Raw genomic sequence first — 221,186 nt, 5'->3', positions numbered from 1 at the left:
TTTGTGACCCAGAAAGGGTAGTCTGGGGAAAAGGAGGATTGCATTTGTAGGGATGGGTATCATTTAGGTTTTATCCGATACCAGTACCAAGTACCAAGGGCCGGTCAATATGGAGAACACAAAATTGGTCCAAAAACCTCTCATGTTCAGCTGTTTTTTGTAAAAAGATAACAATGTTAGCCTTTTCTGCAGCTATAGGGGATTTATGGTATCACTCTTGGCTGGAAGCAGTGCTTAATCAATGGAAAAAACACAAACTTTGTCCAAAAACCTCTCACGTTTAGCTGTTTTCCACTTTTTCTTTGGTCATTTTAACCTTTTGGCCAGGGTGAAGGGAGTATCTGCCATCAAACAAGAAGACAGCCGCATGTAACTACGACAGTGTTTACTAGTTCACCTTACATGCATTAATTTAATAACGTGGTTAGCTTACACACGAACAACATTAAGCTACTCACGCAGAGAAGAATGGCTGCTGCTGCCATCATCATCCGTCATCATTTCTGCTACACTGGCAGGACTCTACTCTCTGGGTTTTTGGGGGGATGCTGCTAACTCCGGGTCTGATAACAGGCAACCCACCCGCAGTAGATGTGCTCGGTGTGAGGTCTCGCAGCAAGCTATAAAATACGGCGCATTTCTCGGCTTTTAACAAAATGCTATATGTCGCCAGGTGTTTCCTCAGATTTGAGAAGTTACCTCCTTTGCACAGTATCACCTTAAAGCACTTGTTGCAGGCTGCTGAGTTTGCATCTTTTGCTGTGAAGTACAGCCAGACTTTGACCGCTTCGCCTTGGGCATTTTTAATCTGTAGCTCTGCTCTAAAAGAACGTACGTACCTGGGCCCGCCTACTATCCTCGGAAAGGTAAAATGATTGGCTAGAATCCAAAGTGTATGAAATCTCAGGAAAAAAAAGCACCGAAATAAAGCACCGAAATGTGCGCTGATTTTCGGTCTGGTTACTACCGTTTATGTCAGAACCGGTGCCATCATGGCATGTCACATATTTGCAAAAATGCTCCGACATTTCCGGAGACGTCCATTTTTTCATGCTTTGTGGCAGCTTTTGAACATCTGTGGCATCTATATCTAATGTCAAATCTAGACTTTATTTAACAACATAAGCAAACTATATGTTACAATGATTGCACAGCCATTAAGGATCAAATCAGTTTCATTTTTTTCTGTTTTTTCTCCCTCTGCTTGCTTCTTACTGTCTTTGAGGCTCAGGACCAGCACTCCTGCTATTGGACAGAAAGACATCAACTCAGTGGTAAGTATTATGGTTTTCCAATATATTAGCAATTTTCAGTGACATTTATATTAATCAGGCTGAACTTAATCATACTTTAGATCAGCCTGTTTCACTTATTGTTTTATTTGTGCTTTGGTTTGGGGAAGTTGTTTCTTCACTGATCTTTTCCTGTCTTCTGTTATTAGATTTGAGATATGACTGCACTATGCTGTTGCTGTTGACTCCAGTTAATTCTACAAGACATGCTGTGTAAGTACACAAACAACAACAGTTTGGTCTGCATTTCTTGAAAGATCACATCCCCCAAACTTAATTTAGAGGGTCTACACTGTATTTAGTGAAGTCTGCAAGTTTTCTAACAGCAAAATTTGTTTTGTGCCCAAATCATTTTGCACATCATTAGAATGAAAGTTATTGGCCATGTTTGCATAGCCCTTTTTAAAATGATGCTTTCATGACATTATTATATGTTAGGTGGTGGTCAGGGCTATCCAGACTAGGGATGGGTATCGAAAACCGGTTCTTGGTAAAAGGCTTGCACCCATTTGCCACAGCAGATGCCCCGATTTTCAGTAAGTGAATGTGTTTAATTGCAGGCAGGGACATTACTGGATATTCTTGTGTAATTGCTACTGAATAATTTATGTTATACTTTGTTATTGCTACAGAAGAATATTTATTTTATTATTTTACATTTACAATTTTTTTTCCTGGGGACCCTGTGACACCCCATTGAAGAGCCGTAGGCTGGATGTCTTAAGATCTCACTGCTGGGTTTGTAAGGCCATGTTACTCCTAAATTTCTATCTTGTTCAAAGAGAAGATATAAAACAAAGTTCTAAGCTAATCGACCTTAGTGTTCTCCTTTTTAAAAAAGAATCGATAAAGAATCGAATTGTTAAACAGAATCGAAAATGGAATCGGAATCGTGAAAATCTTATCAATACCCATCCCTAATCCAGACTGACAATTGGGACATTGAATGTCACCTCTCCGTTGGGGAGGGGGCCTGAGATTGTCTAAATTGGAGTCTGTTCTATACCAAATGCAGAAAAAAATGTTTTAAGAAAGCAATTAAGTTCATGTTCCAAAAAAATATGATTGTTTGCTTGCAGGACAACAGGAGAGATGAGTCCTCCGTCACAGATGGTGTGGTCAGTGAAGATGGTCGCCTGCAGGTTCAAGCTCATTCCATCTCCAACCCACATCCACTGCCACTGTGCTTAAGGGAAGTTAAAGACTTTCTTCTGCACTTACATTTGGATCACTTCGATCCATGACAGTCATTCAGGCACTAATGCCTGGACTGGAAACAAGCCATCCTTAAAATAATACAACATTCCAGCTCATGTGTTGGAATGAAAAACAAATGTGTTGTTTAAATCAGAGACTGCATTTGTGACAGAACAACAAATATATTTTATTTTGATCATATAAGTAATGTAAGTACAAAACAAACTTGAGGTAGGCCTAAACTTAATTACATCTGCGACTTTGTTTCATTGTAAGATTATAACAGTGAAGGCAATATAATTGTTTGTTGTTCAAGAGAACAGTGTCCAGTATGTTGGCTGTTATACTTTTTTGCATTTGAAAATAAAAGTTGGGCTGATTTTAACATCATTACAAAAAGTGTTGTTAATTATTTTTAATCATATTCATGGTACCACAAATTGATTTTAATTTAGTTGAACTTGAAATGTTTGTCCGTAGGTAAACAATTAGTATTGTACAGTCAGAAATATCAAGTTATTCTTAATACTGCAGACTTGCAATGTATAAGAGTTCCTAACAGTCATCTTAAGTAAGCTTTACTCAGTTTTTTGAGGCAACGAGTTTCCTTAGTTTTTTTGAGTTCTAGGAACTAATGAGGTTGTACGCTGTACTCAAAATGAATAAGTTGCCCTAACTTGGTCATCTTAAGTAAACTTGATCCAATTTTTTTGAGTTCTGGGAACAAATGAACTTGTACAGAGTACTCAAAATAAATAAGTTGTCCTAATTTAGTCATTTTTAGCTAAGCTTTACTCAATTTTTTTGAGGCAACGAGTTTCCTTAGTTTTTTTTAGTTCTGGGAACTAATCAGATTTTACAGTGACAACAAGTAAACCTGCAGTCTGAGAGCGAAGTGCTCTAGATATCTAGTAGACCAGGCCAATGGTCAGCTTTAGTAAAACAGAAATAAAAAAAATCTACTAAAACAGAAAATGAAGGAGAGATTGAAAATGCGCAGGAATTTCTAACGTGAATAGCCAGACTGCACCAAGGATAATTGCGGAGAAATAAACACACAATAGCCTTGAGCCATTTTCTCACATGAACTCACTCCCGAGATAGAAAAACTTTTGCGATGGTCACTAATATAGAATGCACATCACATGTCAAACGCAATGCATCTTATTTGCTGTTTCTGATTCAACTGATTCAAAACCTAAATATAATTAAACTGAACTAGATTTAACTGATTTACTTAGAAATAACTCAAGAAGTAAAAGTTATCAGGCTATAGGCTCTAATCCTTAAGTGACATTCAGGTCCACACTCCTTGCCAGTTGGTGGCGGTAATGAACAACTTGCTGTTGTCCATAACCGTGACCCTGACAACCGCATTAAGTTAGTACTTAATGCGGCTCCACTTGCTTTGAAAGGCTTTACTTTAAACTGTACGGCATTGAAAAGTTGACTTTAATCTTACAGAGGTTGTGATGACTTTATGGCTAAATAATGTCAGTAATACACCCACAAATGGAATAATATGAAAACGTAGACAGGTTGTGAATGGTGACTGTTTTTCAGTGCTGAATATCACTAAAAATATGTGCACAAGGAGAAGATTAGGGCAGCAGAGACAGCTGGGAAACACTGCAGGAACAATTTGGACATGACGAGGCTTCATTCGACACGTCACTGCGTCAGTACCTGATTCAGTGGTTTATAAAAGGAATTGAATAATTGGCGGGATTTGTGCCGTGTTTAGGTGATGATTTTGTGCAAGAGATAGCGAACCAGTGTGCGACATAATTAGAGTCAAGGAGCCAGGAAGACAGGACCAGTTCAAATTAGTTCATCAGCAATTCTGCTCCCAGGTCCTTAATGTACATAAGAAATGCACTATACATATTGTTGGGAGAAAACTCTGCAAAAAACCCAGGAGGAATAAAGACACAATGAGACAAAGTTACTTTCTTTGCAAACGTGTACACGGGTGAGCTGCGAAGAACAACTCACACCATGCACAGTGGCTTGGCAATTTTTATAGGCACAGAGCACAGAGACAGTGAGAACAGGATAAGAAAATAATAAACAGATAAAATAAAACAACTCCATATATGGTGCTAGTCTCGTCAGCAGAGAGCTAGGAAAGATAAAACAATCTAAAACAGTATGTCCCAGAAACAATATGTCTTTGCTGGGAAAGTCTAAAAGACACTTCTAAACTAATCTAAACACAGACAAAGGGTATCTTTGCACATTTAAAAGAAGGTAAAGAAACATAGAATCATTTTTCCTCTAACATATTCCCTCCTGTTTTAACTTATTTTAAATGTGTACAACAATTGTCTGCAATATGAAGTATCTGTAGCAATTTTTAATTCTTCAAATGTCAGCATAGTAGAAGTGTAAATCATGTGGTAAAATATAATAAAAGAAAGAATAAAAGTAATATTAAAGAGAAATAATAAAACTAAAACTACAACAAATAAAAGAATAAAAAGAAAAAGAATATAAACCTTATGTTGTACCTGCATAAACTACTAATGTGTTAATCAGTGCATGATCACTTGACAAGTCATTTTTAATCACCACGTCATTTATTAGCAGCTATTACAGGTTCTCCTCTAACAGCATGGCAACGGGATGCTGTTCTTCTTGAGGCACGGCAACATAAGCAGTCATTGTAGTTGTTATCATCTTTGAAATCATTACTCTTAAACATGACACCACACACAACACTAATATGAGCAGTGCCACCATGATGAAACCTAGAAAGACAAACGGCTTTGCTGCAGCAGCCAACCACGAGCCGCCAAATAGCCAGTCCAGCCAGCCTTGTGGTATAGCTGCTCCAGATGTGTGGTCAGTGACATATTTCTGCAGAACGGTCAAATTCTGCAGAGCTTCATAAATGTCTCCTCCAGCTTCGTATCCATCAGGGATAAAAGTGCAACATGTCTCCCCGATCAGCTTGCAAACTCCTCCTTGTGATGCTGTTAGCAGGTCTAGAGTCAGTCTGTTCTGCAGCACCATCGTTCTGATGGCCTTCTGTTCTCCTGCTAAGGCCGTTCCCAGGGTCTTAGTCAAGTTGATGTGTCGTAGCAGAGCATATCGGTTGATCTCCACATGATCCCGCACCTCGGCAACTCCAATGCCGGGGATCAAGCTCTGTAAGAATTTCACTCCTCCTCCCCAGATGCGAAACTCTGGTTCCTTTACTGCTTGGTGCCGTCCGTGCACATCCTGTCTGGTATTGAGTCTTTGTTTTTAGTGGCATTCGGTAACTGTAGTTAGAGCAACAGTTGATGCTCATTAGCGTCGTGTTTCTGGCACAGGTTGTGTTGGTTGAACAGGCCATACACTCCCTCTCGTTCCTCGGTGGGCAGAAAGTGTATATGTATTTACATAGGTGAGTAGGCAGCTCCCCCACTGCCCGCGATCCATTGTTCATCACACATACTGGCAGTTGCGCTGCGCTCAGTTTGTTTAGTAGAATGACATCAGGCAGTGGGTCTGAGACTTGGGGCCAGGTCAGTAAGTTGGTCTGTCCAGAACAGTTCACATTCGTGAGTGACGATGACCTCCAGGTTGCGTTTGCTGGGATGCTGTAGTTGGCCTTGGACCAAAGAGTACCGTAGCCTGGATGCGTTGCCAGGCCCAGCAGGCACCAACTGCGATCTTCTGGTATGCTGTATGGCCATAGGCCAGACGTCTGCGAGGATAGGGGCATATGGGCACATACATAGCAGTCAGTTTTATTATTCAAGTGAGCTGTAGTGTTCATAAACTGCCACCAGAAATTAGTGGCGTAGCCATGGGGAAACTTGGTGTGCTTTCCTTTGTCATATAGTGTCTGCCTTTCCTTCAGATGACGTGACTTGTTGTCCCTCACGGACACAAAGATGAGGAGCCCGGCCAGGGTCAAGCCCGCTGCAGTGATAAGCAGCCAACACCTCATGACAACAGAACACACCCTCCTGTTGTGAGTAGAACTCTCGGCCAGAAAGGCTGATCCCTCCACCGAGCAGGATCACAACAATTGGGCGAGTCTGTGTCGGCTGAGTTTAGATGGCTTCACTTACTCTCCTGCAGTGGCTCTGATGGATCCAAGATGGTCGTTCCGCTATTTTGCAAGCGGTGGGTGTAGTGAGAAGAACTTGGTATGGTCCCTCCCACCTTGGTGAGCTCCAGTTTTTCCTTTGGAGCACCTTGATCAGAACCCAGTCACCGGGCTGTAGTCTGCAAGACACTAGAGAGACATCATCAGGTTGTTGATTATGTACAATGATCTCTTTGTTTTCCAACAACTTAGACATCCATTCTGCTAATGTGGTTTCTCTGATTGATTTGCCTATTGGTTCACTGGTGATGGGGAGTGGGAATGGCCTACCATGAATGATTTCAAATGGAGTTAGTTTCTGGGAGCCCTGCGTTAAGCGCATCCACATTTTCACTAAACCCAAACATTCAGGCCACGGCCTTCCTGTTTCTGCCATGCATTTCCTGAGCCTTTGTTTTATAGTGCCGTTAGTTCTCTCTACAAGGCCTGCACTTTGTGGGTGATATGCACAATGGTGTTTTATGCTGAAACCGAGTGCTTCAGAGACCTTAGTGATGACATCATTTACAAAATGAGTGCCGTTGTCTGATCGTATCAAAACTGGGATGCCATATGTGGGTATTGTTAAGGTTCAAAATATTGGGGATGGACACCAGAGGAAAAACCCACAATAACAACACTGGTCCGGTCGGGTTGAGTCAAACGATGATTTAATGATCACACACGTGGGAGATGGACACTGTATGCAGACAGTCTCAGATCTCATCTCAAAAAACACATCACCATAGTTTTATGAAATCAGGGTATTAGAACGCCCCCTCATGCGTAGTGACAGGTGTAATACAATCAATGTTGACAATTTTATTTAACACAAAGAATAACATTGTCTCCTTCCCGAGGGCAGACGCTGACTGCCCCCGTCTCCTGGAACCGTCTGTACCCTGCTAAGACACAACATGGCAGCTACAAGGACTCTTTCATTTGTTAAGACCATCAGTGTGTATTGCTCTAAATCAAGTATATAATATTAAATGAATATTGCTGGATCAGCTACTTCTACTTAAAACATATTAAAACATGACTAAGCACAAAATCACCAAGAATAACATCTTATAAGTGCTGTGTAAGCGCGTGCGGCCTTCCAAGCTCAAAGCCTTTGCCCTCCATAGATCAGCCAGACTCGCGCTGGCTGTAGCTTTTAACCTTTAATTACCTTGAGCACAACTCTAGAATGAGCAACAAACTGCAATGTGTATGGAATGATCATGGTTACATCTGCAATGGAAAATCATGTTATTATTCTGGTACCTGTAAGAAAAGATCAAACTAAAGTTATCACCATCACTGTAATGCAAAGAATAATGTAAGGTCAAAAACTTCAATTTATGCTTAATGCAAAGCTGGTTATATACTTCTAATGAACTAATAATGCCATATTAAAATATTAAATGATAATGAGAAAAACATCCCCTCCTTATTCTACAATTCCCTCTGTTGACCTCTGGAGAATCCAGAGGTCACAAACAGTTGTGTCCCTCCTTGGCCTACACATTCAGTTCCACATGCATCATTGGCATCATGGACATTGGAGTAATGACTCCAGGGTCCACTGCCCTCACAGACATACTTTTGAACATTCTTCTGGCACAAGGGATGAGACAACAACAAATAACCATAATACCCACCACAACAGACAAAGAAAACATGACCGAAGCGATAACCCCCTTCCACCGTCCGAACACTGAGGTCAGCCAGCCTTCTAACGGATTACCAACACCGGAGTGATCATGCATAGTTTCAGAAAGGCTCTTTAGGCCCTCCAGAGCCTTGGTTACCGACCCATCTGGAGCAGTATTGTTTGGAATAAAGGTGCAACACTGGTCAGCAAACATAGAACACACGCCCCCTTTTTCCGCTAACAACATGTCAAGGGCCATTCTATTCTGCACTCCCATTAACGAGGTCGGACCCACCTGCTCCGCCAACCCCTCCATGCCGTCTCTGGTCAGGTTAGAGAGCCTCAGTACATTATAGTGAACATAATTAATCCTATCTACATTCTTGTTTGGGGTCACTGGAAAGAAAGCAGAAATTATTGGAATATTTTCAAACCCGGCTGCTATTTGGTCAACAAGTTTAAATTCATTTGGAACCCCCCTGGGCACTCCAATGGAGTCGATCCAGGTGGGGGAATTCATTCTAGGGTCATAAACATTTATGTCATGTATTCCTCTCTTCCTCAAAATGTGTCTTTTGCGCCTGGCTGCCAAAGTGCGCGTATTATGTGAGGGAATTGATTTGACCTTATTTCCGATTAGCATAAGTGGCGCTCCTAGTCTCACCATCGCGCATGTCCCCACGCTCCCGAGAGGAACTCTGACCAATAGAGTCCTGTGCCCGCAATAGTAATACAGCCCGCTCCTAGCCCAAGTCCCAATTAGGGTGGCTGCATCACTCACATTGTTGGTGGTCCTCCCAATCTGGGTGACCGAACACCAACTGGGGTCAATTTCCCCCAACCGATATTTAACTTTATCTGTGGTAAACTTAAAGCACGTATAATTATCTTTCCGGGGCATAAACGGCCCTACTTGCGTGAGCTTGCCAATAGGGGGAAATAGACTGGACAACACAGTGCAGTTCCCCGTATTCACAGCTCCTCTAGTTATTTGCAACATACAATTATAGCCCCACTGATCCTCTGGATGCAGAGGTGCAGGCTCTATAAATAAACGCGGCCTTGCCGAAGCGCAGGCTACACAATTAGTCACTTTTTGTTCTCTAGCATTTTGGGCTATCCAGTCCAGCCAGATGTTACTGTCACTGAACCCGGTAGCGCGTTCAATCAAATCCTGAGGTTTCAGGGTGGTATAGTCCACCGACACTACTCGCCTCTCCCTTGGTTCGTGCTCCTCTGGTGTAGCTTCCGACGACCCGCTCCCCTCCTGCCCTGTAAAAGATGCAACAGAGCTGGTGGGGCTGGCAATCACACGAGTTGTCATGTCTTCTCTACCTGACGGTACGCGATTAGTTTTTTCTAGGAAATTAACTTTAATTAACCCTTTTGGATCAACCCCCGCTGTTTCCACCCCCAGAACCAAATACATAGATTGTTTGCGATGCCAATTCCCCAATGATAAAGTTAACGCGTTTCCAGAGGGGCTAAAATCCCTCTGTAGTTTAAGCCCGTTTTCTGATCCTGATTCTAACGGTTCCCAATTTTGCCCAGTGTAACCCCTTACCTGGTCCCAATTACGGCACCAGCTGTCATAAGGACGATTTCCCCTCTCGCAGTGCGTACTCACTGAATAATCCCAACAGACCCACACATTGTATCCCCGCCAAGCACTGCCGACGTCCCTGCAATTAACAACATCACACAGATCAAACGTAAAGGAAGTTGTGGCGCCAATAACATAATCTAATTCTAAACCACCATATGTGCTGAGACACTCATCCTTTTTACCAGAGACCTCGCGCTTCACTCTTGCCCGCAACCTTAAATCACTATGGACCACGCGTGATGTACTTGGTGTATCAAACAACGCCGGACTGGCATGGCCTCCGTGCTCAGACTGGTTTCCCGGGTCGGTCTGCAACAAACAAATCAAAAAACAAATAGCCATGATTAGCAACATAGTTAACATCAAACTCATAATAATTTTGAACATTGTGATGGCTTTTGAAACTCTTCTTTCATCACCAGTGTCTAATTGTTGTGATGGCATGGTGGTATGTGAATGTTATGGTGTAGTAAAAAGTTCAAAGCCCTTTATCAGAGCCTCTCTCTTGTTTTAGGTGTTCAGTGTGGTACCGCTCCTTTTCGTTGGCGCGGCGATCTCCTCCTTGACTGCTCTTCTTTCTTTGACCTTCCGGGTAGACCACTGGTCGGCCCGTTGCACAGGTGTGAGGGTTTATTCTGCCGCTCAATTTCACCTGTGTTGGGTGGAGATTGATCCTTCCCCACCAAGCCCTCGTGCGCAGCCGCGCACTGCGTCCAGTGATACCAGGTGTCGCCTTTCCCCTTCAGTTGGACCGCTGTCGCCGTCCGAGCCGATACCTCATATGGACCAGTCCAGCGGGGCTCCTTCCACTTTCGTTTGATGACTCTCAGCCACACTGTTTTCGCGTCCGGGACCTCTCCTTCTCCTGTGGGCCCTTTACAAGCCGCCTGTTTCGTGAAACTGGACACTAGCGCCTTTAGCTCGTTCCAGTAGTCTGCATGGGACCGGTTCCCCTTTTTGTCCCGTTCAACCGAGCCCACCGTCCAAGGTGCCGGAAACTGTCTCCCGGTTTGCAGCTCGTATGGTGTAAAACCTGTGGATTGATTAACAGAACATCTTATGGTCATCAACGCAACCGGCAGGGCTGCGACCCAATTTAGCCCTGTTTGCGCGCAGATTTTTGCCAATTTGTTTTTCAAATTTAGGTTCATTCTTTCTACTTTCCCCTGAGACTGAGGATGATAGACCGTTCCAAATTTATGCTGGACGCCCAACATTTTTTCTACTTTTTCCAAATCTTGATTTTTAAAATGGGTTCCATTATCTGATCTAATTCTTTTCGGGAACCCATGACGGGGAATGTAATGATTGATTAAACACTTAATAACAGTCTTAGCATCCTCCTTTTTTGTAGCCCAGGCCTCTGGCCAGCCGGTCAGCGCGTCAACACACACTAACAAATATCTTACACCGCCAGGCCCGGAATCAATCATATCAGTGAAATCAATAACAATCTCCTCTCCCGGCCTCTCAGGGGGCCGAAACTTACCCACTTCCGGTTTTACTGCTGGCTTAGGATTGTGTGCCCCACAGATTAAGCACATCCTGGCCTTCTCTCTTATCATTCCTCGCAGCTCAGGATGCCACCAATGACACAAATTTCTTTCCATCTGGGCTCTCCCCACGTGGGCAAGTCCGTGGGCTTCATCCACCTTCTGTTCTGCCATTTTGGCTGTCAGCACGGGGCGCCCGTCCGGCCCCCTCCACAAATGTCCATCCTGCCAGGCTCCTTTGTTTTTCCACACCCCCTTTTCCTCTGGGGATGCCTCCTCCTGGGCCCGTTTAACTTCCTCAATCAGGTCAACAGGTATCTCCTCTTCTGATGTTACCTGTATCATTTGTCTCCGTCCTTTGTAGCCTGCGGCCTCCTTTGCGGCTTCGTCTGCTCTCTGGTTTCCTTTTTCCACCATGCTGGTTCCTTGGGAGTGAGCTTTGCATTTTATAATGCTCACCTCCTCTGGGTCAGCCAAGGCCTTTTCCAGTTCCTCCATTTCATGTTTGTGGGAAATAGGTGCATTGGTTGCTGTTCTGAATCCTGCTCTTTTCCACTGAGGCAGCTCCACATGCGCTGCTCCAAACGCATATGCCGAATCGGTGTAGATGTTCACTCTCCTGTTCTTGGCTAGTCTCAAAGCTCGAGCTAAGGCTATCACTTCAGCTCTCTGGGCCGACTGCTTTCCCTCAATCCTTCCTGACTCTCTGACCTGATAATCTCCTTCTACTCTGCAAACCACCGCATACCCTGCTTTCAGTCCTCCTTCGTCTCGGTGGCAACATCCATCGGTGAACCAGTCCTCAGCTCCCGGTATGGGTTCAGCCTTCAGGTCCTCTCTAATCTTTTCCTCAATCTGTGCTCTTTTGGCGCAGTCATGTGGTTCCCCTACACCCATTAAATCTGCCATGTTAATTCCTTCATGTGTAAATGTCAAATTTGGGGCCTCTAAGACTTTGCTCAGTCTCTGTTGTGCCCGTGGTGACATACAAAATGCTTGTGAATTCACGTATGCCACTATGCTATGTGTAGTGAGTATTTTTAGTGGGTGTTCTCTCACTACATGTGCTGTTTTTTGGATAATTCTAGCGACCCCTGCTGCATGTTGTGTGCATGTAGGATGCTTTGCTTCTGTTGGATGTAGTTTTACACTAACATACATGAGCACATCTCTACCCCCCCCCCCCCCCCTTTTTTCTGAAACAACACTCCATTTACAACTGAGTTTGTTTCAGAAACATCCAAATAGAATGGCTCATCATAATTGGGTGTGGCTAAATCTGAGGCCCTTGACAAATCCTGTTTCACCCTAATAAATGCGGCTTCAGCTTCAGGCGTCCAAGGCAACTCAGCCTTAAAGTTTCAAACGCCAACTTGCTTCATTAGGCCCCTTAAAGGGGCAGTTTTGCCTGCATAATCCGGAATGAACTGCCTGCTGTAACCTGTTAAACCAAGAAAAGAAAGCATTTCTCTCACAGTTCGCGGTTTTGGGTGTGTCAAAATTTGGTCTCTGTGTGTGTTCATCAAACCCACTGATTTGTGTGCGATTACCCGGCCCAAAAAGGTCACTTCAGGGCGAACTAACTGCAGCTTGTCTTTACTTACTTTAAAGCCACATTCCGCCAACCTATTCAACACAACGAACGATGCCGCTGTACAATCTGCTGCTGACGGGGCTGCAATGAGAAGATCATCAACATATTGTATTAATGTACAATCATTAGGCAAATTACATGACGACAGGGCTTCTTTAAGCACCTTGTGGCAAACGTGTGTATCTGAGTTGTTGGCCTCTGTATGTGAATGAAAAAATGTCTCTGAGTGACTCATGCAGAGGAAGACAAAAGAATGCATTTGCCAGGTCAATACACGTGAACCACTTTTGGTCACATGTGATAGCTGATAAAGCTGTGTACGGATTTGGTACCGGTGCAGTAGTAGAGAGTAATATTTCATTAATGGCTCTCAAATCATGTGCCATGCGGTATTTTCCTGTTCCATGTTTCTCCACTGGTAGAATTGGTGTGTTCCACAGTGAGTGAGAGGGCTCTAACACCCCGGCCCTTAGCAGGCCTTCTATTGTTTCTGTAATTCCTGCCTCTGCTTCAGGTTTGTGTTTATACTGTGGTCTATTGATTGGTGTGTGTGACTTGAGCTGGAACAAGACAGGAGGACACTTAGCTAGGCCAACATCCGTGGGCCCTCTTGACCATAGACTGTCGGGCAGATTTGACAGTCCAGCAACTGCGTGAGGATGATCTACACACTCCTCACCATGTGTTTTTGAAATTTCTTTATGTTCCAAAATCACTGTACCCTCACAGGCACAAGTTATGCGATAAGTTTTACAATTTGGAGCATAAGATAAGTTTGGAATTTGGGTTCTTTGCCACCCTGTGTCGTCCAGTGCTCGCCTGACCATTGGACCTAGATCACCTGCACCATGACCTTGGTGGACCGCCAATGTAATGTGAGGGGTTGAATTTTCTTCCACATTGTACCAAGGCAGTTGTTCATCAGTTAATTTCACAGCCGCGGCTACACCTTCTGGTCCAATGTAGATGTCATGTGTTTGCACATTCCACGTCTGACCCTCAAGATCAGATTGAAATAATTCACGATAAGTGTCGTCATTCTCTTTATCATAAAACAGGGTAACGTGGTAAGGGTCGCGCGGAGGGGAGTAAACTGCCAAGCTCATTATCCAGGGTCTCCACAGCTGAAATTGCCTCAGAACATCCTCTTTCACTAGTCTCCCCCAGTAGATATCGGCTTTTGCTCTTTCACAGTCTTGAAGCAGATATTGAGTCTTTGAATTTGTTCCCAGGCACGGAAAATGCTGGCCCCCTGGCAGAGTCACAGATAATCCATCTGCTGAACATGTGATTGTGGCGCCCAACTTCACGAGCAGGTCCCTGCCCATAAGATTTACTGGCGCTTGCGATGACACCACATAGTTGTGTTTCAAAGTCTGCTTGCCCAGCTTTGTCAAAGCTGGGTCAGTCACTGGCAGAGTTGTCGGGATCCCGGAAAAACCCACCACGTTCACTGTGTGGCAGGACAACGTTGCACTGTCTGGTGCTGCTCTCAAGGTTGAATATGTTGCTCCAGTGTCTACTAAGAAGGGCAATTCTGTCCCTTCTACAGTCATTGACAGCATGGGATCTGCCATCCCCATGCTGTTTGGTCCCTCCGGGTCCCTTCAGTACTGGTCCTCCCTCCAGTCAGCCACTGGATACTGCGCGGCTGGTGCTGCACTCGGGTTTGGGGCCTGATATGCTCCCCTATAGCCATCTCTTGCTCTCGGAGCTCCACGTGCCTGGGATTGGTAGCCTCTTCTTTGATTGTTCTGCCGACGTTCTGGGCAATATTTGCTCCAATGACCCTCTGCTCCACACCTCCAACAGACATTCCAAGGCACACTGCTGAGATTCCCCGTGTTACGAGCTCTTTGTACTCCCCCCGCTGAGCCACCACGCCCTCTGTACGATCCACCGGTTCCCCAATTCCCTGTGGGTTGGTTCTGCCTTGGTGCATTGGCGGGCCATCCGTCATTAGTGCAGGGACCCGGGCCACTATCTGGCCATTCAGGCCCAGGACCAGGCTGGGTCGCAACTATCATCATTTTTTCTGTTTTTTCTTTTTCCTCTTTTTTCTTTTCGCAGGCTTTGTTTCTGGCCTCCGCCAACTGTAGTTTGAGCAGAGACGCTTGTGCCTCCTCCAACTCTTTTTTCTGCTTGTTCGCCCTGTCCTGCTCCAGCTGCAAACGATGTGAGACGTGTCTTTCCCACTGCACCGAATCTGCTACGGCAAAATCTGGGTTTTTCTGTAGATCTTCTGTGACCTGGTTTGGCAGCCCTGCCAGCACCGCTGAGTGAAACCACGCCCGATGCTCACCTTCTCTACCCGGATGGGTACCTGTTTCTAACAACCACTGATCTCTGAATTATGTCACGCTTATTAGTGGCTCATATTTATTTACGGCCTATGTTTGAACTTGACAACAAAGGCAGAGCATCATTTCATCCTTTCAGGGTGAAACACTCCACTTTCTCTGTGTCATGGAAGCTCAGAAAACTTCATGAACTTTACTTATTTAAAGGTATGACTTAAAATCAGTTGTGTTATCAGTATAAAATATTTAAGATTTAATTAAATTGTTTTCAATTGACTTACAGCAGCTTACTCTGATCTAGGAACGCTCTCTTATCCTCCTCAAAAACTGAAGTTACTCAGTCTTAAATGCTTTTTACATTACATACAAGGTATGTCTGAAAATTATTAAAACCACTCTTTTTCAATTAGAAACCATTTATATTGTTATAACATCAAAACCAGCAGCATATTTACAAACTTTCAGCAATAAAAAGCCTTCTGCTTATAAGGCTCACACACACTCTGGGCAGGAAGTGAAAAGCTCCGTTCTCCTCCCTTTTAATGCAGCTCATTTGCATGTTCACATCGTCTAAAAATAGCTCGCAGCGCAGCAGCTGCGCGTCACACAGAGTCTCACACAAAGCTCAGACAAAACTCTATTTTATATTACAAAGACGTCTTATATTTACAACCACTGACAGGCCTGACAGATTCAGCACCTAACAAATTTCAACAAATTTAAAATAACGGGTCTCACCGAAGAAAGTCTCACTTTTTTGTAATCAATTAACCAGTATCTGTTTCCTCCAGAACAGCCTATGGCCTGATTTCTAAAGAACCTAAACAATTTTGACAAATTTTACCATCTCACCAAAGAAAGATAACTTTTCTGTAATCAATTAACCAGTATCTGTTTCCTCCAGAACAGCCTATGGCCTGATTTCTAAAATCCCTAACTCAATTTAACTGTGTCCAAAAAAGCACATCACACCATTTAAAACGGTGAGGAGATTCTAACTCCTAGCTTATTTCAGGATGCCCTGTACCCCACAGTTAAGCCAAACTGAACTAACCCTGTTCGCCGACAGGTCAAGACCGCGCGTCCACGGCCAGGAGGGAGCGTAACCTCCGGGCTATGTGCTTCTTAGCATCTTCCAGTGCCGTCCTATAACAATTTTCACCTAAACAATTTTGACAAATTTTAACATATCAATTAAACAGTATCTGTTACCTCCAGAACAGTTTCTGACCTAATTTGTAAAACTATTAACCAGTCTCTGTTTCCTCCAGAACAGTTTCTGTCCTAATTTCCCTACCAAACTACCTGAGCCTTCAGCTCAATATCCAGGGACTCAAACCCAACATTATTACTTTCATATTTCTTCAACTTCATTAAATACTCTTAAACAACTTTAACTGCATAACACACGGTGATTCTCATCAAAATCAAAACAGACATTCACCAGCAACGTCAGTGAGTAGGCTTTTAATTTAATGCAGCCCAATTTGGCACAGTTTGGGAAACAACTCAACAGGCAGTGCCTTACCTTTAGATGCACCCGCGGAGCCACTCACATCAGATCCCTGGTCCGTGCCTGTCCGCTCGACAACCTCAGACCGTCCACACCTCACACTTCCACCCCAATACCACAGGACGAGCCCCCAAAATGTTAAGGTTCAAAATATTGGGGATGGACACCAGAGGAAAAACCCACAATAACAACACTGGTCCGGTCGGGTTGAGTCAAACGATGATTTAATGATCACACACGTGGGAGATGGACACTGTATGCAGACAGTCTCAGATCTCATCTCAAAAAACACATCACCATAGTTTTATGAAATCAGGGTATTAGAACGCCCCCTCATGCGTAGTGACAGGTGTAATACAATCAATGTTGACAATTTTATTTAACACAAAGAATAACATTGTCTCCTTCCCGAGGGCAGACGCTGACTGCCCCCGTCTCCTGGAACCGTCTGTACCCTGCTAAGACACAACATGGCAGCTACAAGGACTCTTTCATTTGTTAAGACCATCAGTGTGTATTGCTCTAAATCAAGTATATAATATTAAATAAATATTGCTGGATCAGCTACTTCTACTTAAAACATATTAAAACATGACTAAGCACAAAATCACCAAGAATAACATCTTATAAGTGCTGTGTAAGCGCGTGCGGCCTTCCAAGCTCAAAGCCTTTGCCCTCCATAGATCAGCCAGACTCGCGCTGGCTGTAGCTTTTAACCTTTAATTACCTTGAGCACAACTCTAGAATAAGCAACAAACTGCAATGTGTATGGAATGATCATGGTTACATCTGCAATGGAAAATCATGTTATTATTCTGGTACCTGTAAGAAAAGATCAAACTAAAGTTATCACCATCACTGTAATGCAAAGAATAATGTAAGGTCAAAAACTTCAATTTATGCTTAATGCAAAGCTGGTTATATACTTCTAATGAACTAATAATGCCATATTAAAATATTAAATGATAATGAGAAAAACATCCCCTCCTTATTCTACAGTATGAAGTGATTGCACAGGCATTTTGCTACTGAAATTGCATCTGCCTTTTTCACTGGATAGATTTCCGGCCACTTTGAGAACACATCTATAACCACTAGGGCGTATTTCGACCCTTGACATTCGCTTAGCTCAATAAAATCCATATGAATTGTGTGAAAAGGATAAGGTGGAGTGGGAAAACGGCCTCTTTTTGGTCTCAGGTTTCCCTGAGCATTATATTTTTGACACGTCATGCACGTTCTGACAAATTGTTTTGCTGAGGTTTCAAAGTTTACAGTGTAGAAATGAGAGTTGACAATACAGGTCATTCCCCCCGATGACAGATGCGTACAGCCATGTGTCACTAGCAGAACGCTGCTGCAGGATTGCTCTCCCCCCGCTTCAGGACACCTACACCAGGAGATGCCGGACTAGAGCAGCGCAGATACTGAAGGACCCGTCCCATCCTGGCAACAAACTGTTCCAACTTCTGCAATCTGGTAGAAGGTTCCGCATCTTCCGGGCAAGGACAGAGAGACTCAAGAGGAGCTTCTATCCCCAAGCCATCCATGCTCTAAACACACACACCCGCCCTCTCACATCATCTATAATTGACTGAGACAGGACTCTCTTCCAGACACTAAACCCAGGCACAATGTACATTGCAATTCCTTTAATTTTAAATATGTTTATATTGTCTATCCTGTAAAATAGTCAGATGTCTATTCATATTAATGTACAGAATTCACCTGCTTGCTGCTACTACTGCACATTCACCCAGTGTATATACTATATATATATTTATAATGTTCTTCCTCTACACCCCCCCCCCCCCCCCCCCCAAATTTTTGCACATGTCGAGGAGCGTGTCAGGCCACATTTCACTGTGTGTTATACTTGTATAACTATGCATGTGACAAATAAAGAACCTTGAACCTTGAACCACTAATGCTGCTGTTTTGTGGAGAGATTTTGGCAACACTGGCTTGCCATAGCACATCATTAAGTCGTTTGTCAGAACTGCACCGTGTTTTAGCCATTTTGCCTGCTCTGCTGTGCTTGCTGCTTTTTGTTCATTTTTCAACACATCCAGTGGAATCTGATGTGTGTGCACTGCCATGACTGTAGTGTTTGGCATTTGTGCCGCCTGTTTTGCTGCTCTGTCAGCAAAGTTGTTGCCTCTAGAAATGAAAGAGCCATCAGTTTTGTGTGCTGCACATTTACATAATGCGAGTTGTTGTGGTAAATGTATTACAGTCAGTAGGCGTTGTAACAGGTTGGCATGCTGAACCGGTTTTCCGGTTGATGTAATCATTCCTCTGTTTTGCCAAATTTTTGCGAAATGATGCACAGCAGAGAAAACATACTGGCTGTCTGTATGTATGTTTATTCGTTTGTCTTTGTGTATTTCACATGCGCGTATCACAGCTATCAGCTCAGCGCTCTGTGCAGAATATGAAGAAGAAAATGGTTTTTGCTTCTATTATCTTACTGTCTGTGGTCACTGCGTAACCTACACAATTCCGGCCTGTGCTGTAAGGTCAAACGCTGTTCTCCTAGCTTCCACACTTGCTGATAATAAGGTGGATCTGGGCCTGGAGTTTGTTTAAATCTCAGAGTGTTGTGATACTCGGTCGGTTTCTGGAAAGTGGATGTGGCGGGTGTGTGTTGACGGGCCACATCGTGTAGTGCTTTTAGCTCTGGCAAAGCGAGAGTCCAGTAATAATGTGGAACACCGTAGCCTTGAGAGAGACACACGCGGCTACTGTTTTCTGTGTTAGTGCTATCTGGCTCTGGTGGGGTGTCATTTAGCATGCACTCAGCAGTCATGCCATTCTTTTCTGGTATCACACCTATCCTAAGTTTTGTCAGAGCGTCTCTACCTAGCAAATTTACTGGACACGACGGGTCATATATGCATTTAATAAAGCACCTGCGGCCACTTGCTGTATGTACTAGTTCTAAAGGGGCAGTTAATTGTTGTACAGTTGTGTGGCCTGAAGCTGACTTTACAACTAATTTGTCCTTTGAAAACTGTAAGTTCTTAAGTGGCTGCCTCAAAACTGTTTTGCATTATTTCTCTGTGGCCTACTCCTACAATCTCGTGTGAAGTGACCTTCCTCTCCACGGTTCTAGCAGGCGTTGTCTCTATTTTATCTGCTGTCTCTGCGTGGCTGTCTACAGCCTTGGTGTCTGTGACCTTGCTTGCGTGTCTCTGTGTTCCTGATAGCCACCTGCAAATGAGTCTCTTAGTCTATTGTCAACACGTCAGCCTTATTTTTAAGTTACAGAATGCTTCTTTTTTTTCTCTTCTCTATAGATGCAACACTACATTTTCACTTAAGGCATTTTTAGATAATTTCTAGTTTTTCAAACAATTCATGCATCTCACACATTTCAAACTTTGAAGTTAGGGTTGTTTCCCATTTATACATATATATATATATATATTTAAACTTTGCATTGGTCACAGCTCATAGCTCACAGCTCTAAACCTAGGCATTTTTCAATCATATGCCTAATCACTATGTGTCACTGTGATTCTCAAGTATTGTCACAAGTTCGTTTAAATTCGTTTCCAAAACCAACAAAATAATCAAACAAAAACAAAAACATAAACGTGTCAGGACACAAAAGAAAAAAGAAAAAATGCTGCCACCCGAACAAGGCAGAAGTCTGCATATGTTGGCTTTTAATAGCGTGCAGCTTCTGCTCTAAAAGAAACAAATAAATAAAAATAAAAGAAAATGTGTAACATGCTCATCAGCTTAGCAGTGTCTACATACTTAATTCAGCTTCTCAATCCTGTAGTTTTAGCTGTTGTCTACAGGGTTTTGCTTATTGGTTGTTATTATAGGTGTGCTCTATATCTCAGCAATGTGTCATTCTAGAATGATAGGTTTCAAGCTGGTCAAGTGCCTCTATGCACTTCATTAGTTTAGTTATTCTCTGTATTGTCTTCATCTCACATGTCATTACACTGAGTTTCAGCAAACCTTAAGCTTGATGCAGACTACTGTTTAACAATTATCCACCTCACATCATAACCGACTAAGGTGCCTCTTCATATTAATATTATGTCATTGTTAATATTATCATCCTTGTCTTATATAATAGCAATAGCATATTATAATATTTCATTTGTGTGTACCATTATACTACTACTGAGCCAATTTGATAGTTAGGATCATCTTATTCAGCAAACAGATAATTTAGAATTCATCCAATCTGCACAGATTTGCTTTTCCATATTTATATTTTATTTTGTATCCATCAAGGGCTTCAGGTGATCTGCAGTATCACCATTTTCCCAAGCTGGAGACAGTTACCTTTTCACACACTGTCCTTGGCTGAACAATGACACAGCCTTAATATACCTTATTTATTTTATTAAAATATTTTCGTGTGAATTATTTGCTTTATATTCATTTTATACATTCTGGGCATGGTCATCATGCCAACTGTGTTTCATTGTTAATATCACTTTACAGGTTGTTATCCTTGCTATTATTAATTTCAAATACTCTAAAGATAATTTCTACTGTAATTTTCCCTTTGTTTATCCTTAGTTCGTACTTTTTATATTTATATCTACTCAGTGGGGTCTGTTTTCAACCCTTTTAAACTACTTCAAACTACTTTGATCTCTAGTTTTCACTTAATAAGGGATTATTATGTTCTTCCTGATATGGGTGGTGCTGCAGATGCGGCTGCAGGAATGGGTGATGGCTTTACTAAAAGGATTGTGGGGACTGCACAGTGTCTCGTCTTCTGGTTTTACTAAACTGGCAGTTGAGTTCTGTTCTTCTGACTGTTTATATTTTGTTTTCTTAAATTTCTCAATTTACAGACAGTGTTTTGTCCGGCGCCTGGACTTTTCTTTTCTCACCACTGCTCGTCAGCAGGAGTGAGTTTCAATTTCACTTGTTTGATTACCCATGCATGTACTTATATTATTTATAGTAAATTGACAACACAGCTGCTATCCACCTTCGCTGGTATGGGGAATGAGAGTGGATGCTCACACGCCCTTCGACTTTCGGACTATTTCCAAAAGCGGTGTGAACTTTACGAGACGAAACTCGACCGTTCTCCCAAACCACCAGCACGTCAGTGAACAGCAGTGAAAGAAAAACACAGTAGGAGCAGCTCAGTCTCTTATTGGACCGTGAAAATTCAGCTTGCTCCCTTAATTAAAACAATACACACACACATTCACATTCACACCTATTCGCGCGACCGGAACCCTTATCATAAGGGGAGCTCCTGCAGTGGAGAGCTACTTACTCCCTAGACCCAGTCTAGACCCAGCTGGGGGAGCTACCCAGAGCTCCAAAGCTACCAGTCGACGAGCTCCAAGCTACCAGTCGACGAGCTACGCTACCAGTCGACGAGCTACGCTACCAGTCGACGAGCTACTTCCGCTATTTTAAATTCCCTGAATTTAAAATACGCTTTTACGCAAGATTGTGTCAGTGTGTCTGTATCTACCTGGTCAGTGTCGCCGGATCTGGTCCACCTCGATCGGGCCCCACCGCCGTGGGTCGCTTTCTAAGACATTGGCCAAGACCCGAATTTAACGCTCTTGGACTGTTATCACACACCTAGTATGTGAGCTGTCGACAGTCATGCAACATGGACTGGTCACGGAGATGGGACATGATGGAGGTGCTCCGGCTCAGAAGGACCAAGAAATGTTGGGAGAAAACTCTGCAAAAAACCCAGGAGGAATAAAGACACAATGAGACAAAGTTACTTTCTTTGCAAACGTGTACACGGGTGAGCTGCGAAGAAGAACTCACACCATGCACAGTGGCTTGGCAATTTTTATAGGCACAGAGCACAGAGACAGTGAGAACAGGATAAGAAAATAATAAACAGATAAAATAAAACAACTCCATATATGGTGCTAGTCTCGTCAGCAGAGAGCTAGGAAAGATAAAACAATCTAAAACAGTATGTCCCAGAAACAATATGTCTTTGCTGGGAAAGTCTAAAAGACACTTCTAAACTAATCTAAACACAGACAAAGGGTATCTTTGCACATTTAAAAGAAGGTAAAGAAACATAGAATCATTTTTCCTCTAACACATATAGTTATAATGATAGACGTTATATAAACGTACCTGTCCACTGGTGAATAGGGGTGGGGGAAAAGTTCGATACTGTGTAGTATCGTGATATTTTGTTTGCTAATAATGTATCGATACAGGGACAGCAGAAATCGATATTTTGTTGCAAAAAAAGTTTTTGTGAACTGGAACATGCTCTGACTTCAGAGCATGTTGATCAGCTCCTTTTTCAGAGCAAGAATCCTGACATTCCTTCACTGTCCAAATGTGTTTAACTTTTTTATGGCAGCAATAAACATGACAGTTTACTTATTTTCATTTAAGACATGTTTTATTTTAATTAAGTTTAAAACTTTTTTATTTAATGTAAAATTATATTTTGTTTTAATTTACTTTCAAATTCTTCAGTTGCTGAAGGGGCTGCATAGTTTTCACAAATTTCATAGTTCAGAATAGCTATAATTGTACCAGATGGTAAGTTGGACTAGACTGTAATACAAGCCGTTCAGTTTGTCAACAATAAAACTGACTGAAATGAGAGAAAGACTGAGTGTGAGACTTTGTTATTAGATTAAATGAATATTGATAAAGTTTACCTTTATGTACAGACTCTGAATATCGCAAAATATTTTTAAAAATTGCAACAATATCGTATCATGCATTAAGTATTGTGATAATATCGTATCGTGGGATGTATGGTGATTCCCACCTCTACTGGTTAATTACATAATCAAGTGGAGGCAGGGACCTCACAACACAAGCATACTCCTATTTTTTTGTGTAATTGTTTTTTATTAGTAAAAAACATTTAAGAAGTCACAAGCAAAAGGAGAACACACAAACAAAAATGGTTTATTCATCAAAACAAGTCAAAAGGAAGCAGTTCATTTTAAGTTGTAGATTTAATAATGAACCCTTCATTTAGCCATCAGTACTGATTAGCCATCGATATCCATCTCGTCATCACTGTCTTTCTCTCCTACATCTATTTCCATCTCGTCATCACTGTCTTTCTCTCCTACATCTATTTCCATTTCATCATCGCTGTCTCTGTGTCCAGGGGCATCAATGATGGTCACGTAGTACTTGCTGGCCTCGAACTTCCACAGAGCGATATCGATGGTGATACCACGCTCACACTCGGCCTTCAGTTTGTCCAGCACCCAGGCGTACTTGAAGGAGCCCTTACCCGTCGGGGGGGGGGGAGAAATTGGTGAAATTTAAGTCAAACTGGATCACAGTCCAAATATCTACATGGGAAATTTCAATATGGATCCTAAGACACCAAATTTAAGTACACCAAGTGTTCAAATTAACAGGAGCCAAAAAAGGGACATTTAATCAATCTATTAGGTTTAATAGATTTTCCAAAATTATTTAAAAAAAAATTCTAAATCATATTGTATGCAAGTCATATTCAGAGGTTTGAATATAAAACAAAGCCCGTGATCCAGCCTGTGGGCTTTGTTTTATACACAAACATCTTGCCTTATTCTCTGTTCACTGGAGGCCTCAGACCGTCAGACAAAGTGCACATTCACCACCAGCCCTCTGTGCGCGTTAAGCCCCACCCCGCATGCGCACACGGCTGTTACACCCTCGTTCCGGGAAGTTGAGGTCAGAGGAAGGCATGCCAACGCCGCCATCATGGACTTTTTAACAGAAACTGTTTTCAAGATAAAATGGATAAAATGTATCTAAATCAGCTGGCAGATGTTCTCACCGACATCTTCAACATCTCTCTGAGCAGTGCCGTCGTTCCCACGTGCCTCAAGGCCAACACCATCGTCCCCATGCCCAAGAAGTCTTCTGTGTCCTGTCTCAACGACTACCGTCCTGTTGCACTTACACCCACCATCATGAAGTGCTTCGAACGGCTCGTCATGACACACATCAAGACCCTGCTGCCCCCCTCACTGGACCCACTGCAATTTGCATACCGCCATAACCGCGCAACGGACGACGCCATCTCCACTGCACTCCATCTTGCCTTGACACACTTGGACAAGAAGGACTCACACATCCAAATGCTGTACATAGATTTCAGCTCAGCATTCAACACGATCATCCCCCAACAACTGATCGGAAAGCTGAGCCTGTTGGGCCTGAACACCTCCCTCTGCAACTGGATCCTGGACTTTCTGACCGGAAGGCCTCAGTCAGTACGGATCGGGAACTGCACCTCCAGCACCACCACACTGAGCACTGGGGCCCCACAAGGCTGTGTGCTCAGTCCTCTGCTGTTCACACTGCTGACTCATGACTGTGTAGAAACACACAGTTCAAATCACATCATTAAGTTCGCTGATGACACGACCGTGGTGGGTCTCATTAGCAAGAACGATGAGTCAGCGTACAGAGAGGAAGTGCAGAGACTAACGGACTGGTGTAAAGACAACAACCTGTCTCTGAATGTTGACAAGACAAAAGAGATGGTTGTTGACTTTAGGAGGACACGAGGCGACCACTCACCGCTGAGCATCAACGGCTCCTCTGTGGAGATCGTCGACAGCACCAAATTCCTGGGCGTGCACCTGGAGAAGGACCTCGGCTGGTCCCTCAACACCAGCTCCCTGCACAAGAAAACCCAACAGCGTCTCTTCTTTCTGAGAAGACTGAGAAAGGCTCGGCTTCCACCACCGATCCTGACCACCTTCTATAGAGGAACTATCGAGAGCATCCTGAGCGGCTGCATCACTGTCTGGTTTGGGAACTGTGCCATATCAGACAGCAAGACCCTACAGCGGATAGTGGGAACAGCAGAGAAGATCATCGGGGTCTCTCTCCCCTCTATTGAGGACATCTACACCACACGATGCATTCGCAAAGCCACCAGCATTGTGGCTGATCGGACACACCCCTCTCACACACTCTTCACACTCCTGCCATCTGGAAAAAGGTACCGAAGCATTCGGGCACACACATCCAGACTGTGCAACAGCTTTTTTCCACAAGCCATCCGTCTCCTCAGCAAAAAGGGACTGACTGATAAACACGCACACACACACATACACACACACTAACATTATCACTCAGCTTAACTCAACTACCTCAAAACATTGAGACTGGACTGACTAATCAACACAAGCGCAAACACACTGTCCTACACCACCAAACCATCGTACACACCAACCTGTAAATGCTCTTTTGCACAATATTATTACTGGACTTTTTGCACTAACTTCTGCACTTCCTAATTTTTGCTGCTACACTAAGGAATGTTTACTGTTCCTGCACTACCTCAACTCATCATCACAAAACCTTATTGTTATGTTACGTTGTATTTTTTGTTGTTGTTTTTTTTGGTCGCACTGTCACTTGCTGCTCTTGTTTGCACATTTGCACGTGCACTTTGTTGTCTGCTGTCTGATAACAAAAAAAAAAGTCATCCTTAGATAGTTAGATAGTTTTTTGTTAATTTATGAGAGAGATACTCCCATACAGCTTGTGACAAAATTTGATTCGATTTGATTGATGACCCTAGCCTTGACCTTTTGACCTCCCCCCTCCCCCTCCCCCCTTTCCCCTCCCCCACCGGAAGTGTGTAATTTGATCCCCTAAGCGTGACGAATTGCATCCGGAGAAGGGAGGGGGAAACCCCCCGGAAGTGTGTAATTTGATCCCTAAGCGCGCCACCTGTTGCGCCACCTGTTGTTGGAAAAAAAGAAAAAAAGGTTTTTAGAGGGAGGGAGGGGTCTGCGGCGGGGAGGAGAATAAAAGCAGAGAGGAGGCCGTCACAATTTCTAGGCACAGACGCAAGATGGATCCTTTCATTCTGCAGCCCAGCGTTCCTGTGTACTTGGACGGCGAAGAGATCTGCTCTCCCGAGGCCGCTAGAGAGACAGAGCGGTAGTTAGTTTTCCACAAACTCATAGTCTGAATTCTGTTTCAATATTATGACAATTTTCTCTGTATTTCTTTTTTTTTTTTTTTTTTTTTTTTACAATAGCGGATGTAATTTTACTTTCTTAAGCTGCACCGGCGCTTGTAATGGGAAAAAAGAGTGACTTCCTATTGCCTGTAGAGAACCGTTTCTTTCAATAGTATTTTATTTTCCTATAATACAGACGCAGTAAAAAACCTTTAAGATGATCAGCCTAGCAACAAATTGCATTTTTAGGCTACACCATAGCTTGTGATGAAAAGAAGAACTTTCTATCCACTTGTAACCTACAGGCTGCCTACCCCGTATGTGTAAAAATGAATAAATATCCCTTAGTGAATACTTTTCTTTGAATACTACTTTTCCTTTTGAGAGTCCCTTTTACAAGGGACTGAAAAACAAACCATAAAAGATAATTGCCGTGACAGGCGATCTTGTTTCACACACACACACACACACACCGCGGGTCAAGGAGGAGTGAGACAGCAGATATCAGTTTTTTCTCAATGCTTATAACCTATAACGCGCCCCCCAAAAAATATTATTATTATTAAAAGATCTATATGAGGTAGGTTTTGCGCAGCCTGCTCCTTGTCAGACCAAAGTAGAGAGTTTTTTTTCTTCATTACTTTTACAATGGGTTTTCTCAATAGACAGAAAATGAAAATGATGACACTGAGGAGTCAACAGCCGATATTATCATTGCTTGTAACCCGGTAAATAATTTCGTACATCTCCCCATAAAATAAGCCTTAGTGGAAAAAAGCTCATATTCGAATAAGTTTATTAAAGCACCCCCCTCTGTGGGAAAGAGTTTTTTTTCTCAGAGTCAAGTTTAAACCATGAGGCGAGTTTTGTCAACAGGAGGCGAGTTTTGTCACGAGCAAGAACAAGGGCAGACAACTGTTGCCCATAAAGTAAAACAAATATCCGCCTCTAAGTCGTATTTTACCTTTTTACCTGCCTAGATCACTGTAATAACTTACAGATTCTCTGCCAGGGAAATATAATTTTTGCAAGTGGTAATGCTGTACTTTACTAAAACCACTGAATAAAGCGCAAACTGTCCATCATATTGTTACAGGAATACCTGTGTATTGATTTGCTGATGCATAAAATGTATAAATGTTACCAGTAGATTAAAGTATCGCTTGCACTGCTGGAATTGCAGCGATTAGAACACAGAACTCTCATGAAGAGTACCTATTCAAGCAGTAAAATTGATTTCACTTTTTTATCTGCCAACAAATTAAAGTGATTCCCATTTTCCTTTATTAGATATTAGACAGGAGATGTGAATGTTTAAATGTTTCGGAGCTCTAATGTGCAGCTGTCACCTTAGAACAGCGGCACTCTGCAATAAAAATAATTAACTTGAACTAAAATGTAGTGTTAACCTCTTTATTTGTGTAAGTGTTGCATTTCACTGTTCTGTTTTGGGGTTTGTTTGTTTTTTTATGTTCTTGTGAAGATATGACCTGAGTCACACCGTGCCACTTGGTGAAGAGTGCTGTAAAAATAAAATAGGGGAGACATGATGGAATTAATGAAGGCCAGCTGATATCCAGCCTCCCCTAGCACTGCCCTCTGAACCCACTGCTCCACCCCTCCCTTGCAGCTGAGCCTGCCACTGTTCTTTATAGAGTTTTAATTACCATTTTATCACCATCCTTATCATCTGTCTGTGACTGGAGTAGGTGGCACTCATAGGGATCACTTTTGTGGGAAAGAAGTCATATGACCTGTGAAATGCCCTTTTTTAACTTTGAAGTGAACATGCATAAAGCATAAGGCAGGAAGCTGGCCTTAGTGGAGAAAGCTGACAACCACCAATGTAATAGCTGTTATTTCTAACTGGGGTTTTTAAGTCAGGCCAGCTAATGCAAAGAAAGCCTGGCTGTGTAAGTGTGCAGTCAACCCCTCAGGCCACTAGTGTTTATTGATAATATTACCTCTTTTTTTTGTGATTTTGACTTTGTGCACCACCACAGCAGAACTTAAATGAACAAAAAAAAGATGTGATTGAAGCGCAGGCTTTCATCTATTATTCAAAACTAAATTATTACATACATTGTTAAGTGCTTACAACCATTTTGATACTTATGTCTTCATTTTCAGAGACTTGGAAGTAATTCAACAAGCTAACATCATTTTAAATATTATGACTTTTTAAAATATTTTACTTATATTTTTACTTGTATGTAAAATCTTGCAGTCAATGACTGCCATAAGGATAGAACGCCTGTAGTTCATGAAATGCTGTGTTTCCTCTCTTGAGATGCTCTTCCAGGCTACTGCAGCTGTCTTCAGTTTCTGCTTGTTTATTTGTATTTCTGTATTCAATTTTGCCTTCAGTAACAGAAAGGCTGCTCTACTACACTGAGATCAGGTGACTAACTTGGCCACTGAAGACTATCCATTTTCTTTACCTTGAGAAACTCCTGGGTTGCTTTGGTAGAATGCTTAATTATCCATTTGCACTGTGAAGGGTCAAAGAGTTTTGCAGCATATGGCTGAATTCAAGCAGAGTACAGCCCCATGCATGATGTGACTACTTCCATCAGAGGTAATATTATCAATAAACACTAGTGGCCTGAGGGGTTGACTGCACACTTACACAGCCAGGCTTTCTTTGCATTAGCTGGCCTGACTTAAAAACCCCAGTTAGAAATAACAGCTATTACATTGGTGGTTGTCAGCTTTCTCCACTAAGGCCAGCTTCCTGCCTTATGCTTTATGCATGTTCACTTCAAAGTTAAAAAAGGGCATTTCACAGGTCATATGACTTCTTTCCCACAAAAGTGATCCCTATGAGTGCCACCTACTCCAGTCACAGACAGATGATAAGGATGGTGATAAAATGGTAATTAAAACTCTATAAAGAACAGTGGCAGGCTCAGCTGCAAGGGAGGGGTGGAGCAGTGGGTTCAGAGGGCAGTGCTAGGGGAGGCTGGATATCAGCTGGCCTTCATTAATTCCATCATGTCTCCCCTATTTTATTTTTACAGCACTCTTCACCAAGTGGCACGGTGTGACTCAGGTCATATCTTCACAAGAACATAAAAAAACAAACAAACCCCAAAACAGAACAGTGAAATGCAACACTTACACAAATAAAGAGGTTAACACTACATTTTAGTTCAAGTTAATTATTTTTATTGCAGAGTGCCGCTGTTCTAAGGTGACAGCTGCACATTAGAGCTCCGAAACATTTAAACATTCACATCTCCTGTCTAATATCTAATAAAGGAAAATGGGAATCACTTTAATTTGTTGGCAGATAAAAAAGTGAAATCAATTTTACTGCTTGAATAGGTACTCTTCATGAGAGTTCTGTGTTCTAATCGCTGCAATTCCAGCAGTGCAAGCGATACTTTAATCTACTGGTAACATTTATACATTTTATGCATCAGCAAATCAATACACAGGTATTCCTGTAACAATATGATGGACAGTTTGCGCTTTATTCAGTGGTTTTAGTAAAGTACAGCATTACCACTTGCAAAAATTATATTTCCCTGGCAGAGAATCTGTAAGTTATTACAGTGATCTAGGCAGGTAAAAAGGTAAAATACGACTTAGAGGCGGATATTTGTTTTACTTTATGGGCAACAGTTGTCTGCCCTTGTTCTTGCTCGTGACAAAACTCGCCTCCTGTTGACAAAACTCGCCTCATGGTTTAAACTTGACTCTGAGAAAAAAAAACTCTTTCCCACAGAGGGGGGTGCTTTAATAAACTTATTCGAATATGAGCTTTTTTCCACTAAGGCTTATTTTATGGGGAGATGTACGAAATTATTTACCGGGTTACAAGCAATGATAATATCGGCTGTTGACTCCTCAGTGTCATCATTTTCATTTTCTGTCTATTGAGAAAACCCATTGTAAAAGTAATGAAGAAAAAAAACTCTCTACTTTGGTCTGACAAGGAGCAGGCTGCGCAAAACCTACCTCATATAGATCTTTTAATAATAATAATATTTTTTGGGGGGCGCGTTATAGGTTATAAGCATTGAGAAAAAACTGATATCTGCTGTCTCACTCCTCCTTGACCCGCGGTGTGTGTGTGTGTGTGTGTGAAACAAGATCGCCTGTCACGGCAATTATCTTTTATGGTTTGTTTTTCAGTCCCTTGTAAAAGGGACTCTCAAAAGGAAAAGTAGTATTCAAAGAAAAGTATTCACTAAGGGATATTTATTCATTTTTACACATACGGGGTAGGCAGCCTGTAGGTTACAAGTGGATAGAAAGTTCTTCTTTTCATCACAAGCTATGGTGTAGCCTAAAAATGCAATTTGTTGCTAGGCTGATCATCTTAAAGGTTTTTTACTGCGTCTGTATTATAGGAAAATAAAATACTATTGAAAGAAACGGTTCTCTACAGGCAATAGGAAGTCACTCTTTTTTCCCATTACAAGCGCCGGTGCAGCTTAAGAAAGTAAAATTACATCCGCTATTGTAAAAAAAAAAAAAAAAAGAAATACAGAGAAAATTGTCATAATATTGAAACAGAATTCAGACTATGAGTTTGTGGAAAACTAACTACCGCTCTGTCTCTCTAGCGGCCTCGGGAGAGCAGATCTCTTCGCCGTCCAAGTACACAGGAACGCTGGGCTGCAGAATGAAAGGATCCATCTTGCGTCTGTGCCTAGAAATTGTGACGGCCTCCTCTCTGCTTTTATTCTCCTCCCCGCCGCAGACCCCTCCCTCCCTCTAAAAACCTTTTTTTCTTTTTTTCCAACAACAGGTGGCGCAACAGGTGGCGCGCTTAGGGATCAAATTACACACTTCCGGGGGGTTTCCCCCTCCCTTCTCCGGATGCAATTCGTCACGCTTAGGGGATCAAATTACACACTTCCGGTGGGGGAGGGGAAAGGGGGGAGGGGGAGGAGGGAGGTCAAAAGGTCAAGGCTAGGGTCATCAATCAAATCGAATCAAATTTTGTCACAAGCTGTATGGGAGTATCTCTCTCATAAATTAACAAAAAACTATCTAACTATCTAAGGATGACTTTTTTTTTGTTATCAGACAGCAGACAACAAAGTGCACGTGCAAATGTGCAAACAAGAGCAGCAAGTGACAGTGCGACCAAAAAAAACAACAACAAAAAATACAACGTAACATAACAATAAGGTTTTGTGATGATGAGTTGAGGTAGTGCAGGAACAGTAAACATTCCTTAGTGTAGCAGCAAAAATTAGGAAGTGCAGAAGTTAGTGCAAAAAGTCCAGTAATAATATTGTGCAAAAGAGCATTTACAGGTTGGTGTGTACGATGGTTTGGTGGTGTAGGACAGTGTGTTTGCGCTTGTGTTGATTAGTCAGTCCAGTCTCAATGTTTTGAGGTAGTTGAGTTAAGCTGAGTGATAATGTTAGTGTGTGTGTATGTGTGTGTGTGCGTGTTTATCAGTCAGTCCCTTTTTGCTGAGGAGACGGATGGCTTGTGGAAAAAAGCTGTTGCACAGTCTGGATGTGTGTGCCCGAATGCTTCGGTACCTTTTTCCAGATGGCAGGAGTGTGAAGAGTGTGTGAGAGGGGTGTGTCCGATCAGCCACAATGCTGGTGGCTTTGCGAATGCATCGTGTGGTGTAGATGTCCTCAATAGAGTATCTCTCTCATAAATTAACAAAAAACTATCTAACTATCTAAGGATGACTTTTTTTTTTGTTATCAGACAGCAGACAACAAAGTGCACGTGCAAATGTGCAAACAAGAGCAGCAAGTGACAGTGCGACCAAAAAAAACAACAACAAAAAATACAACGTAACATAACAATAAGGTTTTGTGATGATGAGTTGAGGTAGTGCAGGAACAGTAAACATTCCTTAGTGTAGCAGCAAAAATTAGGAAGTGCGCAGTGGTGTAGATGTCCTCAATAGAGGACATCTACACCACTATCCGCTGTAGGGTCTTGCTGTCTGATATGGCACAGTTCCCAAACCAGACAGTGATGCAGCCGCTCAGGATGCTCTCGATAGTTCCTCTATAGAAGGTGGTCAGGATCGGTGGTGGAAGCCGAGCCTTTCTCAGTCTTCTCAGAAAGAAGAGACGCTGTTGGGTTTTCTTGTGCAGGGAGCTGGTGTTGAGGGACCAGCCGAGGTCCTTCTCCAGGTGCACGCCCAGGAATTTGGTGCTGTCGACGATCTCCACAGAGGTTGCCTCCCATTCAGTATAAAACCTCTACAACCGGCCCCAGTCTTCCTCTTTCTGTTACCTGGGTTAGGGGCAGCAGCTTTGGCCGTGAAAACCCAGAAACACCGGTGAGTTTAGCTCCCATTCTTCACATAGAGGGACCCGTCTGGCCTTATCTTCTTCTTTATTTGATTTTTAGGTTTACTGGATGCTGTTTTTAAACTTTTAATGAAAGATTTTTTACGAGGGAGGAGAAAATGTAGAGTGGTTAACGCGAACGAAGGAGGGCTGCCAGACCGGAGATCCGAAGATGCTTGAATGGCATTTCTTCTCTCTCCTTATTGAAACAATTTAACCGTATTTATCCGAAGCAAAAAGTACTTGAAGTCCGGACATGAAAGCTTCTGAATATTTGGCGATCTTTGTAACTTTATCCGACGTGGCCCAGTGGAGTAACACGTGTCTCGGCTGGCTTGTGGCCGAGTGAGGCCTAGCAGTAGCAGCCGCCTACTAGCGGCTAAGGCCTAGCGCCTGAGTAGCCATGAAGTTGAATTTCAGTTTTTAACTCCGTATAAATTAAAAAGACAATATGTTTTAATATGTTTTCATTTTTTATGTACTTTCATTATGCCTACATGCCGGGATGGTTTCCTAATGTAGCCGGGCTCAAGATGCGATAGCTTAGTTGTACATGCATGTCTGTTAACGAAGCCTAACGGGTACTTAATAGTAAGCCTAACGCAATTTTTATTTTTATTTAATCTTGCCCACAGAAACGAAAACAATGGGAGAGGAAAAGACCCACATTAACATCGTGGTCATTGGCCATGTCGACTCCGGCAAGTCCACCTCCACCGGTCACTTGATCTACAAGTGCGGAGGAATCGACAAGAGAACCATCGAGAAGTTTGAGAAGGAAGCCGCTGAGGTAAGAGCTTGTGTATTAAGTCAAGTCAAGTCAAGTCAAGTCAAGTTGGCTTTATTGTCACTTCAACCATATACAGTTTAACAGTACACAGGGAGGCGAAACAACGTTCCTCCAGGAACCAAGGTGCTACATGCAACATAAATTTACAACATAATTTAACAGAAAAACTCTAAACTAGCTAACTAAGAGGCCTAGTTAGCTGGCTAGCAGAGACAAGACAGACTGACCTAACATAAATTACAACATAAAAGAGAGATACTCCCATACAGCTTGTGACAAAATTTGATTCGATTTGATTGATGACCCTAGCCTTGACCTTTTGACCTCCCTCCTCCCCCTCCCCCCTTTCCCCTCCCCCACCGGAAGTGTGTAATTTGATCCCCTAAGCGTGACGAATTGCATCCGGAGAAGGGAGGGGGAAACCCCCCGGAAGTGTGTAATTTGATCCCTAAGCGCGCCACCTGTTGCGCCACCTGTTGTTGGAAAAAAAGAAAAAAAGGTTTTTAGAGGGAGGGAGGGGTCTGCGGCGGGGAGGAGAATAAAAGCAGAGAGGAGGCCGTCACAATTTCTAGGCACAGACGCAAGATGGATCCTTTCATTCTGCAGCCCAGCGTTCCTGTGTACTTGGACGGCGAAGAGATCTGCTCTCCCGAGGCCGCTAGAGAGACAGAGCGGTAGTTAGTTTTCCACAAACTCATAGTCTGAATTCTGTTTCAATATTATGACAATTTTCTCTGTATTTCTTTTTTTTTTTTTTTTTACAATAGCGGATGTAATTTTACTTTCTTAAGCTGCACCGGCGCTTGTAATGGGAAAAAAGAGTGACTTCCTATTGCCTGTAGAGAACCGTTTCTTTCAATAGTATTTTATTTTCCTATAATACAGACGCAGTAAAAAACCTTTAAGATGATCAGCCTAGCAACAAATTGCATTTTTAAGCTACAGCATAGCTTGTGATGAAAAGAAGAACTTTCTATTGACTTGTAACCTACAGGCTGCCTACCCCGTATGTGTAAAAATGAATAAATATCCCTTAGTGAATACTTTTCTTTGAATACTACTTTTCCTTTGAGAGTCCCTTTTACAAGGGACTGAAAAACAAACCATAAAAGATAATTGCCGTGACAGGCGATCTTGTTTCACACACACACACACACACACCGCGGGTCAAGGAGGAGTGAGACAGCAGATATCAGTTTTTTCTCAATGCTTATAACCTATAACGCGCCCCCCAAAAAATATTATTATTATTAAAAGATCTATATGAGGTAGGTTTTGCGCAGCCTGCTCCTTGTCAGACCAAAGTAGAGAGTTTTTTTTCTTCATTACTTTTACAATGGGTTTTCTCAATAGACAGAAAATGAAAATGATGACACTGAGGAGTCAACAGCCGATATTATCATTGCTTGTAACCCGGTAAATAATTTCGTACATCTCCCCATAAAATAAGCCTTAGTGGAAAAAAGCTCATATTCGAATAAGTTTATTAAAGCACCCCCCTCTGTGGGAAAGAGTTTTTTTTTCTCAGAGTCAAGTTTAAACCATGAGGCGAGTTTTGTCAACAGGAGGCGAGTTTTGTCACGAGCAAGAACAAGGGCAGACAACTGTTGCCCATAAAGTAAAACAAATATCCGCCTCTAAGTCGTATTTTACCTTTTTACCTGCCTAGATCACTGTAATAACTTACAGATTCTCTGCCAGGGAAATATAATTTTTGCAAGTGGTAATGCTGTACTTTACTAAAACCACTGAATAAAGCGCAAACTGTCCATCATATTGTTACAGGAATACCTGTGTATTGATTTGCTGATGCATAAAATGTATAAATGTTACCAGTAGATTAAAGTATCGCTTGCACTGCTGGAATTGCAGCGATTAGAACACAGAACTCTCATGAAGAGTACCTATTCAAGCAGTAAAATTGATTTCACTTTTTTATCTGCCAACAAATTAAAGTGATTCCCATTTTCCTTTATTAGATATTAGACAGGAGATGTGAATGTTTAAATGTTTCGGAGCTCTAATGTGCAGCTGTCACCTTAGAACAGCGGCACTCTGCAATAAAAATAATTAACTTGAACTAAAATGTAGTGTTAACCTCTTTATTTGTGTAAGTGTTGCATTTCACTGTTCTGTTTTGGGGTTTGTTTGTTTTTTTATGTTCTTGTGAAGATATGACCTGAGTCACACCGTGCCACTTGGTGAAGAGTGCTGTAAAAATAAAATAGGGGAGACATGATGGAATTAATGAAGGCCAGCTGATATCCAGCCTCCCCTAGCACTGCCCTCTGAACCCACTGCTCCACCCCTCCCTTGCAGCTGAGCCTGCCACTGTTCTTTATAGAGTTTTAATTACCATTTTATCACCATCCTTATCATCTGTCTGTGACTGGAGTAGGTGGCACTCATAGGGATCACTTTTGTGGGAAAGAAGTCATATGACCTGTGAAATGCCCTTTTTTAACTTTGAAGTGAACATGCATAAAGCATAAGGCAGGAAGCTGGCCTTAGTGGAGAAAGCTGACAACCACCAATGTAATAGCTGTTATTTCTAACTGGGGTTTTTAAGTCAGGCCAGCTAATGCAAAGAAAGCCTGGCTGTGTAAGTGTGCAGTCAACCCCTCAGGCCACTAGTGTTTATTGATAATATTACCTCTTTTTTTTGTGATTTTGACTTTGTGCACCACCACAGCAGAACTTAAATGAACAAAAAAAAGATGTTGTAATTTATGTTAGGTCAGTCTGTCTTGTCTCTGCTAGCCAGCTAACTAGGCCTCTTAGTTAGCTAGTTTAGAGTTTTTCTGTTAAATTATGTTGTAAATTTATGTTGCATGTAGCACCTTGGTTCCTGGAGGAACGTTGTTTCGCCTCCCTGTGTACTGTTAAACTGTATATGGTTGAAGTGACAATAAAGCCAACTTGACTTGACTTGACTTGACTTGACTTAATACACAAGCTCTTACCTCAGCGGCTTCCTTCTCAAACTTCTCGATGGTTCTCTTGTCGATTCCTCCGCACTTGTAGATCAAGTGACCGGTGGAGGTGGACTTGCCGGAGTCGACATGGCCAATGACCACGATGTTAATGTGGGTCTTTTCCTCTCCCATTGTTTTCGTTTCTGTGGGCAAGATTAAATAAAAATAAAAATTGCGTTAGGCTTACTATTAAGTACCCGTTAGGCTTCGTTAACAGACATGCATGTACAACTAAGCTATCGCATCTTGAGCCCGGCTACATTAGGAAACCATCCCGGCATGTAGGCATAATGAAAGTACATAAAAAATGAAAACATATTAAAACATATTGTCTTTTTAATTTATACGGAGTTAAAAACTGAAATTCAACTTCATGGCTACTCAGGCGCTAGGCCTTAGCCGCTAGTAGGCGGCTGCTACTGCTAGGCCTCACTCGGCCACAAGCCAGCCGAGACACGTGTTACTCCACTGGGCCACGTCGGATAAAGTTACAAAGATCGCCAAATATTCAGAAGCTTTCATGTCCGGACTTCAAGTACTTTTTGCTTCGGATAAATACGGTTAAATTGTTTCAATAAGGAGAGAGAAGAAATGCCATTCAAGCATCTTCGGATCTCCGGTCTGGCAGCCCTCCTTCGTTCGCGTTAACCACTCTACATTTTCTCCTCCCTCGTAAAAAATCTTTCATTAAAAGTTTAAAAACAGCATCCAGTAAACCTAAAAATCAAATAAAGAAGAAGATAAGGCCAGACGGGTCCCTCTATGTGAAGAATGGGAGCTAAACTCACCGGTGTTTCTGGGTTTTCACGGCCAAAGCTGCTGCCCCTAACCCAGGTAACAGAAAGAGGAAGACTGGGGCCGGTTGTAGAGGTTTTATACTGAATGGGAGGCAACCTGATTGACGTCAGGAATCATATCAGGAAACCATCCCGATATGATTCCTTGTGACGTCACAAGGAATCATATCAAGAATCCATGACGTGCGGTGGTCATCCTTGGGCCTTCATTCTCTGGGGGTCTCTGGATGTCTGGGGCCCTCCATGCCTTTGTTGGCTGCTGCCTCTGAACATATCATGTGTTGTGTTGTTGGTACTGTATGCTGCACAGTAGGGATGGGTTTAAATAATCAATGTTTTGATTAAAAGAGATTTTAGCTTGAATAACGTGGTATCAATTCATTAAATCCTGAATAGATTTTTAAATATAAACGCCAGTATCTCAGGTTAAAGCTTTCATTTCAACAACCACGAAACAGCTAAAACAGCAAATGGCAGGTAAACAGATTTCACACAAAGACATAAACACAAAGCGTGGACCAGTCCATCAGGACATGGATGGACTGGGATCATTACAGCAAAAGCTGTAATGGTCTACTTGGGAAAATAAGTTTGTTGGGCATTTTTCTTTGCCTTCAGAAAATAATTGTGATTGCTACAGTGTCAGACAGGACATTTGGAGAAAAAAAAAATTGAACAATTATTTCAGTGGCACATGCCGGCACATGCCGAGATATGCTGGCATGTGTTTCCATGTGCCACTGAAATAATCTTTTGCCACCCTAGTTCTGCATATGTGAGTGTTTTTTATTGAAATAAGCTAATGTTATTTTCGACCATATAGTGCTTAAGCCTTGTAATTTCCTCCCGATTTCCCTTCTCCTTTTGTCCTCTGGGGTCAACAATTTTATTCAACTTTTTTCCAACTTACTACCTGACATTTTTCTATGTTTTGGCATGGTAGGACTGACACCAAGGCATGGGTATTAGTGAAGGCAAACTTTCACGAGAACAAAGGCAGGAGGAAGCTCATGTTTATTCCTCTGTACTGGTACATTATAATGATAATAATGGATTGGATTTATATAGCGCTTTTCAAGGCACCCAAAGCGCTTTACAATGCCACTATTCATTCACTCTCGCATTCACACACTGGTGGAGGCAGGTACGGTTGTAGCCACAGCTGCCCTTAGGTAGACTGACAGAAGCGAGGCTACCATATCGCGCCATCGGCCCCTCTGGCCAACACCAGTAGGCGGTAGGGTAAAGTGCATTGACAGATAGTCATGCATCGTCTGTCACTGGGAAGGATAGAAGACCAGATCAGTTTTTCTTCACATTACTGCAAATATTCCTATGTGTCAGCTGACTCTTCCTTCTTGCTTGATTTTTGCCTTCATCATGATTGAAATGAAAGATGTGTATCTTCTATTTCAGTTTCACATTCTGGAAATTCAAGAAACTTCAAGAAGCCCTGTCACTTTCTTTCCAATCTCCTTAGACTACCATGTCCTGGATGCCTGAGAACCTACTTGAACATATTTCAGATTCAAAGTCAAAGTCAAATTTATTTATATAGCACATTTAAAACAGAAAATGTTGATCAAGGTGCTGTACAATTAAGATAATCAAAAGAAATAAAAACATAGGGAGACATGATAAAAGTTAAGAAAAAGAATCATAAAATTAGAAGATTTGAGTAAGAAGTAAGATAAATAAAAGTAATACAAACTCATTCTGATTTAAAAGCCATGGAGTAAATTCTTCCTAATCATCATCTTCATCACTTTCCTTCACTTCATACTCGTCTTCCACTTCTACAGGTGGGAGATGTGGGGGCTTCTTCAGAGAAAGAAGTAGCATGTGGTCTAAATATTGGCAATATTTTCTTATCTTCTAACCCTGGATCCTCCTTTGATTCTTCCTCCTCATTATATTGGAGGACAATATATGCATTGTTTTACTGGTGATATCTTTGCACAATATGGTAAAAAAATTAGCCACCATACTTTCTCTGTATGTATTATTGTAGGGTCTACCTTACAATATAAAGCGCCTTGAGGTGACTGTTGTTGTGATTTGGTGCTTTATAAACAAAATTGAATTGAATGTAGAACCCCTGCCTCCTCATTGTGCTGCCTGTTTTATTGTTGTTGTTATGACCATTGTTTGACCCCACACATCAATGATCCAAGATCAAAGATGTTTGAAAGCAGTATGGTGAATGAGGTCTTATTGGCCTTGAGCTTCAAATGGAATAAAGAAATTGTGTTAATGTGTTTGAATGAAGCTGTAATTGGAAGTGTAACAGAATTGAATGACGTATCCACTTTATATTCTTTTCGTAACAATCAAACCAGACACGATAAATTTTGACCCCAGAGGACAACAGGTGTGATTATCAAATGATTCAAAAACAGCATCCTCACTAAATTTTGATATATACTACTCTGTGATAATTTAAATAGTCAAAATAATTCAATGTTTTATTTAAATTTCACTCAAAAATATGATATATACGTTTATGGAAATTAGGCCCTAAATTCCAAAATGAAGAGAAAATTTTGTTGTAATGCACTGGACCGAAGACTAAAGTTGTAACACAGAACTGATTGACAATTTATACCATATGTTTTACATAACAGTCAAATCAGAGGACAGAAGGAGTATGGGAGGACATTACGAGGGTTACATGCCACTCACTTTAATTTTCAGGTAATCCAAGTAAAAACAAAATTATTTTCAAAATAAAAGCACACATTTTCATGACATCACACATTTTTAAAGCACAGAGGAGGTGAATAAATCATCACATCTTTACAATCACAGTGCTCTTTGAAAAACTGCATGATGGTATTTCCTAGATCATATAGAAACAATAATTACTGTAGTTTATAAAAGGAAGCTTCTTACTGTTGAAGCAAACCCATATGATTACAAACACTGCAAATGCTAGCACCCAAAGGTGCTTTAAGTCTTAAAAACAAGTGAAGAAACTCCAATCTAAAATGTAAGGTTTCACGTGTCTTTGGCACTCTTATCAGAATAAAACATCCTGAGTATTCATGTCATTGAAAAGTGCTTCTGTTGGTCCTAATAAACAGTCTGTAGAAGTGGTCAGAAAACTGCAAACAAAGCAGTCAAAGACGAAGCTGTGCGACAAACTAATAAGAGGATCACTTCATGAAAAATCAGTCAGTGTCTCCCACCTGAGCCCCTCAAAATCAGCTGATTTTTATGTCCAATAACTTTCATATCTTTAATGAAACCATGCAAAATTTTATTATTATACTGTGAGTATTTTTTGAGTTACAGGCTCCCAAAGTACACAGGGTGGGTTAAGATTTGGATAATTTTGAGATGACGAGGAAGCCGCACTGAAGGCAGCTTCACAGCAGCTCGATGTTCCTGTCTGAAGCAGTCTCATCCCAAAGGAAACTGACAGAAACTGAACAGGAAAGGTGAAATAACCAGGATGAGAGTTTGAGGCTGTGGTTCCCTGCTTGAAAACGGAGGATCTTTAACTCTGAGTGGGAGGAGAGAGGAGTCCCCAGGCGAGGGAGGAATTTATCCATGAGTGATGGGACGGTGGAGGGTTAGGTGGGCTGACAGATTGGTGAGATGGACTTTGAACATGACTGTTGTGGTGAAGAAAGAGCTTAGCTGGAGGCAAAGCTTTCAGTTTTACCTTTAAAAACATTCTTCAGGACCCAAACTTGCGCATGTCAAAACAACTACAAAGAGCAAGACGTTGTTTCTCTCTTTTAACACAGAAGAAATCTGAGCTAGAAGATGATGCTGGTATCAAAATGTGGGAAAAAATAAGAACTTTCATGAAATATAATTTGTTTAGATCAGCCTCCCGTAAAACATGGTCATATGGTGCTTGAAAGTATACCCAAAATGCAGATATCTCCATTGAATTATAAGAAAACAGGTCAAACATCCAGTGATCATTCTTGTTCCTCTACATCAAAGATATTAAATTGTTGTTTCCTATTGAGCTATGATATAACCCATGACACCGATCCTGAAAAATGTGGATATATCCTGTATGTAGGTTAAAAAGGCTAAAAAATGCTGGAAAAAAAAATTAAGTGACTTAAAAAGTAGCCCAAAATTTTAACACATCCCTGTGTACTCTGATGGCCTGTAACCCAGAAAATATTCACAGCATGAAGATTCAAAGCTTCATTAAATGTATAAAAGTTATTTTACTTTAAAGAAAAATCACCTGATGGTGGTTTTTTCCCCCCAGATATGTATATTTTATGTGGAGTGACCCTCCTGTTGTGCAAAATATGCATTTTGTTCCAAACTGTACCTTGTTCAAGGTAAAATTAAAAGAAAAACCAAAATAACTTTAAAAAAAAGTGATATGTTTTGGTCTCACCTGAAGTGTCGTAAGTATCAAACAGGTGCAAAGAAACAAAATCACCCGGAAAATTTTAAACAAAACTCACATACAAACGATTAAAACTTTATCAACAAGAGTAAACGTGTTTCCTGATTATTAAAAGGCAGCACGTGTTCGAATATGTCATCTGCACCAAAACTAATCTTTTCTTAAAAGTAGTGATAACATTCTAACCCTTGAAATTTCACCTCCCAGCGAATTTAAAGGGTTAAAAATGTGCCTAACAGGAAATTTTAAATGCTCCATAAGCTGTAATATAGTTGCTGGAATTACCGTAAAAATAAGTCTATCAGCTCACCTCGTAAACAAGAAGAGCATATTGTAGCTCTGAAGTCATTATTGGTTCATGACGTGTGAATACTGCATGAAGTCCCTTAATTTATACCTGAATTTACAGATTAAACCTCCAGACACATTCCTCTAAAATCGGAAAACTGTGTAAAACTAGCTAACCGTATATGTGTCTTTAAAGCCTGAGTAAAGGCTCTGCTGCTGATGCATATTTCTGCTTTAATGTGAGATGGACCTGTTCCTCTTCCTCTCAGCTTCAGCTCGCTCCTCCTCAGTGAGGGCCCATGGTTGGAGCTTGCTGCTGCCAAGAAACGTGTAAATGACGGCACCGCCCGCGTTGATCCCAGCGGCAACCCAGAAGACTTTTGCCCAGCCGGCCAGAGTGCGCTGCCAACCAGAGGAGAGGACGATGAATGTTAAACACTGTGAATCTGACAGTGAATTATTGCTGCTTTCAACTATTTTATGATGCCTTCTGTGTATTTTCCACCTTGAAGAAATAAAAATATGAAGATATGATTTTATTATCATTCCTATTTCTGTTGTTTTCACACGTACACTGCAGCCATTAACCTGAGAACTCAAACGTCCAGCAACATCAGCCCGACTTTAACCCTCCTAACATCCACCAGAGCACTAAAGCAGGATTATGGGCTTATCTCGATAACTTCATGATTAAACCTGGGTTTTTAGTCACACAGAGGTACATGATTTTTATGCTGTAGACCTGGAGCAGGTTATGTTTGAGACAAAAAGATCAACCAGTCCTTAGAAAACAGCTCTGTGTATTGGTTTTAAACTTCATAACAATTTTATTTTTTTATATTATATATGATAGATAAAAAGGGCAACTATTTGTAAATTTGGACTTTATATTAATTTGTAAGAAGTCTATGCTTTTGTATTTACTCACTGCTCTCAGAACGTTTACACCACCAGGTGTTAACAGTCTGAGAAAGAGCTGTGATACTGCTCGATATGTTACCTCACAGAGTCTGCATTTTTGCCAGCTTTCCCTGAACTTTATTAATACAGTATTGCACAGAGATTCATATTGTACTTTTAATACTTTGCTGATATGTCTGCATCCGTTTTAGTGATGCAAGTCTGTTTTACATGTTTAACTCCTTCATGTTCTGTAATAAAGTTTTATCCTTATTTGTAAAATTATCACTGTCCATGTTTGTGATTGGTCAGATGCCGCCAACGTCAACCCTTTAATGTGAATTTTTTCATAGCTAGGTTGATAAACCCTGGGTTTAGCGAGATGATAACCACCTTTGTTTATCCTGATTGCCATAGTTAGGATAAATGAATCCAGATAGCATAAATAAGTCCTCCGTATAGTGACCTCGCTTTGTAGTTCAGGGCACAGGTCAAAACAGGTTAGGGTTGGGTTTTATTTTTTTTACTTTGGCATATCAGCTTCTGCTATGAAAGGTTTCCTCACGTTAGGAAGACACAAAATAGCTTAACCCTACTTAAGAAGACTTTGTGCTCTGGTGAGATGATGAATTTAGCCTTTATACTCACATCTTCAGTAAAGTATCCCGTTACGATCGGCGCCACGACCCCCGGGATAGTCCCGAAGGTGTTGGTGATTCCCAGCAGGAATCCTGCATACCTGCAGGAGCAGGAAACAAAGTACCTGTTTGTCACAGTTTCATTTATCCAAGTCTTCATTAGATCTGTGGACTCCGATTATCAATGTATAGTTCACTTAAGTGATTTGCAGCTTTTATGTGTTTCACGTTTTCGGGGTTTAAACTGTTAAGCAGTAAAAACTTAATCAGCTGTTTGGACGACGACACCCACCGAGGAGCGATGTCTATCTGGTTGATGAAGACTCCGGCGGCACTGAACCCTCCCGTTGTCATTGACAGTGTGAGGAAGGTGACGATGAGGATGTGGTCGCAGCCGGCGTAAACCACAGCCACGAGGAAAACCGAGGGCAGAAACAGACCTGCGGAGAGAAGAGACAGCCGTTGGAACAGGAAAAAAATAAAACAGCACCGGGTCAGTTTCTCTCTATATGGGAGAATCTGATCTACTCATGTCCAAATTCTGAGTGAAGTGTTGGTTTTACTGGGAGGAAATTCACTTCAGTGCATGGGCCACATTCATCCCAGACCAGTAAAACCACAGCATACACACACGCATTAAAAAACAAGTACATTATAATCACAGTCACCTGGAGTCCTGCAGGCCTCATACTATCGCTTCACAACAACAAATGCAAACTAAACCACACGGGGGCAGCGTTGCTTCATTAAGTCACTCAAACTTTAATCTGCATTTGTTTGTGTTGAACAGCAACTGTTCCTGTGTCACATGTAAAAACTGCAGACGAAGCTTTGATGAACACAGTTTTTCATCTCGGGGAGGGACCCAGAGACGAATCACATAAAATGATCTCTGTAGTAAAATATTTGTCGAAGTGTTGCAAATGAGCAGAGTTTAGTTTGTGCCGTGTTTTTCATTCTTTCTGGATGTTTGTAATTCCAATGCCTTGGCTTAAAGTGGGATTTTGCTGGCAGAGGAACACTAAGATCCAGCAAACTTATTAGTCTCAAAATAACTCCCAAATCAGCTGACTGCTGCTGCTGACTCTAAGGCTTTCTGCTCTTTGTGAATTCAGCTGCATCCTACATTCTAGGAGGATTTCATGAGTCATCATAGCAGGAATCCAGCATGAAGACAGAGGACAACCTTTTGTGACAGTGTTTTCATATCAAGGTTAAACCAGCAGCGCAGGAATCCTGACTCCTTTCTAACCAGGCGGGGCCAGAAAATTCACACAATTCTTTACAAGTGGATGTAACACTCTCTTAAAAGTCAAGACTTTAACCTGAGAGACTAACTTCCTGCTTTACCTTCTGAGTATGCAAACACCTATATGTATGTAAGCCTGCACACAGATGAAATGAGCACTCAAGTTTTATTTACCTACAAACGTGAAGATTTTGCGAACGACAGTGACGCTGAACACTCGCCGCTCGATGAGGGCGTCCGCCATGACTCCAGACAGCCACGCCATCAACCAGCTGCCCAGGTACGGCAGAGAGGACAGGAAGCCGTTCTGATACAGACACACAGACAGATGTTCAGACTTTGTCCCAACACAAAAATACAGAAATATAAACACTGACATCAGGAAAGTGTAGAGCTGATGCTGTAGTTTCAGATTTTGGGACTTTCACTTGATTTCCTCTCTGACATCTCCACATTTTTGGATAAAGCTACACGTTTACTATCCAACAGTGTTTCAATTCTTCTATTTTTTACTTCTTTTTTTTTACAATTAAGAGAAAAAAGAAGCAGAGGTCAAAGATAGAACAAAGTCCTTGTAATCTATCATAACATTAAAACTGAAATTTCACATCCAAGTTTTACTTGGGTGAGTCTCATGTGTCTCTACTCTGATCTCAAACATCTGAAGCGCTTCGGTAAACATGAAACAAGTGAAGGGAAATCTCACCGACTGCAGGTCGAAATGCAGGATGACGTCCATGTAGGTGGGCAGGGATGTGAGCAGGGTGTAGTAGGCCCAGTTCGAGCACATCTGGGTGACGATGATGGCCCACAGTTGGACAGACAGCGCCATGTGCAGCAAAGGCAAGGACCAGCCATGACCTGTACCCTGAAGCATCGGTTCAGGTTAGAGAAAAATCATAACAATGTACTGAAATAATACAATTTAAGAACTTTGCAGTAGAATCTGACTGATATAGGGTTTTTCAGACCGATACTGATGCAGATATTTGACGATTTAAAAGCCAGTATGTCAGCCAATACTTTTTCATTTCAGACATATGAAACACAAACAGATTTACCCGAAGTTTGAGCAGAAGTTTATTTACTTGTTTACGCTCAGGTTGGATCAGCTGGCTGCATTTATGATGTTCCCATTGTTGCAAATGGGTGTCTTCTGGTGGACAAACCATGCAACATCAACACTCATAACATGCCTGAAGAGTGTTTCTGCTTACTTTTTCAATTTTCATTTATCATCTGCCAAAATAACTAATGCTGGATTCTACTCTGCAGCAATAAAAACATAATCATAGACAGAACATCTGTAGGGTTAAGAAGGATGTTCTGTTTTAAGTTATTATAGGTAAAAAAAAACTAGTGACATACTGGTGACAGATAGTGGTCCCCCTCAGCCTCCTAGTAGATAGACTTATGTCATCAATTTCAAAATCCTAGGTGACTTCCTTCTAGAATTATCACACTCAGACGATTTTCAGAAAACCTGACCTCTGACCTCAAACCTTGAGGTCTACATTCTTAGCAGATACACCCGTGGAGACTTGGGTGTCCACGTCACCTGTCCGTGGACAATGATGACCATACTCCATGAGCCTTTTATGGCTGAGGGGTAAAAAACCAAACCACCCCCTCAAAAACTGTACAAAACAGCATAAAAATATGCAGAAAATGTCTTTGATTTCAATCTTTATTAGTTTAATCTATATTTATTAGTTTGGTCAAACTGAGCTGAGAGGGATTTATTTTTCACCAACACCTGAATGTCTATGTGACGGTTTGTCTGCAGTTGTTTGTACTTTAAAACCAAATCTGAACTTGTTAAGCCCTTAAAACCAAGTTTACCACAATACTTGTCCATCAGTGCGATTCCCCCTCCCCCTCCTCCGAAACCTTTTCAAACAATAAAATCTAAACTGAAACGAAACCTATTGAAGAAGATCAAACTATAATATATTTGGATCGAAAATATATTTGGATGTAAAACCAACTGAGACAAAAGGTCAGCTGCGGGGAAGAGAGAGTAAGAAAAGGCAGAGCAGTAAGAGAAATGGAAACAGGAAGTCAGATAAAGGAAGTGATGAGTCACTCTTCACTGCAGGTAGAAAAGAATACACAACATAGGAGCAGGTGAGGGACAATTTTGAACAGCAACGGAAAGCAATGTCATTTGTATATACACTACCACAAAAAACATTTGCAAATGTTTTCAAATCTCTTTTTGGGGTTAAAAAAAAAAAACTGCTGTTGGTATTTACTAAAGATGCCCAGTTAATCTAACAACTAAAAGGCAGGACTGAGGTCATGTGTTGCCTGTGAATCTGCAGGAGTTTCCTTATACGGGGTCACAGAGCAGTGCTTCTCAAAGCAAGGACCCTATATAGAGCACAAAATAATAAAAAAGCAGATGAGGACCAACAAAACAAACAAAAACAACAGTCGCATGGAGTCTGAAACTTTATGTATAAAATAGATTTACACAAATAGCTCCAGATAAATATAAGGAGTATAAAAGATACGAAGGATTTGCTTGGTCAGATTATAACAGGGTTCCCTGACAGAGACACACACGAGGATCAATGTAAATAAATATCTGTTAATGTTTCACTCGTACCTGTGGTCCCACGGTTTTAATTATGTAATCTCGCTCCTCTTTGCTGATTCGGCGATGGTTGCGAGGGTCATCTGACACAAAGATAAACCAAAAGACTGCCCAGAGGCAACCAGCACCGCCTGGAAGAGGAGGTGAATGATTGAAAGAATCAGCAGATTTGGCAGTGAAAGCAAAGAGCTAAACAGTGATTGTCTTCAAGGCCAAGTCAGAGGAAAAGTAATGTTACTGTTGTCATAAACCAAAGAGGAATAAGCTAAAATGTAAAATTGTGTGTACCAAAGATAGACTGGCATCACTGTACATTAAAACAAGACTTCTGTGTAGCCTCAATAATACACAAATTGCTCTAAACAGTTTTTTGTTGTTCAGATGTAGTAAAAAAATGGCTTGTGGTGGCACCAGTGTGTGTTCCCCTCACCACAGATGTAGAAGACAGTGGGCCAGCCCAGCATCTGGCAGATGTAGCCAGTGAGCGGCAGGGCCACAAAGGCGCCAAAGCTGCCCCCAGATGCCGACATGGCTATCAGGCGAGAGCGCTCCAGAGGAGGAGCCCACCTAGCCCATATCGCCATCATAGCCGGGTACGTCACACCCTAGAGATGCACACAGAGACAATGTAAAGAAAATAATCTGACCACTGTTATAGAAGCTTTTTACGTTGGCAACTACAAGCACCTGGAGTCATTCTTGATGTAGGTGTAAAAAGGTTAAACCAAAAAGTGTACCAATGGTTTTTCTTCTCATTACATTTTTGGCAGTCATTCACAGCTGATCACGCTGGCAGAGCGAGGCCTGTATCACCGATAGGAGCAGACGCAGGACTCCTCATACCACAACTTATTAAACCCCTCATTTGGATTTTTATTCTCTGAGATCTTGAGTTTTCCTATTATTTTCTTACCTTTCAAAGATTTTTGTTCAAGTAATAATTTATTTATTTAATCAATCCATCTTAGTATAAATACGGTTACCACAGATGGGTGTTCAGAGCTTAAACGAACCTGTCAAAGAAATAAAGAAAAACATGTCTGGTCTCCCCCCTGTCGTACCTCTCCGAAGCCCTCCAGAGCTCGCAGTGCAAACAGCCAGTACGACCCCCATTTGGCAGCGAGAGGGGTGAGCAGAGTGAGGGCAGCCGTGCCCAGCACACCCAAACCCAGGAAAAACTTCCCCCCGTAGTGACCGGCCAGGTAGCCGCCCGGGATCTGCGTGCACAGGTAGCCGAAGAAGAAAGCCCCGAGCAGCCAGCCCTGAGTCTCAGAGTCCCAGTTGTAGTGAGGGACCTGGGGAAAGAGGTCACAGAGAGGAGGCGTCACAGAAAATAAAGCGCGAGGAGAGATCTTGATGGCGGCTCTTTCAATGCTCTTGCGGCGTTACCCCGGCAGGCTGCTGGAAATTATTGCTAGTGTTCTCGCGTCCTGATGGTGGTGGACAGGCGTTGGTGACGGAGTGGTTTCTGTCTGGATCTGGGTCGGTGCTGTTCACCATGGCTACCATGGCGACGCTGAGGTTGACACGGAGACCGTAGACCACAGTGAAGCCGAGGAACATCAGGAAGGCGAGGTTGAAGCGGGCCGAGCAGCACCGAGGAGGAACTGATCACACACAGAGAAATAAATAGTGTATTTTTTTAAAGAGGCTTAAATTTGGCAGATCGCCTCTTTTAGGTAATTTTCCCACGCACGTTTGAGCCACTTCAAATACAGGCACTACTTTCAGATACCGCCCTAGAAGAGCTGCTTCCATACTCACACCACAATGTGAAAGCATGATATTGCTTCCAGTCATCAGTACTAGTACCCTGGAGTTTCTGTTTTTTGATCATTCACTGGAGAAAAAAACATAACAAAAAAATCCACAAAGAGCATTTTGGGTAAACTTTGAAGGCTTTGTAAATAAGCTGAATAGATAAATAATTTTCTTGACCTTATAACAAACATTTCTCTTTAAACATTGCAGATTTTTCCCGTAACAAGCCAAAAAACCTGGCCTCTAAGCATCACCAAGATCGTTTATATCTTTACAGCGGCATGTGATTCCATGTCTGCTGCCTCATTGAGGTCTTATATGACAGGTGATCTTTAATGCTGATGTGTGCACTGAAGAACTGAAAACCATCGCTACAAAACAACAAAAGTAACAGCTTCACTTTTGTAGTCATGTTCAAAATTAGATCCAAACACTTCAGTGATACCAAAAGCTCAACCTGCTGCATGTTCAGCTTATTTTTTCAAAGCAGATTCAATATTTCTGGTAAAGATTAACATGTAAAAAAATGTTTTCCTCACTTTCATCACTCCCGATGAGAGGTTCGGTGTCCTCACTCTCATCGGAAGCGGCTGAGTTGATGGAGCAGCCATCGGGTGGCGGCATGGCAGGCGGCTGGATCCAGGAAAATATTCAGTCTGTGTCGATGTCAGTGAACCATGGTGCCCGGGACGTCTGCAAAGGCAAGATCAACTTATTAAACCACAACAAAGAGGATGTGGGACAAACACATGACAAATGCCATGGCGTGCTGACAGGCAGCAGGTTTGGACACTGTAACATGCTGACCCACACACGCTCGCACACACACACACAAACACACACAGAGTGGCTCTTCCACTTCCAAAATACTTCCACATGTCTGAACTCATTAAGTTACTGATGCCCGAATTGGCTCTGATGGAGATGATGATGCTGACGATGAAGCTCAGAGAGCGTTCACACTAATACAGCAGTTATTGTTGCTGTTATTTCAGCTGCTCTTTGTTATAAATTTAAGCTTTTTGGGAACTGAGAACACAACCCACAACCTCAGGCTGACACACATCTGTTTTCACAGGTACAAACGTGGTTTTAAACAGGTTTTGTGTGACCAAAGATCAGATTAAGAGTTAGAAAATACAGACATATTAAGAGAGACAATTAATAATTAATATCAATTATCTTTAATTGATATTAGTTGGATGTAATGGAGGGAGTTATTCTAATGTAATATAATATATCATTTTATATTTGTTCCTTAATTATTTTCAAATTGTTCATAAGTTTTTTAAAAAATTTTAAATATCTATTTAATTTTATATTTATGTTAAATTTTATTTGTTTATTTTTTTCCAAATTCATTTTTCTTATTGTATTTCATTTTTTTCCTAAATCTTCCGATTGTGCTTATACACCCTTTTAAATGTTGTTTTTATTTCTTTATAATTGTATTTAATTTCTCTGTAGCTTCCTCTTTTACAAAACAAATATTATTAAATTATCAGCTGGTCCATCATCGGTGACGCACTTTGAATTGAACCACAAATAAAGTTTGATTGATTTCATTAAATCGTGGTTACCAAAGTCAGTGTATGTCTGAAAATTAACACAACAGCTATTAGCCAAAACATTAAAAACACCAATAGGTTGAAGTGATAGATCGACAGTTTTTAAATACAATAATATTCTGCTGGGAAATACAGATGCAGAGGTTTCTTTGACATTGCAATATTGTTCCAAACACCGTGTTGGACGGGAGAGGAAAATTCGTAATTCAACGCTGCAAAAACTGCTGAAGAACTTTAACGATGCCAATCTAATCAAGAATCCTTCAAATGCGCTGGAAAAATCCGGACCCATGGATAAATATAATAATTTTCATAATAATCAATGTTCAGTCTGTCTGAAATAAACATGAAATAAATGTGGATCATCGTGGATAATACAACACAGAAAAGCTGCAAAATGAGACTATAAAGATTAGATCTAAAGCAGAATGGAAAACACTGACAGTTGACTTTGTGGTAAGGTAAATCTATTTGCTGGTGTATGTTTGTTATGAGAGAAGATGACCTGAAGTGACTTTTAGTTCCTGCTTAGTTCCTGCATTTCAATCCTGCTCCTTACAGCAAGTTTTTAAAAGGCTCTGCAGAAAAGATGACGTTTTTATAAAACCGTCATCTCTTTCGAAGTCATTTTGTTTCTGTCTGTTAAGTTTAAAGACATAATGAAGAGGTAAAATATAAAATCGGGACAAATGATGAAAACGTTTCAAAATAAGAGGAAAACTGCAGAAGATTGTGGAGCTGTGCCAATTAGCCGATCAACAGATGAAGCATTTGCTTTTCTTTCTTTTGACCAACACACAGATTTAGCTGTTTTCCTTCTCACTGTTTTTGTTACAAATAAAAGTTTATCTCTATCAGTGAAACTCCAAAACAATTCCTGTTACTTCCTCACATCCTCTTTCTGGGGAACGGCTTCCTAAATATCATGACTTTAATTATTTATGTGACACATCATAGTAAATCTTAATTTACTTGAATTTTAGACTGTTGGAGTTTTGGTGGGGGATTTCTTAAAACTTTTAATATCCAGAGTAGAAGAGTGAAAGTCTGGTAGACTGCAATAAGAGCCATTTATTATGAGTTTAGTTAATCATCTCTGCATCTCAGTAGAGTCAAGTTCATATATTTTGTGACTCTGATGCTCATCCAGCAGCCTTTAGACACATGAGACTGAACTTTAAATGTGTTTAAACACCCACACGACCCAATCGAAACCCTGTAGTTAAGCTAACTACAGAGTTTTATAAGACAAAGAGGTCAAGATGTTCTCACATAAGAAGTGAAACTTGGTGTCATGACAGTGGCCTCTCTTATCTCATCAATGAACGCTTGTAATCACTGTGAATAAGCCTTTGAACCACAGCTGCTGTCTGGCACACTTGGCTGAGATGATTAGGAGTTCACCTGGTCAGTCAGTCTGTGTGTTTTAGTCCCAAACTGTGACTCAGATGAACATGTCCTAGATTTCAAAGCTTCAAAGACGCTGGACTGGACTTTAACAGAGTATAAGTTTGTGAGAGGTTTTCCATCAGTGGTTACTTTCTCCAGGTTGTTTTTTGATTATCCACTTTTTGGGTAAAAAAAAAGGGAGACATCGCCATTAATTTGTCCTTAACTTGAGGTCATCCCCTCAGTGTTTTGAAAATAGATCTACAGTTTATGGTGCAAAAAGGTACAGTGAAAAAATAAAAAGTATTTATTGTTGCCTACAGTTTTGGTTCTGATGTCATGGTCATTTGACTTCGAGCATCCTGTTCCCATTTTTTGTGAACGTCCTGGTGAAATGTCATTACTTTTTGGGTTCTATTTCAGTTTTATTTTAGTCTCTCACATTGTTTCCACTGTCTCTACATCCAGTGTGAGTCTGCTCATCTCTCTGCTTTGTTTCTGCCTTTCAGTTGTTTCCTGTTTTACTTTGATAGTGTCAGGTTTTCTCTTCTGTTTTGCTCTGGTGTTTGCTGTCATGTGTGCTGTGATTTCCTCGTCCTCCTGTGTTTCCCCAGCACCTTGTGGGTGTTTTTGGATTAATCTTTGCCCCCCCTGTTTTCCACTTCCACTTTGCATCCAGCTACAGCCTGACATGTTTCTTTAATAACAATAATTTATGCAAATAATCAGTCATTAAATCTGCAAAGAGTTTAATATTTTTTAAATGTAAGAAGTTTTTTCCTCTTTGATTTACTTTAAATTTGCCATGTCACTCTGAGAAGTATGCGAACTTGAATAGCCAGCTGTGTGGAAAAACACCTGAGACTCTCACTGAGTAATGACACTTAAAGTCTGTACTTTTTTATATGCTCACCTTTTTGTTGTAATGCACCGTGAACTTTCCAGATTTGTATTTTCAAACTTATGGTTACCACACACACAGAAAAAGAACTAAAACAAAATAAAAAAATAACCCTGAGAGAAAGTGAGCCCAATCAGGATAAGAATATTAGAAAATATCCACAATTAATATGACCTTTAAACAGGTACTTTAATCTGATTATTATCAGTTATCCTCAGATGGCTCCCACAATGTGTATTCTGTTAATCCATTTAAGAGTTTTGTATGACAAAACTTAGATTATTGCCTTTACCATGTGATTCGTGCACTCCGAGTGAGCGTGTGTGCAAATGTGTGTGTGTGAGAGTCTATCATGATCCTCAGAGCACATGTCACCTCTTCAGGAATAGTAAACATATTATTACACTGACTTTTTCTGCTGCTTAGTTTGGAGGGAACTGGGTTTGAAAAGGTAAAGACGGATAACCAGATCTCAAATGTTCATATGCATAACTTTATGTAAATCCACACAGCTTCGAGGTTTGGCAGATTATATTCCACCAGCTTCCCATCCATAACTGGAAGTTTAAGTTTGTTTTTATGTTATTGTGTGATGGACTGTGTAGTCCAACGTGATGCTGAATAAGTCTTATTATCAGCACTGGTAGAGAAAGATAAAACCTCTTAAAGCATTTACATAAACTTTTGGGGACCGCCTACTACAGAACTTGTTGTCGTTTTAACGAGTTTTTAAATTTTATTTATATATAACTCAATATAAATCCAACTAAATAATATTTAGAAACAGCATCTGTTCATCCTTCAGTAGATGTAACATGAATATCATTAAATATTTTAGGAAACGGAGCTAAATCAACTCATCTTTCCCACACTGAGACACACCACAGCATGGTGTAATATGTCTAAATAACGTAACTGTAACTCTATATCAACATTCAGACACATTAAATAAGTGTTAATATACTTAAACGTTTCCAATTAAAGCTAGAACTAGCTGTTAAATGCCCTAGCCAGGAAATGTTTGTTAACAGCTCAGCTACAATGTGTCACTGATTAACCGGATATCGATCAAAAGCAGCTTACCTTGTTATATCAGCTTACCTTGTTATTATAAACTCTTATTCCATAGGGTTTATTGGAGGTAGAAGCACAGGAGGCTTAACACTTGACACTTGTCATCTTGAAGCCGGCGAAACAATAGAAACTCCTTTCCGTGCTGATGTTTTTACACCCAAGTCATGTGAGCCCCGGGAAGGGGCCGATCGATGGATAAACCACGCCTAGTTTTAGACTATCCAATGACTGCAGCTCATATGTTTTATAAATCGGACGTTGCGCTGGTAGCGCGCTTCCGTGAAGGCTTGCGTTCGCCTTTCTGTGTTGCCAGATAGGGGTGGCAGCAGCGAGGCCAAGCCATTTAAATATAGAAACTAAATTACACACAAAAAAGCAGAGAAGTTGCACGTATTTATTTGTTAGTTTAATTTGACTTTTTCTTCCTGAGGGTGACAATATCTCTCAAGAGCACCGTGAATATGCCAGTGTAGAAACCCGGGAAAAAAGACTTCGACAGTGAATTATGACATTTTTACGATACCTTCGGTATCAGAGCAATCCATTACTCGATTTTAGAGCACCCAGTAGTACATGGCAAACAGGAGCTCCTAACACAAAATTCGGCTTGCTTTATTTCCCAATTATAATGGGTTGTTGCTTAACTGACGAAAAATCATAATATGGTAGGTAGGTTCTGCATGCCCGTGACGCAAATCTGGCAACACAGCTTCATCGTCTCGTTTCGATGTCTGAGGCGTTTCAGTTGTTTACTCGCAAACGGAACAACTTACGTTTCTTTATTGTTTAAATGTATCTTATTTTGACAGCTACTCTGTAGTCTTTCTTCTCCTTTTACAAGCTGATTGTTTATCGGAAGAACTTCATTTCCGCATGATTTGATGTGTTGTTATGGCAACAGAGTCACCTCCTGCGTAGCATTCAAACAGCTGCAGCTAGTCCAGAGTTATTTTCCGTTTCGCACATTGTAGACGACCCGGAGTTACACGGCTATTATTGAAGTCATGGCTCAATATAGAGTAAGTATTTTTGGCCTTACTTTCTGTAGCTGTTATGTTTTACGTGGTACATTTAAAGTTTGTAAAACTAGCTAGCTAGCGTCATAACAACGTGACCCCTGCTCGCCAACACGGTGGAAGGCAGTGAAGGCACCATGGGCTGAAAACAGTTTTTATAGCGCTCTTTATGTCGATGTATGAATGGGCTCCCAACTTGTGTGTCATCCAACTATTTGTCTTTTTCAGGCCTCTGAGTCGAAGCGGGAGCAATTTAGAAGGTACCTCGAAAAATCTGGAGTCCTCGACACCTTAACAAGCGGTAAATGGACCCCCCCCCCCGTTCAGCCTGGTGACATTAACGATAATGCATTCTGTGAAACAGTCTTTTAATTTGTTTTTACTGATTCCGTGCTCCCCCTCTTTCTTGCAGTTTTAGTTGCTCTTTATGAGGAGCCCGAGAAACCTAACAATGCACTGGAGTATCCTTTTCTCATTTTTGCAGCCTTACTACAACCTCAGGTGGTAACAATTAGTTTCTGATGTGGCTCTATCTTCAAAGCAAAAAAGATATGTCACACTTGTATGTTTCAGATCTACTGGGTTTTAATATTGGAAATGCAGGTTTTAAATTATTATTTCATTTATTGAGGGGAAAAAGTTATCCAGAATTACCAGGCCTTATGTGGAAAAAGTGATTCCCCCTAAACCTAATAACTGGTTTTGCCACCAGCAAGAACTGCAACTCTTTGGTATAACTAGTAACAAGTCTTTCACATCACTATGGAGGAATTTTGGCTCGCTCTTCTTTGCAAAACTGGTTTACTTCAGCCACACTTTATTTTTTTATTGTTATGTTTATTGTTTATTAGCTCGATTAGCCAGTTTAAGTCCAAACTTTGACTAGATAAAGCCTTCCAAAACTTTCATTATTATTTGAGTCATTAGGAAGTGGACGGTCAGGTTATTTTTGTCCAATATTTGTTTGATCATGTGGAATATTTAAATGCAGCAAATATGTAAAAATAAGATCTGGAAGTTGGCAATACTTTTTCACAAAATTTCACTCAATATAAACAGGTTTAGAGCTTAAACCACTGCATTTAAAATAAAATAGTTTATTATTTTTTATTTATGGTATTATCAGTCTTAAAATGTTACGATTGCAGTCAAATCGATTATTTAAATGCACCGTTGTCCCCTGAAACCTTCAGATGGGCAATGAGGTGACTCCTGGTCCATTTAGAGATGAATGGCAGCCTTTAAGACTTTGAGTTTTAATTCACAATAAAAATCTTAACATCTCCAATTCTTCAGCTATGTAGAAAGGGGAAATCAACTGCATCAAAATTCATCAATATGTTGATGTTCTGTGCATCTCGGTATACTGCAAGGATGTAGGCTAGACCAAATAATCACTCTGCAGTTTTATTGTGGAAAAGCCAGTTTCTTGTTATGGCAGCAGATTTAAAATCTAAGGGGTTTTTTGTAATCTGTTCATGGGGTTTGATTTATTCTGTGTTCTTCACATGTTTAAATACTGCAGGATACTTGCAGTGGGTGAGTCTGTCACAGGCCAACAGTTCTTAAGCTAAGGAGTCATTCTCCTGCACCAGTCTCTCCAACCTACAAACTGGATCATCATTCTCCTGAATTAACATGCAGAACCGAGTTGGACCTTGTTCTGCTCTAATAAAATTAGATAGTATTGATGGGTAAAATGTCCATGCACTCGTTAACCTTAACCATGGCAACAGTTTCATAAAGCTTCATCTCGGGGCAGCTGGTCCAGAGCCAGCAGACACAGAGGCTCTTCGTACGGAGCTGGCTGACCTACAACAGAAGTGCAGCGAGCTCATGGAGGAGAACAAAGAGCTGAGGAGCAGGGTGAGCGTTTACAGATAATCACATGTCTATATTTGGTCTGGATTCTGTGACCTTTAACCTTCTCGTTTTCCTCCTCATCTTCCAGCTGATGCAGTATGAACCATCGCCTGATGGGGAAGCAGCAGAGTAGAGGTTTTCTTTGCTTTTGTGGAGGAATAAAAAGAAAAATGTTACTAAAGCCTTGTTTGTATGTAAATGTTTATTAAACAATGGATGTACAGTGAATGCAAAATCACTGTTATTTTTTTTTTTTTTTTTTTTGTATAACAAGAAGCTTTCTAAATTAAAAATGACATTTCAGCATCAGCCTTTCTCTGTCCTGAAGGTCCTTGATTTTGCTGATGGAAATTCTTCATTTGTTATTAAAGCTTCATCATGGATGAATTCAGATGCTGCGACTGACTGAAGTGTCTGGCTACAAAGGATCCTGCAGGAAGTAGTTACCAGAACATGTGTGCACTCTGGTTATTTCTTAGGTACATATACTTGCTAATAACAGGCCTAAAGTGTGGCAAGAAAATCACACTGTGATCTACACCACCACTCCCAGTCTGAACCATGACTTGAGGCATGTTGGATCCATCCTTTTCTGTTTTTCTACACCAAATTCTAACCCTACCATCCAAATGGCATTGCAGTAATTTTTACTTATCAGACCAGGCAGGTTTGTTCCCGTATTCAGTTGTCTGATTTTGGTGAGTAAGTGTGAACTGTACCTTCAGTTTCCTGCTCTTCGTGGACAGGAGCAGCACGCGATGTAGTCTTCTGCTGCTGTAGCACATTTGCTTCAAGCTTTGGTGCGTTCAGAGATGCTCTTTGTTGTAATGATTTGTTATTTCAATTACTGTTGTCATTTAATCTCAGGGAAGTCTGGCTGCTCCCAGTCAACAAATATTACCCAGAGAACAGCTGCTCATTGGGTATTTTCTGTTTTTCAGACCATTCTCTGTAAACCCTACAGATTTACTCACTTGTTGGCAGGAATTGGCTCACTTGTGTGGCAACAGTCATGGAAACATCATTGTGGCTTATATGCATGTTATTTTCTAACCACTCATGTTTTGCTGCAAGTGAAATTTACTGCTGGAAGTCTTGAAGATATTTCATGTCAAACGTAACAAAGAAAACAGATGACTCAAGTTGACTCCTTTGTTGCATAAAAATGATTGAAATCATAATTATGATGCAGAGGTGCAAAATCAGTCTCCACCAGCCAGTGGGCCCGCTCAGTCTCACCCCTGACAAGTTAAAACTAAAATCCCCCCTTGTCAAAAGAAAAGAAAGAAATCTATAAAAGGCATTATGTTAATGAGGTAAATGATCCTAGTCAGTACTGTTATTTAAGTCGAGGTCAAAAGAGAGAAAACAACACTTGCTATGAACTCTCAGACAGTATAAAACATAGGCGCAGGTTCGAGGTCTGAAAAGTGAAGCCAATGCAGAAACGCTTTAAACCTGCATTCTTACTCATGTCCACCAGGGGGTGATTCCTGTGATTTCAAAAACAACCTGGGTCTCAAAGAAGTCAATGGGGAAGCAGCCCTCTTCCCTGAGCTCTGCAAACACTTTCTCAAATAGTTTATGGGTTAAGTCACTCCGTTTGGGTCATATTATTAAAACATTAAGTCAAAAAACAGGAAAACAGGAAGTAAATGGATATTCTAAGGAAGAAGGATTATCCAGGAAATGCTCATTGGCTTACCACTTGATAGCTTGTTAGCCACTGAGGATGCTACAGTTCCCTGCCCATCTTTTATACTGTCTGTGAATTACCTGCAAGCCTTTATTTTAATTGTAAATATGAAAAAATGAAAGGTTAATAAAGCATTTGAGCAGATGTGTTTAGCGCACAGTGCACCACACAAACATAAAAGTCGGCATTTTCTTAAGTTGGTTTCTGAGACAAGGACCCATTCTTATCTGTGATAGCTAAGTTTAGCAATAATTCAGTGCTAGGTGCATGTTTCAGTTAAACAGTTCAGCGTGTGTGACCCTTCAGCCTTCATTTGACCATTAAAACATTTCAGAATAACTCATAAATCGACTTATCATCAAACATCATGAGGCCCCACTCAGTCATGTCAGCTGCTAACATAGCTTTATAGCTTGATTGTTTGAGGGTTGAAGCTCATTCTGATAGCCTGAAACTGACCTGGAAATCTGAGAAAACAAGGCTGTGCATCCTAGTATGAATCCCTCTAAAAGGAAGAGTAGATGTTAGACTGCTTGTTTGTCATATGCTCTTTCTAAGACTGGAGAATGTCTGGCACAAGCATAATCTCTGCAGGCTTTTTGTGATTGTCTTTTAAAGAAGTCTAAACTGTGAAAAAGGTGCAGTAATCGTGTTTTAATGGCTTCTTCTAAGCAGTCCTCATATCTGTAAATCAGTCGGGGCTCGTCTGCTGCTGGCGCTGCTGGCAGCTGACACTCGCCGGTTTGGTGGGGAGGCGGCGGGACTATTGCTCTCCCGGCTGTGTCGAGATATAGAGCTCAGCTCCCCTGCAGAGTCCGGGCTCTGGGGTCTGCTCTGTCTCTTAATGTCTGACTTGGAGAGGATCCTTGCTCTGGGGCCGCCGCCGCTTCGTAGCTTCATGCTGTTGTTCCCGTTGTAGGAGTCTCCGCTGTCTGAGCCATTTCCCTCCACGACTGTGGAGCAGTTCCACGGTGGGGTGATCCTTCGTGTCTTCCTCGTGAAGCCTGACAGCGCTGTGCTGCAGGAGGCATCTGAAACAGGCAGGGTGGGGTACTCAGATCTTGCACGCTCCAGGTCCTCGTGATGTGGTGGGGATTGATCTTCTCGTTGCTCCTGTTTGTCTGAAGGAGGGGACCGCGTCTCACTGCTGGTATTCTTGGAGTTGTTGTTGTGCTCCGTGGGACTCGGGACTCCTTCCTTGCCCTCCTTTTGACTGTCCGGCTTTCCACCAGGGTCCCCTTGAATTGGGACGAAGGCGGAGGAGGCGTTGAGGAGAGGGTAGTTGGGTCCGTTGCCCTGTTTCTCCAGCAGTAACGTGTACCCGCTTGGTGCTGTGGGAATCGTACTCTTGCGTCCCACAGTCGTTCCCATGCAAACCTGATGCATCACTGAGTCCTTTTTCGACTTGCTGACATAATAATCGTCCAGGTCATCCTTCAGGTGTGGGTAGTAGTCCAGAATGCCCTTCTTAATCCTCTTGAAGCCAAGGTGCATGATCTCCAGCAGACTGAGGAAGAGAGAGATGCAGGCGATAGCTTGCATGAACATCATGAAAACAGTTTTCTCTGTTGGTCTCGAGACGAAGCAGTCCACCACGTTAGGACACGGCTCCCTCTCGCACTTGTAAATGGTGCTCAGGCGGTTTCCATACAGGATGTATTGAACCGTCATAAAGCTGACCTCCACCACTGAGCGCGTAACAATGTGGGCCACGTAGGTGCACAGCAGAGAGCCCCTCAGTGGTGCTTTGTTGAGCTTCCCCTGCTCCAGCTGCCTCATCTCCTTTTCAATCCTCTTCTTCACCTCTGTCAGCTCTGCATCCACTGCCTCCAGCTCCCGCCGGAGAGCCACTTTCTTGCAGTGGCGTTCCTTCTCCAGAGCCCGCAGCTGGTAGATGGCATGACCCATGTACACCAGGGAGGGCGAGGACACAAATATCACCTGGAGCACCCAGTAGCGGATGAGGGAAATAGGGAAGGCCTGGTCATAGCATACATTCCGGCACCCCGGCTGCTCGGTGTTGCAGATGAAGTCGGACTGCTCGTCATTCCAAACGTCTTCTGCGGCGACGCCCAGGACCAGCATTCGGAATATGAACAGGATGGTCAGCCAGATCTTGCCAACCATGGTGGAGTGGATATGCACCTCCTCCAAGACCCCACCAAGGAAGTTCCAGTCTCCCATTTTCTACTTTAGCAGCTCTGTAACAAAAAAAGAGAGAAAAACTCATTTATATACTAGGAGTTCAGTGTTTCTTCTAACCACTTGCACTGTGCACCTGTGATCTCACCTTCTCTCTGTCAGAATGAGAACCTTTCAACCTTCCTGAAGGACATTCAAAGCTCTTCTTTGGATCTTGGCTGCTTTTTTTATGTACTCCATAAACATGATCCCACACTGCTTCAGTAATGTTCCACTGTCTAGGGATGCTTTTACTGCATTGGCAGTGAAACAAAAAAGGAAGCCAATCAGATTCATCCCAGATGGTGTTGCATGATAGATCAAAATGTGAAGGTACTTTTCAGCAGATCCTTAACAACACCAGCTGAAATTAAGCCCCATGCATTGACAGCCCCCACCGTATTTTACAGATGCCAGTAGATCTTCACTGTTGTAGCTCTCTGTTGATAAGTGACAAAGATAAACTTTGAAAGCTCTTCAGAAAGTCTGGAGAATTACTGCCCAAGACCACTTTAAAATAATTGCAATAAGTCTGGCTACTTGTCATTTAAGGTGGGTAGTAAGCCACAGTTAAAACGAGACACACACCACATATGTGTCCGCCTCCTGCAGCTTAGGAGGTAGATGGAGGTCAAATATCCTTCGGCAAGATACTGAACCCCAAGTAAATATCAGAGTCTGTATGTGTGCGAACATGCTTGGATTAATAGCTGAATGAATGAATGAGTGAAGGGCATGTTGTATAAAGCTCCGGTACTCAGGTATAGTAGGAAAGCGCTGTATAAGAACCAATGGTAAATGGATGGATTCTTATATAGTGCTTTTCTACTCTCCCGGAGTACTCAAAGCACTCTGTACAACATGCCACATTCACCCATTCTCACAAGCACTCCCTCTAAACTGAGTGCTTTATAACTACATTCACACACATTCACACTCCGACGGATGCATCGGAGAGCAATTTGGGGTTAGTATCTTGCCCAAGGATACTTGACATGCAGATTGGAGGAGCCAGGGACTACTACTAATCGAACCACTAACCTTCCGATCAGTAGGTGACCTGCTTTACCTCCTGAGCTGCAGCTAATCCGTTAACAAGTTTGAAGATTGCCCTCACATGCAACAGGATGCAGCGTTACAATCCTGAAAAGTACAAGTCCATGTAGCCCATTGGAAACAGAAGCTGATGTTTGCTTTTCACGTGTGGTGAAATCACAGATGCACATGTGCCAGTGGTCAGAACAGGATTTTCATAGAACAAAAGGAGAAAACTGTGAAGGGGAACGCGGGTGTATTTAACGGTTTTGCATGTTTTTATGGATAGAGACGAAGACTACTGACTAAGACTATCTTTAAAATGGTTTATTGATATTTTATATTATATCAAAGGAACAGAACAGCACAGTGTAATTTAGAAGGTATAAAAATTCATTCACATCAGTTAGATCTTTATTTCAGTGTGAACCTGAACATTTGTCTGCTGCTTTTCATTTTGAGCATGAAAATAAGTCACTTTCTTTAAGGTTAGAAAAATTTCACTTATCATCTTTTTAATGTGTGATGTATTTACATTTTTTTGTGTAGTTGTTAATTAGCGAACAAGTTAAAAAAAAAAGGATGCAAAGGAGCATATACCAGGTAATATCTGAGAATAACCTAATCCCAGAGAAGAGCTTCAATTGCTTATTTTTTTAAATATTCAAAATTTACACGGCAAAGCTAGTTTTCAAAATGAGCTGAAACATAAGAAAAATGGCTTTAAAATGCTTGTTACATGCTGATACAGCAGTAATTATTTTATAGTGTGATTTAAGAAAAAATACAACACTGTTAGGTTACATTTCACTGCTGATGCTTTTAAATGTAATCATCATTCCTGCAGAATAAAAGCCCCAGCTTACTGAGTTACAACTAAACCACAGCCCAGCAGACACCATTTGAGACAGGAGTCTATTCACCACTATTTTGTGTCATCATTATAAAAACTTCCAGATAAATGAGTAAAACCAGACACAACCGATCATTTTAAATACAAATCAATAACTTAGCATTAACTCACCTTTTATCTTCCATATAAAAATGTAACCATAAAAGCCTTTTTGATGTAACGCTGCCGATTTCTGACCTATGAAAGCATTTTTTCTTTATTTTTCATCTCTTATCAAAGGTAAAATCTTCCCACTGGTAGACATTTAACTCCCTGTTGTTGGTCACGAACTGGGCAAAAACAAATGAGGCGAGCTGGCACTAACTCTTCTCGACTTATAGAGTGTGAAACACCATCAATCAATTCCGTGGCAATGGTCTGCTGCCATTTACCTCGCAGCAGTATGAATGGACGACCTGCCAGTTCCTGCGAGTCATCAGGGGTGAAATGTGCTCCAAAATATTTGGTTGTCTGTCGCCTATTTCTGGTTGAACCCAGAGGATCCTGGACTGGTTTGATCCTCTAAATTTAGATGAAAGCAGCACAGAACTGGGTGAACTGGGCTGGGCCTTGGTGGGAATATGGGTTCTGAGACAGCGCTCTCATTTTCTAAACAGTAGGATATTTTTGGATCTTACCCGAGGACAAAACAAACAAACAAACAAACGAATTGAAGACCGGTACTCCCAAAACTAGAAATATTAATTTTACAGAACCTCAATTCTACTTTATTCCAACAACAGATGTCACAATAGACAATAGAGAGCTTTACTACATGCGCCTCCATGTTTGTTTTTTCAGGCTAATTGTTTTCATGAATATTTGTTTGACTATTTACCAGAATATGTTTTTAAAATTGCACAAATTAATGAGGAATTCAAAGAAAAAGCCTATTTTTTTCTTAATGCACCTTCATAGATGCATATCTATTCATTTTGTTTTCCTCCATGAAGGAACTTTGTAATTTGCAGAGTTTTTCTTGCATAATGGATTTCATCTGCTCCCTTTATGGGACCCCACAGTCCCTGCCTCCCTCTCACCCTATCCCTAGTATCGTCCTCTGTCACTCCAACCCTCCTCCACCACACTCATGAATCTTCTCCTCCTCCTCACAACAGGTCTTGCTGCCATCTGGCAAGTCTTGCTTCTACTGACTGCTCATACCTCCAACTCTCCAGGTTCTCTAACACCTCTGAAGATCACAACGTCGTCTGCGAACAGACTCCTGCCTGACCTCATCTGTCAACCTGCCAATCATAAACTGTCTATGGTGCTTATCTATCAATCAACCAGAAAAAAAGATTTATTTGATTTATGTAGAGTAAAATGTACAACCAGTGTTTGTCTGGTTTATCTTTGTTTCCTATTTCTGCTACAACAAGCAAATAATTCTTATAAAAATAAGGGTGTTCAAACATCAGGCTGTTATATTTAACCAGTGAAACAGTACACTGAATAGGCAGGTTGGTGGTGGTGTAAATCACAACAATGTGAGCATGGGGTCATGTCCTGGTAATGATCATCTACGGTTCCAACCCTGCAGGCTGGAATATTTTCCCCTACATTCACACAGAACTTTTTAAGCTCTTCCAGGAGCCCCGCCTCACAACTAATTTCTTAACACATTAATTATTAAACATAGATGGCCGTGGCTCAGGTCATCTTTGAATCGGAAGGCTGGTGGTTTGAACCCAGCTGCTCTAGTCTGCATGTCAAAGTATCCTTGGGCAAGACACTGAACCCCAAGTATGTGTTTATGCTCCCAACCTATTCACTGCAGTGTAAACAGAGAAAGTGCTTGTGTGATTGAGACATGTTTAAAGTATTCAAATAGAAATGTGTTATAGGAATCAGTCTGTTTACCAAATCTTCAGCCTTATACTGAAAATAAACCTGATCTTGAGTATTGAACCCCCCTCATAGTTCACCTTAAATGATACTGGTGATGTAGCTGTTCAGTTCTGCTCAGATAGAAAAGCAGTAGAAACAATAAATGAAGCTCGATCTTCAGCCGTTACAGCTCATCTCTGTACATTTTGTGTGTTTTTTTAGAAGGTGGCAGGTACAAAAAGTCCAAACAGGAGTTTTAGGGGTTTAAGGATAACTGACATCATAGATGTGACACTACAATCTTTACAGGGTGGAGTACAGCTGGATTAAACTGACCAGGAGTGGCAGGGACTGAGAGAAACCCAGAAACCCGTCTGATTACAGCATCATCGTGGTGCAGCCTCTTGTTTTTGTGATTATGCTCATACTGGTGACTGCATGGTTGATAAGGACTTCCACCATCTGCAGCTTTATTCATCTGACTGATGCATTTTTCCAGTACAGCGATCAATGAGACACGTCCGATTTCATCCATGGCTGCCTCTTTGCTGAGAATCTAATTTCAGTTGTTCCATTAAAAGGAAATCGATGGACGGGGCCGTGCTCACAGACTGTCCTGCTCCGTTTTCCAGGCAGACGCTGGGGATCCACAGGACACCGAGGTCTCCGAGGAGGAGAAAACTCTGAATTGTGTTCAATAATGAACTTTGGTCAAGCAAGTACAAAAACAAGCCACGCAATGTTTTCTTTAACCGAAAGTTAACCATTTATTAATCAAAATAACAGTTTTTTTCCCTACTAAAGATAGAAGATAAGAATAAAACATGCAGCGACACGAGTTGTTCTGAAAAACACCGTCAAGTAAACCTGCTTCTCCTCAAAGAAACAACAACTTGGGGGGGAAAACAGAAAAAAAAAAAAAAGGGTTTAACTCTTACAGAAAACACCACAAAGAAAACAAATGACCGTATAGGTCAGCTTGTTGTTGACGTCTTTAACACTTTAGGGACCCCAGCATCACCTCTGTGCGTTTTAGCACCCGTGCTCATGTACTTGACTAAACTGCAGACGCACACCATCAGCTTTAATGCCTTTTCTTTCAAGAAGTTCTCGGTTTCTTCCATAAAACACATCTTTAAAAAAACCTTGAACACATTTATCTCATGGTGATGGTTTATCGCTGTCGAACAAATGTAAATTTAAAAAACAGCGGTGAAACTGGCTGACAGTAAAGTACCTAGTACATGATTAGTTATAAAACACACAAAGATGCATTTGGTTCACCAACAGACTCAATACTTCCTTAGAATACTGAATGTCAGGGATTGTTTAGCAAAAGTGGGTGCATAGGGTTTAGAAAACAAAAATCATCAGTAACTGGTTGTATATATAAAAAAGACTGGATATTCTTCCCGTCAGGCTGAGCGCAGAAACCGCTGAATCTTGCTCCTAAAGAGAAATATCACCGAACAACTTTATAAAACCAAGCCGAGGAGCTGCAGCGCTGTTCTTAAAATGGAATAGCGAAAACGAGCTTTCTACAAATGGACGTTACATTCATGGCAAACAAACACCTTTACTTAACAAAACGACCAGCTCTGCTCTGTCTGACAGAACCGGGGGAACGGGGTGGGGAGTGGGTTCTGCTTTAGCGTCCTCCTGTCTTGCGCCCGGCCCAGGACCGGGACCGAGAACGTGAGCGAGAGTGTGATCTCGACGCAGACTGGGACCTGGAGCGGGACGGGGAATGCGTCTGTCGGACTTCTTCCTCAACGTAGTGGGAGGTGGACGGCGGTTTGACGTTCTCTCGTGGAGATGCGGATCTGGAGCGGGATCGCTCTCTGGAGACTCTCCGGGGTCTCTGCTTGTATCTGAAGGCACACAAAGTAAAAGAGTGATACGTCACACTTTTAGATGCAGTGCAGATCAGATTTTACTTTCAACTGGCTGTGGGGTGACGTGATTGACTGTCTGGTCCTTATTTTTTCCCGCCTCTTCTCTCATTAAAACTGAAAACTGATGAGTGTTAAATGTGGAATTTCCTCCTCGGAGCATAAGGATCATTAGGGTTACTCCCCAAGAGTCAAATCTGATGATATCCCATGAATTTCTAACTTGTGGGCACCGTTACAGATGAAATGACGCATATTAGATCTAACAATAACTGGTAGAACATGGATAACATGAACAGTAATGTATGTAAAGGAGGAAAAGACTGTGGGGTTCAATAATATCACCACATCAGTACAAAAGAGCTTAAAAACCAGTTCATGAAGCTACCAGTTTTCACCCAGCTGTGCTGCTGTGTGCGCCAAATGGTTTAAGACTGACACTGTCCAACAATTTGATGCTGACACACACAACATAGAGCCACGATGGCTGGACCACCTGGTTCCTTCTGTATTTTAAATAAATAAACGCGTCACACCTTGCTTTACACCCAACCTGCATCTTTCAGTTCATCTGGACACGACAGTCTTCATTCAGTAGCTGTCTCTAAAACAAATGGTAGTCGATGAAAAAATAAGTAAATAAAGGACTCGTGTTAACTGCGATTATGGAAATGAGCAGCTGTCAACTGCAGAGAAACACTTTCTTCATTGAACTCATTTCATTTCTTTCCTTCGAGTCCTTCTACCATCTGGAGTCGCCTTTGCCGCTGTATGACAAAGCTGACGTCAAATTAACAAGCTGCTGTTTCTGCACCTCTCGATTTTTCCAACCTGGTGTGTTGTACCGCTGCAGCTGAACTGAGGACACAAGTGTTGTATTGTATTGTGACGTGGGTATTCCAGGGCATTTAGTCTCACGTTATCCTATTTGTCATTTAATGGTTGTTGGCAAAGAAAATCTACATTACTTCCACCTTCTGGTTGCAGTAGCACATTACAAAGATGGATTTTAGGAAGCAAAACAACAGACAGGCTACATCTGTGTAAATGTGGTCTTAGTCTAGAAGAGAAGTTGTACCTGTCATCCTCGCGGCTCCTGCTTCTTCCTCTTCCATACACCCGTCCACGAGACCTAAGGAAAAATGAAAACGTTATTTTCCTTCTCACAAAGAACACTTGGGACCGACCGACTCTCTTCTGAGAGATTAACTCACTCTCGAGGACTCTCCGAACGTCTGCGGCGGCGATCGTAAGACGGGCTGCGCGACCTGTATCTTTCGTAACTGCGGCTGCGTGACCGTCGGCGCCGGCTGTCTCGATCGTAGTCGTCATACCGGGAGGATCTTCCTGGGGAACGCCGCTCCTTTGATTTCATCTGATTTGGTGCTGGTGAAAAAGAAGAGGAGGAAGAAGTGGTTAAAGCAGAAAACAATTAAAACCATGATGGTTGATGCTTAATTTTAAACACTTAACAAATCTGAAAACGTGATTTAAAAGGAACCCCGACTATGACGACGCATACTGCAGATTTCTTGGTTGTTAAAACGTTGAGGGGGAAGGGGGAATCCTTTCAGTCTCAGTTCGTGACTGTTGTTTATGTCACAGTGCAGTCTGGGTAATGATGCCTAACAGCTTGAACAAGAGTGTACTAATGTAAGGCTCATTGGGAAGCTTTTACTACACTGACTCGCCACAGTGGGTAGCTCCACATATTTAATTCAGCAGATTTTATACCGTTTGTCCTGATGCGACCACAAATGGATTTCTGTCTCCTCCTGGCATCAAACCGTGAATCTTTTGCATGTTAAATAAATGTGTGGAGCCACAGAACTGATGCAGGTTATTTGTTTTTGCCTGAGTGGCGACATGTATCATTCCAGATGAGACTGCAGCACACCTCAGCAGCTTAAGCCAGTGTGCTGATGTAACCGTTGGCTCATGCAACAACCAAAGCAGCGTAACTGAGCTGAAATGAGACCAGTGCAGATAAATTGCATGAATAACACTTATGCATTCTCACCAATTTACTCAGTAAATCTGCTTGTTTTCTATATTTTGAAAAGTTAACAGGACAATGTTAGAGTCGATTCTGATGTCTCCTTATAAATAAAAGGATAATTTCCAGTTGTTCTTCACACTGAGGAAAGCTTCCTAATACTAAACTGGTGTCAGATAAATTCAGTGTCTGCAGATGTTGAAAACAGAGTACCGGCATGTTGTTGGAAATGGGTCTAATTTTAAACGCCATGTTTCATGGGGAGGAGACCACCAGCTAAATATTAATAAATAATAAATAATCAGGGTTCCTTTTAAAGAGATAAAACCGAGCTGGTCACACATTTTTCTATCATTGGAAGTCACAGATTAATATTTAAACCAACAGCAAAAATATTTCAAAGTGTTTGAATCTAATTCAGACACAAAAACCAGACACTTACTCTTCCTGTCGCCCTGTGCAAACTGGATTTCAATCTGGCGACCACAGACCCACTTCCTGTCCAGGCTGTGAAGAGCATCTTCGGCATCACGCACGTCCTCAAATATGCTGAGTGGTTAAGGTTTCTGTTTCTTTCTCTTTTTTTAAGGCCTCACAAATTTAAAGAAATGTTTTTTTTTCTCCTAAACAAATAAAAGGCTTCTCAAGAAAAAGAACCATGCACTTCATAAACGTTTACTTTAGTTAAATTTGTGAGGCCCAGTTTACCATGTAAAAACATTTATAAAAAGACACCGTTTACATTACTGTAAGACAGGTGAGAAAACAACACAAACACGCTCAGCTGACTGCTTTTTTTTTTTTTTTTAAGGGATAAAAGATGAAGCAAGCTCTTTTCAAACATATCATCTAACTGTCTGAGGGATCACGACAGTGGCTATATATAAAAAAAATAAAAATCAAACACAATAAGACTGGATTAAATCGTTTCATCAGTGTCACAGGGAAAGCTGATTTTGGTGTCATGTCAAATTTGTGGATGGGAGGATACAAAATAATTCAGACTTGTTACCTTTGCCCATGCTTGACTTTGAACTTCATCTTGATCTTTACACTCTTTAACCGACTCCCACAGAGACTCGGGGGTTTCCTGCTTGCTTTCTCCTCTTAAACCTCTTTTTCTTTTCCCCATTCTTTGCCGCCATATCCAAATCCAAGCTTTGTCTCCGTTCCCTTTTTCCTCTTCATGCTTTACTTTCTCTTTTCAACCTTTTCCCTCCCTCTGATCCTGCAGGTCTGTGTGTCTTTACAGCTACTCTATATGGGTCTTTGTAACTCTTTGTGGCCGGTTTCCACAACTGGACGCGTTTACATTTTCTGAAGCAATAACAGAGAAATATGCGTGTTAGATATTCAATCAGATTATGTGCAAAAAGAAAATGCATCACAAAAAATAAATTAATAAAAATCTTCTCTGCCGAAAGGAAATTTAAATAATTTGTTAGCAGCAGCATACACAGTTAAAAGTCATTGGGAAAGGATATTGAATGTATGCAAATCCTCTTGGCTGACGTGTATAGAAGTCAAGTGGGATGTAGACATCTACTATCGGCCCATAGCGGCCAAACTCACGCCGCAAATCCTCAGGCCTGAACACCGTAAATACAAGTATAACTCAACTGACCATCACGGGCATCTCTACCTACATCATCAACCAGTGGCAACAGCTGGAAGAGCAGCTGCTGAATAAAGGGACAGTTCACCTCAGAGTACATTTTGTTTCCTCTTACCTGGAGGGTGATCCACCTGTTAAAAGAGCTCAAAGACAATTTGTATCCCAGCAGGACTGTTTTTAAACAGAGCAGGTGGCAAACACTGAGGAGCTCTTTTGGGCATTTTTAAAATTTATTTATTTATTAATCAACCAAGAAACGAGAGGCCTGGATGACAAAGCAGGATTTGGGTAACTTCCGTATTACGAAGGTGTCTCACGTTAACCCAGCTGATGGTAACTAACCTGCCCCACAGTACATTAAGTTCCGATATCAGAGAGCAGTGAAATCAACAGCCTGTATTTTTTGCTCATGATTCAATTGTGGTCACATAATCAGCCCATTTTCCATCCATCCCCTTTGAATATAAGACTTCCTGATCATATATCAAATACAACTTCAGGGTTTTCCCTTCATACAAATGCTTTTAATGTCACTCAGAGAGCTTCTCACCTTCAAAGAAAGAAAAATATACCAAAACTGTCATTAAAATATAAAGCATTTGAACCATGTTGTGGATGTAATTTACTCAAGTACAAAATACCCTCTGTTTTATCAAGTGACCTAAATTAACAGGAAACTGGTTTTCTCTTCTTGTGGCCTATATATGTGCACAGTCATTGCAAAAATGAAAAACACTCAACTTGTGCACATAAAGCTTAAAAATGTTAATTTGGTTAAGAAACAATCTTTTATTTTGTGTCCAGATAAGATTTTGTCCTTGTATGTAAAGCATTTTTAGTCGACTGGTCTTTTCTCCAAGGCAAAAGCCACCAAGGCTCACGGGTATTGTAATTTTTAGAAGTTTCATTGCCTAGTAGTCCATTGTTTTTTTCTTTAGTAAAATAATCTGGGAAATGTTTAGAAAATAGGGGCAAAAAAGCTCCTCACAGTTTGCCACACTCTTCAGGTGAACTATCCCTTTAAAATATCCACACTTTTTAATATTAACATGCAATTCATGTTAATGTCATTGGTGTAGCACTGACACATTATAAACAGTTACAAGGCCGTCCACAAATGCAAATGTAAAATTGAAGAAATTAAGGAAATTAAGTTCAGGTCACAGTGTCAGTGAGATTAAAATCAGCTTCAACATCCATGTCAAACAGAGTTAATCAGTTGTGAAAGAGGTCAGTGATACTTATTTTGGTTTGTGTTGTTAATAGTTTTGGAGATGTTCATGTTTAAATATTGCCTCAGATTGCAATGTGTTTAAAAAGCCTGAAAGTGGTTGGACTGACCTTTAATTTTCAATATATGCGTTAAAACATCACAGCAATCATTGCATATGCCCAAACTTTGGACCATACATTTTTTGGGCAATTCTAAGATGATTGAGAACAAAATGTTGATGATTTCTGATCGATTTACCCATTTCACTCTGCTTTTAAATACTAGTGCAAAACTTTAACTAGTTATTAACACATCTAGCAAGTTTAGTATTTTTAAAACCAAGTTAAACCAACCCTGTGTGGTCAGATTAGATTAACACTGAGACTAAACCTAGATATAACAACAACAATGAAATATGATAATAACAAATACATGAGGAAATCATTACAGGTACAGATTAATTCACAAGCTACACATACAAAATTAAAACGAGCTTTCATTTGCGATCGTGTATTCTGAGGTCAGTATTTTGCCAGTTTAAATGAGAATTTCTGTGCTAATCACATTTAAATATACAAACTTAAATCAGCAAACAGACCTCAGATTGTAACTAATCAATTAACCACGCGTGTTTAAAATTGATAACGGCCAACAAACATTAGGTTAACGTTAGCCGAGGCCATTAATTTTTGCCCCTTCATATTAAATCCACATTGTAGGGTTTCTTGCCTCCTTTAAAATCTTTCAAAGTTTCACGGAGCTGTTTACCAGCTTTCGTTAGCCAGTTAGCTTTGATAGCTTGACTGTAAACATGAAAAAGTTCGCGTCTAAAGAGCAACACAGACGTTAATAATGTTTATAAAACCACAACAAAGACATATATGGCCAAAATAACGTAACGTAGATTTGAAATGCGGCGCTGCTCCCGGTCAGCGTTACCCTTTCAGTTTGCACGTTGAGGCCTACCTTGCCTACCAGGCTAACTTAACTAGCTACAATTAACACGAGTTAACTCGTAGACGAGTAGCGGCTTCTTTACGAGGACTCACCTGGACTCATCAGAGATGTTCCTGACAAACAAAGACGTGTTTGGAGGCCTCATGTATCTGGCCATAAAGTTACACTCACGTAGCAGAAGGATGTTTTCTTTTAGAGGGAAAACGAAAGGCTGCGAAGGGGGAAAAATTAGCAACGCATGCGCACTCAAAAGGCGCCTTCCTGCTTCTTCTTCGTTTACACGAAAGCGTGCACTTAAAAATCCCCACAGCGCCCTCTACAATCAGAATACTGCCTTACAGTAAATAACGATACGAGTTTTATAGTGTTTGCACATTTTATTTTATTAACTTCAGCTTTATTTATTTAGTTATAAGTTAACTCCGTTCATCTTCAGATGAGGAATTCTGAGAGGGATCCATGAGCTGGCCGGTCAGACACGTTTGCTCCTGCTGGTGAAGGTTATAGAGCCAGCAGTGATAGTCTAGATATAAACAGTAAGCAGACACATTAGGAGAACGTGGATGATTCACATTCATAGCAGTTTTAAGAAGAATTAGAGCCACCCACCTCAATCATTTCATCCCCTTGAATCTCTCTGACTGAGGTAAACTTGTCATTTTCAGCTATCAGCTTCCCGTTCTCCTCTCTGACAATGCACTAACCAGGAACAAAATCATTGTTGTAGTCAATAACAATTAAATATTAAAAGGTAAATAAATAGCAGAGATACATCTCCTGCTTACTGTGCCTGCATAAATCACATCATTCATTTCTGCACTGCTCCTTCCAATATTAATTTAAAATTCACAAAACTCTAAAAACTCAGATGTGTTGAGCATGAGGTCCCTGAACTACCTTAAACTTCCTTCCATCCACAGTTGTTATTTCTGACTCTTTTCCCAGGCTGAACGAGTGGACTTTGGTGCAGGCTGGAGTCTTCACGGTGCAGGTGAAGTCTTTGCCGTTCTGCTCTATGATGATCACCGGTTTCACTTCCTTACGCATTTTAATAATCATTTGAGGTGCACCTGGAAAGTATAAATACAAAAAAAACATTTAATATATTCAGGAAATAAATAATCCTTTAGTTTTTAAAATATCTTACCTATGGATTTGAGAAACTCCTCAAGGTTTTCCTCAGAATAAACTTTCCAGGTGCCGTTGAAGTTCATGTTTGCTGCAGAGGATGTTGTCACAGTCTCATCACACGCTGCTGGTTGGCACGCTGGGGATTTCAAACTCCCTGTTATTTCTTTAATTGTCTTTCCACTGAGGGGCCTCAGTAGCCTGAACTCATCCATTAGTCCTTATTACAGTATGTCCTTTTTAATCCTGACATCTTTAAAGTATTCTCGCAGCCAGGCAGCGACACAGGTAGAGTCTGCTCCACCTTTTTTTGACTCCTTCTACTACCTGCACAGTTTGAATCAAACAAAATCAGCAGTAAGAAACTTTTTTTAAGACAGGAATTAAAGCTTTCCCTTATGATTTCAACAATTTTTTTATTTTTGCAAAATAAACATATAACAATATGTAATATAAAGAACATTACAACTGGTAAAAGCATAAAAAGCAAAAACACTTATAAGGCAAATGTGTGCAGGCAGCAAAAGCTCAGGCAGTCCAGTCTCTTAAACACTGACAGGTCTTGGAGCATGCTCAGTTAACAGGAACACACACACACACACACAAAAAGAGCTTTGTTTACAAAACGTGGAAACATCACCAACACCTTGTTCGGTTTGACAAGAGCTGAAAACACTTTAGCGTACAAAAACAGGCACATTATAAACTGTGGAGCACGTATTAGTCATACAAACACACCGTCTGTTGAATTCCCTGAGAAAACACTGATCAGACATGCAGCGACAGCTGTGGAGATAAACACAGTGCTAAGCTTGTCCACAAATATCTGCAGCTCGTTTTTTAATTTTAAGCTCGTCAATGGCCTCTGATCATCAGATCGGTCTTTTCGTTACCAACATGAAACTTCAAGCAGCGCGAACATATTTACAATACAACATTTATGCATCTGATGCCGGAATTTTGTAAAGGCTGATGTGAGTGTGACTCGGGAACAATACAGATTGGTTTTTTTTAAAGCAAAATAATCTGTTTTGATAGCAGTTTTTCTCAATTAGAGAAATTTGGCTAAGATATGTCAAAGCGGAACTTTTAAGGCCACACACTGTGCCACATAATAAACCTGATTATAGCGCTTAGGTTGATGCATGTAAAGCAGAACAGATCTGGCTGACTGTGCAGTTTTCAACCTCTGTAGCCTGGCAATTATGTTTTAGCAAAGTGATCACGAGGGGTATCTTTTTTTGGACTTTTGGCTTAGGCTTATTAAAACTCAAAGCTATAGCTCAGCTAAACATTTTCAGAATACTTCCTTTAGACTTAAAGAGAGGTGAATGTGGGTCTTTATAGAGACTATTATGGAGTATGTTTAATCGTCCTGTTTGATTGAAATCAAAACAGTCTATATGTCTGAGTTTGAATGTACACTGAAAATACTGAGTAAGTCATGAAAACATTAGTTTTGGATGTTTTACTTCAGTCTCATGTTTGGATATAGCTTGTTTTTATAATAAGTGCTGCTCTCACATTGACCAGCAGTCCGGAGGAGAAACTCCACGTGAACCAGGTTCAGGGAGGAGCAGCTATCTGCACGGTGAGACTGGACAAAACACAAACTGTGGAAGAGAAAATGACATGCAACAATGGCTTCTAAACACATGTGGAGTGACATGAGGTGAGTGAAAAAGAAGTGCTCAGTGCATCATGGGAAGACCCCCAGCAGCCTGACTCTATAGCAGCATATCTAAGAGATGGTTCAGCCTCACCTGATCCAGCCCAAACTATAAGCTCTATCAGGAAAGTTGAGTCTAATCCAATCTAAGCTTCTGATTCTACTTTTAGAAACCACAAGTAACCCTGCAGTTTGAGAGCAATGAGCTCTGACAAGATAATATGATACTATGAGGTCTTATTTTGGGAACTGTATGTGAAGAGAAATATTTTAAATCCAGTTCTGGATTCAACAGGGAGCCCATGAAGGGAAGTCGATATAGGAAAAATGTGAGCTCTAGTTCCCCTGTCATTACTTCATGGTAATCCATGACGGCTTTAAGTTGTGAGGATTCATCCTCTGGGCACTATAGATGAACAAAACGTCATGGCAACCCAACTAAAGGTTGTTTAGATGTTTCAGTCTGTGATAAATACCCCAGACAGACAAACACTGGCAGCCAACGGCGTTTATCAGCCGGGCTTTACCTCATTATGTTTCTTATCTGTGCTTTCAGGGCAGGAGACTCCACCCGTCTGGTGCTTCAAGCTCATTGAAACAAATGCTTTGGCTTGAGGCGCATGTTAAAATTCAAAATGCTGAAACTTCAGGCGGGTATAAAAACTTCAAATAAGAAATGTCCCCTGCAGCACGCTTTGGCAATTCTGCATGTTGCATGATAAAAAAACATGTTATGAACGTATGGAACGAAGATTGCACAATCCTACATCACAAACCTACAACAATTTAAATGATAAATATCAAGCTTTGCTAAAGCTCTCTTGTCTTCAGGCCTCTCCTGTAAAATGTGCTTCACTCATGGCAGGAAGGTGCTGTCCTCATCATCCTCCGGGTTTGGACCGGGGTCACTGAGGCAGCGTGATACTTTCAGCTGATCCCCCTGGTCGTCCTGCTCTTTTGGCTTCAGCTCGGCGTCCCTGTTGGCCCTCGGCGTGCTGCTCTGATCGGGCTTCTCAGGGGTCTCCTTCAGCTCGCTGACATCATCAGCACAGCTGGGAGAAGCCCGCCCTCGGGGACTCTCGCTGTCATCGTAGGTGTACACTTTGTGCTCTGGAGAATAAAGGCAGGGGCTCATTAACAGTTTAACACCTTTTACAAACACCTTTAGATTTGGTTAATTAGGAACACCAGCACCAGTTATATTTTAAAATAATTTAGAGCATGCATATTCACTTACACATAGAAATTATTGTTTTAGGATAGGAAAGGATTCAAAAGAAAAATTATTGCAGTGAAAATAACCAAAAAATAAATTAATTAAACAGATTTTTACTTTTAATAGTTTATATCATCCTTTGCTTCTATTTATAAGCACTTATTAATCTTTACTATTAATGAAAATGTTAAAATATTATTTATTTTTAGGCTTTTACTGATGTGGGTGGAAATATTATTTAAATTAATTTTGGAAAAATAACCTCATTATTAAACAGAATTAAACAGAAATCACAGGTAAATATCGCACATTTGTACAGTTATTAAAATGTGCAACCTCATCCACTTAATCTAATTTTCCTCTGGGTGTAAATGTTTATAATAATCTGGTTATTCCATTTTAAAATCCTAAGCCAGTCTTGTAGCTAAATATGATACCCAACACAGGATAATATGATTAGAAAAGATCCAGGGCAGACACAGTGGAAGACAAAAGGTATCCTTTTATCGATCCCCATAAGACTCATTCTGTTTAATGCAAAATATTTGCATCATTGTACAGGACATATCCCGTGTGGAAAAGAAAAGTATTGTATTGATGCACAGACTTCCAGGTCTGCATCTGACACCAGGACACAGCTGCTCAAATGCTCCAAAAGAATCCAGCAGCACAAAACTCAAAACAATGAGTGACTTTAAAGCCGGAACATAATTTTCATTCTCATAAAATCGTGCTTTAAACTGGCTCTTAGACTGACCTTGTTGAAAAAATACTTTTCTCACAGGGGGCGTCTCCTGGCGGTTTGCAGGGACCGTGAGGTAGTGGCTCATCTGTAAGAGAAGCATAACAGAGTTTAAAGAAGGACTTTGCAGGAAGTCACACCCAACAACTGAACAAAGCACTTTAGTATTGATTCTTATCCACAGCAAAACACAAGGATGGAGGGATCTAATGGGTCCTGAAATGATTCTGGTGCTGGATGGAGAGTCCTCTGACCGTCTGTTAAACCCCTTTGTTACACTTTCAAGAGGTTCAATCACTTTTAAACTCAGCACCAGGACATATTAAATAAGCTCTCTGAAGTTTCTCTCAATGCAAAGATCCCTTTCTGCAGGGTTTGGCTATGCATTTGAGCATTTGATTTAAAAAAATAAAAGTACCAGTTATGATTAAATAAAACCACAATTTACAAAATTGGCTGGAAAAGATAAAAAATTCTATTTGGATAATGTTTGGTCACTGCCGAGCTTTCCTTTGGAGCTGGTTAAAACCCCCCTTATTGTTTTAAATGTGCTGTAAAATAAAACTGACATTGACAAAAATAGTTTTTCCCCCACTGGCTGTCTCTGTGTCTCCTCTCTGCCTTCAGCTCTGCCTGCTGAGGAGTTTTTACACTTCTCCTTCATATTTAATGTTGTTTCTTTGTAACAACTTGTATCTTGTACTTGATTCTGTTCATCTGGACGCAGAGTTCTAGGAGGAAGACATATTTGTCACTCATATCAGGGACTTCAGTCTGAAACATTTCTCCTTCCTAAAACTCTGCGTCCAGATGAACAGAATCAGCTTCCTGAGATTTCATTATCTGTATTACTTAGAATGCATCAAGACACATCCTTCGAGTATCTTTAAAGGAAAGCTTGTATCTGGTACTCTATCTGATAAAAAATAAATGTATCTGAAAGTATCCTCATTTTACTTTTACTGCCAAAAATCTTTACACATTTCTGTGAATCTGCATTTTTTATTAGCCCAAATTACCCTTTTAACTCTGCGAGTTCTCTGATTTTAACTCTTTGACATTAAAAACGTGGTAGTCAGGGAACAAAAAAATAAAGCTTCAAACTAGATGCACAAAAAGTTGGACAGATCTGAAATGTTCTAATGTTTCTAATTTGTTTAAGTCGACAGCTTTAGAGTTTAGAGTTGTTTAAACTCACCCTTCTCTCCATCTCCTTCTGCTTCCTGAAGCGAGCCTCGCTTATATCGTCCTCGAGCGCGTCGTTTAGCAGCTCATATCTGCTGTACGAGCGAAGCTGCAGAGGAGGAAGAAAGTATTAAATGCACATTTATTTTAAAAAGGATGGACCTTGTTTGCAACTCATGAACATGCATGCAAACATTCAGATTAGTCCAATCCATTTTGAACAAGCCGTCGATGTCTTCCTCACCCTTTGTCGGGTATTCTGCAGGTTGGCTCGCAGGACTCTTCTGATCTCCTCCTCACGACTCTTTGAGATGGCTCGGCTCGGTTTGGGCGACCCTTTGGCCTGAACGTTTCTGTTTGGAAACAGTGAACAAATTTAAAGTCCAGAACCTGCATTAGTGTGATATTACTCACAGCTTATACTTTTTAAAGCCATTCAGTTAGATTTTAATGTGCCTAACACAGAAAACAAGCACAAAGTGTATCCGCTGAGGGGGAGAATTGATAACTTGTTATGTAGAGGATCAGCAGCATCAGTGTTTTTGGTGGCATCTGGCTTTACTTATAATAAAAAAACTTCCTGAGATGTGTTTTTAACCTTAGCTTTATGCTGGGGAACAAAAAGACCTCCATCCTCCACAAAATCAATTTGGATTAAGGGTTAGTTCACCCAAAAAATACAGGTATGTCCGGGTTACTCAGTAATTCACTTCAATACTGTTTTTGGGGAATATCTCATGCACAGAAAGCAGTTCTTGCAGGACTTGCTTCTGACATTTACCGGATGGAGACGGTCGACACAATCGTGGGCAGCTTGGCGGCGCTCCCGCTCTCCACCATCATCATCGCCTGTTTCAGCTCCATCTTATTGTAGAAGGAGATGAGCTGAGGCTCGGTGGAGCGTTCTCCTGCGATCAGCCATCTCTTCACATAGGTCTTATTGAAGCGATTCAGCCTGTATACAGAAGAAAAAGTTATTTTTTCTGTTTTATAAAAGGGGGATACAGTAATCTGACTTTGCAGTCCTGTGAAAAACTGAGTGCACCCTTACTGCTTCCAGGACTTAAGAGGATAAGTAGCAACCAGGTGCTGTTAATCAGATGTGCTTGAAGTTTAAGCACTTCTATCAAAGCAGAGGTTTTGGCAGTTAGAGTTACTTGTTGATCTACAATCTACTGAGTCATCTTCATGTTTTTTACAGGACTGCACAAAGACCAGTGAAAATTTTCTTTTTCACATGGCTGCATAACAACTTGAGGGCTTCTTCTGAACTACAAAGATGGAGGTGATAGAGAGGATACATTAAGAAAGAAAATACATACTTGTCCTTCCAGTGATGATGCCCATAATGACCACAGATGTCTTCAATTCCTGTGAGGAGATGATCCAGGAACTGATGGCAAAATTAGTTTACAGAGGGTGTTATTTATACATCTTATACACTGTTTGATCTGTAGCCCCATCCCTCTCATATATTAACAAGGACTGATGTGTTTTCTTATACACGAAGTGAATGAAATTGTCACCTGTGTGTGGATCTCCTCATTAATTGATTCTTTGCTCTCTTTCTTTTTCTTCACAGCTAGGAGCTCCACCAGGGGCCTGATCGTCATCCCCTGAAGAAAAAAAGAGAAATTAAGTTTTAACAAAACATACTGCACATTTATTTTAGACATATAAACACACTCACATAACAATACCCAATAAAAATACTGATTACTATAATTACTGATGTTGACACAGACGGGTGGAAGCCACAGCAACTTACAACTAGAGGCCAGTCAAGAGGAAAAAATGTGTGCGGGAAAAACATTAAACATAAAAGAGACAACTGATACACGTCTCTTTTCTTTATGTCCAGCCTCACATGCAAGCCTTTTTCCTTTGCCATGTTGTTTTTGTCATACACCTAAATCCCAAGTACTCGTGTTATTCCCACCTGCACGAAGACAGTGAAGAAGATGACGGTGATGATGGCAGTGAGGAACAAGTTCTTGATTTCATTATTGTTCAGCAGGAACCCCAGTGAGAAGGCTATGGCACCTCGCAGGCCACCGTAGGCAATAATGAACTGGTCCTTTTTGGTCAGCTTCACAATACGGAATTTATTGATGAAGGCTGTAAGCCCGATGACTCCTGAAACACAGAAAAAAAAGAATTGATTAATTCATTATCAATATGATCATCAGTTTCCCTTTATTGGGTCTCTACACTTAACTGGTTATTGAATTTCACCACTGGATTTTCCCCATGAGTCCCCAAGTAGAGGAGCAAGATTCTGTTTTGCTCAGGCAGCAATGCCAATGGCTAAAAAACAGTAGCGATCAAAGCCACCACCCACTGATTTGAGTGTTAAAGCCTCAAAGTTAGTGTTTTGGTCTCTTCATGTTATTTCTTTCGAGCCAGAAGGGACCCTACTTGAATGAAAGGGTGAAGTTTTACAGTCATGGCCAAAGGCTGTGGAAGCACTGCCAAAACTAAACTTTACTTGCCTATAAAAAAGTTTGGAACTTATGAAATGCTTGTGATTGTTCTCCACTATATCATAAAAAACATATAATTTAAATAAAAAATAAACATTAGGACCACTGCCAAAACCCTTTGCTCATGACTGTAGACCTGATTAAACCAGGTCAGGGTAAGCAAGGCAGGCAGTGCTTGACCTCTTTCCCTGCATCTCTAACAGCGCTCTGTCATGAAGCAGAACTGACCTTGCTTGGTTTTGATCACGCTGTAATCTGTACTGCATTTCAATTACATGGGAGCCTTTGGGTTGTGTCCAGCGTGCTAGACAAGCTGCTCCTAGCTCCGCTTTCGCTGCACTCTCAGATTAGCATATATTACTATACAATGTTTATTGTGTTGCTAATAGGCAAGAAACAGAGAACTTCCTGGTTTATTGTGTTTTATTGTACTGACCCAGCACTCTAGAGACCAGACAGAAGATCACCGTGAAGATGACAAAGATCCAGTTCCAGGTGTGAGGACCAGCCACTGTGGAAACCCCGAGGAAAATGAAGATGAGTGTGTCGCTCACACTGCTCCACATCTTCAGGAAGTATTTGACGGTGGTGTAAGACTTGTGGGAGATGTTGGCCTCAACATATGGCCGCATAATCACGCCACAAGCAATCAAACTGTTTGGCAAGGAAAAGAAGGAGGAGAAGCAGTCAACGTAATGAGGTTTGATAGAAGTTTCTCTAAAGTTAGGGTTATTGGATTATTTAATGTATGATTTCAGCTGTAACCAAGACAAAAACCTAGAGTCTGTCGTGGTTTTATCGACACAAACTGTATATAAAGAAGGATAAAGCGTCTTCTTTTCCTTTCGCATCAAAGCCACCAGACGTAGAGGAGTAAAAGGGCCACCGTCTTTAAGCTGCACATGTAGTCAAGAAAACAGATAGCTGGGTGGTTCTGTTGGCTTAGTGTCAAGAACAGTTTAGGCGACAGGATCTCAGTATCAAATATCCACCCACGGTGCCACCAGTGGGCAAATTTGATTTCTGCAGCAGCAGAACAACAGGGCTGTAACCCACAGATGAAATAATTCGACTTAAATCCAGGGGAACTGTTATATTATCCTTCTTTATACACAGTCTAAGGTTAACACCACTTCCCAGCAGCCCCTGGTTTGTGGGTAAATTCACAGTTATTAGTGCAAATATGTGACTATGCTGTTAATGGCTGGTATGTTTTGTAATGAATAAAAATGACATTTTTACCTAACTGCTAACTGATATTTGTTAAATAAATATAAAAAATTAGTTTGATAATTAATGTTTTATCAAGTTTACAATATGACAAAGGAGAGAGATTTTAATTAAGATACATTTAATTTAGTTACATTTTTAATAAATTTGCAAAAATGTTTTCACTTTCTCATTAGGAAATATTAACACTAGTGTATTATATCTGATACAGAGTGTTTGTGAGTTTGAGACTTCAAACCTTTTTATCATAAAGCTCAGAGACCGAGGGCTCGTCTACTTACGACATGATCCCTGACAGGTGAAAGATCTCCGCTGAGAGGTAAGCCATGTAGCTGTAGAGGAAGACGAACAGCGGCTCGATGACGCGCGAGTATGAGGTGAAGCGGGACGTAAAAGCTCCCACGATGCCGTAGATGACGCCCACCATGACACCTCCCAGGGAAACCACGAAGAAAGAGATGACACCGAGGACGGCGCCGGTCACGGTAATCGCCTGCTCGTGAGCAAATTCCTTAAACAGGTGATACAGGACCTGGAGCAGAAACAGCGGTGTTTGTGTTTGCTTTTGCTTTTGTTCATGATTGTTTCACGGACCTAAAAAATTGATTTTATCTTGATAATTTCATTATTTAATGGGTTGATTACCTGATCAGCAGAAAATTTATAGTTCAGAAACTTTCTCAAGTGAAAATTTATACATGAGAAAAAAATTCCTTTCCTCCTAAATTGAGAGATTTCCTGCTTAGTCTTTATTTTTCTTTCACTACTTTTCTGTATCTATTTTTAGTGTTAACTGGATATAACAACACCTCAAAGTTTATTTGTTTTTTACTATATTTTAACATTTTATAGAAAAGTAATTAATTCACATTAAAAAGAATGAGTTTAATTATAATATATTTACTATTTGAGAATGCGAACGTTGCTCACCACAGTGACGGCATCATTGAGGAGCGACTCCCCGAACACGAGGATGTGCAGCAGCTCATTAATGTGGATCTCCTCGAACACGGCCAGGACGGACACGGGGTCCACGGCCGAGATGATGGAGCCAAACAGCAGGCAGGACAGCAGGTCCACGTGAGCCAGCTTGGCCGCATCAATCTGACAGACAGCGTACATCATCCCACCGATGAAAAAGACGTTCCACAGTGTCCCCACCATTGCAAACATCAGGATGGTGCCAATGTTCTCGGTGAAGGGGCGCATGGGCAGGAAGTAGCCCGCATCCAGGATGATAGGAGGCAGCAGGTACAGGAAGAACAGATTGGAGTCAAGGATGGGGGGTTGTTCTCCAGTCGCTTTGATGATGCCACCAACCAGCAGGCCAACAAAGATTAGCAGACAACTCTCCGGCACGATGTGAGACACAGTGGGGATGATGTGAAATCCTGCAGACACACCATAATCAAATTTAATACAATCATTAAGAAAAAATGCCAAAAACTCCTCGAACTGAACGTTTGAAATGTGGAGTTGTCCACTCTTCTGTGTTTTGTTGTTAAAATATGATTTTTGACACTAATAAATTACTTTTCAATATGTCGAATGTTCTTAATACTGAAAATAATTAGCAGTCAATGCCTGCATGAAGTCTAGAGCCCATGGACATCACTTTCAGTTGATGCTTTCCCTTGGGATAAATAAAGTATTATCAATCAATCAATCAAGGCTTGTTTCTGTCTTCAGTTTTGTATTTAAGCCATCTCAAAAGCAACTTCCTGAGTTGGTCAGTGCATTCATTAATTTTAACAATGTACCACAATGTTGACATGTCCTTTTCTAAGATGTTTGCTATCTCTCTGATAGGTTTTATTTTCTTCACTTGCATTGACATCTGTCTGGACCTCACATTAAGAGATCCTCACATTAAGAGATCCAAATTTAAATTTAACACTTGGGATCAACTCCAGAACTTTGATCTACTTACACACGTGGACAAAACTGTTGGTACACAATGGTCACAGAAATAACTTTAATCTGACAAAAGTAACAATAAACAAAAAATTCTATGAATGCTAACCAGTGAAAGTCAGACATTGCTTTTCAACCATGCTTCAACTGAATTATTTTTTAAAAAAATGCATGAAACAGGCCTGGACAAAAATGATGGACCCACAACTTAATATTTTGTTGCACAACCTTTTGAGGCAATCACTGCAATCAAACGATTCCTGTTAATGAGACTTCTGCAGGATTTATGGCCCACTCCTCATGAGCAAACTGCTCCAGTTGTTTCCGGTTTGAAGGGCGCCTTTTCCAGACTGCATGCTTCCTTCCAAAGATGCTCAATAGGATTGAGGTCAGGGCTCATAGAACGCCACTTTAAAATAGTCCAATGTTTTCCTCTTAGCCATTCTTGGGTGTTGTTAGCTGTGTGTTTTGGCTCATTGTCCTGTCGTAAGACCCATGACCTGCTTTCTGACACTGGCCAGCACATTTCTCTCTATAATCGCTTGATAGTCTTGAGATTTCATTGTACCCTGCACAGAATTAAGACACCCTGTGCCAGATGCAGCAAAGCAGCCCCAGAACATGACCGAGTCTCCTCCATATTTTACAGCAGGGACAGCGTTCCTTTCTTGATAAGCTTCATTTTTCCGTCTGTGAACACAGAGCTGATGTGCCTTGTGTAAAATTATGATATTATTTTATGCCATGTTAGACCCCGAAATAAAGATTGTGAATTATTATGTAGTTTAAGTTGGCATTATTCTCCTGAATTAGAAGAAGGTGATAATTATTGCAGTATTTAAACTGATTTGCATTGCATTAGACTGCTGATTTATTGTGAATGAATGATATTGTTTATGATGCATTATACTGTTGAGTTATAAGGAATACTGTTCGCAGAAAGTCATTGCCTTATTTGTCTGATTAGAAGAGAATAGAACATGCTGGAGTTTTCTGCCCCATCTCAGCACGAGCAGATAAACAGGGAGCCAAGGTCGTAGCTTAGGCGCCGTGTGAGAGAAAGAATGTGAATGTTTAGGCTTTTATGATAAGATGGGAGAACCAGAGGCTATAAGAGTTTGAGCAATGCTCCACCACTTTGAGATTTGAGGCTGTCTGCATCAGTGTCCATCTCCCACGTGTGTGATCATTAAATCATCGTTTGACTCAACCCGACCGGACCAGTGTTGTTATTGTGGTTTTTCTCTTGTCTCCATCCCCAATATTTTGAACCTTAACATTTTGGGGGCTTGTCCTGTGGTATTGGGGTGGAATTTAAAAGTTTGGACGGTCCGAGGTTGTCGAACGGACAGGCACGAGCCAGTGGTCTGATTTGAGTGGACAAAAGCCGGCTTATCTAAAGGTAAGGCACTACCTGTTGAATTATTTCCAAAATGTGCCAAATTGGATATGACTAAATTAAAGTCTACTCACTGAAATTACTGGTAGAGTGTCTGTTTTGATTTTGATGAGAATCACCGTGTGTTATGCAGTTAAAGTTGCTTAAGAGTATTTAATGAAGTTGAAGAAACATGAAACTGTTCCAGAAGTAACAGAGAATGTTTAATTGATTACAAAAAAGTTAACTTTCTTCGGTTGGACCCGTTATGGTTAAATTTGTCGAAATTGTTTAGGTTCTTTAGAAATCAGGCCATAGGCTGTTCTGGAGGAAACAGATACTGGTTAATTGATTACTCGTTATTTTAAATTTGTCGAAATTTCTTAGGTGCTCAATCTGTTAGGCCTGTCAGTGATTGTAAATACAAGACGTCTTTTGTAATATAAAATAATAGAGTTTTGCCTGAGCTTGGTGTGAGACTGTGTGTGACGTGCAGCTGCGGCGCTGAGGGCTATTTTTAGACTGTGTGTGAACATGCAAATGAGCTGTGAACTACACAGAGGACTTTTGCTTCCTGTTTAGTGTGTTTTGTGGGATTTGCAAATAATGATACAAGCTTGTAATAAAAACGCTGATTTTGTTGATTATAATATTATAAATAAGGATTTGAATGACTACGCTGAATGTTTGATGTTCGGCTGGATTTTAATATAGAAGAGATAAATTGTGTTTGAGTAAGACCGGCACTTCAGTCGGCAGAGTGTGATTGTGATGAAAATGATATTAAATAAATCTCTTAGTGTGTTGATACAGGTGGCTACGGGCCTGGACCACCCGGCCCCATGAGCAAACAAAAAGTTAAGTTAACCCACCTACAAACGCACATACACGCAATGAAGAAACAGCTTACACCCATGAACATGTGAAGATTTTCCAGCAAGTTTAAAGCAGTGAAGCTTAACATACACCCGCCGTTACACAATAAAGTTTATCCACTACTAACGAATAAACTCTCTGGGTTGCAGGACAACATCTTAACTTCAAAAAAAAAAAAAAAAACACTGGTCTGACAAACCAGTGAAGATATGACAAATTTAGTGGTTAGAAAAGTCAAATTGTGACAAGTTTTCTGCCGATTGATAAATATAGGTGATTACTGAATGAAAGAAAATTCCATTTTGAACTTTAAATACAATCTTAAGAATTTTAAAATGTACCTGTGTCGTCCTGTCAGCTTGGTGGGTTATGAGAGGATTATATGGAGAGAAAAAAAAAAAAAAAAAAAAAAAGGGGGGAGTGAAGGCTGACACAGGGCCTGGCCCCGGTGTTTCTCCCCTCTCTGACTGATATAGCCAATACAACATCATTAGTTTTGTTTTGTTTTTGTTTTGTTTTTTTTCTCTTTATGTTTGATTACAGGTAGGGAAGCCGAGGCTGACCTGGACGCCTGCTCTCCCCTCCACCATCGTTGCTCACTCCTCCACCATCTTTGAAGTGACCCTGACCAAATGCTACAGCAGCTGGACCTATAACAACAGCTTGAAAATGTCAACAGTGCTGCAGGAAAACGATATCAGGCTGCGGAGATGGAGAGTGTTAAATCCAAGGCCCGTTTCACTACACGGGGAGATTTCCGTCAGTCTCTCTTCTTAAATGAGAAGATTGAGAAAGGTCCGGCTCCCACCAATGACTTTGACCACCTGCTATAGAGGAACTATCGAGAGCATACTGAGCAGCTGTATCACTGTCTGGTTCGGGAACAGCAACATGCCGGACAGACGAGCTCTACAGAGGGTTATGCGAGCAGCTGAGCGCACCATCTGCTCCGAACACCTTGACCTGCACTCAATCCACAGCAGGCAGTGCCTGATCGGACACACCCCTCTCACACACTCTTCACATTCTTGCCATATGGAAAAAGACAGCTTCAGCGGACAGAGCTGTGACGACATGCCCATTAAGCCCGGAGGAAAAGTGAGGCCGAGCAAAACAATGCTGACCTTAACAACTCTGCATTAAAACTGTGCAGGACAGTGACGGACCAACACTGATGATCGGGCAGCAAAACAGGGCGTGCCACAGACAAAGGAAAACTGAGGACAGGAGGCACCTCAGAATGGAGAAAAACACCAGGAGAAAATAAGCTGAAGGCACAGGGGTCGGGGCTCAGACAGGAGCTGACCTCTGGGAAGAGCCGAACAGCAGAACCACAGAAGGTCCAAGGGAAACATCAATGGACTTTAATCTGATTTCTACGGAAAAGACTCTGAGGTTTCTGCCCTCAATAAGACCTCGAGGCATCAGAGCAGAAACTGAGCATGGCCCAGGAGGAGCTAGCTGAAAATCGAACCCATCAGGCTTGGAGTCCAAGACACCGGACTTGAAATCAGGCCGGAGCATCCTGGAGCTAGATGAGCAGTGTGATTTGTCCGGTCTGCTATGGAGCAAACGTTAGGGGGATGGCTTCCTGTCGCCTCTGCCGTCCTCCGATCGCTCAGCGTCCTGGGCTGCCCAGCTCCGGACTGAACGCTCGGGCCGAGACACCCAAACAACCATGGACTCCATTCCCCTGGAATGGGACCACGACTACGACCTGAGCCGTGGGCTTGAAAGTGCAAGCAGGGATCCCAGAGAGCCTTGAGGCCTGTGTTAAACTAACAGAACAAAGATTGAGGTCTTCCACTGGGGAGGTGGAAGCTGCAGACTCTCCTATACACCTTCTGGATGTCAGCCGTTCCACCTGCAAACAAACGGACAGCAGTCGCACTTCTGCAAGCAACAAACGGACATCCAGACAATTGAGCTGCGTATCAAAACCCTGAAGGAAGACCGAAGCAAAAGGGTCAAGTTAAGGAGGAGCGAAATAAGGAGAAGATGCTGGACACTGGAGAAAAGGACTGCCTCAATTGGGGCCAGAACCAGTATGGACAGAACTCTGAGCAGCAGCACCAATGGATGCAAACAGACTGAAAAGGAGGAGGGCAGGACCCAGGGCACGCTTCAGGCCGTGGTTTACCCAGAACACTACAACAGGAAAGTGATGAACACAAACACCCACACAAACACACACATCTACATGCACCGACTCAGAGTGAAAAGAAACATACATATGAACATATGCACTCGTTGATTGAGGGAGAAATGACACACACACACACACAAATTAAAATGTTGATTCAATGAACTGAGAAGTGATCCACACACACACACGCTGATGCAATGAAGAATGCTTTACTAACAAATGCTGCACACAAACATCCAAATACGGAGTTGGTTACAACAGCAAGAACTGATTGATTATTTATTGCTTAAATGTATTTCATGCCACGCAGAGGGCATTTGTGTAGATTTAGAGGACATGGTCTGAAGCACTTTGATAATGAAAACAATGTCTGTGCGTAATGTCTGTTTATGGCTCAAAGCCTCCACTGAATTGTTTACTGTGCTTCACACAGTCTAACAAGGAGCAGTGGTACAGAGCGAAAATGATGAATGAATGGTGTGAGTTTTATTTCGAAGAGATTATGAAAAGGTTGTGTTGATTCAACTTAGTTGTTTACGTTTTTGCCAAAGTAAAGAGTTGGTGTGTAACTAGTGTCCACTATTGAGTCAAGTAAATCCAACATGTTTTGTTGGTGCAAAAAGGAGTTTTGGTTGATCTTTGGGTTTTGTTTGATACTAGGTTGATTCTATCAGTGAGGTTTGGATTGTTTTCTTTCTCTGAGAGAGAAAAGGATGGTTTTATGCTTGGGCATGTTTGTAATGGGCCCCAGTATCTGTTATTATATGAGTGTTTAATTGGTTACGTCTGTGTTTGCTTTCGTTACAGTGCACTGAGATAAGAACATCTGAGAGGTGTGATCCACCGGTGGTGATATTTTGGTATTTTGTGAGCTCCTGATTTAACAAATCGGCTCCTTAATCCAGGCCTGAGAGAGTGAATTTTAAAGTGCTATAAAATATTCTTACTGAAAACAGTCGCGAAGTATTTTTCTCCATGATTATAATGGGCTGAGGAGAAATTCACTTGTATGGGACACTGGTCGAATGAAAAGTCCTGATCCTAAAAGGATTGCAGCGAGTCAATCCAGTCCAAGAAAAAGCAATAAATAAGGAATTGTTTCCTTTAAAATGATGACGTCATCTTGCTGGTGAAGGAGCCTCGAATAGGTTGCGCGTGAGACTCCATTATCAGCAATATCTGGTATGAATGTGTGTGGATGTATGCATGTGACTGGACTGTTATGGACTGACGACTAAAAGCTTTAACTGACTTGGTACTGAGACAAAGACGGTACCGACTTTAGGATTAGTAAATGTCCACAGACAGTTCACCCAGCCTGTAAAAGAAGGGTGGATGTTTTGTCTTGCTTTGTTTTGTTTTTGCAAGAGCAGAAGGTTGACAGAGACTGAGGGGGGAGGCTGTAGCTTCACAGGAGTGTGAACTGCGGATTTAACCCTTGGGTTGCCAAGTTGGAGTTACTGATGCTTACATAAAAAATTGTGTTTTAGTAGCTGTGTTTCGATTAGGGTACCATTATAAAATGGTTGGGAATGTTAAATGCTAAAATGAAGAAAAGGTTTGAATTCACTTATGACTGAACATGTTATTAGTATTAATCATAGTGGGTCACTGTAAAGAGTCAAGTAACTTTTATAGAGGAAAGAAAGAAAAAAAAAGAAAAAACCCTCTACCGAGGCCTATAAATAACAGGGAATGATAGACTTGCCACACGCAAAATAGAGATAATGTAATGATAAATACTGGTCCCCGCCTTTTGGGTGACATCTTGAAATAGTCAGCAATTTAAAAGTAAGATAGAACCGACAGGGGTGGTGCTGCACAAGAACGAGAGTAAGATAAAGTAAAATATTGTGTTTAGCTTTGAGAAGTTTAAATTAAAATGTACCATTGCACTCAGAGGATCAATATGAAGTTTGATATATGCTAATTTTGAGTGAAGTACATGACTGGTGACTGTTCTGTCCTGAGCTTTTGTTTTTACAGCACCCGCTTGACCACACCAACAGTTTTTCGCCACCGAAAAGGAGTACTTGTAGAGAATAGAGAATGGGGAGGAAAATCACCAAAACTGGGAAAGGTAAGCCCCAAAGGGGGTGATAACACCATAACTTTCACTTATGGTCAAATTCTTAAAATTTGACCCCGAACTTGAAAAATTCTTCAAATATTTAGAGACAAAGTAGGTTGAAATAAAATATAAGGTTATAAACCACAAAAGGATGAAGCAAATGAATTGATAAGATGGTGAATCGATACGCAGTAAGCTGTCGATCACGTTGATTATGTTTATTCTAGTGAGCAGAGCAGGATTATTATTACTAAAGAATACAAATGAAATAGCAAAAACTAGAAGTGGAAAAACATTTGTGCTAACGGAAATAAAATCAAAATAAGAAAAAAGGAAAATTGACTAAAATTGTAATGAGTGTTTACAAAACTAATTAAAATCAATTGGATTTATAGCAAAATGTGTGTAGCACCATTGTTGTGTGTATGCCCTACGATAGTCAAGTCATTTAAACTTTACATAGTGCACAAGGGGAGTTCATTGATCACTACTGTGAAACTAATAAGATTTAGGAGCTATGTAAGAAACTTACAGGTTCCACTGAAATTTTTATAAGCAGGATATTAAAACTTATTTATATAACAATATCAAAAATGTAGATCAGGGACCAACTTAGAAGTCACTGACACTTGACTAGCTGTAAACCATTGGTTTAGGAATAAGTGATTGCACTGGGCTTTCTATTACACAAAAGTCAACTCATTTATGATATCTGAGGAAGTATTGTGATTTAATTTGGAGACACAAAGGAACATTTGGCACTTCCCACATCTCACATATGTTTACTGTTGCACCCAACCATTCCACAACTGAAATGCCTGTGACTCCTAATTCTTCTTCTGTCAGTCTGCCCCAGGGCAGCTGTGGCTACAACCGTAGCTTGCCTCCACCAGTGTATGAATGCGAGAGTGAATGAATAGTGGCATTGTAAAGCGCTTTGGGTGCCTTGAAAAGCGCTATATAAATCCAATCCATTATTATTATTATTATTAATTATTTCAGGCAAACGGAGCGAACCATATTCTGTTATAATCCCATCTGATTGGGGCTTTTATTCTTGACGTTTGGAGAGAGCTCTTCATTACTAGTACTAGTCAGGTTTTGTTCACATGTTTGTTCCAGGTCTCTCAGTCAAGAGGAGTTTGAACTCCAAATATGGTGAAGTCTTTTCGCACATTGAGATCACTAATAACTCTTAGCAAAAATGTGATCTTGTAGAAACAATCAGGTGACATGGAGTCAGTTATAAGTGCGACTCTCAGTTTTACTTTATTGGAAAATATTTTTGCATTTTATCCATATTTGTTTTTAACAAAAATCAAAATTCCACATTCTCCTGCATATCAGTTTTGAACCAGATAGGACGACAGATTGTGGCCCTGTGTTTTCCTCCATTACACCTGCCACTGCATCTCGATAATCTTTGTGTTGTTCCTCCTGGGGTGTCACTCTCCCCTATCTGGCTCACATGACTCTTACCTTTTGAAAAATTATGTTTGAATCTCGCTATTCGGTCAAGAATTCTCTATGCCCTTGTTAAAGAGTTGTCTACTAGGAAAAAGTGAAATGAATATAAGTATAAAGTCCCGACGTGCACTACAGTATAAATTAATAGGTTAGGCATGTTCTCCGTGAAATTAAATAAGCTTAAAATAAATAAATAAAAATAATAAAATAAAACTCTGAGTTTAACAAAATGTTTCAAATGAAAATATCAGGTCTATCTCTCTGGCTTTCATAAAATGTAAAAAGGGTGGGAAAAAACAATTGGTAAGACCACCACCCCACACATGTGATATTATTTAAAGGTACGGTTGTCCTCTTTAAGAAACATCAGGACTTAGAAGAGTGGTAAGTAGAGTATGAGAGCTACAAGTGAACACTAAATGTACACTATGGTGTGTTAAAATAAATTAGAGGGCCGTCAGGGGGTTATGAGGGACATTTATAAAGCAAAAATCCCACAAATCTTGAAATGCACTTGAAAAGCTCACACACGAAGGTTAGCTTAGCTGACCTTGAAGAGCTCATCAGGGGGAGCATACTCCCCCTCCTTGAAGAGCTCCCCCATTCAACCCACATCACCGGAAAACAGCTAACGCCAGATAAGGCAGCGTGGTGCAGCCCGAGACAACAGGATTGGAACATCTAAATAATTGTGCGAGCACCTTCAAAAGGTTTGTCGATTGACCAAAATTATGAACACGCAGTGCAGCAGGAGTTAATAGTCTTAATACCCAGGGATAAGCAGGGGAGCATGGCTGATGTGTTGAAACTGGAATTTTGTGACACTTAGTTTTGGCAAAATACAACTAAAATTATAACTGGCACTAATCAACATTAACCTGAAACTGAGGATTTTCGGACAATATAAATTAGACTAAACTAGCAAAGACTTGGTAAACATTGATTACACCTGGTACAAACATCAGGACTGATGACTATTGTAAATCTGGAGTCGAAACTAAAATAAAAAATAAGAACTAATGAAAATAGTAAAACGATTTGAACCCTGGTGTGGAGTTTTGCAACTCTGACCAGGAAGCAATATAAAATGGATTGTTGGAACAGTTGGCGTTAAAGTCTCTTTCGGCACTCCAGTCTACGATGGCATTGAACATCTTTAGCCGTTGAACATCTTTAGGGCGGAAAAGGGTTGGTGTGACCAACGGGTGGTTTGGCTTGTTGTAAGTATATTTTGAGATCAGGTGGCTCTGGATAGACCAGTTACCAGGTCTTGGAAAGAGGACAGACTCATTAAATGAGAAGAAGGAAGTTCCTGGGATTGAAGATCCTCTGGGTGAGTGGTTGATTGAAAACATTCATAAAATAAAAGCTATCTGTTGTTATTGATTGGTAATAGATTGATAATTGGCCACATTTACGGCTGTGTTGACTTGTTGTGGACGTAGTCTGCCTCATGTTTGAGCACTCTGACTAAACAGGTTGAAAATAGACACATTAGATGAGAAGAGTATGCAGCGCCACCCTGTCAGACCCCAGTGACGATGGAGCTCAGTGATGAATCAGGTGAGCTGCATTTATGGCTGTATCATGGCAGAGTTTCCCCTGCTGTGGTCAGTGAAGAAAAATCAGGAGAATGTCAAATTTAAGAGAGCCATCTATAAACGTTTATGTGTCAGGTTGAATGGGACAAAAGGGGGTGTTTTACTGTTGTTTTAATATCAGCATTTTATTGTTGTATGAGACTTATGCAACGAGCATTTATAGAAGCTTTTGACCGTATTCTAACATTTGTGTCCCTGTGATTGTTATAACCTCTGATTAGTCTTTTATTTACAGGTGTTAGGATATTGATTTAATTTTTCTTTGCAGGGGTAATCATGATAATTTATATACATATGGCAGTTTGTTGCTCATTATAGAGTTGCGCTCAAGTTAATAAGGGTCAAAAGCTACAGTCAGCGCGAGGTCTGACTGATCTATGGTGTGGAGTGACTTCGAGCATGGAGGGCTGCACGCGCTTACATAACACTAAGATCATGTTATTCTTTGTGATTTTTATTCAATTATGTCTTTTGCTAGGTATAAGTAGTGGCAGTTAATTAGACGATATTCATTAAAATATTAAAAATACTTGAGTCAGAACATTGCACGCAGATCAACTTAATATTCTGGGTAACGTGGTGTCTGCCTCACCTTTTCTTTTAATGTTCTAGTTCTGTTGATTTGACACATTGGAATGTGTCAAAAAAAGGGGGGGGGGAAGTTGGGTTTCAACATCAAACAAGGATTGTTTGAACATTTTTATAACTTGATTTGTGTCTTTAATAACTTAGGAATGGTAAAGCTTGGTAAAGTTTACGGTCTTTTGTAGAGAATCAGTGAGAAGCATAAATCATTATTTATTTATCATTATTTCCATCCACTAGAAGGTCAGTAGATAATAACATTAGATTATTAGGGCTAGGAAGGGGGTATTTTGGTTTTCTGTCTCTTACAGAGAAAGGAACAGACACCAGACGAGGCCACAGAGATACGAGGGTCCTTCGCAGCAGAGACAGATACAGTGACTGCCGAGACACCAACTGGGTCCAAGGGTCATGGCGTTTGGGCTCCAGCTAGTCACTTCAAAAGGATGAATCCCATAAATACAGCAATAACCATGAAGGGGTTGACGGAAATCCGGAAACACCAGACCAACGAGGTTCGAGAGGCTCTTGGGCAAAAGGGGGACGCCTTCCTGTTCTTTTCTGGAGGATACACGGGAGACACAGGACCCGAGGATACACAGATCGTTGTTTGAAATAGGGGCAGAATAATCCCCTGATCTGTGTCACGACTGAAGGGTTGTCTAACCCCTGAGGTTGAAGTAAGAAGAACAGAGGATCACGCAACTGGACGACACTGGTAGCTGCAGCAATAAAATAAAGGTTAAGAGCTCTTCGGACAGAGGTTCTAGTCTACGTCTGAATGGTATAAGGGAACACCAAATAAAGCTGTGGGAGAACAGGGGAGTGTCATCTAGACCTGCTATCCTTGTAGTAATAGTTTGTCTTGCACCTGACTTGCGTAAACACAGAGGTCATCTTACATATGGTTTGCCCGTCAGGGGGACAAAGGACCTCAGGAGTGAGAAGAGATGAACCCGGCCACACTGGGCTACAGGGTGTTTGTGAGCTCATTAGAATAATGAGCTCATCAGGGGGAATTGTAAAATTATGATATTATTTTATGCCATGTTATACCCCGAAATAAAGATTGTGAATTATTATGTAGTTTAAGTTGGCATTATTCTCCTGAATTAGAAGAAGGTGATAATTATTGCAGTATTTAAACTGATTTGCATTGCATTAGACTGCTGATTTATTGTGAATGAATGATATTGTTTATGATGCATTATACTGTTGAGTTATAAGGAATACTGTTCGCAGAAAGTCATCGCCTTATTTGTCTGATTAGAAGAGAATAGAACATGCTGGAGTTTTCTGCCCCATCTCAGCACGAGCAGATAAACAGGGAGCCAAGGTCGTAGCTTAGGCGCCGTGTGAGAGAAAGAATGTGAATGTTTAGGCTTTTATGATAAGATGGGAGAACCAGAGGCTATAAGAGTTTGAGCAATGCTCCACCACTTTGAGATTTGAGGCTGTCTGCATCAGTGTCCATCTCCCACGTGTGTGATCATTAAATCATCGTTTGACTCAACCCGACCGGACCAGTGTTGTTATTGTGGTTTTTCTCTTGTCTCCATCCCCAATATTTTGAACCTTAACACTTGGCAAAAAGTTCAGTTTTTGTCTCATCTGTCCACAGGACAGTTGTTTGAGCCAAAGTGGACTGCATGGGGCTATTACCATGTACAATAGCCAAATAGTGAATACACCTTGGATTAACATGTCCCTTTGGTCACATTATTTTCAGTCTTTTCTTGGGGTACCATCATTTTAGTCTAGGCCTGTGCCATGAGTTTATTTTTTTTAAAATAATTCCGTTAAAGCATGGTTGAAAAGCAATGTCTGACTTTCACCGGTTAACATTCATAGAATTTTTATTTAATTTTACTTTTGTCAGATTAAAGTTATTTGTGTGACCATTGTGAGTTTTTCCTTTCATTGACCAAAGGGTACCAACATTTTTGTACACATGTGTAATTTGGCACATGGCACAAGGCAAATTCTGAGCCTTTGAAATAGAGGACTGAGTATGTTAAACACCTTGAATTAAAGTTGAAATTTTTCATTTATTGTTTGATTTAAAATCCACTGTGGATAACTATCATCTAACTCTCACCATCAGAAAGTCTCTCAGTCTTGTTCTCTAAAACCTAAAGAATTATGGATTTGATCAACTGGTCCCTAAAAAACATGACACCCTATTCTAAATGAGAAGCCTGGGCTCTGTAGAGCCCGATTGTCCTGCAGAGACGTTTGCTGCCGGATACTCGATGGTCATTCGCAACTGTTGATGGAGGGCATTGAACGAGATTTGCCTATTCAGAACAATGATAACAGAGTTCTGGCTGACTGGACCTGGCTTGGACCTGGCTTATCGAAGAACAAAGAAAGTGGTTACAGCTGTTCAAAACCCCACAAGGCTGGCCGACATGATTGACGACGGGCAAGCCGTGAGTACTCAGACTGTTTATTGAATGCAATATTGATAAGAATGGGAACTGAGAGACCTGATGACCAGTGACGGACATTTAGACCAACTGCGAAATTGTAACGCAGTTGTTCGTTTGAACCCAAACAACCATCTCCTTCATGCGGCTACCCAAAGCCAAGACTGGCCAGAGAATTCTCCTTGATAGGAGGACTGTGCTTTGACTATCTGCTCCCATCCTTCAAGGTCACGTGCATCAGCTGGAAGACTGTTGACTTTTGATTAACCGGGCGAAAGAACACTCTCTCTCTCAAGTTGAACATAGGATACACACACACACACGCAAATCTCATGTACACTGAAACAGACACGCACTCACCCCCCTCCTTTTAATTTTTAGATTTTTTTGTGCATGAAAACATGTAAATCACATTTTAGCTAAAAACTTTAGAGCAGACATGCACTTGTCTCCAAGTGTTGCACCTTTTAAACATGTCAGGTGAACACATTTGAAAGCACAGTTTCCCGAAGAACAAATTTATAGTTTCATGCACCGGCCTCCACTTATAGGGTTTCATAATGGTTGACAAATATATGAATAAACCATTTATCAAAACATTATATATGGCTCATAAATGCTGGCTTAGAAGAAACTTGGATAGAAAGCACCTTGGAGAGCATGAGAGATCAAACTGAACCGATTACCAATCTGAATTAAAAATTTGACTTTCTCCCTGAAGGATCATGGGAGAAAGTATCATTAGGATTAAATGGGACCTGCACTCACTGGCCAGTTTATTAGATTCAGCTTCTCAATAATACAATCAGCCCACTGATTCATTCAGCCAATCACATGGTAGCAACTCAATGTATTTATGCATGTGGAGATGGCTAAATACACTGAAGCACTGGAAAGGGGAGGAAAGGAGGTTTACGTGACGCTGTGATCTCCAGGGTTTACAGAGAACGGACAGAAAAAGAGAAGATATCCAGTGAGCGGCAGATCTCTGGTTAAAAATGCCGTCATGATGTCAGAGTTCAGAGTCAGTCGAGCTTAGAAATGTCTCTGTGAGAACATGATAGTAAAGGATATTCCCACTGCACACAATTATACACAGAGTGCTTCAGTTATTTTAGGACAAAGCTGGACAGAACATCTATTTCCTGTTTCCAAAGCAAACGCTGGATTCAGACCTATGAAAGGGATCTCTGTGGAGATTTGTGGTACTCAAACTCTTCAAATAGCCTTCAGGTTTGACACAGCTGGACCCCTCCTACTTTGGACTCCCTATTTTACTAATTATATCATTCATATGTCAGTTTAGCTCTAAATTGCTGCAAATTTTAATGCGGGAGACTATGTTGAATTTTATTGGAGAATTAAGTTATTTAATATTATTATTATTATTATGGGGATATTTTAGACATTTATTAAAGGCAGATGTTGCGCTGTTGCAGCTAATGGTCCAGACGCAGATAACTAAGAAGAAAACAAGACAAAATAATAATCCCGGTGGATGATTTTCTCACAATCTGGCAACCCAGTGACTCTGTTGTTACCATTTTAGTATATTTTGTTGGCTTTTTAAAGCATAAATAAATAAATAAATCCATTTAATACCATAAAATGTGTATCAGTTTCTGTTTGTGTCTGCTTTTGATTTATAAAACCTGTAAGTTTTCTACTTTAAAATTTCAAAAAAACAAAGCTGAACACAAGCAGTGAGTGTACAAATTGTTCTTCTGCTCGGTGAAGCTGCAGGCCTCCCTACAACTACTGTAGCTCTTTCTTAGGACATTTTCAACACAGAAAAAGATACATTCTGACTCTTTTGGTGCTATATTATCCACCATGTTAAATGTCTAAAACATGTGGTGTTTTGCGGCGACTCTGATTGGCTTTCTCAGTCTCTCCTGTGGGTTTCCATTGGCTGAGCGGGGACAGCGAGGTTCTTTAGCGTCTTATCTGTTTGTCCAGCTGTTGTGACCGAGGGCCTGTCCGTCTTCCTGTCCTAATGCACTGCTTGATAACAAAGATCTCAGTGTGCAGAGTCAGGGAGGGGATGTGGGGGCGAGGGAGGCTTCAAGCAAAACCAGTGACTGCATAAACGTTCTTTACAGCAGCCTGGACCGCGGTCACATGTCGGGGAGACTGAATGTCAAAGCTTCTTTTAGCTCATTTGATTGTTTTGTTATTTCTGGCGATGAATTTCAAAAGTAACAACTGTCAGGTTCCTGGAATCTCTGCTTGCTACAAAGTGCCGGCTACAAACAACAAAAACTCCAAAGACAAATACACAGCTGCTAACAGTTTAGATAAGCAATGAGTCATTTAAGTCTTTTCTTGGTGGGAGGAAATTCTTTGTTAGTAGCTTCACATATGAGCATTTTTAAGTTTTTTTAAGCTTCTGTAACAGCAAACTCAACAGTTTTTAGATTTTCACTGTTACAAAGACAATAACAAACATTTTATTATGTTTAACTTGCAAAGAATTAGCATTTAAATATTAAAAATAATTAAAAGATTCAGTGATTAAATAAAATAATGTTAAATGCAAAGCATTTTTAAGCTTTATTTGGTGCAACTACCAGACAGTAAAGCTGACTTGTGTTTTTCTGCATTATTCCATCATATATATACACACTGACCCTGTGGTGGATGCTCATATTAAGGTTCAAGTGATGAGGTCAGCCAAACCCACCTGGTGTCCAAACCCTTCCTCAGAGAGAGAGAAATCAGAAGAAGCTGGTTTAAACTGAGCATGAAGGGAGACACGGCTTGTTTTGACCCGTGAATCATGCAAAGCTACTCTAATAGAGTCCAATAATAAAATTATATAGAAGATGATGAGTAGAATATGTCCTCTTTAACGAAAGCAGCTGTCATTTATACTGAAACAGTTTTTCGCTTTGCAGTTGTTTATGATGGATTAACACGAGCTTACTGCGTGTTTTCTGTGTTTTCCATCAATACGTGAGCTTTCCGACAAGGAATAACAACATCCTGGACCACGTCTACAGCAATGTAAGCGGCGCATACAGTGCCTCGCCCACATTTTGGACAGTCTGACCACATTTCTGTGTTTCTCTATCCAGCATACAGGCAGCTCCTCAAACGAGCCCCGTGAGTAAGTAAAATTACTAAAGTTTGGAGTGAAGAGACTAATTCGGCGCTTCAGGACTGCTTTGGTGCTACAAACTGGGGTGTGTTTAAGACTGCTCCAATGAGAGAGGACAGTTCTGTGGATTTAGAGGAATAAGCATCAGTGGTCACCAGCTACATCAGCACATGCATTGACAATATTGTCCCCACCAAGTGCTATAAAACATATCCAAATCAGAAGCCATGGTTGAACTGTGAGGTACGTTCCATGCTACATGCACGCTCCATTGCATTTACCTCTGGTGACGCAGAGGGCTACAAAAAGGCCAGATATGACCTACTATTGACCTGAGGATGAGGAGAGACCAGCACGCCCCACTATACATCAACGGGATTCAGGTGGAGAGGGTGAAGACCATCAAATTCATCAGCACCCACATTAGTGAGGCTCTCACCTGGACCCATAACACATGGCAGATGATGAAGAAGGCTCAACAACGACTCTTTTTCCTAAGGAGGCTGAGAAAATTTGGATTAACCTCCAAACTTCTCAGCAAGTTTTACATATGCACAGTGGAGAGTATCCTGACAAACTCCATCGCAGTGTGGTATGGAAACGACACCACTCAGGACAGGAAGGCTCTCCAGCACAACTCATCTGTTGAGTACCCCTCCCACCACTACAGGACATTTACAGCACTCGGGTCAGGAAAAGGACACACAACATCATCAAGGACAAACTTCTTGAATCGCTTTCAACACAAAGATAAAGAAAATAAACAGATAAAAAGAATGTAAATAGATGACTGAAACTTTAAAGAATGTGAAGACAGTGGAACCATAAAAGGTGATGCTCGTCTTCATTGGTGCAGACCTGCAGCTCTGAGGCTTCTTGCTTTGGAAATCGGTCAGCTTGTTTGTATCGGAGCATTCTGCACCTTTATAATCGCATCTTCAATAGAACTTGCATAAGTAAACAACAAAATAAACTTGGACTTTAAATAATTTCTGAAAGCTGCCTGAGAAGTCAGCTTAGAAGGACGTATTTATTCATGTTGCGTTGCTTCATTAGAGCGACACTCACCAAGTTTCATGAACAGGGCCAGGAGGATCCACAGAGAGATCTCAAAGGGCGTCCTAACATGTTCATAGTTGAAGGAGAGGACGGGGAAAGTCTTTTTATGAGCCGTGGAGTTTGCTTGGCTACGGGAATCCTCTTGTATCGTTCCGGATGATTTTTCTGAAACAACATCATGACTCGCGAAGCCACGAGAGAAGAAAACGAGAAATAAAAGGCACAATAACCCCGTCAGTCGCAGAGTGGAGCTCCTCCGGATTGGATCCATTTTCAGCTGGTCTGAAGGATGGACCGCCGCGGCTGCTGTTGCTGCTGCTCAGATCCGAGGAAGATGAGGGTGAGGATAGGATGGGAAGAGAGCTTGGGGAGGCACGGAGAAGCGCGCACGTTTACGCACAAACTCTCCAGGCATGTTAAAATCACGCATAACGCTGTCTTCTTGCCATCAGCTGGAGGTTTTACAGGTGGTTTAAACCCACCTGAGTCTTTAGTTGATCTCGATTTTCTTTCCTCCCCTTTTAGTGCAACTCTAAGAAGTTACATTCATCACATGGATTTCTATCTTGATCACACCCGCTCCTCTCTTCCTTCACGGGCTGCTCGAAGCGAAGTGCCACCTGCTGGAGTGGAAGACCAAAACCGGCCACCAGGAAGAGTACAATATTACATTGCACTTCTGACTTTTTGTTCTGTAGTTTTACTTCTTAGATTAGGTTCCAAATTAAATAAGGTATATAATTTTAATAATAGGTAAATTAGGGGTGTTACACATGGATTAATAAAGTTTCTGCTGTGTGGGTGGGCAGCTAGAAATCACTGGTGGGCAACATGAGTGAGGAGAAAACTGGAGCAGCCAAGCAGGGAGCTGCAGGTTGCTGGTTTGAGTCTCTGTTCAGATGCTGGTGTCTCCTCTCTCTGAGATGTCTGCAAACAGTCCCAGATAAAACAATAAGGATAATAAACAAACACGTGACTAAAATAACAATTGTGACTCTGATGTGTTTCATGTGTAGCAGGATGGCCTCTATACAGCAGTCGCTGCAAGCATCCACATCGGCACACTTCCTTTTCTTTAAGCAGGCGTGCTGGGCTCCTCCTAAGGAAAGTGTGAAACTTCATTTCCTTCATGCTGGTGAACTTTTTACCAAATATTTTCATCAAAGCTTTTCCATCACTGACAGGGATTGTTTGGATCTTCACACTCATCTCCACCAACCCTAAAAAATGAGTCTCACTTTGCTCATATAATGCCAGGAGTGTCTCCATATTTCACAAAAGTCTATGCAAACATGTAACAGTATCCCATATTCATATAAATATTATTGATATTATAACAAAAGCTGTCACCAACACAATTGTCCCAAGTGCTTTTTTTATTAGTTATTGCAAATGCTTGATTGCAGTTCTTGCTAGATGACAAAACCACTTATTAGGTTTAGAAGGAAATGACTTTTTCTACATGAGGTAAAGTTGGAGAGCTGTTTCCCCAAACTAAATGAAATCATCATTTAAAAAACTACAATCTGTATTTACTCTGAACATCTGTGTTAACATTTGAAATTGTAAACATGTAAGTGTAACAAACATGTTAAAACATAAGAAATCAGGAAGGGGCATGTATAGGAATTTCTTTTAGTTATGTATTAATCACATTATTTTATTGTATGATACCTTGGTGCCACTGGATTTTAACATGTCTCACACTCATACAGTAAGACAAATGGTGGGGGTCTAGTAAGGAAGTTGGGGGAAGCAGGCAACTCCACAGGAAGAGTCTTTTGTCTCTTTGAGGACTCTGGTAGGTAGCAAGGGAGTTTGAACCTTAAGGTGTGAAACAGCTGTGTACTGCCTTTTGTTCCTGGAGAAGGTATTTAAAGTCACCCCTAGTTTGTGGATTTGTGGTAAGCCATAGCTGTAGCTTCCCTGGGTATAATCTGTTGCATGAGGTCCAGTCAGTAGCAGCGTCCTGCTCCATCTGCTTCAGATCGTGCCACCCTTTTCCTGCAGCCACCACCTGGACCTTATTTTCAGGGCTTATTTCAGAATAATTTTCTCATCAGTCGGGTTTAATAAAACTGTACACCTACCTTTCACAAGAATTATTCTTCTCTGTTTTAGTTGGTTATTAGACAAACTCTTCACCCACTCATCCACATCCTCAGTGCGAGTCTGGCATACATTGCTCTGCCTGCAGCCGAGGTCCTGGTTTATAGTATGTTGAAGTACATCAAACTTCTCCCTGGAGGCTATGACTTCATGATGTGCTGGATGAGCCTTCTCAGTGAATTCAATAACCTGTTGAAAACCTTCCTCATCAGAATCTGCATTGAATCATTGAATCCGTTCTGCTTTAGATTTAAACACATCGATTGCGTTTGTTTGTCTGCATCTGAAGCTGAAACTCGGGTAGTTCCTGTAGTCTGCCATCTCCAGTGACATTTGCTCATACTCACGTATCAGTTTTAGGCAGTTCTTACACAGGTGAGGCAAAATATCATCATGCATTCCCAACAATCCAGGTGGGGTGGCTGACCTCAGGCATGCCTTTTTCCACACCACAACAGGTGTAAACAATTGGCAATTAAGCTGTGGCAACACCCAGAGACTTGCACTGGCACTGCAAGGCGAGTAGTTTCAGAGAGATGTAGCACAGGGAAATTGTTAGTATGCACATCTTACGTACACCTTTCAGGACCTGGATTATTAATTATGACTATTAATATAAGTGATTACATTTCCCACTTATTTTAGGATCAATAAAGTTAAACTAAATAAAGTTAAACTAACTCAAAATAAGAAGATGAGAGAATCAACGATGAGTAAAGGAGGACAAGAGCGAGGTAAAGTCAGTGAGGGAACAGGTAAATAAACAGGAATCTTTTAATCTGAGTGAAGGCTACACATATCATCCTAATTATTTTAGATTCTGCGGGTCTGCAGACTCAGACGTTTGCCCTGCTCACAAACAAACATAAGATTTATGACCACAGTTAATATAAAGAGATCATGGTCTCAGTTTGCTCTTCAGTTATCTTATTGAGTACAGCATGTGGTTCATTCTGTAATTTGTCGTCCCATTAGAGTCAATCAGAAGGAAACAACAGGGCACAGCTGCTCTGTGATTCACACCACAAGAGTTGTGTTTTCTCTTCCTCAGTTCACAACTCTGTCCTCACAAACAAACAGCCTCAGTGGCTAAAGATCCAACTTTTATTTACACTCTGTGCTCACAAATGAAAGTCAAACAATAAAATTATGAACACCAGAGATGTTGAAATGTCAATTCTAAGATGAACATGATCACCATGCAGTTAACAGGCACTAACTAAATTTCCTAGAAGCTCTTTCAATATAATCTCGATCTATATTAGAAGCATCAATTTTATGGTTTTGTATGTCTTTATGTTCAGGAATGAGACACAGAAAAGGACAGGGTGTTATTCGGTGTCCATCTGGAGGCAGATGTGCTGATATGATACAGAAACAAGTCCCATGCAGTGACCCACAGGAGGGCTCGGTCATCTAGATCAGCAGTGATATTGTAATTCCCCTATTTATTACTGGGTATCATCCTTTACAGCTCTGAGTCACTCCCAGGCCTGATTGGAAAAAACCGATTCAAAGCGTCACCCAAAGCGAGAACCGGAAAAGGGAGTCTGTTCATCCCAACATCCCGGACCATTTGACAAACTCATGTGAGACCGAAGAATCAGTCGATTTGAAAATAAACTCATGTCACGATTCACGCCTTGCAGTAAAATCACTTCCTCTGCTGGAGCTTCAGTCACATTAATCACCCCATACAGACTGTGCAGTCGCCTGACAGCATCCGTTTCCCCTCAGACCGTTTCCACATGGATGAAGCCTGAGAACCAGAGAGCGCTTTGAAAACATTCTGACTGATGTGTCTGTCCTGTCTGCTTTTACAGGACAGAATGGTGCGATCCTGTTAAGCTTTAAAGGCTTGTTGTCCTTGAGCCGAGAAGCACCTGAATGGACTGCAGTCTGCTGTTTGAAAACATTAGTCTGCACACAGAGCTCAGAAAATGTGAACATTTTTATTAGACGCACAAAGAAGTGTAGATATCTCTGAGTTAGCATCTTACATTTACAGACATTTTCTTCAGTAAGTCGTTCGAAGATGCTTCGAAGATGCTTAGTGTGATTAGTGAAGAAATACTCAGATGTGATGCTGCTTAATAATTTATATAAAAACTATCAGAAATGCCTGGAAGGGTGTGTTTGTGACTAATATTAATGAATAAAATAACTTTGTAAGATTTTCAACTTACATTAGTTTTGCTGGATGTTTCTTCCTGTTAAAAAGGAGTTTTTCCTTCCCACTGTCACCAAAGCACTTGCACATAGGGGGTCTAATCATTGTTGGGCTTTTCTCTGTTTTCCTTGTATTATTGTAGGATTTTTAGCTGACAATAAAAAGCACCTTGAGGCGACTTGTTGTGATTTGGTTCTATATAAATAAAATTGAATTGAATTACATCTGTATTATACACATTTTTAAATTAAAACTAAACTCTAATGCTGTTTGTTAATTGATGATTAACTGAATTAAAGTACAAATCTCTGATTTAATACGCACTCCTTTTAAAGACATCCTGCACACAACACGTAGGGTTATCAAACTACAGCTTCACACATGTGACATGCTGATGACCGACTCACATTTTCCTTCGGGGACACTTAGATTTTCCTTCTAGCACCACACAGACACACCCACACACATAAACACACTCCTCCTCCGCTGACTTTCTCTGACGTTCACAAACACATGTCGCATGAACCGCAGAAACTGAACCGGTGAACAGGTGAGATCTCTCAGGCGTTTGGCCGCTTCAGCTGGACTCTCTCTGACATCCGCCTGGCGCTGTACAGAGACACTCCCATCCCCACCGCGGCCATCGTCATGGCGATAGGATCGATGAGGCTGCTCTGCGGCTGAATCTGGACCTCACCCGACATCTGCCTCTGTGGACGAGGTGGACACACAGGTGAAGAAAGGCTGTTAAAATATTCTTACTCCTCACTGAGTGTTTTCCTTTCAGTCACCTAGGGACTGCTATAGTGAGACACTAAAGCTTTCAGTGAATGCTCCACTTGGGTAATAATTCATCTGGCTGATGACAGCTTTAAATGTTCACGCTGTCCAATAAAGTTAAATTCAATAAAACAAAGGAAAGGCCCCAGAAGGTGCTTTAATTTCCACACCTTAAATGAGACTGATAACCGGGATGATAAATGTGATGCTTACATCATATATAACTTCTTTGGTTGGGTTTAGGAAAGGTCATGGTTTGGGGTAAAATTAACCCTTTTACCACTGATGATGATGAGTTGGAAGTGACAGATTCATCTCATCAATGTGTGTCAGGGCACAAATGCTTGCTTTGACAAAACAGCACTAATAACGGTAATAAAAATGTGTGGGCATAAAGAACACAAATGAATCCTGATCCCTTTATTTTCCTGGTAACATTTCACTAATGTAAAAATAACCAACACAAATGACCAAATCGTGATCTCGAATCAGTCCTCACGCACCCTCCATAACCGACTCCATCTCCCCGTGGACCAGCACTATTTCTCGTTTATTATTAATAAATACCCTCTAACTGGATCTTAGTTTGTTTCTTTACATTGTCATTCTGTATTTCTTTAGTCTTTTCAGTCTTGAGGTCTTTCTTCGAGTTACTGTATATATCAGAGTTTATTAGTTTGCTCAGATTTTTTCCTCATATTAAGTTTACGTTTGTGTTTCACTATTTGGTTATGATTGCTTACTTCCTGTTCTACTTTATAAGTCATCTTCCGTGACTCGTAATACATTTTACGTCCTCCCCTGTGATTGTGCTGATTGTCTGCACCTACTTCTTGTTTTTCACTGCTGTGTTCACATCCCCGATTGCATTTCTGTGTATACACAGCGCCGTCTCACCCCGCAGTCCTTTGCCTCACTGTCTCTTCTGCATGTCTTCAGTTAGTTTTCCATTTTTTTATTTTCAGAGTGGATTAATAAAATCTAATCATTGTTAAAGTAACAAGTTTTAAACCCTTTCCAACTTCACTACAGTAGCAAACATCATAACCTGTCATCTGTGCATCTGTTGGACACGCCCAGGAGTCCGCATAACTCCACCCTTTAGGCGTGACAGACCTACCTCCTTACCACCAGACACAACCTGCTTCACTGCAGTTTTTTTCAACTACTTTAATATAGCTTAAATTAACAGTATATGAAGGAATTAAATTAGACACAAAAAGTGTGATTTAATCGCCCGATGGGCCAATGGAGGGAAAACTTTTCCTAAAACCACTGATGTGTCTTTGATCTGTGAGCGATTAAAGATCAAATTGATATAAAGTAAAGGCTAAAGAAGAAGTCACTCATTTTTTATGAAGGTAAACATTAAATCTACTCACCTACCTCACCACCATTTTTGGTACTTTTGAGAACTGAGCAGGACGACAGCATCAGTTATTTTTCTGTTGCTGGAGTCTGAACAGCTTATATAACATAAACCCTCCAGAGATGGAGCTTTCTGAACATCCTGTCCACTGCTGCTGTTTGTCATAGTCTAAAGTATCGCTATTAAAAATGTATAGAAACCATAAATTATTCATTCAGACTCAGATTTGCTTTATGATAACAACAGCTAGAAGACTTTTCTGTGCACACACGTTTACTGATGAAGAACCACTTAATGATGAAACATGGATGTAATCAGGAATTAAGAGTCACAAACCTGGAGGAGGCGGAAGTATCCCGGTGTCAGTCTTCCCAGTCTGATCATCATTCCTGCTGCCTCAGTTTCTCCGACGGGAGAGGAGCTTCCTGCAGGAGAGGAAAACTCCCATCCCTCTTACTGTTTTCATTAAGTGAGCATTGTTAGATGAGATTTATGCAGACAGTATGGCTCAGTTTCCCAGACATGGACTTAGATTTAAAACAATTTTCAGAGGTGATCTTCCGTGAAATTTTCTTTTAATTTAGGACTAGGCTCACTCAGTGTCTGGCAAACTGGCTGAATATATTATGGTTGCTTTGGACGCCTTCACTGTTTGACGGGAAAAGCCCAAAAAGATATAATTAGATGCATTTCACAGAAAAATAAAGGGAAAAGACACATTTTTCTTCCACATCTCATTTATCCTGCTGTGACACCCTCCAATTTATCTCAAGGAGAACTTAATCTTCTTGATGGAAATCAGTGACTTTAAAAACAGATTTCTGCCTCACTTTGAACTGCCTGGTTTATTTGAGGATGTTTTTAATAGATACATATTTAAACCATACTCAAGAGAAGTAAATCTCTGTGGAGAAATGAACACTTAAATTTTATTTTGAGCTATTCATTGTAACAAACCTAATACGTTGCAGACAACATAAAACTGTCTTTAACCCAACTAGTTTAGTCATATTGAGGTAATTCAAACTGATATCACAGCCTGACATAAGTTTTGTCACATCTCAGTTTCAAAGCCACTAAAGCAAGGAAATGTTTGAGGATATAAATTTTTTATTAATATCAATACCTTATTTTAAGTCTTCTTGTTTAGTATTTCTAAGGCTTACACTGTGTGACCCTTTAATAAACAGTTTATAACACATTTTAAAATGTTTTTGGACGTATTTGCCTTAAGCAGAAGCTAACTGATGACAGTAAAAGCTGTAATTATATAAACTTTTACTTTATCACTTTAACAGCTTCATTATAATGTGTTATAAGCCATTTATTGTTGGTGTCTCCACAGCGTCATCAGCCTTCAGGTAAAACATATCAGCCTCACAGTTTGAAGTTAGGAGGTCCTCGTGGAGTTGATGAGCATCCAGTTGGGATCCAGACGTGCCTTCATCGATGGCAGACGGACCTCCGGCCCCGTGAAGCCCCTCGGCAGTCTGAGCAAACAGGGGGCAGCCTGACGTGCTGAAGAGGGTCCTGTGTGTCCCTGCTCTTTTGTACAGTGTGCCACACAAACACTCGCAGCGCCGCATGAAAAGCTCCGGCCTGTCAGGGGTGATTTGGCCATCCAGCCAGTGAAACGGGTGAGAGCGGAGAGAGGAGGAGAAGAAGAAGAGGTCGCTCTGTGCAGCATGTTGCACGCTTGAAGGAACATGTGTGTTAATGCACTGCAGTCACTTATGTAACCCATAAAAGAGAAAATACTTTTTAACAACCCAGCAGTAAAAAGTTTAATTTTTACAGCCAAAAAAACTGCAGCATTTAATGAGAGCGTTAACCTCGAGTGGATGTAATTACACTGTGGGCTTATTATGTTTAAAGGTAAAGTGATGTTACATAATGCAGCGGAGTCTATGAGGCCACATTGATTGTTCAGGCTCTCTTTGTTCGTGGTGCAGGAGTGGTTACATAAATGCAGGATGAAAACATACCAAAACATTAGAATTTTATTTTTAACGATTTAAAGATTATTGTTAATAAATCTAATTACTTTATTAGTTTTGATACAAAAACCATAATTATTTGGAAAAAAACAACAATTTGAATTTAAAACAGATTGTACATGAATGCTCTGTGCACCGAAATAAGTCATGTTAGCTCCAAAGGAAAGCCAAGTTACTGCTTCTCACAGTCGCACTGAGAGGACTTGAAAAATATGTAAATAAATAAAAATATAATAGTCTGGTTATGGCTCAGATAAGTCTTCAGGAAATTAAAGTAAGCCAGTGTAACGTTGTCTGAAAGGACAGAGACTGTGTGTGTATAAAGGGCTGGGGTGGTGGGCTAGACTACAAGGTGTTGATTGTACACATGGAGTGACCTCACGTCTGCATCTGCTGCATCCCTCGAGAGCCACAGGAACCAGAAATGTAAACACTATAAGCAGCTTTCTTGAATTATTTTTCTTTTATCTTTCTTGTTTTCTCTTCCTGACAAGTTGGTTTTCTTGTTCTAGCCTTAGTTTTTAGATCTTGGTCTGTATTTTGCTTCGGTTCCTATTTTGAGTTTAGATTGTCCCAATCTGTTCTCGTCTCTGTGTTAATGCTGTTGGGTTCATGTTTAATGTGAGTTTTCTTGTCTCTGTGTTTAGTACGTGTCTTTTTTATGCAAGCTTGTTTCTGCAACAGAAAAAGAAAAAAACATTTTGCCAGGCAGAGCAAAGGTACAATTTTAAGCTATTTTCTTTTTAAGTTAGCAACCCCAAATTGTGTTTTTTAGATGGTGGATACAAACTTCCATACCTTTAGGTTGTTTTCTCTTCATTTTCCTTCTGTTTTGCTCTGGAGTTTTGAGTCTCCACCTGTGTCTAATCCCTAATCATCACTCTGTCTAGAATTACACCTTGCACTCAAAACAATAGTACTTGTCCTCATAAATATGAAGCAATAACTGTGAGTAAAATGCAAATTATTCAAATTATTAATCAATAAGGTAAACATGCTTGGTATAAACTGAATGCACACCAATTAAGTAAATTTCATTTAACCATTAAGTTTAATGTTTAACATTTCACTTTGTAACAAAATTACAAAAAAAACCTTGCATAATTAACTTACTTAAAGTCTGCATTTTTGAGTATTATAATATTATTTTTTTAGTGTGGGTTGTTTGCACTGAGTCACTCCTTCACTGCCCTTTTTTCCCCCCGTTTAAAAAAAAAAACCGTATGTATCTTCTTGCCGATTGGACTCAGTTATTTTGGACTGCTTTAAACTAGTAAAGTTCACTTTAAGTTGTAATGAACTTTCTGACCCCTCTGCTCTACTCATGTATCTTGATAATTCCTGTAAAACACCTTAATGCAGTCTTTACATTAATGCAGTTTAATTTTATGAGCATACAGCACAATAAATGCTGTGACATGACAATGTGAATGCCTTGTATTAAGAGTGACTTCGGTAACGTCAGTCTGCAGAAGACGCCGTGCTGAAGTAGTCTGGGTTTGGTGTTGTTGGTTCTCCTTTGTCCTGACTTGGGGCTCTGACCGGCGTTCTTACCAGCGTCACCTTCACTCCTGCCGGACCCTGAGCGTCCGTGCTCTCCACTCCAACGACGTGTCCGATGAAATGCTGAAACACACCGAAACAGAACGTCAAGACTACAGCGAGTTGCTCCTCAATTTTTAAAATTTTGATCATTGTTCACAAATAACAGGAAAAGAACTGAATTAAAGATAAAGAAACTCCTTTGTATCTAACAACTCTTTACAGAGCATATTCTGAAGGGCATCACATTTCACCAAAACTTCAGATTTATATTTGGTTATCACCTTAAAATATTAAAAGTTTGCATAATAACTACCGGTACACCAATTCCTCACCACCATTTGTTCTTACCCCCTGCGTATTTAAGCTGACTTCATGATCATTTTGTGCTTTGTGCATTATTAGTGCAGAGTTAAGATCTACTGAAGTTATTAATTAGTGATGTCAAGCTACAGCAAGTCTAGTTAAGAGTATTTTCCTTTGTGCGTCGTACTTAACCCTGTCTCCCTGTCTACAGAGCTTCCTGGATTTTCCCCCGTGTGATTCCCGTGTGGCAGTGTCGGAGTGTAAGCCTGTGATCGTGTGTGTGGATGATTTGAAGAACGCGTGCTTTCCCCCTGGACTTCCCTGGAGACCCCTTCTTCCCTCACTCAGCTGTATATAGCACCCCCCGCACCTTCTTGTATATACACCTGGTGAATTGTAAATAAATCCTTCTTGTGAGCATCAGAACTGGAGTCCTGCGCTTGAGTCCTCCTCCAAACCGTAACATAAAGTACGTCTAATCTCATCTTATATATTTTCATTCATCTTCTTCATTTATGTTATTGGGCCCCTGAATGTCAGGATTTATCTACTATTAAAACTAATTTCAGAGATGCTTTCTAAGCCACAAACTCCAAATTAAGCTGAAATTCATTACATGCATTAAAAATGCTCATTCTCAGAACCAGAAAATGAGCTATACCTGAAACAGACTTTTTTCTTTGCTCCATTTTGTGAAAATAAGATATGAGATTTAAGTATTTTAATCAATTAAGTGGGTGACCTGTAAAAGTCACGAAAGGTTAAGTGTAAAGACCTCAGCAGGGCGGATAGCAGCGTCCTCGTGCTTTGGTTTAGGTCTGGATGATTCGGCGTACTTCTCCCTCTGTGCTTTTACTTCCTGTATACAAAGCGCATAACAAAAATATACACTTACTACTTATACTGAGAATCTAGATATTATTATTGTTATTATTATTATTATTAGGATAGAATTTATAGTTAAAAATCTTTAAACCTTCAGGGCTTCATAGTTTGAAGTTCTGGAAACATAATCCTCCCATGACTTCGCCATGAACTCCTTTTGCTTCCAGCGAGACTTCATCTGCGATAAAGACAGAAAAAAGTCAGAATTCATTTTACTATCAAATCAATTTTATTTATATAGCACTTTTAAAAACAACAACTGTTGACCAGAAAATAACAATAAAATAATCAGATAAAATTTAAAAGGAAAGTAAAATAAAAGATAAGAAAAAAATAAGAATAAAATAAGAATTTTATCATTAATAATAAAATAATGACAAAATAATGACATTTTTACTCTTTGGCTTTTAATAAGCATTATTAAAAGCCAAAGAGTAAAAATGGGACTTTAAACGAGTTTTAAATGTATCCAGTGTTGGAGAGGTCCTGATATGTAAAGGCAGTTTCGGAGCAGTCACAGCAAAAGCCTGATCTCCTCCAACTAAAACAAATTGTCCCAGAGGATCTCTGCTTCTAGTCAAACATACAATGAAAACGTTTTACTAGACATACAAAAAAAGAAAGGAAAAAAAAAGAGTGAATTTGTTTGATTATGCATGTGAAAATAAATCTGATTATTTGTATAGTAGCTCAGGAAGAAAAAAAAAACAATCTGTGTAATATAATTTGTCTTTTTGGGGTTTTTTGTTAAAGAAAAACATTTTAAGCTGACTTTCATGTAAGCTATTTCCACTCCTTTACTCCGTACCTCTGTGTATGTGAGTTTCTCTTCTCTGATGTCCTCCTTCTGATGGTGCTCCAGGATGCTGTTTTGTTCCTCCACGATCCTCTTCGCCGTGTCCTCTGCGATCTTGCAGATGGTGCTCAGAGCCTCCTGGTCGGGGCTGATCGGCCTACCGCCTTCCAGACTCAGTTCCCGGCTGATCTCATCCCACACCTCACCGACCTGCAGCACCACAAGAGACAGACATGTTGATGTTTATCTCGGTTTATGTCCTCTGCATCTGAAACCTTTAAGAGAGCTCCAGACTCCTTTAAGTCTTTACTCCCTGTGACTAACGGTTATTTATAGATTGTTTTCCTGACAGACTTTCACTGCCTGAGTATCCAAAACTTAAGCTGCTGGTTCAGCCACAGTAAGACAAAATAAGTTGGTCCCTCAGAGTTCTCGCTCTCTGTATTTTGTTGAACGAGGACTTTTGTACTTTCACTTTGAATATCTCTACTCTACTCACAGCTAAAGCTTCATATTAATTTCAGGTTTGAACAAACTTTGAACAGATTGTAAGTCTGAGCAACTATTATATGAAGCATCAACAGTATTTCCTCTTCACTTTTACCTTAAAGTCTAGATATCTCCTGATGATGGTCAGAGTCACATAATCTTTTCCCAACAATCCAGGAAGATCCTGAAACCCTGAAAAAGGAAAAAGTCACAAATACTCCCGTTTGCTTTTTAATATAACAATATTAGCTGTGCCCAACAACTGAATGTTTTGAACAGAACATCATGATATCATTTTATTACTCTGATATTTCAAAACTTCAAAATATCTTCAATCAATAAGTGATAAATTTCATTTAAAAAAGCCAAATTGAGACTGAATATGATTTGAAAGACTACAAAAAGAAACATGTAAAAATAGCCTTTTGTTTTACAACCTTCTGGATTTTGTTTTAATGGTATTTTTTTATTAATAAAAATAAATACTAAATAAATAAATATGTATAACTGGTCTATAGGAGGAGCTACAAAGAAATTGGGCTAGTATTTAGTATTTATTTATTTATTGTCATTGTCAAGAACAATGAAATTGCGTTTGGGGCTTCCATACAACCCAAAAAAAAGAAGAAAATAATAAATAATCAAATAATCTAATTACAAAATCTTCTTAATAAATACTTTACATTTAGTATGAAACTGAATAATTTGTTTGGTTACCAATTTTGCAGAAGACGGAGTAAATCTTCGATCGCAGGTTCTCTGACATCTCCAATACTGCAGCACTCGGCACATTAGCAGGAAATGAAAGCTGAGCTTCATCCAGCTGGAAAAGACTGTGGATGGGCCTCTGAGGATCTTCAAGATAAAAGAAATAACAAAGAGAACTATATGAGATTACAGAGCCAAAAGGACCTAAAATCTGATTTTTACCTGCTGGCAAAATGTAAAACTTTTAAAACCTTCTGTCTGAGACGGAGAGATGAAAAAACAAAATCCATCAGCTATGCAAAAACATACAAAAAAGTATTTTCATTTACATTGTTTCCAGTTATATTTAACCATTCCCTGCATCTGGTTGGCTCAGTGGTACAGAACGTTATCGTTACATAAAAATGTCAGATAAAAATCAGATGTTTATAAAATCCAGGTTGGGAAAAGAAATAATGCTGTGTGTGTCGAAGTCCAACACAGACAGTGGAGGACAAAGCAGAGGCGCCCGTAAAAGACCCCAAAACAACATTACAGACTAACAGGATACTTTAAAAAAAAAAAAAATTTGCATCAGCAGTTTAGTAGAAACATTTACCTGTTAGTGCAGCAGAAATCTAAAAAACATAAAGTTCTTTATTTCGATTTGATATCTAATTGAAAGAAAAAGGTGAAATCTGTTCTCAGTGCGATGATCTGAATCAACATGGAAGCATCGCAGACCGACCTGCGATGCTTCCATGTTGATTTCGAGGAACTCCTAGCTCCTCCTCTTCCTCTCTCCACAGCTGCAGCAGGAGTCTCGGAGCCGTCTGTCCGTTGCCGTCCCTCCACGTCAGAATGTACGGCACCGTGTTCGGGTTGTCACATAACTCTAACAGGGTGGCGAGGACGACACCGTGCACACACCTGGGGCTTGTCTGCAGGAGAAAAGGACGTTTATATTACCTGTGAACGCTGCCTTGTATGAACTAGCTTTAACACAGAGCAGCTGAGATCCTATTTTTAATCACAAAATACAGGAAGAAAAAAGGAAACTTTTATAGCCTCGACAGTAAATTCAGGAAACTTTTACTCACACTGAGTAAGTTGAGGAGAAGAAACACCCCGTCTTTAACCAGAAAGTAATCTTCTGTGGTGTAGCAGCCTACGACACACGACCTGATGGGAGAAAAGGCGCACAGACAGAAACTTTCTCAGCTGTAGGAGACAAAAAATAGACCCCTGATAGTTGGCTTGTAATTGCAACAAAAAATGTGCTTGTTGAGCTGCTCGCAGGTCCATAACAGAACTGAAAAATCAAGATCAGACCCGTATAACAAGTGTTATGATGACCTGAACTCGAGGTCATTATAACAGATCTCGAGATTCTGTACTTTTATTTCTAATGGGGTAGACATCAAATATTTCTCCAGATTAGGTTAAAATTCACTGACCCTCTTCATGCTGATGGTCATATCTGTTACTACACCATAGCCTATGGATAAAACTATGATTAAATGTAGGTAATATTGTAGAAAGTAGTAAATAATGTTTCCCAGAAAGTTGATTCTGTTCATATGGACCACAATTCACTCACGTTCTGTGGACAAACACATCGAGTTCACCAGGGAGGATATGAAATAGGACAGTAAAACGACAAATTACTGTGAGTAATAGAGAGACTTTTGAAAGTTCATGTGTACCATAAACCAATGCTTACAGCCCAGTATTTAAGGTATAACTCTCACCAGTCTCTGGAGCACAAATTGGGTATTATTAGAACGCTACAGCACCATCTCCTCAGAGCACAGTCCCCCCCTCCAGGATCCTCCAGGATCCAGAAGGTTAATCACTGCCTGCATAAAAACTGTTGGTGATCCCTCATGTCAGGGGTGTCCAACTCCAGGCCTCGAGGGCCGGTGTCCTGCAGGTTTTAGATGTGTTTGATCCAACACAGCTGATTTAAATGACAAAATTACCTCCTCAACATGTCTTGAAGTTCTCCAGAGGCCTGGTAATGAAATAATCATTTGATTCAGGTGTGTTAACCCAGAGTGAGATCTAAAACCTGCAGGACACCGGCCCTTAAGGCCTGGAGTTGGATACCCCTGCCTTATGTGAACAGCTGAGACAGGCTTTTTGAAAAACACAGCATCTCTGTCACTTTCGCCAAAAAATGGTCCACTCCAAGGACCCCAGGTCTCTCGGAGTAAACAGAATAATATAGTGTACGTCATTAAGTGCCAGGAGGACTGCTGTTTATCATGCATCAGGGAAACCAAACAACCTCTCGCTAAACACACAGAAGACATGCTTCCTTGGGGTGGGACTCTGCAGTCTATTGAACCTGCAGGCCAGTGGCCAATCTTTCAATTATGAGGAAGTGCACATCCTGGGCAGGGAGCAACACTGGTTAGAGTGAGGAGTCAAGGAAGGCGAACAACCATAGTACATCTGTCACCTTCTTACAGTGCCATGATTGCAGCCACTCCCAAGTAGGGCTGGGCCATATTATACCGTTCACGGTAATACCGGTATAATGTTAGGCAACGATAGGAAAATGAAATATCGCGATAGAATGGGAGTAAAACGCGCGTGCGCAGTGCCTTTGTTTTCATACGCACATGGCCGATTGTTGAGTGAAACAGATGAACCAGAATTGGTTTGTAAAAATGGTGCAACTTCCGTGATGTGGAACTGGTTTGGTGTTTGTCCGTCAGATACACAACAAAGCACATTTTTTTGCAGAACATGCAAGCGGCCGTTGTTATTGTCATATTTGTCGGACTAAGATGCTCTTAAATCTGGGAGTAATCTGGGTCCTAAACTCCGTATGCTTCAGGTCAAACAACACTGCAGCATCACTTAGAGTTAAAAACTGTCTAAATTCTTTCATCTTTAATAAAACGATCAGCATTGCTGCTTTACCAGGTGTAACTATAAAGTTTAACTTCCAGGCATCCATGAAAACAAAAGTTATTACATTTAACGGAGTTAGAAGTTAGCAGGAAGCTAGCGGAAGTTAGCTCGCTAGTTTCGCTAGTTACCTAAGCATGATATTGCATGTTCTGACTGAGAGATTTCTGAAAAAAATCAAACGTACAGCTCTGCTATCACTTCCAACATAAATGAAGACAGGAAACTAAACAGCAGTGACGTTTGTAGGGTTACTGAAGTTGGGCTAGCTGGTATATAATGATGTGCTACGTGATCGCTAGCGACACAGCTATGTTAGCATAACATAAACAGTGAAGCTGGAGGACGAACACTAACACTTTTCCACTTATAAAAGTTAACGTTAAAGTTCCTGATAGTTAGAGACAAATGCAATCGCATGGCAGGATGCTGTAAACGGACCAATCTTCAGTCAGGAGAGCAACTGAGATAATCCATCCACAATACGAGGTTAGTCATTAATATACTGCAACAACATGGGAATAGAGCAGCTGCCAGAGAATTCACCATTAATGAATCAATGGTACAGAAGTGGAGGAAGCAAGAAGAATGAGTTTAATAAAGTTTGATTTATCTGACTGCTTTGTTTCGCTTAATGTGCCTTATAATCCTGTGCACTTTATGGTCCGAAAAATACGTACTGCACACTGCAGTTTAATGTTGCAAAGCACCTCTTTTTAACTTCAGTGGATATTATACATGGTTATGCTCAGGATATGTCAGCCCATTTCTACTGGAAATGCCTTTTGGTTAAACTTTCAGCAAGGAATTTGCATTTGCACTGTTACATTTTTATAAAGCTTTAATGTACATAAAAACCAGCTTCTTGTTTAAGTGAAAATAAATGGAAGATTGTTTTTTTGCGCTAGTAATGTTGTGGAGTTGTATTTTGTCTCGCATCAATTATATCGTTGGTTATATCGTTATCGCAAATTTTCAAATATATATCGTGATAAATATTTTTGGCCATATCGCCCTGCTCTACTCCCAAGCTCACTGTAAGTCGTACTGATTAATGTTCATTATGACTAGTTTACTGCATAAACCTTCAGAAAAACGAAAATAAAATTGAAAATAAAATACTTATCAGCAAAAGGCCCCAGATTTAAGAGGTTAAATGCCTCTGAGCTGAACTGCATTCATATTATGTAAACTGAGCAAGTCCCATTTGTCCGCTAAGGCAGTTATGCCATTAAATCGAAGTGAGTTTTTCATCTGCTCCAATACAGAAACTATATTATACAATTAAATTATGCCTAACAAAGACATCATCATACATCTGGCTAACAGAGTTACACTTCTGGTTTCTCATATTACTCTAGCCTGGATCTGGCAAATGTAAATGACTGTACAAGTATGAATAAATACAGCAGTTAATCTATTAAAGTGTGCTGCAGTTCACTGACCACACACAGTCCACTGTGGAGAGCACGAGCTTGTTGTGTCCGAGGCCGCTGTAAAACTTGTCGGAGCCTTTTTTCAGAAAATGAACCGCCATCTCAACTCCCTCTGAGCCAAACAGTTCCTATGAAACAGAACAGGCAGCAAACAAACACAGACTCACCAGATATCCAACTAGCCAGTTCTAAGCGCTTTTATTAAGTTAGCAATATGAGCTTTACCTTTCTGTGCATGTCGGTCTCACACAGCGTTGAAAGGATCACCTGAATATCCGACTTTATCTCCAGAGCGACGACATCATCTTCATCAGGACCCGCGTCTATCTGCATGAGAATCCCTGAGGAAACACGACAGCTTTGACTCTACTGAATTCATCAACAGTAAATGTTGATATTGAGCATGTGTCATGTGTCCAGTCCAGTCACCCAGAAGCTGGTTGATGATTCCCTGATCACAGAGGTCCTGGTTTACAGACTCTTCACCCAGAGAAGTCACCGATCTCAGCACTCTGATACAGTGCCGCGTCTGTGCCTTCTTACCGCCTCTGCCTCCGGTGGCGTGGAAGCTGTGACCCTGGCCAAAGTAAGAATCTGAAATAAAGGAGAGAATATAGTTACTGACTGATTGTTCAGTTTGTGAAAAAGTTTGCGAACCCTTTAAGATTTTGTATATTTCTGCATATATTTTCTTTGCAAGCTCCTTTGAATATTTCTGCATAGATATTATCTAAAATATAACAAGTGTTTTACCCATTTCCTAAATACAGATAAAGAAAACCTGATTAAAAATTCAAATGAAAATGTTTCATTGGACTTTATTTAATGAGGTGTGTATTACATGGATTACATACTTCATTAAAAGTCAAAAGCATGTGAGAGGAGTTGAAATGTGTATTATTTAAGAGCTATTTTTGGTTAGATTTGGGGGTGTGATTATGAGGTATTTTGTAAGCTGTGAAACTAGTTAAACTATCAGTTGCATTAAAAAATAACCTTTAAGAGACAAAAGAAGAGTATGATAAAGTGTAAGAGATAAAAGCTGTTTAAATGTCTGTTGCGTAGCAAATCATGGTCATGACAAAAAGTAAGTGTATAAGTGACTTTGTGTTTGGCTCAAATACACTCTGATAGGACACTGCAATTCCCTTGACCTTTAACCTTTCAGATACAGTACAGATTCTGCTTGGTCTTGTTTTTCTTGTGTTTCCTAACCTGGCCCAACACACCAGTCCAGCAGGAGTAGCAGACAGGTACTCCCCTCACAGGAAATGTACTCCTCCAACATGAGCGGCCCGATGGTGGCGAGGGTGGCCAGCGCCTGCAGCTGGAGCTCCTCCTTTTGCGCAGCGGACCAGTGTCGTGACCCCGACTGACACTCAGACGAGGAGGCGACAGGCGGCTTCATGAGCGCCAGCAGAGCCAGAACAACACGTTCTTCTTTATAAAGCTGAGAGAAGAAAACTGAGTCATCACACAGGTTATCCAAACTTAAACAATAACTGGGTGAGCGTGTGACTGACCTGCAGGGCAGCCAAGTCCCTCGACATAACAACCAGCAGATTCAACAGCAACTTCTTCATTTTCAAGTCTTCGTTACTATAGCTGAGCTTCAGGTTGCGGATCAAAGGGTTGTGACTTTTCACTAAAACATAAATAAAATAAGCAGTTTTATTTTCATATTCATGAATAATGAAGTCATTTGTAAAAAAGTGTGTAACATTTAAAGGATCGAGTGCCCTCACGCTCTGGAAATGTGCTGAAAACCACAAGCTGTTTGGCAAATGAACTCTCCTGAAAATTAGAAACACCTCAAATTATTAAAGAAATTCATAAAAACACCCGGTGGGTGAAAAAAAGTAACAAATTACTATTCATTAAACTGTCCTGTACTCACAATAAGCTGTGAGCCTGGACTTTCTGCAATGAGAGTTGTGATCACGAGCAGATCGTTTCTGAGTTGGAGGTCTGAATGTCCAGAGCCGGTGTTCAGCAGGTGAAAAAATGCTTCTTTCAGAGAGCTGAGGAACAAATAAAGCCAAAAGTCAGCTATCAAAGGATAAATGACAGCACAAAGGCCTGCCACATAAGGAACACACAACCAACAGAAATCAGATGAATTACAAATAATTAAACTTTTCCATTAAAAATGATGGTTTGGCTAAAATCAGAGCTGCAGGCATTTCAATTATGTAAAATCATTACACACAACAAAAGAATGATGTATTTGTTATGTTTATTTCATTGTAGTTCTGTATTTCTTCCCTAGTCTTTTAAAGGTGTGTTGATTGTTCGAGGCATTTAATAGATTAGAAAAACATTGTACTTAAAATCTTGAAATTTTTGTGAAGTAAACTCCAAGGAATTTTCCCTTATGCTGCCTCATTTAAAAGATTCTACATCCATCAGGCACATCGTGCACATTTAAAAGCATCTTAAATGAGGAGGACACGCGTACAGGACACACTCCAGGGTGCCGAGCTGAGCGGTGACCACCTCCTTGTTGCCCCTCTCCAGCAGGTTCCAGAGGATTTCGGAAGAACGGAACAGGACCTGGCCGGACGGATCGTGGTCGTTCATGTGGAGACATACCGTCTCTGCTCCTCGTGCGTGGAGTATTGACGAACAGTTCATATCTGTGGTTGTAAAGTGAAACATAGACGTGTGTAACCCAGTAAATAACCCAGTTATTTTAAGGACACTTAAAATCATCATTGTCCGAAAGTCTGATTTATGTTCTTGAGAGCTGGCTACGTTCTCCAATGAAGGAGGTCATCTGCTCCTCCCCTTCCCTCCCTCACTGGCTCTGCATTGAAATAAATGACTGACCAGAGCAGCTGGAGAGGATCTGAAGGATGTGAAGGAGTTGCAGTTTGATGGTGGGCTGGTTTTCGAGAGTGGCCATGGAGAGGAGAAGTGTCTGAGCCAGCTCACTGCGCTCCAGCAGCTGCAGCCTGTAGCCTGGAGAGGTCGGCTGGAGGCCTGAGGAAACAGAGCAGAAACATTATTAAATACAACTATAAATGTTTAAATGCCAGGTTCAACATCAGGGAAGAAACAAGCTAAGAGATCATTATAAGCCATTTAAAGTGGATTTATTAAGGTGATTTCAGCCATAGCGCAATCCCTCACATCAGCTTCTGTTTAAAACAAGTAATTTTAGCCCTTTTCCTCTTACCCCAACCTCATCCTGATTGGCTGACCCTCACAAACAGAAGCAGGTGGTGCTTCTATGCTTATATGCAGAGTTGTGCAACTTAGATGAACATATTAGAGTTATCAGCCTTTACAGAGCCAGGAGATGAAAAAAAGGCTTTTGTCAAACATGGATTAATTTTTCATACAATCTCCTCATTACCCAAAACTTTGAAATGTTAAAAATAATCATTAAATATTCTTATTGATTATATTTTCTTCTTTTTTTCCCCTTGAATTATGTATAAATGCCATATATTGTACAATTGTATATATATTTCATGTGAGCTTGTTCTTTTTTCTTTGTTCGGAAGAGAGCAGAGTGGGAGGTGAGGGTGGGGGAAAAGGGTTTCTATTACAACAGCATATTATTGGAAACTACCTTTGTATGTTGTTGCAAAAGTAATAAAAAATATTTAAAAAAAAAATCATTAAAAATTCTAAAAGTGTGCATAAAACAGAAATTAAGAAATTAAATTGTCCACTTTAAGGAACAAGACAATTACACTAATAACTAAAGAGGAATCAACATTAAAAAAGTCATGCCATGGTCAGAAAAAACCCCCCACAAATTAGATTCAGATGAAAATAAAAATTAGAGTCGCACTAAACATGAGTTTCTGGAACAAATGATGGTCAATTACTTTAATAAAGACTAAACTAACAACAAAATATATAAGTAAAAATGAGCCCTTGTACTGACCAGCCACCTACTTCACACTGGCGATATGCCTCTTGAAAGTCTACCCAAAACACTCTTTTAAATTATCAGAAAAATAACTTACCAATCCTTATTTCAGCCTCATATTTGACAGATTTTATGATCTATTCAACTTGTGCTATAATGTGTTCAAAAACTTTATCTCTTAATCCTGAACAGCCTCATAGGACACTGGGTACGGCTGTAAGCTCATGTACATATCTATATGAAATCTAACCAATTCTAATAAAGAAAACATGAAGAAAACAAATGAAAAGAAAAGAGAAGAAACACAAAGGACAAAGAAAAGCACAAGCATGCCACCACAGACGCCATGACAGAGCCTCACTTAGTGAAAGTCTAGAAAATCGGTTGTTAGAAGGGAAAGTCCGAGGCTTTCGTGTGGTACCATCCGTACCATCGAGCATCTGTTTGGGAGCCACAGAGCTGTAGAATGATTTCACGCATTCAAATATGAGCTGCCTCACTTCGGCATCAGACACTCTCATCAGACACCCTGCCAAGAGAAACACAACTCAGAAGCGCTCCATGTCGTCATTCTCATCTGAAGAACAAAAACTTCAAATGATTAAACATTTCTTAAAATTTAATAATCTATATTTCTGAGTTGTTTTTAAAAATTCACATCTTTAGAGGGAGCTAGCTTGTTTTGAATGTCATGCAGCATGTAAGGTTAACATGCCATAGCAGAAATCTTTCGATCATTAGGTTTGTAAAAATGTGATCATGTATTGCAAACAAGACCATTAAAAACCAACTAAAATAATAAAAATGTTTCAAAATTAGAAGCTGGAATTATGAAATGTTTCACAATTTTGTTCCTGTTTTGAATTTTTAACACTCTACGATCAAATAATGTTACTTTCTGTCTTTTTGTTTTAAAAAAACCCAACAACATAATTTGCACCTGTATATATATGTATTTAAAGCAGCAGTGACTGGCCAATCTGCGAGCCCTTTATTACCCATATGAGAGAGAAACTCTGTGACATCCTGAGCGTAGTGCAGCTCGTCAGATGTCTTCTCCTTCAGAAAGGGAAGCCTGAGACGAAAGACAGCAGCACTCTGATGATCAGATCATCTTGTGAGATAAAATATGAGCTGTTTGCTTGAAAGGGTTTCTTACCTACAAATTGTAAGAGCTTCACACAGAATGGACACATATTCGGGGTGATCTGTCACCTTCTCTGCGCAGATGTTGAGTATTTTTGCGATGGCTGTCAGTTCTTTTAAAAGCTTCAGACAGTTAAAGAAGTTTTTGGCAGATTGTTCACTCATGCAGAGCTAAATCCCGATAAGGGAGGGGAGGTGATGGGTCATTGTGATAACTGAGCCTATTTCTGAACAGAAAATGCTGACAGAAAGAGTGATGCTGTGATAAATTAGAGCCTTGGGACCAATGTTTGGTTTTGTGTTTACATGGTATGAGAGCAGATCTATTTCCATCACTGCAGCAGGGGACCATAATGAGGAAAATTTGACAATCTGCTGCGCTGTGTGACGCATGAGAGGGATTTCTTAGAAAGACAGTCTACAATATGAGAAAAAAACCGAAAGGATACAAAGCCAATTTGGCTTTTCTTCAGTAGTTTCTTCAGAACAAAAAGGTGCCTTTCCTTCAAGTTAGTCTTTAGTAAAAATAGGGGGATTAAATGCACTATATGTGTAATACAATAGCAGAAAAAAGAGGACTGGCATTCAGGTTTTTAACTTACTGTCAAAGGATCTTCAAGAAGACAAATCACCTTACTGAGATCGAGACTTTTAGCATTAACCTGGAGAGGAATTTAGGTTATAGTTTAGGCTGGGATATAATTTGCAATTTCTGAAATGCTCAGAAAAGTTAGAAACAATTTAACAGCAACACTATTGTGTTCAGCTGTTGATGCTTTAAATACCTGTAAATCAGGCGTTATCACACTCTAACAATGTCATTTACTTTCCCGGTGGAGACATTTCCAAACTGCTCACCTCCTGATGGCGGTGGCTCTTCTGGGATGCTTTCAAACCAATTACAGGGATCCCCGGCTTTCTTCTGTGCACAACTTTTCCCGAATCCATTTGTAAATTTAGAACCGCTTTCTAGCTTCAGTTTTTAAAGGCTAAAAATTTAAAAAAAATTAAACATTCTCCTTTTTTAATACCTGCTGTTTTTGTTTTCGAACAAACGTGCTAACGATGCTCAGCCTGAACTTATGTAGCTTTTTAACAATCACCTCTCCTCTTCTTCTCTCCGTTTATGTTGCCAGTCTGACAGCGTACTGCCGTTGCTATGGTTACCCTGGCAGTACGGAGAGCGGCAGAGTTCAAAAATCAGAGCGACACGCCCATTTCCTCTTCAAAACCGGAAGTGGTATTCTGGAAACGACAGCGCATTGATTTTCGTCCCCACAACAATAAAATAGAGACAAAACAACGATTAAAAGCAAAAAGGCGTCTCAGAATTTCACTTGGACGTCGAGGGCTTGAAAGAAACCCCGCGGGCAGCCATGCTGTCGGACGCAGGTCAGTGCTAAAGAGGCGCCGCTGCTGCTTGCTAGGTGCTAAAGTGACAGCTGACGTTGTTGGGCAGATTTAAAGAGCTGGCTAATGTGCGCGTCTTTGCTATGTTTACATACCAATTGGCCTCGTGTTTCGGTCGCTTTTTTCAGCTATTTATAACCTGAGTGAATTCTATGTTTTTGCACACGTGTTCTATGTCATAAATATTTTGTCGACGTTAATAGAGGCCCGAGCTGCACTACACAGTCACTATTATATTGTTGTCATTGGTGTTAAGACTATCCCGGTAATGCTTCTGGTGCACGGAGAGCCAAGAAGAGGAGCTCCGGGGAGTCACCAGGGGACGGACAGACACTGCGCTCCTCAGGAAGGCAGGTCAACGTCCGGGTGAAGCGCACCAACAACCCTCCACCTGGTCAGGTAAGGTACACAATGAGTTAATATAATGACTATATCTCGGTTAAGTTTCAGTTCGCATTCATGCAAAGTAGGGTCACACAAAGGTTTCAGTTTGGTTTTTAATGTTTCCAGGTGTGCAGTTTTAGGTAAATGTTGCTTTTATTATTATAGTTTCACTCTGTTCAAGGAGTGAAACTATGGAACAAACTGAATATGGAATTAAAGCAATGTCCAAACATAAAACTGTTCAAAAAGAGTTATAAAAATATGATCTTCTCGATCTATAAAGAAAAGGAAAATATTTAAATTAAGTGAATGTCTCTATTTAAAAACAAACAAACAAAAAATTCATGATGTGATATTATAGTATATAGTATATCAGAAATCTGTTCACTATTTTTATTACAAATTATATCAGTAAGGAAGCTGACTAAATATTCACTGATAATTTATGGGACAGGGGTGGGATTAAATAAGTGTATACTTCTTCCCACTCCCTTTCAACATGTAAATTAATCAGAATGTTTTTTTGTATGTAATTTGTATAGTATATTTTTTTTCTCTCATTTCTTTTCTAAATGTACTTGTATATTGTTCACATGTTGAAATAAATTACCAATCAATCAATCAATCAATACTAGAAGGTTACTTTTCAGGGGGCAGTGTTTAAGCAATTCATCAACAAAGCACTTTTTAAAGCCAGTTGACTGGCAGTGATGTAGACGTAGAAGTCTTAGTCAACATACCACCAACACACCTCATGAAGTTATGAGGATTTGCCCCTTGACCTCTATTGAGGTTGTTGGGCCACCACTCTCTGGGTCTCTGTCGGGTTCATGCCTACCTGTTCACAGATCTTATCCACCCATAATCTTAATCTGTCTGTTTTGTCTCTGCATTCACTTAACTGCTCCTTGCAGTATGATTTTCACAAGGCCTGAAAAACCAGAGACACTCTCTATACCATCTCAAGTTGCAAAGCAATTATGCAGACCTTTTATACCTGTCACAGGTTTTGGGCATGAGATCTTCCTGTAGCATCTCAATTTATGCTACGATTCTTCTTACGGTTTTGCCGTAAGAAGACACTACTGATACTCAAAAGACAACGGAGCACAGCAGGTAGACTTTGGATCGGAGAGATGTTTTTGTCTCTAGATTCCCGTAACGCTTGCTATGACAGCTGTGTTATCCTTGCCAAAACCTTAGGTTTTGAGCTTTCATTTGATACAGTATGACAGGACCAAGGTACTTGAAATCCTTCATTATTTCTAGTCTTCTCCAGCTAACTTTAACCAAATCCCATAATTTACAGGGAGATTCCTAAGCCCCATATATAATATGTGCACCACATTGTTCAAATTCAATTTATGCCCATAGTCAGAATATGTATTTCTATATATATTATGTGTTCCTGAAGTCTGTCTCAAAGAAATTACTTTAAAAACCAAGGCTAGTTAGAACTGTCCAGTCAAAGCAACAAGATCCTAGGGTTGAAGCTAGGCTACGGCTTTTCCATGTAGTGTTTGTATGTTGGCCTGCATGTGGTTGTCTTGGAGTGTATGTTACGTTAAATTGTGATTGTGAATTGGACATAGGAATGAATGTGAGTCTCATGATATTTCATTTTTCTCTTTGGATTACAGAGCAAAAGAAAAGCCACAGACACAGAGGAAGAAGATGACCAGTCTGAGAAGAAGTACAGAAAATGTGAGAAGGCCGGGTGTTCTGCCATCTACCCTGTTTGTTTTGCAAGCGCATCTGAAAGGTAACATCAGATGTCAGGTAAATCAGATAGTTACTTATATCACTTTTTACAGTTCTCAAACAGCACTTCTTGTCTCTTTTCAGATGTGCTAAAAATGGGTACACGTCACGGTGGTATCATCTGTCATGTGGGGAGCATTTTTGCAATGAGTGTTTTGATCACTACTACAGAAGGTGAGACAAATGCAGGCTAAAGATATCAACAGTGTTTCTGTAGCACTGCTTAAAACACCTCTAAGTTGTTTACAGTGATTTCTGCTACATTAAGTTGAGAAGATGGATATTTTATGGTTTCCATCATCTCAGAAATTTAGTGGCACGCTTCCCTCTCTCGTTTGCAGCAATCTATTTAAAAATAAATGTTAACATACCAGGAAGGCACACAATTACAGTTACATACAGACAACATTTATAACAGCAAACTGCTCCCTGCAAAAAGAAGCATATTTAAAAGGTGTAAAAGAAAAGAAACTGCAGAACCCTCAACAAACAACTGTTCTGACTGACACGTGGTTTAAAAAGCTCAGAATTTCACATCAATCCACTGACAGTCAGATTAATGCATCATGTAAAGTGTTACAGATGTTGTACTGATTGGCTGCAGTGCTGAGTGAAAAAAATAAACATCTTAATGTACCAGTGGATCTACATTCCTACTCTCTCTAATTAATGCAAGCAAAGAGAAGAAACCGATATGGATACAAGCAATGGAAATGAGTGTCTTCTGAAGAGTATCTGGGCTCTCCCTTAGAGACAGGGTGAGCAGTTTAATCATTCAGGAGCAAGTCAAGACTAGAGCGGGAACCCCTCCATATTGAAAGGAGCCATATGATGTGGTTCAGCATCTGATTGGCACATCTAGGATCTGTTTCACGCTTATCAGACTGGGAGGAGATCCCAGGAAAAATTTAGGACATGCTGGAAAAAGTATGCCCTATGGCTGGTTTGGGAATTCCTTTGTGTCCCCTCAGAAGAACTAGAAGAGGTGGCCTAGTTGAGGGAAATCTAGACGTCAATGAAACTGCTGCTGAAAGGATAATTGGATGGATTGATATTATTCTATTTTTTTTTCCCTTCAATGTTCTTTCTAGAAGGGAGGAAACCAGTGTATAACATTTAATCTGAGTTTTTTTTTCTTTCCCCATATCAGTGCTGTTTGATTTTTGCCACTTGCTTTGAGTCATTAAATTATAAGCATGTATCGCTGTATACACGCAAACCTGAAACAGCCGTGGGTTCAGTGACATTATTTTTGAAATAATCTTGTCACATGTTCCTCAGACCTATTTACATTGTTTCTGCACTACCAAACTGTGAAGCTGTGAGTTACTTGTCAAAATAATTAGAATAACTTTTTTTTTTTGCTCCTTCACTTCAGTCACAAAGACGGCTTTGAGACCTTTGCTTCGTGGAAGAAAGTGTGGACTAGTAATGGGAAAAGTGAGCCCAGTCTTAAAGCTTTCATGGCAGATCAGCAGCTGCCATACTGGGTATGTATAAGAAGCTTTTCTGGTTCTAGATACATGTATTAACTGTTCACACATATGACACGTAGCTACATGTGTGAACAGTTAATACATGTATCTGGTTCTAGATACATGTATTAACTGTTCACACATGTAGCTACGTGTCATAAATACTCTCATGTTCATTTCTTTCAGGTTCAATGCACCAAACCCGACTGCAGGAAGTGGCGCCAGCTGACCAAGGAGATCCAGCTCACTGCCTCCTTAGCAGCAGCATACCGCTGTGGGATGAAGTTCAACAACATTAAGGTAAAGAGGGAAAGATATAATCATCGATCCCCATCAAGACAAAAATCTATTTTTCTGATAAAAATCTTGCTCATTTGCCTACAGAGCGAGGAACCCGACCAGTGCTCCCAACCAGAGGACTTGGTAAGCTAGTTGTGTTTGCTAGAATCTGTTTGAGGACAGTGTGTAAACTTTACAAGTTACTGCATTTGTTTAATGCTGAGCTGTTTTATTCCTGAAGAGAGTGGCAGAGGTGACGGACAGCTGGTGGCATTCAATGCTCATTTTGCCGCCACTGTTTAAAGACAGCCCAGCCAGCCCTTTCCTCACTGCGTACTACCCCGACTGTGTGGGGATGAGTCCATCAGGTTCTTCTAGCAACATGTCTCTGGGCGAGCTGAGGGCGGATCACTGCAGAGCTGCTCAGCCTCAAAGTAAGTCTGAGTTCAGAAGAAATGCCATATTTAAGCACCTACTATTCACCATGCTATTTTTTTTTTTACACATAATTACTGTTTTGTGTCCCCATTGGAGATCCTGATCATTATTATGTCCCTCAGTTCCAGGCTTGTGTCCATACTTCCAGCCCTTCTACCAGCCAAATGAGTGCGGAAAGGCTCTGTGTGTGCGGCCTGATATGATGGAGCTAGATGAGCTTTATGAGTTTCCAGAGTTTTCCCGCGATCCCACCATGTATCTGGCTCTGCGTAACCTTATCCTGGCCTCCTGGCACAAGAACTGTAAGGTACAACAAAGCCAAAAGTGACCACTGGGGTCATTTAAAATCTCAAATAAGGGTGAAAAAGATCACTCAGAATCACCAATGTTTTTTTTAATTAAATTTTATTTTAGTGTAGAAAAATATTTTAAATTCAGAGGTGTCATGGGATTTGTCTTTGTACAAATAATAAAACTCAACCAGTTTAATATGTTTAAACTAGGCAATATATAATGCGCATGCGTTCTTTTCACCTTTTCCTACAAAAAAGGAACAGAAATCTCCAAAAGAACAACAAACAAATAAAACAATTAGATTTTCTTCCTGTTTTCCTTCCTGTTTTTGAAGGAGGTGCTGACTTCAGAGAAATGTGCCCAGCACATCATTGTTCGTGGGTTGGTGCGTGTGCGCTGCGTGCAGGAGTTGGACCGAGTGCTCCATTTCATGACCAGGAAGGGTCTCATCAACACCGGTGTGCTGGCAGCAAAACAGCCTCTGCTCCCAGAAACATACTGCTCTGTGAGCGTCCTCATCTACACAAGATTATTACACATCTGTAATGTCATGTGAAGTTTTTATTGTTTTTGCTACTACTTATTTTCTTATGTTTTTTAGCACCTTGTACATTTTATGATTTTATGCAGAAAAATGTTATCATCATTGGTGCCGGGGCTTCAGGACTGGCTGCTGCACGCCAGCTGCAAAACTTTGGCACTCAGGTAAAGATCCTCATCTCGCCTGGAGTCTCGTTCCATCTCCCCTGATTGTGATCAAATAGTTAATTTTGCATAGGAAGTTTCCTGTTTGTATGAGGACCATGAAAACATTTCATTTCTCTGCTGTCGGCCAAGAAGGTTGTGTTTTTGGTAGTATTTCTGTGCACATCATTCACTCTGTAAACATGATAGCTCTAAAAGTTTTTAATGAATTCTTTATAAGGGCGTAGAGTGGAGTTATGTTAGCAATCCATTAAAATTCAACCTACTTTCACCAAAGCCTTGTAACTTACAAATGATGGTTTTTGTAAGCGTGGTGCGTATTGTCAACATAGAAAGTACCATATAAAGATTTAAAATATCATGTCACATCTGACCTTTGACCTCTCCTTCAATGTCAGTCAATAGATCTGAACGTCAAAGTGATAAACAAGTTATATAGAGCTATCTAAAACTATGTTTACTACCATTGTTTGTATTCACAACGTATGGGGAATGAGATATGGGGTGTTTTACTGTTTACAAATGCTCAGTTCTTACTAACTGAGGGTATTATGCACACTTGGCGTAGTGTGCCAAGAAAATGTCCTCTGCTCAGAGAAATCCTGCTCACTGCATATTTTCTTTTTCGGGCCCGGTGGTTGTGTGGGGAAAATCCCAGTAGACTGAAAAACACAGACTAGCCCATCAGACACCAACAGCCATGCCACGTTCAAAGTCCCTTAAATCACCTTTCTTATCCATTCTGATCCTTGGTTTAAACTTCAGCAGGTCGTCTTGATCATGTCTACATGCTTAATTGCATTGGGTTTTACCATGTGATTGGCTGAGTAGATATTTGCATCAATAAGCAGTTGAACAGGTGTACCTAATGAATTGTTCTGTGAGCGTATTTCACCCTGATGAGTTTTACATACTCTTCGTTTGTTTGGGCTTACAGGTGGTGGTGCTCGAGGCGAGAGACAGAATAGGTGGTCGGGTGTGGGATGATGCCTCTCTGGGTGTCACTGCGGGTCGAGGAGCTCAAATCGTTAATGGCTGTGTAAACAACCCCATTGCCCTGATGTGTGAACAGGTAAGAATGAATGTGCTGAAATTCACCTATTTCTGATAAATCTTAAGTCAGAGCTTTGCAAAAGTTTCAGTTTTAATGCCAAAATATTTTTAAACCCCTATTCCTTTTTGTAATGAATACAGAAATGCAGCTTCAGTGTTGCATTATTGAAAGGACAGGTTACAGGACACTTTGGGACTCTCCAAGTTCATACTCTTAGAAGTTAATATTTTGAGACTGTGCCACCTGTGTTCAGTCTTCTTTACCTGCCATGGTGAACCTAGGGTTGAGATATGCTGATCATAGTTTTGTTTGTTTTGTTGTATATATTTAAGTTTACCTGGAAGTCCTTTTTACAGACTTGTCCATGCTCACAGTACATAGACATGCATTGTTTTTATTTAGCCCCGCTGTTTTCTCTAGTTTTGGAACCACTGTTCCACTGTCTGTAATTTTTTTTTTTTTTTTTTTTTTTAAATGCATATTAAATTTGATAAATAAAAAAACACTACTATTAGGTACCCTTTTGTGACTTCTCTCCTGTAGTTGGGCATCAAGATGCACAAGCTCGGAGAGCGATGTGACCTCTTTCAGGAGGGAGGGCAGGTCACTGACCCTGCCATTGACAAGCGCATGGACTTCCACTTTAATGCGATCCTGGATGTGGTGTCAGAATGGAGGAAGGACAAGTCGCAGAACCAGGACACAGCACTGGGAGGTGCTGTCATCATGTGTTTCACTGAAGCTCCTTTTGCTTAATTCTTTTTGATGAGAATTCCCAATGAGAGAAGAAAAGTCTCACAAAGCTACTCTTGCCTCATCACGTTTGGGTCATAATCTTAGAAAATATTTCTTAGTGTTTGCACTTATCAGCCAATAATTACGCTGCAGTCAGGACTTTGAACTCTGTGTATAAAATACTGATGTCATGGCTGTTTTATTAAGAAGTAGTTCTAAAATCATAGACTGTTTATAAAAGATGGCCATAACCACTATGACACTTGTGAGTGAGGTCCAGCTGCTCACTCTAAAACACACCCTGCTTTTTTTGTCAGTTTGATTTTAATAGGAACCATAATTTATTAAATGAATATTGTGTTAAATAAGCCTAGAAACTAGCAAATAAGATCAGAAAATCATCAGAGAAGTGTTTGCTAAGATCACAGATCAACTGACTTGTAGGATCATATTTCCTAAGACTTCTTCTGTGCAAGTCCTTTTTTAAACTAAATGAGTCGCCCCCTGCTGGCCAATACAATGCATGGTTAACTTTCACATTGGCTTCATGTTTCAGATGATCTTTCATATTCTGGAGGAGTGCTCCTCAGCAAAGCTCCTGTACAGAAACAGGAAATATTTGTGTCTGTGGCATTTTCTCGTTACAGAAAAAGTCCAAGAAGTTAAGAAGAACTTTCTCCAGGAGTCTGGGATGCAATTCAGTGAGCTGGAGGAGAAGGTGCTTCAGTTTCACCTCAGCAACCTGGAGTTTGCCTGTGGAAGCACATTAGACCAGGTCTGGAAACTAAACTTAAAAAGAGCTTTTCAGATTTATTTTGTTGTAATTTTTTATGAGTTTAACAGAAAGGTCAGGCTGGGGGTTTATTATGATGAAAACTGTAACTTCCCGCATCGGAAATTATTCACGCTCTGAGATGACTAATACGAATTAGTCTGTTTGAGGTGTGAGGTTTGTTTTTTATTTTTAGTGGAAAGTCTTTCAGTGTTTCTGATCCCTTAAGAAAGACATTTTAAGGTGAATGTAGTCAAACATATTGTGTTTTTTATTTGTGAGGATTTATGTAAATTGTATTAGATTATAGCACTGGGACTGAAAGTGAATTTTTTTCTGGCTGTTTCTGTAGGTATCGGCAAGATCCTGGGACCACAATGAATTTTTTGCCCAATTCTCAGGAGACCACACTTTACTTACCAAGGGCTACTCTGTTTTACTCTACAAACTGGCCGAGGGCCTCGACATCCACACAAAGTGTCCGGTCTGTATTCCAGTTTTTTAAACTCTATAGTTTACCTTGAATCCACCTGTATTACATTCTTGAAGTCTTATGCTTATTAGATAAAAGTTTACTTTTTAAAAATTGTAGGTTCAGGCCATTGATTACTCAGGTGACGTTGTCAAAGTTACCTCCTCTGATGGGTCGCAGTGGACAGCACAGAAGGTAAAAACATCTTTGCTGTGATACTGTACAGTTTCTGTTATCTAAATACAGAATCTTATGATCTCAGTTAATCTTTTAGTTACTCTAACAGCCTAATGTCATCTTTCAGGTCCTTGTTACAGTTCCTTTGACTTTGCTTCAGAGGAACCTGATTCAATTCAACCCTCCACTTCCTGAAAGGAAATTGAAGGCGATCCACAGTCTGGGGGCGGGTATAATAGAAAAGGTCATTAAAGTTCAACTAACCTGTGCTGCAGTAGAATAAAAAGGATGATGAAGTTGCTTCCCGGTACTTGCTCATATTTACTCTTCGTTCTGTGTGCAGATCTCGCTTCAGTTCCCGTACAGATTCTGGGACAAAAAAATCCAAGGAGCAGACTACTTCGGTCACATCCCACCAGGTCTTGAAAAGAGAGGCATGTTCAGTGTCTTCTATGACCTGGATCCACAGGTGTGTTTTTGTTCTTGTGTTGAGCGGTTTGGAGACAAGGTTAGAGAGGCAAAGCTAAGGTGGTTTGGACATGTGCAGATGAAGGAGAGTGAATGTATTGGACAAAGATGGTGAAGATGGAGATGACAGGCAGGAGGAAAGGATGAAGAGTAAAGAAATGGTTCGTGTATGCAGTGAAGGAGGACATGCAAAGCGTAGGCGCAATAGAAGAGGATGCTAGAAATGGGGTAAGATGGTGGCAGATGATCGACAAATCAGAGAAACAGCCAAACGAATAAGAAGTTTATCCACGTGGCCCAAAGTTAGAGCCGCTGGTGTTAGGCTGCAAAATTGTATTTATATTTAAATTGGCAAATGTTGTAGAAAAAGATGGAGGAGATTAATACAGAATCTAATGGTTTAAATGTGTGTTTGTGTAGAGGAAGCAGGCTGTGCTGATGTCTATTATCAGTGGTGACGCCGTTTCTTCTGTGCGGGACATGGAGGACAAAGAGGTGGTCGATGAGTGCATGAGGGTACTGCGGGAACTTTTCAAAGAGCAGGTAATCCTCCTACTTCTCCTAAAATCTTTCAGGAGTTATACTTAGAAGTTTGAGAATAATAAAGAAATAATAGGAGTATTTAAAAAAACAACAACAAAAAAAACCAACCAAAAATCATATTTTTGAAATGAGAGAGAACTCAGTCTGAAATTTGTTATATGATATTACCAGAAACCTTCCAAGAAAGTTAATTTGGATTCAATGTGTTATACCTGGGGAAATATCACATTGAAGTAAGATCCTCTGTCAGAGATTAAAATATTTAAGGACTCCAAACATCCATCAATCAATATTCATAGACTCATTGTGTCAGATATTTACACAAAACAACTGAACAACTTACCTTTTGATATTTATTCTTTTTATTTTTTTTAAGATACAGGAATTTAAAAAAATATATTTTAATGGCTCTACCTACAGCCATTAAAATATATTTTGGACAATGCTGACTTGAAATTTTGTATATCTCCTAATCAGAGGTGTATTATTTTCCCCTGGATTCCTGTTTTTTCATTTTTTTATTGTATTTATTTTTTTAGTTCCCAATGCTCTCATTTAAGTTCAAATTTATATATGCATGTATTTAGGAGGTTCCTGAGCCAATGAATTTCTTCATCACTCATTGGAGCAAAGACATCTGGTCCCAGATGTCCTACAGCTTTGTGAAGACAGGGGGCAGCGGAGAGGCCTACGACGTTCTCGCTGAAGACGTGCAGGGAAAGGTGTTCTTTGCTGGCGAGGTAATATTTTTCTAATTTTTACCAAATGAGTCCAGAAACGTCAGGTTTTATGAAGTGCTACTGAGGCATTTATTTCATTTCTATTTTACATAAATGTGTTTTGCATTAACACGATCCTGCTGTGGCTGTATGTATCACACTAACTTTGCATTCTTAATCTTTGTTGTAGAAATTGAGTTGCACAAGGCCTGTAATAGTGAGCCGCCTCATGTTTCAGTTATTTTTACAGGAATCATTTTAAATATTCGTTTTAGAGTCTGACTGAACGTTGACAGAAGTCAACGTTCAGATTTAGGGAAACGAGATTTAGGGAAACAAGTTACTGCTTGTTTCCTTAAATCTCTTCTACAAAGGCAAGAGTGCAAAAGTTATGTGAGCCACAGACATTCTACATTTAATCACACTATCTCTGGCATCTTTTTTTCAATCCAGCAGGTTGAGGGGGCGAAAATTAAATGATATTCGAGTCTTCTGTAGATGATGTCCAACAAAGATTTCTATTCAAAGATAACTTTTCTGATGTTCTAGAGCTGTTTAACACTAAAACAGACCTAAGTGGATAAGGATGAATTTGCTTATGTTTTGTCACTTAGAGAATCTAAATTCATTTGGTCAGTGCTTTGATGTCTTTCCCCTGTAACAGGTCTATCAAATTTTATCAAAGTCTTCCAGTAAGCTGCTCTGCTCAATAAGAATGATTCTGGAGCAGCAGTCAGGCCTCGCATCCTTCTCTCCTGTTGTTTTCCTGCTCTGACAAATTAAAATGTCTCCTGCTGTGGAAATGGTCCCTATACACTTAAGGCCACTGTGTTAGGTACACCTTTTCAAATGCTTATTAATGCAAATATCTAATCGGCAAAACACATGGAAGCAGCTCAGTGCGTTTTGGAAAGTAGAGATGGGCAAGATGACCTGCTGAAGCTCGAGCTGAGGATCAGAATGGGAAAGAATTGAGAGAATTTGACTGTAGCATGGTTGTTGGTGTCACAGGATGGTCTGAGTATTTTCATAGCTACTGATATTTTCCCACACAACCATGTATATGGTTTATGGAGAATGCAATTCTCTGAGCAAAAATGTCTTATTGAGGTCAGAGGAAAATGGCCAGACTGCTTTGAGCTGATACTAAGGTAACAGTAACTCAAATAACCACCCAATTGTACTGAAGCTAAGCAGAAGAGCATCTTTGAATGCAAAACATGCAAAACCTTGAAGCAGATGGGCTACAGCAGCAGAAGACCACACAGGAACAGGAAACTGAAGCTACAATTCTCATAGGCTCACCAAAACTAGACAACAAAAAGTTGGAATTGTGTTGTCTGGTCTGATAAGTCTCTATTTCTGCTGTGACACTTGGATGGAAGGGTCAGAATTTGCGATCGATAACATGAAAGCATGGATCCATTCTGCTTTGTATCACAGGTACAAGCTGCTGGTATAAGAAGGTACGGGTGTTTCCTGGACCTCCTGATTATTATTTATATTCTATAGCCTATCTAACCTCTCTGAAGACCAAAAGGAGGTCCAACACAGTATTAAGAAGATGTAGCTAACAAAGTGGCCATGAGTGTATATGGGTATTTTTAAACTAGCTCTATGTGTCTGTGAAATGTGCTTTTAATGCATTTTGTCCCTTATATCAGGCAACCAACAGACACTTTCCTCAGACTGTGACGGGAGCCTACCTCAGTGGCGTCAGAGAGGCCAGCAAGATGGCCGCTATGTAACCTGTCACTCCCAGAGCACTCATAAACACCAGCACGGACTCACGGGTTGCACCGAACAACAGACCATTAATAAAGTTGGACTGTGTTGTCTCACTTGCTCCACTTGAAACACTGTTTTGCTGTACTGTAATGTATCTGATCAGCAAAGTGTCGTGAATGATTTTTCAGTAGTGGGGTTAGCCAGGGCCTGGTTCGACATATCTAACAAGTGCTTTTTATTTATATCAAAATCCAACAGGTAACATGTTGGTGACAAGATGCAAAAAAAGAAAAACAAAATTATGAGGAAGTCTCCATAGCCCCTAAGTAGCTCTGCCTAACTCTGCTGTGCTGGAAAGGAGGATGGTATTTTGTTTTAATGATATTTGTTTTTAGCAATGCATGAAACATTGGAAAATCTGAGTGATCTGATCATAAACTTAACCGAATATAATTTAACCTCCAATCATCAGGTTTTAAGTGATTATAGGATATATATGTAACATGTCTTCTTTGAGAATTACCAATGTTTTCTACAACTGTAGTGATTTGACTCGTTCTATTTGTGAGTCACGTGTTGCTATAAATGGTGAAGTTGAATGGATGAAAGGATATATATATGTAATACAAGTACCTCTACAGTAGCTCTTTATTTAAATCAACAGCAGCAAAATGAAAAAAATCACCTGTGAAAAATTGAATGACCCTTTGAGCTAAGGTTGATCACCTGGTTGTCCCCATATTTTCTCAGGGATGCGTTCAGGACACTTTTCACCCATCAAACTAAACCTAATGAGTCATAGAGTAAAATTATAAGAACTGACAGTTTTAAAGGCAGTTTTTGTGAAGAAAAACCGCAACTAACCAAAGTATTAAAACTCCACACTGCTCTTGTATTTATTCTTGAACAGTTAATTTCCTGAGGATTGTTGAGCAGCACAGACTCTTCTCACTTTTTTTTGATTAATATTGACTGATTTGTCATTAGGTTCATATGATTGTCTAGATCAGCACATTTACAGCATGTGGTCCTGTCCTGTTTGTCATTATAGTGCTCTAGTATTTATCTTGTATGTGTGTAATAAACTGAGCTACCAACTGCCACAGTAATCACGTTTACTCGTGGATAATTTTTTTTCCTGCTTAAGTCATACTAAGATCAGAATCGTACAGAAACTACACAAATGTTTTGGGTTCCTCATTGCTTTATATTTTGCTTCCAAGGAGACAGACTTTCTTCCAAACTTTTAAAGGTGTTGAGTAGTAGTTCTCCAGGCTTTAAAAAATTTTTCTTTGGGCATTGGCTGCTTGTTTCACTTTTTTCAGTCCCTATATTTGTCCATTTTCAGAGGAATGTTTTGTTTATTGAACCACTAAATAATCTGAACAATTATGAATTATTCTTCATATTAATTTTACATTAATAAAAAATAACTACGTTTATTTTGAGCAAACATCGAGTAGTCTTACTGCTCCTTAAAAGGTTAGTCGACTATGTCCCAAAAAAGTAAGTAATATTAAATAAATAAATAATATTTTATTAATAGTAAAAAATAAAAAATGACGGAATGAAGACTGAATTTCTCTCACAGATGTTTTCTTTTTATTTCAAATCCAGAATTCCTTCTGCGCCATGTCTGACTCTGGTTTAGATTAGTTGCTAGGTTTTGTTGCGAGGAAACCGTGGAGCCAGTAGACCAATGACGTTAATAAGCGTCATCAATGCGAGCCCAAGTGCATTCCCTCCCAAAACTAAAGCGGAAGTAAACAAATCAAACATGAACTGGGACCGTATTACACCCGTTATTGCAAAATCTGCTTGTTAAACTGTAGCTTTAGATTGCGGGTCGGTTCTGTTAATATCGGCTCATAAATACATCCTAGAGGCAGCTGAAACAAACCGCCACCTTCAACCCACAGCGAAAATCGAGTAACAGTAAAATCAAGTTGGCGCGTTTTTACTGCGGATGAAGAGCAATATTTGCTTACACTGACCAACATAATGGACTGTAGCACCGCTGACCTGCACGCTAACGTGGCACACGACTCTGCAGGTAGCCTGATGCTGTTCTTAATTTTACCTGAAGAGGCAAACATGTTATTGAACTGCGCAGCTAACTGCTAACTTAGCTTATAACTTCGCGGTAATGCACCCACGCCACTGCTGATAGCTTGATTTAAAAGCGTTAATCATGGAAAAGTTTAACCTGATTTAATTCAGTAATTATGTTTTTAACGGTGTGTATGGTTTGATCAGAGATTTTTGCAAAACATCACTTTTGCACACAAGACGTACTTCTGGTATTAATGATAAAACTGTGATGGATAATGGAAACTTAGCTAAACACTACACTCTTCTCCTCATACTATAGTTATTGCACGTGTAACTAGACCACATTCACGTGTACGTTTTGCTTTTGACTTTGGAGATTTTAAATTCATATAAGAAAATATGTTCCTTTATAGTAATACATAATTAAATCCCCAATATTTGATCAATGATAAGTCTAGCTAAGATTAGCTCAGTGTGGACCAGATACATCATTGAGTGGCTGTATATTTATAGGTTATTATCAGGAATGTATTCAAAGGGAAAGAAAGGACAGAATACTAGAGATGCTAGGCATCAGAAAAAGATGGCATGGGAAAGCTCAAAGTGAGTTTTGTATGCAACTCGACACTACGGATGGAGAAAATAGGCCGGGGTGAGTAGTAAGGAGTAACTGAGGGCATCTATGAAGAGAATGAAGGGTGGGGAGAGATGAAGACATGACATACCTATGGAAGTATGGAGAAGTCTAGGAGAGAATGTCTTTGGAATCAGTATACTTTATTAATCCCCAAGGAAATTATGTGGGTTACAGTTGCTCCAAGACAGTAACAGACTAAACTATTTAAATAATACAATATGTTACAGAGTTTACGAACTTATGAAGTAGCGCTAATATATACAAATTGCGCCCATCACATCACATACACATCACGGATTTTACAGAGGTGATTATAAATATCAAGAATATTGACAAAGAATTTTACAGAGGTGGAATATATATGATTCACATTTAACTCTGTGAATCTGTGAATTTTGTAATTTGCTATTTTACTGTAGAGCGTGTGCAAAAAAGGGTAACTATTATTGCAGTGTTTACAGTGTATTAGGTGGAGGAGTTGTACAGGGAGATGGCCACGACAGGAATGATTTCCTGTGTTGTTCAGTGGTGCTTTTTGGTAATCTCAGTCTCTCACTGAACGTGCTCCCGTGACTACTTGGAGAGTAAGAGGATGCCTGAGGGATGGAAAAGACAGACTGGTACTGATTTTCAAGAATAAGGGAAATGTTCAGTGCTGTAGTAACTACAGAGGGATAGAGTTGATGAGTCATTGTTGAAGCTAGGCTGAGAAGAGAAGTTATGAGGTGACGATCTGTGAGGAGCTGTGCGATTTCTTTCTGAAAAATAATACTACAAACGTGATGTTTTGAGAGTGTTGATGGAGAAGAATATAGAAGGTTTGATGGAGGTGCAGGACATGATGATGGTCATGGTGAGTACAGTGAGATAGTAGTGTAATGGGTGGAGGTATGATTACATTGGGGACTGAGCTGACAATATTAAGATTGTAATGGGGACTAACCAGAATGGATAAGATTAGAAATGAGTACATCAGAGGGGCAGCTCAGGTTGAGCTGTTTGGAGGCAACGTTAGAGAGACAAGGCTGAGATGGTTTGGACATGTGCAGAGGGATATATGTGGATGGATATATTGGAGGAGTTGGTATGACAGAGGAGATTGCTAAGAAAAGGTTGAGATTGAGGTAGATGATCTGCTGTGATGACCCTCAAAAGGGAGCAGCTAGAAGAAGAAAATGATGATGTACTCAGCGTATGATAAGAAAGGGATGTACTGAGCCAATGCATGATAAATGGATATTGCTAAATAAGTTGTCATTTCACAATCATACTGCACCATATGACATACAGTATGATATGGTGCAACTGTGGCACCAATCAAGAAAGTTAAAGATCAACATTGGATTTTTGTATAGAAAGAAACGCTTTTTCTCATCCACTGGGTGTAGCATCGTAGCAGTCTGCAGATTTATATTTTATTTTTATTGTGACATTGTTTATATGAATGATTCTGCATCCAATTTGAAGCCTCTTGAGCCTTGGTATTATTGTGCGCTGGGTTTTTTGCAACTATCTTTGAACATCCTGTTTTATTTATGAACATGTATATTGCGTTCTTCTCTGTCTGTCTAAAGTCTTGTATTTTTTTGTCTTTGTTGAAAAAAAGATCTTGATCTGAGATGACCTGTTCAAATAAAGGAATTAATCGTAATAATAATCAGTCTGTCAAATGAAGGTGAATGCAATAAGAAATCATCATATGAATGCTGTTTTTTTTATTAAATCACAAATATGATTTGATTTTTGAAAAGATTTCATATTAAGTAGCTTATCCTTTTTTCTAAAGTAACATTAACTACATTATTACATTTGCTGTATCAAAAATACTGATATTTACAGTTATTTATCCGACTGTGTGTCTGACTAATCAGATGGGAGCTCCAGCAGTGATGAGGACTTAGTGCCTCTATCAAAGCTGCTGATGAGGCAACAGAGTGATGAGAAGGAGTCATGCGACAATACCCGCAGCTTATCCTCCAACTCCAACAATAAATCAAAAAAGGACAAAGGTGATGATAATACCAGCTGTTTTATCAGTAAAAGTGTTTACACTAAATATTTCTCCAACCAATTATTTGATTAAATTTTGCATGTTTATATCTTCTCTCACAGGTTCAGATGGCTCCTCGGATGATGAGCCGCTAGTAAAGATGAAGACAAGCCTTGCACCACCTAAGAAACAAGAGAAAAAGGAAAACACACCACCCAAATCTAACAGCACAAATAACAAGAACACAGGTGACCCCATGCTTTTTTCATTGTTTGTTCTTCTGACTTGTGTATAGAGTGAATGGCTTCACATTTTTGCTTTCTGTGTTTAAATACAGACGAAGACTCTGACAATGAGCCTTTGATAAAAATTGCCAAAATTTCCTTGAAAGCTGTGAAAAAACCTCCCTCAGTTCCAACCAAAAAAGCTGCTGGTAGAAAGAAGAAAGGTGAGATGACTTTCTCTCCAGTGGACTGGGGTATCGTCAGACATCTGCTATATCAGATACTTACTTTGGGATTCCTTTTCTCACACAGAGTCACTGGGCAAGGACGACAGCTCCGATGATGAGCCTTTGAGTCAAGTTGCCGAGAAACCTCGGTCACGGCACGAGAGAAGAGCAGCTGCTGAAAAAGCAAACCCGGTTACCAAATCCAAAAGAAATGCTGCAAAGAAAAAGGGTTGGTTTGAAAGTTTGAGCTCAACTAAAATGAAAAAATCCCACAAGACCTTTATTGAGTTCAAATAACTTGTTGCTGTTTCGTTTAGTTAAATATACTGAGACGTCCACTGACAGCTCAGATGATGAGCCACTGGCGGCGATAAAGAGGAAGTCATCGAAATATAGAGGTAGGCAAAGTCTTCAGTAGGCTGAGCGCAAGGATTGATTTTAAGCAGGTTTTAACTATAGGTAGTTTCGTTTTTAGCCTCTTAAATTTTAAAACAGCGCTTCTTTTGCAGACAGCAGCTCAGATGATGATGTGCCCCTTGTGGACCTCGTTGCCAAGAAAAGGAGGCCAGTGAAGAAAAGCCCAAAGAAGAGCACCGTAACACGAGGGCGAGCATCAAACAAGAGAAAAGGTACTCTCACAGCACTGATGACTTGAACAAAACAAATAAAAGTTTAAAACATTTTCAATCTTTGTTTTAGCAGAAGTCAGTGATGATAGCTCAGATGAAGAACCGTTGATTAATCTTGTGAAAAAACCTCGTGCTATCAAAAAACCCAAAACAAAGGCTCCCACTCCGAAGAAGAAGAGTACTCCTTCTAGGAGTCCAAGAAAGAAGCCAGGTAAAGACTGACCACACCACTCTGAGATGTCACATTTATAACTTAGAAGTTTGAGTCATTACGTTGAAATCTTCAGCTTTTGATTTGATATACTGTACCTTTATTAGTCCCACAAGGGGAAATTTCATAAGGCTGCCGCAATGGCGGCGCCATCTTACCCTCCGACCATACATACATGACGCAAAACATCACATGGGGAAGACGGTCAGAGAGGTATAACAATGGAAAATGCACCACATGAGGAAAGATAAGGAGAAAAAAATAACTCCCCTCAGACTGAGCTCCAACAGGGAGATCAGTTTGAGAACAGAAAAAAACACCTCTGCACATAGCACATGAAAAAAAAACCTCTTAATACACCAAAGAAACACATGACAAGCAACAGGAGTGGGTAAAGGGTGAGAGACAGCCGATTTAGACAGTACATCCAGGCCTGCGTGCGCTGGTCTCCTTGATCCACCGTCAGCATCGGAAGGGAATAAGCCTCGAAGGCGTTTGGAAAGGGAGGGGGGATGAGTGTGTGCATATCAGTGTATATGTATGTGTGTGCGTGTCCAGAGTTCAGCTGAGACAGTGCATTCAGAGACTCTGCCATGCAAAATTAATTTATTGTTTTTTTTAATATATTTTTAGCGGTAGAAACAAACTTCCATACTGTAAGTAAGTAAGTAAGTAAACTTTATTTATTAAGCGCTTTTCACAGACAGGTAATCACAAAGCGCTGTGCACAAATATTAAAATATTAAAATAAACAATAAAATCAATAGACATTATATACAATGTAAAAGATCAAATGTAAATAATGTAAAAAAATATATAAAATATGTAGATCAACAAAAGGCTTTGTTGATCCGTTTGGTGTAGTAACAAACATATGTCTTACAAGCTTCTGAAATATTAAACAATTTGTCACAATTGTTTAATTGGCTTCCTTAATCGGCTGAATATTTGATTTTGAGCTCACATTTTTCACTCTACAGGCATCAGTTTATCAATAAACAAGGAGGACAATTTGTCAACTTTGAATATTAATTTTCTCAAAGCCGTCTAGAGACTGTCTGGAGTCTACTACATAAATTACACAAGTAGACCTCACCTAGGAATGTGCTAAAGTCTTAGCCATGGTAACTGACACAAGTGTAAGCATTAGCCATTCGGTGTATTTTAATGTCTTCCCTCTCTGCTGTGCCTCTGATTGGTGGATAATTCTGATGTGTTTTCACAGGAAATGCTTTCTAGTTAACCCGTCAACCTACCAGCGTTTTAGCAGCGAGCACAATCCCATCAGAAATTGAATTAATTATGTTTGTTTTTCACACAACTTCAAATGACACTTGTCTATGAATGCTGCTTCTCTCATGTATTCATGTTGACTTTAAATTAATATTGCTTCTGATTCATCAGGTAACAGTGCAGATGACAAGCCATTGAAGGCAGCTAAGCATCCACAAGTGACCAAAACCCTGACAATCCTACTAGAGAGGTGTGATGCTGGACACGCTGGGGCAGCAGGAAGCCTAAAGAAAGCCAGCAAAGGTATAAACTGCATACCAACTCATTACTAATGCTACAGTAAAATGAAAGTAAATAACACAGTTTTCTTATTCATGAAAGGAGAAAAACATGTTGCTGAAAAACCAGAGGAGGAGGATTCGGCCGGTTCAGAAGAATCTTCAGAAGAAGAATAAGTAAATGAAACAAATTTCTCAAAGCGTTGTGAAACATAACGGTCACAGTTAGTGTTCATGTAAACTTCTTCACTGTGCTTTAGCTCACTATTTGTTAATTTATGCCCATTACATTTTTACTCCAGATTTTAGGTGTGGGACCAAATTTTGTGGGTTCCTTAAAGATTTTATGCACTGTCTTTGATGCTTTGTTTTTTAATGTTACGTGCCAATTGTTTGCAATTTTTGATTCCTATGAGTTTAATTTTGTTTTTATTGTTTAAAAAAGAAGAAAACAGTGTAGCTCTCATTGCTGTAAGTTACATTTCACCTTTCAGGCATTTTAGCTTTAAGTTAGAGCTGGGCGATAGAACGATAACGATATGTATCGCGATATAACTTTTACTCGATAGAGAAATTAAGCTATCGCGATAGACCTCGCCGCTCTTGTCCTCAAAAAAAAAAAAAAAAAAAAGGTCAGCCAATCCAAATTAAGTAGCGCAGAGCCGAACCAATCACAGCCGCAGAGTCACGTCGCGTGGCTTGTTACGTACAGCACAAGTGCCAAGCCGCACGTGTGTTTGTTTGGGAAGTAGCCAGCGGGTAATGGAGGAAATGAGTGTGCCAACTAGAAAAATCAACCGAGCGTGACCGAAGAGAAAAAAGATGATGGTTCCAATGCCGGAGAGATTGTCAAACGGAAGAGCCATAGAAGTTCCGTAGTGTGAAGGTATTTCGGCTATTTCAAGTCTGACAAAAAATAGAGTAGCGTGCACTGTAAATTGTGCCGAAAGCAAGTCTGGAAATACAATGAACTGGTGCATGCGTCACACTGTGCGCCACGTTATTGTTTCGGTGAAATGAATTTCTACAATACTGTTACTGTTAATTCTACTCTCTGCAGTGTTTAAATGCTTACATATACACACAGTTACTGTCCGTCCACACATACGACTCGGTTCTGCTTCTATGCCCCAGCTTTGTTTACTTTTTCCCACCGAGGCTTCTAGACTTCTGATTGGCCAACATTTCTGCACGGTTAGGAATCTAGCGCCACCTGCTGCTTTGGCATGTTCATAGCAGCGTTTTCCTTCATTTCTGCCTTTATGTGTGGACGGGATTATTTTTTAAAACGAAAACGGAAAATCTCCGTTTTCAAAAATACCCGTGTACGTGTGGACGTAGCCTCAATCTCTGACTGGAAGCGCTAATTCGTCATTCGGCTTTTGTCAGACTAAAGTAACTGTTAAAACTGTTTGAAAAGCTCAGCTATACAACAAGGAGAGATTGAGAATTTCCTTTTAGTGCTCAGTTTATTTGATATTGACAAAAGTTAGTCAGTTTTGTCTGTTCTTCTGTAAAACAAACTAAGATTTATTTTTAGAATTAATATATTGTTTCTAAGTGGAATTGACAATTTAGTCTGTTTCATTTGTTCTATTTTGAAACTTAAACGCTTTAGCGGCTGCCTTTTGTGTAGTTTGCAATATTTGCCTTTATTTATCTGAAAAAGTCTCATGTTCCATAAGTACATCTACCCTGTTGAACTTATTATGGGAAATAAATATTTAAATAAAAACAAGCTGCTGATTATTTCACATTTTACTTGTGAGCAACGGCACATTTAAATCTTACAAATATAGTTATTTGGCTTATATCGTGATAGATATCGTTATCGCCTGAAATGAAAAAAACATATCGTGATATGAAAAAATCTCATATCGCCCAGCTCTACTTTAAGTACACCCTCAGCATGCAGCTATAAAATTCGTCGTGTTGGAATTAAAGTCCTCTCACAAAGAAATTCACATAAGAGTAAGTCACATTTGTTCAGCTTTCAGTGATTCTTTTTTTGTCATTGTTTGTCATGCTAATAACCCAAATCACAAAGGACGCCTTTAGATTTGTCCATCACAGACATTGATTTGTATGCATGGTAATTACAAAAACACCACTTTTTTCTTAGTGATTCTACATTTCAATTTGTCCTAATGAGGTCACCCAATACAGCTTTCTGTATAGGTCTTACATATAGAGCTGGCATTATTCATTAACCTTTTTTAATTGTATTTTCTTGGCTAACTTGTCCTGTTAGAATGTGCTACCTTCAAAAAGTAGAGCTGCAACTAAGTAATTAGTGTTTTGTTTTTAGTGTTTGTTTCAGTGTTTTGAATACTTTTGAAAACCTGGTTTAAAAAAAAAAGGGTTACTACAGTTACACAATTTTCTTTTTCCATAAGACTGTTATAGGGTCTGCAACTAGTTAGCTTTATTATTAATTTAAAATGTCTTTATAACAAAAAAATGAATAATAAACACTGAAAAAGATTTTATAAAATTTCCTAAAATAATAAATAAATGGTCAAATTGCTTGTACATAATTTCTTCACATTTTAAAAGGTGCAATTAGATCATTTCTTGCCATTTGTAAAAGAAAAAAGCCCCAAACAAACCCCAAAACAAAACACAATGAAAAACTACTATTAGACTTTTAAAATCTCCAAATAATTGTCTGATTTCTTTTGACTAACTTATAAAGGTGATATTTTTGTTTGATTTTTTTACACGACCTTTTCCCTTTGTTATTTATTTATCATTTAAATTTAAAATGGCATATTATTTAAAAAAAATTGTAAAAATCTTTATTAATAAACACCCAAACACAAATAAATAAGGCATGTTAAAAAACATTTTGAAGAAAAGTGGAGCATTTAAGTAATACACATAAATAAACAGAAAATAATAAAGGAAATAACTTCTGTACCATAAAGAGTTGCTAACTAGTCAATAAACTTTAAAATTACACAAAAAATTAATGTTACGCTGGTGTCATATGAAAATCTGTAGGAAAAAAATCACTAGTTTTTACTTAAACAATATGTGTTTACATACTTTCATCGATTGTACAAATGGCAACTTGAAAGTTGTTCAAGAAGGTAGTTTGAGAAAAGCATCTCAAATTTATATCTGTCCTTGCAACGAATTCTTAAGACAACAGATAAAAAAATAACTTATTCTATGATTCAGATATTAAAACATGTGCTCACCTTTTTTAATTTTATTAGTGTGTTCAGGTTATCAGGAAAGTAAAATTTGATCTGATAATGAAGGAAATGAAAATTAAATATTTTGGGAATATGTAAAAAACATACATATTTTACAATTATGGTTATCGGAAAAAGCCTATTGCTCTATTTATATGTTTGTTTGTTTTTAAAATATTGTAACTGATTTGTTAAAATGTTTTGGCTGTATTTGCAAATGATTATATTTTCTTTTTGTACTATTCATGTGTTTAGTCCGTTTTGTGCTTAAATATTATTTTCAATAAAAGTATTAAATTTCCCAGTTTTCATTAAGTAAAGGTTTACTCAAAACAAAACAAAAACAACATCCAAGGTACAGAGTATTTGCCAAAGGAAACACTATTAAATATAAACATGTCCTTGTATAAGATTATAATAACTGACAAGAAGCACTTCTAATATATATTTTTAAGAAAGTAAAAGTAATGAAAATGCAAAGAAATACCAATACAGTACTTTAAAAATACATAAATAGATTTTTTTTTAAATGTCAGGTATCAATTTAATGGAAATTTGCTTTAAGAAATAATGCGAAAAAGAACACGTTAATGGCAGTGTTAAAACGTGGTCTGAATACTTTAGAAAGGTAAATGTTATTTATAATCAAAGTTCTTTTATTTGTATTTATTTATTTTGCGTTTTGCTGGCGTTTATTTGTCTTAAATTAGACAAATATTCCATTGAGTTTGGTCTGGATTCTTCTTCGCTGCTTTCTGTTGTCATCTGCAACTTCCGCCCAGCAGTAGCGCTAACTTCAGTCCTCCACACAGGCACCACTAAACTAAACTCTGCAGCTGTGCCGCTGTCGTTCTACAAGTTCGTGAAGGATAAAATCTCTTGAGTAAAGTAACGTTTGGAGCCTGTCATCTGCTGAGTTTACCTTAAAGAGCTTATCTTATCGATTTGATCTTAGATTAGCTAACTGCTTTTTAGTTAGCATGCTGCTGCCTGAACACACCAGACAGATCCTCTTGGCTTAATTTGATTTAGTCATGACTGAATTAAGATGCCGGAAATCAGAAACTTTGGAAGGAGATAATGAAGAGGAAGAGAAACAAAAGGAGTCGGAGCTGGAGACCAAACGTAAGTTGAGCTAACTTAGCAGTTTGCTAACTGAACATGAGCTGTGTAGCTTCCAGTGGAGAAACAGTTTGTCAGAGCACATTTCTGTGTCGATGCTGTGACAGCCAGTCTCTCTCTGCTCTAGCACCAGATGTTGAACAGGTGAATGGGTCCAGCACTGCAGCGGCTGATGGCTCGCAGCAGAAAGATGAAGGTGAAGTTAAAGGCGGTCAGCATGAACAGGAAGAATCAAGCAGAGCCCAGTCATGTGTCAAAGCCAAGGGCTTATCTGCATGTAAGTCCATTTCTTACATACCAGCCCACTTCATACGCTGCTCAGTGGCGTTTAAAAAACAAACAATTTGATGGTCAGGTTCATGCTGTACATTAATGGGGACCTATTATGCTTCCATGAAGTGATCCCCGTGAGACAAAAGCTTTAGTCTGCTGTAGATGCTCTGTTTCAGACAGTTTTTCTGCATTTGTAGCTCTGAATGATGTCAGTAAGAACATCTCAGGCGTGGAAGCTCCACCCACCTGCTGTTCAAACCCCCCCCTTTGCAAGGTTCAGCCAGTCAGGGGGAGGAGAAAATGTGAATCATGCAAAGCCTTGTAGTTTAGTAGTTGTACTTTCAAATTAAGTAAAAAAAAAAAAAAAAAGCTACATAAATGCATGTTTATGTATGTCATATTTTGGTGGCTCCATAGTGTAGTGGTTTGCAATTTCAGAAGGAATAGCATTGAGTGTAAAGACTCGATGCCTTAGCTTATTTATGTGTTATTATGTTGGTATGTATGATTAAAGACATGAAATGACCGATTGTAATTTTTCTACCTCCATTATTATTATTATTATTATTATTATTATTATTATTATCCTTTATGTGCTTTTATTGCATATCAGAAACACTGAAGAAAGCCATTGGATGAAACACATCTCTTAATTTTTACTGTCATGCAAAATTAAAAATATTCTTTACATACTTGTGAGTGCTGACCTTCTCATTAATAGAGCTGTTTGATGTGCAGAGACACAGTTCGGCAAATGTGCCATGGGCGAGTTAAGGAAGTAGCCAGGGCAAGGTTGAGCAAGTTCTTTTTGGGCAAAGTACACTAATCGAGTTCCAGCTATGAAAGTTAGCTGGTTAGGTAAATAACAAATCAGTGAAGACAGCGCCACATAACGAATCCACAAAATACATAAAATCTTTAACCTAATTTTGCTCTGCAAGCAAGCTTTTCAGGAATGCTTGTGCCGTTCAAAAATAGTGAGAGAATGAAAGAGTGAACAGTTGAGATGCTGAGACAAACTGAAGCGCTGGGGCCCGAAACATTAAGGGAAGTGTGAGGAGGAAGGGGGCTCTGTGCTCAAACATGGTAAAAGGCAACCGAGCCTACTGTGAGCACACCCTTAGAAAGCTTAGTAAATGTTAGACGCTGTAGGAGAGTAATTGAAAATGCTTCAAATACAGATAAGAGAGGTATCAAAAGTACAACCAGGTGCTGAAACACATGCCATGGTGACTCAGTGAAGTAACAGAAGTCGACTGTCCTGCAGTGGTGTTGGATCAAATGTACTAAAACATATGTCTCGACTTCATGAGTCATGAAATATTGCATCTGTGGCTTCCAGTAAACACTGAAATTGCAGTTAAGTGTATTTTTCCATCTCGCAGAGTTTTTGTACATACGTCACCAAATTTGTATGTACTGTAAGATTTTTAGACATCTCTGAAGAAGTTTTGTTTTTTTTGCACGTGTTGCAATGTGTAGGAGACTAAATATAAAATGTCTCTGGCTGTACTTTGGTGGCAGGTGTAATGTTATTTTTTGTGTGTTATTTTTGTCATAGTAGTATATGATATTGATCTCTCTGTTCAGCTCAGTTTGCAGCTACAAAGAGAAATAGTGTGTGGTAGAAAATGGTTATTTAAAGTGTGTGAGTAAAAAATCTTTCCTCTCACATTTAAGACCTACAGAAGCTTTTTTTGTTGATGATGTTGTTTTTTACTGTTAATGCTTCTTCTCCTCAGCTGTTTTCTTACAGCGGCTAGTCCGGGTGTTCTTTGGATGTCTGGCATCTGTTGCCTGTGGCATGCTGTATGCAGTGTATCTGTCCACATATCATGACAGGAAGTTCTGGTTTTCAACTCGACAGGTGGGTGACTTTTTTTTCTTTTCCTTTTTTATCTTTACTTTGCTGCCCAATCGTACGAGCTCTAAAATTTACTTTGTATATTTCTAAGGAGCTGGAACGTGAAATCACTTTCCAGGGAGGCAGTGGGGTCTATTATTACTACTACAAGCGTTTGATCGCAGCACCATCCTTTGAGCGAGGTACGAGCACACTGCCTGCTTCATGAAAGGCTTAGCGAATTTTCAATATTTTTTCCATATTTTTATTCTTGGACTCTATTATAGAGTAGATTTGTATGATTCAGAGTTTAAAATAGTCCACAGATAGCACAGATAATGACTTTAATGTTCTGCTTTCCTTATGACTCAGCTCTGTTGTTTTGTGTTTTACAGGGTTTTATGAGCTGGTGGTAGATAACAGGACCGTTTCAGGTCAGACCATTAACGCAGTCGAGCGTTTGTCTCTTTATCCGGAGCTCATCACAAGCTTCATATACAGAGTCACAGGCAGCCAGGTGAGGATTTATTTAATCAGATTTTACATTTCCTGGGTTGTCTTCTTTGTGTGTGTATCTCAAAGCAAAATGAAGCATAAAAACCACTGTGACGTCCACTCTCATTCTTGGAGGCTGAGTGCCTTCTCTTTCAATAAGCAAGGTTTGTCCCTGGGTCCATAAATAGTAAAATGTTGATTTGGGTCCTTAAAAGGACTGAGTCTTTAAATTCATAAAAGAACCTTCTGTCTGGACAGAAGGTTCTTTCATCTTCAGGGGAAACAACCCATTAGTTCTCTTTGCTTTCTCCATTCACTTTTGTCTGGAAATAGCCAGAATAGTTCAGTTGACTCAAAATGCAGAGCTGAAGATGTAATGTGACCTCCAGTGTTTGTTTTTGTAGTCATTTTCGTGAGGCATTAGAAATACTGGGGGGTTGGGTTAATGGCAGCAGAAAAGGGAGAAGAGTGGGACAAAAGTTCCTTTGCCAAACTGAGCAATGCTGCTTTTTTATTTCCATTTATTTGACTTTAATGGTGTAGGAGCATTTAGCTAACTATAATGTTTGGTATTCAGCTGCAAGGTCTGAATGTTGGCAATGTTTCTATGCATTTCCAGTTCAGATAAGTCTGTTTCTGTCAGGTTGTGCTCCTCGTATTCAGATATTTGGGCTTTTTTGGCTTTAATCTGTCAAACAAAAATACTTAAGGTGGGATATTTAAGATATAGTTCTGATGTTAGTGCTTCAGTGCACTGTTTTAGTGGTTTGCGCTTTTTAATATTAAAGGAGTGCATAAGACAATGCTTTAACTCACCATTTCTGTTCATTTGAAACTGATAGATATAGATATTTTTCCCTTTTTGTACGTATAAATTACATAAAAATAGTTTAAAATGAAAGGCGTTAAAGTCCTAACTATAACAGCTGTACAAATGCAAGTATCCTGAGTATGTTAGAGCAGGGATATGAGAGAGAGCAGAACATTTCCATATTTAGTTTGCATTTGTGTGTCATGTGCAGCAGCAAAGAGAATCAAGTATTACGTTTAAAGTGTGTGCAATTTTGCACATAAAATACAATTGCTTTGGAGTGGTTTAAAACATAAATGGTTTGACTGCATAACAAAAGTCTGGCTTACAGCAGAGAATGGAAATCCAAATAGAAACTAGTGGTACAGAGGCCGTACATACCCGTGTTAAACGCACCGTACATGGAAAAAGCAAAGAGAGTGTGGGAATATGTTAGTACAAGTCCTAAAACTCAAACTGGTCAAACTTCAGTATAATTTATGCTTTGATAAGTCTTGGAGCAATAAGGCTGCCCAAACAAAGCAGACCCTGTTTTACTGTCACAGCTGATTAACCCGGCTTACCTACGTCAGCTGAGCTGTTTTCATCAGTGTTTTTGGCATTAAGCATCTGCCTCTAGGCTTCTGCAGGAGTAAATGTTGCTGCATTAGTACTGCTAGCTATGGACATTATTATAATGAAGTGATTAGGAGTGAAAAATCACAATTAAAAGTGGCTTCATTCTGCCACTTTAAGGTTTGACCACAGACACTTTTTAAGGATCACCGTCTTTGTCTTTTTCCACTGCTTCCCTTGATAAAACAGGATTTCGTGGAACCGATTTACTTCTACATTGGAGCAGTTTTGGGCCTGCAGGCGGTCTACGTCACTGCCCTCTTTGTGTGCAGCTGGGTGATGAGTGGCACCTGGGTGGCTGGCATGTTGGCCGTGGCCTGGTATGTGATCAACAGGTAAGGTGAACAAACGTTTCCTTAAGCATGAAGTTTCTTTGCCTGTCTGTTCATGTTTTCTCATTCCAGTAAAACCTTTCTGGTGACTAATGCTACAAACATCCTCCTCTATTAAAATGATTAATAAAGTTGTATTTAATTCTGTTTCTTTTCTCCCACAGAGCAGATACAACCAAAGTGGATCATGCTATTCCTCTGCGGGACAACTGGGCTCTGCCTTACTTCTCCTGGCAGGTCACAGCTTTGACTGGATTCCTGAGAAACAAAATCGGCTCTTCAACTGAGGTGAGCCCCTCATGAGCCTCATTAACACACACAAAAAAAGAAGTAATGTGAGCTAGAACATTGCACTAATGATTGAGTCTCATCCTCTGTAGATGTTCTGCTATCTTACCATGAGTGCCACCACCTTCACCTTCCTCCTGGTCTGGGAACACAGTCACTACGTGCTCTTCATCCAAGGCTTCTGTCTTTTTCTACTTGATTCTTTTGACCTGGTGCCACCACGTAAGGTAACACAGTCGTAGCTTGAACTTCTGAAATTTCATACAGTTTTCTTCAGAAATTGCAGCAGGTTCTTACTCTATATTACTTTAAACTAACAATTTTGCATTTATGATGTTTTTTTAATGCAACTTGTGGGTTTAAAACAGGGAAAATCCTGCCGACTGTTTAAATAAAACTGTGTTTTATTTTCTCTTCTCTGATTGGCTGTCTTTTTCTTCTTCATCTCTCCATTTCTGGGATGAACAGATGGCTGACATCCACAAGGTGTACCTCAGCTCCTTGTTCCTGGCCTACATGTTCCAGTTTCAGAACACAGCCCTGCTCAGCTCGCCTCTGCTCAGCCTCCTCATTGGCTCGGTTCTTGCGAGGTACTTCCAGGTAGAGTTAGCTTCCCCCTCGCAGCTCAGTCATGACATTAGATAAACTCTTTAAAGTGAAAATTGTTTTCAGCTTGGAGCTTTTCAAATGGGAGTAGCTCCATTAACATTTGCACTTTTTTTCTAGCAAAGGATGAAGGTGGGTCCTCTTGTGGCAAGAGTGATGAAGCTCTTCCTACATTTTTACCTGGTCTTCACCTCTGGGATCACCTACAGTTATTTGGTCAAGGTAAGTCATATGGGAGCAGGGCATCTGTGTAGCATTCAGTGGCTGATACTCAGTTTCAGTTTTTGGGTTGAATGCAGTGTTTTGTTTTTTTTATTTACAGAAACTAATTGCTGCAAATGAGAGTGACTTCATATTGAAGTTCCTTGAAGTAAAATTTGGACTCAACACAACAACGTGAGTCGTGTTTTTTGTTATTGACTTAGAGCAGTAACCTTATTAGTGAGAACTAATCTGATGTAATCTAACATAATAATCTTCTTTTTTCTTCTCTTCAGCGACTTTGTCCCCAACTTCCTCTTGTGCCAGGAGAGTTTCCAAACGCCCGGTCAGGACTTATTTCTACGTCTGACGCAGGCCTCGGTCCTCCCCTTCTACTTCCTCGTGCTCGCCGTCTGCCTGCTTTCAGCCTTACAGGCAATCTACAGAAGGCTCAGGTGAAACACTCGTGGTGCAAAATCTTTCTGGTCTAACAACAGACAGCACCATGCTGTCATCAGCTGGTTTCTGAAGTCTTGTTTTAAAGCCTCAAGTTGCCTAGTTGCTCAAGTTGCCAACAGCATAAACATGGTAAAGAAGTGGAGATAAGGTGAACCTGATCCACGTTGCTAGACCAATTGCAGCAGCTGAATTGGCACACCTGTCACTAAGTTACCAAACCACTAACTTAACAAAACCTTTGGACAGGCTAACTACGTAAGTCGTAAAAAGCTCCTTTATAGTTGTTACTCATAATAATACATTTATTTGTGCAGCACTTTTTAAAAAGCACAGTTACAAAGTGCTTCACAGTTTGAATAAAAGTGACACGTTTAATACAAACACATAATCAACATACAGTCATTCATTTATTCCAGCATGCACACTTCTATACAGAAGTATTAATAAAAGGCTAACGTTTAAAAATAATTTTTCAGATGTTGTTGAAAGCACAGACTCTCCCGATGGCTGTTCCAAGGTTCAGACCCTATAATCTCAAAAGCATGGTTACTTCTGATTTTTCAATGAGAGAGGATGATCTAAGAAGCTGTTGAGACTCCTCTTATAAGGTTTCAGTAGCTCTGCTGTGTTAGCAGTAGCCTGGCCGTGTAGCACTTGATGAGTTGTATCTGAATTTTGAAGTGAATTCTGAATTTCATTGGAAGCCAGTGAAGGGAAGCAAGGATGAAAATGATGTGCAAACGCCTGCTAGTTCTCATTAGCAGCCTGCATTCTGGACCAGTTGAAGTTGGATTAGTAAGATTTGAGAGATGCAAATAAAAATAGAGTTACAATACTCAAGGCAGGTGAAAATTAAAGTGTGCACTAAAAGTTCAAAATGAATAAATGACAGTACAGGATTTTTGCAGTTTCTCTTTTATGAAGGAAACAAGACTGGATGAACTTAGAGATATGAAATTCAAAGTTCAGATGTTGATCAACAATGATAACCAGCTTTCCAACAGATGAGCTGATATTGTGGGAAATTGAATGAAATTAAATGTTTGTACCAAACTATTGAATTGAACTGAATATGCAAATTGATAACAAATGCAGTCTTCATGTGTCTAGTAGATTAATAATTAACTGGTAGTTGATACTATGTTAGCAAAATGTGTTTGCCCAATAACACAGTGACATATGCTGGTGACTCTTGTGTTGTTGTTGTTTTTAAGCAGTCATTATATTTATACTTTTGGCTAAAATCTTAATGTAATTTCCCCTCACAGCGGTCAGCCATTGTGCAAAACCTATAGCCTTGAAAATGGAGGAATAGGAGAGAAGCCAGAGGTCGTCTATCATGTTTTCCACACCATGCTGTTTGGGGGTCTCGCTCTGCTCTTCGATGGGTACGTTGGGTTTTTTTGTTTTTTTTAATAATTGAGGTTTGTTCACCATATGTTATTCAGCACAGCTTTTCATCGCCTATGTTCTTCTGTCTTGCAGGATGAAGTATTTATGGACACCATACGTCTGCATGTTTACAGCATTTGGGGTTTGTTCTCCTGACCTCTGGATGACAGTGTTTAAGTGGCTCAAACTGAAGTCCATCCACCCTGTAGTATTGGTATGGATGTTTGTTTATAGTGGATGAGAAACAAAACCAAATGTCTTAAAGTAAACAGGTTTCTTTTAATACAGTCTGCACAGAAGGGGAGGTTTAGGTATATACCGTCTCTTTAACTTACCTTTATGCTAAGTTTCCAAACAAATAGTATATTATCTATAAATTGCCGGTAATATCCAAAGGAATGAATGGATCCTGTCACAGTTTGTCATTCCTGAACTCAAATGAGATATTTGAACTGTTTTATTTGGGCTTCAGAGCTGTTCACAGCACTGAAACAGCTTTGTTGAAACTGACCGATGATCTGTTACTCCCATTAGATTCAGGTGATAATGCAGTACTGATTTTGTTGGACCTCTTCACTTGTTCAGATGCTGTCTTGTGGATAGGACTTTCTGTATGCCTATTGTGTGTATCACTCCTTGCCCATTTGTCTTGTGGGGTCCCTCAGGGCTCTATCCTGGGCCCAGTCCTCTTCTGTTCATATCAGCTTCTATTGGTAGTATTAGCAGCCATATTATTTCATTTCATTTCTATGCTGATGAAGACAGTAGAAAATCTCAGGATTTCTTACTATCTTGAAGAAATTAAAGGTTAGATGACTAAACAGTGACAAATCTTTGGTCCATTCAAATCTAGTTCTTTTGCCAATATTTTAGATAATCTCATCCCATATTTATGGTAAATGGACTGATACCTGTGGAGTACTTATTCCCTCTAACTGAGCATTCAAAGCACGTTTTATTTCAAACATCACTTACCCCAATTACACACATTCAGACAAGTGATTTTTTTTCTATACCTAATTCTATTGTCTAATTTTTGCACCCAGACTCTAACTCCATTTGATTCATCTGGGTAACTCAGGTTTCTGGCCAACAGACTGTATCAAATTAGACCTGGATGTTATTTTTGACTCAAAGTTTTGCTTTGACAAGCAAGTTAAGAGTCAATGCCAAACTCAAATCTTTCCTGTCTTTGCGTGTTCTGGAAAAAGTCATCCGTGCTTTTATTATTTCACATCTGGATTATTGTACCTCACTATACCTAGATCTCCCTCTGTTTTTTTGCAGATGGTTGCACAGTAAGAATGCTGACTGGCACTACCAAATATGAGCCCATCAGCCCAGTCGTAGCCTCACTGCACTGGCTTCCTGTTTATTTTAGAATTCAGTTTAAGATTTTACTGATTGTTTTAAGGCCCTTAATGGGAAAGCCCTGGCTTATATTACAAGTCATGATCTCTAAATGTTACATGTCCCAAGGTTGCGCCTCAAACAACAAAGTTACAGAGCCTTTACAGTCACTGCTCCACAATTGTGGAATCGGTTACACCTTGACATAAAAATAGCACCCTACATTTCTCTTTTTAAGTCTAGGCTCATACCCCATCCCCATCTAAACTCTGTCCTTTTTTAACCAGCTTATGGTGGTTGTTGTCCTTATTTTGTATTCCTGGCTGTAGCACACGAAGTATAGGTAGAGCAAGTAGTCTAATGATTGGAAGGTTGGTGGTTCGATCCCTAGCTGCTCCACTCTTCTTGCCACTTATCATTGGGCAAGATGATAACCCCAAGTTGCTCTCCAGTGCATCCATTGGAGTGTGAAAGTGTGTGAGTGCTAGATAGAAAGCACTTCAGAAGGTGTTTGTGTGAATAGGTGAATGAGGCATGTTGTAAAAAGCGCCATATAAGTCCAGAAAATAAAACACATTTACCATGCGTTTTCTTATTGTTGAAAGCCTCATTATTCTGTATTGTATTTGTTTTCACTTTTTACTTATCTTTATCATTATCTTTAAATCGTTTTTTTTAGCTTATAACATGAAGTAAGAAGCTAAAAGAAGATACTGAAACATCAACGTTAAAGATGAACTTTATTATAATCGTTTTGGTATAAGCAGCTTAAATGAAGAAGAATAGTGTATTATAATACAATATGACAAAATAGATCTCTCAATAAAGTAAAAATTACACAGAAAGAAGTTGACTTAAATAAAGAAGATAACATAAAGACATTCAGTAAGTAAAAGGAGGCAGTAGAAGTAAAAATACGTTTACAAAAATCTGAATATATTACAAAACAGTTCAATAAATACATTAAAGCTAAATTTAAAAAAATGTTTTTCCCCTCATGAAGAGAAAGGAGTAAGTATCGACACAGTTGCTAACCGTGTTTTCTTTTCTTTTTACCCTCCAGTCCTTGATTCTGAGCACAGCTGTTCCCACAATCATTTGCTTCAGTTTGTGGAGAGAGGTGAGGCGTTCAGCCCCTTTTACGTGGGAGCTCTTTATGTTAGACACACTTTATATCTCCTGCGTAACGCTCTTTCTCTCCCATTCTGCAGTTCTCCCCTCGCGTCTTAGCAGAGTTATCAGAACTGCAGGAGTTCTACGATGGAGACACAGTGGAGCTGATGAGCTGGATCAAGTGGGTCTTTAGAACTTCCTGTATTTATAAAGATATTTGTAAAGTATTTTATCATGGCATCAACCATCGTCTTTCCTCCTCATGTAGGTCACAGGCTCCGGTGGCAGCTGTGTTCGCAGGCAGTCCACAGCTGCTGGGAGCAGTGAAGTTGTGTTCGGGTTCAGCTGTAACTAGTTTACCTCTTTATTCAGACATCAACCTGCTGAAGAGGACTGAAGATGTGAGTTTTCATTGACAACATATCTGTTACCTTAACAGTGCTGCTGTCAAGAAGATACTTGTGTCTTATAATCAGCTATAAAAAATGCCTGTTAGTCATATTGGTTAAAGTGCTGAATGTGAATTTTAGTCCAAACAGAGACTGATGTTCCACATGTTTCAAAGTAAATTATTAGTTTTATTGTTGGGTCTTTAAAATGTAAAGCACCTTAAACTGGCTGTTTTTGTGATTTGGCGCAACACAAATAATATTGAAATGAAATTAACTGAAGTTTAACAGAAAATAAAAGGAGGTAATCTTTCCTTTCCCAGACGTACCAGGTGTACGCAATGAGATCTGCAGAGGACATCTACAAGCTCCTGACCGCCCAAAAAACGAACTACGTGATCATCGAAGAGTCGATTTGTAGTGAGCTCACTATTAATAAGGGCTGTAGGATCAAAGACCTGCTCGACATCTCCAACGGACATGTGAGTTTAAACCCTTTCCTCCGTTATAGATTTCTTACAGATTGAACAATTTTGAGTGGATATCAATAATATGGTCCTCTGATTAGATCTTTTGAAGATGGTTGACCTTAAAGGAAAAGGAGCTAAAATAGCATGTTTCAGACAGTGGCTACACTAAGAACCCAGAATATGATCAATGAAGATTATTTTTAACTTTAAATCACGCATAGCTACTCTAGCGGAGTCCAAGAATAAATCATTTTCTGCTACTACTTTGTTATTAATAATACTTATCCAATCATCTAGCTATAATCAAGACATTAGTTGCAGAATATTTTGCAAACTCTACAGAATTCGAGTCTTTTATACTTTCACTCATGATCTGTATGTTTGTCTCTTGCAGATCGTCTATGACAAAGGTGAGATATACTCCTTCTCCAAATATGGACGATTCTGCCACGAGATAAAGATGAACTACTCGCCCTACACAAACTACTTCACACGGGTTTTCTGGAACCGCTCGTACCACGTCTACAAAGTGAACTCTGTCATCTCCTTTCAGTACTGACGGCCAAGCGTGGCTCTGCCCCTCCTCAGGTGTTCCTGATCGTATCCACAGATCGGCACACCGGGGCGAAAAACTCTGATTATCATGGTGTCAGTGGGGAAGCTGCACATTCAAACAGTGAGGCTCAGCTGAGCACACTGCACCGGCCAAACAACATGTATGGACGGCCATATTATTAATCACTGTACTGTAGTTTTATAAGCCATGTGTTACTGTTAATGTTACTATGAATGGTTTTAATGAAGGTGTGAGTCGCAGAGATCAGTGTAGGCTGAGAAGGGGAAAGTGTTTGCCATGAAATGAAGCAGCCAGAGGTTTAATCCTGTTCACTGATTGGTCCTTTTGTGCTGACAGTGATTGGATAGGATGCATAATTATGTTCCTTTCCTTTATTTTCAATCACTTTTATCAAGTTTATTTTTTTAAACACCTGCAAAACTATAGACCTTTGAATCAACATCAGTTAGGGTGCTGATTAAAAAATTATGGCATTAGCATTTAGCTCAAACCAGAGCTCCACAGACACTCCAGTGTGGCTCTTGACCCTTTTTTTTGGGGGGGGGGGGATAAATCTTTATGCATTTAATTTGATTTTTGTCTTAAATGTTTTGCTTTTCTGTTCTGTTCATGTGTTATAATCACGCTACTGTTGTCTACTTAAAGAGAAATGGGTGTCTTCTGTCTAAATTATGAATTTCATGTATTATACTAGCATAGTTGGATCATTTTTGTCTTGATTTAAAGGAAATAATTAGACTGAATCACTGAGCTAATAATCATAATCGGCAATCAAGAATTTCAAAATGAAAGTGCTTTATAACAGGATAACACGTAAGATTAGTCAGAATAGTTTTTCGCTTGATTATGTAATTTTAAGGTTACCAAAAAACCAAATAGTGACAAGCATACATGCTCTTGCTTTCTGTCACGCTCTGCCTTTGTTTGCTCATGAAATACTCATGCAGTGCATGTGTACGCGCTGTTCTTTGAAGGGTTGTTGCTGCTTTGGTCGGCTTTCGTGGGAAAGGCGTCTCTCTGTACTGTTTGCTGCTTGTTGTGTGCTCTGATCTGTTAAAGGGAAGTGGAAGAAGACTGTCCAGAAAAGTGTTATCAGTTTTTATTTGTTACTGCTGCCTGAAATCTACTGAAAATAACTGATATCTGAAGTAGGCATGTCTTTACACACACATTTATATGTCTGAACTCACTGGTTGCTCCTATTGTGCTCTGCTTTTTTTTTTTCTTTGACATGAGATGGTTGTATTCATGGCCTATATAAAAAGGGTTGACTGAACTATCCAGGACTTGCACAACCTTCTGCAATCTTCTAAACTGAGCTTTTTCAGCATTTTAAGGTGGTGGAGGCTGGTCCTGGATGCCTTATGTAAAGACATGGCTGCCATGTCTGTATTCATCACTTCCAGGCATGACTGATAATTTCCTATCCCCGAGCTGTTACCTTAGGGTTTTGGTGATGAATTCCTCTTGGTGCTGTCATACAGATAACAAGGTGGCCGTGTGGTGAGTGTGTGAGGTGAATAAATATAACACTGAGCTCTTCTTGTGTGGTTCTTTTAACATTATCATTAGCCTCATCAGAAATGGTCTTAGTGCAAGAGTTTGTATCAAGACGCTGTTCTTAAAGATGATGTGGCTGAGGCATGCCAAATTACACAAGAGCCTGCATAGAAAAACACTGTAGAGCACTATCAGTCATGGATTGGCCTCCTCAGAGCCCAGACCTCTTACTGACAGAGTGAGGGATCACCTTGACAAAGAACAGAAAAAAAGGCAGCCAACATCCAAAGATGAGCTTTGAATGTTCTTCAAGAAGCCTAAAGAACTATTCCTTAGAAATATTTGTAAAAATTACAAGAAAGCTTTCCCAAAAGAGTTCAGAATGCATAGAAGAGTAAAGGTGGTATGTCTGTAAAGGTGGTCATACCAAATAATGACTTTTAAGATTTTTACAAACTCTGTTTTTGCTTTATAAACTTTTTAATGTATGTTTGTGCATTATTTAATAAAACGGAATATAAAACCATGAAAGGTGGCTCAACAACTGTGTACTGTATGTTTAATCTACTACAGCTCCAAAAATGTACGTTTTTAACTTGAATAAACATTATTGCATATATAAGCTGTCAATAACGTCAATTCAGTTATTAAATTTAATAAAAACAACTAGAATGGAGAACATTAGAAGAGAGTATTCCAGAGGAACAGCTCAGCTTGAGTGGTTTGGAAACAAAGTTAGAGGCAAGCCCGAGATGGTTTGGTGCATATGAAGGATAGTGGATTTATGAGATGAGGGATTTTGGAGATGGAGCTGTCAAGCAGGAGACCACAGAGAAGACTCATGAATGCAAGATAATAACTGCAGGCAATTTTTACATTATAAAAAGCAATTTGTAGTCATTTCAGTCTTTTATTTTCATTGTCATTAACTGCCAAAATTGCAGTAAGCATAATGCTGCATTCATGGCCTATCGGTAGAATGGAAAACAAGACGATTGAGCGCATTCTGCTTTATTTTGTGCTCTTGCTCGCTTTTTATTTCACATTTATCTAAGGTTACCTTAAGGTTGGCTATGGTTAACGTCTTACGCAATCTCATAGTTGCACTATAAACTGCCTAAATGAGCAAATTTTCGCATTATGTGTTTATAGTTTGGTTTACAAGTGAAAGTAAATCCCGACAAACATTTTAAATGATTGAGTTAAGTTTATAGTATAGGTCTTATTTTTCTTTTCTATTTCTAAATTCACTGTCAGACGTTTTAACGTCCGTGCAAATAACTCGTCCGACCCTAAAGTTTTATACGAATTGAACCAATGGGACCTGAAGCGGCATAAGTATGCGCAATCATGGCGCATTTTTGTGTGTCCTTGGCGACGAAGCGGAACCGGAATTACGAAGGAGATATGGCGCAGGGCACAATGAATTATGAGAGAATCAGTTAGTGTAGCTGGTCCAGCTCCTAATTTTGACATTTTGGTGCACATTTTGCCCTCCTGTCTTCTGAACGATCACTGTGCCCCGTTAAGGTAAGACAGTTGGTCCCTACATGCGCGGAACAACCGCCAAAATCTAGACGGCTAGCCGGAATATTAGCCAAAAGACTCCTGGCTCCAAACATAACACAGAATAAGAAGGTGGCGTGCGTTTGGTTTGTTTACAGTGGCAGCCCGAAACATCATCTGTAAGCGTGCATTCTTGTAGGTTCAATGGGTAAATCTGATGCCCCCGCCCAGTTAGGACGCCCCGTGAAAATGATTAGAGCTCTCTAAACAACTACTGAAATTTTTAGTGTTAGCTGCTCTGACAGGTGAAGCTATCTAACCTATTATGGAAGTAAATATCTAATAATAGTTACAATTATTTTGAAACTATAAATATTTTTGTTCACAAAATATGAAATTTTATATATATTTACCATCTCCAAGATTTTTAACGAGTGAAAGTAACATTACATGATTGTAAATATACTTAATTTCAAAGAGTGAAACGTAATTACAGAGTTTTTAATTAAGTATCAAAGGTTTAATGTACATCAAAAGGCCCTAACTGTTCAATATTACAAATACAGTCATGTGGAAAAGAAAGAAAAACTAAGTGCAACATATGATTCAGTAGTGTTTGGAAGCTTTAGCAGCAGTAACTTGATGCCTTTTTTTTTATATTACTTTCTGATGCTCTTCATGGAGCTGCTGAAGGAGGAAGAGAGGAAGGTCCTGGTGGAGCAGATTATCTTTGCCTGGTTCTGGTTGGTTTAAAGTTAAAAGAACAAATGATCATTTCATTTTTCCTGACAAAAATCCCCAAGAGAAGGTAGTACTGTTACAGTCACCTGTTTATACACCAGTTCTCCTTAAGATGAGTGAACTAATCTAGTTTATAAATATAATAGAAATAAAAATAAATACATTATGTGGTTTTTACTGACAAAGAACTTACATTAAAAATCCCAAACACTTTATATTTATCCTTAAGATCCATTCTAAATAAAGCTGATGTTCATATCTGCAGACGAGGATGAGTGCAGAAGCAGCAGACCGTGTGGCCGCTGTGACCAGCGGTCGGCCTGGCACGCCTCTTCAGACTTCCTGGTTTGAGTTTCTCCTCGACGACAGCCTGCTGGAGAAACACCTGCAGAAATCAAACCCAGGTTTGTTCAGCCTTACTCGTGAGTCCATCGTTTATTTTTAATGACATCTCATGGACTTGTAAAGGCTTGTTAATAACTGTTCTTTCTGCAGACCCAGCACCAGTGCAGCTCATCATCCAGTTCCTGGAGCAGGCGTCGAAGCCATCAGTGAATGAGCAGAATCAGGTCCAGCCTCCAGCCGACAACCGTCGGAACCGCACATTGAAGCTGCTTGCACTGAAAGTAGCTGCTCACATGAAATGGGATCTTGAGGTGCTTGAGAAAGGGTGAGTCAGAGTGTTTTAGATGGACATCTTTTGTTATCAGAGCGTGTTTACGAAAAAGCCAAGTGGAATATGTCTCAGCGTGTAATTTAACAAAAATTCCTATTATGCAATTCTCTAATACCTGCTCGGCAGATTGACCATTCCTGTGTTAAACATGCTGCTGAATGAACTCCTGTGTGTGAGCAAAGTGCCGCCAGGGGTGAAACATGTGGACCTGGACCTCTCTACTCTTCCTCCCACCACTGCCATGGCTGTCATCATCTACAACCGCTGGTGAGTGAGATGACTCTCTCCGAAAGCAGCTGTCATGAGCTCAGTGGTAAACTAGTAAAATGGACTATGGACGTGTTTATTTATGTTTGTATCCAAGTCTTAAACTGTAAATGTAGATTAAAAGAGGATGCATGAATAGAGATTGTGGCAGAGAATTAACCACTCATTTGTCTCATTTATATTTTGTCTGTTAAAGGGCCATCAGAACAATTGTGCTGAGCAGCTTTCCAGAGAAACAAACCAAACCTGGACCCCACCAGATAAACATGTAAGTCCTTCTCCTTCCTCTTCCTCCCCTTTATCACTTATTGCATCCACACTTACATGTTTTTATTCTCAAATTTGTGTTATGCTATGTTACCACCTGCCTACCGCTCTGCTCCTGTGCTGGAGTTTTAGCCCCTCAAAGACTTTTAGAAGCACATCTGACGCTGTTTCAGTTTTAAATCTCTGGGATTGTGTTTTTGTGTTGCCAGCCAGACATTCAGACTTCTGAAAACATTGAGACATTGTTCTACCCACATTCATTTGCTGATTGGCTTTAATTAGTCACAAAATATTAATTTAAAATTCTCATTGAGACAGATCACTTTCATCTTATTTTAAAATTAAAATATTTTATTGTGTAAATATACACAATAAATAAAAAATGTACTTGTGCTCATCTAATTCTTTGTAAAAAATACCAAGATCCAGGCTTAATTTTGCAAATTTAGTGAAAAATAAATCATGTATTCCACTGAATGCTTCTGTTGTGCCCTGATTTAGGTTGAATATTGTACAGCAGGAGAAAGAAATGACTGAAAACATCCTCACTGTGGTGAGTAAGCACCTTTTTTATGATCCATACATACTCTGTGAGTACATAAAACTATACCTTATTAATTATATTATTAGACATGTCATTTAAATTTCAGATAAACTAACAGCAGAAGTTGATACTATTTTTAAAATGTTTCATTCCTTCAGCTAAAGGAGCAGGCGGCTGATTCCATCAGTGTGCTGGAAGGAGCTGTGAGACTGAAGAAAGACTTCTACGTTCACACCATGAGGACTCTGGACCTGCTGGCCGCAGACACTGCTGCCAACGGAGAGACAGAGTCTTCGACCGCAGGGCTTCGCATCAGCGCCGATGAGCTGCACTGCCAGGTTGGCTGAGTGCACAGCGCTGTCTTTCTAGAACTCTAATCCTTCTGGAAAAAAAGTGAATTTTTCTTTGGAGTAATAGAAGGATTTGTGTTTCAGGTGCATTATGATTTAGGAGGCATTTTCTTCCATCAAGGCTGCACAGACCTGCCAATCTATGAGAAGGCTCGGGATCACTTCAGACAGACAAAGGAACTTTTAAAGAAGGTAATCATATTTTATCACAGCTTCAGTGACACAGTATGATTTAACTTTCTCAGGAGAGCCACAAGATGTAACTTTTCTCACAAAAGCTGCTGACATGGAGCTTTAGCAGTGGTTCAGTTTACCTTTTTCTCTACGCCTTTTAGCTAGACTCAACAGTTCATGTTCACCTGGATGAGAAGCGCCTGGCTGGATACTGGAACGCCTGTAGAGCTTTGACTGGAGACTGTGACCCCTCTGACCCCCAGACGACACCCTACGACCAGATTAACAGCCTGATCCGGGCTCACAACTACCCGGTCAGAGCAAACACATTGGAGAGATTTGAGTACTGCATTCTTATGAGTGTTGTGTTGCTTAGGCAGAAGTAGGTTGACATCACAAATAGGGGGCAAAAAATGGTTTGTAAACTCCACTTTAATTCTCTGCAGGCCGTCATTGAAGCCTTCATCAAAGACAACATATCGCGCAGTTTGCCAAACCACTTCAGACGGTCTGTTCTCCGGGAGTTCTTGTATAAAGTCCAACAAGGGTGAGGAAACAACAAAATCAAACCTCTCTGCACGCACTGCAGCTAGCACAGACTTCAGTCACTGATCCATAGAGAGTTGTTATGGTCTGTTCTTTCACTCATTCTACTTGTGGAAATACAGTTTCTGTGGTTTCTTTGTGGACCACAAATTTTCACCTTTAAGCCAACAGCTGGAATTGGTTAACACATTAAGCTGATATATACCATTAAATAGTTAATAATTTTGTAAAATAGTCTTGTAAAAGCATTTTATGCATTCATATTTTTGTGTAACATCCCATCTCCCTGCAGGGAATCAGGCCTGGATGAGGTGTGTCACAAACTCTGTGTCTGCAACGCCGTCCGCGACACTCTGGAAGGAGAGATCCTCAGCGTGCGTTTTCAGCAGCTGCTCCTTAAGCCTAGCAAACAAGTGGTGGACTTCATTTTAGAGGTACCTCAGTAAATTGTGACCTGTGGTTTTTACTTCAGTATTATATTAAGAACAGTTTTTCTTTCATGTAGTAAAAGTTGTTTAAAGCCACTGCAGATTACAGTCAGACTTTGTTTGTCCTGCAGGTGTGCACACGCTCGCTGGAAAAAGACCGTCCATCTGAGGCATCCAGAAGAAACATGGCTAATTTCCTGAAGTGAGTCAGAGTCACTGTTTTCCATGCATTGGACAATTATATAGGAGGTTATCAAGGGTCTGCTACAGAGATGATGTCGGGCAACAATACATTATTCAAATTCTATACTTGATGATGATGATGAAGACTTTGTCTTCCTTCTAAACCTCTTATGGTGCAGGACTCTGTGTGAAAGCTTGGAGGACCTGTCTCTGGTGTTTGTGGTGTCATCCCATAAGCTCTTCATGGAGCTGCTGAAGGAGGAAGAGAGGAAGGTCCTGGTGGAGCAGATGAGGAAGCGGTCGGCCACAATCAACCTCAGTGCCAAACCTCTGCCTTCCTTCTACGACATTCCAGGTACGTGGCCGAGACTTCTTGTAATGGAGGAGGTCACTTTAAGAGGGATGGACTTGACCTCCTGACTATGAATAATGTAGATGATAAGGTGCTGACTCTATGAATCCACAATCTCAACAGGGTTGTCCGATAAGAACAGATGGCGTATCCACAAAATCCACTGCCACTCAGGTATCTGCCGTTCACTCATTTATTTAACAAGAATCCGAACCACACATCCATAATGTGAGTCAGGGGATTTAACAGGCTGTAAAATGCTATATGCCGTGTGGTGAGTGATGGTGTGGTTTCTGTTGGAAAGAACATAAGTCTTCCATAATTATGTGAACAGAGTGAATTAAATGTGTAATACAACAATACAAACAATACCGGATAGTGGAACATTCAACCAAAATAAGGGAGTGTCAACAAATGCTAATTTTACTATTTACATAAATCCTAACTAGGCACTTTACATTAGAGCTAATATGAGAAATTAGTGACGGTCCCTTAATGACCGCACGGCAGAGGCTGCTTCGCAGTAGTGATGTGCGATACCACTGATTTCCTTTCCGATCCGATACAAAGTTAAATTCAGGGTGGTATCGACGATACTGATCCGATACCGATACTTTGTACAAAAACGTATTTCAGTTATTGTATCTCAAATTATAGCATCATAATGATTACAGGGCATCGGATTACTTGTTCTTATCGCTTAATAATGCACAGTTATCATATAGAAATAAAAAAAAACTGAAGTTGTGCGCTATTTGAACACGTTGCCTGCCTGCAGCACTAAAGGACTCCGTGAGAGACGTCCGTCTCGCCCTTGCAGCACCTGTCCATGTCCACTCCTCCTCTTCAGTTCACCTCAACATAAGCTCGTCATATTCTTGTGCTTGATGAGGTTAGTAGTGTTGCCAAAACACCTCCCTTTCTTGCCACATGTATTGCAAACTACGTCTCAACCGTTTGTGGAAGTAAAATACGTCTGCACATGACTCCATTTATGCTCAGCCATTGTTGTGAGTGTGCACAACAAGGGGCTGGACACATTTATACAAACATATGTCACGACTATGACAGGCGGAAGACTAAGTAGTTCCTTCCAATGTAGATAATCCAAATGATATAGTTTATTTGCACTCTGTTCCTGTTAATGATAACCTACAAATTTACCCTAAATTACTAAAATATCGATATTTTAATATGAGTATCGATTCTAGAACATAAATGACTGGTATCGGAGGAATCGATATTTCAGTATCGATCCGCACATCACTACTTCGCAGTAAACGGCAGTAACATTCGGTAAACAAAGGGTGCGCCACGGATTAAACAAGGGAGGATAATGGCCGCAGCAAAGAACAAACACGATAGAACACAGAAACTTACAGTCTCATGGACGCACACCGCTAACAGCATTAGAAGGAACGAAAATCCACATGGTGAGTAAAACTCTGCTGACTCTTCCCACCTGCAGCTCCGACCGAACTCTGTGCGTCGACGTGTGCGTAATGATGAGGTAGAATTGTGTCTTCAAAATTCAAATTTAAATTTTTATTTGTCACGTACACAGTCATACACAGTACGATATGCAGTGAAATGCTTAGACAACTGCTCGTGACCTAAAGAAAACAAAAAAAAAAAGGAAAAGGCTATGAATAAGATAGGAAATAAATATGAAAAATTAAAAAGGGTAAATTTAACTAGGAAGGAATAAAATATAAATTAAAGTTGAAAATAAAATAACTGTACAACAAAATACACAATACACAGTATAGAACTATATAAGAATGTATGAAGAAGTATAAATAAATAAATATATACACAATAACAGCAGCTGTAGAAGTATTAACTGGAAATGAAGAATGTAGTGACCAGTGTTGTGCAATCCACATTATGTCTTGTGCAGTGCAAATATGCTCAAAGTGATCTAAGTGATGAAGTGAAAACAATGTCCAGAATGTCCAGTGTGTGTGTAAGAACTATATGTGTGGGTCAGGACTGTGTGGTGGTGTGATTGAGAGACCGTATCGCCTGCGGGAAGAAGCTCCTCCTCAGTCTCTCTGTGTTGGTCTTCAGGGAGCGGAATCGCTTTCCTGACCTCAACAGAGAGAACAGTCTGTTGTTGGGATGGCTGAGGTCCTTCACGATCTTCCTGGCCTTGGTCCAGCACCGCCTGCTGTAGATTGAGTGCAGGTCAGGGAGCTCAGAGTGAATATTGCGCTCAGCTGATCGCACAACCCTCTGTAGAGCTTGTCTGTCCTGCATGGTGCTGTTCCCGAACCAGGTTAAGATGTTTCCCGTCAGGATGCTCTCTATGGTGTAGGGCTGCCACAAACGATTATTTTGATAGTCGACTAGTCACCGATTATTTTTGCGATTAGTCGACTAATCAGATCATCATCCATTGGACGTACAGCGTACAGCTTATTGCACCAGCAGCATCTGGTCTTATATAACTATCATTAGCTTACAGCTTGAAGTGTTTGTGCTAACTAAAAATAAAGACAAGATGGTAGTTTATTAATTTTTAATGAAATTTGCAGATTGTTTCGGTGAAGTTTAATAAACTCCTTGCTTTCTAAAATATAACAGGACACCGGAGTATATTCTCCAGCGTCTCACACTTCTGATAATCAGCTGTCTGCTTGACAGTTTTAGCTGTGCAAAAACTATAACTTTAATCTCAGCCAAACCGATTTACTCAGGAACAAATAAAATACTAAAGAAAGCCAAACAATAAAATTTTTAAGTTATCTAAGTGACTTATATATATGTTTAACCTGACTAGCGAAAGACGGCGGTGGGTTTGAAAACGATTTGCCGGGAGTCCGGTGTTCTCACGGCTCTAGTTAGCCTTGCCCCCGCCTAGCTAACGAGCTAGTGGGTAACAGACGTCTCCGAAAATGTCGGAGCGCTTTTGAAAATATGTGGTATCTTGATAAACTGAGCAGATATTTGAGGTTTACACAGCTACATTCTCGCCTGAAAATATGTTAAACGTTTATTTTGTGACCCAGAAAGAATAATAAGAGTAAAGTTAAAACTAACTAGCTGCCGCCATTGTTGACAACTGCGCTGGGCTGCGCTATGAATTCTGGGACACAGCTTCTTCTTCTTCGGGGTTTAACGGCAGCTGGCATCCTTGGACATGCAGTGCTGCCATCTTCTGTTTCAGTCCGTTATTACACTCTTAAATCCTACTACTCATTCCTGCGTCCTTTGTGATCTTACAAAGCTTCAAACGATGCGTCGACTATTAAATTAGTCGTCGACGATTTTAATAGTCGACATAATCGTGACTAGTCGACTAATCGTGGCAGCCCTACTATGGTGCACGAGTAAAAGTTCCTGAGCACCTTGAAGGGCAGTTGGAAGTCTCTCAAGCGTCTGAGGTGGTAGAGACGCTGTCGGGCCTTTTTCACCACGGTGTTGATGTGACAGGACCATGACAGGTCCTGCGTGATGTGAACTCCGAGGCATTTGAAGCTGTCCACTCTCTCCACTGGGCACTCGTTGATGACAGGGGTCTGGTAGTTCCTCTCCTGCTTAGTGCTGAAGTCCACTATCAGCTCCTTTGTCTTACTGACGTTTAGAAGGAGGTTGTTCCTCTGGCACCAGTTCTCCAGATTCCTAATCTCCTTCAGGTAGGCCGTCTCGTTGTTATCAGAGATCAGGCCCACCATGACGGTGTCGTCAGCAAACTTGATGATGGTGGTGGAGCTGGTAGTGGTCACACAGTCATATGTGTACAAAGAGTACAGCAGGGGGCTCAGAACACACCCCTGGGGGGCTCCAGTGCTGAGAGTGGTGGAGGCTGAGACATGTCCGCCCATCCTTACTGCCTGTGGTCTGCCAGTTAGGAAGTTGGAGATCCACAGACACATAGATGAGCTGAGTCCCAGATGCTCCAGCTTGGTGGTGAGTGTGGAGGGAATTATGGTATTAAATGCAGAGCTGTAGTCTATGAAGAGCATTTTAACATAATTCCCCCTTCTAGTGTCCAAGTGAGTGAGTGATGGCATCGTCTGTGGAACGATTTGGACGGTAAGCGAACTGTAGTGGGTCCAGTGTGTCTGGTAGTGAAGAAATGATGAAGTCTAACCCTCTTCTGATTGGTGAAGAGAATGGGTTGCCTCACCGCTCATTGGCTAAACAGCAACAGTATGCTGATATCTTACTCCACAGGTGTGGCTCCGTTCGTGAGTTCTGCGAACTGGCTGGCCTTTTGTACACTTCTGCTACATAACACTGCCGCTTCTCCACATGAAAACCATGAGACATATTGAGGTTTGGTTCACTTCTTCACAGCTTCAGCGAGTGTGAACATTGGCCAGCTGGAGCAGCAGCTCATCCTTTCACTGGAGCCACGCAGGATCAGACAGATCCTCATTGAACTCCACGGCCTGGCTGAACGACCTTTCTGGAGGGTCAACAGCAAGGTCAGAGACATGAGCTCAACATTAATGCATTTAAGATATCTTGGATTGTGCTGGACTACAGTTTCTCACATATACACATATATACACACATTTGGAATAATTTTCAATCCTTACTTCTAACACACGAAACCAACCAAGATGATCTGAATTAACCTACCACTTCCTGTTTATATGAACAGTGGGAGGTTCCTCCAGACTACATTAATGTGATCCTCGGCATTAAAGACAACCTGACCAAGGACCTGGTTTATATCCTCATGGCCAAAGGACTCCACTGCATTTCAATAAAGGTCTGAGCAATTATCAACGCTCAGTGGGGCATAAATGTTATTTTAATAATTAAACGTTGTTATCCAATCATAGAGCATCACTTTTAACTGCTTAATACATGGAGCATGTTTTCCTCAGGACTTCGCCCATGCACGGCAGCTTTTCTCAGCCTGTCTGGAGCTCGTCACAGAGTTTTCCCCAAAGCTGAGGCAGGTGATGCTGAATGAGATCTTGCTGCTGGAGGTCCGCGCACACGAGGCGATGGCGGCCGAGGGGAGCAAGGAGCGGCCGCCCCCTGACTTGGTCAGCAGGGTCAGAGGTTACCTAGAGATGAGGATTCATGGTGAGTGAACAGCAGCGAGTGGAGTCACTCCAGTGTCAGCATCTTCAGGTTAAGTCTGTGATGGGAGAAAATCATTGTGGATCAGGCTTCATATACTACTATAAAATCTATTTCTAGGGCCCCAGTAAACAAATGTTCTAAACTAATGTCACTTACAAGAAGTTACAGATCTGGTCTTGCAGCTAGAAACATTTGTTTAAAAAAAAAAAAGGCACTATTAGGATACTTCTGCAAGAGTAGCATGTATCTCACTGTAAAAATAGACGTATGTCTGCTATCCATAAAAACTTCAGTTACCGATAAAGCAGAATAAACAGCTTCTAGGCCTTGTTATATAGCACCAATTCTGGAGGTGCAGTGAAGGATTTCCTGGTCTTTGTTTCCAGATCTGCCTCTACGTCAGGTGGTGGGAGAGGAGTGTGTCGCCTTCATGTTGAACTGGAGGGAGAACGACTACCTGACTCTGCAGGTGTCGCCGTCTCTGGTCATGAACAACCCGTACATCAAGGTAACACGTCTGTGTGCTTCTTTTTTTAACACTTTCATGAAATTTTCTCTTTCTAGCAGCTCCAGTGATGCTATTTCTGATATTCACCAACATGAAATTATAGCAAAGTTATCGACACAGTAGCTGACTGTCTGTAAGGTTTAAGGCTATTTAAATCCCAGCTGAGGCAGCTGAGACACTCTTCTGCAACTCAGAAGTCACAGCTCTATAAGAAAACTAAAAATCTTGAGTGATTACATAATGAACTAATTAATAAGTTGGTTTAAATTCATTTAAAAATAAGTTGTGGTACCAGATCCACTTAAAATTTTTCCACCAAGACACATGAAAGTCTGAGAGAGCGTATTCTCTCTCAGGATTGATTTGGTTATATTTAGGTACTGTGGGATTTCCAATAAATTACAATGCGACGTCTCGAGAACAAGGTGATGTAGGATTTTGAAACAGATACCATAGGTGTGTCTAGCGGTCGCCAGTATTTTTGCATTTTTCTTTATTAAATTTGTCCTGTTTTGTCCCGATAGCTTGGTCAGCTCCTGGCATCCACGTGTAAGGAGCTTCCAGGTCCTAAAGAAAGTCGGCGCACCGCCAAGGAGCTCTGGGATGTGGTGGTTCAGATCTGCAGCATCTCCATCCAACACAAGAGGAACAGCGACGGCCGAATTGGCCTCATTAAACAGAGAGAGTCCTCCATGGGCATCTTGCACAGGTATGATGTCATTTTAGGATTTAGAAACATTACAACATGTCTGAGATTCATGTAGCGTCACACTCATTCTGTTTTCTTAATGTGACTCCTCCAGGAGCAAATTCATCACTTTCACCAAGAAAATTAGAGTAAGTATCACCACATACCAACTTAAACACACTGTGGAAGAATAAATTAGCTGTTTACCTTGTGATTTGTCTTATTCTTACAGGAGCCACTGGTGCTGACGACTCTGATCTCACTGTTTGTGAGACTCCACAGTATAGTCAGGGTATGACTCTGAATTCATAAATAGAACACAGTAAAATGGAAAAATTGAGGGATTTCAGTGCTGCTGTAGTTTCTGTCTGCATCTTCAGCCCCTTGTTTTTTCTTCTTCTTCTTTAGGATGACATTGTAAATGAAGTTACTGCAGAACATCTCTCCATCTGGCCATCTTCTCTTCCAAAGTAGGAACGACTTTTCTATTTTACCTCATCTGTTTGTTTTAGCTGCACCACCTGTTTCTGCTACACTGCACTGGTCGGACTTAGTTACAGGACCGACACACAGGGATCTCTTTTCCTGTCCTCAACTCCTACAAGCTGAGAGAAATCTTTTAAAGCTTGTTTGAGCTACTGAAAAAATAAGAAATAAGAATTTTGAGTTGAGTGAATATGTGTGGTTTGGACTAGTTTGACTCCTGCACCCCTGCTTGTACATTGTCATTTTACTCTTTATTCATTGTGTTGATGCCTCTTCACACTAACAGCTTATAAGCAGAGGTTACTTTTCTTGTGAAAAAGTTACAGGAAGTACACTGTGCATGAAAAGCTGTCAGGTTATCTGCAGTTACAGATCTGTTTATTACGTTCTTAGTTCAGACTCTACTAGAGCAGCTTTGCATGACTCACAGTTCAGAATAATCCTTATTTGACTTGTACTGATGCTCCTCAGTTCATCCTCTGTGTGAACCAAGCTGTTTTCATTCCTTTGTCGTCAAGCCAACTTTCTTCTGATTGGCTAGCCTTCACAAACAGTTTGATATTAGGGGATATCATCTCTCTCTGACATCATAAACAATCAAAAGCAGCTGCACTATGACTGTAACTGTTAATATGAGAGGACATAAGGAAAAACATCCCCTTTAACAGCATGTACACAGCACGAAAAACTAAATGTTCCGATCTGTGTGTTGAGCAGCATACAGGCAGTGGATGTGGAAGCTGTGGCTGTGACAGTCAAGGAGTTGGTTTCCTATGCTCTCACTCTAAACCCCAATAACCAATCATGGCTTATCACACAAGCCGACATCTACTTTGGTAAGAACAATCACCACATCTCATCAACTCAGAGAACTTTCTTCACTGAATCAGTGAAATGTTGTCATTCCTTAGACAAAGGCTGACGTTTTTCCACCAATGTACTTGACGTTTGGACAGAAAGGAAAAATAAGATTGAAGTGACTTAAAAGAAATTACACAGCAATTGCGAAACATTCCTTTAAGAAAGCATTTTCAGACACAGCCACCTGCAGCTTGAATAACAACTTTCATTTCTCCCTATGTAGTGACCAATCAGTACTCTGCAGCTCTGAACCTTTACCTGCAGGCTGGAGCTGTGTGCTCGGACTTCTTCACCAAAGCCGTCCCCCCCGACATCTACACTGACCAGGTAAAACACCGACTAATACCAGAGTGCACTACATAGTGAGCCTCTGCAGTTTGAGAGATATGAGAGCCGACTGACTCGCCTAACAGTAACACACCTGTTTTTATTTTAGGTTCTGAAGAGGATGATTAAATGCTGTTCAATGCTGAACTGCCACACACAGGTCAGAGGTCAAACTGCCTATTTGAGAAAGTGAACTAATGTTAGCTGCTGAGGAATTAATGAACATATTGTTGGATTGATGCAAGTGCCCACTTTGTTTTCCCCAGTATAATTTCATGAATAAAAGCTAGAAAGCTCCTCGTCCCTTCTTTGAACATTTAGCAGAACAAAATCAATATAACAGTATAATAATGATAGACCCTGATGAGAGAAAATATATCAGCTTTATTTGCTGATGAGAGTCAATAAGGCAAATCAACCAATACCATTGTTTGCCTCATTATTCCGTGCACCTCTGCTAAAGTATAAAGCCGACTGTAAGTGTCTCAGTGCTGACTGGTGTCTTACAGATGTAGCGAGTTGGAAGTAATGTGACATCTCTGATTCTCGTCAGGTTGCTGTTCTGTGCCAGTTTCTGAGAGAAGTCGACTACATGACAGCGTTCAAAGCGCTTCAGGAGCAGAACAGGTACGGCCCTGGAGGACACATTACATTGCCCACAGAGCCATTCTTAATAACAGCTAGTATCCTCTCACATTACAGTCACGACGCCATGGACTCATTCTACGACTACATCTGGGACGTCACCATCCTGGAATATCTCACACGTATCCTTCATGTAACAATAATCACTGTTGGCTAAAACTTACTTTTTCTTTTCAAGGAATACATTCTCTCCAGTGTCTGTTTAGCTTCCTGATTTTTTTTGCTCAGATATTCACCACAAACGAGGAGAGACTGAGAAGAGACAAATAGCGGTAAGTCTTTATAACCCTACAGCTTATACCACGAAAGGCTGCGACCTGAAAAGCATCTCATACGTATAGATTTATGACTTCTCTTTTATGCAATAAAATCATAGAAGAATAATGCAGGAAGAGACCGGCAACAAAGTGACGACCAGCTAACGCTTGTCAATGACCACCCACATAAGCAGACTGGTTAATGTCTAATAAAAATAAAATACTTGTGAGGCATAAAAGGTCAAATTTAATCTGACATGCATTGTGAAACAAGAGTTACTGAGCAATGTTGAGCTTAAAGTTAGAGCTCAACTCTTTACCTGCCCAGATCTCTATGGTAACTTAAGCTGAATGTGCCACCTAGTCTGTAGCAGGTTATATTCAGAGTTATGGTTTTAAAATCTGGAAGCATCAATTTCACAGTATACAAGTGAAATATAATTATCTGCAATTAGAGCAGTGCAGCTCAGTCACATCCTCAGTGGACTTTGCATTCAGCTGGTGAAAGGTGTACAGAGGTTTTTAGAGTCCTAATCTGCTGCCACGTCTATTTTACACTGTTGGAACTGCAGCCAAATGAAACAGATTAGAAAGTTGATCTGTAACGTTTCAAGGAGGTTCATCAATTAATATTCAAATTTATATAAACTAAAGAGATTTCCACATGCTTTTATTAGGCTGTGGGAGAGAGACTTAAACACACTGAGTAACCTTAAACGTTCAGGTGTATGGACTGCAATAAAGAATTTATATAAAATGTTTGGAAGTGTAGAACCTGTAGGATTTTGTATATTTCAATAAGAATTCTCATAACAAAAACATAACCGATGTCTTCTCCCAACCCTTCAGATAAAAGCGATTGGACAGACAGAACTGAACACCAGTAATCCAGAGGAAGTGCTGCAGCTGGCTGCGCAGAAGAGGAAGAAGAGATTCCTGCAGGCGATGGCCAAACTGTACTTTTAGTAAACACACGAACCACTGTCAGATTTCACAGGGTGGGGATGAATATTTTATTTTGTGGTAACAAGTACATGGTAATTTGTATTATTTTCATCTTTTGCAATAAACTTATAAAATCAAAATGCCCTGAGTTAATCACATCAGGACCTGGTTCAGTTAATGCTTTGTTTGGGGTTTTTAAAAATTCACACTAGTACAGCATTCATTTTACTATACTTTGGCTGCTGGACAGCAGCACACAACATTTCTTCATTTAAAAAGAGGGAAAAAAAAAATGCATCCCACAATTTTCTAAAAATTCACCTTCAGGTTACAAACTTTTGAACTTTGCATTTTTCTGAAATAAAACCTTAAAAGCCAAAAATGAGGGAAAACAAAAAGTGGCTAGAAGAAGAGTGGCCTTCAAATATCAGTTAACAGTTTAGATCTCCTACATCGTCTTTTAATGGATTGAATACGTCAAGAACTACTATTTGTGGTGAGGGGAAGATGCGGGGGTGGGTGGGGGTGACAACTATTCAACTCTAAACTAACAATAACTATTCTCACACTATGGCATACTAAGACTACGACACAATTTATTTTGATTCAGCATTCAACTCTGTCAGATCAGTCTGAGTTGGACATTTGCAGCCATCTCTGCAGGAAATCTGAGGAAAGTTTCAGATAGAACTGCAATCAGCACCTTCAGACTCTGTTAAACTTCATCTTCTGAAGACGTAAGTCCTTGCCCAGGTACGTAGATCCTCCCTCTGTACGAGGTGGCATCGAGCGGTTCCACATCATTTGTAGGAGAATTGCCTTTTATTGCCTTGTGAGCAACATCCTAAAAATTAACGGAAGCAATTTATCGACACTGTAAGGGTAACAACTTGGAATTCAAGTCTTTCATTTTTAGTCTTTTTTTTTTTTTTTTTAATTAAAAATAACATTTCATTTTAAACAGAATAAATATGCCGGGGGGGGGGGGGGGGGGGAGAAACCTTTAGAGTTTCATTCCCTTCTGCAAAATAAGACTTCTACAAATGAGCAGTTTCATGTGTGTCAGCTGGGAAAAATAAGTTGTTCAAATGTTCACTTTATACCAAAACTAAATATATTTTCTTAAAATCAAAGAAATGCTTTTACGTGAAATTGTGCATTCAGGGTTTCATTCTGCAATACAGAAACATGGTCCAGGGTTTGTTTGTTGTTGTTTTTTTATGGCTAATGTCAAAAGCTCTGCCATCTCCCCCAATGAAGTTTAAGAATGGCAAAGGAGTGACGACATCATTCAATAACTAAAAGGCTGCAGAATTATGGGTTCATACTAGCACAGTACTGTAAACGAGTGATCCATTTGAATTTCCGTCCACAGAAGTGGGCAACCAAATAGAATGATAGGCAACACTACTCACACAGATTCAAGTCAACCTCATCATTTCAAATTCCTCAGCATTGGCAGAGGTATGGTGTCTCATACCACTGCTCTTAGCTTTGACTTTGCATTCTTGTTTCTGGAACGGTTGTAAAAAACTGACAGCGTGTCAAACAAGAAGGCAAAGCAGTATGAATGTCATACTGCAGATCAAGGTTTTCGAAATACTCAGACCAGCCCACCTGGCATCAAACACGTCATGATCAAAGTCACTTAAAATAAAGCTTCTTCCTTATTCTGATGCTCAGTTCCAACTTCAGTAGGTCCTCTTGACCATGTCTAAATGCACAGAGTTTCTGCCATGTGATTGACCAATTGTACAAGGTTGACCACCAGTCAAGCAGATGTACCTACTGAAGTGGTCAGCGAATATAGATCATGTGTCAGAAGAGGAGTTATCCAATGCCAGTCCCTTTATTTATAGCTCTTAGTATGCCAGATGCAACACAGGTTGCCGCCATCACAAACTGCATTAAACCAGCTTCCATCTGTAAGCTCTATATAGCTTCTACAAACATTTCAAGTCTTAGGAGTTTGCTTTTGTATGGGTAAACAATCATTTTCCCGACTGCATTTTCTAGTCTGACTTCAACCTTAAATTATAAGCAAGACCACAGAGGGGGAAGAGAAAAAAAAAAAAAAAAAAAAAAGACACTAACCAAAATGGACATGTAGTCCAAGTTTGCCTGGATGTTGTATTGGTCTTCTCTTCTTACTGTGGGAAACACTTTCTGTGTGACTGTGCCAAAGTCTTCCAGTGCATCCATAAAGGGGGCCAGCCAGTCAACACATGGCTGGAGGTGTTCTCTGGGCAGACCTAAACAGAGAAACCAAACATACAGACTGAATAACCTGACATGTTCAAGAGTTGAGCCTTCTCATTTTAAACATTAACTTCGTTCTTCCTGTGTGTCAGGTGTAACACGTTTTCCCACATTTTTTAGTTATTTTACTTCTGTTTTTTAAGTCTCCAACTCTTACATGCAACTTTTTCTACCAGTCCCTGGTCCACGAAATAACACAGGACTGAGGCAGCCAATCCGCGATAAGGTATGTCCATCGAGTTCACGTCAAGGATGCACAGATCTAAAAGCTAAAACAAAAACACCTTGAGCAACTACACACAAGGTTAGCAAGGATATTTCACTTCTCTTGCAATACAGTCTTATTTGTAGATGTATTATAGAACTGTTGACTTAAATATAAGTGAACTCAAACACCTACATTTGCACTTCTCATGTAAGTATCTTTTGGAAACGGCTGCTCAAGCAGGTTTGCTTTTTCTTTCCTGAAGATCACCTGCAGGAGGAACTTCAGCCAGGTCAAAGCCGTTTCCGGACGAGTGTACCAGCGCAATGTCTGCAGAGCATACAAAAGCATATGGATTTATAAAATGCACAATGGAACAGGTGCATATGATGAATAGTGAGTTAAAAGTATTACCCTCAAAATGACCAACTCCATATGACGGAATTCTTCTACATGGTAGATCCCATGAGCCACACGTGACAGATGCAAGATCTTTAAAGGTTTAGATTCCTATAAAATAAATAAAACACCTTTAATCAACCAGGGGTTAAAGTGGGCAGGAACACCTTTCTAGTACCTTTAAATCAACCCAGTTAGTAGTTTCACACAAAGTCAAGCAAGTCAAATTTTAATCCTACATTTAAAATTTTTAATCTGATGTTACCCTTTCCTTTCACTCTGCTGTATTTGACAGCAGGCTATGGCTAATGGGTGGAAAGAAGCCACATACGTATGAAGAATGCAGTCGAAGCGCAGTAAAGCCGAATTACAACAACAGTTCAGGTCTGCCACGCACAAGCAAGAGAGTCACCACTGGTTCCCACTTAAATGCACTTTGTGACACTTTAATCCCTGTTTGCACCATCAAGAAACCCACAGTGCAAATAAAAACATTGGAATAAGTAATAAGAATTTGTATTTTAGATTTAACACAAAAAGAAAAAAAAGAAAAGAAACTACTAAACAGTAATTTTACCTCCATCTTTGATGCTATAAGAAGACATGTGAGCACAATGAGCTGCAGCACACCCAACTTAAGATTTCTCTCAACCAACAGAAAACGGTCAAAGTAGTCCTGTGCCAGGTAGAAAGTCTCCCTGTGAACAGCGTATGCCTCACACACCTGCAGGAACAATCATGAAAGTCCTATTAATGTGTCATTTAGATGAGACAGCTAATCTACACATTCTAATTTGGATTGATTTGCACTACTCACGACTGTATTCCAAGTAAATCATTTTTAGCTACAAACACTAAAAATAACATTCAATGCTGCTTTGATATTACTGAAAATTCTAATTTCAAAACAACAACAACAACAACAACAACAACCTTCATTAACCAGTAGAGGATGATCGATCTCATTCTGGGTGTTAACAGGGGCTGCCTCTCCCTGAAGCTCACGCTGCTGCGTCTGATGTTCCTCGGCGTGCCGATCATCTTCACCCACTCCTCATCGGAAGACTCACATCTGTAATATACAGTCAATTAAAGTTACAGCAGTAAGTGAAGAGAAAATGTAAATCCTTTAAAGGTTAATGGGGAAAAAAAAAAAAAAAAAAAGCATAAAGTTGATGCGAGACTTTGCTGCTTTTGAAGTTCTTTAACGTTACCTCGCACGGTCAAGCAGCAACCTCTGGAGGCTGCCAGTGCTACCCATCAGCCCACTAGTAGATACACCTAAGGTATCCGTTTGAAAATCCTATGCCAAAACCCTGTTCTAGTTATTGCATTCACAAACTACCCGCCTGGCAAGGTGATGCAAGCAATGTATCCATCAAGTTCCCAGTACTCCAAGTCCTTGGAATTTTCCAATTACCATCCCTAGTGACCAAAGCACACCATCAGCCTTTTCTAGCTGAGGGGTAATAAAACTGCAATTTTGTTAAAATGTTATATTTTACAGAATATAAAAAACAAACAAAATCATCTTTACAGTGTAGTTTTATCAACTTGATAATGGAGTTAGCTTTGATGTGTGCTTAGACAGGCACTTTGAGCTGCCTGTCTTCTGCCAACGACTCATCACTGGTTTCAATGGAATTATCTGAATAATAAAAGTTTCCATGGATTATTTTGTCATGTTTAAAAATAACTAATCAGTCTAACAGAAAAGCATCAACAGCAGAAGATGTCAGGATAAGAAAAAAAAGAAAATACCCAAGGTAAGGGTGCAGCGAGAACAGCCGGCTTGAGGCAACTAAGGGAATCGATGCTGGCTGGACTGCATCCTGGAGAGGTGACCTCGGAGTGATCGTAATAAGCTTTCTGAGCTGAAATTAAAAAGAAAATCCACTCACATTTTATCAATGATCTGCCATTTGTTGACTCGTACTTCAAGAAGGTGACATACCCTTTGATGCAGTGTGTTCTCACTTTTTCTGTACTGCAGGATTAAAAAACAAAGTTATAAACTGTACAGAAGTCGCTGTAGAGAACCGTTTTATGCGACTTAAAGTCACAACCATGCTTTCAAATGATTTGTCTCTTACTTTTCGTCCCAGCCATGAAGTCTCCCTCTCTCTTCTCTTTAGGCGACGACTGCAAAGACACAAAACTGAACTCCGTACAGTCCGACAGTCCAATCACACCTCAAAATACAATAATAAAGCAAATCCTCAAAAGTAGTCATACCGTCGTGCCATGGATTCTTCCAGTGTCATCTGAAGAAGAGATTAAAAAATGTCAGTGTCAATGGCAAACAAAGGTAGTTGACCTTCAGAGGTAAAATGGCAGATATTGTCCACAAGAGGCTGCACCTGCCTTACACTACAGAACAATGCTTTTATTTTTTGAAGTTAAATAAAGCGGCAGGCCTAAATAAAATGAGGTGGGGGGGGGAAAAAAAAAAAAAAAAAAAAAATCCAGCAAAAACCTGACAGATGCAGCTTTACTTTTAGCTGATCCATAGAGTTAACATCAGTGGCAACAGTGCATCTACAGCCATCCTTAAAACTCCATCATGGCTTGGGGCTGAATTTCAGACTTTGGTGTTTGGGATCTTGGCAAAATTAAAGGAATCAGATTTTTATCCACCGTTCAATATCATATGCAAGTCGAATGACTTTTCAGCATGACAGTGATCGGAAAACATCTTGATAGAGAAGAGAACAAAAAGACGCTGGCATCCAAAGAAGCGCTTTGAATGTTCTTCAGGAAGCCTGGAGAACTATCCCTGAAGACTACTTGAAGAACTTAAAATAAAACTTGCTCAAGTGAATTCAGGCTGTCTTGAAGAATGAAGACTTCCAAGTATTAACTTTCAAACTGGCCAGAAGTGTTTTCCTTGTACATACACTGTATTACCATGCATATTTGCAAAACATTGTTAAAAAATATAAAGAAATGAGGGGGGCTTAAGGGTTTTACACAGGATAATTGACCAGGTGCTTTGAATTGAACCCTAAACCACACTCTATCCCATGTTCAGGTGTTAATTTATCTGTTGTGCTTCATGACATTAATCCAATCAGTGTGCAATTCATCGAAAGCTGCCATTTAAAATTCAAGGATGCAAACTTTGCTCACTTGTTTTTAAACGTCACTCAACCAAAGTGAGCTTTGTGGGTCGACAAGCAAGGGTGAGAATAGCCAAATCACCTGCTTAAAAAAAAAGTTAAATAAAAATAACAATAACGAGTTACTTTAAGTATGTCCTTTGGCTCTACCGCGGCGTGCGAAGGCTACAGAAACGAGTGAGCGGTGTAAGTGAACCGCAGAGAGCGGAACTACTTTTACCCTTTAAAGTGACAGCTGCAAACTTACCGTCGTCTCGTCACTTGCCTCTGATGCCATTGCGCGTACGTTTACGACACGTGCATGTTGCGCATGCCTATAAATACTCCCAATCGGAGCAATCATGTTTTTTAATTAAAACATTTAAAACAAAGTTGACTACTTGCAACTGTTTACCTTACGTTTAAATTCACACTGCTTTGGCGTCAAACGCCTAACCACTGGAAGGAGAATAAACTACTGAATAAAATAATAAAATAAAATATATAAAGCATTACGATATAAGTGAGAATTTTTCTGCATTACAGTTAAACACAGTTCAGACTTTACTGTTTCAGAAAAACGTGAAAAAAAAAACCCCGCCAGCATCAAACTGGTTTCTTTTCTCTTTTTTTATGAGTTAAATGTATGTATGGCGGTGGGTGGAGCTACATATCAGAACAGCCAATAGGAGAAAGAGTTGAGTTGAGCGCGTGCTCCTGTAGGGGGGATGTAAACATTTTTTTTCTTCAAAACTTTATTAACGCCACAGCATTAAGTATATGGTAAGTAAAAGTTAACTAAAAGGAGGTCAAGTAAGTCAGAAAACATTACATTAATACATTCAACAATAGCGGTGTTGGCCGTCTGATTGGGATCTGGGATGCAGGGCCTCCTTGCTGCTGCGGAGCCTTGGACGACCGCTTGCCTCCACCCCGGGGGAAAGGGTAACATCTCCTGGGTCTAGGTGCCGCTTCTCCCTCCAGGGGCGAGGGAACCTGGACCTGGGGTATAGAGTTTGTTTGGGGAGTGTGATTGTGTGTACAGTGTATGTCTATCCCTACGTTGGGTGAGTGCTGAGTATTTGTATATGTGTGCATGAGGGTGGGAATGCATGTTTGTGTTTATATGTCAGGTCGGATCTTACACTCCACCTCTCTGGGAACTCCCAGGCCCTCCAAAGGCCTATCTCCCCTCACCACACTCCCTGCCGGTAACTGATGCCCTCAGGGGTCAGTGCGTTGGTGGTTCTTGGTGTCCGGGGCTGGGCGCTCAGGTATGTACCAGCTCACTCCCGGTGACTACTTGGCGGGGCCTGGTGCCTGTTGCTCGGTCAGGCCTCTTCCGGGGCAAAGGGGGCCCTCGGGCCTCCGGCCTCTCGGCCTGCGCCTTGGTTCACTCTGGCACAGCTGGCTGCCAGCAGAGCCGGCGGGCACGCCACTGCAGCCCCCTCTGGCTTCTGTTCCGTGGCTACTGGGTGACCCCTCATCTGGGGCTCTCCTCAGCTCTTCCCAGGAGGGTGGCACGGATGCCCCTCCGGTGGTCCTCCTTGGGCTCTCGCACTCTGGGGCCTCTGGATGTCTGGAGCCTGGATCTCCTCCATGCCTGCTTCATGCCTTGGGGGAGGGGGCTGTGGCTCTCTACATCCTCTAGCAGACCATTACATGGGGAAACCTTTTGAATACAAGCGCGCTGATCCGCACAGGTGTGCACACGGGTGTCCACTGTTCATAGACATAAACTATACCTTTATTGGCTGCTATTTCCAAGCACAACGTGCGCTGTCGGTCCTGCTTGCTACACAACAACATTCAACATTTCGTATTTACTGCTGTTTACACTTAGCTAGATTAATGTGATGGTGTTGTGTTTAGTATGTTGCTCTGTTTTTTTTGTTGCTTGTTTTCTCTTCTTTTTCTCTCAACAGGTGATCCAGGAGATTTTTTTTCTTTTTTCCTCTTCTTTCTCTTTTTAAGTACCCTTTCTCACGGTCCCTCTTTCCTTCTGTTTTTCTTTTCCTTCATCTTTCTTTCTCCCTTTCCTATCCCTCAGTCATGTCTGTCCCGTCTGTAACAACTGAAAATATAATAAAATAAATAATAACAACAAAGGATCAAATTCGCAGATACGGCAAGGCCATGATGATTAATTTAGCAAAGTAAATCCACTGGGTATCCTTGTTGGTCTTCAGACAACAATTCTGACGGCTAAAGAACCAAATGGGACAGGCAAAAAAACCCCCACCAACAACAACAACAAAAAAAACAACACTGCTAGAAAGTATCACATGCACTTACGGGAGGCTGCATTTCGTTGCCCTGTACCTGTGCATGTGCAATGACAATAAAGTTGAATTCTATTCTATTCTATTCTATTCTATTCTATTCATTAGGTAGAGTTTATTTGTTCGCCTTAAGTTTTCAAGACTTCGATTTTACAAGGTGCTGGAAACATTTCACAGAGATTTGGGTAGGCTGTGTTAAACACATCATTTGGGGTCCAAGTCTGCCATGAAAAAAAATCCACCACACCATTACACCAACCGTACTACATTGAACTGAATTATGTTGTTTTCATCCAACATATAAAACTAAACTTAACTGCAGAAACATGCAAATATAAATATATTTATTTTCTGTCGAGAGAAAATTCATACATCATAGACGTATTACTAAGAAATCACTGACATGTTTACATGTTTAACACAGAAAGGTCCAGCTCTCTTCCTGCTCTTAAGCCTTGTAAAACGCACAGAACTGCGATCTCTGCATTAAACTGTTAAATTAATTACCGTTATTATAGGAAACGAACCCACGAATTTCCTCAATACCTACAATAAAAAAGAAAAAAACCCAATTAGAGTCCATCCATCTATTCAAACAATTAAAAATGTAAAATAACAATAAAAATATTTTAAAAATAAATATTAGATATACATATATATACACATATATATAATCTGACAAAAGTTTGTACAGCTGTTTGTACAAAAGCTGAAGTACCACAAAGGCTTCACTTCCCTCTGCGAAGCAGCAACTAGGAAGTTTTGCAGGGTACCACCACGGGATCAACAGAGGAAACCACATTGACAGACTTACTCTATTTGAGCTAGACGTCTGAGTAGCTCCGGGGTTCGACTTTGAGCTGTACAGTGTAGAAGGTATTTCTCTCTCTCTCTCTCAACAGAATGAAGCTGCTGAAATTCATCTTAATCATCCACGTGAACTTTTTTTGTCAAGGTACTGTTTACAGTTTTTTATTTATTTAATGCTTTGTTCTCACAAACAGAGTAGAACTTTTGTGAAATCAGCGTAAAATGAAATGATACTATTATCTATCCTTGTGTTATTTAAAATATATATTAACTGGTCTCATGTACATACAGACTGTTATCTCAAATGTTACGTAAAAGACATGAAGTCAGTGCTGTTGGTAAAGTAAAACGATATAGACCCTGTTTGCTATTTTGTTGCTGTTGTTATAAAACTGTTGTTAACTTGACAGTTTATTGATAAATACTTTAGCTTATTTATGTCAGAACATGTCAGATCCTAAATTTGTCTTTGTAGAGAACCTTTCCTTGGAAAAATAGACTGAAAATAACATGATCGGTATGAAGATGAAAAGCAAATCTCGATATTTCATGTATATTTTCGTTTTTTGTACATATTTCCAATTTTTGTACCGTATTATTTAGCCTTTATTTAAACTTTCCACATGTACTTTAGTGCAACGAGCACGCCACGCTATTTTAAACCTTCAATTTAGGTGCTTGGGCAGGAAACATTAAATGAAAATCAGAACTGAAGTCTCTTAGAAAAGTAAGTGAAAAATGTGGAGGAGAGATTAGTTGTAGTTTCCTATCAAACACTTCAGTATAATTGCTCAGAAAACGGTGACACATCGTTTAGCTGTTACTCTTTGCAGTACATGTGGTTTAAAAGCATAGTTTGATTAGCTTTCCAACTAGATGCTCACTCTGTTTCTGATTCCTAAAGAGTTTTTTTCCTTTCTTGATTTCAGCTTTGAAAAATGCAACCACTGAAAACGACCCGTCTGATATCCGTGTGAGTGGAAAGGGAAATAACACAAAAATCAGCAGTAAGTGGGATCTTCCCTTTCTGTTTTCCGCATAGTTCACTTTTGTACAAAAACACCGTTATACCAGAATTTTTTGTCCAGAATCAGGATAAGCACTCTACTCAGAGGCAGTATAAATGTTTCATCAGCACAGGAAGTGGGGGTGACCTGCTTGTAAAACCCATCTTGGTGAATTTTGCAGGTGCAAATCAAACAGTGAGCTGAGAACACACACTCCCACGCTAACTCGGCTTTGCCTTGCAAGCACAGTTTCTTGCTGTTTTGTGTCTGTGTGTGGCTTTTAGTTCAGCTGCATCCTGAAAAACACATTTTTGCCCCAAAAATACTTTAGTGCATACAATTTACATTCACAAGGATTCAAAACAAAAGTAGAAGCTGTAATGGTGCTAAAAAATACTGGAATGTCTGATGAAAAAATAGGGATTAAAAATTAATAAACATATAAACCATGTTAAAAGTAAAATGGTAAAATATATAAACAGGACTATTTTTAAGGGATTTTCGTATTGCTTGTACTGTAGACAGAACACATACACGCAGGAAATGTGTGGCCAGGGACTTTCAAGATGCACCAGGGTGCATCTTAAAAGAAGGGTCTCTGGTGGCCAGAAATACAGCGTGTTAGCATAGCTAAAGGTTGTGAGGTTAATCTCAGCACTTTGATAGTTGGTGTGCGGCGCCAACGTGTAAAGATTGCAAAGACGTATGCACAACCACAATCCTGCACAGAGATAAAAGGAGGAACGCGCTTGAGTTCTTTTCTCAAGGGAAATGTGGCACTTAAATCTACAATTAAAAAAATTGACAGCTAAAGAAAAATAGCCCCAGTGGAAGCATTCTCTGTAAAGTCATAGTGTAAAACTGGCAAAGTCGATCAGATATTGTGAAGGTTGTTAAAAATGTTTGTCACAAAGGACACATTTAGATGAAGACCATACGAGATGTCACATTTCAAAAAGACAAAAAGTAAAAGCGAGATGTTAGTTTTAAAGAGGTGCAAGATTCAGTTTAGTGGCTTTTAATGTTGTCGAAATGATCGCGTTCATGTGTCAACCACACCAACGTGTCCCAGAAAAAACCTCAGTTCTTGCTCAAGTAACCACTCGATTAGTGAGTGGTTAGATGTGTCTGTTGTGATGTTATAAGTAACATGTTATATCATGGTCACTTTAGCTAGGACAAAGAGCACTAAAAACAGCAAAGCCAAAAAATGTGGAAAAATAACTAATATAGAGTTTTTGTTTTGATATTTTAGAAGGTCTTTTCCTTTGGTCTCATACTTTGCCATAAACTGAAGTAATGTTGTTTTATTTATTTATTTTTTAAACAGATTCTGTGGCAGGTTAAATGTACTGTAGACTAAATTGGACCTGTTGTCCCTCTTGCTATTTTCTGTTATATGTATGCTGTTAATGGTGGATAGTCATATTAAACAGGGTTTTGAATAATGAGGTCAGCAGGTTTACATGTGAGACAAGGCCAGGTCTTCTATGTGATGTCAGAGAGAACAAATAGTGTTAATATGATCACTTAGATACATCAGCCTCTCTCACTCCCTGTTCCAACATTTTATTACTAATGGTAGAGCCAATAAGAAGAAACTTGGCTTGAAGCTAAAACACCTTGTTTCAGATGTGGAGTAATCTGTGTGATCTTTGTCCCTTTTCATCTGTGTTAACTCAAATTAAATAATTGTCAGACACAGACAACCTGAAGAAAAAATGTGTTTTTTTGCAGTGTGCTATCATGGTTGTTTTAATGAAATTACAAAAAAATTGCTCTAATTCTTATTTCTGTGTGTCCTCAGATGACCCTTATGTCTACTCTCTTGGTAGAAAATGCAAGTGGACACTCAGGTTGCCTCGGAACAGGAGCAGTGACATAATGGCGCTCACAAATGACTGTGTGAATGGGTTGTCTGAACAGATCTGTCAGGATCTTAAATGCGGCAGCGTCCATTCTATTAATAAAACCAGCTCACCAGGCAACATCACCTGCTTTCAAAACTGTTCATACCAACACGGACGTTTGGAGAACTGTTCACTGAGTGTTGGAAGTTCCTGCAGTGTGATCCATGAAGTGGTTTGTGGTAAGACTTTTCTTTAATGTCAGCAATCAGAAAAATCTAATCAGTTATATAAATTTTAATATATATAGACGCTGTATTAGTTTACATGAAATTTCCGGTTCTGTCCTCATTGACTCAACCTTCACAGTTGTAAAGCATCAATCAGCGAATATTAAATTGTTCTGCATTCAAGATGGATGTAGCCAATCAGGATGCTAACATATTCACACAGATTTCACACACCATCTGGACTTTCGTTTCATCTGACAGCGAACGGAGTGTTCAGACTAAAACTTATGTAACTAAATATCAAGGAAACTAGATACAGTTGAGGTCAGATGTTTGTTACCATGGACACCTCAAATAGGTGCCTTTGTAGCCATTAGCAAGCCTCTGGTATAACTGTGGCTGGATATTTGACCACTCTTCTCGGCAGAAATGGTAGAGTTAATTTAAATTGGTTGGTTTTCTGGGCATACTTTCAAACATAGTCCATCATTTTTAAAAGGGTTGAGGTCAGGGCTTTTGCAAGGCTGCTGGAGAAGCCTCGTGTTAGCCTGCTTAATCTATTTAAAAACCAGTTGTGTGTTTAGGATTATCTACAAATTTAATCCTGAAGCTGAACTAATTAGCCTCTGAGGGTAAGAGTTTGGTTCTTCTTCCAGATTGTGGCAAAACGGTGACATAAACAAATAACTTGGACAGACCTACAATTGTTTGAACTGATGATCTTGGAATCTGCAGTTTTTGTGTGGATTAAAGAAAATCCAAAATAAACTCAAACTTGTTTTTTAAAGTCATAAAGAACAGTTCAAAATAATCATTAAAAGACTCAAATTACCATAAAATTCATATTCATGATGGATGCATGTGAGAGTCTGACCACAACTGTGTATATTAGACTATCACAGTAACTGTAAGAAGAAAACTGGATTTTTTTGGTTGATTTCACGTGGAGGCACATGTTTCTTCGGAGCATGAGGAGACAAACGGAGCTCTCCAGTCATTTTTTCTACTTTTCTTCTACTTACTGAAATATTATCTTGTTATGCCACTGAATAAATACTAACTAATACAAACACTGAGACACAGTTATTATTATTATTAGCAACAAATATTACTATGTAGACAATGCGGTCTACATAGCAAGAAGCTTGATAACTGAAATTGCATAGAAGTGTACTGTGTTACTGCAAGGCTGGATTTGCAGTAGGAGGATTAAAGATATTTTGCTGTTAAATATTTCAGACAAGCAGGACTTTTTGCATTTGTTGAGGAATTTGCTCTTGCTGCTGTGAGATATCAGTTTGGTTGTTTTTGAGATAACATCAAGAATTCTGAGCATCATGTCAGATATAAATCTGAGCGTTTAGAAAGAACTGAACTTCTTTGTCATAACTCTGACTTTGATGTTGAACACTACCGACGAACAAAACTGTCATTCTCGGAAAAATATTTACATTCATGATTTCTGGGGGCACCATGACCTGTCCCTGGGGCAGTAACCTGCCATTGTACCCTAACAGATCTGTGGGAGGAAACTAGAGCACCTGAAGAAAAACAAAGATTAGGCGAGGTTTGAAACCAGAAGGTTTTTTTCTCACACGCCAAATTTCCAAAACCGACATAGAACGAAACTCCTCGGAACGTATGAAATGCTTTTCATTTAACCTAAACACATAAACAGGAAAACCTCAAAATCTAAAATGGAAGGAATATTTTATCAATTTTTTTATCAATATTTTTTTTAAAAGAAAGGGAATTGTCATGTATTTTAATATAATACACACACACACACACACACACACACACACACACACACACACACACACACACACACACACACACACACACACACACACATTTTATGGACCATCAATTCAAAAACAGGCGATGAACAGTCTGAGATATCTTAAAAATAACTGAGGACTATTGTTGTGTTTATCTGAATTTGAGGAGTGTGACCGCATGTCATACATGCCCTTTCCTGTCTATAAATGACTTCCTGCCCTACGCGCTGGTTTATTCTCACCTCCTCTTGTCTGTACAGAAGTCGTGAAGCCATCACTAATTCTCACTGAAACCTTTCCCAATATGCAGCAGCAGGCCTAAGTTTTTATCTGCTCTGTCCGTCATCGTCTTTAAGCAAACACTGGTTAATCATGTTTGAGGTGTGGAAGCTGGTAGGGAAACATTATGTGTTAATATTACAGATCACAGTGGCTCTACCAAAGTACTAAACCTTTACATGTAGAGTTTTTGGAACTGAGCAACTACAATATTTTACTTTTATAATTTATAACATATAGCTGAGATCTAGAAATATATTTTAACTCTCAGTCTCCATCTAACTTGGAACAGCAGAGTGTTTTATTGAAAAACAAAAAAATAAAAAATGTTTTTAGCAAACATGAAGTGACCTGTTGCTTAGTGAAATCCTGCTATGAAGCCTCAAGTATCATGTTTTCAGACTGAATGTGATGAGCGACCTCACTGTGAAATCTCTACACCCTGGTTATTCCTCCCTTCTAATTATAAGTTAAAAAATGACTCCAACACAAAACAAGTCATTGAGCCTGTAAAGCAATCTGAAAAGGGTTAACTGAGGTCACAGAGGAAGGCAACCCAGGAGATTTGCCCCCTGCTGGATGTTAAAAATAATGCAGGTTTAACACACTTCCAGGATGTCTTTCAGTCCCTTAGACTGTCTATAACTGAATCAAAAGGACAGAAATTGATCCTTATCATACCCCTGTTACTGACCCACAGTCACTCAGTGGGTTTAACTAATTAACCTCATGTTAATTGGTTAAGTGATTGCCTGCTTGTTTATTATCCAAAATTTAAGAAGCAAAAATATGCAACCTTGTGTGTTTCCCTGACAGTGACTCTGAATTAGCCTCAGGCAAAAATAACTGAGCACTAACCTTTAGATGTAAGGATTTAAGAAACAAAAAAATCATAAAGAGCTGTGATTTTTAAGCAATGAGAATTCATAGTGGAAGAGATTTCTAAGTATTTGATTGGTGACTGTCAGATCTGACTGTAATAATTTCAGTTAACACTATCAGGTCATAAGATTTACATCTTGATCACCAGACTGTGCTGTTAGGTTAATTATTTGCACGAGTATTAATGATGAGTAATGCACAATAATAATGACAGGGTGTCATCCTCAGCACACCAGCTTGTGCGACTGGCAGGAGGGACAGACCGCTGTGGTGGACGAGTGGAAGTATGGGAAAATGGGCAGTGGGGGACCGTGTGTGACGACCACTGGGACCTGAATGATGCTCATGTGGTGTGCGCCCAGCTCGGCTGCGGTTACGCCCTCAATGTGACGGGCCAGGCCGGCTTATTTCCCCCGGGGAAAGGACCCATCTACCTGGACGATCTGAACTGTACGGGCAACGAGGAGAACCTGTGGAGCTGCCCGGCTACACAGGAGGAGGATCAAGACTGTGGACACAAAGAAGACGCTGGTGTCGTGTGTTCAGGTCTAGTTCAAAAAAGTTTATTTATACATGCAGAAATCAGAAAATGTACTCTGAAATTTTAATGTTATTAACAAAACAACTCTGAATGTGAACATTTATTCTTGGGGCTTAACTTGCTTTCTGCACTGGTTAAAAAAACATCTTAAAGATTTTCGTTGTTTCTTCTAAAAGTTACATATAACTAAACTTCAAATTTATGTTTCCATGAAATGTGATCTTCACTACTAAAAAAATGATCAGCAAAAATACAGAAATATTGAATGAGTGATGTGTAGCAAACAAACATAACTCAGGAGAAACATCTCTGTTCATGCATTTTTGAGAATGAGGTTAATTATGTATGTCATATGTTTAAAAAAAAATCAAAGTCATTATCCTTAGCGCTGGTTTATCACCAGCTGATTTACTTGCATTATTTTTTGGGGAATGTTTTATGCCATTTTGCTCCAGTAGTTTTACTCCTTGTGACATCTGTGTCTCTGCAGAGATGCGAGGCCTCAGACTGACTGGAGGTATGGACCGCTGCTCTGGTAAACTGGAGGTGCATCGTAACGGCAGCTGGTGGTTCGTGTGTAATAACTGCTGGAATGAGATGATGGCTTCCATTGTGTGCTCCATGCTGGGCTGTGGCGATAAGGTGGAAAAGTACACCCAGTTTAATCCTCCTCTCACCCACAACAACGGCACGCTGTTTTACTATGAATGCAAATCACAAAATCAGAGTCTGTGGGAGTGCAAGGAATACATAAATCATCGATTCCTGTGTAAAGACTCAAAAGCTTCTGGTGTCATTTGTGAAGGTAAGGGAAACAGTTTGGTGTTTTTATTTGTTATATACTTGTTAAACAAACAACACTCAAACAAAACAGGAGGAATCAATGAGTGCGAATTTTATTAATTTATTTATTCATTAGCAACTCTTTGAAAAGGACTTCTTTGCACATATTAAAGGGATCAGATATTCAGGATAAAAACAAACATCTGGATTAAATGTTTAATACATTTTAAGGTGGAATTTTGTTAAGACACTCAAATTTTTTAAAAATACATTTCCCCACCCCACCTGGTTGCAGCAGATGGCTGCCGCCTTTTGAGCCTGGTTCTGTCAGAAGTTTCCTTCCCACTGTCAGGAAAGAAACTTCAGGGGTGATTGTCAGAATTTTCTCTGTTGGGTCTTTATCAAACAATATAATGCGCTTTGACCTGACAGTTGCTATGATTTGGCGCTATATAAATAAAATTGAATTGAAATTTTATTGTAATTAACCAACGTATTTCTGTCTGTGACTTAAATAATTACGTGTTTAAAGTGCTTTTATTCGTGTGCCTACACATTTATTTATTCATTTAACAGTTGTTGATTGCAGTGAGTCGTCCTCTGAGGAGTTTCTGTTCAATAGTTACGGAATCACATAAAATGTCGTCGTAGCATAAATAAAATTCACATCCAGGTGAAACCAGGTGACCAGATTTCTCCGTTTTGTTGAACAGATTATATTTTTGTTCTGCAGGTTCTCTGGGGTTTCCTAACGCTACCACGGTTAATCCAACTGTAACACCTCAATGGACAACTGGTAAATATTTACAGTTTTATTTTATGAAAAAGTACTTAAATTATTCTTTGAAGTATTATTCTCAGTACCAGTTTCTTAAACGTCGCGGTTAGTCTTGATCCATAATCAGAAAGTGAAGTATTTGTTTCTTCTCTGTGCATCCAGCCAATGGAACCACAGCCGCTGTTGCTGCTGCAGATTTGCCTTTTGCGTCTCTGCCGCTTCTCTCCACCATCTCTCTGTCCATCCTGCTCCTCGTGATTGTCATCACAAACACGGTGCTCTGCTGCCATTACAGGAGAAAACACGGTTTGTTCAGATTTTATTAGATAAATAGATTATATTTTATTGTCCTTTTTTTATTTTAAGTAATTTTAGTGATTATTTTAGGTTATATTGTCTGTAATGATGGAAATACTAACATTCAGTTTATTTTGACAGTTTTCATTAAAAATCTCTTCCATCAGTTTTTAAAAATATGCTTATTTTCCCAAACAAATCATATTACTTTATAGAAATGTTTTTATTTTCATAGGTAGATGTTTAACATTTTATATTTCACTTTATGAAATCAATAAGGGTGAAACATGCTGCACAGCTCCTATTTATTCTAACAGTGTAATGTTTTTTTTAGTTAGAATCTGTTTTAGTACAGACAGGAAACAGGTGGATATAAACAGATAAAAGATGACGCATTATACCGCCAAAAAATAACCTTAATTTAAAATTAAACCCCCATAATAAGATACGTTCAAAAAAACAACAACATCTAGAATATTTTCATGACACCCAGCTTGTCCACAACATTTAGGAAGTAATGGGAGAGGTCAAATTCCTAAAAGAGGTACAAATTAATTTAATGTACTAGATTGTGAAAGAGCTGCAGGCTTACCTTGACTTTGAAAGAAATTAATCTGAAGTTAGTAGGATGAAGAAAGCACACATTTAAAAATATGTTTTACCCAGCTTCTTCCTAACACGAGGAGATGACATTAGTAGAACACTAAGAAGGTAGCATATATTATTTTGGATTTCATTATCAACATTTCTAACCATTTTCTACTGCAAATCCAAGGCACTTTAAAGCCATACATTCACTGTAAATCGCTCAAAAAGTAAGGCCTTAAGATAAGAAACATTCATGGGCTTCCTAGAATCTGAAATTTTTATAATTTTAAGATGCTGCGTTATAAAAGTGCAGAATACAGAAATTAGTACTCTGACATTATACAGCAAAATGTTAAAGAAAATCTAAATATTTCAATACATTAAAGTTTGAACTATTTAATCTGTTTTATTAAGTTGCGTTGCGGGGCCTCTAAATGTCATACGCTAATGACCCAAGTCTTGTTTTACATGTGCACAGCTTTCTTACTCCAGCAGACGCGCAGCAGCCCACGAGCTCCATCTGGTCAAAGCAACAACTATCACGAGGCTGTTAATCTCATCAAAGTCACCGCCAACCCGGCGGAGACTGATGGTCAGTGGTCGAACAATTCAACATGTCGAACACTAACACAGCTTTTTTCTTTCTTTAACCCCGCAGGCATATCTATCTGTCGATTTATCTATTTAATAGACATGCACGGTAGTGAGGAAGTTGCAGATTTCATCTCATCAAATCGTTTAATCTTTTTTGTGTGTTTGTCTCAAAAAGTCCCCTCCAATCCCAGGCTCCTTTGGACCCAGCTTAGTAGTGCTGACAGCACGTCAGTAGATACAGACTATGAGCAGTATGACCCAAGCATTGACCCGTCTGTCAGTTTATCCACCTTTCGGAGTGAGCCACGTTCTTTTATTTTTCCTCTGCATTTATGTGTCGTTTCTCAGCCGTTGCTTCTTTGTCTCACACTGTTTCTGCATTTTGCGGTTGAAGCTGCTCTGTCTATCTGCATGTTTGTGTGTGTGTGTGTGTGAGCAGATCATGCTGTTTTGCACTGAATGTTTGCAGGATGCTCTGTAAAATATTGCATTGTGTGCATCGTGTCACTTTTTTTTAAAAATCCAGATTCTCAGCGATACAGAACAGACGTTAATCCTTTGATGAGGCCTTCAGGTCTTGAGAGCCTTTGTGAAGAAGGTGAGTCACAGTTCGTTTGCAAAGTTGTAACACTTTGCAAAACTCAAGCAAAATGCATCATTCCCATTAGAAACTACTGCTGTGACAACAATCTGTAAATGGAAGAGGAACACTGACTTTCACTTTTAACCAAAAACAAGACACAGAAAACATAAAGAACAAACAATAGGTACAAAATAATCATCATCATGATAAATCTTTATTTCAGACTCATGGTCTATAAAAAATCAAATCACATAAAACACAAGAAACAAAATAAAAAGATAAAATACACATTCCCACAAATCAGATTCCCACATGACAGTTATACAAGTGTCCTGAAAACGTAAAGGTCCACAACGATGCAATTATCCAAAGAAATCTATACACAAGATTTCTTTCTAAAAATTGACCTGTATTGACATTAGAGGCTACAAACATCACATTTACCCTGAGACAACCTGGTTTCTTCAGTGATAACCTTGTAGGGTCATTAAAAGTTACGTGAAGTTTCTGCTTTTCTGTAGTTCATCCAGTGTGCCCTATACAGCGGATGAACAGTGTACCCTAAAGATGCAAACTGTACAGTCATGCGTAACAGGATGTTTGCTTGTGCATAGATCAGCGTGCATTATCTATAAATATCATCACCATCATTTGTTCTGTCATAAGTTGCGCAAGATATTTGACCCAATTACAGAGGAGGTTATTATTTCACAGTTTAAAGCGAGCAAATCATAACAGCACGAGGTCATCCACATATAACTCTGTTAGGACTAAATTAAATATCTTGTTTCTAAATGGATGTAAATGCAGGACATCTTTTTTTATGTGTTCCTTAGAAAAAACCCCAATAAGAAATCACACGTACAGACAATTCTTGTTTGTGTCCCAGCTGTGCTACAAAATTTCTCCATTTTGTGTTTTATTTTTTAAGGTCCGCAGCCCTCAAATACAATGACAGGAGCCTTTCCAAGCTGTAACGGTGCCTCGACATATCCTCAGTACGCCAGAGTGTCAAAGATCTCAGTGGACTCCTTTGAGTCGTCCAGCACCTCCTCCGGGGAATGCTATGAAAACTTGCCCAAAGATTACGTCAACGTGACGCCTGGTGAGTTCGCTTCACTCCCCTCAGTCCTTTTTTCTACCAAATAAATATTGTGGAATATGCTTATTTGTTTCCTTGTTGGGTGCTGGATGAGGATGAACGTGGTCATGCCTGTAGGTCAGCTTATTTTCTCAACTTTTCTCCTTCCCTCTTCCAGATAGACTCCATGTTTTTTTTTAATTCAGTTTTTGAGATACTTAGGGAAAGTGTTGTAGTTTACATGTTATAAAAATAAAAAAAAGTCCTGGGATTATTCTAGCTTTAAAAAAAATAAAAAAAATATTGTTGTGTGATATAAAATTCAAGAAAGAAGAAGAAAGGCTGATAGTCACGTTTCAGTTTGTCGAGGATAAATAAATAAAAGATGTAAGTCCATCTCAGACTGTCTGAAATACTTTTTTATTCAATTAAAACTGAAAAGCTTTTGCCGTTTCAGATCCTCTACCATTGGAGTCGTTTGTTGGTCCTTCTGATGCTTCAAAATTCTCATATGGTCCTCTTCACTCTGGACAAACCTCAAACATGCAGAATTCAGGTAAATCTCAATAAACAGACGTGCAGCTGTGGAGGAATAAAATGTAAAACATTTACTAATCTCTCTGAATGTTTGATGATCAGATGACGACGAACTCTACTCGCCTGTGAGCCCCGACTGAAACTCTGTGTCTGAGGATGACTGCACAGCAAACTGAGGGTGTGGGAAAGTGTGAGAAGAAGAAGTCGTTTTCGTAAAGGAAAGACATCCTGTAAGATCAAGAAAATGTAAGACGCTTACAGCGATCAATGCTGGGATGTTCAATGTGATTGATTAGCTTTTTAAAGCGAGTTTTATTTTTGTACACAAATGCAAAGCAAAGGCTGGAAGTCTGGAAGGCACAAAATGAACATGTGTTCTGTGAATGTAGCAGAAGGAACTGTAATATAGAAACAGATGACGCGGCACACTTATCCTACAGTTAACCATATCCATACCAGTTGTAATGGTCTCTCCCTGTGACCTATGAGCATGATCTCATCCCTGTTGAACTCCTATGGCAGATTATGGTTTGACATGTTAGACATTGCCTTTAAAATAATTAAAAAGCCATATTAGATTTAAAAAATAAAATAAAATAAAGCCCTCCTACAGCAGCACAACACCACACTGAGACACTTTACTCTGGGTTTTCTTTGAAATTGTCACCTGTCTGTGTCTGTTTTGTGTTGTTTATTAAAAGATTTGTAATATTACAATGTATTAAGTTAATACATGTTTGGCGCATTTATTTCTTTGGATGTAGACACGAAAATCTTCTGAGCACCAGCATAATTTCAACAACTGTTATGAGCACAACATAGCCAAAAATATGTGGACATCCAAACATTACCCAAATAATTTTCTTGTAAAAAAACCACAAACCTTAATGTCTGTGAAGGTTCTCAGTCATCCAGTTCATCGTAGTCTAAGGAGCTTGGAAAGAAAAGCGTCTGGACTTGAAGAAGCTTCTCGGATGAGAGGTGAAACGTCTTCAAGCAACTTAAAGAAGTCCAGACGCTTTTCTTTCCAAGCTCCTTAGACCACAGACCTTAATGTGGACCTATCATGGGTTTCCTTATTTTGTGCTATGTACACTGATACAAGGTGGAGGAGGATATTAAATATAGTTAAATACTCTATGCACAAGTGAGCCTTTAGAACAAAATGCTTATTTTCAGTTTTTCCTCTTCTTGGATCTGCACAATGTCAGTGACAATGGATATTACTGATATGGTCAATTCAGGCGAACAGGTCCAGCAGTTTGACGCTTCTGTTTGCTGGAGGCAGCCAATCAGAAGAAGTATGGCAGCTTGTTTCAACCAAAGCAATCTCAGTAGGTTAGCCACTAAAGCTGGGCCATAAAGCAAGGAAATAATATTTATGTGGCACTAATTCTGTTTATCCCGGTGTGTGAGGGTTAGGGGTTACAGCTAGATAAGCTATTCCACATCTAACTGAAAACATGAATCACTCTGAAACAGGAAAAAGCTTAACTGAACTCCCACAAAGCTGCAGTACAATTTCTTACATTAAAGGGTCACAAGCTTTTGTCTGTCCACATACTTTTGGCTACTCACGTGCTATTGTTTGCCACTCATCTTCTATGTAAACAGTGTATTCAATATTAAGATCAACCACAAGGTGGCACTACAGGCTTGTAAGTAACTTGTTTAATTAATGTCTTGTCCTGTAAATTACTTAAAAAACGTATTAAAGTATAAAATGTTTTCTAAATCAAAAACGTCCAGGCTGCTGCTCTTTGTGACAAAAACCTGACAAACATCTATTGGTGCTCTTTGAGGGAGATAGGGGGAACTCTGGCTCCTGATGGGGCCAACGTAAACTATCAGCGTGATTTGAAACCAGACCTGGAAGGCTTGTTTTTTGGGGGTTGTGGTTGATTATAACTGCTGCAGCTGCAGAGCATCAACGCTTCCTGTGATGCCCTGAATCAAAGTTATGTCTTGTTTTGAAGAACGTTAATATGACAAACTGCCTCACAGCACAGTAAAGTTTTAATAGGGGGGTGACGGTGTTGAATACAGGGATAAACATGGATCGGCTAACGTGAGAAGTGGGAGGTGTGATGCATTCGACTGATAACAGCAGAAATGGGGTGTTTTTCAACTGGAAGGTATTTGGCAAATAGGAGGAGGGCGAGCTTGTGTGTGTGTGTGTGTGTGTATTAGGGTGTGGGGAGGAGGGATGATGAGGAGAAAAGGAGGAGGTGGACGGAGAAGTCGGCAAAGATAAAAAGTGTCTGGAAGAATCATATATTGCACTCAAATTTAGTCCAGAGCCTCGCGTGGAGATAAGCAGGCGAATTAACGACCAGATCTCCTTATGAAACTCAATCTGTTTCACATGCCAGAGAATTGAGCGCACACACCAACCCACACACCACTCAACATGGATTCCATGTAAAACTATGCAGCCTGATATATCACAGATCCTCCTTAAGCGCTTTGCTTTTGTTTTATTCAGCTCTGAAAGATTGATAAGCCAGAATCTGAAAATCTGAGGATTTACAGTCCTGATTAACATCAAGGGAAAGAAAAGTAGTTCACTAGTATTTCAAGTAGCTTGTAGCATTTGCAGGGATTAGAAGATCAACCCTCTGTTTTTACTTTGTTCATTAAATCAGTTACACACAAAGGATTACGGCTCCATACGTCTCTAAGTTGCTTAAAGTGTCCCGACTGCAGATCCTGCCCGAGTTTAAACTTTTGAACTCTGGTTGGTGCTGCAGGCCTGCAGACGACCTGAGACAGTACCTGGCTGCAAACGATATCGAGAGCATGCATGAAATTACCGCTGCAGCTTGTGTTTGAGGTGGTTTTGAATGTTTGTTGTCCTCCAGTAAAATTTTATACGAAGATTAGAAGAATAAAAAAAAGCCTGGCTCAGGAGATTTTAGGGGCTTTTAAATGGGGGAAATGACACTTAAAGCTATTAGCAATCCTATTAATATTTAAAGTAGTTTTTCAGATTAATAATAATAATAATAATAATAATGGATACTTTATTGATCCCATTAGCCGTGGCTTTCAGTCATAGAGTGCTAAAGGAGTGAATCCTAAGACCCAGAAATTAGCATTTTGTACTTCCAGTTTCAGTTAGTTTAGTGTTTTAAATGGGTTTTTGATTAGATGCTTCAAATAAGTACTGTACTTAAAAATAGCTTTAGTCATACATTCTGTAACATAAAATATGTAAGTAAATACCTCACACACAAATTATGAAGCTGTGGCTAAATGTAACTTTCAGTATCATCACAGCGAACTCAGAAGCCTGTTAGTGAAGCTGCTAAAGTCTTGCAGTGATGTCCTTCGTTTACAGGACAGCCAGGGTTCTCAAAGTGGGGCCTGCGGGCCAGCGGTAGCCCCTGGTAACATTTTACCTCCCTTCAGTGTGTTGAGGTATGTTATGTTCAGGCACAGCAGTGGAGAACGAGACTACGAGACTAAACTTTCCCAGTTTGAACAAAAACAGCTGTTTTTCTTCACTACCACTTTAAAGACTATAAACCACAAAAATGATAACGACAAACCACCAACATCAAGTAAAGAGACTATTTGCACCAGCCAGAAGTTTTTCTACATGATGGATTTTTCCTCCTTTGAGGCCCCTCAAAGTCATGTTGACCCCTTAAATTGGCACTCAAGTCATTAACACTTTGAACCCAGGGGAGCTCTGTCTCCATGTGTCAGCTCAGTCATAGGAGGTCATCTGAAAGGATGAAACATGATTTTCAGAAGCAGTATGAAGAAACTACATGTGGTTTACTACATATTATTATTAGTATTTTTTTTAATCGCTTATTTTGAATTTGATGGTACCGACACTTCTCGAAGCTGGAAAAGTTAGTGACACTAAAAACAAACAGCTGGAGAGACAATTTTCAGCTGGGTTAATCAGCAGGAGGTCAGTAACAGGAGTGGGTAACCATGTCAACAATTCTAGAATAATGTTCCTCAACAAACAAATTCTGAAGTCTTTGAATTCCTCGTCATTTACAGTGTATAATGTCAAAAGATTCAGGGAGTCTGGAGAAATTTTCAGGTAGAAGGTTGAATGTCTGTGTACGAGCTGTCAAATGGCACTGCATTAAAAACCAGTGACGATTCTGTCATGGAAATCACAACATGGGCTCAGGAGCACTTGAAGAAATCATTGTCTGTTTGACAGCGTGGGGCGTGTAAGGAATAAGCTAGCTGCCCAAACATTCAAGAAAGCAGTACGACCTTACCCCGCCGCTCAACCAAACCTTAGACAGCAAGTTTTCATGTCATAGCATGTATATATAACAGTAGAGTTTACCTCTTAAATCTCAGCTGTTCTGCTTTAGCCATCACAGCTTTCTCAAACTTCATAACACTAACTCAACACCCTAAAAAAGTCAAGAAATATGACCTCAACACTGGGTGAAAACAATAGATACCAGTACAAAAATGACAATTTCCAGCCACAGACACAATATAAACAGTGAGACGGAGCAGCTTGTATTTTTGTTTTCTCCCTGGACTTTAAAAGCAACGCATTCACGAATAACTGAAGGGTCACTACATTTTCAATCCCTGGAACATTCCTCGGCACCGTTTCATGTTCCACTGGAACAATAATAAAAACACGAACTCTAACACGTCAGGCAGTGTCTTACTTCACTGTGACCTTGTGGATTTTGTTCTTGCCTTGGCCTTTGTGTTGGCACTGCTCTTTGTTTGCCAGGGATATGTTGCAGGATGGACTGCAGCCAGTGAAATGCAGTGAGGTCATTCGTTTAGATAGAGCCCCAGATGGTTAGAGACCTGGGCTAAAAATCCACTTCAGCTCATTAATCAAAGCCTGTTTTTCCTTTGGCCGAGCAATGGGAGAGATTTATACTTAAGCCATTAAATTCACCAATATTCCCCTCTCTTGATTAGTGCCCCTCACAGCGAATGAAGCCTTTAGTAAACGGCATTACAGCCTGCTGGGCTGAAGCTTCGGTGCGCTGGAGAGGCCGGGTAATAGTGTTGATTACTCGTCACTCATTAGGTTGCTTTCACTGCCGCCGCTAAGCCCTCATCAGGAGGTTTTTGGCTGAGAAGCTGAGCAGGAGCCCTGATCCAATTCACCTTTAAAGTTCAGTGGAGCTGTCTGGGTTGCCACGGGTCAGTGCATCGCTCTCCATGGTGTGCACTCTCAGAGAGAGGCCCTCATTACCTCATTTCCTGTTACCACTGTACCAGGCAAACATCTGAGTGTCCTGCTTCGGTTGTGTAAAGTTTGTTTGTGACTGAGGGTCTATTAAAAGTTTAAATAAAAAAACTTGTTGAATTTATGACTTTGTTGAAGGACAAATGTGAGAATCAGACTGCATGTGTCTGTGGTGGCCCTGTGGTGCAAGAGAGTGCATTTCAAACTGAAAAAAAAAAACTTCATAACTGGGGTTTATTAAAAATATTTTATGTATTTTTGTTGATGACTGGCAAACAATGGCACACGAGTAACCAGATGTTTGTCATCATTATATTTCACATGCAAGAGAACTCAGAAATCCTTCACACATACAAAGTCATGAAGTTTTCAGGGCCCATCATAACTTAAAGACCTCACAGTACCATATTACCTTTACAGAGCTCTTTGCTCTCACATTGCAGGCATACTTATGGTTCCTAAATTTTCTAAAAGTAAAATGGGAAGAACCTTAGGCTATTGTGCACCTCTCCTGTGGAACCAGCACCCAGTTTGGGGTCAGGAGACAAACATCCTCTCTGGTTTTAAGATTAGACTTAAAAGTCTCCTTTTTGGTGAAGCACATAGTTAGGACTAGGTCAGGTGGTCCTGAACTGTCCTGTAGTTATGCTGGAATGGGTTCAGGCTGCTGGCGGACTTCCCATGATGCAATGAGCATTTCTTCCCCACTCACCTCTTTTCATAATAATAATAAATCCATCATCTCCTTCCACTTACCCAGTTTAGGGTCACATTGGGCTGGAGCCTTTCCCAGCTGTCATAAGGCATGAGGAAAGCTACATCCTGGAGAGAGACAGAAAATCACCCAGATTCACACAGTCTATTCACAATAATCAATTAACCTCACCCCATGCATGTCATTGGACTAAGGGAGGAAGCGTCAAAGTAACCGGAGAGGATCCACACAGATATGAGGAGAACACAAAGAAAGACCCTAAGCAGGATTCAAACTCAGGACCTTCTTGGTGTGAGAGAACAGTGATAATACTACTAATAATACTTCTACTACTACTACTACTACTAATAATAATACAAAACCAGTGCAGCAGAATAAAACTGCTGCTCCATGATTCTGGCCCTGTTGGAGGTTTCTTCCTGTTAAAAAGGAGCTCTTTCTCTCCACTGTCACCAAGTGTTGCTCATAGGGGATCGTCTGAACATTGTTTTTTTTTCTTTGATACCTTTACCTTAATATAATGTGTTGTTAAAATTAAATTGAACTAAATTGTTAATATAAAACTAAACAAATCCTGTGAAGTACCCAACAGCGTCGTCAGACATCAGCATTAAGCTAATGAAACTGGTCAGCAAATGTTTTTAAAACAGAACAGCTGAAGTCCTGAATTCCATTTTCTGAAACTGTCACTTCATCATCCATCCATCCATCCATCCATCCATCCATCCATCCATCCATCCATCCATCCATTCGCTTCCGCTTATCCTTTTCAGGGTCGCGGGGGGCGCTGGAGCCTATCCCAGCTGTCATAAACTATTTTATTTTGATTCTCAAAATGCAAACTACTCAGCAACCTGCTCAGGAACGTCTCAAAGAACAAATACAACGTGTGGATACATTTTCATGGACAAAGGTGAGAGTCACTGTGACCTCATGACTCATATTTTGTCCATAACTCAATAATCAATGAGGTAATTATGACAGGATTTTACAGAAACACCCAATGGCATAAAAAAAAACGACAAAGTTTTATATCCAGAAGGTCAAAGGTCAAGTCTGGACACATATGGATGTAGATACGCTTGTGTGGAGGTACACAGTTACTATGTAGTAAATCGCGTCTTTACTTAAGATAGTTTAATTAAAATGGCCCTTTTAGTGGATGTTTGGGAACATATGGGGTACTCTAAGGGAATTACTGCTGTGGCCCTTTGTGGGCACACCCACTTAGGGCCCTTGTGGGTTTGCTTTGCCTATACAGCCCCACAGTTCACCTGCAGCTACCCACTGTGGACCCGCCCATGCGTGTTTGCTAGTAAAGCTGTGATGAAACTGATTTTACATGGAAGCAGACCGACAACATCTGCAGTGAAACTGATGCTGTTTAATAATCGTGCAAATCTTTAAAGCCGTGATTAGACTCTGCAGCGGACACGAACACGGACATCTAGAGACATGGCAGCCGATTAGTCATTCCTCTTATATCTCTTTGAAGACCGCCGCCTGGGGCGCAAGTGTAGTGGACAAAGCCACGCAATCACAAAAAACAGGCAGGCCTGTGGACTTTCACATGGACCCTCATGCTCACTGTGTCATGATGAAATTTATGCCACTCAGACCAAAGAAGACCTCAACAGACTTGCAGATGTGGAAAATACACTCAAAGACTTCATCTCACAAAGATATCACAACATATTCATCTCTTTGAGATCTAACCCTCATGATAGAAAGGAAGAAAAATGATTATTTAGAAAAAAAAAGGTAGGCTTGGTGTGTTACAGATAATTATGATTATTATTGCCCCCTGATTGATTATATATTTTGCACTTTAATGGCGTGTTCAAACGCAAACACTCAAATTCAAAGTCTATGCAATGAGGAGAATCGATGTGCTGCACTGGGTGGCACGAATAGAGGAAAAATTAGAGTAAGTTAAAATATTTCATTTGAGTGAAAAAAATGACTTAATAAGGCATTGAAATCCCACTGGGACAGCTGGGAGTCCAACCACAATAAACCATGGAAAATCCTGTTTTTGAACAGCTAAATCGTTCAATTTCGTTCTTAATTAAAGACAGGGAAACGTCAGTGAACTAATTATTATTTGGACTGGCTGCTTCGCTGCTTTCTGGCGATTTGTGTGGATTTCCACCATAAAGGCACCACATGACTTTTTTAAAGAGGTTATGACAGGTTGTAATGCTTTTGGTTGATCATTCTTGATTGGAGAGCACCATAGATGTTTGCTTTGACTCAATTTACTCACTAGGCCACTGTGTTTATTTTCTGTAAACTTTCTTACATCGTGGTGCACCCAGGATGGGAAATTGCTATTTTGAAACCTGTAACTAAGACCTGAAATTGGACTTAATGTTTAAAAACCCAAGACACTTTTATTGTTTTTTGTTTTCTCTTTGTGCTTCAGATGATGGACTTTGCGCCTCGCAGCCACCGTATCCTTCTCATGAGACATATTTATGGGTCTGTATCCAGAAATGAATCCCAACTTGAAAGCCGGCCTGGCGGTGCAGCGTTTCACTCATTAACCCTTTTTTCTTCCCAGCACCTCGCGGCAGCCTCTTCCCCACAAAACACATTCGTATAGCTGCCAGTCAGGTCAACGCTGCAATTAAGCTGCTTTAAACTTGTTCAGTGGAGCTTAGAGGCTGTAAAAATACTTCCGCTTGAGTGTCAGTGGGAGCCTGTGACGGTTAACGTTGCATTCATTGGGGAATACATTGTGTCTAGTTAATGTAAGTAGTCTGGTCAGTGGGTCAAAAGGGCAACGTGACTAAAGAAAATGAGGAGGCGCAGTAGTTTACAGCTGGCTGGGAGGAACCCGGCCAGCTTCATCAGACTGATTCCTCTCCTCTTTATTTGTCAAACATCAAATTTCTCAAGCAACAGAGAATTTATGGACACATTTCCATGTTTGTCTCCATCCAGATGGACCGAGTTTTATGAGCGTGCGGTGCATGTCAGACAGTGAAACTCGTGCTCTGATTACCAGTCAGTCAGGACAGGCGTCATCAATCTTTGGTCTTCAGTGAATGGCAGACTGGCTGCCATAAACAGGGCCTGATTGCAGTGTGCTGTTCCCAGCGGAAGAGTTTTCAGTCCAAGGGAGGAATGGAAACAAAACCCTGCAGATACAAACAACGTGTGTGGGACCTGTGCACTGTGCCACGTCCTAAGATGGCATACTGTATGCGCTTTCGCCAGAAGTGATTCCTCTATTTATTATTCCTGTCAATCAAAACGTCCCCGTAATAATTTGGGATGCATTACGAAACAAAACGTTCTCAGAAAGTTCACAGATGGATAAAATTAGAGAATAATGAGAGAAAACAGAAACATTAAGCACACTTGAAGTACTCTCAGAGGACACTGAGGTCATGTCCTTTGTAGTTTTTTAGGGGATTTTAGAAGCTGAATTCAAAACAAACACCTGGTAAATACTTTATAGGCTGATTGTAGTGTTTTTGATGTGATTGGTAAACATAGAAATGCATTAATAAAGGACTTGCCGTTCACTGCGTTTCAGAGAGAAAGAAAACATTGACATGGTTACAATTTTCGGAAACTTTGCAAAGAGTTTGTCCTGGATGTTGACAAAGATTAATAGCCGTTCACGATTAAAAGGATTCCCCCGTGTGGCTCCCAGAAAGGTTAAAAACACACCAAACAAGAATTGCAACTCTGCTCTCCAAACGCAGAGTTTAGGCTGGGCTCTCACTGAGGCTTTGCAGGTTGTACTTCACATCACCACTCGCTAATTAACAAGGTGAGTAAAAAGTTTTAAAAAAGCAGTTTGATCCATTGCTCAGAAACAATGAGCTGATGTCATTTGTTACAGGATGAAATCATGGCTAAAGTCAAAATCCCTCCAGCGTTACGGCTGGATCAGGAAAATGTCAGATCAAGTGGACGTAAAGCAGCTGTTTAAACTTCAGATTGTTGCTCAGCTGAGAAGTAATACGTGTTTGTACTTTTGCAGCAGCCTTGTGCTGTAAATGTACCAACCTGCTGTGCTTCATAACATTAGCACTGACTGGAGAGTCCTGGATAGACTAATCTGAATATTTGTGTGTTGTGAGAGGATCAAGTGTCCTGGCAGGTGAGTTTTGGTAATCGTGATACTCTGATCTCAGTGTTTGTTTTCTTGTATTGCGCTACAAGGGGAAGATTTTCTAGACTTTTCTTTGTGTTATCTTTTGATATCAGTCTTGCACATGTACACCTCTACTTATTTTGCACTCCTTCATTCTGTTTTTTAATCTTTATTCTTTGGAAGCAGGCTGAATTGAACCAGTCGTGGGTCCAGTGACTTTTGGAAGACTGGGGTATTTTCTAGCCTGTACTGGCTGCCAGATTTGGCTACATTAATTTGGGTAATTTGAGCTGGAAACTGGCACATTTATCGACATTTGGAGCAGCTGCATCTGATAACACGAATAAAGTTGGGAGGCACACCTGGTTTGGTTTCAGTTTATTTTCTAAGACCTGCCAGATTTGAGCCAGGGGGGAGGTGGGAGCATCTCCCTGTGATGCCCTTGCTCAGAGGATGTGGTGTGGTGGATCAATTGTAATACAAGTATTTTCTAACTTTGAATGTAAACTGAAAATACATTCTTGTACAAATATATGTTATTTTGAAGAAATAACATCAAAGATTGGAATAAGGACGGCTGAACTTTGAGGTTTATTTCCTCGTTTATTTCACGAGGAAATTGTTGGCTTGGATGTGGAGGTCTGTTGTCTCTTGCTTTGATGCACACTTTAGAGATGCATGAAATATTAATAATACCAAAACACTCGCAAAACATGTGCAGAACAGCAAAACAAAAACATTTTTGCAAATTTCAGAGTTAAAAGTTGAGCCGCATCATACTCAGCAGTCCTAACACCACTGTTTGTTTACTTCAGTGTAGCCTGAATAATTTTCTCAAGCTTCGCATCTACCTCCATCAAGAGGTCCCATATTAATTAATACAACACATTAAGAAAACAAAGAGATAACAGAAGGACGTTTTTTATTATCATTGTTCATTTTGAGTATATAGTTGAAATTTTAAGATAATTTCAAGTTATGACTTTAATCTTAATTTAAAGTTGAAAACGTATTTAGAGAAAAATGCTGAAATGAAAACTCAAGATTACAATTCAAATATTTCCTTCAAATTCATAAAGGTGTTTGCTCAAGCTGGAAAACAACAGCTTAAAAAATAATTAAAAGGCCAAAATGACCACAACAGTGACTTCCACGATGAGTGTGTGACCACAACAGGAAATGACATTACAATGCAGACTGTATAAAATCAAACACTATGAGCTCACAGACCTGTGTCTTCCTGGCACTGTTTCCTAAATGAATGCAGAGGAAAACCAGCACATCAGGCCAGGTGAGGGCTCGCTGTGGGTATGAGTCATCTCCGTTGTCACAGTTACACAGCATCGTCATTTGTTTGTCTGCCCCTGGCCAGGTCGTTAATTACAGAGCCATTTTGGGATGGCCTCAACAAATCATGTGGGTCAATGTGAATTGCAGACTTTGGTGCCAACAAAGCTTTCATTCAGAGGACTTAATGCAGAGGATGAATGTTTCACCTCAGCTGCAACGAAGGGAAAAACAAGAGAAGAATGAAGAGAAGGAAGTGGATGGAAGCAGAGCGTTTATTTTTAACTGTACAGTGACTGAAATATTTTAATTTGAAAAATGTCTCCTTTATTTCTGTTTCTTTAAAAATGTCACTTTTAAGGTGTGAACTCAGAAAGTTCACTCTCTGTCTTGAATAACGTTAGCTGCTCTTATGATAATGTTTTATTATGTTAATTATGGTGGCTTTTACTGTTTCTCAAGGAGGACGGATTTACACTCACTGGGTATCTGCTTTTTAATGTAAATATTAAATCAGCCAATCATGTGGCAGTGTCTAAAATATAATACATGAAAATGCAATAACAGTAAAAATGAATTTTAGGTGAACTTGAACTTCTAAGATTTGTGTGAGGAGGTAGATTAAGTGCAGGCATATGGAAGGAGGTAGAATGATAAAATATACCTGTTTCTTTCCGACACTGTCACGAATTTGTCAATTTGCCAATTTGTTTGCACTTACAAAGCATTTTTTTCACCATAAAATACTTAATTTGTAGTTATATGTGATAAAAACCAGCAGAAGGCGTTGTAAAGTATTTCTTTCTGCTCATTCTTAATTTTTCTTCTTTTGTTCAATCTAAGATTGATAGCATGGCATGGTAGGTGATGGTGAGTGAGCTGGACCAGCTTCAAGTAGAAGCTTCAAATATGTGTGTGTGTGTGTGTGTGTGTGTGTGTGTGTGTGTGTGTGTGTGTGTGTGTGTGCGTGCCACAGGCTTAACCCCTGGATTCCCCACATTCCAACCCAAAGTCAGGCACAAGCCTCGCCACCCGTCCGTTTAAGGTGATTGACGTTATTTTCTACCATTAGGCACTACTTTGTAATTGACCTCTGACCCCTCACAAGCGACCTGTTGAAACAGCTTTAAACCAGATCGTCTAATCTCCATGGGAAAAGCCCTCGATCTAGACGGAGGGCTCTCAAAGCAATCAACACCTAAAGGTGAAAGAGGGGAGCCGGGGTCACTGCCACCGGAGCGCTCTGATCCCGTGTCGGTGAGGGCGATAACCATCATTTTGTTCAGACGCACCGAGCCGTACTTTATCAGAAAAAAGTAACTCCTGGTTTCACTTCCAGACTGTTACATGTGCATTTTATTGGTTGAAACACTGGAATCATCACCTGGAGTTTGTGGCTTATTCTCTATAAACTGCAGATTTGATGGATGGTAGTAAAAGTTAAAGAGCATCTGTGTAAAAGAATTTTTAGTTTTGAGTGTCGCTTCATCTTAAATGCAGAAGTGTAGAAGATGCGTTTATTTGACCTTCATAAATTGGACAAATGTGAGAAAACTAATAAAATCTAACAAAAGTCTTCATAAAACATAACTAATCATTTAAATTAAATCTTTTATTTTACACATTTTGCAGTGAAAACTTACAACATTTAAATTGTATTATTATATTTAAAGTCAGTTGATTTTCATAAGTAAAAAAAAATTAAGCTGTTCACGAAGTTTAGAAAAAATATGTTTCAGATTAGCGTTTGAGCTTAGCATCTATTTTCAAAACTGAAAAATAAAGATTTTTTTTCTAAAACAAATGTTATTGACTGGTAATACAATAAGATTTAAAGCTAGAAATAAGCTCTGTTTATATATTAATAATAATTACGTTTTAAAAAATAAGGTATCTATTTTTTTTCTTTTAATTTTCTTCCAAAGTTGTGAGTACTTTATGTTTTCTCTCCAGTTTGTTTGTTTTTTGCTGACAAAAACAAATACTGAAAGTTTTTATTTATGTTTTTATTTTTAGTATTTTATTATAGTTTTGGGGAAATAAATTCAGACCATTTGTAAACATATACAGTCACGGTCGACCATTCATTTGAATGTACTTTAATAAGCTTTAGCAATAATAAAAAGTTGATTTAAATTCTTGTTACGCTAATCTGCTAGTTACATTATAAGCACAAATTTCCTTCTTTGTACATTTTTCAAATGTCAAACAGACTATTAATTTTGTTCACGCCAGTATAATTATTATCCAACACTAGATTTAATCACAAAATCCAATTATTTAATTAAGTTTTTTGCCTTTTTGTCTGTTTTTCTTTGATGCTCTAAGTTCCTGCCGTCCAGCTCCTGTAAATCAGCCTCTCTCTGTGTGCATGCTGTGATGAAAGCCTGGTTTCATCTGTAAGCCACTGTTCATATCTGGATTTGGGAGGCACATGGCATGAGAGAGGTCAGCCTTTATGAGCATTAACACCAAGTCAGACGGACCTCCCACCACGCGTGCGTTCGTCTAATAAAGCAGGTTTACTTGAGGTCGCTCACTCATCGAGCCTTGATAAACTCGTCAGTCAGCTGCAGATTTCTGGAGGTCGGCCCGCAGGCAGCGGCACAATTTCTGGGGCTACTTCATAGTTATAAGCTTCCACTTCAAGTCATGGATTTGCTCAGTTTTAATAGCTTTCATTAACAGGATTAAAGGGAACTTTGATCAATTGATTTGATTTGAAATATTGCCTCGCTTTCATCTCTCATCTTTCATCTACAGAAGTAAACTTTATGCGGACTGGCATCACATGCGGAGCCTCTGCAGCCTAAATTGCAATGTGCCGAGGTGTTTCTAAATATGAAGAATAGCACATCATTCTTTAACTAAAACTAAATTAAACACCCGGTCTGCCAATGCTCTCCCTCACTGTTTTGGTTATTTATATTATTCGTATTATTTCATAATCATGGGCTTTGTGTGTGCAGTGTTTTCTTTCCTCTCTTCTCACGCTGCTTTTCTGTCCTTCACTCATACTTACTTTAAAACCTAATAAAACCTGCACACATATCTGCATTCTCTCTCATAGACGTAAGGACAAAAGAAGTACACTTAGGTTAATGTTTTTGTCCCTTATTGTCTTACGTTGCATGACTACATACATATAAGATTTCCTGTGTAAGTTACCCACTTTAAGTTTTTCTCTGTAGAAGAAGAATACAAAGAAGGTTTTTTTTCCTCGATGTTTGTCTCATAAGTACATTAAACTACCACAAAAATCCTACAATCCAACTCATATATAACATACCATATATTCATATTCCTAATGCTGCTATACTGCATATATATACATTTGTCTTTTCTTACTGTTCATATCTGGACATTGTTATTTTATTATATTGTAGCAAGTTAGATCTGTATAATCTTTAAACTTGCTTTGTGCCAGTTATGGTTTAGTTGCTGATTGCAGGCCAGTGTGTGTCTAACCACTGAACCTGCACTCAGACGTTCCTCAGGTGGTCCGATTTACCAAGCTGGGAAACTTTGCTGTGTTTTTACGACCAATGAGTTTTCTTGCTCAGTGTTTGTTTAAGCATCGCTCGTAGCTGTTTGCAGTATTTAATTAACATGGCTGCAACACAAAAATTTGCAATACTAACCCAAACTTTCTTACCGTTAACAATATCTTTATTTTCATCTGCTTTTTTCTCTAAATGTCAACTCAAAACTTTTTGAGTTTTTACAACCCGAGTGGGCGTTCATGTGAACGTTTCCAGTATGATATTTCATTATCACACATTCTTTTGTATTTCCAAGTTTAATGCTATAGATAAAACAGTTACATTTTCCGGCTTCAAGATGGCAGAGCATGCATATTATGTTAGAAAAGAGGTATTTGTGAATGTGATAACAATAAAGCAGCAGCCTTTCACCCCAAACATGAAGAAAGAAAAAAAAGAAAAAGATCAGTTTCACCTTCCTTTAATGTGAGCGGAAACTGAATTAGGAAACCAGCCTTAATTCCACCCAGGGAAAAGCTTGCCTACTTCTTATTATATAAAACCTCATCATCTTCAGAAAGGCTTCACAAATATTTCTCAGTAATTTTGTAATCTTTGCCATCATCATGTGGCATTAACCTGTGAAAACTAAACAATATTAGAGTGTTTTTCAAAACAACACAGCTCCTAAACTTGTGAAATCAGATGTGTGACAGACTCTGGAGGAAGGCTGGTTCAAAGCTGGATTTTTAGCTGTGTTATTATGAATGTCAACAGGATTTTGAACAAGCTTTTCTTACTTTTGGAACATAACACAGAAGTTCTGGTTTCACTTTGTGCGCTTTGTACCAAAGACTAAAACTCAGGGTACTGTTTCATTTTAACAGCTTGATGAGTAAAAACACACTTTTTATTCTGCTGCAGCTCCCTCCTTCAAACCTCCAAAGTGCTTTTTTCCCTTTGCCGACACACGAAATGTCGGGGAAAAGAAAACATAAAAGAAATGGTAGAGTTTTAACGACCGACCACATTTCTAACCCTCTGGAAACCAGTTTTCACATCCCCTTCAACCCTCTATCAATGTGGCTCTCATCATCATTACAACCTACAATGCACACTGTATCCATCAATTCTTCATTATTCTTTCAGTTTTTTATAGTGACATCAGAAACATCTCTGCATCCCATATTTCTGTATATAAATATTGGTTAAATTTGGCACATTCTCAAACAAGGGTCTCAGAACCCATAAAAAACACCGTGACATGACTGACTCAAGCTGTTTACTTTTGCTGCAAATATGAATGGTCAGGGGTGAAGTGGTCAAACCTGTACTTGCGCTGTTTCCCCACTTTGCAGCTGATTCGAGCCGATAATGCTCATCTCCACACTGCCAAAGCAGCCTTTCTCGTTCAGGAGCTTATCCAGGAAACTCATGAGTAACATTTAGTCCCAATGTGTGTCCTAATGAAGATGCCTGTGAAATTCTCAGTCAATGTGAAGCAGCCACAACCACTGATGACTGCATAGCTGCAGGCTGCACTTATACATTATGATGTTGATCTATAAAATATCTATAAAACATAAACTTGCTCTTCTTTTTTTAAAATAGTATTACCAGTATGACCTTGAAGTTGCTAAACAGATTAAAACTTTTCTTTGTACCAGGCTGTAAACACACTTATTTCTGCTTTAAATTTGGGGGGTTTAACATTTTGGCCTATGGTGACTGGCCCTTTTGTTTGAAACCACCCTCTAGTGGTTTTTAGAGGAACTGCAGTTTCACACTGATTCAGATCCAGTCTTTTCAAGTAAAACAACCTATTTTAATTTAAAACAATGTTAAAGGGTAGCATGATAAACAAATATGAAAAAAAAGATAATTTGTTGTATTTAGGCAAAGACTGGACATAGCACTGCGGGAGAGGAGAGGCAGGATTAACATGATTAGGTCGAGGTCATTCTAAATGTGTCTTTGAATTGTGCTTGTCAGATTTTGCTGTCTTATTTGGAACAAAATGAGCAAAATCAACCCCCCTGTTGCCAGTGAGGAGATGGGCAGTGGAGATTGAGCAGGCAGGTAAATAATTTCCAGAAGAAGATTCCTGTTTCCTCAGAGAAACAGACACAGGACAAAGGATAGCGCAGGTTTATTGGGCAGCTATAAAGCTCCTGAGGATCACCTGGTCACAACTCCACCTGATACTCAAAGATATACTCGTAGAAAGAGATAGATATTGTACAAGAGCACAAAACCCCAAGCCTTTTATAGTTAAAAGGGTAGCCATAATTATATCTCCAGCTTACACCTTTTCCAGATCACTTTAGAGCAAGTAATTGCTCTATTACTCTTTTATAATTTCTGTTTTTCTTTCTGTTTCACATGCCCATTATTAAAACATATTACAACCATGGATGGATCTTTTTATCCTTTGTTGATACGCCGCTGAAGACATGCAGATGTCCCCTTATGCATGTTTGCGGTGCGAGTAAAATGCCAATATTAGTATGAATCAGCTCTTTGTTAAACCAAACCAGAGACCTATAATCTTATTTGCAGTCCCACAGATTTACACACTTACTGTCAACTCTCTAACTCATTTTATATAGCTGTTACATGGTATCAAATCCTTTTTTAAGTATTTTAAGTTGCTGCAGTTTAAATGTAAACCTATAAAACTGATTTCTTTGTCTTCAAAGTGGCCTTGAGCCTAAAATACATAAGCTTTTCCACTCTGCCCTTTTGTGAATCCATTACTTATTACACGGTCATGTTGAAATGTTAGTAAATGACTTGCTTTTAATTATCTTATAGTTTATCCTCTCTGTTTGGTACATTTGTTAGATTACTAAAAGAGCAAGTACAATCTGCTTGTTTTCCCGTCAACACTCCCTCCCCATTTACTTCTTCTTTGTTTTCACTGCTGCATTTTTCTCTGGAGATAAAACCCAGATCCAGCAGTTTATACAGAGTACAATGCTCCTCTATTACATCCGTGACATGTAAAATATTTCCTCTTGAAGTTACCACACGTTTCCTCAAACTGCTTAAAAGCCATAATTGGAAACAGACAGATTGTGCACCTCTGAGTCACAGTAGCCTGAAATATGTTTGAATCCTTATTGTTTTCCTTCTATCTAAGTGAGGAATGGGCATTTTTAGACTTTAATCAAACCTCTCTGGGAAACTTTGAATTCGCTGATTGGAGGGATCTTTCACTTTTTGGTACAGGCTGAATGTTTGGATCTGTGTGTTCCTTAAAGTATGCATGGGAAAGTGCCCCCGCTGGCAGCTCACAGTGGATATTCCCTGTGAATAAATGCATGAATTTATGGCTGTGTGTGTGTGTGTGGCATGGCAGCGGGGCTTTTCCGTCTTGTCAATGGAAAACATTAGTGTCATGCCCCCACAAAAACCCACCCGCCACCCCCTCGGCCCCCTTTCGCCTGCTTGTTTAATTCAGTCCATCAACACTTCCTCCTTTAGCCTGTTAGTGTCACACTGCATTTCCTCTACGGCCTCAACCGCACTGGCTCGCCACAATCGGCCCGGTTTTGGGTTTCCCTCAAACGGCAAAGGGCTTCAAAGTCAATAACTGCTTTTCTGATTTTTATTGACCTAAAGACTCAACCCCCCACCCACCCCCACAGTTCTTTAAGGGGAATAAATTACAGTAAGGAGGGAGATTGCGGGTTTGAAAGTGTTTCAAACTCCTGTTGATTGCACCTGCAACTCATTTAACAAGGTGTTCAGGCAGGGGGATCACTGAATATCTGACTTTCATATAGAAGAACAGGCTATACTGTAGTTAAGTTTACATAACTTTGTCCAAATGTCAAATGTTGGACTTGTGCATGAAGGTAATGAAATTCCTTTGTATGATTTTAAAGGGTTCAGTCTGCTTTTATTTTTCACATTTGTACTTTTTTGTTTGCAGTTTATATATATATATATATATGGGGATCCCGCAGGCAAATGGGAACCATGAAGAGGCCGCTAGAAAAGCTGCAACCACCAAGTACCTGCAGAGGGTCAGGCAAGTCCTGAGGAGTCAGCTGAATGGTAAGAACAAGATCCGGGCCATCAACACGTACGCCCTGCCCGTGATCAGGTACCCTGCTGGGGTAATAGGCTGGCCAAAGGAGGAGATAGAAGCCACTGACATAAAGACAAGAAAGCTCCTTACCATGCATGGAGGGTTTCACCCCAAGTCCAGCACCCTGAGGCTGTACGCTAAGCGGAAGGAAGGGGGCCGGGGACTGGTGAGTGTCAGCACCACAGTCCAGGATGAGACAACGAACATCCAAGAATACATTGGGAAGATGGCCCCAACTGACCGAGTGCTCAGTGAATACCTCAGGCAGCAGAAACCCAAGAAAGAGGAGGGAGACGAGGAACCATCATGGAAGGACAGGCCCCTGCACGGTATGTACCACCGGCAGATAGAGGAGGTGGCTGATATCCAGAAATCCTACCAGTGGCTGGACAAAGCTGGACTGAAAGACAGCACAGAGGCACTAATCATGGCAGCACAAGAACAAGCTCTGAGCACAAGATCCATAGAGGCTGGGGTCTATCACACCAGGCAAGACCCCAGGTGCAGGCTGTGTAAAGATGCCCCAGAGACAATCCAGCACATAACAGCAGGGTGTAAGATGCTAGCAGGCAAGGCATACATGGAACGCCATAACCAAGTGGCCGGCATAGTGTACAGGAACATTTGTGCGGAGTATAACCTGGAAGTCCCGAGGTCAAAATGGGAGATGCCCCCAAGGGTGGTGGAGAATGACCGAGCTAAGATCCTGTGGGACTTCCAGATACAGACGGACAAAATGGTGGTGGCTAACCAACCGGACATAGTGGTGGTAGACAAACAGAAGAAGACGGCCGTAGTGATCGATGTAGCGGTTCCGAATGACAGCAATATCAGGAAGAAGGAACACGAGAAGCTGGAGAAATACCAAGGGCTCAGAGAAGAGCTCGAGAGGATGTGGAGGGTGAAGGTAACGGTGGTCCCCGTGGTAATCGGAGCACTAGGTGCGGTGACTCCCAAGATAGGCGAGTGGCTCCAGCAGATCCCGGGAACAACATCGGAGATCTCTGTCCAGAAGAGCGCAGTCCTGGGAACAGCTAAGATACTGCGCAGGACCCTCAAGCTCCCAGGCCTCTGGTAGAGGACCCGAGCTTGAAGGATAAACCGCCCGCAGGGGCGTGCTGGGTGTTTTTATATATATATATATATATATATATATATATATATATATATATAATCAAAAGAGAAGAAATGCAATGTTTTTCAAATTGCAAAACTCAGCAGGTGCCATCTTGGCTATGTAGAGAAAAAGAAAGCTAGCAAGCTAACAGTTGCAGATTTCTATCATGCACTTGTGTTGCATGTGCTTTGATCCTGTTTTCTGTTTAGGTTCCTTTAATTTTTATCTGCAGTGCAGAAGAATTCTGCATTATTTGATTTTAGAGCCTCTACATGTTGTAGCTTAAATAGCCTCAAAATCTACCAGCTAGCTAGCTAGCAAAACCCTATTCTAATAGAGGACCTATGAGCAATTAGTTCCTTATAGCTCCCCCTTAAGTTATATATTGATGTGTCAAAACCGATAATTAAGGGTACAGGGGAGGTTGTCAAGTACTATATTTATGGGCAAAAAACTTGAGATTTTGCCCATAATCGAAGTCCCCAGCTCTAAAGTTGATATGAAAGGAGAACCTAGCCATAGAAGCTGGAACGTTTTTTTAGAAACCAGGATATAAACATGGTTATTTCTGCTCTAATGTTGCAGTTTTAAATATTAGAGTCTTTGATAGCCTCGCTTTTGGAGTCAGGCTCAAGCGGCTGTTCGGGGGACTGCATTTTGTGGTCGATGAGGCTTCGTTGCTGCTTGATGTAACCACACAGCGGAGTATGCAGTGGAAGGAGAGCCATACATACATAAACCATCATAAAGTTTAACGTGCTTAAACTAAAGATGATGTACATGCATTTTCATATTCTAAGAATTTAGTGCAAGTAAATCCAGTTTAACTGAAATATGGGCAAAACTGATGATGCATCAAATCACATCATTGGGGCATTAAACAGCTGACCCCTGTGATGTTTTACAACAGAAGGCATTTAAAAAAATAAAAATATGTGCGTTCCAGTGGAAAGGAGGAGAAAGAACAGACAATCTGTAGGTAATCAACCACCCAATGACTGTCTGTGATCTTTTGGGGGAAATCGACTCACTAATGGCTCGCCTTGTGTCCTGTGTCATTTCCTTTTGATGTGATCGTGCAGTGATGATCAGTGATCTGGCTGTGTGTAGTAAAGAGCTCTCAGCAGGCACTTTTAATTACCGGGGGGACTGATTTTGGCCGCGGAGTCCGCCTCGTCTGGTTTTTATTTCCAACTGCAGACTGACTGTAAAACAACACTGCCAGCGCTGTCACCCAAAACCAAAGCTGCTCATGTACAAAAGCAGCCAGGGCCGTGATTATCATCCTGTGTCGGGCATGTGAGCGACAGCTCCTCTGTTTTTACTTACGACCCCCTCCTGCCCTCCACCTCTTTTTTTCCCTTTCCTTAAAGTATCTTTCTGCACACATAAAAACTGATGTCAAGTGCACACACTACATGCTCTATCGTAGACAAATCAGAGCCAGGTGCGTCCGTATGAGAGAGTTCATATTAGAGAGATATTGCAAACATCTGCGTGTTCTGCGTGTCCTCATCATTTAGATCCCTGTGTGACAGTAAAAGGCTGCGGAGAGGAGAAGAAGGGAACACCCGCTAAAAAGTAACTCTGCCAAAAGGCCTGGCTGATGAGGCTCTGCAACAGGGACAGGGAGCTCTCACACACACACGCATATAGCTGTGTTTACATCTTTTTGGAGAACAATACACTGACTCACGTTAACCTTAACCTTAAGGAAAGACTTCACCCTTTGATTTACTGATGTAGATTACAAGGTCTTACTTTTTGCCCCCATTTTAACCTCGTTAAAGAGGCTGATTTACCTCCCAAAGGTCAGCTCATTTATTAAGAGTTCACGCAGCATCTCGATGTCATCCACGTTATCTCTGGTGCTAACTTACAACAGAAATCCAGCATTACATGCTGCGGGCACAGCGTTTGAAACGGTCTGACTGAGAACACACAAAACTAGTTTTATTGATTTTCAACCAAGTCAGAATTTTATTTCACTTATGGTTTCTATTTTTCACTATAGCATATGCTAGAAAATACATTACTGGTGAAACAAGTGATGTGAATTCTAGGCTCACTGCCTCTGTAACTCTTTTCTCCCTTGGTCTTTTTGAGCAAGTTAAGCATGTTATTTTGAATTGCTTTCCATATTGAAACACTCAGAAATCATGCCAAACGCCTGTGCTGCAATGTTCAGAAAGTGACATGGTCTTCCTTTGCACGTCACCAGCTTCATGAAATGAAATTGGTAGTCGTGGCATGACATTGCTAACAGAAACGTGTAGTTTTCCAGTAATACAAAAACACTGTTTTGCATTTTTAAAGAAAAGTGACTGTGCACCAAAATGTAACAGAAAACTGCATTTTAGATCAGTTAGTCCTCTTTCCTTTCCAGAGGGACAAAGGCACCAGTAGTTAGCATCTCCCCATGTCACACCTGACCATCTGCTGGAGGCTTTCATCAGAAGTAGTCAACTATTTGGCTCAAATCTAGTACAGAGTCTGTGGTTGCCCCATGCCCAGCCACCAATTTGGAGGACATAGATATATGCTGATATATCTCCTAGCACCAGCGCAAGAGGAAGGGCCTCCTCGTTAGGTGTCAGTCAGCACAGTTTTGTTTGTTTTTTTACCAGTGCAAGAAGTTTTTTTTAACTAATTCATATTTGCACAATTCTCACAAGGCAGGCAAGCGATGAAGAAAACCAGGGTTAGGTGTCTTTGGAAGGCGTTTAAAAGACATTCCCTTCTTTCTCATTTGATGATCGAAGCTCCTCTCTAACCCATCAATCCAAAATCTCCCACAGGTGGTTGGTTAGGATTTAATCTAGCGAATAAAGATGATTGATGATTCACATCATTTTCATCCTCATCAAACCCTTCAGTGACCGCTCGTGCCCTGTGGTCAGGGGTATTTTTATCCTGGAATAAGTTTCTCCCATCAGTTTCAAATGCACTGCTGAGGATCTGTTCCCAGGCTTTTTTATTATTAACATCAACGGGATTTTGAATGAGGCTTTCTTATATTTGGAACAGAGGACGGAAGTTCTGGTTTCACTTCAGCTCTCTGTACTAGGGATTACATTCTGGGTATCTTGGCCCTTGCGGCTTCAATTCAACTATTGCAGAGATCCTAACACCAGTCTACCAGCCGGTCCGCGTATTTGGCCCGAAATGAGGTATCTCAACAATTATTGGATGGATTGCCGTGAAATTCAGTGCAGACATTCATATTCCCCTGGACATTTAGCTCAAAGCAGCACTGTGGCCTCACTTACTACTGCTGAAGTAACACTAGAAAGACTGTTTCATACTTTAAACTGCTTCCTTTCTTTATGACTTCTCTGACACAGAGCTGTCTGTTTTCCCTTCAAAACTCACACTCTCC

The 221,186-nt window shown here is 40.1% G+C and overlaps 13 protein-coding genes and 2 long non-coding RNA genes across 24 annotated transcripts; 7 read left to right on the top strand and 8 right to left on the bottom strand.

Annotated features, from left to right (window-relative positions):
* The first annotated feature begins 32,848 nt into the window (after window positions 1-32,848).
* On the top strand, window positions 32,849-33,662 carry LOC309699407. The gene is made up of 2 exons (XR_014274326.1): window positions 32,849-32,908; window positions 33,554-33,662. It is a non-coding gene; the product is annotated as an uncharacterized lncRNA (long non-coding RNA).
* A 3,055-nt stretch (window positions 33,663-36,717) lies between these two features.
* Window positions 36,718-37,534, bottom strand: LOC309699619. The gene is made up of 2 exons (XR_014274413.1): window positions 37,472-37,534; window positions 36,718-36,826 (listed from the first exon to the last, which is right to left on the bottom strand). It is a non-coding gene; the product is annotated as an uncharacterized lncRNA (long non-coding RNA).
* A 2,532-nt stretch (window positions 37,535-40,066) lies between these two features.
* On the bottom strand, window positions 40,067-54,420 carry LOC309699613 (sialin). The gene is made up of 11 exons (XM_082522721.1): window positions 54,259-54,420; window positions 49,839-49,992; window positions 48,928-49,145; window positions 48,600-48,833; window positions 47,969-48,143; window positions 47,551-47,669; window positions 45,646-45,807; window positions 45,114-45,246; window positions 43,983-44,130; window positions 43,701-43,791; window positions 40,067-42,554 (listed from the first exon to the last, which is right to left on the bottom strand). The coding sequence occupies exons 2-11, from the start codon at window positions 49,921-49,923 to the stop codon at window positions 42,387-42,389; spliced, it is 1,533 nt and encodes a 510-aa protein (XP_082378847.1). The 5' UTR covers window positions 49,924-49,992; window positions 54,259-54,420; the 3' UTR covers window positions 40,067-42,386.
* A 510-nt stretch (window positions 54,421-54,930) lies between these two features.
* On the top strand, window positions 54,931-57,419 carry mycbp (MYC binding protein). The gene is made up of 5 exons (XM_082522727.1): window positions 54,931-55,250; window positions 55,476-55,548; window positions 55,660-55,708; window positions 56,984-57,113; window positions 57,199-57,419. The coding sequence occupies exons 1-5, from the start codon at window positions 55,236-55,238 to the stop codon at window positions 57,241-57,243; spliced, it is 312 nt and encodes a 103-aa protein (XP_082378853.1). The 5' UTR covers window positions 54,931-55,235; the 3' UTR covers window positions 57,244-57,419.
* On the bottom strand, window positions 57,295-63,213 carry gja9b (gap junction protein alpha 9b). 2 transcript variants are annotated; one of them, XM_082522723.1, is made up of 3 exons: window positions 63,047-63,213; window positions 61,097-61,241; window positions 57,295-61,007 (listed from the first exon to the last, which is right to left on the bottom strand). In XM_082522723.1, the coding sequence occupies exon 3, from the start codon at window positions 60,988-60,990 to the stop codon at window positions 59,485-59,487; it is 1,506 nt and encodes a 501-aa protein (XP_082378849.1). In that variant the 5' UTR covers window positions 60,991-61,007; window positions 61,097-61,241; window positions 63,047-63,213; the 3' UTR covers window positions 57,295-59,484. The 2 variants fall into 2 exon arrangements, with proteins under 2 accessions (XP_082378849.1, XP_082378848.1); XM_082522722.1 differs by lacking the exon at window positions 61,097-61,241.
* Window positions 63,214-65,486: 2,273 nt separating this feature from the next.
* srsf10b (serine and arginine rich splicing factor 10b) lies at window positions 65,487-72,695 on the bottom strand. Its single transcript, XM_082520376.1, has 6 exons — window positions 72,510-72,695; window positions 70,117-70,221; window positions 69,075-69,178; window positions 67,851-68,022; window positions 67,715-67,768; window positions 65,487-66,615 (listed from the first exon to the last, which is right to left on the bottom strand). Exons 1-6 carry the CDS (start codon window positions 72,572-72,574, stop codon window positions 66,393-66,395), a joined length of 723 nt encoding a protein of 240 aa, XP_082376502.1. The 5' UTR covers window positions 72,575-72,695; the 3' UTR covers window positions 65,487-66,392.
* An 85-nt stretch (window positions 72,696-72,780) lies between these two features.
* Window positions 72,781-73,816, bottom strand: fabp10b (fatty acid binding protein 10b, liver basic). The gene is made up of 4 exons (XM_082520375.1): window positions 73,565-73,816; window positions 73,315-73,487; window positions 73,027-73,116; window positions 72,781-72,940 (listed from the first exon to the last, which is right to left on the bottom strand). Exons 1-4 carry the CDS (start codon window positions 73,758-73,760, stop codon window positions 72,890-72,892), a joined length of 510 nt encoding a protein of 169 aa, XP_082376501.1. The 5' UTR covers window positions 73,761-73,816; the 3' UTR covers window positions 72,781-72,889.
* A 207-nt stretch (window positions 73,817-74,023) lies between these two features.
* On the bottom strand, window positions 74,024-102,053 carry slc9a1b (solute carrier family 9 member A1b). The gene is made up of 12 exons (XM_082520374.1): window positions 100,706-102,053; window positions 83,001-83,461; window positions 82,352-82,602; window positions 81,277-81,494; window positions 80,297-80,493; window positions 79,884-79,973; window positions 79,680-79,750; window positions 79,139-79,312; window positions 78,602-78,710; window positions 78,371-78,466; window positions 77,188-77,260; window positions 74,024-76,324 (listed from the first exon to the last, which is right to left on the bottom strand). The coding sequence occupies exons 1-12, from the start codon at window positions 100,965-100,967 to the stop codon at window positions 76,071-76,073; spliced, it is 2,256 nt and encodes a 751-aa protein (XP_082376500.1). The 5' UTR covers window positions 100,968-102,053; the 3' UTR covers window positions 74,024-76,070.
* A 6,452-nt stretch (window positions 102,054-108,505) lies between these two features.
* On the bottom strand, window positions 108,506-124,289 carry cfap69 (cilia and flagella associated protein 69). Of its 2 annotated transcripts, none has more exons than XM_082521871.1 (23): window positions 124,069-124,289; window positions 123,813-123,872; window positions 123,660-123,725; window positions 123,224-123,333; window positions 123,063-123,139; window positions 122,426-122,593; window positions 121,011-121,163; window positions 120,640-120,817; window positions 120,079-120,202; window positions 119,927-119,975; window positions 119,705-119,826; window positions 119,397-119,631; window positions 118,611-118,775; window positions 118,407-118,522; window positions 118,191-118,309; window positions 114,927-115,008; window positions 114,575-114,767; window positions 113,857-113,994; window positions 113,255-113,331; window positions 112,663-112,860; window positions 111,946-112,032; window positions 111,745-111,828; window positions 108,506-110,747 (listed from the first exon to the last, which is right to left on the bottom strand). In XM_082521871.1, exons 1-23 carry the CDS (start codon window positions 124,156-124,158, stop codon window positions 110,583-110,585), a joined length of 2,856 nt encoding a protein of 951 aa, XP_082377997.1. In that variant the 5' UTR covers window positions 124,159-124,289; the 3' UTR covers window positions 108,506-110,582. The 2 variants fall into 2 exon arrangements, with proteins under 2 accessions (XP_082377997.1, XP_082377998.1); XM_082521872.1 differs by having other exon boundaries at window positions 122,495-122,593.
* Window positions 124,290-124,449: 160 nt separating this feature from the next.
* kdm1b (lysine demethylase 1B) lies at window positions 124,450-137,733 on the top strand. 2 transcript variants are annotated; one of them, XM_082521873.1, is made up of 21 exons: window positions 124,450-124,602; window positions 124,877-125,019; window positions 126,645-126,766; window positions 126,850-126,939; window positions 128,144-128,255; window positions 128,427-128,540; window positions 128,625-128,663; window positions 128,761-128,953; window positions 129,080-129,264; window positions 129,586-129,756; window positions 129,882-129,956; window positions 130,894-131,028; window positions 131,554-131,725; window positions 132,393-132,520; window positions 132,870-133,001; window positions 133,110-133,184; window positions 133,294-133,410; window positions 133,510-133,635; window positions 134,055-134,177; window positions 134,765-134,917; window positions 136,561-137,733. In XM_082521873.1, the coding sequence occupies exons 1-21, from the start codon at window positions 124,587-124,589 to the stop codon at window positions 136,642-136,644; spliced, it is 2,505 nt and encodes an 834-aa protein (XP_082377999.1). In that variant the 5' UTR covers window positions 124,450-124,586; the 3' UTR covers window positions 136,645-137,733. The 2 variants fall into 2 exon arrangements, with proteins under 2 accessions (XP_082377999.1, XP_082378000.1); XM_082521874.1 differs by lacking the exons at window positions 134,055-134,177; window positions 134,765-134,917; window positions 136,561-137,733 and adding an exon at window positions 133,714-133,856.
* A 625-nt stretch (window positions 137,734-138,358) lies between these two features.
* Window positions 138,359-144,529, top strand: LOC309698575 (uncharacterized protein). Of its 3 annotated transcripts, none has more exons than XM_082521102.1 (10): window positions 138,359-138,677; window positions 141,185-141,322; window positions 141,426-141,551; window positions 141,641-141,751; window positions 141,840-141,983; window positions 142,072-142,152; window positions 142,264-142,383; window positions 142,457-142,594; window positions 143,999-144,130; window positions 144,209-144,529. In XM_082521102.1, the coding sequence occupies exons 1-10, from the start codon at window positions 138,626-138,628 to the stop codon at window positions 144,280-144,282; spliced, it is 1,116 nt and encodes a 371-aa protein (XP_082377228.1). In that variant the 5' UTR covers window positions 138,359-138,625; the 3' UTR covers window positions 144,283-144,529. The 3 variants fall into 3 exon arrangements, with proteins under 3 accessions (XP_082377228.1, XP_082377227.1, XP_082377229.1); XM_082521101.1 differs by having other exon boundaries at window positions 142,454-142,594; XM_082521103.1 differs by lacking the exon at window positions 138,359-138,677 and adding an exon at window positions 140,920-140,988 and having other exon boundaries at window positions 142,454-142,594.
* A 3,524-nt stretch (window positions 144,530-148,053) lies between these two features.
* Window positions 148,054-161,178, top strand: LOC309698574 (putative C-mannosyltransferase DPY19L4). The gene is made up of 19 exons (XM_082521100.1): window positions 148,054-148,430; window positions 148,555-148,704; window positions 150,443-150,567; window positions 150,656-150,746; window positions 150,939-151,060; window positions 152,654-152,799; window positions 152,961-153,084; window positions 153,177-153,311; window positions 153,553-153,684; window positions 153,811-153,912; window positions 154,013-154,086; window positions 154,188-154,346; window positions 155,619-155,738; window positions 155,836-155,956; window positions 158,156-158,212; window positions 158,304-158,386; window positions 158,474-158,606; window positions 158,918-159,076; window positions 159,459-161,178. The coding sequence occupies exons 1-19, from the start codon at window positions 148,340-148,342 to the stop codon at window positions 159,621-159,623; spliced, it is 2,289 nt and encodes a 762-aa protein (XP_082377226.1). The 5' UTR covers window positions 148,054-148,339; the 3' UTR covers window positions 159,624-161,178.
* A 1,352-nt stretch (window positions 161,179-162,530) lies between these two features.
* ints8 (integrator complex subunit 8) lies at window positions 162,531-177,096 on the top strand. 2 transcript variants are annotated; one of them, XM_082520366.1, is made up of 29 exons: window positions 162,531-162,671; window positions 163,654-163,792; window positions 163,884-164,058; window positions 164,191-164,331; window positions 164,528-164,599; window positions 165,100-165,151; window positions 165,301-165,480; window positions 165,577-165,684; window positions 165,828-165,980; window positions 166,113-166,213; window positions 166,505-166,646; window positions 166,772-166,842; window positions 167,003-167,178; window positions 167,299-167,349; window positions 171,478-171,608; window positions 171,788-171,898; window positions 172,017-172,221; window positions 172,608-172,729; window positions 173,254-173,438; window positions 173,533-173,566; window positions 173,650-173,709; window positions 173,826-173,887; window positions 174,621-174,739; window positions 174,988-175,091; window positions 175,201-175,251; window positions 175,645-175,718; window positions 175,794-175,858; window positions 175,965-176,008; window positions 176,843-177,096. In XM_082520366.1, exons 2-29 carry the CDS (start codon window positions 163,660-163,662, stop codon window positions 176,957-176,959), a joined length of 3,039 nt encoding a protein of 1,012 aa, XP_082376492.1. In that variant the 5' UTR covers window positions 162,531-162,671; window positions 163,654-163,659; the 3' UTR covers window positions 176,960-177,096. The 2 variants fall into 2 exon arrangements, with proteins under 2 accessions (XP_082376492.1, XP_082376493.1); XM_082520367.1 differs by lacking the exon at window positions 167,299-167,349.
* Window positions 177,097-177,194: 98 nt separating this feature from the next.
* Window positions 177,195-183,494, bottom strand: LOC309698092 (G1/S-specific cyclin-E1-like). The gene is made up of 12 exons (XM_082520372.1): window positions 183,168-183,494; window positions 182,037-182,065; window positions 181,895-181,943; window positions 181,756-181,788; window positions 181,563-181,675; window positions 180,735-180,873; window positions 180,379-180,525; window positions 179,817-179,912; window positions 179,598-179,732; window positions 179,355-179,466; window positions 179,033-179,190; window positions 177,195-177,782 (listed from the first exon to the last, which is right to left on the bottom strand). The coding sequence occupies exons 1-12, from the start codon at window positions 183,261-183,263 to the stop codon at window positions 177,654-177,656; spliced, it is 1,236 nt and encodes a 411-aa protein (XP_082376498.1). The 5' UTR covers window positions 183,264-183,494; the 3' UTR covers window positions 177,195-177,653.
* On the top strand, window positions 183,093-199,541 carry LOC309698091 (T-cell differentiation antigen CD6-like). Of its 4 annotated transcripts, none has more exons than XM_082520369.1 (13): window positions 183,093-183,106; window positions 186,084-186,136; window positions 186,921-186,998; window positions 188,806-189,087; window positions 192,246-192,563; window positions 193,049-193,363; window positions 194,075-194,137; window positions 194,282-194,425; window positions 195,483-195,896; window positions 196,125-196,196; window positions 197,113-197,286; window positions 197,720-197,818; window positions 197,902-199,541. In XM_082520369.1, the coding sequence occupies exons 2-13, from the start codon at window positions 186,085-186,087 to the stop codon at window positions 197,937-197,939; spliced, it is 2,049 nt and encodes a 682-aa protein (XP_082376495.1). In that variant the 5' UTR covers window positions 183,093-183,106; window position 186,084; the 3' UTR covers window positions 197,940-199,541. The 4 variants fall into 4 exon arrangements, with proteins under 4 accessions (XP_082376495.1, XP_082376494.1, XP_082376496.1 ...); XM_082520368.1 differs by lacking the exon at window positions 183,093-183,106 and adding an exon at window positions 183,648-183,682; XM_082520370.1 differs by lacking the exon at window positions 183,093-183,106 and having other exon boundaries at window positions 185,965-186,136; window positions 195,483-195,596; window positions 195,774-195,896.
* Window positions 199,542-221,186: the final 21,645 nt, after the last annotated feature.

This window comes from Aulonocara stuartgranti (assembly GCF_965226115.1).
Source record: "Aulonocara stuartgranti genome assembly, chromosome: 22".
In the NCBI taxonomy this organism is placed as follows: Eukaryota; Metazoa; Chordata; class Actinopteri; order Cichliformes; family Cichlidae; genus Aulonocara; species Aulonocara stuartgranti.
The sequence above is the reverse complement of the archived record's forward strand: the minus strand, read 5'-3'. Positions and strand labels throughout refer to the sequence as shown.

Excerpts from the sequence above, each read along its gene's own strand:
- LOC309699613 (XM_082522721.1), bottom strand. The coding sequence starts at position 49,923 with ATGCCGCCACCCGATGGCTGCTCCATCAACTCAGCCGCTTCCGATGAG. Across the intron at positions 49,146-49,838 it reads TCTCATCGGGAGTGATGAAA|TTCCTCCTCGGTGCTGCTCG; the intron begins GTGAGGAAAACA and ends GTGTGTGATCAG. Across the intron at positions 48,144-48,599 it reads CTCTGGAGGGCTTCGGAGAG|GGTGTGACGTACCCGGCTAT; the intron begins GTACGACAGGGG and ends GTGCATCTCTAG.
- mycbp (XM_082522727.1), top strand. Across the intron at positions 55,549-55,659 it reads CCTCGACACCTTAACAAGCG|TTTTAGTTGCTCTTTATGAG; the intron begins GTAAATGGACCC and ends TCTTTCTTGCAG. Across the intron at positions 57,114-57,198 it reads ACAAAGAGCTGAGGAGCAGG|CTGATGCAGTATGAACCATC; the intron begins GTGAGCGTTTAC and ends CTCATCTTCCAG.
- gja9b (XM_082522723.1), bottom strand. The coding sequence starts at position 60,990 with ATGGGAGACTGGAACTTCCTTGGTGGGGTCTTGGAGGAGGTGCATATC.
- srsf10b (XM_082520376.1), bottom strand. The coding sequence starts at position 72,574 with ATGGCCAGATACATGAGGCCTCCAAACACGTCTTTGTTTGTCAGGAAC. Across the intron at positions 68,023-69,074 it reads TGCACAGGGCGACAGGAAGA|CACCAAATCAGATGAAATCA; the intron begins GTAAGTGTCTGG and ends CTTTTTCACCAG. Across the intron at positions 67,769-67,850 it reads CGTTCGGAGAGTCCTCGAGA|GTCTCGTGGACGGGTGTATG; the intron begins GTGAGTTAATCT and ends ATTTTTCCTTAG.
- fabp10b (XM_082520375.1), bottom strand. The coding sequence starts at position 73,760 with ATGGATGAGTTCAGGCTACTGAGGCCCCTCAGTGGAAAGACAATTAAA. Across the intron at positions 73,117-73,314 it reads TGGATGGAAGGAAGTTTAAG|TGCATTGTCAGAGAGGAGAA; the intron begins GTAGTTCAGGGA and ends GTTCCTGGTTAG. Across the intron at positions 72,941-73,026 it reads AAGGGGATGAAATGATTGAG|ACTATCACTGCTGGCTCTAT; the intron begins GTGGGTGGCTCT and ends GTTTATATCTAG.
- slc9a1b (XM_082520374.1), bottom strand. The coding sequence starts at position 100,967 with ATGGATCCAATCCGGAGGAGCTCCACTCTGCGACTGACGGGGTTATTG. Across the intron at positions 79,313-79,679 it reads CATCATCACTGGAAGGACAA|GCTGAATCGCTTCAATAAGA; the intron begins GTATGTATTTTC and ends TTCTGTATACAG. Across the intron at positions 77,261-78,370 it reads AGAAGGAGATGGAGAGAAGG|ATGAGCCACTACCTCACGGT; the intron begins GTGAGTTTAAAC and ends CTTCTCTTACAG.
- cfap69 (XM_082521871.1), bottom strand. The coding sequence starts at position 124,158 with ATGGATTCGGGAAAAGTTGTGCACAGAAGAAAGCCGGGGATCCCTGTA. Across the intron at positions 119,976-120,078 it reads GTCCAGGCTCACAGCTTATT|GAGAGTTCATTTGCCAAACA; the intron begins GTGAGTACAGGA and ends TCTAATTTTCAG. Across the intron at positions 119,827-119,926 it reads TTTCAGCACATTTCCAGAGC|TGAAAAGTCACAACCCTTTG; the intron begins GTGAGGGCACTC and ends TTTATGTTTTAG.
- kdm1b (XM_082521873.1), top strand. Across the intron at positions 129,957-130,893 it reads TGCAAAACTTTGGCACTCAG|GTGGTGGTGCTCGAGGCGAG; the intron begins GTAAAGATCCTC and ends TTGGGCTTACAG. Across the intron at positions 133,185-133,293 it reads CGCAGTGGACAGCACAGAAG|GTCCTTGTTACAGTTCCTTT; the intron begins GTAAAAACATCT and ends GTCATCTTTCAG.
- LOC309698575 (XM_082521101.1), top strand. The coding sequence starts at position 138,626 with ATGGACTGTAGCACCGCTGACCTGCACGCTAACGTGGCACACGACTCT. Across the intron at positions 141,752-141,839 it reads TGCTGGTAGAAAGAAGAAAG|AGTCACTGGGCAAGGACGAC; the intron begins GTGAGATGACTT and ends TTTCTCACACAG. Across the intron at positions 144,131-144,208 it reads CCTAAAGAAAGCCAGCAAAG|GAGAAAAACATGTTGCTGAA; the intron begins GTATAAACTGCA and ends TATTCATGAAAG.
- LOC309698574 (XM_082521100.1), top strand. The coding sequence starts at position 148,340 with ATGACTGAATTAAGATGCCGGAAATCAGAAACTTTGGAAGGAGATAAT. Across the intron at positions 148,431-148,554 it reads GTCGGAGCTGGAGACCAAAC|CACCAGATGTTGAACAGGTG; the intron begins GTAAGTTGAGCT and ends TCTCTGCTCTAG. Across the intron at positions 153,085-153,176 it reads AAATCGGCTCTTCAACTGAG|ATGTTCTGCTATCTTACCAT; the intron begins GTGAGCCCCTCA and ends CATCCTCTGTAG.
- ints8 (XM_082520366.1), top strand. The coding sequence starts at position 163,660 with ATGAGTGCAGAAGCAGCAGACCGTGTGGCCGCTGTGACCAGCGGTCGG. Across the intron at positions 173,567-173,649 it reads CTTTCACCAAGAAAATTAGA|GAGCCACTGGTGCTGACGAC; the intron begins GTAAGTATCACC and ends TTATTCTTACAG. Across the intron at positions 175,719-175,793 it reads GCGCTTCAGGAGCAGAACAG|TCACGACGCCATGGACTCAT; the intron begins GTACGGCCCTGG and ends CTCACATTACAG.
- LOC309698092 (XM_082520372.1), bottom strand. The coding sequence starts at position 183,263 with ATGATTGCTCCGATTGGGAGTATTTATAGGCATGCGCAACATGCACGT. Across the intron at positions 181,676-181,755 it reads AGAACACACTGCATCAAAGG|CTCAGAAAGCTTATTACGAT; the intron begins GTATGTCACCTT and ends TTTTAATTTCAG. Across the intron at positions 179,733-179,816 it reads TGGAGTTGGTCATTTTGAGG|ACATTGCGCTGGTACACTCG; the intron begins GTAATACTTTTA and ends TATGCTCTGCAG.
- LOC309698091 (XM_082520369.1), top strand. The coding sequence starts at position 186,085 with ATGAAGCTGCTGAAATTCATCTTAATCATCCACGTGAACTTTTTTTGT. Across the intron at positions 192,564-193,048 it reads CGCTGGTGTCGTGTGTTCAG|AGATGCGAGGCCTCAGACTG; the intron begins GTCTAGTTCAAA and ends GTGTCTCTGCAG. Across the intron at positions 194,138-194,281 it reads AACACCTCAATGGACAACTG|CCAATGGAACCACAGCCGCT; the intron begins GTAAATATTTAC and ends CTGTGCATCCAG.